The 269648-nt window shown below is 42.5% G+C and overlaps 3 protein-coding genes and 1 long non-coding RNA gene across 19 annotated transcripts; 2 read left to right on the forward strand and 2 right to left on the reverse strand.

The window, feature by feature from the left end:
- Window positions 1-242: 242 nt before the first annotated feature.
- On the reverse strand, window positions 243-9295 carry LOC149864549 (uncharacterized). Its single transcript, XR_016442762.1, has 3 exons — window positions 8184-9295; window positions 6379-6481; window positions 243-4078 (listed from the first exon to the last, which is right to left on the reverse strand). It is a non-coding gene; the product is annotated as an uncharacterized LOC149864549 (long non-coding RNA).
- Window positions 9296-11663: 2368 nt separating this feature from the next.
- LRRFIP2 (LRR binding FLII interacting protein 2) lies at window positions 11664-96450 on the forward strand. 16 transcript variants are annotated; one of them, XM_090050265.1, is made up of 29 exons: window positions 11665-11917; window positions 16819-16947; window positions 29512-29662; window positions 39652-39738; window positions 41471-41521; window positions 43331-43384; window positions 45201-45269; window positions 47179-47220; window positions 49936-50001; window positions 51444-51518; window positions 53627-53674; window positions 53769-53813; window positions 55728-55775; window positions 55878-55934; window positions 60934-61002; window positions 63020-63133; window positions 68381-68425; window positions 69175-69288; window positions 69776-69847; window positions 73166-73336; window positions 75260-75352; window positions 81876-81968; window positions 83671-83772; window positions 84019-84151; window positions 89130-89179; window positions 91388-91508; window positions 92606-92685; window positions 94035-94139; window positions 95496-96450. In XM_090050265.1, exons 3-29 carry the CDS (start codon window positions 29573-29575, stop codon window positions 95604-95606), a joined length of 2205 nt encoding a protein of 734 aa, XP_089906391.1. In that variant the 5' UTR covers window positions 11665-11917; window positions 16819-16947; window positions 29512-29572; the 3' UTR covers window positions 95607-96450. The 16 variants fall into 16 exon arrangements, with proteins under 16 accessions (XP_089906394.1, XP_089906397.1, XP_089906391.1 ...); XM_090050268.1 differs by lacking the exon at window positions 69776-69847 and having other exon boundaries at window positions 11664-11917; XM_090050269.1 differs by lacking the exon at window positions 83671-83772.
- Window positions 95958-127543, reverse strand: MLH1 (mutL homolog 1). Its single transcript, XM_090050263.1, has 19 exons — window positions 127249-127543; window positions 125126-125216; window positions 124896-124994; window positions 120511-120584; window positions 119518-119590; window positions 118515-118606; window positions 116147-116189; window positions 115423-115511; window positions 113532-113644; window positions 112046-112139; window positions 110380-110533; window positions 103660-104021; window positions 102861-103009; window positions 101758-101866; window positions 101151-101214; window positions 100462-100626; window positions 98683-98775; window positions 97892-98005; window positions 95958-97213 (listed from the first exon to the last, which is right to left on the reverse strand). Exons 1-19 carry the CDS (start codon window positions 127482-127484, stop codon window positions 97046-97048), a joined length of 2382 nt encoding a protein of 793 aa, XP_089906389.1. The 5' UTR covers window positions 127485-127543; the 3' UTR covers window positions 95958-97045.
- Window positions 127544-157577: 30034 nt separating this feature from the next.
- On the forward strand, window positions 157578-233857 carry TRANK1 (tetratricopeptide repeat and ankyrin repeat containing 1). The gene is made up of 26 exons (XM_090050282.1): window positions 157578-157706; window positions 158557-158629; window positions 161955-162002; window positions 169018-169156; window positions 177184-177310; window positions 177933-178083; window positions 183320-183429; window positions 185960-186043; window positions 187326-187464; window positions 188041-188172; window positions 192082-192252; window positions 195138-195299; window positions 198880-199134; window positions 200733-200909; window positions 203927-206815; window positions 207418-207617; window positions 208160-208297; window positions 208985-209125; window positions 210770-210926; window positions 211758-211846; window positions 214843-214946; window positions 217734-217866; window positions 218268-218413; window positions 222831-225868; window positions 229345-229446; window positions 232932-233857. Exons 3-26 carry the CDS (start codon window positions 161984-161986, stop codon window positions 233036-233038), a joined length of 8910 nt encoding a protein of 2969 aa, XP_089906408.1. The 5' UTR covers window positions 157578-157706; window positions 158557-158629; window positions 161955-161983; the 3' UTR covers window positions 233039-233857.
- The last annotated feature ends 35791 nt before the right edge of the window (window positions 233858-269648 follow it).

Genomic DNA, 269648 nt, shown 5'->3' on the forward strand with positions numbered 1-269648 from the left:
CATGTGGGAGTGGCAGGCAGCAACATGTAGCACTGAGGTTAAGTAACATGCATAATATATTTAAAGAAAAATTGACACACCATTTAAGATGACTTTGACACTTAAAATAGTTTTTCAAAGTATTATTAGTTTGCATTTAATTTTAGAAACAAACATTATAAGGCCAACTTCACTGTTAGAGTAAGCAAGGGACACTCTTCTGAAGTCAGTGGCCAGCAAGTAATTTGTCTCAGAGAATTTTATCCAACAAAGAATCTGTGAAGCATTTGTCTTATCTCCTAGGGACAGGAGATTTCTAATAAGCATTCACTACACTTTTGATTAATTCTAAAACCTACATGGACTGAGAAGACATGTCTCATTTGAAGAATGTCTACAAAAAGACGTATTATTATGATCTGAAAAGTAGCTATGGAAAATATGCATAGCCATAATCAAAAGATCTGTGTGTTCATCCATATCTGCTTATGTCAGAGAAAAAAAAAGTTACAATTGCCTTTCACATCTGTTACTCCTGTAGTTTCAACACAGTGACTGAAGATCAAGCTAGATTCTATTTTGACTTAAACATCCAGAACATTAACAAAGTAGCAATTATACAATCTCTTGCTAATGGTGCATCTGGCATAAAAACAGATCTTGACTTCCAGATACCAGATTGAATTTTCAGGCAGAATGGCTGGGGGGTGGCGGGGGTGGACTCTTTACATGTCTTTCTATAAGTAAAATAGGATGCTACTTAACCTCCACATTAAAACATTTTTGATCCACTGACAAAAAGCGTGAGGTGCTCTGTATCAAATGAGTACATCTGCTGTAGAGTGATTCATTGGAAATATACTTGCTGACTTTATTTACATTTACGCTTCATAGCATTACTTCACTTTAATAAAAGGTAAATGAGTCCCTACAAACTGTCATAGTAATCTGTGAATATCTAACCTTGCTCAGCCAAAACATTCCCAATGTTACCCACTACTCCTTGTTTTGCAATCTGATTTTGGACATTACTCAATTTATAATCTTTCTCACCTTTTCTTAAGTAAAAACATAGTGGACAATACAAAAACCTTGAAAAAAAATAATCTAAGCAATGTTTCATCAGAGAATGTAGTAGTCAAATACCTATACTTTTTTCCTTGGGATTTTGCAATTGTGGGTAACCACATAAATGACAAGCTAATAATGGAAAAAATATTTGGCCTTCAGTCAAAAATGGTTTTTTTTTCCAATCAGAATTTTTTTTTTACAAAAGCAGATATACAAACCTTTTTGTTTGGTTGAAAACTCTCACAGTAATGTTTGATGGAAATGTTTACCCACTGCTATTCATGTTTTTTTGTTGTTGTTGATTACCTGGAATCATATCCTGGCCCTTTCTTAAGGACATAGAGGACCCTTGCCCACTAAAACTAGTACAGTTCACTGGCCAGAGTATCTGGGGATATCATGCAAGAGATTTGCACCTAGTATTTCATACTTTGCTTTGCTGTACTCCTGTATGTGAGAGGTGCAGGAACCCAGTAACTCCACCAAATATTCTCTGGGCAAGGCTAGACAGCTTGTTAATATCCATGGAGTGATTTGCAGTATGCATGCTGACATTTAGGCTGCATGTTTGTTCTAATATAGAGTCCATAATTATAACGTTGCATATTTTTACATATATAATGCATATTTTATTCTTTATTACTGTTTTGTAGTTTGTGTTAGTCTCTTAGCAGTGCCTCAATATTATAGTTTCAGTATCCTATGCTCCAATGATCTTTACTAAATATTTAAGTCAAATATTATTAACCTAATGCTCCATGCTAGTGTGTATCCTGTCTTGTGCCCATTGTAATGTCCTCTTAAAAACTTGAAAATAATCCTATCTATTGCTTTTATCCCTTCCCACTTAGAAACTATTGATTTTCTTTTCCTTTCTTGCCTTTTGTTTGTTACATTGGATGGATATGAAGGCTGGGTTATTTTGAACCATGCAGCAGCTTTAACATTCACTATATTGAATTATATCAAAGCTCTTTTTGTCTGCATACAACCATTTTTAATTATCTTAATGCAGTTACTAAAAAAGATTTTTAGGGTAACAAGGAACATAGAGTATTTTGTTTTTATGGGACCTATGAAAAGATTAGTTTTTGATTTTGTCTTTAATGTCTCAAGCAAGTTCCTTTAGACAAAAAGACAGCTGTTCTAGCAATATGCATGTTATAAATCAAGTTTCTTCTAAGTTTAAAAACTTAAAAATCAGAAATTTGTTAATAACCAGCACACCATTTTCACAGTCACTTTTCAGAACAGAAACTTCTCTGTGTGATTCAGAGTCAGATCTGGTTATTTATGTGACAAAAAATGTTTGATTTTTTAATTCCTCCTTAATTATGTAGGGTCCTCAGCCTCAAAAGAAGAATAAAACATTAATTTTCCATCTTCTGCAGTCATAGAATGATAGAAGTAGGGTCGGAAGGGACCTTGTAGATCTTCAAGTCCGACATCCTGCCTGGGCAGGAGAAAAAACTGGGCTCAAATGACTCTAGCCAGGCAGGCATCGAGCCTCTTCTTAAAGACCTCCAGGGTGGGAGCCAGCACCACTTCCCTTGGAAGTTGGTTCCAGATCCTAGTCGCTCTGACTGTGAAGTAGTTCTTACAGATGTCTAATCTAAACCTACTCTCCAACAACTTATGGCCGTTATTCCTTGTTTCCTTGTTGTGCCAGGGGGCACTAGGGGAAACAAGGTCTCTCCCAAACCCTTCTGGTCCCCCCCTAGTGAGTTTATAGACAGTCACCAGGTCCCCCCTCAGCCTTCTCTCGTGAAGGCTGAACAGGTTCAGGTCCCACAGTCTCATTGTAGGGTCTGCCCTGTTGTTCCCAGATCATGCAGGTGGCCCTCCTCTGGACCCTCTCAATGTTGTCCACATCCCTCGTGAAGTGGGGTGCACAGAACTGGACACAGTACTCCAGCTGTGTCCAGTGTTGCATAAAGGGGGAGGATCACCTCCTTGGCTCTGCTTGACATGTACCTGTGGATGCACGACAAGGTCCGGTTAGCCCTGCCAACTGTGACCTCGCATTGTTGGCCCATGTTCATCTTTGAGTCAATAATGACTCCAAGATCCCTTTCTGCCTCCATGCTCTCAAGAAGGGAGTTTCCCATCTTATAAGTGTGCTGCTGGTTACTACTGCCCAAGTGCAGCATCCTGCACTTGTCAGTATTGAAACACATCCTGTTTTTGTTAGCCCACCCCTGTAACCTATGCTGTAGTCTTTCCCTCCCTACTACCATGCTTACTTCACCCCAAATTTTGGTATCATCAGCGAATTTAAACAGGTTGCTTTTCACCCTGTCATCTAAATCGCTGATAAAGAAATTGAACAGCATGGGCCCAAGGACCGAGCCCTGGGGGACTCTGCTGCTCACTTCTTCCCAGGTCAAACATGACCCGTCCACCACCACCCTCTGAGTACGACCCTTCAGCTAATCTACAATCCATCTGATTGTGTAGTCATCAATGCCACAGTCGCCCAATTTTTTTAATGAGGATGGGGTGTGAGATGGTGTCAAAGGCCTTGCTGAGGTCCAGAAAGACTACATCCACGGCAACACCTGCATCCAATGCTTTTGTGACCTGATTGTAAAAGGCAATCAGGTTGGTCTGACATGACCTGCCCCTAATGAAACTGTGCTGGTTGCCCTTGAGCATCATCCCTGAGGCCGGCTCATCGCAGATGTGCCCCATGATGATCTTCTCAAAGAATTTCCCTAGGATTGAGGTAAGACTGATGGGCCTATAGTTGCCCGAGTCCTCCCTTCTCCCTTTTTAAAGATGGGGACCATGTTGGCTATCTTCCAATCATCTGGCACCTGGCCTTAGCACCACAAGCATTCGTAAAGCCATGCCAAAGGTCCTGCAATAACCCCTGCTAGCTCCCTCAACACCCTGGGGTGGAGAGCATCTGGACCCACTGCTCATGCCCAGTCCCTCCAGAAGCTCTCTAACTCAGTCCTCCCCAACCTGAGGTCTGGAGGCATTCGTCTCAAGTCCATCTTGCACCACAGTAGGGAAGTCCCAGTCCCTGCATAAGAAAATGGAGGTGAAGAATTGGTTAAAGAGGTCTGCTTTCTCCTCTGGTGCAACCACCAGATTGCCCAGAGGATCTTGCAGGGGCCCCACATTTCCCGGTGCTTTCTTCATCCTCCCTATATATTTGAAAAAGGACTTTTTATTATCTTTGATTTTGGATGCAAGTCCTAGTTCTATGTCCACCTTAGCTTTCTTGACAGCCCCCCCTACAGGCCCAAGAAGAGGAGGTATACTCCTCTTTGGAGATAGCACCCACCTTCCACCGGGTGTACACCACCTTTTTGGCAATCAGGCATTTCCATACACCCTTGGTGAACCAGGGGGGCTTTCGGGCACTTCTGCCCCTCTTACTTTTTGTTGGGATGGTCACCCCTTAGGCCCTGAGTATTGTCTCCTTAAGGAATGAACACTCATCTTGGGCACCAAGCTTCACTGCTCTTGAGAACGCCAGCACCTCTCCCACTAATCTCCTCAACTCGTTGAAGTTGGCCCTCTTGAAGTCTAGGGCTACCACCTTGCTGCAGGCCCTTGACACCCTGCGCTGGATGGTGAATTCCAGCAAGCGATGATCGCTATCACCCAGGTGGTCAAGAACCTGGAGGCCCCTTACCAGGTCATTGCCTGTGGCCAGGACCAGGTCCAACAGGGCATTTCCTCTGGTGGGACTGTGCACCTTTTAAACTGTCAGCAACTTTTAAACTGAAAAATTAAGCCTATGATATGGTATGGTAAGGCAATGAAGCTGCACAGGTATCATCAAAAGTATAATTGTAAGAGAACAGGGATATAGAGCTATAATTTATGGCAGTGGTGCACTGCCCAACCTTCCTCACCAGCCTGATCCTGCTGTGCACTAGCCCAACCCAGTACACATGGATCAATCTGTGGACAACCCAGTGCACCGCAGGGCTCCCTATGGGTCCAGAAGTTTGACAGGTGGGAAGTGGCAATCAAGGCTACCACCACTCTCTGCTGCCAAACATTTATACCTGTGGGAAGCCTGGCATGGTGCTGGGGGTTGGATCTGGCTTGTGGGCCAGGGGTTGAGCACCTCTGGTTTGGGGCCCAGAGAGAAAAATCTGGCACACTTACAATTATAATGTGATTAAGGTGTTACTTGGACCATAAACATTGCTACATATGCAGCCTATTTGTGGTGCCATAAAGTGGCAAACCAACCACAAAGATATTCCCCAAAATATGCGGAACATCTTTGTGGCTCATTTGTATGGTGCCATACATTGAATGTGTAGCACCATGGGATGCAGGGCTGTCCCAGGGCTGAGGCTGACAATTAGCTGATTAGCAGCCCTGGCCCCAGAGAGCCCTGGAGAGTCTCAAACTGGTTCCATGACAGAGCTATCCTCTGCCTAACTCACAGGATCAGGCTGGAGACAACTGTGCAGTGGCATGACTGGGACTGGAGCAATTTTATGCCTTATCCCAAACATGTCCCTTGCTAGGCACATCTGGGATGGGGCATAAAATTCCTCTGATCCCAACTATGCCATTGTTTTAATGTGCACCAGGTGCCTGACTCAAAACCCAAACTGTATTTAGCATGAATGGTGATTAGTGGGGAATAAAATCTGAAACATTTGATATGTAACTAATTGACAAGGAGACCAACACACCATATTTTACCTAACTTATTTCTAGCAACATTTTAGGTTTGACATTTAACCTACCTTAATGGTTTCATATATTAGAAAGGAAATAATTTAGTTTTTACAAAAATAATTTGTTTTTTTAAAAAAAAGCGGTAGATAAAATGTGGCTAGGGAGGGTTTTTTCCCCAGCTTCCAGAAGCATATTTTACTACAGGATAGATTAGAAGTGAGCAAAGCTCAAGTTAACCAGGTTATGTGCAGGAATCTTTGCAGCAGCTGGATAGAGATGGAATTCACACCTCTAACCTGTAGAGAGGCTGTGTGACTGCTGTACTATTCCAGGCCATGCTACTACTAAAATAATCCTGACTGTAAACTATCTCTAATCTAAAAATTGATGCAGATAAAACAAGATACGTAAGGAGACCCAGAGGAGAAAGCAAGCTATTTTTTCCTTCATATTCCTCCTGTCCTATGGCTTCTCTTTATTATTTATGTAATGTTGGGTTTGACATGGCTTTGATAGATGTGGATTAGTGTTTGTGTCTGATGGAAGGAACACAAGAATTAAAATAAAGAGGGCAGGAGTGCTTCACAGACTGGGTGGGAAGTTTGTTCTACGCAGGAGGGGTAGACACAGACAAAAGTAGAACGATACTAAGGGGGGGAAATGGGAACTTACATCAGAGGTGAATGTAGTCCATAATAGCAGATATGTGACATCACAGTAACATTTTAGCTCCAAACTGTAATGTCATAACCACAGAACTATGGTTTTCTTCCTCCTGTACTGGGAGAAAAAAAACATTAATTCAGAATCACATACCTTAACTGGCATGCATAACACAAGAAAATGCATTTTTGTATGCAGTGTATTCAAGACTGCTTCAGTAAGAAAGCTTACTTAAAATTGGATTAATAGTAATAAAATATTTTTGTAGTAAGACATAGCTAAAGTCTTTCTGCCAATCTAACTAAAAGGTTTGTACAGGATGTGCTTTTTAAAGTTATCTCAAGTCTTAGGAAAATGGAGATTTTGCCCTTTAAATTCTTCAGTGGAATAACGCAATTCAATAGATTCCTCCGGCCACAGTGCTTAGGATTATGGCTATACCCTTCACATACATATAGTAGTAAAAGAGCATATAGGAATTTTTGTTCCAAATGCATTTTCTCAGTAGTTTGTGTTTCATTAAAATTACCATAACAGTGGCCCTGCTTTTATACATGAACTGTCATTAACTTATCTAAGACTGTTAAGAGCAAGTCTAGATGACAAGCTAACTAGAAACATCAGTGGTCACTGGCATTCTTACCGTATTAAAATTTTTGAGGAAGCAAGTAATGGTATGTAGTGTACTGTAGGGAAATTAATGCAAACGAGATCTTTGGACAATGTATGTACAATGAAAATCTTTTGAGAGAGAGCTAGAGAAGAAGCAATATGTTGCTTGACCTGTGAATGTATTTACATGTTAGGACATCTATTTTTTCCCCTAGAGTTTTACAAATGAGATAACAAAAAGGACCATGGAAAACAGTATGTCTTTGTGAACCCACAGATGTATGCATACACCCCTACCTATCAAAACATAGAATCCTTTCTGTGAGAAACTCATGATATCTTACAAAGTTTTTAGAATTTATGATTCCTTTTTTTGTTCTTTTCTCTAGCATTCTATGTTTGAAGGTACCAGAAAGATAACAGTAAGTCAGCAGTAAGCAGAAATACAGTTTACAAGTATGACTATCTAAAGGCACTTCCAACAGTTTTAAGCAAAAAATACATGGCTAATTTAATACCTTTGTAAGGTGTTTCAGGGGAAATTTGATCAAAATATTGCAGACTCTTAATGCATTCTCTTATGATAATTTCAGGCTTTTTACAGCAGAGGTTCAAGCATGCCTTTCATTGTATGTTTCTAATTAAATGGCTGTAACAGAAATACGTAACCCAGCTGACTATTCAGACTCATTAATATTGTTGTATTTTGAATTGTTGTTATGGCATGTTGTATCACTGCAGAATGTTTGCTTAGATACTGCGTACTGGTTCTCAGAGAACTAAACAATTGCTGTTTTTAGCCACAAAAATGCACGTCTGCTTTCAAGTACACACACTTTTTGCTACATCATTAAAGAAAAATGTGCTGCCTATGATATGAAGAGAACAAATTACGCAAATCCCAACACTTCATCACAGAAAAATGTACAAACACAATTGAACACTTTTTTCCCTACATCTAGCACTACGTTGCCAGAGAAGCCATCCCACACAGACCTGAAAAATCTCAAGTTTCACGGGATTCACACAACCAATCAACAAAGACCCAGGAAAAAGTTATAGGCGGTAGGTTTCTCTAATTATTTAACAAAATCAAAGTAGATAACACTGAGAATTGTTTAAGAAGACTCCCACCAATAATCATAAACCTTACAAAAGCAACAGATAAGTCTTTGTAAACTTGAAATAAAAGATTACTTAACAGCAATTTTTAGGCCAATCACATTCTCTCTTGCTTTGTACTTGAAGGTTCTATGATGCATCAGCATTTCCTTCCACTTCATCCTGCAATGAGATCATAATCTATTACTATACAAATTAACATGATGTTACAAATTAAGTATGGTGATTTCACTGCATGGTTAAGTCTTTTCTTCTTAACCCTGAAATATCTTTTATTAACAAACAAAAAATATTCAAATTATCTCCTAAGAACTTTCACTCAGATATTAAATCCCTTTTTGGTGTCTTGGAGAAAGGAACTACCATAGGTGCTAGCTCAGTTGAAAGGCAAATGAGGATGCTTTACATTCAGATGTTAGTCTGATCCATTAGGCAGCTAAGAGAGACTTGGTATCCAAATATTTTACTCTGTTCCTATTTCAAACTCCTCAAGCTCCAACCACCCCCAGCCCCCCAGTTGTAAAAAGCCTTCATCTTAGCTTTAAGTTGTAGGGAGCACTTCCATCTGCTGAGGAGCCAAGCGTCTCTGAAACCAGGGACTAGAACACTGGATTCCCCTTTTCATTAGGTTTCCCACTTTTTGCTCTTTTTTTTGGTCCCCAAAATTTTGCATTCCTTTCAGCAAAGGGGCTCAGCTTCAGGAGAGGTAGAAAATATCCCCATACAATTTGGGTTATAGCCAATCGTGGTTAAGGTAATGTCCTGGGAGAGGGGAGTATAATATAGATGTGAACCTTATCCTCAGCTTCCCACCTCCTGGATGAGTGCTGTAAGCAACCACAAGCCTGCTGTATGAAAGAGGCACTGGGAGCACCACCACCACTTTCCTCTTCCTCCTTTATTGGCCATATTTAACATGTAGAACAGCTCTAATTATACCATATTTTGTAAAGGGCTCAGTCGTGTCAGCATGTTATGTGTGCTACTTACACATCTACTAGAACTGGCTCTTCAAAACTAATGCTATGTTTCTACCAGATTTCCATTTCCAAAAAAGAGGTTGCATCAGGGCTATACCTCACTCCTAACCCACAGTTTCTCGCTCCCCCAGGCTATGCTGGTGACCCTCAGTCCCAACCTGCAGTCCCCTGGCCCTTCCAGTGTCCCTTACTCCCAACCCTCAGCCCCGCCATTCCTGCTGGTACCCTTCACTCCTGACACGCAGCCCCCCCAGCGCCTTGCACTCCCAAGCCACAAGCCCCCCACCCCTCCCATGCCCTCACTCCCAAGCCAAAGCCCCCCTCATCCCTGTCAGTACCCCCCATTCCTGATCTGCAGCCCCCCACTCCTCCCAGCCCTGCTGGAGCGGGTCCCAGCTGCCCCCACCCCAAGCAGGCTAGAGTGTGGTGACTCCGATTCATGTAGGCAGCAGCCAAGCAAGTCTGGCCCCAGTGTGGGGTGCAGGGAAGAAGACGGGAAGCCTGTAGCACTCCTCACCCTGGGCTGGAGCTCCTGCGCCACGCCAGGTGATTGGGCCATGGCTCTGCTTTTCCCTCCCCACAAGGCAGCATCTCTCAGCTGCCCCGCTCCTGTAAGCATGGGTACTGGCTCCTGTGTTGCTGGCCCAGCCATGGAGCTCCCTGCTGCCCTCAAAGGGCCCCCTTTCTCTCGCTGGCACAGCCCCATCTCCTGGACACCAACCCCCTGCACTGCCAGGCATCTGCCCTCCTCACACACCCATCCCCTCCACACACCTCTGACACACATATGCACACACACACCACCTCCCTTCTCTGGACAGCCCCCAAACCCTGCCTCTCCAACCTCTGCCCCCACAGATTTACCTGCATTTGGCTGCCGAGGCTGCTTCCACCACCTTGCCTGGCTGCATGTCAGCCATGTGTGTGCACGCGCAGATGCACGTGGTACCCTGCCTCCAATCGCCCTCCCCCTGCTCCCACCAGAGGATCAAAGCAAAACAGTGCTTCAGATTTCAAAAAAATGGATGGAAATTGGAAGACTCAACAAGAGGACATGTCTGGGAAACCCCAGACATACAGTAACCCTACTTTACTGCTTGGGTGGTGATCTCATCAGCATGCACTGCTCACCCACTCTCACTCTACATGTACAAAACCTGAAAATGAAGCAGTAGAGTTACCCATTGGGGTTTTCTCCAGTTTCTGCTTTCAAAAGCTGTCTGCAGCGTGCTGAAGAGCAGCAACAAGGGGTTCCCTCTGGATGGCTTTACAATCTCGTTAAAGTTGAGGTATCAGTGTGTCTGCCTAGTGTTGGACTAGGCCTGGGTAGAACTAGGTGTCTACCTGCTTGGACCTGTATCAAACTGCAGCACCGCTCTCTACAGTGGTTCTGAACCTTCTTTGTACCAGGACCCATTTGTACATATCGATGGCCAGTCCTGATCTAGTAAACACAGTAGTTTAAGTTGAAAACAGCACCCTACCCCCCCCGCCCCCCGCCTCATGGAGCATGGTGGGGTGGGGGGCAAGCAGTCCCTCACAGGCTGGAGCTCTACTAGCCTGCAAGGGAAAATTCAGTTTCCCACATTTGTCTCCTTTAAATGAGAATTCATCTTTAAAGTTTGTTCGTGACCCTTTCATGTATTTTGCGACCCACTTTTGAGTCACAGCCCACATGTTGAGAAATGCGACTCTGGGGAATGCTTGGGTTGACCAGGAAACTGCATCATGGCTTTTAGGCCCTTTTGGGGCTAGATGGTGGGTAGGCAAGGTTTCCTTTAAATCAGTTTTTAAATGGGATGTTTAAACTCTGCTTATATCCTGCTTTAGGTGTGTCTAAGAATGAAAGCAAAAGGAAAATGCACCTGGGCCTTATCCAAAGTCCATGAAAGGGGGATGTAAAGATTCCTGCAAACCCCTGAGTATTGGATCAGGCTCTAATATATACATTTGATGATACTTCTCTTCCCTCCATTCTCCCCCCACCCCAAGGATGTGCAGAACTTCCCTCCTGGTCTGTTTGTCTACAGTGCTGTTTGGGAAGGGGAGAAACAAAGATCAAGGCTCAGGCAGGAAAGCCAAGGGTGGACAGTCCCACACGGGCACCCAGGCTGTGTGGCAGGAAAAACGTAGAGAATAGACTTTTTTCCTGTCGGGGGAAGGCTCCAGATAAACCCCCGCCTCTGCCGGCACCTGGAGGGAACTCCACACGACAGCAAGAGAAAACCATTCCTCAGCCGGTCTCTGAGGCAGACACGGATGACTCAGTGGCTGGCAGGGCGCGCGGCCCAGCTGGCATGAGCATGACTAACTGGCAGGCGCTGGGGTTTAGGGGCCCCCCGCAGCCCGCCTCATGCTGAGGTCACCTCTGGGGATCCTGGCGGGCCCTGAGAAGAACACCCTGCCCCACCCCGTGACTCCCCCAGCTCCACAGTCCCGCCGGCTCCCACCGAGCGGGGCCGGGGTAGACTCCAGCCTGGAAGCTACAGGCGGAACAGCCAAGCTCCCGCCCCGTCAACAACCGCCACCCAACACCGGACACGCATGCGCCCCTACCCCTCCCATAAGCGGCACCGCCCACCCTTATGGTCAGCGGGTGGCACCGCACGCGCATGCGCAGGGAGCCTCACAGCCGGTGACACCCGGGCGCCTGGAAGAGCTGCCGCTTCGAGCCCCTCTCGCGTGGCACCCTGAGGCCGGTTTGAAAGTAACCGTCGCCATGCGGCTCTAACCGCCGCGCGGACCAGCCCGGCTCCCGCGCTCCCTCGGGGCGGGGCGGGGCGGGCCCCGCGCTGTCTCGGGCCGGGCGGAGCGGCGAGGCGGCCGCGCCTCAGGTAAGCGGCGCCCTGACACCGCTGGGTGGGAAGCCCCAGGGCCCAGCCAAGGGCCCTCCTGACGGGATGGTGGTTTAAAGGTCGTCTTCCGATAGCCGCAGCCCCGCACGGCTCCTCAGCGTCCAGGCGCCGGGTAGAGGAGAGGCAGCCGCCGCCCCGTTGTATCCGTCGGGGGGGGTGGCTCTTAAAGGGGCCGCGCGGGGTTTCCCCAAATTCTGGGAACTCGCCTTGCCTCTCTGACCCTCTCTCTCCTGCCCTGTTTGACCTGGGGCAGGTTGAGGGTGTTGTGCTGTGTGCAGAGTGACAGTAACCTGACGGAGGGGATTGTGGAGTTGTAGAAAACGAGGGTTGGGAGGGATCTCCAGAGGTCCTGCTCCATCATCCCAGCCAGGGCTGTGTTTACCTAGGTCTGCAAAACCTCTGAGGATGGAGAGCCCATGGCCACCCTGGGTACCTCTTCACTGCCTTCCTAGTGAGAGTTTTTTCTTAAAGTATTTTGCTGCAATTTGAAGTTGAGATGCTGGATTTGTACTGGGGGACTGGAGGGGTAGGGATGGCCCTGCCTGAGGCAGAGGTTTGGACTAGATGAGCTCTGGAGATCCCTCCTAGCTCCTCTTCCCTGTGACTCCATGATAGTGCCCGCCTTGCCTGTCTTCCCTGCCTGCGCTTTTGCCCACACTCCTTCTGTGGATGGAAAAGGCCCGCCTGCTCTCTTTATTCAGGATTTTGCTTCATTAAAAAATGAAAGCTGGAATGGACCTCAGGTGGTTAGATAGTCGAAATCCCCTGCTCAAAGCAGGACCATCCTCAGGGAGATCATCCCAGCCAGGGCTTTGTCACTTTGGACCTTAGAAGCCTCCAAGGAGGTAAATTCAGTGTTTTGGTGCTGTGGAAATAGCAAAAGGATCTGACCTCAGGGCTGGAGGAAGAAGAGCATTGGTGTCTTTCCCCTGCCAATCTGTTTTACTGCCTAGTTCAGTGAGTCTCATCTTGGGTACCCACACTCCCACCATGAGATCCTTTGAAGGTAGTAGGAGCAGATAACCACAGGCTCATCTTGGTCCCTGCCTGGCTGTTCCTTGCCTTGGTCTACCTGCCGCCCTTGCCAGGAGGTGAGCAAGCACTGTACAGTAATGAATAACTTAAGGTTTTGAACAGGGATACTGCTCAATTCACACAAGTTGTTGAAGGTCCTTTTAGTCTGTGGAAGGGTTCCTTGAGTCTGAAAAGGTTGAGAACCACTGGGCAACTTGGGCTGCTTAATTAATGGTGTAAGACTTAATGAAAGATGCTCTCCAAGCATATGCTCTAATTTTGTTAGGTTTAGCAAGAGAATGCAAGCTTAACCAGTACTTGAGAGATCTTCATGGGTGATACCAGCATTGTTTACTTTTAAGGCTACAGTCATTTTTTTCAGTCACAATTTCTTAAGCAAGTTCTCAGAGCAGTTAACAATTGAGTTGAGCAACGCTCTGTGAAATGTGTGTTAGGTCCAGCAGTGGTTGTTGCCCAGACCCAGAGCAACTTGTGGAACTCCTCCAAAGAACGGAGTTTATTTTCATTGCGACTCTTTAGCTAGCATATAGTAAATGACATAGTATTTTAACATGCGTGAATTTTGGCATGTGTGATTCAGATAGGAAGCCAAGGCACCATGGTTTGTGTATGACATATGAAAGGCATAAAAATAAACCACTGAAGCAGAACTTTCATAGTTATTGCTGTACAAGGCATGGTCCAAAGATGCCTTTACAGCCACAGGGAAATTGTTTTTTTTCTAATTTGGTGGGCAGATTATCCTTACATAGTGCCTACAGAGGAAAATACAAAAAACCAAGTTTGATACCATGTGGTGATTAAGCTTCTAGTAATTATTTGGTGGTGCCATCCCACTGCATCTCAGAGTGGTAGAATTCAGTCTCTAGTTACTGTTGCCAAGTGCAAAACAATAGGGAGACTTTTTTGGGGGGAAGTCTATAGACAAGAAATCTGTTACTTTAAAGAATTGCCCGCTTATGATTGGTAACCACCATCATGTTTCGTAGTTTATAGGGAAAGGTTTTCCTCACTGTGATAAAAATGTGTAGAAATTAGAGGTGTACCAATACATTGGTCCGATATTGGATCAGCACCAGTATAAAGAAAATTGGCTGTATTGGAAATGGGCCCAATATAGCTGATAATCTGGTCATTAAATGCTCGTGTGTGTGTGTACAGCACACAGGCAGCGAGGAACACAGCCTGGCAGCCTGGAGAGCTGTGTGCAGCTGGTAAATCCATTGTGGTAGAAGGGGAGTGGGGAGAGAAGGGGGGGGGTGTAGAGGGTGGGAAAGATCAACGCCCCCAACAGTGAAAGAGGGAGTGGGACAGGGCCTGGGGTAAGCAGGTGCAGGATGGAGTTCCGACTCATCCCAGGGGGAGCTGCCCCCTGGATCTGCATGTGGTAGGGCAGGTGGGCTGCAGCTGCAGGCTGCAGCTGGGGCTGCTCTGGACTCTTCTTGGTGGGAGCTGGGCTTGGGGCAGGTGGCAGTGGCGCTGGGAGTGGGCTACGGGGTGGGGGGTTGAAGCCACTCTGAATTTTGCCATAGCATTCCCCCCCCCCCCGTGTTGGCACCATCTTCCTGGCACAGCCCCAGCTCAACCCCCACCTCCACCAGTGCTCTGGGAAGAGCCAAAGTTGTGCCGAGCAGGCGGTAGCATTGCGAGGAGGAGTTGGAGGGGGGCTACGGCAAAATTTGGGGTGGCTGCAGCCCAAACCCCTTTGTAATGCTGCCTTTGCCCACCCTGAACCCATCATCTGCAGAGAAGAGCCTGGCTCCAACCTGTAGCTGTGGCCCACCCATCCCTCCCCGCACAGATCCAGGTGGCGCACACCCTCTTCCCATGCCCTCCTGGGGTGCACACAATGGCTGGAGCACCCCCCTGTGTCCCCTGGACAAGCTGCGACTCTGTCCCGCGCCCTGCCCTGGGTGGCCAATGTCTGTCCCAGGCCCTGCCCCATTCCCTCCTTCACCGTGGGGGGTGTTGGTCTGCCCCTGACATCCCTTTTCTCCCCCCTCCCCTTCCACCACAGCAGACTTATCAGCTGGATGCAGCTGTATCAGAAATTGGATTGGTATCCACTGAAAGGCTTTAAAAATTGCCTATTAGTATTGGCCCCCAAATCTCTATCGGTGTACCCCTGGCAGAAATATTTGAAACAAGATATTAGCTGCATATTACATCATATCCAGTGATTTCTTTATAACTATTTTATACTAGGTAAAAACATGAAATGTTGTAAAAGAATAGCTGTGTGTAATTACTGGGTGGATAGGTACTGAACAAGGTTCTAACTCTAATTAGACACATATAGTATAATTTAGGAATGATGAATAGAAGTAAGGTGTGTGGGGTTGTGGTTACCACAAAGCAGTCAATGAAACATATTTTACACATAGTTTGCTTTCTCTCATTCTTTTGAAAGAGAGTGTTGGATCTGATTTTTGGTAACCTTTATTTCCACACTGTTAACTCATCTCTCTTATGAAATGAACTATACTTACCAAGTTAGTAATACTCAAATAACTTGCTCAGTTTTTCCATTATTGAGCGTTGATACTTAATTTTTATTTACAGTAGATATTGTAATATAGAAATTGAATGTTATAGAATGTGATCTGTTAGTACAGTATTTTAATTTTTTTTCATTAATTAGAAAACATTACTTTGGTATCTAGTAGCAAAATGTATGTTCAGTGAGTAATGAATCTTTCCTTTCTATCATTTTAGCCAAAGCATTATTTTAAAAGATGTGGGTCATGAAATAACTGACAACACCATAGTACTGATGTTTCTTTAGTCATGGAAATAAACTGTGAGCTTCCATTAAATCTTACTTTATATTAATGGAATGTTAAAAACAAAAAAGAACATAAAAGTCTTTTTAGCTGATATATTTGTTATAGCTTTCCTGGTATTTTTTGAGCTTTGGTGTCTCCCTGTCACTTAATAGAGAGCTGTCCAGATAATGCCCAACAGTTGACCCATGGACTCCTGCTGTTGTTACCTCCTTGGCTTCCTGAATTTTCTCCCTACAAGTCTGAGTGTCTCTTCCCCTGCTCCCCTTCTGTTCCCCAGATTCCACTTCCTGCTGCCACACCAGGGGTGGCACGGCTCACAGTTAGATAGCGCAAATTTAACAGATTCTAAATGTGGTCTTGGATCATGTCCCACTCAGGGCTTGTCTATACTTCTTCCCTGCTAAGCCTGGGCTCTCTGCCTAGAAAATAAACCCTACCCACTTGCTCCTGTGTCTGTAGAGGCAGGCCTTGTTATTAAGCAGTATGGACAGCGCTGGAGTAACCCTGAATATGTGCCTTGGTACTACTTTAAGAAACAGAGATGTGCTGGCCTATCCCAAGCCATTTATGTTGCCTAATTTCTGTGTTTAGGTACCTGAGATTGAAAAGGCAGGGTTTATTTCCTCAGGGACGGTCCAGGCTCAGCAGTGAGGTAGCTATAGACCAAAGCTTAAGATTCAAAACCTTGTTTAGAATTTGACAGATCTATTTCTCTTGTATTTCTAACAACTCTGGATAGTTTGAAATCTAGAGATGCTTGAAAATCTGTTCCTTATTCTTATTCCTCAAACCATAGATGCTTCAAATAGACTATACTTAATCGTGACTTGAATGGCATGAACATGTTGAGAGCTCTAGGAATGTCTCACCCTCAGTGTATTGGCTGTACTACTTCAGCCTTTTGAGTGATGGCATCTGCCTTATAAGATATTTGCATTTAACAAACAAGAAATGTACCGAAAGCTCCACATGCTCAACTGGTATTGAGGTATTTTGATTCTCATTCCTTTGTTTGGACCCCATGCACTTTACAAGTCTTTGTTTTTTGTTTTGTTTTAGGGCAGCAAATCTATTACTGTGAGTGTGGAACATTTTGCTCTCTGTTGGATATTGCATCAGACTGCTATTATCATTGGATTTGTTATAGGTTATCTGAAGGCTTTCATCTGAAGACTGCTGCATTGCAAGGTATTGAAGCTTTGAACAGCTGGACACAGAATATTCTTATTTGGGTCCCGATTAGGGCAAATGGTAACAAAATCAGAAAGAGCAAAGTCTGAGGCTTTTTTCCAATATTCCCCAGGGCCATGTCCAGATGAGTGTGCCCATGTGGTATGTGGTACTGCAGAACCATCTGTGGCACCACATACCACACATTCAGGTGTTCTTCATGCTGCAAGGTAGCGGGGTGGGGGGGCGTTGACTCTGGGAGATCCCAGGGTCAAAAAAAACCTGTGTGGGGAAAAAAGTGGGGCAGAACATGTATGGCTAGCTGGAGCCAACTCTGGCTACTGGCCAGGCTTCCAGCAGCAGGATCGCTGCAGCTGCAGCTCCCTGAAGCCCCCAGGACCTCAGCCTTCCCTACTCCATATGGGGTAACCTGCAGGCGCCCTGGAGAAACAAATGTCCACACTCATGTGGATGCAGCCCATTAGGGCAGATTTAAGCCGTTGAAACTAACTGGTATCTGAGAAGCTGGGTTTTGGCTTTTGGTAATAAAAAAGTCTGGTGATGTTTTCTTTATCCTGTTGAAAAGGAGTCCTAAATACTTCTTGTATCAGTATCTCTGGTAACATAGGCTTTGCAAGATTCAGGCCTGGTAATGTTCTGTTGTCCTCATAGCCTACTACTGTGTCATAAATAGGGTGACCATCCATCCTAGGCAAACCTGAACATTTCCAGCTTCTGTAGTCCCCCCACCCAGCAGCAGCAATGTCTGCCCAGCCTCTTCCCTGGCACGCCATGCCTCTCTGCATCCCTACCAGACTCCACTCCAGGACTTCTGATTGACTGTTTGGGACCAGACTATGGGCCCTGGGATTGTTCAGGTTTACCTGGGATGGATTGTCACCTTATTCATACAGTACAATTATCTTTTGTAGTTAGTCAGAATTTGTGTAATTATGCTGAAATTCTAGTTTGGGATTATCACTAAGATTTCACTTTCTGTTTCTGTGCAAGAGACCGCTTAAAGTGAGTTTGAACCTCAGCAAGATAGGCATATTACCCAAGAAAGAGCTTCAGTTTCAAGTGGGATCAGGGGAGCTGCTGTCTGCAGATGGATCCTAATGAATCCCAATCCCTTCAGTTGAATACTAGCTCTTTCCACTTGAATTTGGCAGCTGTTTTGGTCTGTTATGAACTTGTCAGAAGTAGACCAGTATCTTATAGTTTGAGTCACTTGCTACCTGATAATTTTGAAGACATTCTCTACCAATCAGAAGTCCCCTGTGGATTCAAGGGTCCACAACCCAAGGCAGCCAGCAGGGCCAGAATTCCCAGGCCTTCTGCCTTGGAGTATAGAGCCTGGAGTTTGTAAAGACTTTGTATGGAGTTTGGCTCATAGTGCTTCTGTTGCAGATATAGGATTTGGAGCTTGATGGAGCTTAGGAGCCTGCCCAAGAATATAAGCCTTGTTACACAGTAATTTTCAGCAGCTCCTGGAGCACTCAACCCTTGTATTGTCTGCACATTAACAACTTAAAGCAGTTTTAAGCACTTGTTATGCGGCTCAAAATTACACCATTCTAGGGCAGGATTCTCTCTGATCCATTAAGGTGCTCCTGTTCCATTAAGGTGTGGCCATTCCCCACAGATATGCCACCCAAGCTGAAGTACTCCAGTGTCTGAGGTTATCTCACACCCTCACCTGTTGGGGAGGGGGATAGCAGTCTGTTCTGGTTCACCAGCCCTCTAGTGCAGTGGTTCTCAACCTGGTTTGTACCAGGACCATCTGTAAACAACAATGGCCAGTCCTGACCCAGTAAATAATTTAAGTAGAAAACAGCCTTCAGCCCCTTGGCCCCTCACTTTGAGCCCACAGCCCCCGCCCCGGCCCTGCTGGAGCCCCTCACTCCTGACCTCCTGGCCCCAGGCTCCAGCCCCTCAGTGTGTGTGTGTATGTGTGTGTGTGTGTGAGGAGGGTGAGGGCATGCCCCACCAGACGTGTGCTCACAGCAGGCATGGGGCTGCAGCCTGGCTGGACCAGCATGGGTAGGAGCTGCCTCCACAGCTCAGCAGGTGGGACCCACTGTGGAAAGGTGGAGTGGGTTTGCAAGACTAGTTGCTGCAGCCACTGGCAGAACCTTCATGCTGCCATGCTGGCAGCAGTGTGAGAAGTAATGGACAGGGTAGGGACTGTGCTGCCCTTGCCTTCTCTCACCACCAGCTATTCATGCACTGGGCCATGGCTCTACCTTGCCACCATAGCTCGGTCACTTCTACCACTCCCCTCAGGCTGCCTGCCACCCCACCTCCCTTCTGGGGTAAAGCCGTGGCCAGAGGGGACTGGCAGCAGCAGCTGGGCCATAGTGGCGGGGTAGAGCTTCAGCCCAGCATATAAGCATTTGGCAATGGGAGGAAGTAAGGGCAGCCTGGCTCCCTTCCCCATCCATTACTTCTGACACTGTTAGTGGCACAGCTGACACGGGGGTCTGGTGATGGCAGCAACAAATCTTGCTGCCCCACTTTGCCCTCCTGTGCTGGGTCTTGTCTGCTGGCACGTGGAGGCAGATCCTGCCTATGCTAGTCTGACTAGGTTACAGCCCCATGCCTCCCCAGTATGTGCCCTGCCCCTGTGATGCATTGTCTGTGCTCCCCTGCTCCCTCTCCCCACCCCATAGATTTACCTGCAGGGAGCTATGGGAGCTGCTCTCCATGCTGCCTGATTGCAACATTCATGTGTGTACAAGCACATGTATGTGGTGCCCTCCTGTTCTGTCCAGCCCCTTGCAGCCTGCAGTTTCCTATGTTTTTGTTTAAAGTCGAATCCATTTTTAAAGTTTGTTCACAACCCTTTCATATATTCTTGCAACCCACTTTTGGGTTGTGAACCATTGGTTGAAAAACACTTCTGTAGTGGTAACTTACAGCTCCAGCTCCTAGTCCTGCCCCTCCTCACCAGGCCTCTAGTAGCAAGTCACTGCTGTGCAGGTGGAGGACAGTCAAAAAAGATTTCTAGACAAAGGCTAAAGTACAGACATGCAGGGACATTAGGAGGAGGTTAGATTGGGTTCAAAATGGCCACCTGATCTCACTTAGTTTGCCCTGCTGTGGGCCTTACACCTAGATATGGTCTCAGTGATTGGAAATTAATCTAAACCCATAACTGTACAGAAGTTCCATGCACACAGGCCAGTCTAAAAGTGGTGGAATATGTAAGATAGTTCTGGATCCATATACAGTCAAACTTGATCAGTGTAGCTCAGGCAGGAGCATGGAACTTTTGTACAGTTACCTGTGCAGTCCTGGGACTGGGAAACTCCAGCCACTGGCTCTAGCTCCAGGGTTGCACTTCCACCTGTGCCCCCTCCTTTCCCTGGCACTAGGCTATATATATTTATTCTGCTCCTAACTCCAAGCTAGCACTAACACCAATCAACTTTCATGTTGCTTACAACGTAAGGTGTAACAGTGCCCTGTGGTTCTTGGGCAGCTCCTACAAATCTTAGACCTACAAATCTAGGGACCCCTTTGCAAAGCGCTTTGTGAAACTCACTAGAACCCCAGTGTCATTGAGCACCTGCAGGCTCAAGCTCTGGGAAGCTTCTGGTTTCCAGGGAAATTTAATTTTTTTTTTTATTTAATTCTGATTTGAAAGCAAATTTAAATATCATTGGAAACCCTTCCTTTTGGCCAGGTATATTAGAAGCTACGTTTTAAGCTCAAGCAAAGATTCATCTTAGACCATAAAATTAGGAAGATTAAAATCATTTTACAGACCTGAGCTTCCATTTCAACCTTGTGATAAATTTCCTTCTTCATGAGAATATAATTCTTTTAACATTTATCTTGTGCCAGTAAATGCCTTCTGGGATCTATTCCCTGTGTACTCCATTGAAATGATAATAGAATCATAGAAAATTAGGGTTGGAAAGGACCTCACAAGATCATCTAGTCCAAACCCCCTGCTCAAAGCAGGATCAAATATATCATCCCAGCCAAGGCTTTGTATAGTCATGTGTTAAAAACCTTCAAGGAAGGAGATTCCACAACCTCTCCAGGTAACCTGTTGCACTGCTTTTTACCCTCCTTGTTAGAAAGTTTTTCTTATTATCTAACCTAAACTTCCCTTGCTGCAGCTTGAGACTGTTGTTCCTTGTTCTGTTATCTGACACCACTGAAAAGAATCTGTCTCCATCTTTTTTGTAACCAGCCTTCAGGTAGTTGAAGGCTGCTATCAAATCCATTCTCTGTATGCTCATCTTCACACTAAATAATCCCAGTTCCCTCGGCCTCTCCTCAGAAGTTATGTGCCCCAGTCCTTGAACTATTTTTATCTCCACTGGACTCTCTCCAATTTGTCTACATCCTTTCTGTAGTGGGGGGTCCAGATGTGGCCTCACCAGTGCCAAACAGAGATGAATAATTATTTCCCTCGATCTGCTGGCAATGCTCCCACTAATGCAGCCCAGAATGCCGTTAGCCTTCTTGGCAACAAGAGCACAGTGTTGACTCATTCATTATTGTCCACTGTGAGCCCCAGGTCCTTGTTTGCAGAGCTGCTGGTCAGCCAGTCAGTTTGCAGTCTGTACCAGATCCTTGAGGTTCTATCTGGAAGAGTCAAAAGATCTCAAAATTATTTTCTGTTTTTTGTACTCTGACTTGGCTGACCTCATGTGTGACTGGTGCCTCTTGAGTCAGGGAGGGGTAGGTCCCCCCGGCGGCCAATCGTACTGAACATGAACGATCTCACTTACCAAAAAACAGCCGCACCGCTTCCAGAAGTCCCTGGCCAGCGCTCGCAGGCGGGGCACTGGTGCTCCCGCTTGCCCCCTTGCCCACTGGCTAAACAGGAAGCACTGCCTGACGAGGTGCACTGGCACTCTCGGGGGGACATGCACCCCCTGTGTGTCACCACTGGCTGACCTGAAACTAATTGGTATTGTCAGTCGTCTTTTCACAAAAACTAAGCACAGTGTTTTCCAGCTTTGGTATTACTTTCCAATATATGTAAAACAGCAGCCATTTATTTCTTGCTCCATACATTTACAGATCGCTTATGGTTTGACTAGGCCTTGAGGGAGCAAAACCCACCTTGACTTTTCAACCTTTTAAAGGTAATGGTGTCCAAATTCTTTTGTAATCCCAGAAGAAGTTAGGGGTGGGCTATGCTCCTTGCCACCTATGTGCTGCACTGTGGCCGCATGCATGCACGGGGCATTTATTGGCCATGTTATCAGCCACGTGGGGCAAAAAAAGCCAAATTTTCGATACAGTCAATTTTCTTTATATTGGTGCTGATCTAACATTGCACCAATGTATCAGTGCACTTCTAAAAATAATCAAAACATGTTGTTTCATTATTCCTTCAGTCATTATAGTTATATGCACATCTCCTTATTCAAATGCAATGGCCCTTGTCCCAGTTCAGATGAATCTTTCTTGACCATGAATGAAAAGAAATGTATATGTGTAGGCTTACCAGTGCCTTGTACAGTAGCACACATGCTTTATTTTCTGTGCTGCAAATACTGCTCTTATTACCATCTAGGATCACATTGGCTTTTTACAGGGATATATCAGATTGGCAGCTCACTCATCCTGTAATCAGCTGGTATATGAAGGTTTTTTGTTTTGTTTCATTTTTTTTCAGTGATTAGCAACTCGAGAGCCCTCAGCAATAGTTACTGCATGCCCTCACAATTTCTACTATTCAAATTTCATCCTGTTTCTGTTATGTCAGTCCTTAATCCTCTAGTTCTTTCTATATGATATTTTAACGCTCTTTTTTTCATTGCTTATGCCACTGCACTTTGTCACCTGCAGATATCATCGGCATATTTGTTTCATAGTTTCTTAGCTGGTAGGATCAGAAGGGACCTGAGCAGATCATCAAATCTACTAGCTAGTAACTACCCTTCAATCTGATCAGTGGCGATGCATACGGAGTACACGTGCACCTCCTGACAGCAGCATTCCTGGCGGGGCCAGGCAAGAGTGCTGGTGCCAACCCCCTCTCCCCCCAAGAGTTCCCCTGCAGCTAATCCTGCTGACCTTTAAGTGCCAGTGGCATGCTGCTGCCGGTTGCGGGTCAGCGGGGTTGGCCGTGGGGAACATCCCTGCCCCGGTCTGCGGGATTGGCCACCGGGGGGGGCCCCCCCAGTTGCTGACTGTCCACGGGGGTGGTAAATGCCACCCCCCGACTCAGGAGGCACCAGTCACGCATGAATCTACTGGTGCTTTGAACATTTACATGTTCTAAAATTCTTCTAATCTCCATCTTCTCCAGGTTCACTAATAATGGGTTGTCAAGTAAGGGGTGAACATGGTATTTGTGTTTTACGCTTTCATGCAGAATAAGCTTTTTTTTTTTTTTTTTTTTTTTTTTTTTTTGAGAAAACCCTTGATATAAGAGAGAGACTTCCAGTTAGTAGAATAGGAAGAATTGTCTTGATGAGCTCTTCTTTCAGTAAAATGTGATATATTGTTAAAAGTTTCAAGTGTGCACTGTCCAACAGGTATGCATGGTCACTGTTTTGCCAACATATATCGGTCTATAAGGTTTTTCTTGAGAAAATTGTGCAACTGTTGCTTTTATAGTGTTGAAGGCTCTTTCATTGTGATGCATAACTTTTCCCAAGGTTTCACAAAAGAACTGGGGAGAATCAGTTTGGTTGTGCGAAGGAAATTAGCAAGTTAGCAAAATGCTCTGTGTGTGAGAGAAAGAGGAGGAGTCTAACTTCAATCTTCAAGCGGTTTTCAGTATGAATATTAAATGGAGCAGAAAATTAAAACTTGTTTGGGCTACCATAGGTAGGCCTACTATATCTGCTTGCATGTCAGTTTTACTCCTATGCCTTGTTTTAAAAGATTTGAAAATGGAATGCGGTTTTGTCAGTTAGCATAATACACAGTGACCCTGCCTACAATAAAAGTTGAGTATATGGTGATGATGTAGGTGCTCTGAATCCTCAGTGCAGCTGAATGTTAGAGAGGTGGTGGTTTTACCTTCTGTAGAATTTCTGTTGTTAAAGCAAATGCTATACACTACAATCTGTAATTTGTATGGTAGTTCAAGATGAAGTTTCTTCAGTAGTCTGCAGCTTTTAGAAAAGAAACATTTAAGTGATACTCTACCTTCTTCTGCCAGATTTATCATTTTTTTTAATTTTACCTGTGAAAAGTGATTTTATAATAGTTCTGACATTTAACTTAATTTTGTCCCAGCAGTTCTAATAAAAACCATTTAGTATAGGAGTCTACAGTTAAACACTAACAGTCATTACTCGATGTGTAAAGTTTCTTTTGTTCCAGAGGTAGACAAGGTTAGCAAGGTGAAAGACAAGGTTCTTTGGGTGAATCTGGTATCTTTTATTAGACCAACTAAAATAGCTGGAGAACAATTTTTAAGCAAGCTTTTGGGTTCAAAAACCCTTCATCAGACTAAGGAAGTTTCAGCAGTTGATGTGTGCTCTTTCTGGATGGAATGAAAAGAGTAAACTTTTGACCAAAATACCTGAATACACAGTAAATGTATTTGGATTTAAACTGTTTTTATTGTGCTCTCCAAAACTGGAATGCTGTTACCCCCTCTCTAGTGTCTGAACTTCTCAGTATCTTTAATTTATTCTCTTTAACATTAAATGTCACATTTATAAGTCCTGGGTTTTGTTTTTTTTTGAGTGGGGTGGGTATAGTAGTTGTTACAGCAAGGAAAAAAATACAAGAACCTATAATGCATTGTCTCATGCTAGAGCTATGAGACATGTAGTGAAATTGTCCAGTCACCTTTAAAACCTGGTTAAATTGTCAGTCTACAGTATCTTGTGGCAATACATTAATTGCATGTTGTGTGAAAAAGAACTTCCTTTTGTTATAAACCGGTTAGTTAACAATTTCAGGTGGGATAGGACTGTTATTGATTACGAAACACAGTAGGGGTGCAGTCTCCAAATTAGAATTTCCTGAGCCTCTGAATGCTGGATTTTTTTAAAGGAGCTTGGGAGATGGAACAGACAAGTCTGTATAAGCCAGTGGTCACCAACCAGTCAATTGCAGATCCTCTTGCAGTTGATCTGAGGCTGGGGAGACTGAGCGTGTATACACGTGTGCATGTGGCCCCTCCCCCCCTGCCAGCCCAGCAGGTCAGTCTGTAGGGGAGAGAAGGAGTGGGAGCCAGATCAAGGCCCCCATAGTAAGGGACAGAGTACGGCACAGGCAGGAGCAGGGGCTAAGGGGAGTGGGACTCTGACCGGGTCAGGTGGTGGGAAGATTGAGCCCAGGTGGCTCGTCCAAGGGCGTGGGGGACTTCTGTTAGTGTGCACAACCCGGCAGAGGCTGGGGGGAACATGCCCCCCCCCCCCCCCCCAACTGTGTGGATGGTGGAGGCACCTGCTGCTGACTGCTGGGCTTTGTGCCCTGAGCTCCGTTGCAGCTGCCCTGGGAGTAATGTGATGCCAGTTGCGTCCTGCTGCTGGGTGGGCAGGATGCAAGGCGCAGTCCAGTGGTGGGACACGCATGGCATCAGGCCATTCCCGGGGCAGTTACAGCGGAGCTTGGGGAGCAAAGCTCAGCATGTGGCTGCGTATGCCCTGTGCATAGTTTGGGGGAGCATGTGCTGTTCCCAAACGTTGGACAGCATAGGTGGCTACAGCAGGGGTGAGGAGGGGTGCACATGCAGTGGTGAGGGAGGGAGTGGGGTTGGGGCAGGTGCCACACAGCCAGGGTGGGGCGTAGGATGGAGTCATGAGCAGCCCGGGAGGGGTTGGGGGGAAGGAGAGTGGGGGCAGGTGCCCCTGGATCTGACTGTGGGGCAAAGCGGGCTACCACTGTGGGCTGGGACCAGGATGGCATTGGGCTCTTCCCTGTAGAGACATTGGGTTGGGCTGCACTCAGAGCAGGCAGTGGCGCTGGGAGCAGGGCTACCTGGGGTGTGGGGAGGCTGCAGCCACCCAAAAATTTGCTGTAGCTTCCCCAACCCCATCTTCCAGTGCCACTGCTGCCCACTCCAAGTGCAGTGCGGTCCAGCCCCTACCCTAGGAAGAGCCTGGCGCACCCTGAATTCAGCCTGCAGCGGCAGCCCACCCTTCCTGTATGCAGATCCTGGGCCCACAGCCCCCATGCCCTCCCCAGTGTTCATGCAGCGGCAGGCGCCCCCCAGACAAGCCACTTGCAACTCTGTCCTGTGTCCTGGCCTGGCTGTATGGGGCCTGTCCCTGCTCCAGCCCCACTCCCTCCCTTACCACTGTGGGGGGAGGGTGGGCTAGATTGAGGCCTCAGCGGTCAGGGAGAGAGTGGGGCACAGTCAGGAGTAGGGACTGAGGTAGGTGGGGCTACCCTGGGCCTCCGCTTGTCTCGTGGCCTGTGCCCTGCCTGTGCTCTGCTCCCTCCCTCACAGCTGGGGCCTTGATTCCCCCTCCATGGCCCTTTCCCCTTCCCCTGTTCCTTCCCCCATAGGCTTACCAGCTGTGGGGGTGCCCTCAAATAATTTTTTCACCCAGTGCCTCAATCTGCACCCCCGTCCCTCCCCACAGACTGATCTGGTGGGGGTGGGAGTGCCATGTGGTAGATCCTGGGTTGCTTTTTAATTCAAAAAGTGATCTCTTACTTAAAAAGGTTGGAGACTGCTGGTATAAGCACTCTTTCCCTTACCACAGAGGCAGACAAAATACAGCCTATGGGCTGGATCTGACTGCCAAGGGAATTTTGTCCAGCCCACAGCAGGTCTCTCAGCCTCACCTGGCTCAGTTGTGGGGGGCAGCCCAGGTTACATCCCTCTGCCACCAGGCACGCAGTGGGGTTGGGACGAATGGCAGCCCCACAGTGTTTGGCCTATGGAACTCTATGTGGCATGTTAATTCCATTTCCTATCGGTGGTACCTCCCTCCAGCTGCTGCTGGACCTGGCTTTGCTGCCTGGACCCCCTGGCCTGTCCAGCCCCACACCCACTGTTGGGAGTGGGGCCCATGCAGGCAGGACATGCGGCAGGACATGGTACCACATGTGGGCACAAAGCAATGTCCAGGAATGAGGTAGGCAGGCATGGCCAGGGTGACCCCTGGCCATGAGGTGGTGACAGTGGGGTTGGGACTTGGGATGGAGCCATGATCTGCTGCCTGCATGCCCCTGTGATAGGTGCTGGTGCCTCAGGCAGGGTGTGTAGGGAGTCACTGCACCAAGATCCTAGACCTAGCCCCACCGATCCTGCTTCCAGATGCAGCTCCCTGCCGGTCTCCATTGAGACCCTGGGATCACTGGGTGGGGACAGCATGGGGGCTGGGGCCAGGACAGAGTCCTTGTTGCGTGGGAAGCAGATTGTGGCTCTGCCTGGCCCCTTGCTGTCACAGTCCTGCTGTCCTGGAGTCTCCATGGAGACTGGCCAGGATCCATGTGGCAAGACAGATGGGATGGGACCAGGATATTGGGGTGGTGACAGTGCGGGGCCAGGGTCAGGGCAGAGCCATAATGCACCCCGTGTACACCCCTGCCTGCAGAACTAGCGCCTGTCTCGGGGGCCTGCAGGCAGCAGATCCTAGCTTTCTTCCAGGCCCCAACCCTGGGCTGTTACTTCCCTGTGATTCTGGCCTTGCCTGCCCATTTCACTCCCAAACACTGCTTCCCGTCCACCTGGGGTCCCATCTCAATAGATTTTGGTGATCTGTTCCATGTGGGGGTGGGGGTGCTGGCCCAGGCTGCCACAGCTCAGCAAAACTCCCAGTGTGGCCCATGGGCCCAAATAATTGCCCACCCCTGCCTTAGCATCTTTTATCTGCTATTAAGATGCAGGATACTGAGTTAGATGGACCTGTGGTTTGGCCCAGCATAACACTTTTTTTGTTTGTGTCTGTCTTTTGAGTGCAGATGGTATTGGTTGTGAGCTTTTATAGGGAAAATAGATGACATCCTACTTCTGTGGAAGTTCTGAAGAAACAGAGTAGCAGTTAGTAACTAATAAGACTGCACTGAGTTTCTAATATGTGCTCCAGAGCATACCTGCTATATCAAGTACTTAATTTACTCATTATGTTGAAAAAGCAAAAAAGAGGCAAAATGCACATATTCTTTTGTTTTCAAGTGTCTTGTCTTTAAATGGATGTGCTGAAGAAAGGAAGCAGGAGAAGAAGAACCAGTAGAAGTTCAGTGAAAGATTATTTCTGTCTTATGGGAGCTATTAGATTTAATTTGTCTGGGAATGTAAATAGAGGAAACTGGGATTTGTCATAAAAGAAGACCTGAATTTTATTAATTTTCCTGAACTTTAATGCGTCTTTGGAAAATACCCGGCTGTCTTTGGCTTAACAGAGAATAAAATGGTGTCACAATCTGTAAACAATTTTGGGGGTGGGGGGAACTTATTTTGGTTTGAGAAAAGATTGCTTTTCAGGCCTTTTAAACCATTTTAATTACTTGCTGAGAAGCCCCATCTTTTTTTAGCTGCTGGTAAAGTAACTTGCATTGTAAACAGGGTGCTTTCCCTATATTTTTGGGGCTCTTAATCACTTTTCACTCAACATAAGTATTCTTAATTAAATAGTATTTGGAGAGCAATTGGATATCTAGAAGTAGCACTTCTTTGGGAAATTTGAGGAGGAGAGGAGTTGTATGTTCTACTGCCTGGTGGCTTTGTAGGTAAAGGATTAGAATAATGTCCCCACTTTGCTTCTAATGGTTTCTGTAATTGGCAAGTGAATAGGGGTCTAGGATAGGGCAGATTTTATCTGTTTTGTAACTAGCATTTTTCTCCCTCCATTCTGCAAAAATGTACGTAGGTGGTGCAATTTATGGTTTGTTTTTTTCATTCAGCCTTCTATGTGTAGTAAACAGTGGATTACAATCCACTTAAAACCACCTGGTACTATGAAGGAAGCTGTTTCAACAGTGTTGTTGCCTATTCTCTCCATTTCTATTTTGGGATGGTCTTTCTTTAAATTAATAGCTTCAGCATTTGGATTTCTTGTTGCTCATAATTTTCTTTAGGAGCCACAGAATTATATGGAAGCTTACTTTTGAACGTCATTACTCTCCCCAGGGTAGATACTGGAAGGTGACAAACAAGATGCTATTTTTACTCTGCATCTTAGAAAAACTGTGTGCATTGGGTATCCTCAGATTTAGGAAACAATAAATCTAAGTCTGTGTTCAATCTATCACTCATTTTAAGTGGTACTTGGGTATAGAATGTGATCCAATACATTGAAGTATGAGTGCTTGAATAATTGTTAAAGCAAAAGGTGTTTGGGCATTTTCCTGACTCCTTTTCTGTGGCTTAGTCTTAAGGCTGTTATTGAAGGCTCACTACAAAAGCAGACTTGCTAAAGGGTATTTCAAGGTGAATAGGATCATTTAATTGTTTAATAAGTGGAATAGCGTCTGGCCGTAATGTCTTGACCTTATGGTTGTAGTATTTGTTAAAATGAAAGCCTTGATTCGTTAGCAATTGCAGTGACTTTATGAAATTTCTCTGTATTTCTTCCTGCAGAAGTAAAACTTCCAGAATAATACTCGTAGCAGCAGGCTTCTCAAGTACTGAGCATGCATAAGAATAAACTTGACTATATTTCTTTATGTGTTTCTTTTCTTTCTCCCTTCCAGATTAGAAACAGGAATTTTGTCCAGTTTCTTCTTGCAAAAGAAATAAAACTAGAGAATAAAAATGGGTACTCCTGGGTCAGGAAGGAAAAGAACTCCAGTAAAAGACAGATTTTCTGCAGAAGATGAAGCTTTAAGTCACATTGCCAGAGAGGTTTGTAAATCTATATTGTCTTATTATATGAAAATACAGGTGAAATGGTTTAACTTAGAATATAGCCATAAAAATTGTTTAATGCCTGTATAATAACTAGTTGTAGAACTTAGAGTTGATATAAAATGGGAGTGTGTGCATGCGCATGTGTACATTGCCTTTGTTAAATTCAATGGCAAACTAAAATACATCAGGCAACGTAACGTATTGATCTATACATGTATGTGCATGCGTGCACACACACACAAATTTGTGTTGTGTATGGAATATACATATTACTATTAATACATATTACTTTAGCTAATATATTTTAGCTTGCCATTAGATTTAATAATTTTGCTAGAAGTACTGATTTCCTATGCAGGAAAAAATTAAGTAGTTGGTTATGTATTTTGCATCATGCTAATGAACCTTAGCTCAAAAAAAATGAAAACTATAAATGACTGCTTTAAATCAAGAGTGTTTTGAAAAATTATTTATCTCAACCTGATTTAAAATACCATACTTTGGATTATCTGTATAGTTAGACACTGAATGTTAATTATGAGTAATTAGCCTGTGTTTATAAATGTTTTTATTTATAACTTCAATGGGAGGGTTAACAGTTGTTTCCGAAGTGAATTTAAAAATATATATTGGGTTTAAAGATTTTTCTGAACAGAGTAATTGGCTTCCAAATATCTAGGAGATTGGGAGAATGGATTTTTCCAGAGGTGAAGAATTTAAAGTCTGTACTTTTAACAGGGTATTAAGAGAGTATTTGGTCCTGCTAGGCATTGGGTATGGTGGAGAGGATAGGAGGTTAGTATTTATTAACTGGGAGTAGAGCTTTGTATAAAGATCTCTGAGCCATTTTGTAGTAAAAGTCATGGTGTGCATAGTACAGAAGAGAATGTATTTCTATGGGGGTGGCGGGGCATGGCAGTAAAATTCTGCACAGAGCTGCACCTTTGAGAGTTCTGTTAACTTGAGTGAGCTTTCAGAAGTAACCTGAAGTGAACATACAGGTTGTGTCAGCTTAATCATATTTTACAGAAAAAAGAAATGTAGCAGGGTTTCCCAAGTATTTTAAATATGGAATTACGAAAGAGTGGAGATGAAAACACTTTGCTTATAAAGGTTTTTAAACAAATGAACATTAAAAGAAAAAAAATACATTGGAGTAGCCGAAACATACATGGTACTTGGAGCCTTAGGAGCAGACAGTCCCCTCTGGGAGTACTGTATGAGGGAATTGGGTCAGTCTTTTTAGACCCAGCAAACAGATCCAGCATCTCTTTTCTGACAGCCTGGGCAGGGGTGCATACATGGGAATGAGATTCCCTCATTTTAAGGGTGACAAGGAACACATACCCCAGATTTTGACCACCCTTTCTGGATCAGAACATAGATCTCATAAATTTGTAACCTTCCTGCTTGCTTAACTTTGTAACCTACCTTAAAAAGTATGGAGGAATAAGGTAAGTATTAAGATTAGGAGATGCTAATGTATTATGATTAATTGCATTGTCATATCCAGGTCCACAAGATTGCTTCATTCATTATACAGCCTGAAAAAGGTTTAGGATTCAGTATTCATGTGTATTTCCAGGGATGGATCTGAGGGGGTGGGTGTGCAGTGATGTGGTTGTACTCCCCTTTCACGGTGCCAGATGTTCCATTTCCCTGTGCCTGGGTCCCTTGCAGTGTTGAGGCATGGCTGGGGCCCTGGGCTGGGTTGGGACACCTAGTGGGGACAGCAGGTGAGGAGGGGGGACCCATCTGTTGCTCTTCTGTTCCCAGATTTCAAGAGAAGTCTGGGGACTGCATGAGGGCCTGGAAGCTGGGGATCACCACCGACACTGCTGTCCCTAGCCCTGCCCAGAACTTTGCAGAGCTCCTCCCTGCATCTGAAGCCTCTGGGCCAGTGGGAAAATGCAGTGGAGAGTCAGGAGCAGGGACCTGTTCACTGCCACCAACCTGGCACCCAGTACACTTGATCTCTGCAGCCCTTGGCTGGAATGGAGCAGGAGTGGACCTGAGGCTTCCTCTGTTTCCAGGTCAGCTGGGGACAGCATTGGTAGCAGGCTTCCATGCTTCTGGTCCCTCTCCACACTCAGATGTCTCCTGTGATCTGGGAGCATGTGCTAGAAGGGAGGGACCCACTCGTCCAGTTGCTCTCTGTGTCAAGCACAACCCGCTGCTTACCAAAGCACTCAGCTGGAGCAGAGGAGGAACGGCCCTGGGGCTCCCCAACACCTGGGTCAACTGGAGACAGTGGGCAGGTCCACCATTCTTGCACCTGGAGGCAACTCCTGCTGGAAGGGGTGAGAGGGGGAATAGGAGAGGAGAGAAGGTGCTTGCATTGGGAAGGAAAAGGTGCCAAGAGCAGTGGGGGAAGGGGAAGTCTTACCTGCTTTAGGGACTCCAAAAAGTCCCTGGCAGTTGCTGCTGTGGCACAGTCTGCCCACACAGGGTGGGAAAGCAAGTGGGAAGGCTGCAGCTTCCCCTGTGGCGTGAGTGGCATCCCCCACACCCTGCCTTTTTGAATTCCTAGGTCTGCCCATGTACATATCAATACTTTTACAGCCAGGAGCAAAATCCTTTCATAATCCATCCTTCTGCAGCTAAATGGAAACTTGTGTGAAAAAGAGCAAAACACCCAGGCTTTATTTTCTTTGTTTTTGGAAATTCAGTTTGCCTACACTAGTCAAACATCCTAACTAATAAGTTACACTCCATGTTTTACATAATCCAGAATGCTGTGTTTGTAATAAGTTTTCTCTGTATCTAATTGAATATCATGTTAACTTAAACTATTCCTAGTAGCCTGGGCCCGAACTTTGTGCTCGGAGTTTGGTTAAGCAGTCCATTTTTTTTTTTTTTTTTTTTTTTTTTTGTATGGTGAAATGAGGCCTATTTAAAAAGAGATTGAAATACACATGATCTTGATAAAGTAGTATATTTTAAAAATCAAATTTTAAAGAACATTTTTTTTGTGCAAGTATTAACTAGAGACCTCTTACTTGGCACTCAGTTATCTACAGTAAAAATTTGTGTAATATGTAAACAGTCTGTGCTTTAAATTACGTGAGCAGTAGGTCAAAGAGAAGCAGAGGCATATTATATAACACTCATCGTATATTATCTAATCTACTTAAAGTATTTGAATATGGTTGCCTAACCTTTGTTCTTTTCTACAGACAGCCTTAGGTGACTTCCTGTATTCTTTAGACTGAGAGAGAGGATTCATGGACTAGATGTCCCAGCACAAATAGAGGCAACTTCCTCATTTTAGTTCAGAATCTCTGTTAGAATGCTGCAGCACTGAATTCTTACCATTTAACATTAAAAATCAATAATAAATCGAGGAATGTAAATCTTGTGTTAATGTGATCAGACTGCAGATTCCATCAGTTACTTAACTATTCTCCCCAGTGTTATTTGAAAAAACAGTGAATTGTTATGTATTATAGCCTTTAATATTTAATTCTATTCTTTCCCCATTGTTTTTTATTAAAGTCTTTTTGTGCAAATTACATTTAAGTCAGCTTCCCCATATTTCTGTCTGGGTTTTCTTTGTTTTTTGTGAGAGGCTACAATAGATTAAATATCGAAGGATCCAAAATTAGATGCTTCTGAAGATTTTTCTGAAAATTCAGACATCCAAAATGCAAGAAAATTAAATATAGTCTTTGTGAAAGAATCTAGGGGATCCAGTTTTTTTGACACTTCTAAATGAAAACCTGGTAAAAATGGGTTACTGTCTCATATTCAGGATTCTTCCAACTTCGTCATTAATAGTAAGTACAGTTATGTGTTTTGTTAAACTGCGAAGGACCGCCAGTGCATATTTAGTGTTCTAAATATAGAAGTGATAACACTCATCAGCTGTTTGATTCCATTCTGTTTCTCTTATGTGTGTAAATCTTTGTGTTTGCATACCACAGATGCTATCTTAACAAACAATTACATAGTAGCACCACAAATTAGTTTGGGAAGCGCTTAAGGTCTATAGATCCAACGTAGAGTCCATGTTATTCTATAGAGCAGAACTCTCAGGTGTTGATCCTTTGGTTCAGCCAAAAACGGAAAAGATTTCTAATGACTTTTTAAAGCAACATTTATCTCTGTCTAATTGTTTGATGGGGTGGGGGGGCTCATATGTTCCAAAACCAGGGTGATATAGGTAAACCCTTTAGCTCAGTTAAGAACTGTAAACTATTGTACAAAGAATAGCTCTTTTACACCTATCTGGTAGCCTAACAAGTGAATTTTGGAAGCCTGTCCTCTGTCAAATAAACCTTTGTTTGGGCAACTAAGTAATGTGTACGTTCTTCTCCAGAAATATGACCTGAGAAGTATACTCCAAGTCACAGACCCAATATTTCCCCTATAATTTAAAACAAGACAAATTTAAGAACTTAAGAGGATAGCATGTAGATACACTACTTCACTTTATCTTTTTATATCATCATACACTATGTTTTTGGGTTTTTTTGTGTAAACTGGTAGAATGGATAATCTTACCATAAGCTTATAGCAAAACTCTTTGCCTTTTAGCAAAAATTATCATGTTATACATATTTTGTATTGCTCATTTTATTATACTGTTTTGGCAAAAGCTATAAATAAGCTACTACTACTGCAAATTGAGAAGTAACTGCCTGGATTATAAGACTTCTTGTAGTACAGAAATTCCCTCACCTTTTATCCTGGTTTCATTAAATGCACAGAAAGGTTAATAACTTGTAGTACAGAAATTCCCTCACCTTTTATCCTGGTTTCATTAAATGCACAGAAAGGTTAATACTGGCAGTATAAACTGGGTGCTAATACAGGCAGCCTCAGCTTTCCGCTCTTAATTGGTTCCAGAAAAACTGAGCATTAACCAGAACTGCACTAAGCGAAATCCATTTCCCCATAAGAATTAATGTAAATAGAGATAATTAGTTACTGTCACTTCTTGCTGCAGCTTCTTACCACTGTCGCCTCTTCCCACCCCTCTGTCTGCCTGCCGGCCTCTTTGGTCCCACGTGCTAACCCACATGTGCCAGCCCTGTGCTTCTGCTGCTCCATCCTAGGCCCCCGCCAGCCCCATGTACCAGCTCCACGCTTCTACCACTCCACCCTGGATCCCCACCAGCCCTGGCCCCAGGCACTAGCGGGGCCCCACTCATGCCCCCGCCTGCCTGCTTCCACTCACTGCTGCTTGCTGTTGCCGCTTCTCCCCACCCCTGCTGTCCACCAGTTGCTGTGGCACTGTGTGCCAGCCCAGGCCCCCGCTCCTGCTGTCCTGCCCTAAGCCCCTGCTGGCCCTGACTTCAGCACCATTGCAGGCTCTGTGCTCATTCCTGCCCGTCCATTTGCTGCCACTCACCACTTCTCAATGCCTCTGCTGCTTCTCTGAGCACTATAACGAAACTGGCTCAGCACTAAGCGAAATCGGGTATTAATTTTAAATGAGCAGTATAGCGAAATAGTACTAAGTGAAACTGCGTTAAGTGGGGGTTGCCAGTAATTTGAGTATGCAAAGTGTATGAAATAGATTCAGTAAGAACTAAGCAGAATTAGGGCATGCCATTGTTTGTGGCGTAATGTTTGTCATTTTATATAGTCTTTATTTTGGATTCTTGAATTAGTGAAGTTCACTGAAATTGGTGAGTTCAGTGAACTAAATGGTGTTTTATGGGTCGTGTTTACTTTCTCAGTTTCTAGTGAAAAAGTTATGAAGCATGTTGTGAAGGTAAAATTGTATGTGGCCTGATCAGATACTACTGCCTAAAGTTTTTGCGCTTGTTTAAGGACCCATGTCTGTTGAAAAAGGGAATCCATATAGATGATCTTCTTGATGAAATGCAGTAGCTAATTTTCATACATAGAGACATCTGTACCTTGGAGATTCGGTCTCTAACTGATTACCTTGGAACTATTACTAAGATTCTGGTACAGGGAGTTGAATATAGAACATCTGCCATAATAGATGACTTCATAAAAGACAATGAGATGTGAAACATTCTCTTAATATCTGGAAGATCCTGACATCAGGTACAGGTGGAGCTTAGTGAGGAGACATAATGGAGAAAAGTAGTCTTCAACCAGATGGCAAAAGAGAACCCTAACAGCTCAGTATCTCGTTTATGATTCCTTTTTTTAGCTCCTGGTTTTCATATCTTCCACTAATACACTTGTTTATTAATTAATCCAAGATGACCCTGAATTTAAGACACCCCCTTCCCCCTGATTCTTGGATTCTAGACATGGAAAATTAAAATAAATATATAATTTAATAACACAATATTTAATAAAAAAAAAGTTCTGTATTAGATTGAGTATAGATGTACTATCTACATAGTTTCAAATGGTATTTTTCACACCTGCCTCATTGGCATATACCAATGGTTGTCAGCTGGGGGAATGCATATGCCTAGGGTACTTAAAAAGGTTGTAGGGGCATGGGAAGGCTCCCATTGCTGCGAGCACCCAGACAGAGTCCCAGGGCGGGGCATATGCCATCCCAATCTGTGTGTGGGGTGGAGTCGGATGTCACTGCCCCTGGCATATGCTATCAACATAACACTGGCCACCAAATGATAACTACTAGTATTTTAATGTCCCATTATGTTTGTAGTTGAGTACTGATTGTACTGTTTTTTTAGAATAACATTTTCTTATTAAGTAAATATTTAAGTTGCAGGAGGGAGAGACGATCAATATGAAAATAAAATAAAAATAATACTGTAGATTAAATAAATCGTACTGAAGTTCATCATGGTCTTGAAAGGAACCTTTTTTTTTGTTATCATTTAATGTTTTTAACTAAGCATTACATTTTGAAATGTAGAAGAACTTACTGCTTCTTACCACTACAAATCCTGGCCATTTCGTAATTATCTTGGAAGCACTAACTACTTATATTGTACTTCTGATAAGTAATTACTTGCTTATTTAAAGCAAAATAGTTTGCTTACTATTCAGTCATGTATGAACGAAGGGGTTTTTTTTGTTTTGTGGGAGATGGAAGAAGGGAGTTCAGCACCTAGTTTTGTGAAGAGACTAATTCTGATAATTCATGAAACTTTGGATAAATTAGAAGTATGTGTACTCCACTTACACATGTTGAATAACTACTTAATTCACTTAACTGTATAAAATGTATATAAAGTTGTTCTCAATGTTTTTTGTCTATTACTTTCAATAAACAACTGTTATCTCCCTATCGGTGACAGCATAACAGCTTAAGTACATAGGAATTCTTCAGTCCTGCTCTCTAATTTGTGACACATTCATATGCCCTTTTACTGCATAACTGGTGAAATTAACTAGTAGTTTTCAATTTTTAGGCTTTTGAGTCAGTCTGGAACTGATGAGGTCAGTGTTTTTAAACCTTGTTAGACTTAAAGCATCCTTTGTTAGACTCAAGGCACCCCTGAAAATGCACAGCACGTGGGGGAGGGTCTCCGCCGCATAGCCGCACCGTTGGCACCTCTTGTCCTGGTGGCCAAAGCGCACGGCCCCGTTCAGAGGCAGGCAGTTGAGGCGGGCGCGGCGGAGGAAGTGCCAGTCCGTGAAGCACATGAAGCTCCCACTGGGCATGAAGTGGTTGCTAGTGTCCCACTTCGAGGTGATGTCGAAGACCTTGCCCTGGTCGGGTTTGGCCCTCAGGTTGCCAGCGTACTTGTTGCGGACGGTGTCCTTCAGGAACCTCTCCAGGAAGGTCCTCGTGCAGGGCGTCACAGTGATGCGGTCGGCGTGCGGGGCTGGGCTCAGGTAGACTCCCAGCTCCCGGCGCTCCTCGGTCCAGGTCCAGGCGCAGCTGATGTGGCTCCCGAGGCAGTGCGTGGCGTTGCGGGCTCGGCTCCACAGCGAGGCAAAGTCCCTGCCGTCCCGGCTGAACTCGCCCTCCAGCAAGCCACTGAGGAAGGTGGCCAAGTCTTGTCCGGTGGGCTGCCACCCGATCCTCTTGCGGGCGGTCTCCCCCAGGACGCTGGCGGCGATGGTACTTACCGTGGCGCCCAGGCAGGTGAGGAGGTGGAAGGCGTGGGTGACCACCGCGATGTCGCAGAGGTCTCCCATGCGGGGCACGTTGGTGCCTCCCTGCCAGTAGGGGATGTGTAGGACCTCGTTGCTGGCCCGCAGTGGCAGGTGCAGCCACTTCTTGAGCAGCCGCCGGATCTCAGTGTCCGCCTTCTTGAGGGGGGTCTTGGGACCGCCGAGCCCCTCAAGACGAACATGACACGGGGGATGAGGAAGGTGTTCACCGCATCGATCTTCTGCCAGGGGGCCAGCAGGGACGAGTTCAGCTTGTGGGCGTCCTGCACGATCCGGGCGATGGTCTCCTCTGGCGTCTGCCTGGCCCGGTGGCCGGTGGGCATCCCCAGGTGGCAGTAGGCCTCGCCGTTGCGTAGGTGCCTCATCGCCTGGCCCTGGACCGTGAGGGTGGGGTCCAGGACGCGGCTCTTCTGCCTGCCGTCAGTGTGCAGGGAGGCACACCTGGCGACGTTAAAGCGCAGGCCCATCCATCTGGCCGCCTCGGACGTCACTTCCAGCATCTGCTGCAGCTGGGCGGCGTCGGGGGCCAGGAGGACCAGGTCATCAGTGTAGGCCAGGACGCTCAGCTTCTGACTGTACAGGTCGAGCCCGCCGGGGCCGCGCGCCACGGCTCGAAGGAGCGGTTCCATGGCCAGATTGAAGATGATGGGGCTGAGGGCCCAGCCCTGCCTCACCCCCAACTGGATGAGGATCTCCGCGGTCTTTCCATTGGTGGCGCGGACGGTCGTGGTGCATCCGAGGTAGAGCTCTCGCACCGAGTCAGCAGTGCTGTCTGGTAAGCCCAGCTTGCGATGGGTGCCGAAGATGTGGCGGTGGGGCACGGAGCCGAAGGCGTTGGAGATGAAAAATACCACCTCTTAGTTTTCACTCATTTCTTGACTATGGAAGAATATTAGAGTAGTTTTTCTTTTGCAAAGAACTCAAAGATTGTCACAAGTCAAAATGTTTTTGAGACTGGATTCTTATTTGAAATCTCAGAGTTTATTGTGTGTATGTGTAGGTGTTCTCATACCTAGTACTGCATGGCACCATTAAAAGGATGCTAAGGCATGCCAGGTTACCATGGAACCCTGGTTGAGAATCATTGCGCTAAGTCCTTTCAGATTCAAGCTTGCTATTAGAAATTTACGGCTCTTGAGAAATAAGGTAATAAGCCTTAGTGAGGTGTGAAAAAACTTAGTTTTTTCTGTATTTAATGAGCATTTTCAACATTGAATTCAGGTAAGATAATATTCTGGGTAAGAACTTGGCTTTTTTTTTTTAATCCTAAGGTTATGCATTTAAATGGAGAATATGGTATCATTAAGTGTCTTAATAAAGAATCAATCTTTCCCTTAAAATTAGGTAAGCTGCAGTCTGTTGGAAATAGGCTGGGTAATAAAATAGGGGAGCTGGGAGGTTAATTTAGGAATACAGCATGGATGCTAAAGATACGACTATGCTCTAAGGCTTAGTATGCATGACCAACTTTTGCCAGTATAGCTATCTGTCTGTGCAGATGTGAAAATATCAAGCGCTAGATGATACAGCTATGTTGGCTGCAGCTCTCTTGGCAGACAGTAATAACTGGTGTACTGTCAGAAGGGAGGCAACATCCTTGTAGACAAGCTTTACAATTGTCTTCAAGTATTAAGTGTATTTCGTGATTTTTCATTGTAGACTGAGTGCCTTTGCCCCCAAATTATTCCCTGTCCTCGCTTTTCCCCCCCTCCCCTCTTACAGCTAGGGGAAAAAATTCCAATACTTACTCATTTTTGTGATTTTTTTTTTTTTTTTTGTTCATGCCATTGCAGCTGTTGCTTGTGGTCAGACTGATTCTTTGAATATTTAGCAAGTATGTACTTGAATCTGGATCTCTTTCTGTGAAAAAATAGTTGAATTGGGTATGAAACCATTTTTATTTAGAAAATGTATTTTGAAAGCTGCCATTAACTTAATGACCTAAAATTTCCTTATAGGCAGAAGCAAGGCTTGCAGCCAAACGAGCAGCTCGAGCAGAAGCAAGAGATATACGTATGAGGGAACTGGAGAGACAACAAAAAGAGGTAACGTACGTCGTGATGCTTTATTATAATATTACACTAAAAATTTAGTTTCCTTTTAATTATATTTATTTACTTAAATAAACTATTTCTGGTTTTTTTTCACCATGTGCAGCCATTTTCCTCATAGCGCAGCTATTGCTGTTTTTTTTTCCTGGAGTATATTTTAGGTATCACTGGGTACATCTCCCCATGCATTTTACTGCACAGTAAAGCTTTGTCCTCTATTCACGCATGACACTTATGTAGGTGTAGACTACTGTACTGTACCATTGGGTGGATAGTCCTGTCAGATGCAAATACTATTTGATAGTGTAGTAAATTAGTATAATTAAATGCATTTGCAAACAGTGATGTGAATACAAATTGTACCCGGTCAGCCCAGGCAGCAGGGGACCATACTCCTCCCTGCTGCCAAGCCACATGGCTGAGCTTCAGGAACCTCATGGCAAGGGCAGCTTCTCCACTGCACAACACAGTGACCCAGAGCCTGGGGCTCACCCCCACCTGGAGGCTGCTGCCAGTCCAGGGTGGGAGCTCTGATCTAAACTGCTCCACTTGGGCTCAGTTTGTGCTGACCTGGGCACACATGTAGATGCTGCACCCAGGAGTAGTTTACTGCGCAGCAATTTGCTGCATCCAGCAATGAATAACTTGCTACATCCATATCTACATCCACATATATGTAGATGTTTGTTTATATTTAAATTGTGAATTAAAAACTCCATTACTAATAAAGAATGCTACAGTCAAAAGATCAGTTATTCAGATAGGGTTGTAGCACTGTGTATTTAACTTATCATCACAAAGCACACCTCTTCTAATTGATATATTTTCTCACTTGATATGGGAATGCATTTGGAATGGTTATATCTAATATCTTGAGTGAATTTAATACATACAACATTACACAAAAATAGAATAACCAGACTGACTTAAATATTACCTTTTGAAAATGGCTGTGGTCCTTTTATTTTATTTAGGCTTTCTGGAAGCACGTAATAAATAGTGTGTTAGTAACATAGAAAAGTCCAACCTTAATTTTTTGCATGGACAAATATGCTATATTTAATGCTTTCAGTAAAGGAACATTTTAATCATGAAATACAGCCTTTTTTTCAAAGGATGAATTAAAATGAAGTACTATTCGTGCCTCCAAATCAACTGATATTTGTTTACAAGTATGGCTTCTTTCTCTGCTGTTTCTGTTGGAGGAATGTACACAAGCTTGGAGAATATTTAACCCAAGGTTAATGGTTGAAATATAAAACTGACAGAACTCAGAACTGTCAGATGCACAGAGAAACTGAACCTAAATACAAATTAGAGGTGAAAGTAATACATATGACAGATAGTTACTTGTAACAATATTAAAAAGAAATAAAGGAAAATCTATCATCTCTTTGCTTAAACAGTCTGTTTTGAACACTAAGGAGTTAATTTTTTTTGATAGTGTCTTAATTTCAGTATGAAATTTTTAAAAAATGTTAATGGATCTTATAAAAACCGTAATTCTCTTATTAATATTGGCCAGTATGCTGTGGTGGTACGAAGTCAAATTAAAAATCAAGATGACAGTTTTTTATATTTAGCTTTTATTTTTGTAGTTGTTCTATTCCTGTTTCTCTTCCTGTTCAGTATGTTACTGAGTGATGAACTTAAACTGTGCAGGATGCTTACCTGTTTTACATATTGTGAAATGCATCAAATTTTCTGTGTTCTCTGTATTTTGTAGCTTTCTCATCGCTCTTATGATAAAAAATGGGGGCATATCCAAAAATGGATGGTAGGCCAGGACTGCCTGTTGTGCGTGCTGTTTACACGTGACTGAAGAACTAACACAAGTTTGGATAGAATAATTTACTAATGGTTTGTGAATTGTACTGCTGCAGCTGTTTCTCGGGTTGCCTGTGAGACCTTTAGAGTTCCTTTGACTGGAGACCAATTGCAGTGGTCTGAGACTAGAGATTGGTGATTCAGGCAAGCCCCTGCTGTGCTGTAACTTTGTCCCCAGACAGCACCCAGGACAGGGCTGCCTTGAAGTTGGTCCCTACAGAACTCCCTCACAGCTCCCCATTGGGTGGTCTGTCAGGGAGCCATCTGCTCTCCCTGCCTGCCTTTGGATATCAGAGCACGGTGGGAAAGTGGGGTCGCTCAGACCTGACCACGCATTAAATTTATCTTTGAAACATGCAGAGGTTGCTGTTTGAAACAGCAAATATTTTGTCTTATGTTTTTGGTGAATTGGCATTTTTTAAGCATGCCAGACATCACAAGTGTGGCCAGTTGCCTTTTGTAGTGCTAAAACAGCTGATATGGTAGGACATCACAGTGTTTTAACACTATGGATTCACATTTGAAATCTTTAAATTCATCTTGAAAATCATGTGTTTGCACACCTAACAGTGCTAATACTGCATGGCACCCTGCAGCTTCTTTATCTCATCACTGTTGGGTGATGTGGCGTTCTGGGTTGAGAAGCGCTCATCTAGGCCTTTACTGTGACATAATGTCTGATTCTGAAGGCATTTTTTAGATTTTTTTCACAGATGAGAGACTGGAGTAGGGAAGACACTTTAAAGTTTTTGTTGTTGTTGTTTTTTGTTATGGGAATTATAGATTTAGTGTGAAGTTTTATTTGGAAGGCTAAAATTTAAGAAATTGTTTCAAAATATGTTTCCTGTGAGGTAGTGAACTTGAGTGACACCTTTTTATTGGACCAACTATATACTTGGGATAAAATTAGACAGGCTTTTGAATACAAAAGATTTTTCATCAAGTTCTTTCCTGCAACATTTTTTGCTGGGATGGTTCTTAGCAGTTTAAGGAATAGTATGACTTATTTTAAATTTAAGCATTTTTTATATTTTTCTGTGAGGTTCCTCCCTTTCCCCCTGTCCTTTAGTTGAAGAAAGTATATGCAGGGTTTGCAAATGAGCCATTCTATGAGGAACTTTGGGCACATATACACGTGCAGTGAGGCTGCTCTGATGTGCTATAATTACAGCACATTAGAGCAGACTCAATTGCGATAATTACTGCTCTTTGTTTCTATAACAGAGAAGGAAGAATGAGCCTGAAAACTGTAGAAGTAAAAATTTTTTTTCAGTATCTACAACTGCTTTTAGTGGGTTAGGAGCTTTCCGTATGTAAAATGCATAACTATGTAGAATAATTACACTTTAACTTTCTACTGCTGGTAATAATCATTACCATTAGCTAAAATACAAAAAATCTTTTATAAGAACTAAAGCAACTTTTTAATTCAGTTTTTTTTGGTCATTTTGCTAGAATTTTTCTAGTGTCTAATTCTAAGATTTCTTATGTCTTGAATTTTTAACTAATGAGAGTTATGTATATTCTTCTATATTTATTTCTAGATCAATTGTACTTTTAATGTTATGAAGTGGTAGACACCAGACAACTAACTTCCACACTTCCGTGTGTCTTGAATGGATTTGCTTGCTTCAGGTTTTTTTCCCTCATTGCCCAGATACATCTTTGAGTAGACAGTATAACTGCATGTTGCTGTCTTTGCTTGCTTTTCACTTTCTCATCATTTTCATTAAATAATTATATATTTCTTCTTTCTTAGGAAGATTCAGAAAGGGCCAGGTATTCTCACCGGCCCAGTCAGCGTTCATATCTGGTTTGTGCTAACCTGTTGTTTTTTCCTCTTATCTTACCTTTTTGTCTTTATCTTTAATATTTCATTTTTTAATTTGATTTCATTCTGTTAGGAAGTGTATGACGTAGTATCTTTCCAAAACATTGGCAGTCATAGAGTTAGTTCTTGGGTTCAGTGTAGTATCAAAGTTCATACAGGCAGTCAAAATACCAAAGTAGATGCTGTGTTTTTGTACAAAAAAAGGCTGAATCTAAATTTGTTTTTAATGGAGAAGCTAGTGTTTTCAATATAATACTAATGGTTACTTGTGTAATTTAATTGGGTAATTGTAATTGTAGAAAATAACAATTAAATGAAAGCTTCCTGACCAGTGATTTAAATCATGATTTAAATCAAACCTATGGTGGAGTCCTCTGATCAGGCTAAAATTGGCAGGAGCTGGCTTGGGCTGTAGTCCTTCTCAGACTCCACTGCAAACCTCTTAACCCCTGCCCCCCCCCACCTCTGCCCTACCACAGTCTTGTAAACAGAGGCACTCAGGATAGTTCCATATGTGTGGCTCTGGGTGCTTACGCAAATTACATTTTTTTGATAAGGTCCCTGAAAGCGCACTACAGCAATGATGTAACACATAGTCGCAGCTGCAGGGTGCTTTTAAAATGGCTTATCGTATGAAAAATTAACCCTTGTTAAATCAGCTATTAGCTGAAGGCTTTCCAGACCAAAATGCCTTGGGGAACTTCTGCTCAGGTTCCCTGCAAGGGTTAATTTCCACCTGTGGGCAATTTCCACCTCCATCCCATGCGCTTTTGCAGGGTTGGGCTGGTGCTTGTGCTGGTGAGCACCAGCCTCACCCTCTCCTTGGCTCAGCTCCAGCTGTGGCAGAGCCAAGTAGACAGCTGCGTGCTGCTGCTGTCAAGAGGCTCGGGCAGGGGGTGAGGGAAGGTGAGGGGTGAGACTGGGGAGAGGGGCGGTTTGGCAGCCTCCTGTGAGGTTGCTGGAGTGCTCCCTCCTGCTGGCTGGGGCAGGTTCAGGCAGGCTAGAGCCCCCCTCAACTGCTGAATGCCTGTTGGGTTCAGTGGCATTCTGACTCATGGAACTAAATGTCTGTAGGCACCCTCTGTTTCCAGGAGGAGCATGGGTGAGGGTGGTACAGGAAAGGGTACAGTTGAAGCCAACTTCTGCCTGCTTTAGGCTGATTAGAAGGCCTTAATAGAGGAGGTGGAGGTGCAAGTGCATGTGGCACAGCCCTTTCTGGACTAGCAGTACAGCAGGTGCAAAGGGCAGTTTTTATCTGGAGAAGGCAGCACCAGTTGTGGCTCTCAACTGGAGGGTACTGCCACATTCAAAAAAGTGGTGGAAAGTTGCCCTGGCTCTTAAGATGGATGCTGAAAGTCCTTTTAAAAAGGGGAAGATTTCAGAATGGCAGCAGCTGGTACGTTCTAATTGTTATGTGTCAATGAGTTGAGAGCAATTCAAATACAGCAAAAAGGCTCCAAGTTTAACACTTCTTCATCCAGTGTTAGACTTGGAGGTTTTTTGCTGCTTTTGAATTGTTCTCAGCTAATTCATATATAATAATTAGAATGTACCAGCTGCTGCCATTTTTAAACATTTTCCTTTTGAAAGGGCTCCAAGTATCTTGTGTCCACAGCCACATGATAGCAAGTGAGGTGGTTGCTAACTGCTCTTTTTCGTGTATACCCGTGTCTTTGTTATACTGTCATTCTGGTGCCTGAATATAACTTCTTATACTTCTTGGTTTATGTTCAGTGTATATATTCCAATGTAGTGTACATATTTGTGATTCATAATCTTTTACAATTTTATTCTTAAGACCTCTTCTTTGGATGCCACTGGGTCAAACAGAAGCAGAACAAGTACTTCCCGAAGGAGAGATCATGGGGTGTGTAACCTAGAGATGAGCATATGCTAGTTTGTTTGTGTGATTTTTTTTTTTTTTTTTTTTTTTTACATTTTGTCTCCTTAATCAAAAGCTGTGATTGCAAATAGAATACTTTTGTTTATTGGAGGATAATATTTAGTGTATCATGATCATAGAACTTGCATAGTATAGTAGCGCAGGATTTTCCATGGATATGATCTGGTCCATGGCTTCAGCCAAATGCTCTGGATCAAGCCCACTGCTTGGGCCCTGGGCCTGCTGCTTAGCTCAGGCCCCATGCCTGCCAGATTTGGTCTACTGCCAAGGCCTCCTCCACATGTGTATCAAATTGGGCCCATTTGCCAGAGCCATTTCATCTAGCTGGTTGGCTTAGCAATGGCTCTTCCCAGAGCTATTTCATTTGATGGTTTGGGAATAGTGGCAACATTAATTGCCACTGATCCCCCTACTGCCAAGTTTATGGATGTGCAGAGAGCCCCATGGATCAGAGGTTAAGCATGATTGCTAAGAAATCTGGTATTCAAGAGTTTTGGTTTGGATCAGGAAGTAAATTGGGTGTGCTGTTGTGGGGAAAAGTCATGTTTGAAAATGTCCATTTCCAAACCTCCCCCTCAAAACAAAAATAAGTTGTTGTTGAAAACCATTTCAGTTTGCAGTCATTGATACGAATGTTGGCAGGAGACTTTTTTCCTCCCACCGAGTATCACTAAATTTATCTGTAAGCCAGGCTGAAATATAAAAGACTTTTACCTCTTAACTGAGTTTTCTGGAATACTTTTTTTCCTAGTGTATATGATTTGCCTGCATATGTTTTATATGAGTATTTAAATACTTCATGAAGTTGTTGGTTTCTTTAATACATTTTGAGCTGAATGTAAAGGTATGAACACTGTTTTCTGGGTTGGATTTTGTTTCCTTCTTCTGGAAGGAATATTTGCCTATCCAGGTCTCGCTTACATACACAGATTACAGTTGTGTAATTACCACTAAATTTGCTTGAAACCCAATTTAAATTGGTGGAAAGGTCTATGAAGAGGCACTTTTATCATTTACGTCAGCTTAATTTGTAAGTGTATTGATGCAAACTAAACCATGTAAACCAGATTTAAATCAAATTGAGATTGTACACACATAGTTTTTCACCAGTTAAACAATACCTATTTAAGATTTAAAATCTTTTAGCTAAACTAATATAAGTTAAAGGAAGATCCAGACCTTAAGCTTCAGAAGAAGAATATTTGGGAAAGTCTAATTAAGTAGAAAGAAGAAAAGAAGTTCTCTTTCAGCAATCAATGTCTTGCTGAAAAAGACTGCCAGCTTAGGCCTCCAGTTGTGCTCATTAGCAGAGTGGATAAACAGGTTCTGGAACAAATTTCCTTTCTGCTTTACATTTCAGAAAAGGTAGTCTTAAACTGATATCACACTGCTCAGCAGATCTGCTGCCCATGAAAAATAACAATCTCTATCTGTTTTATTTGCAAAAACAGTAATTTTGTCATTAGCTTTAACTCCTACTAGCGTTGGGGAACCAACAGCAAATAGAAGAGGGACTTGGATGCTGTTACAGTTGTTACATTGCCAACAGATAGACGACATCTATTATGAAAAATGTTTTATGCGGCAAGAGCTCTATTGCTGCTATAAATCAGCACTTATAAGAAAATCGGTTGTATTAATTAAGTGATATCAGTCTAAATGAAAAGTCTGTTCACCCCACATCCCCCAAAACCTTTATAGAGGCTGCATACCATTCCTTACCAGGTAAACTTTGTTGTATTTATTAGACTGATTTTTTTTTTTATTCGTTTCTTTGGCTTCTATATAAATATTAAAATAGCTTAGAATTTTTGTATTTTGATTTCTTGTTGTTGATTCTCATTGATTTCTATCTTTGTTTACTGTACATTAGTATGAAGGCATGAAAGATCGATCTACAAGTTACTCTCTCTCAGTATGTAGTAGCATGCCTGCATGAAGATTACTTTTATTCTTTTTTTAAAAGATGCGATTAAACTGACTTTGGACATTCAAAAATTAGATCGCTAACTTGATTTTACCTTCTTGTGTTTCCAGAGTTATTTGTACTCACAGTCTAACTCTAGGAAAAATATATGTGCAATTTTATAAAAACCAAAAGAAAACAAAGAAAAACCTCCCAATGCAGTTAAATATAAAATATAAAAACTGTATTTCTGTTTTCTTACATGCAACACACATCCCCAAAATAAAACACGCACCTTGTTTTTTTGTAAGGTAGAACATAGATTTATTTTCCCCCTACCTCCCAGGGTCAGGGCCTGTTGTCTGACAGTGTCCAGGAATTGTGTCCCCAGGAGATGGTTTAGATGAGGCAACTGGCATCAGGAACTTCCATGTGCCAGCTGCCTCTAGACCATCTCCTGGAGGCCACACTTCCTGAACACTGTGTTTCTGGGAGGACTTACTCTGTCATGCAGGGTTAAGGCTCCAAATCCTTGCAAGAGCAATAGCAAGACTGTTAATTCTTACTGTAAGTAGTTCTTTTTATAAATTCCTGTAAATTAAGAGTTGTTTTCACATCATAAGCCTCATCAAGATACTACCAGCAGCTGCTCACTCGCTGCTTCAGGCGCAATCTATGGTACTCAGCCAACAGCTGACAACTCTGCCACCTTGGCAGCTGCATGGCATGCATGGTGTCTCCACGTGCGCTTCTTCTGTAGCAAAGAAAACATCTTCCCCTCTTAAAACATGTACCCAAAATTTGGGGGACTGACTTTTGGGGGGAAAATTGCAGGTTGTATGCGAGACAGTACAGTACTAACAACTTCCCTGATCTTATAAATTTTCAAGTAGACAGTACTCTGCTCACAGTGGCTGCTTCTGGGGTTATTAAAACAGTAAAGTTATTTGGGAGCTTATCTATACAAGGGCTCTAGAAATTGCTTGCTTCAGAATTGTTTGTAATGGTGAGGAATTTGTGTAATCACAGGTAGATGTAGAGAGGCAAATAGATATGTTTTGTTTTGATTAAATGATCATATTTCATAAATAAAATAGGAGGTAAACAGTCTTGTCCCTTCTTCCTCAGGAGAGGTCTAACCACAGAGAATCACTGAGAGTCTGCTGTGTAGGAAACAAGGAAATATAATTAGTCTGTTTAGAGAAAGTGCACACCTTGCATGATATAGAGCAGAAAGGGGCAATTATTTGGCTTTTGGGCCACTTCGAGACTGGGTGAGCTGTTGGGAGTGGGGGAGGTGTTGCTGACCCAGACCAGTATGGAGCCAGGGTTGGGGGAGGAAGTGCATCCCCCTGGCTGAGTGCGCTCTGCTTGTGTGGGTCCTGGCCAGTCTCCATGGAGACCCTGCCTGGCCACTCTGTCCAGCACCTCTGGCAGTAGCGTGGGCAGACCTTATTTCTTACACAGCAGACTCTCAAGCAGTGGGGCCAGGTCCAACAGCAGTGGCGAAAGGAGCTGCTGCCAGAAAGCGGAGTCTGGCCACTGCACTGCCCCTATGCCACTGTGTGCCCAGGGACAGTGGGACCAGCCACAAGCCCCATGGCCTGGGCTGTCTCTTGCGCCTGGGCCAGGTAGGGCTGGATAAACTAACTCCCTTGGCATATTTGCCCCCTGATATAGGGCCTAGCTCTGTCAGGAGTTGCAGTTTTTTGCTACAAAGAGTTGTAACTAGTGTTGTATCCAACCCAAATAACTTCCTACCTGCCATACTTACAAAAATCATAAATGATTGTTGAGAAGCTCTGTTGTTTGGGAATGACTCCTCCCAAGAAGGATTTCTTCCACTCCTTGGTGTATAGCCTGACTGCTTAGGCAATGCACTGTATATAAGAGGTGGCTTTAGATAGTTTATGCTTTGATTTAGGATCTCTTTAGATTTTTTAAAACTGTTTTTTAGTTTTCAAAGCCACTAGGACTAGAAATTTTTATTTAAATATTTAATGTAATAGTCTTCAGAAGCTTAAGTGGCTATGTATGTGATGGTGCCTCTCAAGACCTACTTGTAAGCATATTCATCAAGGATTTGTGTGAGTCCACTTTTATGCAGACACAGGCTTCAGACATATTTTTCCCTATAGGAAACCTGTAAATTCCCTTATAAATGACTTTTTTTAAAGCTGGTATGATATCTGAATAGGTTGAATATAGAGGAAATGAACTTTTTTTTTTTCAACTTCTAAGCAATTTCTATTATTGTTTTGTTTGTTTTGTGTGAGCCACATTGAATTTTTGTCTCTTGCAAGTTTTTTATTGTATTTTTCCTGTAGTCTAGCAGTCAGCAGCCTTGTTAAACTGCAGGCCAAAGTAACCTGGTTGGGTTAGAGGCAGGCAGGTGATGGCATAGGGAAAGCACCTACTGCAGCTGCCAAAACCTCATGCTGCCAAAGCCCCAAATCCATGGGCCAGATCAAATGGCTCCATGGCCTGTAAGTTGCTGATCCCTACTGTAGCCAAATTATAGTGACTCTCTTTTTTGGGGTTTACTGATGTCAGTCTCTCGCTTCTGTCTGGCCCAAATCCCATGTCTCTTACTAGGTAGGTCACTATTTTCTATGGCTTTGCTTCTCAACAATGCATGACCATCTTAAATTTGCATATGTAATTTGAATGTTCTCTGGTGATGTTCAAAATTCTGTTTGTAACTTTCTACATTTTTACTCTCAGACTCATGCTTACAGTGACTCCCATGGTAGAAAGAAGGAATATGCTTATTCCCACAAAGATCTGTTGGTTAGTTCTTTAATGCAATATATATATTATGCAAATATTGTATTTATTATACTTATTACATACAAGTATGTGTTACTTATTTAATATACCACGGGTCCTTATTCCAATATATGTTTAGGATATTGGCTATGCTGTTTACAGTAATAAATATCTGGCTGATTTTTATCTAAGGTTTTGGGTCAGATTCTATCTGCATTATATGCATGCAGCTCTGTTCATGTCAGCATATTGTATAAACATTAACTCAGAGTAGAACTTAAATCGTAAACCATTGAGAAGTCTTTAGTGGTCTTTGAAAATATTTGTAGTAGCGAGACTTCCATGGATAAAGGTAAAGTGTGTGATTAAAACCGGATGTGCGTGACATAAACAAGAAAACTGTAATCTTGAATGATTTTTAGGATGGCATTTTCAAAAGGGCTTGACACTGATAACCAGAACTGATTCAGAGGGAAAGAGGTAGGCTTAGTGCTGAGTGCCTTTATGAAAGAATCCCACCTGAAATCTGTGCATTCAGCATTCATTATTTGTACTGAAATGTCTTCCTTTTTTTGACACTATAGTTATAACCACATTTAAAAACAATAATCTTAGGAAAAAATCCAGTTTTTGTTTCCATTCCCAACACTAGTCTTCCAAATAAATAAAACTGAAATCTTCAAACATATGTACAATGCTGATCCTTATTCCTTTGGGAAATTGTATTGATCCTACTGGAAGAAAGAGACAGCGGGTTTTTTGTCTATATATGTGTGTGTGTGTAAATAGAAAGAGAAATTTCCTAATTGAGGACAGTAAAGTCTATAACTTTATAAAACCAGTTGTGTAATCATACTGGAAGTCTGTCTGTTCTTCCACAAAGTATACCATTGGGATGCACAGTATGCCTCTGATCCAGCAAATAGGTGTAACCTATTTACTTTTCTTATTTTACAAGTTATTTTGCTCTCTTCTGTAAGTTGCCCCAAGTCTTTGACAGGAAAAGATGGCACATAAATGTAATAAATAAATATCCATTATAATATATCCTGCTTTCATGTTCTGCCTGTACAAATTATCCAATGGAAAATGATTCAACTAATAAGTGTAAACATTCCTATTTATTGTTATTCAGCTTTGACAAGTTTTGAAGTAATAAAATGTCAAGATTTTTGAAGTTCTTTATCAGTTCTGTAGTGGAACAAACCAGTCAATATTTCCATAATTGGCTGTATGAGGCATTTAAAGAAACAGTACCATAGCATAGGCTGACACATTTACAGAATGTCAATCTGATTTTAATATCGCCTTGTGTTCAGAAAATTGCAACAATTTTGAGGCCTTTCCATAATGAAATGTAGGACAGTGTTCCGTCTGTTGATGCACATGGAAATGGTTGGGCAATTTTCTGACAGAGTTTTGTTTGTAGTTGTATATGTATTCTTTTTCTCTTTTTTTTACAGAGTGGACTTTACCATGATCAAAGAAATTATAGCAGCCTTAGACATAGCAAACCTGCTTCTTCCTACCATGCTCGGGTCTGTCTGTAGTTTGGTTTCAGCCTGTCCTATTTAGCTTGTTCCACCATCCCCCACTCCCTCTAGGAGGCTACTGAATAATTAAGAACTGACATTTAGTACAATTGTAAACATTTGTCTAGTTAACATTCCTGTACAGCCTTCCATTAAGAAGTTGCATAAATAACACTGAAGTGCTTCTGTGCATCCTGCATGTATAGTGACAGATTTAAAGAGAATTTACAAATTACTATGTTTTGTCCCTAAGGCTTAGCATCTACTTCTTAACTCATGCATCCTATTTTAAGAAGTCTAGAAGAAGTTAATTACTTTCAATTTATATTTTTCAGCAATCCCAGGATGTTGCAGTAACTTTGATAGTGAGATGCTATTTGATGTTTGCAATAAGAACTGAAAATTTTGAGTAGATATATTATATTAGGTGTATAAGATTCGGCCTTCAATATAATTCATGCTTAAAATTAATTTTCATGCCTGTGACAAGCGTGGATTAAAATACTGGATTAAAAAACCTCTGTCTATAAAGTAACTTTCCTTGTCTTGCTTCTTGTACGTGCTTCACCAAAAAGAAACAAAAATTGCTTAGCTTTCCATCCTTCTGTCCTTGGTCTGTTTGAGACCTGCAGCAAGGAGAGAGATCACTTTAAGTAACTTGGTGCATGGACACTAGTTTTTTATGAGCTCTTTGAAATATTAGGCTTGCAAACCTGGTCATTTTTAATAGGTTGTCTTTTTTGACCCAGTCTTTTCTTAACTTTATAAAATATAAATGAGTAGGAATTTTTGGGTGGCTTTTTTTTTCTTCCCCAACCTTCTTGAAAAACAGAAGGTACTTTCTTGTCCTTAAACCTGATAAAGCTCTCAAGTTGTGACACTTATTTAGAAACAGGATTCTGAAATGATCCATGTTTTTTCCACATATACCACCCAGTATGTAGCATGGGGGTCTCTATCATAGGTTTGGGCCCCATTGGCTAGGGACAGACATTACATACGAACTGGTTTAAGTGATCAGAAACTAGATTAAACCTGTAACGGAACAGATATTCAGTGCACATAAACCAATTTCAAAATGGCTGAAAGTAGTTTGAGATAAACCTGGTTGAAAGTAGTATCAGACTTAACTGATTTGGGTCAAAACGGTTTATACAATGTCTGTCCCAGACCCTTTGCTAGTTTAAGCTAAGCCAGAGTCTCCCAGCATCCTGACATGCTCTCTGGGCTGGGTGGGGCACTCTGTTTCAGAGCAGGGCTGGTCCCTCCCCTCTCTTCCCTGGCCAGAGCTCAGTAGAGATTTGCAGGCACTGCAGAGTCTGCTGGCTTCCCCATGCCCTGCGCCCCCTCCCCCCTTGCTGCTTAAGCAGAGATCCTTTCCTCCTCTCTCCCACAGCTTGAACCGTAGCCAGCATGTGGTATGCTAGCTAATGCTGTGTAAGGCAGATAGGCCAGTGCCCACTTAGGGCTTTTTGGAGGTAATCAACAGCTCAGATGGTAAAGTTCCTGTATTTCTTCCTTTGGAAAAATCCTGTTTAAGAACAGCTTGTAATGGGTGAGGCTTTGTTTTTTGATGGGGTGTTAAATGCTGATAACAAAGCTGATAAATGCTCTGTTATCAAGGGGGTGGACCTCTACCTAATCAGTGTCCTGCCAGGGTCTGGCCATGCCCCCTCAGCTCAGCCCTGGGGAAGGGAGGGCTGCTGTACTTCCCCCAGGTTCTAGCCTGAGCCACTGTAGGCATGTGCTTGCATGTCTGGGATGCCTGTTCGGTTACAAAACTGATTTAGCCTAGCAGGTTAGACTAACCTGCAAAGATTGAACCAATTCACTCTCAGGCTTCTTGAATGCCTGTCCCTAGCCATTAAGTGCAGTGTTCTCCAAGTTAATCTAGTCCTTTGTTAAACCCTTTTATGTCACTTTTTTTTTTAATGATAGCAGTTTTATTTAACAATCATGTTTTAGGCTACCATTTTCAAGAGCTATGATTTCTTTAAAAATTTAATTTTTTACCTGTGTGTAAATACCTAGAACTTCATTGAAAAAAAAACCAAAACAATTCTTACTTTTATTGTACTGCAACCAAAAGAATTTCTTATTTTTTTCCATCACAGTCCTCTTCGTTATACAGTGATCCTGTGGCAACTACTAAGAGTTACAGGGTTAGTATAGTGTGAAATAATTGTGTGGCTAACTTTTGATGTATTCATAGTTTTTAGGTTTGTTTCATTAAAAGAATTAAACTTTCCTCTGTAGGTATCACCTACTGTAAACACTGGTTTGATAAGAAGTACCAGTTTGGTTCGTAAGCACTATTTGCATGGTTGCCTTAATTTTGTATTCATATGCAGCTGGAAAGTAACATGTATGCAGTTTTCCCATATTTTTAGGTACAACTTGCATGGCCCAGATAATAGTAAATGTACAAGAATATATAATCCAAAGAAATTTTTTCAAATTGTACTAGTCATTTCCCCCTGACCCCACTCTCCTCTTCCCCTTCACACAGTTTTTATTAGAGGAAAACAGGACAGGTGGCTTTTCTTTGCATGCATGTGTGTGTGCACCCCCTCTCCCCTTTTGGATATATCACAGATATAAAATCTGGTCTGTCCTGTCCTTGTTTTGCTGGAGGATTTCCAGGAGATGGTAAAAGGGATGCGTGGCTCTGAACAAAGCTGCTTTTATCTAAATTTTAATTAGTCATCCAAGCACAAATGTGTGGTGCTATTTGTTTTTTTAAGTAGCACTTAAACAAAATCCATTCTTTTCCAATAAGATAGCATTCACTTTGACATCACCATTTCATTAGGTCCCCAGTTCTGTTTAATATCTTTTAATTATTTTTTCTGTTGCTTCGGTCATTAACGGTTTCCATAAATCACTTGGCCGAAATACATTATATGGGATCTTAATCTCATCTTGGTTACAAATTTACCTCTTCCAGACTTCACCTAGCCAGAAGTACAAAGCAAACGGACAGGGTGACTTGATTGCTACGTTAATACAGTTTCATGATTGTAATTGCACAATACAGGCACATTGGTCTAATAGAATTAAACTCATTTTCTTAGACAGTACCTTCATCTTTCTCCCTATTCCCAATCTCTCTCTAATGAATAATCCAGATTCTGTAGACTAAATTAGCATTTCAAATGATCAAAGATAAGGGAAAGCCATGATTGTGTCCAAAAGTTTTGCTTGTAGTCATTTGAATGAAATACAACTACAAATAAAAATCCTAAATATGAAAATCAGTCTTGGATTACTTTTTTTCTCTTATGAGTTTGCTTTAAAAGTTTGGCTCCTGGCAGTGTTGGAACTTGGTTTGTAAGATGTCTGTATATACTTGGTGCTTAAAGAATTTAAACTTTGATGGACTCCCTTGAAATAACAGTTACCAAAATGTAGGTATTATCATGTGCAATCCATTTATATTTAGGGATTTTATACCTATCCATAAAGATTATGTTAAAGAACGTTAGCTTCACATTAAAGTTGGACTTGGTAAAGACAGACAGTCAGGCAAGAGTCAGCATCTCTGAATCTTAGGAAATCTGATCAATCCTTATTGAAAAAATCTTCAGGAGAAAAGCACTGACTTGCAGAAATCAAGAAATGTCCTTAAAGTGTTTTCTAGTAGCAAGACTCCATATTTAGATTTGGTAGTAGTTTAAGGGAAATTCACATAACCTAATGTGGATAGAAAGGTATCCACAAAAATGGCTAATTTCTTTAAAACTATAAAGAAAGAAGTTTTATTCAAGCAAGCAAGGAAAAAATATCACTTGCTTCTTCCTGAAATGTTATACTTGTTCCTGCTACATGTAATAGTGAAGTGAACGATTAGAGAATTAAAAAAAAATTATAACAAGTATCAGGTTTGATCAGTTAGGCCCCATGTTACCATTATTATTGATGATGATGGTGATAATTTTCCACCAAAAATTGACTGGTACATTTAGGTAAATTTATGAGATTCTACTTGGAGAGAGAAAATTTCCTGAATAGTAGGAGAAAAGAATATGTACACGGAATATAAATTTGCCAAGTCCTTCCCTTCAAAAAGTATAGTCTTCAGAGAAAGATGCATGAAAAAAATAATTTTGTTAAAGGTGATTGTGTAGTAGAATCATTACAGTGCATGAAATGATAACATTTTAATTACTGTTGACACTGTAAATATAAACAGTATTCTATCCCTCTGTTTCCCAGGCGTCATTATGTGGTGATGGATTATATAGCTCATATAATTCTCGTACTGTAAGTCTAAATGGATTTATTGTTTTCTTTTTTAAAACTTGCTTTATGAAAATATATAGTTGATTAATTATAAAAACTTTTTCCTAATAACTTTGTCTATAGCCATCTGAATACAGTTATTACTCTTCAAGAGCAAGCTCAACTCGAAGTAGTCCTGTGGTGAGATCTCATTTTGCATGCTTGCAGTATAATTGTGGTACTCTAATACAGTCATCTTGATGAGCGTTTGAAATGTAGATTTATCCTTTAGACTAACACATAAGCTGTAAATTTCCATTATTGCTTCAGAAAAATTAATGCATGTCAGATATAAAATTCTAATAAAAGCAATGAAGTTTGAAGTAACTGTAGAACTAAGATTTAATTGAAGAATATTTATCTTTTAATTTTATACGAAAATGATATGTAAAATACTGTCAGTATTACAAGAGACTATTCCAGTAATTTAAAGTAAAGACATAAACTTGTGATGCATTTTATACTGATGTCATAGGAAAGACCAGAAAACTGGGAGAATCATTCCCACCTCTGCATGGAGTACATGACGCAAGACAAAGAGCAGTGGCATGTTTTGGTTGTCTGCCTCTGATAAGAAGTACCTGGCCCAGCTTCCTGGCTATCAGTGTTAAAGGCTGAGAAAGAGGCTACATACAGGCGTTCAGTTTCTCTTGGGAAAGTTGCTGCTCTCCTCCTGAGAAACAACAAGAATACAGATGCTCAGGGTTTTCCTCTCAGAGAAAAAATAGCCACTCCAGGAGAAAAATATCCTGGGAACAATAAGGGTTGAAACACTCTCTGTTTCTCCTAGGAAAGCAAATATCTGTGCACGTTCTCTTTTGAGAAAATCCATTGAACAGTCCTCCAGCATCCTAGAGAGCTTTTCTCCTGCCTTGTTCCATCCCTCCTACCCTGCCACAGGAGACATTGTCACTTGCTGGATTCTGCTGCTTTACCCCCTTCACAATCCCACACTGTGCTGCAGGGAGACGGGCTGACCCCAAGAACCCTGTATTAGCCAGACAGTCTATACACTGCTGCCATCTATCTGCAGGCAGATTGAAGGAGTCTGCAGAGCATGCTGAGTTAAGTGCACAGGGGCTGGGCCCCCTGGGTGTGCAGTGTCAGTACTGTAGGCTCTCTGCTGTTCAAGGGCTTAGCACTCTTAATATTTTATTTGTTACATGTCTCTTGGTTACGTTTACTACCTGGGAAACAAACCTGGGAGAATTCATTCAATTCATTTGAACTTGTGTAGTGCAGCCAGAGTTTCCTGTCAGTGAAATGCAAGGGGAAATGCAGGCTGCAGGTAAACTGTGGTAGTTCTCTTGGACAATAATGGATGAGTCTAATTCTAGTGAGATCATAAACATTTTCCCTTCGAAGCATTACAGTATCATTGGAGTGATACTTGTACCTAACTGTGTCTGTGAACAGGTGTTCCATCTGGTAGTGGAAATTTTTTACCAGAAACTGTGGTCTGAGGAGCAAGCAGGGGTGTCATGGTGTGGCTCTCTCCATTTGGCTCCTGGTGGCAGGGAGCCAAGCAGCTTGGCAATTCCCCCCCCATCCCTGTCCCCTGCCTGTGCCTCAGACTAGGGACTCTGCTCTGAGCTGCAGGCAAGGAGCCAAGTAACTGTGTCTCTTTTACTGGGCTTCTGGTGGGTTGGAGTAGAGTAAAGTTAGCCATGCAGCAAACCCCATCCCTCTTATTGGACCCGGGATCCCAGGTTGAGGAGCAGGTGAGGGCTCTGCCCTGCTGCTCTAGTTCCCCCCTGGTCTGATCCTGGAGGGGAGCCATAAGCATTCACTCTTGCAAGAGAAACTGTCACAAGGGAGATCTAGGTTGAGAGTTGGAAGCTCTTCTCCCAAAAAGGGCATAGTTCCCGTAAGAGAAATTGAGTGACCAATTCTGTGCTTGTCAAACCATGAATTTCTTAGTCGAAATGTAACACCTCTATGTGACCAGTACCTGAAGGAGCTTCAAACTTGTTAGTCTGTATTTTTCAATGGTGTGTTATATATAGATGAAGTATATAATCTGCATATAATCTGAAGTAGGTTAGCATGAAAATGAAGATGCCTTTGACTTTGAAGATGCAGTGTGCTTCATTTGAGAAATGTTTTGTAGCTCAAATTGTTGCTAATATAACCTCTCCCTGTCCTTTGTCACAGGGATCCTGGTTTTCTCTGTTTAAAAATCACAAATTCTCTGATATTAACAGCCCCGCCCTCCCACAAATCACGTCTCCACAACCACCCACCAAAATATGCATTTTTCCATGATTAAAGTGAAATGCCACTATAGATATAGAGAGAGATGGGTATCAGTTGAACACAGTGTTTTATTGATATAGTTACAATTTTAAAGCAGTTTGGAAGCCTACTAGTCCCTTGATCATTATAATAAAATTAATTCTAAATACCTATACATTTTGGCATTTGATTTTGGGATTTTTATCATGGAAAATAAGAGCTCTCCCTGCCTCCTTCGCACACTAGGATGTGGGTCCAGCTGTGGCTGTTCCCCTCCCCCCACTCTGCTGCTTTATGGTGCTGAGCAGCCCTAATATGCCAGTGCCCTGTCTCTGCCCATGCTGGTGCCCTTCACTCCTGACCAGCTGCCCCCCCAGTATGTGAGGAAGGGAGTAGGTATGTGGGGAAGCTGGTGAGGTGGGGGAAATGGGACACAGGCAACATAGTGGGGATGGCGCATGTCCTCATGTTTTCTGTGCCCACACAGTCGGGCTCAGGGCTGCAGCCAGACCAGACCAGACCAGCTCTGGGTAGAGGTTGTCTCCATGGCCCAGTGGGCTGTACCCAGAGCTGGAGGGAGCACTGTACCACTGTGGTGAGGTGGATCAGTGGCAGCGGCACAGAGTTATGCAGGGAATCTCAGGGGTCACATGCCTTCTTTGGGAAATCTCAGGGGGCATCTTTCCCCCACCCCCAGTGCATTGCCTGTGCTCCCCCTCCCCATGTAGCCTATGCCTCCTTCCCCCCCACCATGTACCCTGGGCTCTTCTGCCCCCCCACCAATAGATTTTCCTGGAGAGAGCTGCAGAATTGACTCTCTGTTGCTTTTTGGCTGCCACGTGCATGTGTACCTACATGCATGTGTCACCCTCTTTGTCATTGCCTTCCTTCTGTTCCCTGCAGCCCCTTTCAGGCTGGAACTGTGGCAGCCTGCAAAGAGAACCCATTGTTACCCACCTTTTTCTCCTTTAAAGGGGGATAATCATGATTTTTCTCCTGTGTTGAAGGAGAAAATCCGTGTTTTTGTGCAGCAAACAGAAGACCCAGATCCCTGATAATTAATAACTCCAAATATTTTAATGCTAGCAAGGTCTTCCATGATTGAGGGCAGCAAGCTTGTAAGATAATAAGGCTCATGGGAAATAATGTTCATTGCTTGGTCAAAATGGAAGATAAATATAATTGTAGTTGTATAACTGTTGGTATCACACTTTCATTGTCAGTAGATGTCCATATACACAGGATTATAGTTTTCTTGCGATACCTATCTGGAGAAGAGGGGATTAGGAGGAAAGTGGTTTTATTTTTAAATAAAAATATTTTAATTGTTAATATTTTAACAATTAAATCTAATTTTTAGTTGCAGCAATGTGAAATATATTTTAGGAAAAAAAACCCTTTCTAAACTACTGTGAAAAACGTTTTGCATGGTGTTTTGGATAGGCATAATAAAAACAGGTGATATCAATATTTTATGATGTGGACGATTTGTGTGTCTGCCTTTTGTGCATTTCCAGTAAATATTAAACTGTTCTGTTTATTTTAGCTTTATCTTATCTATTTATTAGAAAGATTTTAAAAAACCAGTTTAGTTTATTAGGGAGTGGAGGACTGCAGGCAAAACAAGCTCCAAAAATTAAAAGTATTGGGCAGTAAGCATCAGAATACTTCCCCTTTTTGTTGGTTCATAATCTGTAGAAAATTTAATTTGTAAAGGCTTTGTTTTTGTTAACTTACATTCTAAGGCAAAAAAGAGCAATGAAGATCAGACTTGAAATGTCTTGGATATCTTTCTACTTTATTGTCCCTTGATGAAAGGGTTGGACTGCTGAAACTTTAACAAAGAGCCTCTTAACCTGAATTTATAATGAAGAATTTACCCTTAAGTGAATATTGAACAAAAGGGAAGTTTTGTTCATACTCTAATGTACTTCTTGTAACTCTACATTTGCTTTGTGACCCTTCTGGTGTTGTCAGTTATCCTAGAGGCTTCCAGGCCTACAATTCTAGTTCAGAATAAATTAAATAAATATTTGTACCTCTTGGAGAGCAAGCATTCCTTCCCTTCATGAATCACCGCTGATGTGAGAACACTGGCTAGAACAAAATCTATATATAAAAAGGGCTTAGGCTTTCTGTCTGTCTGTCCATAATGCTCTTGGGGGGTGTGGCTCCAGCCAGTGCTGCGTGAGGGTTGAATTGCCCGACAGGAATGACAGTGGGGATGGAGCGGGGCGAGGGGCAGGGGGGGGAGAGAATGACAGCAGGGAGGTGAGGCCAGCAGTGGGGACAGAGGACCACATGGCAGAGATGAGGCCATGACAGGGATGGAGGGGACAGAGTGGGTGGGTGAGGCCAGCACTGCTGGCCTTGCCGTCCCTCGTTCCCCCCGGTCTGCTTCTTGGAGGCAGCAGCGGTGTGGGGTGGTGACAGCATCACGCTAGCCTCACCCCTCCCCTCCTCTCCACCCAGTTCGTTTCATCGCCATCATCATTCTTGATGGGCCGTTCTCTAGTAAACAAATAACCTGTTTTGTATCCCATTATGATTGTTACAAAGATAACTTGTGGTAAAGCCCATAACCATAGGAGGCCTTTTTGATAGGTGAACTCTGTGTGTGTGTGTGTGTGAGTATGTGTGTGTGTGTGTGTGTGTGTGTAATATTGCCACCTAATTTGGTCTCTTTTCTTTATCTGTCTGTCTTCATGTCAGCATGACTTTCATTTTATGTTATTTTCAGTTCTTGTTGTCTGCTACAATTTAATAGTTACCTCATTTCTTTAAATTGAATTTATACAGAGAATTGTGCCCACTCACTGATGTCACAAAAGTTACTTATTTAATATAGGCATTTGTTAAATTGCAGTGAACCAGCTTTAATTACTTGCATTTTTAATCCTTGTAGTTTACAGATGATGAACTAGAGAGTACCACATCCTCTCATCATGTGAGCCGAGGGCGGAGAGATAGTGTGGTGAGCCGGGTTGCATGCCAGTGTCCGATGCTATTTATGGTCTTCTAACTTTGTTTGCTTGTTTTTATTTTTAATAACACATGCAATTTCACACTTACAAAGGGTTGCTTATGAAAGAAGGGAAGTAGAGATCACTGGCTATAACTTTTGTACATCTACTGGTTTGAATTTCATATTTTTAGAATTAATTACATTCCTTGCTCAGCTTAGGTAGAGTTCTGTAGCATGCAAAAAATCTTACTTTGTGAATGAATAGGAAAGATGCTTATATCTACAGTGTGGAAATTAATTTTGTGTTCTTTAAGTAGTCTGTTTATAAAGCGATTATAAATATAGGTGGAGCTGGTAAAGTAACCTATGAAGGTGGTCAGCCCTTTGCATTATAAAGCTCTGTCTTTGGTTCTGTTCAGTTGTCTCAAATACTAATTTTTCAGAAATCTGCCTTAGCCATTTTTCTGAGAAGGTCTGTTACCTTCATGTAGCAATAGGGGAGGAGGGGGGGTGGCAGCGCAGAGTGGCTTTTGTATTAGGATGTTCGTTTTGTGATTGCTCTGCTCTGAAATACCAGCCACACTGGGTTAAAAAGCACATCCGGAGGAAGGGGTGGGAATCATGGGCCACATGTGGTACTAGAAATCTTTGGAAAATGTAGTTGCTAAATTTTCCGAGGTCCAGTGGTTGAGCCAGGACATTCATTGCAATTGTTGCCCTAGGCTATGCTGCTGGGGTTAGGAACTGAACACAAAATAATAATCTTTTAGGGCCAGGATGTGGGGGGGCTGTGACTTGGGTGAGGAGCCTGAACACAGATAATAGTACTGGAGGGGTGAAGACTGAGTTTGAAGGAAAAGCTTGAAAATGGGAGACTTGGCCTAGGCTGTGCGAAACTCAGCTGAAGATCCTGGGAATGAAGCATATTTTTTTTTCATTGTACGTGTACATTTAGGCATTGATTCAGGCCTTCAGGTACTACCACAAGAGAGAAATAAAGATAATATTCAAGTTTCTGAGCCTTCTGCTTTCTCAGGCCATGAACAGGAATTCTTTTCTAGTGGTTGAAAATTTCTGTGAAATTTCCTCCACTAGAAATATTTTTGGGGACAGGACTGGTATGGTTTTTCAGTCTACCGTCACTCCTTCTAACCTGTTCCTCATGCCTTGCTGAGATTGGGGTGATCCCAGGGACAGAAGCAAAATGGACATAAATATAAAATGGAGAGAGGTAACTGAGGCAGAATAATCAGGGTGAGTTATATCAGTGAAATGTTTATCAGGAAAAGAGGACTAATGGTTACTTTAAAAAATTATGAAAATTGTCTGAAGTTGCATAAGTTTGCCACTTATTTTGAGATTAAATGATCAGCATCAAGGAATGTTGTATTAATAAACATACACTTGGCTATTAAACCCTATACTTGTTATTAACATCAGCTTATATGAATATTACACTTGGATTACCACAGTTTTAACATTGTAATGTGGCTGAATAAATCTTGTTTTAATACATGACTTTTCTTTGACAGGCACTACTTCTGCTTTTCAGTTTAAAGATGCCTTCAGTTGTGAAGCAAAAGCTTATCCTTCTGTAGTAATGCTTTCTTGCTTTGAACAAGAAAAATCTGTATCAGGTTGGGCATTACCAACTTCTCTTGGTACAGTGTTAGGGGCAAGACCTATTTTACATTAATCTGAATAAAAAATACATTGTTTGCAGTTTAAAAATGCAAAGTATTGACTAATCAAAGGGAAAGAATTAGAAGCAAAAAATCTTTAGTAGGCATATTTAAAATACTGACAACAGTAAAAAGAGGAACCTGTTTATTATTGTTATCGTAATTAAATTGCAAAAAGGCCAAAAGAGTTGCAGTAGCATTTGGTGGGGGGAGGTTCCATTCATGCTTTATATTTAAATATAACTGCCTCTTACTCTTGGAAAGGGTTTCTTTTTGTGTTCATTCAGTTAATGTTTTCCATTCTGTACTTTGTTCTTTCTTTCCTTCTGTATCTGGCTTTGAAGTCATCTGATTTTTCTGATCAAAGTGAAACTGCAGCTGATTATTTTAGTCGTTCCAACCGTAGGGGAAGTATTGTCTCTGATGTGGATGATGTAATTATTCCAGATCTAAATAGTGTGAGTGTAATGCATGTTTCTGTGTAAATCGGTCCTGTGAATGACACATTTGAACATAGTTGTTAATTCTGTAATTGAAAGACACCTGCTTTTAAAATGATTAATGACATGTACCTAATAGCAAGAATTTTGTTGCTGTTTTTGTAACCTGACAATATTTTTACAAAAATGTGAAAATACTAATCCAATAAAAATAACTTTTTCTTGGCATGCTAGATTCATTTTAAAAGGGTTAAGAAAGAGTCTGATGGTATGGCACAACCTCTAACTCTCTAAGGCTGGGGTGGGCATAATGGTGGATCCAGCTGGCAGCCAGACTCTAATTCCCAATGGCCCCTGCCCACATTGCTGTAACTAGTTTCCATGGAGACCCCAGGAGGGGTGGAGTTGTCATAGAATCATAGAAGTAGGGTCAGAAGGGACCTTGTAGATCTTCAAGTCCGACCCCCTGCCTGGGCAGGAGAAAAACTGGGCTCAAATGATCCCAGCTAGGTAGGCATCAAGCCTCTTCTTAAAGAACCCCAGGGTAGGAGCCAGCACCACTTCCCTTGGAAGTTGGTTCCAGATCCTAGCTGCCCTGTGAAGTAGTTCTTACGGATGTCTAATCTAAACCTACTCTCCAACAACTTGTGGCCATTATTCCTTGTTATGCCAGGGGGCACTAGGGGAAACAAGGTCTCTCCCAAAGCCTTCTGGTCCCCTCTAGTGAGTTTATAGACGGTCACCAGGTCCCCCCTCAGCCTTCTCTTGTGATAGAGCAGGCCTGGGTTTTCCATGGAAAACAACATTGGCAAGGTGTGCGGCTGGGCAGGGAACTGCTCTGGGCCTGGGATCTTGCAGTGGTGACAGTGTGGTCTGGAGCTGAGGCAGAGCTGTGATCCACTGTCTGCACACCCTGCCTTCTCCCTTCCAAAAATAAGGTGTTTGTCTTTACTGGGGGGAGGGGTGGTATGTAAGAAAACATGCTTTATAAAAGTGCCACTCTCTTGCTCCACAAATCTTGTGTTTTGTCAGCATAGTAACTGCTTGCTCTAGTAACAAAAATGAACTGAAGAAGTTGTCACTATGTGCATTTGACTGTTTGGTATACATGCATCAAAGACTACAGAAGTTCGTCCAGGAGTGTCCATCAAGTCTGTGCTTTGCCCATTCACCATTCTCATGCAGTGTCATAAGGGTCTGGGGGCAGTGCAAGATCAGCTGTCACTGAATGAAGTGCCAGCATTAGCATCTACCTTAGCTTCTCCTTTAATTGTGTTCTTAGTTTTTACTTTGTGGGGAGGGAAGAGTTCCTTGCCCCTCCCTTATCTCTCCCCTCCCCTCCCCCCCGCCACTCCTTACCACCACCAAAATACTTTTTTATTTTTACCTTCTGCTTCTAACAAGTTTTAGTCTTCACTCGAACGGTTTTTACCATGTCACTCAGGTTTTAAAAACTATCTTATGTCCCTTTAAATGGCTGCTACAGCATTTTCCTTTAATGCTTAAAAAGATGCACATACCCCAAAAATGTATGGTGAGAGCCAAAAAATCTAGGGAAATTAACCTCAAAATGTTCCTTATGAGTCTTCTGAAGCCTACGTTTTATCCTGGATCCATAGACCCCAGAATATGCAGTTGCTTCCAGGAGGGTTTCCTGCAGCTTCGTTAGTTGCCACGATCTTTTTTTCATGACTAAGTTTTCAAAATTAACTAACTGAAGAAAGATGATGTGGAAATAGAAAAGGGAACCTGCGGGAGGCAGTTAATACACTGTGGGGGAAAAAGGCTAGTGTCCTTTCCTAATTCCCTTGTGTCATTGGCCACTGTCACAATAAGTTTGCAATAGCAGCAAGGTTTGTACATCTTGCAAAAAATGCAAGATAACTGCATCTCTGGCAGAAAAGTTATTTTTCCATGTCCTTCTGCTTTTAATTAAAAACAAAAAAACAAAACCGGTACTTAGGATTTAATTATAACAAACTTAATCCAGTGAAAAACTGTTCCAAGGCTGCAAATATCATTTCATATCCATTGTAAATAAAAGCAAGCATTGTTCATTCTGTAAATGGTGTTGGGTGAAGTTGACACTGCTTTGCTTTCTAAAGCTTTTGTTGTAGTAATATAACGTTTTCTTGAGCTGCTGACCTCTGAAGCAGGCAGTAATGCAAGACTTATATTTGATGGCAGTATCCCAGGCAGCATGCAGCTAGATTTCTTCTTCAGTTTGCTGAAAGGTTCTGGTGCATTTTTCATTATTACGCGATTTGTATACTTCTGATAAGAAGGAAGACCTCACAACTTTTTACACATTTACTGCAAAGGACTTCTCTGCTGCTTTTTTTTCTTTCTGACTGTACAGCCTCTGCTGTTAACCTGTCTTGATGGCAGCCTCAGAACACTTGGGTACCTACCTAGAACTAGACCTTATCTTCCTTTGTCTTAAATGCCTCTGCCATTTTAACAGCGTGACTTAATGGACAAATGGGCTGTGGGAATTCTTTCCATAAGCTGCTTCAGTCTTATTCACTATGTTTCCTGATGCCTTCCAGTTTTCCTCTTCCCTTGTTCAAGGGCTGATTTTGTGAGCGGTTACTTAATCTAGGAGCCGACTCTCTAGGTGTATCCTATAAAACATGTACCCTCCCACATAATGATGAATAACTTCGTTTTCTGTTTACCCTTAATGGTCTCTCAGGTTTGTTCTTTACTTCAGATTTAGAATGGTCACATTTTAATCCTTCAACTAGATCAAATACATTGTTTTGCAGTTCTCAGTATGAAAGATGTTTATTTTGAGACAACGTTAAGTGTTAATCCAAGATATTAGGATTGCAGTCCATATGCAAAATAAGTATTTCCATATTTAGGTATTTGGTTAATAAGAGGGATCCTTCAGTCACTTTTTGCATCTACTCAATTTGATTGCTGTTATGGTAAAGAAAAGTCCATTTTGACATCAGTTTTGATTACCTTGTGCATTGGAACAATTTTATTGATCCTATAATCCAGGGAAGATTCAAGACCTCATTACCCTTGTTAGATCAGCTTCAAAGGGAATCCTCAGACTTCTGTGCAATCTTTCATTTTCTATACAAGATGCAAATGACAACTGTATTCTTCATTGTTGTCAAGGATGATTCTACTCTTGCCTGTTTCTGGCAAGCATGACATTTTAATTTCAGTTCCTATTAATATCGCATATGCCTCAATTAGTGGAATCACAAGAAGATGGTATCCAGAGGGAATCTCTATTTCAACTCCTGCGACGAGAACAGTAAAGTCAGAGCTACGTTGGGGAACTCCCTTGCATAGAAAAATGGTTCATGGTGTTTAATTTAAAGTATTCCTTGTTTGTTCACAGTTGTTCCATGTAAGTTATGTCAGAAGTCCACAGTTCATTACAGAAATCATAAATACGCAAGAGAGGAGCTTGATTATCTTAGTGATGCACCAGTCAAAACTCTGAATAGGACTAGCATTTGACAAAATAAGTGGTTTCCTATGAAAGCTCATGCCTCTCTGAATTAATGTCTCTCTAAGGTACCTTTACCTTCTAACTGACTTCAGACTAACATGGCTTACCATCTCTATGCTAAAGGGAAAGAGAGAGTCTTTCATTCTCTGGATCAGGGATTGTCAACTGGGGATACTTTGAAAAGTCCCATGGGGCGCTGCCTCACAGGAACAGGGCTGGGGCAGGGCGATAGAAGGGCTGCACAGGTGCCCCACTGCTGCTGCTCTTCCCCTCCCCCCCATCCTCCCCCCCCCCCCCCCGATATACTTATTGAAAAGGGTGCAGCTGGGGTAAACTTATTTAAAAAGGTTGAAAACCCCTGCTCTAGATGATAGAATCTCCTTTTATTTGCTCCAGATCTTTCAGGTGATACCCTAAATTGTCTTTTTTTTGCTGTCAAAATACAGGTGATGAAGTTTCCACATAGGCACTTCAAGTAAGTCATGTGTTTGTAGCTGGCACTTTTGCCTTCTCTGACACTTTGACTTTGATAATATTAAAGCTTAATCAGCTAGGGCCCATGTAAACTCAGTAGCTTCCCTTAAGGGCAGTCTCACTGAGAGTTGCAGGGCAACAACGGGAGGTTCTGTTCATAACTGATTTGAAGAATCAAATCACCCTCTAGTATAGTCATCTGCTTTTCACATCTCTTTGGAAGGTCATTTTTGCAGTTCTGCAGCAACAAGGTTCTGAGTGCTCATCTACTTGGTATACTGCCTTGGAGTCTCCTATAGGGTATCCCTGAAATGACAAACACATGAATTCAGTAACGTACTCTTTTTCATAAATCTTCTGTATGTGCCTTCTGTATGGTCTTTCACCCTCTGTTTTTGTCTGGGATATAGTTATATGGAGATTTGGTATAAAAGCAGTGATGATTTGGTCCTCCATCATCTTGCATATGTTTGGCTGACTGCATAAGAATGGTTGGGTACATGCCCAGCACAAATACATGTTTCTAGCAAAATCTCTAGCTTCCAGTATATATTTTGCTGTTCAACCACAGTGGAATGCATGTAGGGACAGCTACTATTACTATGTTGGAAAGTAACTTTGTTTTATTTCCACTTATATGCTGTTGCTAGACTGTGGCCATCCAGTTTTAAGTCTAAGCTAGATCCTGTTCCATTCTGTGCACCAACACCAACATTGACTGAAATAAAATTGCAGGATGTCTGGCAGAGCCAGACTTTCTTCATTGTCTGTATAACAGGGCAGAACTTGGTACCCTCAGGGCAAGACTTGCGTGTTCTTGCTGATGCTTCAGTAAGGTACAATATACACTCAAACAATTTAACAGGAAGTAAATAATAATTAGTATTCTTTGATCATGATCTGGTTTAATCTTCCTTTTTTTAATGTTACTGTCCACTTTATGAAATCGTTACGTTGGGTTATGATTTGGACATTTTTCCTAGTAACTAAAATTTAAATTGATTTTACCTGTGCAAGTCTAGTTAGGTAACAGGTTATTTGTAGTTCCATCTGATGTCACAATTACCAAAGTTTTGAAAATTTTGTTTGTTTGCTTGTTTTGTGAGCATGAATTATTAGAAAATTATTCAGTTAAAATAAATATTTTTGGTTCAGCAGTTGAATTTTTCTGCTTGGGAATTGCTTCCTAAAGGATTGTTTATAACTTTTTTTGTAATTATATAAATTACTTCTTATTTGGTTAAATAGAGGAGGGTGTTTATTCACAGAATTAGATCCACAAAATGTATCATTGTAACTTTTTTTTTGTCTTGCAGCTGGAAGAAAAGTGTGACAAACAGTATTCGGAAATTTATACAAGGGTAAAGTTTTTCATTTTTTTTTAGATTAAAAATCAGCTTCCTTCAGTTATTAGTAATTTCTGAATGATTTCCCAATGTTAGACTGCTGTAGGCTTTTACTGAAGTGTTTTGTACCCCAATAGTTTAAAATCTGTGATTGCAAAATGACACTCTAGATAGATCTTTGCAGTTCCTCTTTCAGTCCCTTAATTCCTATGGGAAAAGCTTTTTCTAATAAGAATGATTTTTTTTTTATAAAACTTGTCCTGCTTTGTTTGTTTGTGAGGCAGAACTATAAAAACTGATTTCAGATGCTTCTGCGGGTATTACTCCCATTATGAAAAGTGATCACTGTTACTAGAATTGCATAGAATCTTTTAAGTATGCTTCAGCACTTTGTCTGCTAGTGAGAGAGATTTGAGTGAAAAATAGTAAATAAAGTTGAAATTGAGAATTGAGTTACTCTGGGTTTTCTCTTTAATGTCACAGCACTTCAACATATTTTTGTATTTGTATATCATAGTAAGTAAATGGATTGATCTACAAATATGTAAACTGGATTTTGGAAATTAATCATCTTAAAATATATGGTATACGACTCCAGTTTAAGGTGAGAAAAAAAACTATGATTTTAAATCCAGAGCATTTGGTATTGTTTTGTTGACAACTAATTTGATTTTAAAAACGCATCTCAAGGTGGGAGGTAACCACCCCAGAAGATATCACCAGTACAGTTTCTGGTATTGTTAACTTTTTTTCCTCCTTTTAAGCCGGCATCTCGAAATTCAGCAAGCGCAGCTCCCCTGAGCGGAAACTCATCCAGACGAGGGAGCGGGGATACCAGCAGTTTGGTTGATCCCGATGTCTCATTAACTGAATTGAGGGTAAATAGCATTATTTGAGAATTAGGAATAAAACTCTGTGGGGGGAGGAAGGGAAATATGATTAATATGGCTAGCAGAAGAGCCTTTATTTGCCACAGGAAAACAAAAAGCGACACCCCTGTCCTGTCACTTTTATGAAGGAAGGTTTATACGCTTTAGTATTTCATATGATATTATTCATATGTAAAGTTGTGGAACTGATGAGCTTATTTTTAAGAAATTTTAAGTAGTTGGCTAAATGTAAGGATTGGGGCTGACCTGTTTTAATACTACTGATTTTCAGATAGTGGTTGCATAACAATGTAGTAAAAAATTCATATGCTTGCAGGTCATCTTCAGTTTCTGTGAGTTAATTGTATTTTGTTTTGCAATTTTTTGCATTTAACTGAAACCTATGCAACGCTTATTTCCTTTTTGTTCACATATTTTTCAACTATAAACTATTTTCTCTTATTTTTATACAATGGTTCATTCCTATGTCCTGCAGGAGATCTATGATCTTAAGGACCAGATACACGATGTAGAGGGGAGATACATGCAGGGACTTAAGGAACTAAAGGTATCAGGGCTTATCCCAAGCATGCATTTCTGTATGAGTATATGTGGGTCATGGAGATTTTTACCAATTTCACTAACTGCTTTATTAACTAGATTTTTTTTTTGTTTCTCCATGAAGCATGTGGCTAATCTGCAGTTCAGATTTATTTTATTTTGGACATGTAAAAATTACAATTTCCCTGTATTTCCTAAAATATTTATTAATCCTGCATTCAAATAACATTAAGCATTTCCATTTTTGTCAAGAATTCTCGGTGCAGGTTTTGCCTTACTGGAACAATTTAGCATGTGTTTTTAATATTTACTGCACATTAAAATTTCATGTAGTTTATGAGAAAAAGAAATGACATATAGTTCTGACACAATTTAACCAGAGAAAGTGTCAAGAACTTCAACAGAACTTCCAACCTAAAATGTTTTTCAGAATATTCTTTTCTTTTGTTTTTTGTATTCAGATTTGTTTCATTCTTAGAAAAGAAAAACATATGCAAGCACTGAAGAGACCCTTACAATTGCATAGAATTCTGGTCTTGCTTAATTCACATTTAACATGGATTTTGTTTTTTGCTTATCTACGTTAGGAACGAGGTAGAAAATATGTAATATGTTCTGGTAGAGAAGAATTTTGGATTTGAGCTGTACATTATTCTACTCTAGACCATCTCTCCTTCAGTGAATAACTAAGTACACGTAGATAAAAACTGATGGTCTGAAACTATGATGATGTGTGTTTATTTTTTTCCCGTTGATAAAAGTACATTAATGGGCTTTTCAGAATAGTTCAAACACTTCAGTAGACTATAGAATCCTTTATGCATTTTAATGACTTCCCCTATTGGGATGCTGATCTGAAAGATATTGAAGAATTCATGTTACTATATACACAAATCAGAAATCCTATAGTGACTATACTAACTACAGATTAAATTAAAAATACAGCATTATTAAGTTTTGTAACTATAACTATTTAGAAATTTGCCATTTACTCCAAGTTATCAAAACATTTTGTATATTCAGACGTTCACCATTTAACGCTTGCAACCTGATATTTTTTAAATAAGCCTAACACTAATAAATATGAACTACTTTATGCATGTGTGCATCTCATAAGTGAAGTTATATTTCATTAGCAATGATTTATTTCTGTGTAATAATAATTTCATGCTTGTCATTTAGCCAGAAGTTGAAATTTAACTTGTAGAACTAGTACTTGCCTGAGATCTGATTTAGAAAATGTATTACTTTTAGTTTTACTATTTTGTATTATTCTTTTATTTTACTAATTTATTATCTAAGAACCAAAATTAAGAATTCCTTTTAGACTGTTTATGTTGCCTTCATCTATGTCCTAGTCTTCTATCTAGTTACTATTTGCAACTATCCAGAGAACTGCAATGCAAGAAAAAATATTTTTTTACCTGTAACTTTTATTTCTCATATTTACTGCACAGTAAATATGTATCTCCGTCTTTAGATATTAATGACATTACCCTGGAAGGTATTCTATATTTTGGTGGGGGAAGAGTGGGCAAAAGATGCTTTACTTGCAACAAAAGTAAGAGTGATAAATAGAAGAAGAGCCAGTGTGCAGCCCTTTGTTTAGCCATAAACTTCTATTGCAGATTTCTGATTTCTGACTCTTTTGTTCTAATTCTGTATGGCTTTCTGGAGACCTCTTCCTCTACCCCACTACCCCCATCAAAAAAAAAAAAAAGTATCATGCTAAGTCATTTCCTCAGTCCAGGTGTCCAGCTTCTGAAAGCAGGGTCACAATAATGTAGATGAAATTATAAGAAGTCAAATTTAGGCTGTCAAAACTAACTTTTTGGAACACCCGTAAGATTCTTCTTAAGAAGGTTTGAATTATAGGCTCTCTTTGCTTTGGACAGCACCAAGCAGAAGGGAGTCATGGCCAATGTCTTGGGTTGTATAGATTCTCTACTAATACTATTAATACTGGAAATTATATCAGTTTGGACTTTGAAAATTAGACTGGATAAGACAGAGTGGGAAATAGTCCTGCATTGGCAAAAAATGGACTTGATGATTGAATACATTTTTGCTTTTGTGCTTTTTTTTGTTTGTTTTTTCCTTGCATCTTTTAATGATATTAAGTTTTCACACTTTGAAAGTAATTTTATACAAGGGCCACTATGTATTTTAAAAAATTCACAGAGTCTAATAGCTTCTATAGTATTTGGATAGTTGACATTTGGCTGCTTGTTATCCTGTTTTTCAGAAGCCTTACAAGCACAAAGGACATAAGGGAAGTGGTTAGGAGTGAGTTAGGCATATAACAATTTGTACGTATGCCTTGTCTGCAGTCAGTGAGGTGGGGGAGGGAGAGATCAAAACTACTGTGATTTCCAAAATGTAAATGAAGTGTTTTCTAACAAATAGTAAACTTGGTAAGGAAAAGTTACAGACTTTGAGATATAGGTGTCTCTATACGTAAGATGGTTACCAAAATGTGTGACTATTTTGACACACATTTTGAGATATAAATATAGCTATGTAGTTATATATTAGAGGTTATTGAAGTTTGATATATCTATAGATATAGGTCTATATCACACACACATTATATAGATATATCAAACTGATATAGACTTATAGGTCTATATCACACACACATTATATAGATATATCAAACTCCAATATGTAACTCCAATTTATATACAAAATATATAAAGTTTGTTTTAAGGTAGTCGCATGTTTTGATAAGTCCCTATGTAGTTAAGAGACATCTCTGTTTACTTTTTCATGTATAATGTTATAAGATAAAATATAAGTATTCAGAAGTTGTGATCATGTTCAGGTGTTTTTTTAAAGCTTAGATTTAAACAGTTAAGATCGCTTACACTTTTTTTTGCCGTAATCTGTGTCTGAACAGTTAAGTTACTAGTTTCAGTTTTCTTTAAGTTTGTCATTTAATGCAATTCCAGGGTATATTTGCAAAAACATAACATAAAAATTATGCAGCGTCAGAGTCAAGAAAATATACATTTATGGGAGAAATAGGTTTTATGAGTACCAAAGTTATGAAGGTGGCATAATACTAGTGAAAAATGAATCTGTAACTTGTTGTGCAAGTTTTACAATAATTACTTTGCCTTGAATTAGTACCATCAGCTGAAGAGTAGAGATTTATTGTTTTTATTCTTTGTTTCTACCTACAATGCCTAATTTAGCAGATTAATAAAATGTTTTGTCTGAATGTTAGTGCAAAATGAATTTAGGTCCTTCAATATTATGATGGTATTTAACATTCACGTTACTTTTTGATACACTAATGTTGATATTTCCAATATTTGTGTAGGATTCTCTTGCTGAAGTTGAAGAGAAGTATAAGAAGGCCATGGTATCCAATGCACAGTTAGATAATGAGAAAAACAATTTGATTTATCAAGTGGATACACTAAAAGATATCATTGAAGAGAGAGAGGAGCAGATGGCAGAATTCTTCAGGGAGAATGAAGAGAAGTCAAAGGTACTGATATTTCATGGATTAAGCTGTATTATAAGAGCATAAACTGCTTTTAAAGAAAAAAGAGCCTTTTTTAATAAGACAGCCTTGTTATTAGTAGAAGTTTTTGGATGCTGAAAATTATTTTTTTTTTAGTGCAAAAAGGCCAGAGCAGACAGTCAAAACAGGGGTGGGCAGTTATTTGGGCCGCCACATAAGCTGTTTTAGTGAGCTGTCATGGGTTGGATCACCACTCTTCTCTTCCTCCCTCCCAATCCCTCCCCTCAGTGCAGCAACTCACCAAAACTAGCTGTGCAGGATAGGCCTCTGGGCAGCAGTGTTCAGGAGCAGGGCAGGTGTGGAGGCTGGGATCACAGGGCAGGGTCATGGGGCAGGGATAGCGCAGGGCTGGGGCCATGTAGGAGCCATGATCTGGTGCCCACACACCCCTTTGATGGGCATGGGTTCTGCAGGCAGGGGCATGCAGGGAGCGGATCACAGCTCTGCCTCACCCCTGGCCCCATGCTGTCACAGCCCCATGATTCTACCCCTGACCCTGGTCCCGGACACAACTCCCCACCTGCCTGTGCACGCTGCCTGTGTGGCTTCTTGGAGCTGTGTCTGGGACTGGGGCAGTGACAGCACAGGTCCATGGAAGAGCTGGAAGCTGCTGCCGAGCCTCACTGAGGGGGCTGCAACACCCACAATGGGAGAGGATGGTTGCAAGTCCTGCAGCCAAGGAGGGGAGGCATGTGTAGGGAATGGCCATGTGTCACTGCTGAGCTCACCAAGTAGGGGGAACTTAACCTCCTGCCTCGCCCCCCCCGCCCCTGCTTACCTGTCTTCTTTCCTGGCCTGGGGTAAGCTGCCCACAGTGGGGAGGGAGAAGTGAGAAGTGTGAATTGGCAGACACTCCTCACCCCACCATGTACTTGGACTTAGCTGCCAGGACTGGGCCAACGGAGGTGGGAATACCCCTGTTCCCTGCCAGACCTTAGCTTGCTTTGGGTTGCCCACATGGCAGCCCCCAGCACTGCTGGCTTAGTATAGGGTAGAGCAGTGTGTGGAGGCAGCAGCAGGAGTCCTGGTAAGGGTGATTTGTCTGGAGGCAGGGGCCTGTCTTTATGGAGACCAGCCCCCAGCCCCTGACTTAGGTCCTCACCCAGCCACGCATGATCTCCCTGAAGACCAGGCCCTGGCTCTGGATGCAAACCCCTCACCAGGGCTCCTGCTGCTGCCACGGTACCTGCCCTGCTGCCACTCCATGCCCCTATAGCCCGTGCCGAGCTGGCAGGGCTGGGGGCTGCTGCCACTATGCAGGCATCCTGTGATGAGCTGCGGGCTAGCATGGGAGTGCTTCAGCACTGCCCAGCAGAGCCAAAGGACCTGTCATGGGCTGGGCAAAATTGCTCTTCAGGCTAGATTCAGCCCACAGGCTGCATTTTGCCCACCCTGAGTTAAAATTACAGGGCCTCCAATATCTCTCCCCATTGGGTAAAAATCAGTAATCTTCAGTCACTTAGATTTTTTTCTGTCCAAAGGGTGTTAATCCAAAATTTTTCTGACACTTGCTGTGTGATGTAATGCACAGAAGCCTGATCTGGGTTCAGTAATCTGATGAAAAGGGGAAAATTTGGCTTCTTACCACCTCGTTTTCCTTGGATCATGAGGTGGGGGCAAGACACCAACCAGGTTTGTTTCTGTGTTTTTAATATTAATACCTAGCTTAGAAGGCTTTTAGTCTTCGGGCTAGTCTGGAAAATTTTTTAAGACCATGAAACTGAAGATTAGCTATTAGTCTCTTTGATTTTTTTTTTTAATCTTGCAGGAATTCAGCATCAGTACTAACATTTTCTCATCTTTGTAACCTCTTTTAACTTTATATGGAATATGTATGTAAGAAACACAAAACAAGGTTTGAGTTACTTGCATATTTGTTTTCTGTAGGAACTGGAAAGGCACAAACACATGGGCAATGTTCTGCAGCATAAGTTGGATGAACTTAAAGAAGGTCTTCGCCAGAGAGATGAACTAATAGAGGTATGTACATATTCTGAGGAGACTTTTGGAAAGATGTCAGGTTTTTTTTAGCTGGGCATAGACAGAGTATAGAAGGCTTGGGTGGTATATATGTATATGCTGTCTCCACTTTTATAAAATAGATATAAGTACCATCTCTATAATTCTTAGGAAAAAAAGTTGTCCTGACTTGGTAACAAGAATATAAGCTAGCCAGAAGAATTTTTAATTACTCTATATCAGTTTGCTGGATCTAATGGAAAATTGGAAATGTTTGTCTGAAGTTTTTAAAAGTTTTGTTTTGTTTTGCTGTAATTTAAATCTTGTTTTGAATATTTAAGTCCTTGGGCCAGTGTTCCTCTTTCTTCTGTGAGCACAGATTTAGTACTTGTATGGAAAAGTGTGTTCAGGTATTGGCATTTCTGAGGAACTGGAATTTCTACAAATATTAGTCAACCAGATTGCCCACATTCTGCAAGCTACAAATTAACTTTTTTTTCCTTTTCCTTTCCAATTTTAAAAAGACAGGTTTATACTGTTTGAATTAGGTTTGCATAATATTTGTGTATTCATTCATATATGATGCACCTGGGGAGGAAGAACCAGCACCATACCTACAGGCTGGGGAACTCCCTTCTTGTCAGTGCAGAGACAGAAAAGGATCTTGGAGTCATCATTGATGCCAAGTTGAACATGGGCTGGCAGTGTGGGGATGCAGGCAAGAAGGCCAACCACACCTTGCCATGCATCCACAGATGCATCTCAAGCAGATCCAGGGAGGTGATACTCCCCTTCCACGCAGCACTGGTCAGGCCGCAGCTGGAGTACTGTGTCCAGTTCTGGGCGCTGCACTTCAATGTGGACAACATTGAGAGGGTCCAAAGAAGGGCCACTGGCTTGATCAGGGGCAGCAGGTCAGGTCCTATGAGGAGAGGCTAAGGGACCTAAACCTGTTCAGCCACAAGAAGGTTGAGGGGGATCTAGTGGCCTGTTACGAACTACTCAGAGGGGAACAGTAGGCATCGGGGGAGTCCCTGTTCCCCCAAGCGCTACCAGGAGTGACTAGAAATAACGGTCACAAGCTGGCAGAGGGTAGATTCAGATTAGACATCAGGAGGTGCTACTTCACTGTCAGGGCGGCTAGGATCTTTAACCAACTTCCAAGGAAAGTGGTGCTGGCTCCTACCCTGGGGGTCTTTAAAACAAAGCTTGGCAATCACCTTGCTGGGGTTGTTTGACCCCAGTACTCTTTCCTGCCATGACAGGGTGTTGGACTTGATGATCTGCTCAGGTCCCTTCTGACCCTACTAACTATGAACATATCATTGTCAGAGTTGGCCTACTAGTACAAGATCATAACATCTGGCTCAACAGCACTCCACCATAGGGATCGTAATCCAGGAAACCCACTCAACTGATAAGAACCCCCACAGCCTGGGTTTCACCTTGATTGCTGCACTCTACCATCTATACTATGGCATAGCTTTAGGCTTTAGCAAAATGTAGCAATTTCTCCTTGCAGTAATCAACTCTCTTGGATCACAGTGTTCATTGATGGTGTAACCATGGTCAATGTGTATAAACCACCTTAAACTCCCTTCACTAACATCCCTATATACCCTCACCCAATGATTTACTCTGGAAATTTTAACTGCCAGTACTTGGAGTGGGGCTGCCAACATGACTCTAGATGGCGAAGCACTGGTAGACTGGGTGACTGACAGGACTCACCTTGCTCTATGACTCTAAGCAACACGGTTCCTTCTACCCAACCAGATGGAAAACTGATACCAATCCTGACCTGGCCTTCACAAGTGCAACAACCGTCCCCACTTTTCCTCCCAGAGTGGTGATTGGCAACTTCCCCCATTTATAGCATCAACCACCTTTAATTAAGCATCCAGCACTTATACAACTCACATCAAGCTTACCACCTCACCTTGGAACTTCACTAAAGCTAATGGGGGCAAATTCAGAACAGATTTTGCTAAACTTATCACCTCCCTACCTGAACCAGTCAACTCTAATGTCAATAAGACCTATGAAACACTTTGCTCTCTAATCATTCAGACTGCCAAAGGCAACATCCCTCACAGCTTTTGAAAATCCTACATTCCTGGGTGGGATAACAAATGTGATAAATTAGCCAATCAACACCAATCTGCTACCATGCCTGAAGAAACCCATGATGCTGCCACAGCAGTCCTTGATCACCTCAATAAACAGAGACAAGATAAATGGATCCAAACCACTCAAAAATAAACTTCACCAACTCGAGCAAGGAAAGCCTGGTTCACTATCAACCGCTTAACTAGCCTTTCCCCAAAAGCCAACATTTCTGTTGTTGATAAAGCACCTGGCAAATTCTCAAAACCAGACAGAAACTCCTCCTGCATGGTAAATACAAAATTGCAAAGAGGCCTGGTACTCTCCATGCAAAACCAATTTTGCATGGTAAATGCAAAATTGAAAGAGGCCTGGTACTCTCCCTCAGTAGACTCAAATCTCTGCATCAGGTTTGAACTCGAGATGATGGAGGCCATCAGCACCCTCAAGGCTGGAAAGTACTCAGGCCCAAACAATCTCCATCCAGAATCTTTCATCCAATTTAGTGATTCCATTCTCTCCTAGCTCCAATGCTTTTTCTCCCATTGTCTAAACAGCCTTAAAATCCCCCAAATCTGGTAGCATGCCAAAGTTGTCACCATCCTTAAACCACACAAACCACCAAAAGACCCAGGTAGCTATAGACTAATCAGTCTTCTCTCAGCGGGATTTATTGAACTCATGGAGAGACTTCTCTACAATTGCCTGTACCCTATCATTGATCCCCAGCTCCCAGAGGAACAGGCTGGCTTCTGTCGGGGCTGACCGGGTCTTCCACCTCACTGCAGACATCAAAGCAGCTTTTGAAGAAGGGCAGAAGTGTGGAGCAGTCTTTGTAGACTTATCAGCAGCCTATGACACAGTATGATAACAAGGCCTCACTCTGAAGCTCCTTTACAATATCCCCAGCAAACATATGGTCACTTTCTGCAAGAACTCATCTTCAACCATTACTTCACTCTTCATTTTGGAAAAGACAGATCCAACAGGTGCCCTCTGAAAAACTGTGCGCCTCAGGGATCTGTCCTAACACCCTTGCCCTTCAATATTGGCACCTCAGACTTGCACCACACAACACCCAAAAAATACATACATGCAGACAACATCACCCTAATGATCACAGGAAAAAACTTCAAGAATCTGGAGTGAGGTCTGACAAAGGACCTCACTAGAATGAGTACTCACTTTAAGAACTGGAGACTCAAACTAAACATCATGAAGACCATCAGTAGCACCTTCCACCTCGCCAAAACAACATTGAATGTCAAGTGTGGAATAAATTCCATCTCTTTCAAAAGCCATCCAAAGTACCTTGGAGTCGCCCTGGACTGCCCCTCACCTACAAGATGCACCTTACCCAACTGGCAGCCGAAGTAGAAGCTCACAACAACCTGATCTGTTTACTAGCTGGCCTCATATGGAGAGTTAACCCCACTGTACTTTGGATACCCACCTTGGCACTGGCATACTCAACAGCTGAATACTGTGTCCCAGTGTGATGCAGAAGTGCTCTCACACAAAGCCAACAGGGCCCTTAACAATAGCATGTGGCTCATATCTGGCTGCATCCACTCTACCCCTACATCACACCTCCCATTTGTCAGCAGTATTGCTCCCCCTGACATCTGCCAAAAGCAGCAATGCCTCCACTTCCTTTGCCATGCTGAACTAGACCATAAAGATAACTTGAAGGATTGGATCAAAAAAAATCTCATGAAATTCAATAAGAAGTGCAAAGTCGTGCATTTTGGACAAAACAATCCCATGCACTGGTACAGGCTGGGGTCTTACTGGCTAACTAGAAGCTCTGCAGAAACGGACCTGGGAGTTAAAGTGGACAATACGCTAAATATGAGCTAACGGTATACCCTTGTTGTGCAGAAGGAGCATTGTCAGCAGATTTAGAGAAGTGATTAGTCCCTTCTATTCAGCACTGGTGAGGCTACATCTGGAGTACCGTACCCAGGTTTGGACCCTCTGCTACAGAAAAGATGTGGACAAATTGGAGAGAGTCCAGCAGAGAGCAGTGGAAAATGGGTAGGGGGCTGAGGAATATGACTTCTGAGGGAGAGGCTGAGGAAACTGGGAGCCTTCAGCTACCTGAAGGGTGGTTCCAGAGAGGATGGAGCTAGACTGGTCTCAGCAGTGGCAGGTAACAGAACAAGGAGAAATGGCCTCAAGTTGCAGCAAGGGAAGTTTAGGTTAGATACTAGGGGAGTACTGGAACAGGCTACCCAGAGATGTTATGGACTTTCCATCCTTGGAGGTTTTTAAGACCTGGCTAGGCAAAGCCTTTGGGATGATGTAGTTTGGGATGGTCCTGCTTTGAGCAGGGGGTTGGACTAGATGACCTCCTGAGGTCCCTTCCAATCCTTATTTTCTATGATGAGGCCTATATCATCAAAGATATTTAGGTGCTGAAATTTAAAATCTGTGGGAATCTTCTTTGAGGGTTTAAGCCAAACTTCCTAGCTGTTGTTTAGACATGCTTAAAAATGTAAACATTTTTATGCAACATTTTGAAAGCTTCTTTCTCTGTTATTTTCCTTAGTGTGTCTGCTAGCTATATGGTTCTCTAAGGCTATCTTTTCAGGCCTATGAAACGCAAAAGTCTTGTAAGAGCAATCTAGCTTAGGGGTCAACAACATTTTCCAGCAGGAAGCCAAAATGACCTAGCTCAGAGCTGCTGCTACCCTGCTACTTAGCTGCAGTCCCTCTCTGCCAGAGCCCATGCCTCTTGACTTCAGGGCTGCATGGGTAGAGCTCACCTCTGTCAGACCTCTAGGCAGCTGACTGAAGTGCAGTGCAGGGTAAATCCCCTGCTGCTTAATGACACCAAAGCCCCAAGGCAGATTCAAAGGGTGTGTTTGGTTCAAATCTGGCCTGCAGGCTTTAGGTTGTCAACCCCAATCTAGATCAGGTATGGCTAGGGAGGTGATGAAGGTACTACTGGGGCTGCAGTTCTGTCATCTGAAGAACAAAGTGAAAGCGTGTGGTGTGTCCTCTGGCTAACCCAAGGGGCATTTGATTAACTTGAAGAAGCAATGTGGTATATTGGACCAAAAACTGAGGGCCAAGCCAACTCGTATATGTTCTGACTTTCTCTGACATTTACCATTAATTTTGTGAATTAGGATCTAGCTCATATATAGTTTTGTTATCATAACAAACAGGAAGAGATTGTGGGCAAGAGGGCTAAAAGAAAATTTTAGCAGACCAACCAAAAAATGCTAAAAATACTGAAGTCACATCTAGATGTACTAGTATATTATCTAAAACTGTAAGTGATAAACATTTCTTCTTAGACGCTCTTCTTCTTTCTAATTTTCAAGACACTTGCTTTTTCATTTTGTAAAGTTTGAGGTAATAAAACATACACGTACATAAAAACCATGTATATAAATATAAGTTCTTAAGCACAGTTTGTAGAGTGATTTGTATTTTGTTGGGCACATGTAATAGATTTGTTACAGATTTTTCTTATGCAGTTATTTTATAAACTAATATTGAAACCTTTATATGTTGTATTCAGTGCTTTAACGTGCAGTTTCTCGCCTTTGTAAGTTTTTCTGCTAAAAATCATCAAACTGTACAGTGTGATGATTCTAAATAGAGTACAGAAGAGTTAGACCTGTTTAGAAATACCAATGCCAGATTCTGACTACATTAATTATATTACATAAAAGAACATTTTTGTTCTCATTCTATTTGCTGTATAATAACCATCAAATTGGTTTGGTTGAGATGAGCACATTTTCTTAAAGGAATTGCAGTTAAAATATACATTTCTCACTGAAGCAAACATTAGTCTCAGTTTTCTGTAGGTAATACTTTTACTTCTGTTCAGTTTTTTTAAAGTTTCTAATGTGTGTACCTTTTGCTATTGGGGTAAATTGATGAGACTGCAAGGATAAGCAAGCAACTTGACTTGATTTGTAAACTACCTGCCTAGATGCTACAATTTAATTAAATTAGTTTTGTGGCTGTAAGCATTTTTAATGCATTGCAATAATTTATACAATTTGAAGTGAAATGTTAGTGTAATTTCATATGATAATTGTCAGTCTCTGCTGAAGAGCTACTATAAAAGTAATTATAAGGAATGTTATTATACATTTATGCCATCAAGAATGTTGCTTTCAGATAGCATTTGGAACTGCTGTGACGTGAAAAATCATATGCTCATTTAAATTCATCAGCAGTGGAAATTACATATTATATTCTCTTGCATAATATTGTAAAGTCAGTTACAATATTCTTGTACAAATCAAAAAAGGGAAAAACTAGTTTTAGCCTCAGATGCCATATCTGTTTTTAAACTTTATTCTTAAAAATCTTTTCATTCATTTTTTTTTTTTTGTACTACTAAATTTTCTTTATCTCTTACTTTTCCTTTTCTGTCTTTCTTTTATTCTTTCTTTCCTCTCATGTACTGCAGGAGAATCAACGCATGCAGCAGAAAGTAGACTGCTTAACCAGAGAGGTGTATGACCTCCAGGAGACAATTAATTGGAAAGATAAAAAAATTGGGGTATGCAATAAATATGGTGGAGAAAGGTGTATGAATTTAGAAATAAACTGGTATATATCAGTGTTCCATAGGACTTTTAATAGTCTATGGATATGAAGGCCACTTATATTTTAGCCATTTATAACTCTTTGTAGTCTGGTTATTTATGAATAAATAAAAAATCCTCACGGCAAGAAATCAATGAGTTCTGTTCCATATTAGAAGATTTCATATGTAGAGTGAGTATGACAGATACATTTACAGTTTTATGCTTTAAGAAATTGATTGTGAATACTGCATTTCCTGTATTAAGACTGGACTGTAGGATTCATCTAGCCAGTTGTCATGCCTTTTAGCCAATTCCAGTGCTTTGGGTAGATCCAGAGCTACATATACTTTGCACTATATCTAGTAGGTACCAGGTAGATTTTTTTTCCCCAAGCCTTGCCTAAAATATTTTTAAAATAAGTTTAATTAGGTTTTGAATCTTGTTTTCCCTAACAAGCAGCAAAAAACCTGGTTGATTAATAAGAATAAGTAACTATGGAATGAAAGCTGAAAGCCAAAGGGTTCCTAGAGGTCTGCTAGTATGCAGCGTTTAAATTTTACAGTCATCTTTTCAGAGCACTTATCAAGTACACGTACAAGTATGAATTCTTTTCTGCTGAAATAAATTAGCAGAATACTGTATGAAAAGTTGCACTCAGCATAGAAATTTTAAATCCAGTTTATTAAAATCCAGTTTATTAAAGCTGAAAACTGAAGCAAATACAATGTTAAGTATTTTTCTTTCATATTTGATATCAGTCTATTCCTAAACGTGTGCATGCCACAGTGTTTATTAGATAAGTTCTCTTGTAATGTAAACATATATGTTTACATTTGTGCAGTTGTCAGATTGAGAATTACTTGTTATATGTGCCATGATGAATCTGAATGGAGCATTGGAAAGCTGTCTAATCAGTTGAGCGTGGCTGATTTAGCTCTGGATTACAGCTGCAATATAGTTGAGAGAGACTATTATGTAAATGTTTTGTGTTTGGTTTTGATTCTTTTTGGATTAAAATACTGGTTAGTGTCACTTTTTTTTTTAAAAGTGTCTGTCAGTAATTGAGTGCCTGAAGTATACATGCGAATAATACATGTAGGTATTTATAAGCAGATATACAGGACAAAGACTCCTTTCTGCTCTGTGGCCCTATACAGGTTGCATTAGTATTATAGATGTGGTATTCTAACATCTGTACCTGCTGACTTTGAGAAGGGCATGGAGTAGTATGGAGAACATTGGAGTAGTTTGCCCAACTTAGCAGCATGCAAATTTTAGTAAATAATCATGCATTTGGATTGTGACATAGAAACTTCTCTTGAAGTCATAAACAAGTATTTATTAAATGTATCCAAAATGTTTGTGAAAATATGTTATCAGTAAAGATGTTCTTCTTTTGAGGGTTTTATAAGACAGTTCAGTGAATTAAATACTCTGCGGAAGAATGGTAGAATGAAGAGTGTTTGTTTTTGGCATAAATTAATAGGTGAGGGGGTTGGGTTATATTAGACTCTTGTAAAAGGTAGTCAGTAGAATTGTACAGCTTTATAATCCCCTTTCTGTTTCTTTCTTTTATTCGTCAGTTTGCATTTATTTGTATAAGAGTTCTCTCTATTGTCTATCACATGCTTTTTCTCTATCCCATTCTTTTTCTTGCTACCTGCCTGTACCCAGGCTTTAGAAAGACAGAAAGAATACTTTGACTGCATTAAGAATGAGAGAGATGAGCTCAGAGATGAGTTGACTGACATGAAGGAAACAATGAAGAAAGGAGAGGTATGTTAGTAGCAGTCATACAGTAATATAAGCACAGGAATGTGGGTTGAAACTACAGTCAACATAAGAGAAAGCATATTAGTACTCCTGTACATGCCAAAAAACTCAGCCATCAAATAAATAGTGTATTTTAGTGTTATTGTTTCAATCTGGCTGAAAACGCTTCTGGAAGTACCTTTCTATCCAATTATGTTTTAATGTTTCTTTTGTATGGGTATAGTTTTTTTGTTTGTTTGTGTTTTTCAGAAACATGGATTAGTTATAATCCCAGATGGCACTCCAAATGGTGATGTAAACCATGAACCAGTGGTTGGTGCAATAACTGTTGTATCACAAGAAGCAGCTCATGTCTTGGAAACTGCAGGAGAAGGACCACTAGGTAAACACATGCTTCACACATTTTCTTTTAAAGGTTTTAGTAGATCCTGTTTTGTCCTAAAAACCTCCAAGGATGGATATTCTACCACCTCTCTGGGTAACCTGTTCCAGTGTTTTACTACCCTCCTAGTGAGAAAATTCTTCGTAATGTCTAACCTAAACTTCCCTTGCTGCAACTTGAGATCATTGTTCCTTGTTCTGTCATCTGCCACCACTGAGAACTGTCTAGCTCCATCCAGCATAGAAATTGTAAATAATTATTAAAATCCAGTATATTAAAGCTGAAAACTGAAGCAAATACAATGTTAATTATCCTCTTCTGAACCCCCCTTCAGGTAATTAAAGGTGGCTATTAAATCCCCTCTCAGTCTTCTCTTCTCTAGACTAAATAAGCCCAGTTTCCTCAGCCTTTCCTCAGAAGTCCTCCAGTCCACTCACCATTTTTGTTGCCCTCTGCTGGACTCTCTCCAACTTGTCCACATCGTTTCTGTAGTGAGGTGCCCAAAACTGAACACAGCACTTTAGATGTGGCCTCACCAGTGCTAAGTAGAGGGGAATAATCACTTCCTTTGACCTAGTTTCATAGTGCTTGGGGTTGGATGGCACCTGTTACAGGATCTTTCAATAGTTGGGCTTACAGCAGATCACGCTCTGACGATGTTATAAATGGTCAGGCTTAGCTTTATTGATGAAACGTTAAACAAAACAAACTTAATCAATGGTGTTGTGTCCACCAGTGAGCACACACTCACTGATGTCTCACGCGCCCTAGTGACATGTGAGACTGCTGTTGTGTTCTGGCAAGGTGTTTCCAGGGTTGATTGCTGGGATCAGGTGGGTCTGGCGTCTTCCCCTCCGGCTGGCCGGGCCGAAGGTTGCTCCGAGTTCGAACCAATCCGTGACTACTTTCTGTTGGGCGCGCAAAGACCCCAAAGTTCGTAGTGCAATGTCTTTTATACCCTCAGTGATGCAGGGCGGTCTAATCGCGTGCGGCACTTCTTCATTGGCTCGGAGCGGTGACTGTCACATTACTGACAGACACTGGACTTTCCCTTGGGAAACCCCATGTGGAAAATCTCATCGCGTGATTCTTCTATACTTGCAACCCTAGAGTCTCTTATTCACTTAGCACCTGTTACATAAACACTATGCAAGCCTCTAATTGGCGTATGCGAACATGGCCACCTATTACAAAAGGTTATAACACATAACAAGTGCAAAATAATTACAGCAGCACCTAAACAGATCATCAGGTCCAACCCCCTGCCCCAGGCAGGAATGAGTGTCCCAGTCATATCACCCCAGCCAAATATCTGCCCAGCCTTCTCTTGAAGACCCCCAAGGTAGGAGAGAATACCACCTCACTTGGGAGCCCATTCTGGAGCCTAGCAGCCCTAGCTGTAAAGCAATGCCTCCTGATGTCCAGCCTGAACCTTCACTCTAACAATTTTTGGCTCTTATTCCTGGTAACCCCGGGTGGTGCCCGGGGGAACAGAGCCTGCCCCAATTCTTGCTGCCCCCCCACAGTGAGTTTGTAAATGGCTACCAGATCCCCTATCAGCCCTCTCTTGTGGAGGCTGAATAGGTTCAGGCCCTTTAGCCTCTCCTTGTAGGGCCTGCCCCACTGCCCCTTGACCATGCGACTGGCCCTCTTTTGGCCCCTGTCAATGCTAGCCACATCTCCCTCTTGAAGTGCAGCGCCCAGAACTAGATGCAGTACTCCAACTGTTGCCTGATGAATGCCACATAGAGGGGAAGGATCATCTCTCTGGCCCTGCTTGTGATGCATTTGTGGATGCATAACAAGGTACAGTCAGCCTTAATGACTGTTTCCTTGCATTGGGGACTCATGTTCATCCTGGAGTCAGCAAGGACTCCAAGATTTCTTTCTGCCACTGTGTTGACAAGAAGGGTGTTCCCCAGCCTATAGGTGTGTAGCTGCTTCTTTCTCCCTAGAAGCAGTACCTTGCACTTGCCTGCATTGAATTCCATCCTATTCTCATCCGCTTACCTCTGTAACCTGAATAGATCTAGCTGTATTCTGTCCCTCCCCTCCAGTGTGTGTACCTCGCTCCACAACTAGGTCTTGTCAGTGAATTGGGACAGTGGGCATTCCACACCCACATCCAGATAAATATGTTGAACAGTACAGGCCCCAGGACCAAGTCCTGGGGGACTCTACTACCTACATCCCTCCAGGTCGAAAATGACCCATCCACAACCACTCTCTGCATGCAACCATCTAGCCAGTTTGCCACCCATCTGATTGTGTAGGCATCAGTGCCGCAGTCACCAAGGTTTTAAACAAGAATGTGGTGACAAACCGTGTCAAAGGCCTTGAAGTCCAGGAAGGTGACATCCACCCTGACACCCTTGTCCAGGGAGTTTGTGACCTAATCATAAAAAGAAACCAGGTTAGTCAGGCAGAGCCTGCCTTCAATGAACCTATATTGGTTGCCCCTGAGCATTACCTCCCCTGCTAGGCCCTTGCAGATATGCTCCTTGATAATTTTCTCAAAGGTCTTCCCAAGGACCGAGGGTAAGACTTGACTGGCCTATAATTGCCAGGGTCCTCCTTTCTACTCTTGTTGTGATGGGGACCACATTGGCCTTTTTCCAATCCTGTGGTACCTGGCCAGTGCCCCATGAGCGCTCGTAGAGCCATGCCAGGGGCCCCACTATGACCCCTACCAATTCTCCCAGCACCCTTGGGTGAAAGCATCTGGACCTACTAATTTAAACACGTGCAGCCCTCCAAAAGTTCCCATGAGTGGCAACACTCGTACCAATGCAGCCCAGTATGCCATTAGTCTTCTTGGCAACAAGGGCACACTGCTGGCTCATACTCAGCTTATTGTCCACTGTAATTGCCAGGTCCTTTTCTGCAGAGCTGTTGCCCAGCCACTCAGTCCCCAGCTTGTACTGGTATATGGGATTGTTCCATCCTAAGTGCAGGGCTTTGCATTTGTCCTTATTGAACCTCATGAGATTTCTTTTGACCCAATTCTCCAGTTTGTCTAGGTCACTCGATTCTAGCCCTAACCTCCAGTGTATCTACTGCTCCCCTCCAGCTTGGTGTCATCTGCAAACTTGCTGAGGGTGTACTCTATGCCAGTGCTTCTCCAACTATCTCATGTGGCAGACCGGCAATTTTTTTTCCAGGGGGTCAGGGACCAGTGCCCAATTCAGCTGGTGGCAGCAACTGCGTGTAACAGTGCTACACAAATGCATGACCGGCTGGTTCTTTCTTCTTCCTCACCCTTGCACAACATGACGTCACCTGGAGTGTTGGAATGTACGAACTATGGCGCTATGACATATCAGTGTTATGCTTCTGAAAATATATTTCTTTCTTTCCTGGAATTGCTGGGGACCGGCGACCAGCTGGTCCGCAGACCACCACTTTGAGAAGCACTGCTCTATGCCATCTTCCAAGTTGCTGATGAAGACATTGAACAAAACTGGCCCCAGGACCAACCTCTGGGGGCACTCCATTTGGTACTGGCCTCCAATTAGACATCAAGCCAGTGATTACTATTCTCTGAGCTCGATGCTCCAGCTAGTTTTCTATCCACCCTATAGTCCATTCATCCAGTCATACTTCCCTAGATTGCCTGTGAGAAATGTTGTGAGAGACTGTATCCAAAGCCTTGCTAAAATCAAGGTATATCACATTCACTGGTCTTCCTGCATCCACAGAGCCAGTCATCTCATCATAGAAGGCAGTGAGGTTTATCAGGCATGACTTGCCCCTGGTGAATTCATGCTGACTCTTCCTAATCACCTCTTTCTCCCACAAGTGCTTAGAAATGGATTCCTTGAGGATCTTCTTCATGATTTTTCAGGGCCTGAGGTGAGGCTAACCTGTCTGTTGTTCCCTGGATCCTCCTCCTTTCCTTTTTTAAATATGGGCACTCTGTTTGCCCTTTTCCAGTCATCCAGGACCTGTCCTGATCGCCATAAGTTTTCAAAGATGATGGTCAGTAGCTCTGTGGTCACATCAGCCAATTCCCTCAGCACCCTCAGGTGCATCCCATCCAGCCCCATGGACTTGTATATGTTCAGCTTCTCTAAATAGTCCCTAATGTTCTTTTGCCACTGTTGGCTGCTCATCTCCTCCCCTAAGTGTGCTACCCAGTGCAGTAGTATGGGAGCTTGCCTATGAAGACTGAGGCAAAATAGGCATTGAGCTCTTCAGCCTTTTCTGCATTTTCTGTCACAAGGTTCCGTCCCCCATTCAGTAAGGGACCTACACTTTCTCTGATCTTCCCCCTTGCTACCAACATACTTTATATCCCTTGCTAGCTCAAAATCTGGTTGCACTTTGGCCTTCCTGACTCCACCCCTGCATGCCCAAACACTGCTCTTATGTTCTTTTCTAGTTATTTGTCCAAGTTTCCACTTCTTATAAGCTTCCTTTTTGTGATTTAGTTTATTGAAGAGTTCCCTGCTAAGTCAGTTAAGCATCTCTTAAAAAACATGTTATACAAGCTACATAATTCAGTTTTACATTGAATGGTGTTTTCTATCACTCAGTATAAAAGGAAGTATTCCTGTGTACTTACAGGTTATGCATAACATGCATATTGAAAAAAGTTTCTTTTCCATTATTCATAGAAATTATTGCCAATTGATCCTCAAACATCCATTAACTACTGGGAATGAGGCTTGGAGTTCTTTATTGCTGTTAAGTCTTTTATATGTTAAAGTGAGGAAAGCTACCTTTTTACTACTTACCAAAAATATGTTTGAACAGTACACTGCAGTCACTTATCATGTATTCACACTGACTTTTACTAATTAATCCACTGCAATAACCAACAGGAAATTAGGACTTACATTTCAGCATGTCCTTATATTTATAGGTTTTATGTGTGGGGAAAAAAAATTATTTTTGAGCTTAATGAAAATAAAATGTCAAACAATAAATTTCCAACTTAAACTCAGTCAGATTTCTAATTGAGCTCTAATTCTTCTAGATGTTCGGCTACGAAAACTGGCTGAAGAAAAGGAAGAACTATTGTCACAGGTAAAACTAATTTTTAAAATGAATATTCTATAAAGGCAATGTCACCTTAAAAAAAAAAAAGAAAACAGGGCATGCATATGAAAGTATTTTAGTTTGCTATCAGTGAAGTGCCTCGAACTCAGCATTAAGTTAAAAAAAACAAAACTAACATCTTTAACAAAAGTGCTGGCTATCTACCAGGAATTATCAGGCTCTTCCCCTAGAATGTCCTGATCAGCATGATCTTGATCTTGTGTAATAGTTTCTTCGAGGGTGTCTCCACTATAATTACTTCAAATAGTCCCAATTGAAAGTGTGTGTGTAAATAGGACTGACTCATTTGCAGTCTAATATTATAAAGTGTTTCTGGTCAGTGATCATCTTTCTTTCCTTTTTATGAAAGGGGGGGAGGCAAAATAGAAGTTGTCAAATTGCCTGTCTAACATAATTTGGCTTATCAAGTCCTAGGCACTCTCAAAATTTTCCTTAGTGGATCATGTGAGGGACAGCTTCTTGTGGGTAACTTTTTTTTCCAGGTTCCTGACCTGATGAAGAATGCACTGGCCAAAGTCCTGTCCCAACCATATACTTGGTCCAGTAAAACATAATTTCTCAACCTGGGGGATATGCAAGACACAGGCAGGGGTTTGCACTCTCTCTCTCTCTCTCTCTCTCACCCTTTTATCCTCTCAAAACTATAGCAAAAAAATTAAATTCCCCAGTAATAATTTGGGTTCAGCCCTCCTAGCTTTGGGCCACATCACCTCTACCCCAGGTACATACTTGAGTTTGTGCACCCCGGTGTAAAAGGTGGCAACCCTATCCACACCAGATCAGACATCTGTCATATCATGGCCTTATATACACAGTCCTTCTTCCAACATATAGCACGCATTAGTCTATAAATATAAAATCCCCTGGAAAATTGAGTGTTGGGATACTTATTAAACTTTTCAGAAGTTAGGGGGTACTTGCTATTTAAAAGGTTGAGAAACCCTGCAATAAAAGATATCACCCACAAAAAAGTTCTTTGTGTTGCAATTCTTCCAGTTCATCAACCCAAAATATTCCTGTGGTAACTACAGTTGTTTAAATGAAAAAATAACTTTACAAAATTAATTATTGGCTTTTAATGCAGTTAAAATGAAGCATTGTTGAATATGCTCTACTGCTTTAGGCAGGTCGCTTCCAGTACAGGATGCAGTGTACCAGTGACTGTGCCCCCCGAGACTGGCCACTGCTGAAGCCATTGCCAGCTTCTGCAGGCCGTCACCACCCCACTTCCCCCCCTTGCTGCTGGCATGGCTGCTGGCATCTCTGGGCGGTCCCCTGTAACTCATGTGTACTGTAGACTGTTACCCACACGTTAGTTAGTTAGCTTCTAATTTAGAGGTTCACTGACCAGTGTGGCAAACTAATGCAAAGGACACAGATCAAGCCATTTTGTCAGCCTTTTTAGCAAAATACAAAATACCTTATTTTTACTATTCAATTTAAAATTAAGTAAATTAACTCAAGCCAGATATGGGATAGAATATTAGCAATATACTTACTAAAGCTTGATCCTAAACTGGTAGGAGTATGATAGTAAAAACCAAATTCCTGTTCATGTGAGTTAAACCGCATGATCCCACAGAGCAGCAGGGGAATTCTCGGGTTAGCCATGATAGTGATTTTTGTTTCATACATTGTCCCTCTCTTCTCCATACTCTTCCCACCAAAAAAGCTATCAGTGATTCCTGTAGAACAGTGGTTTCCCAACCTCGGGTCGTGACCCAAATGAGGGTCGCAGGGGCAATGCTGGTGGCGCCTCACACAAAAGATGAACCACACCACATGCTGGGAACTCCCCCACCCCTGGCTGCCACTGCTGCCATGCTCTGCTCCCAGCAGCGGGTTATGGCAAAAAGGTTGGGAACCACTGCTGTAGAAAAACCTGGGGGGTTCTTGCACATAAGACAAAGTAGAGCAGCTTGAGAGTACTGTGTGTTGGGGAGCATCCCGGTAGCTGTTACTTAAAGGAGCAGAAAGGGGTACAACCTAAAAACAGTTTTGCTGTCCCTGTAAACATGCTATGATATTGGCCATAGCCCCTGTAAACATTTGGAAAGGTGTAAATTTTGAGGAGGTAATTCCCTATATACAGCTAAACTGTCAACTCAGTTTGAAAATCCTAATGAAGTACTTCTAGAAGCTTACCATTTAATAAAATAGCATATTTTTTTTCAGATTAGAAAGCTGAAGCTGCAGTTAGAAGAGGAACGACAGAAATACTCTAAAAGTGATGGTTCAAATCCAGATATAATAGGATTAGAGAATGGTTCTGACTTGCAGTTAATTGAAATGCAGAGTAAGTCTACCTTGGTTATATAAAGGTATTTATACTGAAAAGAACCTTTTGTTTCCTTTTTATATTTATTTAAAGAGCAAGTGTCTTACCTTGCCCTTGGTTGAGCACTTACCCAATTTGTTGAAAAAATTGTAACTTGTATAGGCTCTTTCCTTTTATTTGTTAGCTTACTTGAGTGGTCTAGTTGTTTTGAAAAGTGTTAGCAATATCAAATGCAGTATTTAAATTCTTTGTGCTTTTCCTCTCGTTGCATTCCTTGTTAGCTAATGAAAGGTTTGTATTCAGTATTTCTAGCAAGCTGTTTTTCTTAATTGACAGCTTTGTCAGGATCTAATGCAAATATTTGTAAAACTTCATTATTTAGACAATGATACAGAACATCACCATATTTAATTATTTGGCTCATGTCATTTTTTCCTTCCTTTCCTTTCCTAGAAATTTTTTTGTTTAATTTTTTGATGCTCAAAGCCAGCTTTTAAGAGCATCTCAGCAATGGCAATAGCAGCATGTAGGCCAGTAGTTCTCAACTGGGGAAGGAGAGGGGGTCCATGGCCCCCTGGGGGACCGTGAGCAGGTTTCAGGGTGTCTACCTGGCCCTGCCTGGCATGGGTTGCCTTGGTCCCCCAGGTCTGAGGCAAGTCCTAAGGAAGGGGCAGGGGCAAGCATGACCTGCTATGCCCACAACCTCTATCTTGCGGGTGGTGCTGCAGGTGGGCAGGTAAAACTCCATACTGCTGCTGCTCAGGTGGGTGGGGCCCAGGGGCTCCCTGCTGCCAACCCCTGCCTGCTGCACCCTGAGCTGTGTGCATGGTGCTGGGATGCCAGGCAGTTGCTGTGACACAGGTGGGTCATGGAGTTTTTATAGCATGTTGGCAGGGGCTCAGAAAAAGGCTGAGAACCCCTGGTATATAAAGTCTGTGTGATAAGGGTGGCTTTTTAAGTCTCCCAGAGAAGGGAATTTAAAAAGAAAATATACCCTACTGGAAGAATCCTGTATTCTCAATGAAGTAATTTTAAATGAATTTTGAATTAAAATAGAAATGGCCCATTAGAGACTTGGCCCTTTAAGAAATACGTTTCTATTTGATTTTCTGTAGGAGATGCCAACAGACAAATAAGCGAATACAAATTTAAGCTTTCAAAAGCTGAACAAGATATAACGACCATGGAACAAAATGTAAGTATATCTTACTTTAGATTTCTTTTACAAAATATTTAAGTAGGTCTAAAGGACTCATTGTGTATAATATGCTCTGTAAGTTGATTTCTTAGATTATATTAAAGCCATAGTTTTATTCTGCACCTGTTCTATGCTTCACCATACTGTCTTTGCCAGTTGTATTATGTTCAGACTAGTATTACCTTTTTTCTTGCAACTAACAGCTCTTTTTAACCAGTCACAAAAGAAAATATAGAGGTTAACATTTTGGATTCAATAATACCTGCACTGTATTTTAGAAAATAAAAAGATTTTTACTGCGTACATGTTTGTCTCAAAATAGTATCCATGCAAAAAACTACTTTAATTAATGGAGATAGTTAATTTACATGGACATGTGAGGAGGAAAAAAGCCTGAAATTCACTTTTAGAATTATCCGGTAGGTAGCTAGGTATATTTTTTAAAGAACACGGCAAAATTCTGAGTGTGAACTGGTATGTATGTTTGTTCAGTAACTTTGTAAATAATTGTTGCACGCATTATTCTGTAAGGGTAGGGACAGACATTGATCACTTAAACTGGTTTGTGTGTAGAAACTGGTTTAAAACTATAACAGATCAGATGTTCAGTGCAGATAACCCCTCCCTAATCAGGGCATCCTCCTGGGGCAGGGCCATGTCTCTCCTCAGCTCAGCCCTGATGAAGGGAAGGGAGGGCTGCTGTAGCGCCCCTCGGCTTCTACCCTGAACCTTTGCAGATATATGCCTGTGTTTTGGGGATGTCTGTGCAGTTGCACACTGATTCAGCCTAGCCAAGTTAAACTAACCTGCAAAGATTGAATCAGTTCAGGCTCAGGCTTTTTAAATGTCTGTCTTTAGCCTTTGTGACTTATTCTCCCTATGCCACACACTTGGTTTCAGTCAAATGCAACATTAGCAGGTCATAATTCTTGTATTGGAAATACAGGGAGGCAAGCATGTTTCAAAGGTGCTGTCTCCTAATTATTTTTGGCTTGTGGTCCCCCTTTATTGATCTGTTCTTTGGTTCAAGGTCCGTCTTAGTTTATGCTCTGACATGAATGCCAAATCTCATTTCTTTCAGTTTGCTTATTGTCTCTCATCTCCGTGTATTTTATCTGATTTTCTGTTTTCCAGGTCTGTTTTCAATTTCTAGCATCTTTCCCGCCAGTTCTCTTATCCCTGTCTCTTCATTGTTCTCAGTCTCTCTTCTTTCCTTTGCTGAGTAGTACAGTTAATGTAAGAACTGCCATAGAGGATAGGAAGAAGGCTAGGTCTTACGGTGAAGGATGTGCTCACTGACTGAAAAGCAGTATTCTTTACATGTGTGGTTTTATTTGGTTTTACAGATTGGAAGACTTGAAGGACAGGTTATGAGATACAAAACTGCAGCAGAGAATGCAGAAAAAGTAGAAGATGAACTAAAAGCAGAAAAAAGGAAACTTCAACGAGAGGTAATAAATTTCTTTTCATTTCAAAGGAAACTCAATCGAATCTTTATAAATAAAATTAAAAGCTTGAATATTTAATCTGTGCAGCTGTTATGGCAGTAAATGTACTTCTGAAAGAGGGTAAGGAATAAAAATGGCTGTTTATGTATGATATTTTGCATAAACCTTTCATTAGTCATCTGTGAGTGCTTCATTATATTCCAAGACCAGTTCCTTTCTGACTGCAGCTGGCAAGATGTTCTGCAGGCCATGAATAATGGTAATTGTCTTGGCTCACAACATTCTTGTTTTTCAGCAGTTTCTCCTCCTTTTATTTTTTTTCTCTAAGTCTTAGGAAGTTCTAACAAATTGTATCAGCGTTGATTTCTTGAGCAGGTTTTGTCTATTTACATTGTGGCCATCTTTACTTCTTGGCTATCAAATCACAACTGTGCAGATCATTGGGAGAAACTTTCTTGTCCTCAGTGCACTGATAACCTATCTTCTGGTTGGTTTGTTTCTTCAATTCATGTGTGCTAGTGCAGCATCAAGATTATTTGAACTGAGGTTTTGAAACCCTTTCCCTTGTAGGGACCAGGCTTTACCTCCTTTTGTGTGCAGTTTGTTCCCAAGCTAGAGCATGTTACTTGTTGTGTTACATCTGTTAAATTTCGTCTACTTTCAGGCTAAAAACAGATGTTAGATTTCTTTTGAGACAGCCTTTTATTCTTGGATCCTGTGGGTGTACCCTGTCCCACTTTTAAGTACCTGTTAAATAAATCATAATACATCTATTTTTTACTCCAATGGACCTCAAATATCTGAGCTTCAGTTGTAGGTTGTATCACTTGTTTGTAACACGTTGTTACAGGTTTTTTGAAGCATGATGGGAAGGTTTCCTAGTAGCTTCAGAAAGCTGCTGGACTGTTTCATGCCATGTTACACAAATACAAGTTTACTATTGCCAGGTATCCAGGTTTTAGCTGTGTTGGTCTAGAGGCTAAGGAAATTAGAACTCGTGGCAGAGGTGATATCTTTTATTAGACCAACTAGATATTTGCAAAATTGTCTCCCAAAAACCAAGACTAGGGTGAGATGTCATTCAGGAACATTAGGTCCTGGAATGACTGAGTCCTCACACTCTCTTCCTGTTTCAGAGAAATCTTATTTTCCAGCTCAGGAAGCCACAAACAGCCTAATTTTAAAGCAAATTTCATTTAGACTCTTAAGCATTTCTAAGTTATAGGAAAGCCTTTAAAAAATAAAGTTAAGAGGAAATAAGGTCATGATCCTAACATCAAAGCTCCTTTTAGAATTTTAATTCCTGTTATTCACAAGACGGCACTCTAAAACTGAATGAAACATTTGTTTCCATTTTAGTTAAGGACAGCACTGGATAAGATGGAAGAGATGGAGATGACCAATAGCCACTTGATGAAACGGTTGGAGAAGATGAAGGCTAATAGGACTGCTCTTCTAGCTCAACAGTAGAGAAGACTTCTTTTTTAAATGTGCACTGCTCCTTGAAATAACTAGCCCTTAGTTTGTTTTTAATACAGACTTTCATTGGCACAAACTTTTGAACACTGAACTGTTCAGTGATATTTTAGTTTCCTAATTAAGTGGCATACTTTGTAACTTATGAGAGAATGAAAAATAGTTCCAGTTCCCCTGTGAATGATGGTGATTTTGTTTTCTTTACCAGTTTGACTTTAAAGTCATCTGGAGCACAATGCTGTATGATTGACTTATTGCTAGAAAATATGTTTTCACAACTGTGGAATCAAGTTTACTCACAATCCTTATTTCAGCTGCTTTAAATGATGCTTGGAGACAACTGCATGACTTCAAGAGGACATGTTTATTAAACTAACAAATATATTTGCTCAAGACATCACACAGCACAAGTGCCTTCTATATGGTGCAATTTAGACTTCAGTTATGTTAGATTGTCAAAATAACCTTTGAAATCAGATAACTTTTATTTTAAGATACATTTTGGGCTCTCTGTTCACTAAACTTTATACATTTTGATGGAAAGATGCATTTTTGTATAATATTTAAATTTATAAGAAAAAAAAATAGGGACTGTATATAAAACTTGCTTTTTTGCATGGGTGATGGTACAGTTGTGTTCCAGATTTTTGTCAAATATAAGCCCTGAAATTCTTGATATAACAGGAGGGACATCAAACTCTACAACAGTTCTTTTGCTGTACATTGTAAAACTGTATCATCTGCTGCTTAAGTGTGGATTTAAATTTTAGGGTGGGAGGAGGGTTTGAAAGATGTGGCTGATGAACTTATTAAATGGACACTTTACTGACCAGAATAAGTGTTTCGCATCTTCCTTTAAATTCTAAACTTGTTCCTAGAGTCTATGCATTCTAAATTCAGTCATCACAAAATAAGAATAAGTGCTGCTGTTTCATACCTTAATCTTTTTGAAGGTTTTGAAACAGCACACTTTACTTTTGGGTTTGTTTTTACATTTGGGCTAAATAGTTTTCCCCCTCCCCCCTTCAAAGGCAGCATCTGTAACTAAAAAAAGTTTGAGTGTAGCAGTAGCTATCATAGATTAACTCCTGAAGTTCTAGCAATCTTGTATATAATGTATAGCTACTTGGCTAACGAATGACTCGTTCTTTCTCTAGTTAGATCCAAGCCAACTCTTGCCTCCTGATTACTTCTAAGATTGAGAGTTAGAGATTTATTATACAGTGACTCTTCTTTGTTCCTTTAGGATGAAAATAATTTGCTCTAATTTTGGGAGATGACAATTGTAGTACTGAAGCGTCTGTTAAAGTTAGTTTAAAAAATAAAGCTATGTTCAAACTAAGGTGTAAAATTTACCCATACTACTTATAAAGCTTTTGGGAGAGTTCAGCTTTATCTCCTGCTAAGAAAAAATAGGCTATAAAATAATCCCTTCAACATCTCTCAAAAACTCTATATAGGTCTGGTAGATTAGCAAGCTGCAAAATGTTGCCATCTTCTGTGAAGTGTTTAGGAGGTAAAAGATGGGTCCTTAAAGCTTTGTAAACAATATGTTCCACAGTCCATTTCCATGTTTTTGAACCTGAATCAAGGTCTTCATTCTGAAAGAAATTAAAGACAGAACTATTACATTTTTTGCCAAAAATCTATACTTGTAAAGCTTGTTTTTTTCAAAAACTAATTTTTTCTGGTTATTAAAGAGACCTAATTTTATTCTTCAGTATTAGCTCATATAGGAAGGTAAGTGAGTAATTAGAATACTGTGACCTACAACAACTCACCACCCAGTTCTAAAATACTTGGGAGAGGGCATCAGAGCTTGAACATTATTAAAAAGCTTCCTGAAAGCAGTTGGGTGTAAAAACTGGTAGCTAGAGGTAACCCATACTTTTTCCTGGCCAAGCCTTAATGTTTTAGTAGAAGATAAAGTTTAATGCATATTACTCTTGCTTGCACAGCTCAGGATGTGAACTCACATAGTAGCTTACTAAATTCCAATGTGTTTTCCAAAGAAGTTAGCTAAGCATGCAAAAACCTCTCCAAACAACTTCTATGGAGTCATTAATCCAAGGCATGCTTCCAAAAATGTTCAAGTCTTCACCTTTTTGTTTTCTTTGGAAACATCCATTCTTTCAATACTCTGCTGGAAATATTTCTCAGTCCATCTGATTCTAAAGTCTAGAGGTGGAAGCCTTTTTTTTTAAAAATAGGTTTATCATTTAATACTTATTACTTGTTCCTGTAACTAAATTACGTGCTGTTACACCATGTTACTGTACCTGTGAACTAGTTAAGTTAGATTCATCCAGCATATATTGCTTTCTAATGGAGTAAAACATGGCTAACTCTTTGCTGAGACTTTCAAAACATTCTCTCTCTTCATCCCAGTTTACCTGTCACAAGAGAAAATAAGAGCTATTCAAATTATATAAGAGCTAGAATGCTACTTTGCAAGAACATTGCTGGCCCTTACCAAAGAGCAAAATTAAAAGGGTCCTAACTGTTCATTAAAAATCATCAAAATAAACTGCTGTTAGCACCATGTGGTGCTACAAAATTAGGATATATAAAAAAGCAAGGATAAGCACACTTCATATGAAAATAAGCTCCACAGATAATCTTGATGTGTTTTTTGCACTGTGCTTTTAGCTATCTGTGGCTTAACAGGTAAGTTTTTTTCCTTTTGGAAAATAAATGCATCCTTAAACCCATTTATGCCACTAGAACACGAAGGTTTGGAATAATTCCACCACAGCATGGAGTCAAGTATATTTACAAAAGGCTTTTTCTTTTCTTCTTGAAAGAAGAAATGGTTTGACACCAGAACAATGCAAAAGAAATTACCACTTCTATCTAAACAGGGTTTGCTACTCCCAGACTTTCTTAAATCCACTCTTCCTTCCACATCAACTTTTGCCAAGTTTCTTATGGGTTGCATTATTTTGTTCCTTCTTATTAGTCAGGATTTCAGAGTACATCTATAAATGCCACTTCTTGATCAGTGGCAAAGGAAAGCAGCAGCAGTATCTTCAAGTAATTAGCTTTAGTTAAATGTTGAAAAGCAACATACCTCTGTAGCCAAACGAAGGATAAACATAGGTAATCCCTCCAAGGGGGGAACATAGTTGTCTATGAGGAGTGGCAGTCCAGTAAGGTTTCCTACCTGCAAACATAACATGACCAAGCAGTCAATAAGGATGCGGATTTCCTGCATCAGCTGTCAGTTTTTTCAGAAATCTCACAAAGTTCAACAAGGACAAGTATAAAGTCCTGCACTTGGACAGCAGAATCCCATACACCAGTACAGGCTGGGGGCGGACTGGCTAAGCAGCAGCTCTGCAGAAAAGGACAGGTTATAGCAGACAGTAAGACGGATACAAGTCAGCAGTGTGCCCTTGTTGCCAAGAAAACTAACAGCATGCTGGGCTGGATTAGTAGGAGTGTTGCCAGCGGATCGAAGGAGGTGATTATTTCCCTCTGTTCTGCACTAGTGAGGCCACACCTAGAGTATGTCCAGTTTTGGGTCCACCACTACAGAAAGGATGTGGACAAGTTGGAAAGAGTCCAGCAGAGAGCAGTGAAAATGGTTTGGACTGGGGCATATGACTTATGAGGGAACTGGATTTATTTAGTGTGCAGAAGAGAAGACTGATGGGGGATTTAATAGCAGCCTTTAACTACCTGAATGGTGGTTCCAAAGAGGATGGAGTTAGACTGTTCTCAGTGGTGACAGATGACAGAACAAAGAGCAATGATTTCAAGTTGCAGCAAGGGAAGTTTAGGTTGGAGATGAAAAAAAAGGTCTCATTAGGAGGGTGGTGAAGCACTGGAACAAGTTACCTAGAGGTGGTAGAATCTCCATCCTTGGAAGTTTTTAAGGCTCATCTTGACAAAGCCCTTGCTCAAGTGATGTAGTTGGGGATGGTCCTGCTTTGAGCAGGGGGTTGGACTAGATGACATCCTGAGGTCCTTTCCAACCCTAGCTTTCTACGATTTATCACAGGGTAAGAGGGTATAGCTGACAAGGCACAAGTTAAATACGGATAGAGTTGCACAGAAAATTGTACCCATGCCCTACATGCTTGAGAAGTCCAGTCTTCTAACAAATGTATCAGAATGACTTGGGTAACCCTAGAGGTATCTAAAAATCTACCCTGAATTACTCAGACCAAAGGAGCTAGGACTTACATGGGAGGTGAACACATAGCAGTCTCCGCTTATCATGCCTTAACCCCTTTCAAAGCATGCCTGAAAGACTGGCAGAAGACACTATCCTTTATCTAGCTCTCTGCCTAGAGGGATTTCATTTCTTACCTCCAGCCACCCACAATGTTTTGATTCCCAAATTCAAGATTACTCTGGCGTTTTCAATTGCTTTTTGAAACTCTTCCACTTCGCACAGAATAAATCAACAGATTACTTGCACCAAACTCCAGCCTGACAATTATAGCACTCACTAGGGACTAGGATATTAGTGCTCCAGTCCTTGCTCTATGGGATTTCTCATTCAATGAGTTTAATGCAGACTACCGTCAGTTGTATTTTTTAATAAATATGGAGCCCTGATCACTCTCAAAGTGAGCGGAAGAAGCTTCAGGTGATAGGTCCTCCCTACTGACTTCAGGCAACATGCTGGGTGTTTCAGAGCCCATTCTGCCTAACCTCACACCCTGTACAGGAAAGCACTTAGAGGCGCCTGGAAGTTGTGCTTTGCCACACTTAACTATATACATCAATTTGGAACTATTCTTAAAGTAAGTCTGCATGCAGTTTTAAAAACAAAAATCATGTGACCAACACCTAGAATTACCTACATAACTGCTGCAATAGAAGCATAAGCAAGAGTCACCTCATCAATTTCAAGAGAGAAGTAATCTCTCAGCATTTCAGTCTTCTTCTTTAAAAACTCAACAATGTACTCTGCAAGTCCTTCTTTTGGGCCATCCTCTTCTGTCCAGCCACTTTCAGGGTTCTCTAAAGCAAGCATCGCTAGCTCATACAGTGGTGCTGGTTCCTTTAAAAATCCAAAGACAACACAAATATTACCCAGGCAGCTCAAATCTTTAATATAAAAGTGATCCTTAACTGCACATTTCCCATTATAATTTTTTGTGCAGCGAAATTTTGCTGCTTCTCCTAGTAAACAGAATATGCTCCTCTTACCACTCTATAAAGCCTATGGCATGGTGGCTAAAAGTTGAGACCTTCCCAATATAATTCTGCTGAAGAACGGACAGAGCAGGTAGATTAGGCAGCAAAGTGGCTGAAGGACTAGAATCTTATGGTAAGAATGAAACCACCAATGTCAGAACTTGCAACAGGTGTGGAATTCATATCAGCTACGCTATGCTGATGTAAAGGAAATTAAATGTAATGCCAGTACTCATCAAAATTTGACCTTCCCACCCACAGCCTGATGTGACCTACTCTGCATAAATTAAAAAAAAATCCATATTTCAGAATAATACAAGATCATAAACTGGTAACAGAGTACTCTCTCCAAAAAACGACATAAGGTTTGAAGAAGTTTATACTTACTGACAATCTTAAAACTCCAAAATTTGCGAAGTCAAAAACTAGTATCTGGTAGAAGAGCTCTTCACTACATTGAAAGAAAAAAAAATGAATTTATTATGGAAAGGTCCATATCAGTCAAGTCTGTCACATACATGGTCTCTGCTTTATAATGGCAGACCCCCTGAACAAAGCAGTACTCAGAAGACAAGACAGATATTGTGGAAAACTATAAAAATGGCTTTTCCTTTAATGATGTTACGATTTTAGCTATATGATTTTCACTGTTGTGCCTAACTACCACAAATATGCATATAGTAAAGAAACTAAAACAACATGTTACTGGCAAGTACCTTACATGAAAGGTACAGGAAGGTGTGAGGCTGAGGCAAGCTCTTTGCCACCTCAGGCTCTGTAAAACTCAGCATACAAGGACTTCTTAATTATGGTTCAACCCCCAAATTTCAGGATCTGCATAGAACATTTAAGTCACCTTAATTCGGGGCCCTTTACTGGGCCTATTTGAATGCCCAGTAAATCACCACATTGCCATTGTTTTATCTCAGTTCTATAATCAATCTCAAGTTCATTGGCTAGTTCAACTGCCACTTCTAATAACCTGTTCGTTTACCTGAGTTTTGTGGTATTCAGAAGATACAGTTTTGTCTGGTATTGTGCCAAGGCCCACTGAGGGCTAACGCAGCCAACAAATGAGTGATCCCGTAGCATCTCCTGAAGACCTGGAATAATACACCAAACATGAGAATGTGCACATCACTCCTCCTCTCTCCCTTCCCCTCTCTCAAATGCACATAAAATCATGTTCAGTATCTTGATTTTTATGGAAATCCTAAACTAGTACCCCAGTCATTTCTGTACCTCTTCTTCCAAAATACAGTAAAGGCTGTGTTATCCGGCATCCTGGGGAATGGGGAGTGCCAGTTAATCAAATATGTCAGTTATCCGAGAGATGTCTTTGCCTGTTCCGGCTGCTGCCCCTCTAGCTGCATCTGGCACACCAGGGCTTTCACTCCCCAGCGTCAGTGTGCCAGGGGACATGAAGGGGGGTGCCGTACAGGCTGCTTTGCCCTGGGCCACGGTCCAAAGTCGGTGAAGTGGGACTCAGTGAAACCAGAAGTGCCATGGTGGGACTTCCAGTTTCACTTCTGCCGCATCAATCGGCATGCGGGTTAATAGAGCATTCCGGATGGTAAAGTGCTGAATATAACATAGCTTTTACTGTAACTAAATATTAACAATTATCTAGAAATTCTGAATGAATTTATGTTGTGAATTAATACTTGCTGAAAACTTAGAATGGAAAAAAAGCCGCCTATGTCTTGCTTTTTGTTTAGAAATGCAGTTAGTCTTTTGGACTAAGATCAAATATAGCCTAAGATCAAGTGTACAGGCTTACTAAAGTTTAAAACAACCCTAGGGTTTCAGACAGGCAGCTCAGCTCCCCTGTCTTGAAGTGAAAATTGCTTGTTTGGAAATTGGCCTCATCCCTTCATAAAGTTTTACACAAACTTTGATCAGCCTATGGGATTAACACGGTGCTGCTATTGGTTTGTGGGTCAATCCACAAGCAAAAGAAAATGTCTGATACAGACCCACCACCTAAGCAAGTTTTGTATGCAACAGGAAAAGTAGGTTGACTTCTTTACAGCAGTCCAAGTGGTTACATAGACCTGCCAGAAGAATGACAATTTTGAGAACATGGAACTTGCATACTTGTGTGTGCCTGGTTATTAACTTCTTCTTGCAGAGTCAGTACACTAGTTAGGTTAATAATCCTTCTTCGAGGGGTGCAGGCGGCAGTCATTTCGTTCCTACTATGATCTTCCTCCATTTCTACATCACTGTCTGCCCGCTGTCTCTTTCTGCAGTTCCAAAGGAAAAAACAGAAATATTTTCTATTCTCTTTATCATTTATGCCAACAGACATCCTACGGAGAAGTGTGGTGACCAAGTCTCAGATTGTACATTAAGTAGCACTGCAGAAAACACAGTCAGTTCCCCAAAGTTATCAAACATTTATTTCACTTCCAAAGCACAGTTTGTTAAAAAGGTAATTCCCAAAGCTATTTAGAACTCCTTAGCTCTGAAAACACACTCACACTGTTTAAGGGCCCAACCTAGCTCTTTGATCTCAACAAGAGAAAGACCAGACTCAAAGGAAGATACTAAACAACTGTGTGTTCCTTAATGTTATTCTTGGCATAAATAAAAATGTTTTCTTCCCTCCAATGGCTCCAATCCAACTCCAATGGATTGGCCCTATCCAAGTTTCACCAGGGGTTCCCCTTTAATAGTTTCGTGTCATCTTTTCCAAGGAATGTGTGCAGGACATATTATATTCTTTGTATTTAAATTCCCTTCTACTGAGAACCTCTGTTTTCTGCAAGTCCATTCATAGCATTTATAATTTTCCTGCATTAAAAAAAAAAAGAGAGAGAAAGCACTGGAACTTCTTGACCAGCACGCCTGTACAAAAAGACAACAACCCACACCTTCAGCAGAGTGGCCTTACCGAGGAGGCACTGTTTCAGGAGAGAGCCTTCCAGTTTCTTTCAGTTCCTCTGGTAGCACTGCTGTATCCCCTTCTGCAACAGTTATTGTATTAAAGTCACTGAGATCTTCCATTTCAGCTTCTTGCTGTCTGGCTTTGCCATCACACAGTTCTGAACTACTCCCCGGTGTCACTGCAGCAGGCCCTGTACTTAAGGATTTGTTCACCGGCTGAAGAAAAGCATCAAGCTTTTGCTCTCGGGCATCCGTGCGAACCATCTGGTGAGCATAGACCTTATCACCTGTTCCCTTAGATGTCAATGATGAACTTGCTGCTGATTTAACCACTTCAGTTGAAGAACAATCAGCTGATGGAAGTAAAGTCTTCATCATAAAAATTGGGAGGAAGGAGAGAAGAGATTCAGCACTAGCTGATCATACATATCTGTCTCTCTCTAAAGGTGGCATCTGCCCTCCTACAATGGATAAGCGGTTTGCCTTTGTACAACAGAACCCTTTTTTTTGTATCTGTGATTCTTAATCCATTTATGTGTCACAAAGGGCTGCCAAATTAAAGATGAGCCACTCAGCTTTTGCTGCAGCTTTTACTTCAAAGGGCACTGTTACGTCACTGAGCTGGAGTTCAACAGCAGACACCAGCCTTTTAAAATAAAAGTCATATCAGTAAGAACATCTTAGTGGTTCAGCCCAGGTGATTTAAACCTCAACTGGTTCACAAACCCACATCCTGGCATCACAGGACGGGGGCTGGAAACCTAATCCTACAAAGTATCCAGGTTAAACTATACCACATCTTCATCCGACTGAAGCATTTTAAATGGAACAGCATTGTGCTGTCTGCACAGAGGACATTAACCCACATGGAATCATCCTATTCCTATTTATTTTTTTTGGAACAAACTTGTTAAAAGCCTTAACAAGTTTTAATTTTTTTATACAATTATTTTATAAACAGTTATTACTCTCAATATACAAGAATGGAAGAGAAGTAAAACCAAAAAAACTTTTACAATGTTTATTGTCTTGTTTACTATAAATACGCTGAGAACTTTACCCCAAGCAGGGGTCAGGATTGGGCAATTATTTTTGTTGGCGGGCCACTTAGTGGGTTTTGGTGAGCTGTCAAAGGCCACACCTGCAAAATCTTTCAGAAGATACTATTTTAACAAATTATAGATTTAAAAAAGTCATATACTAAAACTCAAATATCTACTATGACATATTTTAATTTTACCAAACAACAAAAAATTGTTTGTCCTGATTTGAGTAGTGTATATAAAAGTGATTGTATAATAGCTCAAAATCGTCTTACTTTTGTATATATTGTGTATGTGGAGGGGGTGACCAGGGGGGGCATATGTCAGGGGGGGTGAGGTGTGGGGGCATGTGCACGTGCTTGTGTGGGAGGACGCCTAGGCACTAGGATCCCAGGACCCAGCTGGAGGTAGGAGGGAAGGATAGAGTGGGGGGACAGAGGGTATGTGCAACAGGGTTTACCCAGGTGATGTGGTGAAGGCACAGCCTGTGGCTGCCCCCACAGTGCTCCGCATGGGGCCAAGCCCCACACAATGCAGCCTACTCCATGCTCCCACCCACACCCATTGACCCCACCACCAGCCAGCCCACACAGCTTCCCAGCAGGATGCAGCTACAGCCACCCGGGTGTTGCTTAGATCCCCCTGCCTCTAGTGGCGGATTAAGATTTATTGGGGCTTGGGCAACAAGAAAATGGGAGGCCCCCCACACCCCATGATAAATAGGAATGGATCAAAAAGCATTAATAGACCCATTAAATGTTTACACATCGTATTAATAAATAAAGCACAAACACACAAAGTCGAAATTAACTGCTCAATTTTGCCACACACAAAAGAATAAAACAAATGCCTTAGGAAAAGAGTACTCATGTATGGGATCACCATAAATGGTGGTCATGTAGATGCTTGTTTGACTGTTTTTTTAAATACACATTTTACATTGTACCTACGCCACAGTAAACTGCTATAAGAAAAATACAGGCCATACAGATAGCCTTGAGTACAAGTCTAAGAATACTGTTAGTGATTCTTGCAATTAAAGCAGGAGACCAGCACAATACATTTCAATGCTTTTTTTTTTTTTTTAATCATTCCTGAGACATTAAACCTGTGCTAAACTTCATATATAGGCAGTCCTTTACTTAAAACGTTTTGAGTTACAACATTTCGTAAACTGACACCCTGTTTCAACTTTCTGATGTCAGTTTTGACTTTACAATGCTTGATCTGACGTGACAATGCCAGCAAACAAGTTTGTTGCGTCGCTTATCTTCCTGGGAACATCTGTCTAAACTTCCTTGGACACTTTCTTTAAGAAAGCAGGAAGGAATCCAGAAAAAATCTGCAGTCAAGACTCCAGAAAATTGCAGCAATTTTGGAGGAGATTCGTCTGACTTATCCTGTACAGAGAATTTGAATTCTATGAGTTCATCAGGAAAGTCCTGTTCCAAGTCACTGGGGTTAACTGCAGCAAGTTCAGCAGCATGTTTCCAACGTCACTGATGTCCAGCAAGTTGTATTCAAGCAATACTCCAAAGCGACTGTTCAGCATCCTACAGGCATCCAGTCGGTGACAAAGACAAGCTGCTCAATTATAACATGGAAGGTTTCAGTACAAAACTTTTGGCTTCTCTCAAGTAAGGTCTTAGGTTCTCCCGACTCATCTGCAAACTCTTTTTATTTTGGCTTGTTGCAGTTCTGCTGCTATTGTGTTTTTAACTTTCTTCCCCATCAAATTTATCAATTCTTCACAAACACTTGATGACAGGTAAGGATTACCTTTACCCATCTGTCCAAAGTTAGCCAGATGACCTGCCAAAAAATGCATCAAATTCCGCAATCAACTCCAAAAATCCCCCAAAAGTTTCCATTATGTGGCAATTCTAACAGCTCATCATGCTCATGGAATGCAAGTCCATGTTCACTTAAGAATATGATAACTGCTGCAACATGCTTAAAGACTTCTCTACGGTAGTGACACTCTGATTGAAACTGCTGTCTTAGATCTGCATCTACTGTACCTTTGCACGCTGTATCCATGCTGGCATACAGCTCTGATTTTCCAGGCTTCTCTCATGTTCCCACGGACGTTCAGGGTGCTTCTAGTCATTGAATCCACTAAATGCATGCACTTCAGTAGAAAGAAGTTTGCAGGGAAAGCAGTAGACATTTCCAATAGACAGTGAATGAATAAGCCAGTCCTGTGTAACAGATTCATCACTGGGCAGCTGACAAGAAAACAGATCTTCAGGCAGCATATGCATCTTCCCTCCAATCACCTGAGCAAAAGCAGAGAATTTTTCTACGTTTTTATTCTGACAAGCAGCTGAACCCTTAGCAATCCAAAAAGTCCTGAAACTGTCATCGATGTTGCTCCACAATGCAGGATTGCTGCTAAATTGACCTCTTCAATGGCATTTCTTTTGCCTGCATAACTTGGCCCTGGTTTATTTGTTTCCCCACAGTTCATGGTCTGCTACTTCATCCTCACGCTGAAGGCCTACTTTGTCAGAAGCACTGTCTGCCGAACCAGTGCTGCAGTCTTCGCAGTCAGCTGTTTCTTGTTTCTCTCTCTCTCTCCTTGAAATAATGAACAGTTGTTGGTATCTTTTGAAGCAAAGAAGTATCTTTAAGTGCCTTTGCTTGCTTCAACTTTCTCTTAGCACTCCCGCTTAAGTAACACCGTTCCATACTGGGTGTTTTGTACACAAATACTAATATTATAGTTGTCTGTGAATTCAGATACACACTAGTCACACACGTCAGACCAATCACACAGCAAGTCATTTGCATATTGGAATGAGTATTATGCACATGCGTCTTGTATTTTTTTTGATGCATGTCTCTTACAGTTTGCCAGTCTACAGCAATAGTAAAAAATTTATATAATTATAAACACTTGGGAATTTTATTCTGTCATTAGTATCCTACATATTAATATATAATATGTTATTTATTAGGGGGTGCACCGAAAAAGATTTTCTTTGCCAATACTGATAGCTGATTATTAACCAACCCTATCTGCCAATGCCGATATGATAACTGATATTTAGTAATAATGCAAGACATTTTAAACTACTGACTTAAATAAACCTTTTCTTGGTGCACTCCAGGAGCCTCCTGTGTCACATGTATCAGTGTCCTGGCACTTAAAAATAGCGGCAAGGGCACCTGAACTAAAGCTTGTCAACTGAGCTTTAGTTTAAGCACTGCCACCACCATTTTTAGCATGGGGACACCAATGCAGCTCTTTAATTACAGTGGCTCTCAGAGCTGCTCTACTTAAAGTGCTGCCACTCCCACCCACGGAGCACATGTAGAAGCGCCAAGGGGCAGCTGCCTGAGCCTGCCCAGCAGGGCTGAAGGGGATGGTGTGAGCCTTCCTGCCTGTCCACGGCTGGATGGTCTCTGAACTAGGCTGCCCCCCTAGGCTCCCCCCCACTTCTTCTTCTGCCCAGGGCAGGGCCACAGAACTATTAACTGGAGAAACTGGGCCACTCCTCCCCTGGACTCCAGCAGAGGGAGGGACCCCTTCCCCTCTTGGTGCTACTGCTGCTGCCGCCAAGGGCAGAGCAGGCCTCCATACCTCACACCATCCCTTGTGAGGTATGGAGGCTGAATGGACCTGGCCGGGCAGGGGGTGGGGTGGCACATGCCCATCTCTCTTCCCTGATCCCCGCCACTCCCAGCCTCAGCCAGAGCAGACCTAAGTGGGGTGAGGGCAGATGCAGGCTGCCCCCTGTGGGCTCAGGGCTTTCTGCTCTGCTGCCCTTGCCCCAGAGGCCCCATGCCAACTGCACGCCCCCTGCCCACCTGGCAGCAGGAGGCACAACTCGCCGTCCCAATTCCTACCAGGTGAACAGGGGGCTGTGGCCAGCATGGGGCTTGAGGGAAAGACAGCAGAGTGGACAGCCCCAAACCCACAGTGAGCAGCCCACATGTGCCCCATACACAAATATGGGGGGTGCACATTCCCCTGCCTCGTTTGGAGGGTGCGCATAGTGGCAGGGAGCTGCCCCCTCTCCTCCCTGGCTGTGCTGCCCATGACTCCATCCCACTCCCCGCCCTGGCTGGGCACCGCCCCCAGCCCCTGCCTCACTCCCTCCCTCAACATGAGGGCCTCAATCTGTCCCCCTACACCCTTTCCCCTCCATAGACCTACCTTCAGGGAGCTTCTCTCCATGCTGCCCAGCTTTTTTCCTGGCCATGTGCACATATACAGCTGCACACATGCACGTGGCTGTAGGCCCCATGCATCTTGCTCTTGGCAGCCCCAAACTGGAAGGACCCCTTGCAGGCTAGAATGCTGCCTGCCTGCAAGGGGAAGTCCACCATTTCCTAAGGAAACCCAGACACCCAGGGAGCCCCTAATTGGCAGGGGCCCTACAGGCCCGTGTGTTAATCTGCCTCTGCCCTGTTGCACAGCTCTGAGCAGGGGGGGAAAAGCTTCAGCCAGACAGCTACTGCCCCAATGCATGGGACTCCAGCTCCAGCTCCCAACCAGCTTCCACCTGGCTGATTGCAGGTGGCTGTTCATTGCATCGGGGGGCCAAGCGGGTAGAAGGCAGCTGAGAGCAGGAGTCCTGAATGCTGGGGCAGGAGCCACCGGAGCAGTGCAGCAGGGGCAGACGGAGGAGGAGGAGCTGCTGGACCCACAAGGGGGACCTGAACAACACTAAAGCAACTGCAACCACGCTGGGAGCAGCCCTGCCAGGAACCTGTGCACACTGGCCAGGGCTGGAGGGAAAGGCAGCCCAGGGCTGAGTGGTCTCTGGCTGCTGCTGCCAAAGGCAGGACAGGCCTCCATGCCCCAGGGAGCCTAACCCAGAAACCACCTAGCCCTGGGCACAGGCAGACGGAAGCACAGCATAGGCTGCCCCGGGCAGCGTGGGACGCAGTCCTAGGCGAAGTGCTCTGGGGGCAGCCATGGGCCAGATCCTATCAATTAGTGGGCACCACTCACAGGCCAGATCTGTCTCACAGGCCATATTTTGCCCACCTTTTATAGCTGGTCTTACCTATCGACAAATCTTCAACCCAAAAACACTGCATATGTGTATGTCTGTTATGTTATATACATATATTTTGTATGCATGTAAAATAAAAATGTTTTGAAACTAAAAATAAGCAACTAACTTGTCTGCCTAATACTACCTATATATTCTACTGGTTTCATTTAGTTACTATTCAATTAATTGCTTCATAAAAAAGCCATTGATTTACGAGTGCTTAATTTTTATGGTAGATTTACTAAAACACAAAATCCCTTTAGAAATTACTCTTCTGTTTCAAACTCTGCTTTTTGTAACACCAAAATCACTGACCACAAGAGATTCAAAAAAACATTTCCAGTCAGTCTGACAGCATACAACAGCACTTTGCTGAAATACTTTCCCTAGGTGTTTAGGTCTTCATTTAGACAGAACAAATAAAACCCCAACAAAATATGAAGGAAGCATAGTTGTAAAACTATGCACTGAAAAGTGAATTCATGGGAATGAGATAGAAAAAATACTTCATTTTCCCAAAATTAACTATATTTTAAGTTAACAATAGTTTAATACCCAAGTATTGACATTCTCACCTCTTGAATCAACGTAACTTCTCAAGAGGTGAACAATACAAGCATCACCTAGATTACATTCAAACTTTATGCAGAATACATACTACCTCTGTATTCTCACCTGTGTGAAATACATCCTTGAAGAGTTAGAGCCCAGTAACTTGCTCTCTACATGCTGCTGCACATGTTCTAGGATACTATCTTCATGAAGAAAGTGAACTTCATGCTTTGTTGGGTGCACATTCACATCCACATTCTGAGGGGCTATTTCTAGGCTGCAAGACATTTTAAAGAGAACGACTTAAAAACACTCTGCTAATGGTGAAGTATACATGAATCAGGGTTGCAAACTCTGTCACAACTGAGGTCATAACTCTACCCAATGCAGCCAAGGTGGCCCCCAAAAAATGCTTGACTAGCAGCATTTGTTGTTTTAATGCTTTAGACAGAATACTTACTAAGGAATGTGACCCACTGCCCACTGAAATCAGTAGGAGCCTTTTTACTGATTTCACTGGCCTGGATAAACCTCGAAGGCCCGTGGCAGATATTAATTTAATTCATGATTAGAATCTGAGGTATTTTTGCCTGATCCCAGTAATGGTGCATCCAACCATACCAGATGTACATGGCAGGATGTGCAGTTTTGGGGATTTGGGGATAAAATTCCTCAGATCCCAGATAGTTAATGTGCAGGAAGCCCAGCGTTGGAGTCCAGGCCCCCCAGTGCCAGGTTCCCTGCACTCTGCAATCAGGTGACTGGCAGGTTCAGGCATGGGGCGGTTGTGTCCTAGACCCTGGTGGCTGCCCCCTACCCAATCCTGATAATTAGCTAATCTGCAGGATTGGGCAGGAAGCAGCCCCAGGGCTGGGACGCATGCCACACATTCAATTTAAAGTGGGGTACAAATCAGCCACAAAGATGTTTAATGTGAAACATCTTTACGGCTGGTCTGCCATTTTGTGCCTCCATAAATTTGCACATGTGGCAGTTATTATATGTATCATGTGATTAAGATGTTAATTGCATAATATAATATCTGCCAGAGGCCTAATGAAACTAATTTTTATGTGAAATATTTGCATAACTATTTTTAGAAATCCCTATCACTATTCAAGTATTCCACAGGTGACTATGTCTATCATCTCCGAATATTGGACATACGTGATTTTTCATCATTTAGCGATACCTCCATGCAGGGCTCCAGTTTGATGCTGTAGTATAAGACTCAAATATCTGCTTTATCATTAAAAAGCAATGCATAAAAATCAATGTTTCAAAATATTATTGAAAGAAAAAAAATTACGTCTGCTTCCAATTCTCCAGTCATCCAGATGACAGCTTCTAGTTTGTCAGGTATTTATTCTAACATATTTTTACCTTCTACAACTAATTACATTAATCCAGTTTTATCCTGGCATATCATTGAAGACTAACAGTAGTTAACAAAAATCTTTTTGGATGGAATATAAACCAGAGTAGAGAAAGACACATATGGGATTTAGGTCCAAACAAATGAGTAACTTTTTGTGTCCTGCCGTGGTAACCTATATTTCACAAATGTTTCATGAAATCCCTCCCATAAATCCAAATGACTGCAACTGGAGTAGGTGTTCAATACTTCTGAAAAAAAACCAAACAGATTCTTCTTTTTGTGTTTTTAAATCCTACCTAAATCCTGGTACCTGAAGCCAAATGTAAACGAAAGCCATTTTCTAGCTGCCACTCACTGTGACTAGCCCTACAAGGCAGGCATTAAAGATTAAAACTTATTTAATTAGCTCACCTTAAATACAAGAATGGATGAGTGCCCTTTGGCAAATAAGCAGCATATACAGTTTCTATGGCTTTCCGCAAAGCAGTGGATTCTACCAGTCGATCTGGAAAGAACAAGGACAAATCATGTAAAGCAAACAGCACCCACTTCAATACAATGTATGGTGCAAAACCATTCTCTTAAGCCAGACCTCCATGCTTTACAGTTACACACAATTCCGAAGTCATTTCCCTTGCACCATATTTTTCTTCTAATACAGTTGAATTTACCTATATTCGAAGCACTACCTTTAATATTTAAATAACTTATACATTTAAAGTCGGACTACTTTTTCAGTACTTAGCACTGTCAGGGACTCTGTTTCACTTTCTAATTCTCATACACTAGGCACCATGCTCTTGTGCCTACTTGCCAACTTTTCAGGGCAATATTTAATGCATGTATATGCACCCCTTTTTCTTGCTCTGTATATCAAATCAAGGTATGTTTAAAACCGTGTACAAGATACTCGTTAGTTTGTAACTTACCTTCTGTAGCCTGTGGGGATCTGGAATGCTTCCTTGCAGCTAAATTATAGCACTTTTAAAAGAGCTTAAAGCACTTTATAGTCAGCCTCCTAACACTCCAATTAACTAGCTATTGTTGGATTCCTTTGCAGATGGATAAACTGATGTACAGCACTGCTGAGTTTAACCAACGTGCCTGTACCATCAAGTCAGTTGTAGAAACAGGAATAGCAGCAGTGCCCTGTTCTGGTGAGGGCTGGATCACAGTGCTATAAATCTGCATGTAACGCCACAGTTCTTGGAATCAAGCAAATGTACCCAAATTTAAAACTAATTCAGTTTATAGGTGGAAGAAAAACTTCACAACATAACTGTTTCAGGCTCTCCAAAGAGATGAATTACCATAAGTATTGGTGTCATTTTAACTTAACACACTGTAACACAGAGAACTCTGAGCAACTTGGGGAGAAGTGTACTGCAGGTCCAATTGTTCACCTGTCCTCCAGATAAACTCCTATTCTGGGGTAAATATTTGGAAGTCTGGCTGTTGCTGCTCTCTTCTCTCTGGGTTACAGAATACAGAACTATTTCTGCCCCTAAGGGAAAAGACCATGCTATCAACTCAGAAGAAAGAGGCCCTGTGCCATTACTTTTGCTTCTTTGGGACAGGGAGACCATTCCATAGGCATGTGGGACAGCACCACTACAGGCGAACCCATACCATGGCACGGCAATGCCCCTAATTGTGTTAATCTGGCCCTGATCCCTAGCTAAGCTACAACATTCAGAACGCAAAATACAATTCACACTGCAGAAACATTAAGCAAGATCTGCAGGCGAGCATAGAAACAGGAATCAGAAGTATTTTGAAAGGATGTGTGTTTATGGTGCAATTCTGCTCCTCTCTAGAAAGAAACATGCTGTTCTGCTAAATACTTTGAAAAAAAACAGAAGTCTTTACAAAGTATGCACATTTCTTTTTTACTTACGATTTATGAAGAGCAAAAATATACATTTCTTCACAGAATAGTTGGCATTCGTTATATAGCCTTTCACTTTAAAGGCCAGCCTTGTATCTTCACAACCCACTTCTATGAGTTCTCTGTAGCAATGTTACAAAGAAGTGGAATACATAAGGGCACGCAATGCTACAGAAAGATTTTAGTGATAGTTCAGGATTATAGTACTTGCTATTGGAAATGTACCACTATGCATTTTATTTGCAGATAGGAAATTTAAAATTATTTGCTGGTAATAAAAACTATTACATCATTGTATGAATAAGTTTGCTTGTTTTCTATTCACAGGCCTAAAGTTAGAGTCAAACTAGTAATGTACCATTTTAAAAAAGCATTCATGAATTATCTACAACACCTTAAGAAAAATATTAATGTTATGTATCTTTTATATTGTCTCTCTAGAAATGGTTGTTACATCAGTGGCATTGACAAAAACAGGTATCACTAACAGTGACCAAGACTTCAAAATTTATCTTTGGTTCCACTGATCGAGGGACGAGTTGTTTCTGAACAAATGGCCAAGTACATTTCCAACAGGATTTCAACATTTAGGGGTAGGAGGATGGCAAAAACCTGACAGTGTTTAAGTACCTTCTCTGCAAAAGGCGAAAAGAACCTAACTCTATTAGTTTGTAAAATACTTTCAGCCCAACTAGGCACCACCTACAGTGGCTAAGGAAATCCTATTAGGCTTAAATAATTTATTACCATAGTTTCCTAGCAAAGAGTTACACTTTCTACATTCAGTATAAAAAGGTCCCAAGTGATAATTATTTAAAATTTTATCCTAGAAGAATCATGATATAAATGTAGTTCTCATTTAGAACTAACTTAGATTTAACAGTCAACATTTTGGGGCCTACATGCCTTTTTCTACATTAGGTTATGTGAATAGGACCATCGGTTTCATGAAGCTGAGAAACATGTATGAAAAGAATAAAGTCACAATCGTTTGTACTCCTAGAGAATACATAACCCCATAATAGGAAATAGAAACTGTACTGAACAATGTATCCTTGAACATTAATGTCTCATTGTTTTCTGCTTCTGCTAGAAATATTTGAAGTGTGTTGTGCGTTCCTTAGCTGTAATTCCAATTTTATTAGCAGAATCAAACTTACCTTTCTATCAGTGGCAACGGTCCAAAAGAATTGGCAGCAAAGGATTCTGGAAACCTGTTCTATGAATTCTCTCAAGTTAAACTTATGAGAGGAGATTCTTCCTACAACTGCAAATAAGCTTTTCTAGGGAAGGGTATGTTTCTAAACCTCTTTTTTTGTGGATTTATTTAATAACACCAGGTGCAAATTCATGATAACCGTACAAAGGAAGACAGATTTCAGGAAAGCACATTTCCAGGAAACTAAGAAATCCAGTAAATGAGGTTCAAGGGAGGAAATATTAAAAATGACACCAGCATAAAAGGGAGTCAGGACTTCCTAATCAGGATGTAGAAAATTAAAATTCTCTTAATTTGTGGACAGCTTCCTTTCTAAGTGTTGGGGAAAGACACCTTATCTGACAAATGCCTTCCCTGTCTCTGACAAATGACAGAACTTCTGTGGGGTTGGGGACAGTATATTGTGAACACCATTCTCTTCCTCACTCTCAGAGAACTTTCAGGAAGTCTACCATAAAGTTGAATTAACTTCTTTACCGTTGAAGTCCTCATGGGTAATTTGGAAGACAATGAGTGATTTTATTTTAACTGGTATATTGAGCCGATTCAACAACTTCATTAATTTTGCACAGGAAAATGACAAAATAGCACCCCTGAGCATCACAGAGACTTCATCTCTCAAAACAAACAACCAGGTTATAACATTTCAAACATACACATATATTTTTATGGTTAACATACCGGCTAACAGCATTTCCAAAGACAGACCGAATATTGTCCACGGTTGTAGCATTTGACAGGGTTCTAACATCTGCCACTGTATCACCTTGCTAAAACAGAAGGAAACAGATAATCAGAATCAATGTTTATGATTGTGCCTTACCACTTAAATTCCATTAAGTAACAATAACTAGAAAGATCTTTTATGCTCTTTGGGAAAAATGTATGTTTTTTAAACTGAATTTTTGTTTCATCTATTTTTTTCTTCTTCAAGAATCTATACGTATTTAAGCAGCAAGGATACATCAACACTAGACGTTTTGCCAGCATAGTTAGTGTGGTTAGGGGCATGCCTTCTGGCAACTTTTCTACGACAGCAAAAGGACTAGTGCAGCATTTTTGCCTCTATCATTTATTTCAGTGGTTCAACATATTTTACACTATAAACTAATTTTATATTAGAAGCATGCTGCTATTATAAGCATAAAACTTCCAAGTGTAAACTACATGTAAATGAGTGGTGGCAAAATAGAGGAACATGAGACAGTCTGGGCAAACTACAAGACTGAAGTGACAGGTAATTTTTCACATATAGCATGTCGAGAATGCATGAAAATACCCTGCAATATGTGAAGTTCGTTTTTTTTGTATGAAAGACTTCACTGACTATTTCCTATTATTAATAATAATATAAGGTCAGGCTTTCTCTTTATAAGTACATAAAATTACAAAACTTTTTACACACCTTTTTAACTGCAAAACTGATGCCCGAGTTATGGATGGCATACCTGAAAGGTAAACAAAGGTTCAATGTGAGAAAGTATGAAGTTGTCCCCACCACACTGATAAGTCAGTAGAACAATGACCAAATAATTTTTTGTGACAACAACATGGTTCGAGTTGCATTTCATGTAAGGAGCTGTCGTAAGAAATTCTAACAATTTGCTAGTAATTATCTGGCCTACTCCAGACCACATGAAATTTAAGGATCGTCTTAGATGTCTCCAAGTACTGGAAATCAAATGTTTTCATTTTTTTTTAAACAAACTATATGGATCTTGTCAATTCAATTCCGTAACAGAAGCTAAAGCTGGGTATGGGCAACAGTAAAACATCAACCATACCAAGTAATATCTTTAGTACCACAAAGTCAACCATCAGTTTCTAGGAAAAGGAGAAGGAGGCTGGCTAACTTGGCCACAATAATCACCACGACTGGGATTAATTATTTCTACAGAAGGGGAGAATACCAGCTAATCTATAACTTGCCGAATCAAGGAGTCCTTGCTTAATTTCGACTTTGACCTCATTCAGTCTACCAACTGAATGAGGACAAAGTGGAAACTAAGCAAGGACTCCTTGATTCGGCAAGTTATAAATGAGGTCATTGACTGAATGAGGTCATCATTAGGAGTCAGGTCAAGCAAGTACCCACAATTTGGTCCAAAATATGTGCGTCAGTATGACAACAACCTGAAAACATTATGGAAACAATGCATATCGTTTTCCTTATTCTGGAAATCTAATTTACTGAGCCAGTGATTGTAGCAGAGCACTAGGGTGCTCGCTACTAGTAATAGTAACAAGGACAGCTGCCAATCAACAGGGCAGCACAGGTGAGGGTTGCCGGGGCAACTAATGTGGGTCAGCTGGCTAGAAGGGGGCAGGGCCTGGCCTTTATAAGCAACCAGGCTGAGGCCAGAGCCAGTTCCCTTCTGGCAGCCTGAGGTGCAGGAGCTCTGCAGCAGAGCAGAGCAGAGCAGAGCAGAGCAGCCCAGCCCAGCCCAGCCCAGCCTGAGCACCTAAGGGGACGCAGCATGGTGAGGGCAGAGAGAAGCCTGACACAGATGCCTTTGCAAGAGGGCCAGTTTGGGCCTGGACCCTTATGTTATAGCCGGTAGGCCTATTTTGAGTTAGAGCCGGTTGGCTAGTAGTTTGCTTTGCGGTAGGGCTGTTTGTGTGAATACCGGAGGACCGGGTGAGGCTGTAGGGGTGCAAGGAGGCCTCACAGGAGCTCCCCAATAATCCAGGTGTTCCTGGTGCCCAGTAAGGGCACAGCAAGTGGTGCCAGGGCAGCACAATGATTGGCGCCATAGCTGGCACAGCAGGCGAGTGCCGGAGAGGCGTGGTGTGTGGGGTGTTGAGACCCCAGCCCGTGAGGGCGGTATTTTGCCCAGTAGGCCATACGACCCAGGCGAAGGGTCAGGGGGCAGGCACGGCTATGGGCCACCTGAGCCCCCAAGTGCGGGAAGCGCGTGAGTTAGGCCCAAGAAGGTGGGTCTGGGGGCCAGGTAAGGCTAAGGCCGCCTGAGCCCCAACCACAGGAAGCCCCCAGGGAGGGCGAGGAGCGTGGGCAGCGCGGCATAGGCCCCAGGGAGGGCAGGCATACGGGAACAGGAAGCCTGGGCGAGCGTGCAGTAAGTGTCCGGGAGAAAGGCTGGCACGTGAGAACAAGCCCGGCAGGCAGGTTAAAATAAGAGGCTCCAGGGTGAGCGACTAGCACCCTACTGACACTAAGTCCCGGAGAGGGGCAGGCGCGCAACAGTAAGCCTGTATAGGGGCCTGACTGATAGGAGCGCGACAGAGCCGAGCGCGTGACTAGAGGCCCGGAAAGGGCGAGAGGGGGACAGAAGCCCGGGAGGGGTGAGTATATTGGGCGCGCATACAAAGAAACCCCAGAGAGAGGAAGTGCGCGTATCGAGAGATCCCAGGTGGGAGCAAGTAAATGACACAAGAACGTCTGGTACAGCTGCGAGGCCTGGGGCATGCTAAAGGGGAGGCTGGAGGCACGCATAGCCCTTAAGGCTGGGGTGCGCCAAGTTACCCCATATGGAACAGGGAATAGTTCCAGCATAACACCGTGTACTAGGGGATCAAAGGCAGCCTCCCATATAGAACCAGATATCATCAAAGACGAGGCGGGCGAGATAAGAGGGTGCTGGATCGCCTACTTGGCATGGTAGGGGGGCGCTAGAGGGATCACGGCCACCCCTGCGCCCCGCCCCGTGACCACGATATTTGGCTATAAACTTTATAGTGTCCTTAACTAATATTTAAAAAGACCCCAACAGAGAAGACAAAACAAACTGAAGCCATATGTTACAGCAGTTTACCTGCTAATAACTTCTAATATTTTTGCATATTCTTCACTTGGATTTTTTAAAGCTTTCCTCCTTGTATTTACATTATAAAAAAGATCTTCAACCTGCAGAGAAAAAGGTCTCTATTCAAAATCACATATCAAATTAAGATTAAGTAAACAGTTCATATGAACCACTCTAAGGCACATTTTAATTTAAACATAGTCTGTGTTCTTGACTCACTACCTGCTTGGTTTGCCCCAAGTGTTGTGCTTAATTTCATATAACACAATGCCATTCTGAGGGATACTAAAATACCAGAAATAATGATAACCATTTTTTACAGGAACAAAAATGAATGTTTTGTTCTTAGTATTTAATCTTTGGTGGAAACTATGCTAAGAGAGAGAGATTCTGAGGTAAAAAAAATCCCTATTTTGCTGTTAACAAACTTAATGTGCTCCCTTGTTACAATGTAGTTTGGTATAATAAAAGTAAATAATTACAAAAACTAGTACATTTTCTGTTAGTTTAGGATAAATGGAGTAATAAGACGTTTGATGTTTTAATGAAATGAGTAAAATACATTCTGATAAAGTCCTAGAGGCAGAAACATCATTAAATTATGTTTGTTTTGCCGTTAGTAGTAGCAAGTGCTTCATCATTGTGTTATTAGGTTCATTGGCATTTTAGATTTAACATTTATATATTTAAATCTAAAATTCCTTTAGTTAGGATTGGTCTCCTGGCGTTGTTTTGAAAAACAGTGTTAAGTTCGAGGCAATTCAGCACCACATTTTTAAAGGAGGTAAGCTTATCTCCCCAAAGGCAATCTGAAAAGTCCAAATACAAAATGCTGCCAAATACATCATGATGCAGTACTATCACCTAAAAGCAGAGGAAAAAAACACCACATAACTGCCATCTTTGGAAAGATTATAGAGAAAATCCACAATGTTGTAAAATGTTTAAAAAGTCTCAATGTACAAGAAATATACAACACTTGTAAAATCAACCAGAGAGACAACTGATCTACCGTGATCTGAGTCCCCTGGTTTCCAGCACAAGGCTTCGGAGGAGCTTTCAATTTCCCATCACAATAGCTGGCTCTGAACAGAAAACAAAATAAATAGGTATCAGATACCTAGATTAGTCAGGAAAAGCAATGCAACACACAAACAACGCAGACAGAAACTGGGAATGAACAAAAAGCCAACTCAACCTAAAGAATTAAAAGATGAGGCTGCATTTATGCAGATTTTCACAGGGATGGCAAAAGGATCACAATTTCTGGTTCCTACTCCACAGCAACCAGAGGCCAGATTTGGGGAGGGCATTTATTTTACATAAATACAAACCAATTATTATTTCCTCTAAATCTTGATCTCATAAATAGTTCAACAGCATTAGCTGAATGGTTTACAAGTGAACCTAGGTAGAGGTAGAAACCCAGCATTGGGAAAAGTCAGTAAAAACAGCTAAAGTCTAGCAAAGTTAAAAGATCCTGTTTTCAGTTACTTGTAAGAGAAAGCATCAAAAAGCAGCCCTGCAGGCAGGATTTTCTCTGAAGATGGACAGCGAACAAGAAAGTTTAGCTTAGACTTGCTAATAAAAAATTCCCTTTAGAAGGTTCATTCATCTTTGACGACTTAAACAACAGTCCATTGCATGAACTAAAAATGTATTTGTTTTTACAGTCTGAAATAAATCACACTCAATCTTCACCTACCTAACTCTATGCTTTCCCTTCCTCCTGCTCCCCATTTCAATTATCTATGTAACTTCTACAGTTTGTACCCTGACGCCTCTTTTATATTATTCTCCCATTTCATCCTTATACCCATTTTGTTGCAACCTACATGGTCCTTCCCATCATGAACTATGGGAATTTATACTCCCTTTTCTAGCTTTTGTGAGCTTAGGGAATACAAGATATCATCCATGCTACTAATCACTTTGAAATAAGGCATACAATAGCTAAGATCATTATAAATGCACACAACTTATAGAGTGAATACATATACCATACCTGTATGCACACTTTGCATCAGCAGTTTTAGTTGTTACAGTAACATGGGCAACATGACTTATGCTAGCCAGAGCCTAGTGAGATAAAAAAAAAGATCTTTACCAAGCTTTTTCAAAGAAATATCTATCTTTGAATGAATGTATCTATAGTAGTTCAATAACTAGTTACCACTAAAATGCAGATAGTTCATACTTGCAAGTAATTGATGTTAATTACCTAAAGGTACTAAATGTCAAATTAAACAGATGCTGGATAGACAAAATACTGAAACAAAATTTTGAACTGGGCATGATTAAGGATATGACAGTCTCTTGGTTTATACTACCTATGCTTTTAAAGTATTCCATTCAGGAATCAGTTTCAGCTTCTTGGTTTTTTTTAATGAAAATGTAAATGCTTAAAAACAACCCAAAACCCCCCCCTAAAACCAAACAAACAAAAAAATGACCTGAACTCTTACAGCGCCTTCACGCACACAGAATTAGTAAACCAGTTGATTATACAGCATGAATTAACATTTGATCATTACTTCTGATATTCCGAGTAGTTCAATAAACAGTGTAACTAAAAAGTGGCCTGTGAAGTTATTATGATTGTCCCTTCTCTCTTTCTGGTTAAAACAAGCCTTAGAGGTTTCCCCTTTCTCCTCAAACCTAGTCAATAAAGTTTCTTTCCTAAAACTTTTTATATTACAAATCCAAGTCTCATATTTTTTCCTGGAATTTTCTATAACTACCTGTAAAGTTAGCTTAGACTTGCTCTGGCATCACAGATTCCAGATACATGAATCAGAACCACAGACTCACAGGTCGCGTCCAGACAAGCGCGCACATGCCTCTTGCCCCACCTCAGATCCTGCTGAGGCGGGGAAAGAGGCATGTGCAGGATCGAAAACATTTTTCCTGGGCTGCAAGTCTGTCACGTGGGGAGAAAATTAGACCATATCCAGGGGTCTGAAAAAAACCAAAGCAAAAAAAGCGGGATAGGGCATGATCCCAGACTGTGCCGAGGCAACCTGAGGATAGGTCCTCCAGGGAGACACTCTAGCTGTCAGAGTGTCTCAGTGGTTGGCCCCTCACCCTGGTGCTGAAACGCACGGCTGGCCAGGCCCTGTGTTCAGCACCAGGGCTCCAGTGCTGGTGAGCAAGGGGTCAGGGGGGCTGGAGGAGGAGGGAGGGAGGGAGGGGACCCCGGGGGGGGGGACACCCATCAGCTCCGCCTGTTCCCCCAGCCCCCCTGATCTCAGCCCTGCCCAGCCCCTCCCCCTATCAACCCCCCCAGCCCCACCTGATCACTGCCCAGCCAGGTCCTGCCACCCTCGCGGCTTCTCTGCTGTCCGGCCAGGTCAGGCCCACAGCAGCAAGACCCGGTGCAGCATGTGGGACCGTGCACTGCGCCCAGACAGGTCCTGCTGGCCCCGGGGCTGCTCCTGCTGGGTACTGCCAACATGACTAGGCCTGGCTGGGCAGCACGGCCCAAAGTGCTGTCTCCATGTGCTGCGCCCGGTCCTGCCACCATGGCTTAGAGCGCCCCACTCCTGCTGCTGCTGCTAAAGGTAAGTTATGGGCCCTAGGCAGGGGGCTGGGGTCCTCCAGGGTGCCTGGGACCCTGAGCGGGGAGCAGGGGGGGAAGAACAGAACTATGGCCCTCCAGGGGGCCGGGGCCCTGAGCTGGGGGGGAGGAGCTGTGGCCCTCCAGGGGGGAGCTGGGACCCTGGATGGGGGAGCTGTGGCCCTCCAGGGTGCCTGGGGGCTGGGGCCCTGCGGGGGGGGGGCCCTGTGGGGGCCAGGGGACTCACCCCTCCTCAGCAGCCCCCCCACAAGGTCCCCCCACACAGTCCCTTCAGTAATCACCCCACACCTACCCACACACCAACCCACATCCCTCCGCCTTTCCCCACACCACTTCCCACCCCCTTCCTGCAAACACCATATACCCCCCATCACACACCAATCATGTGCAAAGAAAACCAAAAGTACACATTGACACATATAGGTATTCAGAATTTATTTTATCATGATGACACTGGTAGGCTTCCACATTGCTTTAACATTGTAAATATACCAATAAAGCAGTGCCCAACTGACTGCCGTGTGCGCGTGCATGTGTGTGTGTGAGAGAGAGAGAGAGAGAGAGAGATGTAGAGTGGTCTTTTGTTTTAATTGTGGAAGAACATGGATTTTGGGGTATTTTTAAAAATGGATTTGGGATGCTGCTGCAGCAATCCAGCTGGCACAAGGGGTAGTATCCCCAGGTACCAAGTGGCTGGGCCCCAGAAGCTCTTGAGAATGAGTAGCCCTGAGCTGCGTGCCGGGGCAGCTTTTTGTACAGATGGGGTCAGGACAGGGAAGTTTTTTATACTGCTCGGGACAGCACAGGTGCTGGCCCCATGCTCTAATTCCCCCTGGCTGCAGATCCAGGAGGAGCCAGGCAGTTATTTAGCCCCAAGTGGCACAATTTGCTTCACAACAAACTGCATGTCCGAGCACATGCAGTGAGGAAAAAAGCCCCAGCTCAAATTTGCACCGCTTCTATTTGAGCTGCTGCAAGCACACATGCTTGAATGTGTGGACATGCCCATAGAAAGTTAGGGTTGGGAGGGACCTCAGGTCATCCAGTCCAACCACACCTGCTCAAAGCAGGACCATCCCTAGCTAGGTCATCCCATTCAAGGCTTTGCCAAGGTCTTAAAAACTTCTAAGAATGGAGATTCCACCACCACTCTGGGTAACTTGTTCCACTGCTTTACTACCCTCCTTATGAGGGAGTTTTTCCTAATATCTAACCTAAAACTTCCTTTGCTGCAACTTGAGACCACTGCTCCTTGTTCTGTTATCTGCCACCACTCACTGATTGGGAAGGGAATTAATTTCACAGCTATTTAAAACTACATTTTGTGGTTAAGTAAGCAGGTACTTTAACAAATACTAGGTGGAAAAAAACCTTCTCTTTAAGATTATACTTTCAGTAAGAACTGAAAGAACTCTCAATCAGCTCTCTAAATTCTCAAAGAAAGACTTCTCTTTAAAAGAGGGGAGGGACAAGGCTGGCAATTCCTGGTATTACTTGAAATGAAATAACATCAAGTTTTCTTAATACACCAATAAAGACAAAGTGTACAATGCATTCCTACCTGTCCTCCTCTTCCAATATCTTTGCAATATCGAGCTATAGCTTTTGAAACACATATTTACATGAATAAGCGAAAGGATGTGCCTTATCTGTTACTGCTTTTTAAAATCACTTTTTATTAACTTTTTGTGAGATTGGAACATGTAGAGTTAAGCCTCATCTTTCAAAATGCTGAAATAATCTATGAATCAGGAAAAACTAATTAAAATCAAGTGATAAGAAGGGATGTAATTTATTTTAAAAGATGGCCATTTAGTTTTGCAAAAGGGAAATATTTCCTTTGAAGTTGTTTATACAAAGTGGATTGTGCATAAAGTGGATTTAAAAAAAAGTGATATTAAGTTAGGCCAACAGAGAAAATCTGGTTTGCCTGGAACTTCTCACAGCTGAAAGACAGAAAGAGCATACCATGCAGCTGCTCAATCTCAGTTCTTGTAGCTGTCAGAGCTTAAAATGAGATCTCAAAAAACATGTGGCAAGATGTTATTTTATCTTACTTTGCCCATAAACTTTTAACTGCTTTAAAACTTTTTAGTAATGTATTTTATCAAGGTAATAAAAACAGCTTTATGTTGTACACTTCCTCAGTTTTGTTTTAGACATATACTGAATACAAGTATATCTTATATATATGCTATAGGCAATCTGTAAAGGGGTCAAGTTTGTACTACCTGAAGGTCCATTTTGCCACAACAGCAAAGGAGCTTTCCAAGGTAATTAGAGTTTCAAACTGCCAGAGACTTTCCTGCATACAGCTCTGTAACCCAAAACCAGCTGTCCTGTAGGTCTGCTGACACCCTGTGTATGTGCCTTCTTCCCCTGAGCTCAACAGGTGTATCAGCTACAATGCTACTGGCCCTAGAACTCTCTCTACTTGCTATACATCTTCAGTCTTAATCATGCAGCCCCCTCTTTGCCTTTCTCTACACAAACTGCTCCATCTATTCAGAGGGAAGACCAGGCAGGTCCCCAATCCTCACATTTCTGAAGTAGAGGATGGACAAAGTGATCCCCACAAAACTAATCTGCTCCCTCACTCACCCCTCCCCCACAATTAACACATACTTCTTGATATCACTCTTTGTGCTTTCTCTCTCTCCTACTCCAAAGACCTCACCAACTTTAGCCAGCACCGAGATACAAATCTCATAAGGAAATCCATTTTTTAAAAAATATTTCAGAAATAAGATATTAATTAGGTAAGGTAAGTGGAAACCAGTGAGCTCTTTCAAGGATTCCCATCATCAACTTACCTCACCCCTAAATCCATAGGTGGAAATACTGGCTAGATCTTCAAATGTTTGTAATTTACTTGTAGTGAATCTCTCGCATACAATATCTAAATCTTCTTTCTATGCGGAAGATAAACAGACCAATATTAATACTTAGCTTTTTATTTCCAATCCTTTTAAGGTTGAAAAATATCATTCCCAAGATAAGAGTGAGTTGCTACATCAACCTGTACCATTTTAAGCTGACTTACCCTAATTCCACACCCATTATCTTGGACCTGAATCAGTTTCAATCCTCCTTCTTTCACAGTCACCTGGATGCTTGTAGATTTGGCATCCAAACTGCACAGAGAAAAGAAAGAACTTTAAAGTTCTGGAACAGAAAGAAATCCAAGATGATGCTATGGCATAGCCCACGTAAGCAACAATTCTGCAATCAAATCTAGTTTGCAATCGCACCAGCATCTTTACTGGCACAGGGAGAATGCAGCCCCTACCTGACTGTGTGCCACGGAGACCAATAGATTAGCTTGCTTTCCAGTTTCCCCACCAAGGCTATGAACAGACATTCCTTTCTAGCAGTAGAAATTTCAGAAATATTAGAAGTACTAGAAATCTTCCTGGAGGAGGAAGCAGTGCAGGTATTTGGCTGACAGCCACCCCCTCTCCCCACACTTTCCCAGACTGGGATGATTCTGGTCTGGATAAGGCATAAAGAGCAGCAGCTGGTCCAGTCCTCCTTTTCCTGGGGTATGCAGGAATGGACCCATAGGAAAAGACACCCTGCATTTCTCCAGACTGGAGATACCCCAATTTGGAAAAGAGATTCTTTCCCTGCCACACTGCACCATGCCACTCCTGTACACCAGACCAGGATGGAGTGAGAGGTGTTGTGTTCCCAGGGCCAGACAAGGGTAGGCAGCAGCAGCGAGCTGTTCCATACACCAGATTGTGTTCCCTTCCCATACACCAGGCTGAGAGGGCAATGGCACAGCATCCAAGCATCTGTTCTCATGAGAGAAACTTCTGGAGGAGATAATCCAGGCATCAACTGGAGGGCACATTTCCCCCAGGAGAACTAGAAAGAATGCTCATACCAGCCTAGTTTTTACCAGGAGAGCACCAATTCTTTGGGCAGACACCTAACAACTGTGTGGTACCTTAGTGCCTGGGGCACCCCAGCCTTCCTGGAGCCAGGGGTTGCTTGCTGCCTACATAGGCTGTTTGCAGATGATCTGGAATCACATAAAATTAAGGTGGGAAGGGACCTCAGGGGTCATCTAGCCCAACTCCCTGCTCAAAGCAGTACCATCCCCAATTAGATCATCCCAGCCAAATCTTTGACAACCCAGGTCTTAAAAACTTCTAAGGATGTAGATTCCACCATCTCTCTGGGTAGCCTGTTCCGGTGCTTTATTGCCCTCCTAGTGAAAAAGCTTTTTCTAATATCTAACTTAAACTTCCCTTGCTGCTACTTGAGACCGTTGCTCCTTGTTCTGACATCTGCCACCACTAAGAACAGTCTAGCTCCATCCTCTTTTGAACTTCCCTTCAGGGAGTTGAAGGGTGTTATTAAATGCCTCCTCTGTCCTCTTTTCCAGACTAAACAAGCCCAGTTCCCTCAACCTCTCCTCCTACATCACATGCTGGGCCCTTGAACCATTCTCTTTGCCTGCCACCGGACTCTCCAATTTGTCCATATGAAGGTATAGTTAAGCCTATGTCTACCCTGGGTATTTCCCATGCTTCTGGGCTTTGCTCGTCACCCCTGCACCCTTTTCAGCAACATGTGTCAGGGTGTTTTTACGCCTTCCTCAGAGGCACTAGGTGTTGACTTGGACAGGACCGTGCTAGTGCTCCTGATGAGGGCAAAGTGGAGGCTCCCAGCTGGAGAGTCTTGCCCCTCCACTCAGGGTCACACCAATCCATGGCTGCATTTGCAGTCAGAAAGAAACTCCCCCCATGCTCAGATGGGTAGGGACTGTGGGGGCTTCCCTTCCTCTGCAGGGGGACCACTTAGGATCTCCTGAGGATGTATTAACAACCTCTTCAAGAGGAAGAGGTGGTTGTCCCCCTGCTCCACCTGCAGCAGATCCGGGTTTCCTTGCATTGCAGCAGGGTGAAGGGCAGTGTTACAGAGACGGAGAGGATGGGCTGGACAGGGCTGATCCTGCCTTAGGCGGGGAGGACTGGAGGGATGCTTCCCTTCCAGCCTTACTTCTCCATGACAGCCCCCCCTCCCCTCCACACAGGCTTCCACCTGCTTCCCCCGCCACAGCCCTTGCTGCGACTCCGCACCGCCTTTGCTCGGGCTGATTGCCCACACCCGCAGGTGGGGGGTGGGGGAGAAGTGGGGGCCGCGCCCGGCCGTTACCAGTTCTCGACCATCTCCTTGATGGCGTTGGCCGGGCGCTGGATGACCTCGCCGGCCGCGATGCGGTTCACCACCACCTCGTCCAGCCGCCGGATCACGCCGGCCATCAGCGCCATGGCAGAAGGGGGCGGGTCCACCGCGCCAGACTCGCGCGCCCCGCGTTCTGAGGTTGCTGATTGGCCGAAGCGAGCGGCGCACGGGCGAGTGTTTTCCCCCACTCCTCCCTTACGGGGCATTCGAGAGGTTGGACGGAACTAAACCTCCCATAGTGCTCTGCGCACCCCGAAGGGGTGGGATGCACACTTCTCCTACTGCTGGAGGGTCTGTCCGGAAGTGGAGAGGCGGCGTAGGGAGTTATGGGAAGTGTAGTCCCTCAGGCAGCCGCGGGGTGGGGCTCGTTCCACCCGGTGCCTGTGGGACTGCGTCCGGCTGGAGCGGGCTCAGTCAGCCAGTGACGTGTAACGTGACACCCCCCGTGAGGGCGTCTGGTGCCGGCCCCTCTGCTTTCACCTCTTCACATCACCTCTTCCCCCGCCCCGCACGCACGGCCGGGATCCTCGCGGGGGCAGCAACGCCCAGCCCAGACCTATACAAACAACTCCAGGCAGCCAAACAAGCTACCTTCACTTCCCGCCTCGTTCCTCAGGTTTAGGCAGCGAATGACGTGAACGGTTTGATTAGCGTCCGAATGATGTTATAGCTGCGATGGTACCGAAATCTTGCGAAGGACTTGATTGTCTACAGTGAGACAACCCTTCCGATGCAAGACCTTCCTCCTCAGGTTTTAAACATGTGGACTTCTTGTTTGCAACCCACAGCTTTGAGTTGCCTTCAGTCTAAAGCAGGTTTTTTTTTGCCCTATGGAAGGAGATTGAAGGTTTATAATGCACTAAAGGGAAACTTTGCTGCTGGCCTCAGTCTGAAGGTGCAGGGCCACACAGCTCTGTGTCCTTCCCTTTTAGGGATTCAGGTTATAGCTGTAGGGGTCTAGAGGCAAAAGATGAGGCTGGGGGGTCATGGTGAGCTCCCACAGGTGGTGGTGGTGGGAGAGTGGTGGCGGCACTGTCAGCAGCAGGCCGGAGGGGTGGTGAGCATCGACCAGCAGTTGGTGACCACCAGCAGATGCCTCCAGCAGCATTGGTGGACAGGTATTCAAAAGTATCATGATTTTTAAGATGAAAGGTGTAATAACTAAAAAAATTCACAATAACACAGAAATAGTCCATCTACTAAGAACAGAAGGTACGCAGTCACACCAATGCAACTGGAGAACCCCAATATAACCTCCTGAGAACTGGCCCCCCTCCTCAGTCTTGGTGATAGTAATATTTTAATGCCAGTGCACACCTCCATCCCTGATCTGCCCATTCCAGATTGGTTAGTAACTGATTTAAGGCTCTTAGATTTCCATATGGCAATGGGATATCTTCAGGTAGTACATGAGTTTTCAACCTTTTTTGGTTGGTGTACCCCTGGCAGCCAGTCAAGAAGCAGGGAGTCCCCTGGCAGCCTATCAATGAGTGGGGGCAGTCCTTGTGTGCAGCAGTGAAACTAGAAGCGCCGGCAGTGGAATTGGGAGTGCCCCCCACTTCTCCGCATCGCGTACCCTGTAGGGGCTTCCCAAATACTGCCAAGGGTACACGTACCCCTGGCTGACAACCTCTGAACTAGTACATAGCTTCTACAGCTCAGGAGCAAATAGTGTATTGAGAAGATGTGGATCATGGGACAGCGAGAAGAGCATCATGGGCTTTTAAGAAGGATTGGCCGACACCAACATCCTAAGGGATAGCCAGCACAGGTTTGTTGTGGGTAGGTCTTGCTTGACCAATCTCATTTCCTTCTACGACCAGGTGACCTATCATAGCTTTTGCTGTGTGTCTTACAAACAAGAGGTGTTTAGATGACGGAAGAAAATAAATCTTGAATTGTGCAAACTTGAAAGAAGGCAGCAGCAGGTGTGTGGAATAGGGAACTGAGTTAAGTTAAAAATAATTTAACATTAGAGCGGGGCTATCCTTTGAGTCTTGGGATATGGAGCACCATGGCTGTAGGGCAATATCTGAATTATATGGATCAAAAAAAATGGTTTCCCATTACAAACTGTTTGCCCTGGCAGGTCTGGTATTGCTGAAGTTGAGGGCCCAGTATTCTGAGTTCTCCAGTGGCTGCAGGACAGCCAGCTGCTGTGCATACTGAATGAGGAAAGACGTGACAAACAAGAGGTGGTTTGGCACATAATTTTCAGCAGTTAAATGCATCTGTTCATTGTATCCCATAGCCACTGTTCCATTTCTATGCCCAGTTCTATCTGCAAGACCCTTGCTCCATAATTGCAAGCCAGTTCTGATTGAGTTCCTTCTCTGCCAGCTCTTTGGCGACAGAAACACTTTTGGTCCTTTTCTGTTGCCTCAGGAACTGCATCCATTCCTCGGCAGCCCTCTCCTGCTTTACCAGTGCTTCTATAAGCTTATATAAGCATCTCCTTTGTTCTTTCTTTTGGACCCTCAACATCACCAAATACCAGTGGTGATGCATAGGAGGTGTACGGAGGTGCATGTGCACCCCGACAGGCAGCGCTCCCCATTTAGGTGACAGGCAGGGGGGCAGGTGGGAGCACCAGTGCCCCCCACCCCGTGAGCGCCGGCCAAGGAGTGGGAGCACCAGGAGAAGCACCGCTGGCACTTATGGGTGCCCCACTCGTGCTTCCTGGTCAGCGTGATCAACTGCGGGGGGACCCCTCCCTGGTTGCTGACTGGCTGCTGGGGGGGCATGTGCCCCCCCGACTCAGGAGGCACCAGTTGCCCATGCCAAATACTATGTGTTCATTATTAAGAGTTTACTTAAGGGTCTAGAATTTGCAGGGGCCAACTTTGTACAGTCAAATAGATGACATACAACAAATAAGTATGTTTATTTTTTTTATTGCCATGATTTCAAAGATGAAGCATTTTCACCACACAATTTCAGGATGCCTTCTCCAGAGCCTTTTCCCAGTTTTAGGAAACCATGAAGATGCATTCCTTTATTTATTTTTTTTAGCTTTCCTCCAGTAATTGTTAAAGCTCTTTCATCAGGCGAACCGGATTCTAGCTGCTTTTATGGGAGGTTAAGGATTACATGCTAATTTCATAGATTTCTTAGACATTAGCACTAGAAGGGACCTCGGAAGATCATCTAGTCCAGCCCCCCGCCCAAAGGGCAGGAAGTCAGCTGCGGTCATAGGATCCCAGCAAGATAAGCATCCAGTTTGCTCTTGAAGGTGTTCGATGTAGATGCTTGAACCACCTCCGATGGCAGGCTGTTCCAGACGTAGGGGGCTCGGACAGTAAAGAAATTCTTCCTTATGTCCAGCCTGAAACGATCTCGTAGTAGTTTATGACCGTTCAACCTCGTCATCCCTTGGGGCACTCTGGTGAACTAACATTTCCCCAGATCCTGGTGGTCACCCCTGATAAACTTATAGGTGGCCATCAGATCACCCCTGAGCCTGCGCTTTTCCAGGCTAAAGAGCCCCATGGCTCTCAGCCTGTCATTGTAAGTTCTGTTTTCCTGACCTCTGATCATGCGCGTGGCTCTTCTCGGTACTTTCTCAAGCTTCTCCACATCCTTTTTGAATTGTGGAGCTCAAAACTGTATGCAGTACTCCAGCTGCGGCCTCACCAAGGCCAAGTACAAGGGGAGAATGACGTCCCGGGTTTTGCTTGAGAAGCATCTATGGATGCAAGCCAGCATTTTGGTCGCTTTACTAGCCGCAGCATCACATTGCAGGCTCATGTTCATCCTGTGGTCAATGACGACCCCCAAGTCTCTTTCTTCTGTAGTGCTAGCCAGCGTAGCACTGCCAAGCCTATAAGCATGATGCAGGTTTTTCTTCCCAAGGTGGAGAACCTTGCATTTTTCAGTGTTAAACACCATGAGGTTCTCGTCTGCCCATTTGCTGAGCCCGTCCAGGTCAGCCTGGATCACCCACCTGTCTTCTGGTGTGGATGCTTTGCCCCAAAGTTTGGTGTCATCAGTGAACTTGGCCAGTCTGCTCCTGACTCCAATGTCTGTGTCATTAATAAAGATGTTGAACAATATGGGTCCAAGGACAGAGCGTTGGGGGACCCCACTGGTCACAGAACACCATGATGAGTGACTGCCATCAATTACTACCCTCTGGGTCCAACCACAGAGCCAGTTTTCCAGCCAGTGGATTGTGGTGGACCCAAGGCCACAATTGGCCAGTTTCGCCAAGAGGTGATCATGGGATACCAGATCAAAGGCTTTTTTGAAGTTAAGATATATGACATCAATCTCTTCTCCCTTGTCCAGGTGATAGGTCACCTGGTCGTAGAAGGAAATGAGATTGGTCAAGCAAGACCTACCCACAACAAACCTGTGCTGGCTATCCCTTAGGATGTTGGTGTCGGCCAATCCATTAAGGATGGCCTCTTTAATAAACTTTTCTAAGACCTTCCCCAGGATAGAAGTCAGGCTAATGGGCCTCTAGTTAGCCGGATCCACTTTCCTCCCTTTCTTGAAGATAGGCACCACATTGGCCTTCTTCCAGTCTTCAGGCACTACACCAGGAGTTTTTGAAGATCCATGCCAGGGTTTGGGCTATGATGCTTACCAGCTCCTTGAGTACCCTAGATTGTTAGGGCTGGCTGACTTGAAGGTATCCAGCTTTTCAAGGTGTTCCTTCACAAGGTCAGCATTAATGGAGGGCAGGGAATCTCCCTTACCCAGACCTCCCTGTCCCGTAGCGGACATGGGCGTCCCATGGGACTGATGAAAGACCGACACAAAGTACCCATTTAATAGGTTGGCTTTTTCTGGGTGTCAGTTGTCAGTTGCCCCATCTGGTTCAGCAGGGGTCCAATGTTGCCCTTGCTTTTCCTCCAGCTCCCCAGGTATCTGAAAAAGACTTTTTATTGTCCTTGATGCTTGAAGCTAGTTGGAGTTCAGTTGCAGCCTTCACTTTCCTGGTTTGCTCCTTGCAGGACCGGACCAGTGCAGAATAATTCTCCTTGGAGGTGAATCCCATCCTCCATCCTTTTGTAGGCCTTTTTAGCCTCAGGAGGTCTGCTAGATCCCTGGAGAGCCAGGGGGGCTGCTGTGCCCTCTTGCTGCCTTTCCTCCGAGATGGAATAGAATTAGCTTGTGCATTGAGGATCGCTCAATTTATATGCGGTTGTGCTGGATTTAATGTTGGGATGGGGTAGGAGTTATTACATGGGACCAGTTCAACAATGTTAGCAAGACATAGTTTGAGATACGCTTGAGCTCAGACTAGCAATAGCATTGTGCGCCTGCAGGCAGTCTTATCATTGGAAATTGTGTCCTTACTCCATGTGAGAAACCAGCAAAGAAATACCAATTTGCAAGGGCAAAAGGGAATCCTGCTAGATATACATTGCTGATTTTTTTTCCAGGACAGTGCCCCTGGAGGTCTTGTGTGAGTGGAAGGGCATAGTGACTGACTTCTCTGGAGTACTTTTGCATGTCAGCAAGGAATATCAGATACAAACATTTTACTGTGGTATTAGTGTTTACTCTGCAGAAAGAGGAAGTTTCAGCAGGTGATAGTTTCTGTGACTTCTTAATTTATGCTTCTTAATTTGCTGCCTGCTCCTATGACGGATGATTTCCATATGCGACTAATTGCAGTGGTATAAACCATACTGATAAAAAATCACAGATAAAACTTCAGAACTATGTTTCTGTCAAAGTTTGTTTTAAATAATTTTGATATGCTACAAAAATAGAGTTTCTTACTGTTAAAAGTTATAGTGTGTTTGTGTGCATGTGGTTTTGTTTGTTTGTGGGAAGCCATGAAAAACTCTCATTGATTTTTGTATTAGTATCTTTAATCAAAACTGTGTGCACATTGTTGCATCACCTACAAGGATCGTTGCTCTATAAACATGTACTAACATTAAGGAAAACTCTGTATGGCACAGCAAGGAGCTGGCAGCAGGTTCTGGGTATATACATGGGGCTGTGCAGGGCTGAGTTGAACATCCCTGGCTGTTGGACACCTCATTCAAGGACTCTTATGCCCCATTGGCATCTGAGTCATGCAGGCTGTTGGTAGTATCTACCATGTTGGTGTCCCATGCTAAAATCCTGCTGAAGTTCTCACTTTATGGAGAGGTTGAAGCACTTTTGGAGTTTCTGTCCATGAGCCACTTGTAGGCTAACTTCAGGTCCTTTCCCTTGTTGCTGCATGGCATCATGCTGGGGGTCCCACGTGGCCAACTCTCTGGTGATAGTCTTGTCAACCTCCCAGGTGTGGTTAAAGCTCTTAAAGATTTTTTTGTACCTTCTCCATCCCCACAGTATGGATAAGATTCAGAATTTAGCTTAGGTCTGTTTGAAAGCATGACAAAGCAGCGTGGCTGGTACCAAAACTTGGGACCATTTACCATTTAGAGAGTAAAGATTACAATTTGTTTATGATCAGGACCTTTTTTTCAAGCTTACACTCAGAATTAAGGTACAGCAACAATTATTTTTTATGATTATCCTTTAGACACAACATTAAGGTAGAGTTACAACTCCCTTAATTATCAGCACCTAGGTCAGAAGAGAGGCAAGAGAAAGATCTGTAGCCTGACTTTTTTATTCTCACAGTCCAAAGCACAAAAATACATACTTTTTTTCAATGTCTGTCTATCAAGCGCAATATAGATTCTCGTCTGTAGACTCAGGAGGAAAGTAGCTGGCAGCTGGTCTTGAATTTTATGAACTCTCAAATTTTCCATCCAGTCTATACCCTACATTTATTGCTGGCTTGTTCTGTAATTCTAATAACATTCTCTGGTTGGTTTTATTGGAATTATTTGTTTCATTGAAACTTTTAGAACAAACCTGAAACAACTCTTTTATGAATTGGGAAGGGGTCACTTAGCTGGGATTGATGTCCCTGTGAAAAAGGAGGATTTCTTATCTCCTTCCTTCACCACTGTGCAATGCTGTTTGCCATTTTCCTGTTTTCATTTCACTTTGGTGTATGATCTGCACTGACAAGACTGCTTTGTTTCTATAACTTATTTAAAAATGTTAACACAAATATAGCAAAACTATGTCCAATGCATTTGGTTACATCAATTCTTTCTACTAATATTTTAAACTGAAGTTTTGATATTGTATATCTGGATTATTTTAATTCCTTTTATAATTTCTGCATTCTATTTAATTTGATCTAGTGTAGCTGGAAGTGTTAATTGCCTTCTTTCCTTTGCTGACCAAGCTAGCTGTCCCATCTACAGAAGTTCAATCTGTAGTCACTGAAAAACAGGCTTTTGGGGCATAGGTCACCTGAAAATGGCGAGGCTGGCAATAATGTATTATACCATTTTACCTTACTATATTCAGTCAACAAAACTACACTATAATTTTATAGAATTCTAATTAGCTACATATACTTGAATTCTTTTCATCAAAAGATAAGAAAAGTTAATGCAGCTGTTACCTTTAGCCACTATTAGTGGTTTCCAAAAAGTAATTACCTGTACCTGGCTTATGGGTGGCCTTGACCAACAGACTTTATTCTACTTCCACAGGCTACTGCTTATTGATGATGTTATGCATTTCAGTCTCAGCTAAGCACATATTATCCATGATATAGGTTTACACTACATCCAATATCTGCACTTGTCATCATAGTGTTTCAGTTACTGACCATGTCTGCAGTCTACCCAGCAACAGGGTTAACAGGTATGAATCACAAGTTGGCTGCTAAACTATAAATCCTGGAACAAATGAGTACAGAGAGGAAGAAGATGGCTTTGCTCTGTAATTACAAAACAATAGGAGCTACATAGATAAACAGAGCAACTACTTAGGGAAAGATATAGAGCAATGTAGAAAGGTGTCTTATAGTCCACCAAGCAGAGCAGAGAGGTATGTATCCACATATTCCTCCAAAGATATTTTATCTGAAGCAAATTTACACAATAACTGGAATAACATTTCCAGAATTACTTCATATATTTTTCCATAGATACTTTGCATCAAGTGGTCATGCTGGGTGATCAAAGCTCTTCTTGTTTTGAAAGAGTTCACAGTTTACTTCATGGTTAGCTCATATAATTTTGAAGACCTGTACTTGACTTCTCAAAACAGGTGACTTGGCTACAGGTCATAACAAGTTTTATTAGGCTGCTAGGGCCTTAGCACAACTAACAAACAGATAGCTAATAAATCAAATGCTACATAATATAGCAGTGTGGATGTCTTACCCTAATGTACACACCAGCAAAACTGGAAGAATAGAAATTGTTATTGCTCCCAAAGGACTCCTGTTGTAACACACTTCAAGTAGACAGACTGACTATAATCAAATTGGCTTTATTCATGATCAGGTGATCAAGCTAGCTGATAGTCTACACTGACTTAAAGTCTTCCAGAATTTTACGCATCTCCTATACATATTCAGAGACATTAGTTCCATCATTAGCTAGCACCCATTTAGTTATACAAGTGCGTTCTCCACTGGTGTATTTACTAACCAGTCAGAATATTAATCATGTACCAAGTGTATTCCTATAGTTTAGATACTGGGTATCACCCATCCTTGCTCCCTAAATCTTAGTGGTCCATCGATTCAACTTGTTTATTATATTTATGTTATCTTGTCCACCATTAAGTTAGCTGGGCAAGTAGAGCCCATCACTGCCCTAAACTACCATAATGCTTTCTAGCTGCCCCTTCTGCTGAGCAGGTATCCCAAGCATTGTTAATTAGCAGCAACAGCTGGATCTCCAGCTCTGCAACATGCCACTGCCAAAATTATTGTGCATGCCATCTCTAGGGGGCCTTATTGATTTAAGCCTAGATCTGCCCAACAAGGTCTACAGACCTTGCATTTGAAAGCTTGTCTAATTTTATCCCAACTACATAGTTGTTCCAATAAAATATATTATGCTAAGAAATCCTTGCCTCTTACAACAACTTAAAAGGCTTTTCCAGTGTTTTTCTGGGTAAAAACTAAGTCTGTTGCTTGCCATTTCTGTCCTCCGGGGTGTGCGCTCCTCTGACATCCCAGTAGACTTTAACGTATGCTCTAATCCATTTTTCAAGTCATAAATGAAAATAATTAATTGACCTAAGAGACTCAGAAAGGACCACACTGAAAACATTTTTTCAGTTCTCAATTGTTCAGTTATCGCTTCTCAGCCTCTTGAAGGTTCAGATCAAGTATAGGATTGCTGTTGGGAACTCTGATTTACAGTGCAGCGGTTTGCTGAATACCCAATTAATTTGTGTCCCCCGCCAAAACATAGCCCCACACACCCATTTTATAAACAAAACCATTTAACCTTTAACTCTTTCATATCAATGAGAAGAATGAGTGCTAAGGAGACTGACACAGTGACCCTTTTATCAGCCCTGCTACTGCACAAGGGTTTCAGTCCAGGAAAGGACCCTTAATTAAAGAAATCACTGGATCATGTGTTAAAGTGTCTTCCTGAATCAGGGCCAAGAACCTAAAATTTCTCCCATCAGTTATTTAAAGGGTGTGAACCTCACAGGTGATCATTCTGATCTGACGTATTTCACTACTCCATCTGAGACAAATGCATGTTTAAGGGATATTGTGGGGGACAAAATAAAGAGAGTGATCTTCAAAACTCTTGGGTACTTGCGCTGGGCACTACTGAAAAAATCAGCATGTGAAATTCTGATACAATCCTCAGAAATAATCAACAACGTTTAGAAAATCATTAGAACATGAACTCTCAATCTGGGGATCGCAAATAGATTTAAGGTGAGTGCAACCACACTCCTTTTCTTTTTTGTTGTATGGGATGTAGTTCTAAAGTGCTATTCTTTCTGTAACATGAGGTGAGGATCTGGAAAGTATTAAGAACTGTTGTATTAAACAAATGTCTCTCTTTGGCATTATTTTTCTAGCAGGTATGTTTAATTCCTTTAACTTTAAGTAATGCTTAATTACTAACTTTAAGAGGACATGAGAAATTGGAGTGATGACTTAGTATGAACAATAGAGTGGGGGTTTTTTTTCCTGCTGGGGAAAGATATTTGATCTACTAAAATTCTGTAGAAGTTACTTGGTAAGTACAGACAGTCAAAAAGCCCAAGGCTTCATTGATTCAATCTTCACAAGTCAGTCTAAACTGCATAGATTGAACTGATAAATTAAAGAGCATAGGAATTTCTAAGTGCAGAAAAATCCAGGTAAAAGGTTCACATAGATTCTCACTGACTTTAGCCTAAGCATAAAAGCTATAACCAAACAAATTAACCAGGGCATTTTTTTTAAAGGAAATTTGTTTGCGTTCCAAGCCAAATCAGCCAAACTAATTCCGAATCCGTGGGTTGTTCAAGAACCATGTGTGGCCCTGCTACTGGCAAGCATCCTCCACCCCCACCTGGGGCTTCAGATGCTTCCAAATCTTTTGGTGGGCATTCTATGTGCAGGCCCAAGCCTGGAAACTTGGGGTTTGGTTGTCTCTGAGTTTTGCTTGTCCTCAGCTGTATGGCCACAGGAGCAAGCTAGGGAGAAGTCTCCCATTTCCATAAAATTGGCATGTAGCCAAGATCCTCCCATGAGGAACTGGCCAGTGAAAGCTAACTATGAGGCTGTCGTAAGGAGTCCAGACTGCAAGCAGACAAGGGTGCAACCCACCACTACACAGTATCATTTGAATTGTATTCCCTCAGTCAGGGTACTTCCTCTGCCATTGTCATGGTGTTTCCCCATGTTATCAAATCACCGTGTGAAGCTATCTTGACAAGTCCAGCAAAACACAAAATTCTTGCCTAATGAAGAGGGAAGCTGGACAGCTTTATAGTGAGGGTATCTTAAATTGTTCTTTGTTAGGGTTACCATACATCCAGGTTTTCCCAGACATGTCCTCTTTTTGGCCCCCTGTCCTTGTGTTCGGGTGGGATTTTAAAATGGGAGCAAATGTCTGGATTTTTGCTCTTCCTCTGCTTTCCTAGGCACCAGCAGCTTGGGGTGGGAGCAGTGGGCAAGGTGTCGGGGGCCATGCGCTCTGCCCATGGGCCCTGGAAAGCTCCCAGGTAAGAGGGACAGAGTATGAGCAGTGCACAAGCTGCGTGGGCAGCATGGCTGGAGGGGCAAGGTACTGCGGTTCAGGAGTGAGGGGTACCAGCAGGGCTGGGGGACAGGGGCTTAGGAGTGAGGGGCAGAGGCAGGGCATGGGCATATCGCTGCCCACCTCCCACCATCATATTACTTCCCCCTCCCTCCCTGGTATCCTCTTTTTTGATAGTGGAAATATGGCAACCTTATTTTTGTCCTAAAACTTTCATAGATTCCTGCCCAGAATGCTAAAGGGGTGCTTTTCTAAACCCTGTAAAAATGCCAAGGTTGTGGACAGCACCTCCTGCCTTCTCAGCACTTCCCAAATAATCTTCCTGAAGTAAACAGAAAGCAGAAACTTGGTAGATTTCACCTCTGTCCCACAGTTTCCATAAGCTTTGTTCAGCTAGCTGGAAAGAGATAAGTGAAAGAATGTAAACAGAAGCTGAATGACCTTGCTTCACAGGCTTTCTCACTAGATCTGTCTGTTTCTCTGCATTGACTTGATAAACTGAGGAAAAGGAGAAATATTAAGACACTTTGCTCTCATTTCCTAAAACAAGGAGGAGTTGTTCCTACAATACACAGACACCTGATCTGATCTATAAGGGATTTTATACAAGTATTAGGATATGGGACAAAGTTGCATTTATTTTCTAATACAGAAATTAAGTTTATAAAGGTGTGTTATACTTTTAATAGAAAGTCAACACCTAGTAAAGACAGAGTAACTGTTATGAAAATCCTGACAATTATGCATGATTACTGTATCATCTATGAACTTTAGTAATAGACAAGGACCCAACCCATTCTGCATATCGGTTGTGTAGCATAAAAAGACAGTCATCTATCTGTAAAAATACAAACAATTACTTCATGATTGGAAAAGCTGTTCTAAATGCCATATTCTACTTTTTTTCATATGTAGGTGTTAGCATTTACATTTTGAAAAATCAGGTTTTGCTAGTGAAGAATGCTCTAACACACATTTTATTTCCTAGTCTGTAGTGTATGTTTCACTGTTTTTAAAATATGCCTCGTTAGGTTTTGAAGGAAAGTAAGAGCTCATGACTACAAGATAATAACTATGGGTCCTATCATAATTGTATTTGGGTGCACTCTTGTGACAGAACTGAATCATATAGGAGGAAGGAGTAACGTATCTAAAGCCACACAGAAAATATCTGGCAGAGCTGGAATCAAAGTTAAATTTCAGCCCTGTGTGTTAACTATATGACCGTGTCATCTTTTATTTATATGGATATTGATAATACCTGTGGTTAGACGCCCTGTGATAAATAAATCACCTGCTTCAGGGTAATAGCCAGTTGTTATAGGATCACTACTAAGGAAAATCTTACCCTATAGATAGGTTATTCTGTAATTGCTAATTATAGGGTTACTCTGCCCTTTCCTGTGAGGTATTTGATATTTGTAACTCCCGGGCCACAAGCTTATTAAACCATGCTAGCAATATCTATGTCCTTGAATTAGTGCTAGGAATTTAAATGTGCTGAATCAATCTTGTCCCAAAATGTTCAGAATTGTAGTGTTGGTATAGCTGCGAGGGTCTAATAAAAAGTGAAGAGAGGAGGACTTCCTTGGTTATCACTTTTATCAGGCTAACTGTAGTTTGGAGAGAGATTAAAAAACTGCAAAAAATTGCCATAGTCTCTTCTTAATATCTTCCCTTCCCATGCCCAGTCGAGTTTCCAGTGAACATCACACTCGTTCATGGAGTGTCACGGGTTCTGCCCTCATCTTTGCAATGTATTTGGTGTGTGACCTTGCACAAATAATTTAGTAGCTGCATCTCATTTATAGTGGTGTGTGTGGTGGGGGAGAGGAAATAATATTTTACTTGCCTGTGTAAAGCATTTGGTGATTGGCCTATAAATGAAAATCCTATGTAACAGTTAGACTACATCATTATATGCATCTCTGGCTAATTGTTTCTATTCTTCTTGGGACTTTACATTTTCTGAAAAGTATTTTCTCTTATCATAATCTAGGGCTTACATTTAAGACAAATATTTTATACGGGCATAAAAACATTCCAGTTTGAAGGGGTACAAAATGATGCTGTCTAAATGTCCCTTGTAGTATTTTTCTGATACAGCATTTGTAATTGTTTACTGTTTATGTAGATTTGTATTTCCCGCTCTAATAATGACTGTGGTTTAGCAGTTTTAATTATAGCCTGAGTATACCAGCTGGCCTCGGCTGTTGTAGCATCCCACAAAGAGTTGGTCTCTAAAGACTGAAAGCAAAAAAAATGTCATGTATAGTTATGAAACGGCTGATAATGATAATCTTCAGAAAAGATTATGTTCTAATTCATCAAAATACTTCTGAGTGTGACAGCCACCTAGACTCTTCTTCCAGTGTGTGAAATTCTCTGAGATAATGGACTCTGTAAGACAACTCTCAATTCTCTGTTCAGTGCAAGATAAAAGCAATAATAGTTTCATGGCACTTTCAGTTGCAGAAAATGGTTTGAGCTGCAGTTTTAGTACCCCGTATTTTTGTATGGCTGAACACACTCTACCACTGTCTAACTCTGGAGTTGGCAATTATTTTGGCTGGAGGGCCACTTCACCAGTTTTGGTGAGCTGTTAAGAGCTGCAAGGGTGATCCTGCTCCCTGGTCACCATCTTGAGAACAGAAGTCCTGGCCATGACCTCTGACCTTTGCCACCAGAAGTCACTTCCCTTCCCCCTGGAAGTACTCCTTTTGAAACCGGGGAAAACAATTTATATATTAAAAATCAAACATCCATAATAATATATATTTTTTTTAAATTGTCCTGATTTGTTTGTGTTTGTGCTGCATATATAGAAGTGATTGCATAAAAGCTCAAAGTGAAGTCTTACTCTTGTATATTGTGGGGGGTATGAGGTTTGTGGGGGGACTGTGTGTGTGGGGAAGGATGTAGGGGTATGCATGTGTGGGTGGGTATGGGTTTTGTGGAGGGGGAGGGTGGCTGGGGGGGTGTGTGGGTATGTGTTTGATGTGTGTGTGTGTAGCAGTGAGAGGGGCTCCCCCAGAGGCATGCGGGTATAGGTGTGGGGGGTGGTGTTTGTGGGGTGTGTGACTGTATGTGGGTGAGGGTGTAGTTGTGGGGTTTGTGGTGTGACAGTGTGAGGATATGTGGGGTGTGCATGGGAGCCACCACATGGGTCCCTCTGAGCCAGTCAGGTCCTGCCCCTGCCTCTGCTCTGCAACAGCCCAGAGCCTGCATGCCCTGCAGTGCCATCTCTGCCACTGCCAACAATGCACAGCCCCAGCATGGCCTGTGCCTGCTTCACAACACCCGACCATGGTGCGTCTTGCCACCCCTGGGCATGCAGCACAGCTAGGGCAGCTCCTTCTGGCTGCTGCTGCCCCCAGCCCTGTGGAAGTGGCAGGTACCATTGCATGCAGCCCCGACCCTGTGCCCCTTGCACTGGCTCCAGGCTGAGCAGCAGTGGCGGTGCCAGAAAGAAACTGCCATACAGGGCAGCCTGTGATGGAGCCACAGGGCAGTCCAGTGTGAAAAACTGCCTGGCGGCAATGAGGGAGGAGGGGCTGCTTCTTCCACCCCTGCTCCCCATGCCTCCCCTGCTCCGAGCAACAGTTTCTTCCCGGAACCGCTGCTGCTACTCAGCCCAGATAGGTGAGTCCGGAGCATGTGCGGGGGCTCAGGCTCAGTAGCAGTGGCATGGAAGACAAACTGCTGCTTGGTGCAGGATAAAAGTGGCCCCTCTCTCTCCAGCTGCTGGCACTTCCTGGTGCAACTGCCTGTAGCCTACGTGGGGTTGTCTTGCATCTGCTGTGCACTGCCACTGCTGCTTGCTGGGCAGCTCAGAGGCAGTGGTGATGTGGCATAGACACAGGGCAGCTCTGCGCAGGCTCCGGGCGGCTACCCCAGGAAGTACTGGCAGTGGCAAGGGGAGGGGATCCACTTTTTTCCCCTTGCTGAGCTGCAGTTTGTCCTGTGCTGCCACTACTCACCCTGGATGGGCGAGCGGTGGCAGTACCGGAAGGAACTGCCACCACCAGAGCTGACTAGAAAGGCAGTCCAGCTGCGGAGCAAGCCCAGGGGGCAGCAGGATGTGCTACAGTTGGGCAGCACCTCAGCTAGGCAGGACCAAGGAGCCTGTTGCAGGCTGGACAAAGCCCCTCTGTGGGCCAGATCCGGCCCGTGACCCATATTTTGCCCACCCTGGTCTAACTAAACCTGGCAAGTTCATTATGAAATTGAACCAGAGATCCATGCTATGCCAATGCCACGCTGCATCCAACCTAGGTCACAGGAGCTTAAGGCCAAAGAGAGTGACAAGTCACCTGCATTTTAATTCATGTTTGAGAGTCTTCTGAAGCAAAATCAAAAGATGACAGAGAACCCTTAAAGATCAAATCCACAGGAAACTAGAAAACATTTCACTTTCCGTTACCTCTTCATATATGTATTTATATTGTATGTCTTGGTTTTGACTATTCCTTCTGAACTCTAGTGGCAACATTGGATGTTGTTGACACAGAGAGACCTACACAAGTTTTTTCTGTTGTGATCTTGAATTCTAGGTGGGCAAAGGTGCCTTTGGTTTTTTGGGGGGGGGTTGTTTCGGGTTTTTTTTTGGGGGGTGGGCATTGTTCTCACCTCATGATTTTTAGGCTAATCTGATTTTGGGGGCCTGGCAGAGAATAAATGCCTGTAGCTGGAAATGCTGAGAACATTCACGAGGCATTTGAGAATTAAAATACAAAGAGAATCTAAGGAACATGATTGAGTCTTAAAACTATACAAAAAAACCCAAAACAACATAAACTAAGCTGAAAAAGGCTTAGCTCCATACATAACTTTAGTGGTAAAATTACAACACTATGATTATGCAGATAGTTTTTCCCATCTCTTAAAGGCATCAGGTTTCTTTGTTTTTTCAGGTATCCTTGCCCATCTCTGAAGGGTACATTTGAACTTATCTACTTCTTCCTCCTCCATTTCCATTTAGGGCACTTATTTTTTCAGTTCTCGCTTGTATTGTTTGTAGAAGATTTGTCATTAACCTTCTCCCATCAGCTACTTTTTCTGGGGTTTTTGCATGTGTGCTTTTAGCATTTCCATTTTACTTTGAATGCAGGGATAATTAACTTGGTCTGCAGGATAATTACTTGTTTGTTTAACAGGCAGAGTCAAAATCCACAACTACAATAGCAGCCAAGTTAGTTATGTCCCAACCTTCCCTGTCATTCATAGACAGAATGTATAACAAATTAAGTATTACTTACTTTTTTGTTTCATTATTTGCTATTGAACAGGCTTTTTTGCAAATAGTTTTGACTAATCAATAGGACGATGACTTGATAAGAATTTCTGAACAGAGTTCCCCCCAGAAGAGGTAATGCCCTACCTAAAGAGAACTTTGTATAAAGAATTTTGAGGGAACTGAAGTAGTGGATATATGTAAATGTATTTTAATTATACCTAAGTAGATTTAAATTAGATAGCAGAAAACATTTTATACGTTAGAACAGTGAGGAAGTAGAATAGATGCCCAGGGAAGTTGTGGCATCTCCTTCACTGGAGATTTTCTCAAAATGAAGCTGGATAAGTATTGGACAAGATTGATTTATGAGTAGCATTCCTGTATTTGTGTAGGGGCTGTCTTTGAGGTTCCTTACAACCCCATGATTTTAGGATGCATCAAATGACTTTGAATTCTGAAAGGAAGGCATAGTCCCTATTTAGTTTTACTCAACTAATTCAAATAAGCTAACATAAATGTTGTTCTAGAACATTATAAACCTGTGTTGTAGGTTATTTCGAACCTAATCTTTTGGGCAGTTTACAAAACCAGGTTATGAGCATCCATTCAACTATGAACAAAGTCCTTTTATGAGTGATTGTGGCTTGTGATTCAAAATTTGCTGCCTGGTTTTGCTAAGGATACTGTTTTAAAAGTTTAAAATCACTTGAGAGTGAAGGTTCTTATAAGGTTTTTATGATTAAATTAGCAAATTGCCTGTCAAAACTGACTGGGGGTGTGTGGAGGGGTGGTGGGGACGGAGTCCAGTGTTCAGCCATGTGCCCCATTTCCCGCTCCCGTGTTAGTCTGGCCCCACCTCCTTCAGGCCTGATCCTGTGCCCCCTGGTAGTTTGGGTTCAGGGCTGGGGCAGCTCCCCTTCCTTTCCCCCTCTGCTGTGGGCCCAATCCCATTGCGCCTCCTGCCACAGTGGCCCTGCACCCACTTTGGGGCTGGGGCTGTTCCCCCCTACCCTCGCTTCCACCACGTCCCTCCCCTCCTGGTCTCTTTCCCCCCCACTCCAGGGCTGGACCTGCATCTGCCCCTCCTGCTCACCACATTGGGCCCAGGCTCTCCCCCCTGCAGCTTTGGGTCTGGGCCCACTCTTCCCCATGGCAGCAGCTGCACCCATGCCACTGCCACCCTGTGCTCGCAGGCTCGGCAGCAGCCGTGGGCCCAGCAACAGTGGCGAGGGCAGGCCTGGTGGCGGTGGCAGTAGGCCTATGCCTGGGCCTGGCGGCAGCCGCAGCCACAGCCACAACCTCAGTAACAGGGCTCCGGTCCCTACTCTCCCCTTCTGCCTCCTCTCTGGCCCCTTAGTCATCAGCAACAGCCATGGACATGGACCCAGTGGGGTGGCTGCTGGTGCAGGCCTGGGGTGGTGGCCACCAGCTACCAGTAATCACCCCTTCACCGCTCCGCTCCCCCCCCCCCAGCTCTTGTTGAGCTGGCTCCTGGCTCCAAGAAGTAGATGGGGGGGCAGGGGGTGAGGCCAGCTCTGCTGGACTCAGCCCCCAGATCAATCCCCTCTGTTATGGCAGGGCTCCGGTCCCCACTCTCCCCTTCTGCCTTCTCTCTGGCCCCTCAGTCCTTACTGTCATGGCAGTGCTCCACTGTCCGTCCTGTCCATCTAGAGCACTCTGATTGGCTGCTGAGACAGCCAATCGGAGCACAAATAAAGTATTATGGGCAGACAGGCTACGGTTTTTATAATATTAGAATTTTGGATACTTTTAATACAGAATGTTGTTCTGGGGTCTAGTAGGAAAACTGCAATTTTTTCTTCTCCTGGTTAGATAAAATTACAGCTACCCTGATTTCCTGTGTTAATGCCCTCTAAATGAACAAACAGCATCTACCTTTTTTTGCAGAACTATATAAAGCTTGTTGCTCAGTACCTGCAAATTTACATTTAGGGAAATATTTTCTGTGTCACTTTCTGAAGTTGCTGCAGCTGGAACCTTTGAGAATGATGGGGTGGGTGTGTGACTGAGGCACAGTGCTTGAAAACAGGTGCAGCTGATTTATCAGGAGAAAGACTGGCAGCAGAGTTAAAGCACAGCACAACACAACCGGGTGGGCACTTGACTTAAGCAGAAGGAAGAGCGTACTGAGAGATGGATTATTCTGTGCCAGCTGTACTCGGCAGTCTGTACCTTGAGTGTCCTACCACAGGAGAAGGAGGGATTGACTCTGCAAAGGTATTCATCCACACCTGCTACTGATGGCAGCACCCAAAAAAACCCAAATGTAGTTGTAAAGAAACACAAATGCGCTTATCATTCTCCTTCAGTGTGCTGCTGGATGTCTTTGGGGATGCCAGGCAGGCTGGCTAGTGGTAGGCTTGGTGGGCCTGAGTGTCCATGTTGAGTCGTGTTGCCTCCCAGTTGAACTCCTGACAAATAGTTCCCATCTGTTAGGCACCTCTTCTGGAGATACATTTGCGCCATTCTCTTGGTATCATGCAGGCTATGAATTGTGGCTCTGCTGGGCCAGGGACAGAAGTTGCACATAAATCATGTTGCAGATAGGTGTTGTGGGGTCTTGGAGACCTCTTTGTGGATACTTTGCCCCCCAGCGACATCAGGGTGAGACCCAGTCTCAGTGCCATCTAGATGGTTCGGGCGCTGCCCCTTCTCGCTTGCCACATCTTTGTTGTTGTTAGAGAGACAGCACCCTGTCGTCCCTGGGGTGTCTTCATGGGGCTCCAAACCTCCCCTTTACTCTACCCTTACCATGTCCTAGGCCTGGGTAGACACTGCTCCCTGGAGGTCTCCCATGCTGCCTACCTTGGAAAGGACGGGCCTTCCTGGCTGTCAGTCTTCAGGGGTCTGCCCCCCTGTCTCTGGGTCAGCTTCCCTTCTTCTGGAGAACTAAGTCTGCTCTGTCTGGGGCCAATTGTAACTTAAAAACTGAACATCCGGCTTGTGCCGGTGACCTCCCAGGATTCCCTCTCTCGGGCTTCAATCCTCTGGGGATACTCATCTGTCTCCTTTTTTTCCTAGTTGGCGTGGGTACAGGCAGTCGTCCTGTGCCCAGCCTCTACCAGCTCCCTGGCGTTACCTTTTTGGGGCCCAGCTGACCTGTGGTCCAGTCACCCTGGTCCTTCCAGCCAGCGTCACCTACTTCCTTCTTCTGGGGGCTCATGATCCCCTGTGCTTTGCCTGCTGTGGGGCTGTCTGAGGATAGCTGCAAGCTGGAGGAAGCATCCCCAACCACAGTGCCCAAGTCTCTGATTGGAGCCCTGCTGCTCCCTGGCAGTGTCCCATGTAGTTGTTGCCCTTCCATGGGGCTCCCTTTCCCTGGAAGCCCCTGAGGCTGCCTTCTTCCTCCCTGGTTGAGGTCCTCCAGCAGGCACCCAGCTCCTTGCCATGGCAGCTGGAGTTGGAGCCCACTGGCTCTGCAGCTGGCATCCTGCAGCTAGAGTTCTGCTCCTGGCTTCCCAGCACCACCTTAGCTGGTTCCCCAACCACCTTTTGAGCAGCCTGTGCTGCTTGTAGGCCACACCCCCAGCCTTCACCAATACGCAGGCTCAGGCAGCTGCAGAACTGCTGAGCCTGCACTTGCATCTCCTCCTGGCTGCTGCTCATCCTGGCTCCTAAGGCAAGTGCCGGGGTGCATTGGTTGGGGGTCCAGGCCACACTGGGGGGGCTTCCACCTCCCCTTCCACAAACTGGTTTCAGTGATCAGAAACTGGTTTAAACCTGTCACCAGCATAGAAGTTCAGTGTGCACAACCCAATTTCAAAATGGCCAAAACCGGTTTGAGAGAAACTTGGTTGACTGTAGTATCAGACTTAACTGATTGAGGTCAAACCGATTTATGGAACTTCTATTGGGGTCAGACTAGATGATGTGGGGAGTCAGCCTAGATGATCTGTTCAGGTCCCTTCTGACCTCCAAACTACTATGAAACTATCCCAGATCCCTTCCCGGTTTAAGTCAAATCAGAGTCCCAGCATGCTCTGCAGCCCTGAGCTTGGCTGCATTGTCTGCTCCACAAGAGCAGGGTTGGCCCCACCCTCCTGCTTCCTAGCCAGAGCAGGGGTGGGGGCATGGCCAGACACTGGCTCCGCTAAGGCAAAGGGGGCAGGGAAGAAGCTTATTCCCCACTCCCTCCTCTCTGCCCAGGCATCTTTCCCACCCGCACCCCCTGCTGGAGCAGCAGGGGTTGTGGCTAGCCCCAGAAGTAGCCTCAAGTGAATGGGAAAGGAGAGGGTTAAACTCCCCTCTCCCTGCCCTGTCCAACTGGCATGGACATCTCAATGCTCCCATAGCAGGGGTGGGGTCATGGCCAGAAGCCAGTTGGTATGGCTCCCTGAGGTGAAGGGGGCAGGGAGAGGGTTTATTCTCCTACTCCTTCCCCTCCCACCGGGGGACCACAGCTGGGGTCTGCCAGCCCCGGTCACTGCCTCTGCTGCTTGCATCTGGTCAGGCAGACCCTGGTTGGGGGTTCCCTGGGGGAAGAGGGTGTGGAGGGAGGAATAAACTCCATCCCTTCCCCCTTTTGCCTCAGGGGGCTATGCCAGACTGGTGCTTGGACATGCCCCAGCCCCTGCCACTGCAGTAGTAAGGGGTGGGTGGTGGGGAACTTGACATGGGCTGCTAGGCCAGGCAGACCCTGTCTTAGGTCTGTACTGGTAGGGTTGGGGATGGAGGTGGGAATTAAACTTCCCACCTCTATTCAGTCTCACAGAATAGTCACGAAACTCCTGATTTCCAGATTAAATGAATCCTAACTCGCAATCTCAGGATCTGCCTTCTAGTACATGTAGAGAGTGCCCAGCAGGTAAATTTGTGGAGGGAAAGGGATAGGGGGAGACAGATTGAGGCCCACATGGTGAGGGAAGGAGTGGGGCAGGGGCTGGGGTAAATGGGGTCCTGGGGCTGGGGCAGGTCGTGTAGCAGGAAGCTCATCCATAGCATGGGGGACAGGACACGGCTGCCTGCTGTAGCATACACCCCTGAGGGAGGTATGGGGGGCACATGACCCTGCAGATTTATGTGCAGGGCAGAGGTGTGCTACCCGCATTGTGGCCAAAGGCTCTGCATCCTGCTGTCTTTCCCTGGGGGCCATGCAATGCTGTGTGTGCCTGCCACCCACTGGGTGGGTAGGGGACATGCTGCCTGGCCAGAGCACAGCTCCCAGGGGTAGGGGGAATGGGGCCCCGGGGCTCTGTGCCCTATGGGTGTGTCATCCAGAGGAATGGGGGGGCCTGGCTCCCTATCACAGCATGCACCCCTGGGGGAAGCATGGCAGGCATGTGCCCCCTACAGGGCAGAGGTCAGCTGCCAGCTGCAGAGTGGGGCTCTGTGCCTTGCTGCCTTTGCCCTGGGAGCTCAGCCGTACAATGTCATCGCCCCCAGGGACCCATTCACCTCAGCTCCTTCCCCATTCCCTCCTTTCACTGTGGGGGGTCTTGATCTCTTCCCCCGCCCCTTCCCTTCCACTTGCCAGCTGGGTGCTGTCTCTGTCTCTCTGTGTGCTCCTCACTCCCAAGCCACAGCCCCCCAGCCCTGCTGCTACCCCTCACTACTGATGTACAGTACCCTACATCCTGCCAGGGTATGCAGGGACCATCCTTTCCCAGCTCCAAACCCCACACAGCCACCCACACCTTCACAAATATCCCCCCCATCTCTCACTTGCTCACTCTTCCTTTAAGTGCCAATTTCTTGATTATTTTATTTTTTTAAGGGTTCATCTCAGGATTTTTGGCATGGTGAGCTTGGCAATACTGCATTCTCTACTCGCTGCTGCTAGGGCTGGCCATGTGCCTCACCACTTGAGCAGCGATGGCAGGCATGGGAAATGCCTAGCAAGGGCTGCTTTCCCATTCCTCCTCCAGGCACACACCAGCTGGGCTCCCTGGAGGCCAGGGTTGGGGTTTAAACCCCTCCCCAGTCATACTCAACCTGCCTGGGCCTGGCCACACCCCATCTCAGCACAGCTTCCCTGAAGACGAGGGCTTGTAGTGCATCCCAGCTTCCAGCCTGAGCCACTGCAAGTATGTGGCTGCATTTCCAGAATCAAAAGTGAATGTCTATTCACTTGCAAATTGGTTCAATCTATGCAGGTTAAACTAACCTGCAAAGATTGAATCAGTTCAGGCTTAGGCTTTTTGTGTGTCTGTACTTGGGCCTAGTGTCCCATGCTAGAATCCCACTCAGTCCTTCCCTCCTTTGTCTGCTTATCTGTTCAAGTCCTTCACCTTAATGCATAGTGATGGGCTTGCAGTTCCATGCTGCTGCCTCCTTAGTGATGGCTTTGTATACACTGGGGTTGAGAGTGATGGTTTGATGTGCCTCCATTTCCCACCACAGGAAGGAAATGGTCTGTTCTCAGCATATGTACACTGTAGTTATTACTATATCCTCTTCAGTGATATTCAGATTGCAGCTCCTTGACTCTTCATATTACCACATGTGGCTCTTAAGGCAATTAAAGTATTATAAATAGTCTTATTTTTTTATAGTTTGTCCTTCCTGTAGATATGGGTAGTGCACCCCAAACACAACTTACAGTACTAGTATATCATAGGGTTTTTTGGTTTTTAATTTTTTGTTCCCCATTTGGAACTGACACTTCACCTAGTTTTGAAGTTATGTTGTTGCCATGATGGCTCAGGAAAGTTACACTACAGGAGTGAATCTACATGCATATGTGTACACACATGCATGCCCATTACACTACAGGAGTGAATCTATGCATGTGTGCATATGCATGCGTGGTATGTTACACTACAGGAGTGCATATATGTGTGTGTGCATGCACACCCAGCATGTTACACTACAGGAGTGAATTTATGCATGTGTGTGCATAGACAGATTTACTATTGCAGTGTAACATGCTGCATCCACATGCACGCGCGCGCGTGCACACACACACACACACAGGTGCATGTGTGGCATGTTACGCTACAGGAGTAAACTTGTGCACATGTGTGTGGTGTTACACTTCAGGTGAGTGCGAGCACATGATGTATCTATTACACTACAAGAAGGAATGCCTGTCTGCATGTGAGCGCATGCAGCATGCCACACAAGGGGACTAGATCTGCGTGTGTGTGTTAAGGGGGAGCAGCCACGCTATTAGCCCATTTGTTTGCTGACAGGGCCAGGAGAGTCCTGCATGCTCCCACCTTGCTGCCTTCCTACATGTCTCTTGGGACCCCCTGGTGTCATGGCAAGGGTTCTTGTGGGTGATATCTTTTATAGGACCAACTACATGGTTGGGATAGACACAAGTAAGCTTTTAGGTATATAGGCAAGCTTCCTCAGGTCTGAGGAAGGGTATTGTGATACCTGAAAGCATACCTATGTCTATCCCAACCATGCAGTTCGCACAATGAAAGGTATCATTCCCAAGAATCCTTGCCTCTTGAACCCTTCACATAGTATTGTACCCATGTATTTTTTGTGGCTCTCTATTAATGCAGACTACCCCTGTGGCTCCTGTACCAGTCAGGATTGAGTATCACTGCCCTTGAGAGTGTGTCCTTTATGTTTAGAGACTATTGCCTTCTTAATTAGCCAATAGAATGAGGTTCCAGTCCTGCCTGTGGTTTATGTTCTGCCACAATTCAAGTATAAATACTAATTTTGGAATATGGTGCAAACAGATCAAAAGGGAGCAAAAGTCGCCTGCTCTGCAAAGGACACCAACAATAAAATCCTTTAGGTTTGGTCTTTCATCACCGTTTTGTGTAACTATTTTAATCGGTTGTAATCTCTCCTTTTTCTTAACTCTGCAGTTATACCAGTACTAGCCACATAATATGAGTGCAGTTGTACTCCGTGTGGATGCAGTGTTAGCCATAAAATTGGTCTACCCTATGGACACAGCTATGTCAGCAGTCCTAGATGTGATGGAGTATGCTTTGTGATCTCTGTACTGTACCTGGTTTAAGTAAAATCCCATAGTGTAGTGGCAATTACCACATTTACTTGAATCAGAGATGAGATTTTTTTTTTTCTCTTAACCTACTGAATATTGTGGGAGGTGGAAAGCCCCTTGTCTTGGATTTGAGATTAGGGTTACCATACATTCAGGTTTTCCCAGACTTGTCCCTTTTTTTGGCCCCCTGTGCTGTGTCCTGGCAGGTTTTTAAAATAAGAGTAAATGTCCAGTTTTTCTGCTCTCCTCGGCTGGCTGCTTGGGGTGGGAGCAGCAGGCAAGATTATTAGCTGTCAGGGGTCACATGCTCCCTGAGCAGGCTCTGGAGAGAGAAAGAGAAAACATGCAATGTGGGTGCTGCTTGAGCAGCAGGGCTAGGCTGGGTGGGGCAGTGGTCTGTGAATCGGGAGAGAGGGGCACCAGCAGGGCTAGGGGACAGGCTGCAGGTCAGGCTGAGGGGCAGGGCAGGGGGTTGCAGGTCAGGAGTGGGGGGCATAAGGGATGGGACAGGCGACTGGGTTGGGTTTACAGGGTACTGGCAGTACCAGGGGGTTGCAGGTTGGGAGTGAGGACCACCAGCAAGGGGTGAAGGGGGCAGGGTACTGCCGTTTGAGAGTGAGGGGCACTGGCAGGGCTGGGGTCAGTGGGTCCGGAGTGAGGGACAGCAGCAGGGCAGGGGGGGTATGGCTTGTCAGTGAGGGGTCACAGAAGGAGCAGGGGCAGCACATCACCATGTCACTGCTCCCCCACCATCACATTCCCCCTGCTCTCTTCTCCCTCCGACAATTGTCCTCTTTTTTGGACCTGGAAATATGGTAACCCTATTTTGAGTATAATCAGCAGCTGGGGGCAGGAAGATGCTGACTCCAGCCTTAACCTGGACTTGGAATCTGAGCTCCTCTTCCCTGTTGCCACTGACTCTCCATCTCCAGCCTTGGGTATGCAGCACATGCCGACTCTGGCTCTTACCTGGTCACACAGCAGCTGCAGCTGCAGCTGTGGTGGCAGCTCCAGCTTTGACTCAGGCTGGAGCTGCTGCTACCAAAATCACTGCTGCATGAGCAGGCAGGAGACATAGCAACTAGAGGCATTTTACACATGCTCTGGAGGTGGGAAGGGCACTTTAGAGTGCTTCAAGAGCTGCTCCAATTAAAGTGTTGTAGCATCTTGTGTATCAGCGTCCCTGCACTTCAAAAGGTAGCAAGGGTGCTTTAACTAAAACTCAAGCTTTACCTAAAGTGCCCCAACCAGCATTTTGAAGCTCAGGGATAGTGATACATGAGACGCAGAGGCTGGTTGGAGCGTGATAATTAGCATGTAATTGCAGCACGTCAAAATAGCCTCCTGGCATGTCTATAGGCACTCTGTGTGCCCTTGGCTAGAGCCAGATGCTAAGTGTGGGGAGGGGTTGGCGGAGAAGCTGTGGTATGTGGAGTTGGCAGGGGGATAGGCACCAAGGGGGGTGGGTAGGAGAGGGCAGAGGGGACAAGGGGTCAGTTGGGTGGGGGCACAGGCATAGGTGGAGCAGGCATGGGGGCAGGTGACAGGGCAAACAAGCAGGAAGCAGGGCAAGTAGTAGGAGGCACAGGGCACTTGACTACCTGCTGCAGCAATTGTAGGGGATGAATGTTAGACCACTCTCCAATAATTAAAGTCTATACATGGAAAATTATAACAAATTTATACATTTTCTGGGAATAGAATCTAATTGTTTGGGGGAGGTCATCCTAAATTCAAAACCATTTGGATTCAGGCAGATATGGTACAGTATGAATAAACGTGTAGCTGTCTAGCACGTTACAACTGTGCATTATTGGGATTATTTTGCTTGGGAGAAGACAGTACAGGTTCCTGTTGCTGGTGTCACTGAATAAGTGATCACAAGTGATACCAGCAAAAGTACATATTTTGCCTGTAAAAGCCAATTCATACAGTAACAGTGTTTTTTCTCATATCGCACACAGCTTCAGTTATACTGGTATAGAGCTTCCTGTGTACATTCAGCTGAACTAGTGTCTTGTTTCCCTTCCCATACAGCAAATGCTAAGGAAGTTGTACTGTTTTCACTATACCACTACTACAGACTGATATAACTTTTATATGCAAACAGGGCTTTATATTCATCTGTTGCCTTGCTGGGCATTAATTAAGCCTCTTGCTCATCATTTTTTCTTACCATCACCACCCATCTATTTCTTCTATAAATAGGTCCAACTCCTTGCAGTTTCATTTCCTTATGTGCTTGGCTTGGAACAATGCAACTCAACAGGTCAAAATATTGCACTGTATGTAGGGGCTGGGCTACAGTTTTGGAGCTGTTCCTCTACTAAGCAAGAGTCTGGCTTACTGTTAAGTTTCGTTTTTAAAGCTGAGTTTGGAAATGAAAACAAACTAGGTTTTGATTTCTATCCTGTGACTCATTTCCCATAACAGCTGTGACTGATTAGAGATTAGGGAGGTATGTGTTTTGTTTATGGTGAAAGTATGTCATCTTTTCAGTTTGAGAGCAGAATTGTCTTAGAATTTAGTAATGGGTGTGTTCATAGGCAATGCATAGAGGGGCACATGCACCCCCCCCTCCCCCCCGAGATTAGCAACTGCCAAAGCTGCCACCGGCTTCTGCAGGTGGTTGCTGTGCCCCACTTGCTGTTGATGTGGCTGTGGGTGGTCCCCACTCATAGGAGGCACCAGTTGTTCATTGGGTGTGTTGTTTTTGTTTGCCTTCATTTAAGCATGAGCCACATTGCACCAAATTTGGAGTAAAGTAGTCTTAATCTTCTTTTTAGCCAGTCTTCTATGACTTAGCTCTGGTAACAGGGTTATATTGATTTTTTTTTTTTTTGTCCTGTCAATGGAAACTTCTGCTAAGAGCTGCAGGCTCTCACCTGTGGACTTTGGCTGCTAATCTATATACATAAGATTACACTCACCAGTTTCTGTGGGTGGACTCTGATGCTGCTGTGCTGATGGGAATAGTGGGAATGTTAGAGTAACCTTGCACAGAGTATTCAGGATTGTGGATCCCACTGTGTCAAAAGTAAGACAAACTCTTAAAAAGCAAGAGATTTGCTGCGTAAGCCATGAGATGCTATTTTGCGATGTGTGAGGGGGCGCTATTTGTGAAGGTGTGGGGGGCTGTGGGTTTTGGAGCCTGGAGGGTGGGGGGGTGGTCTCCACATACCCTAGCAGGATGCAGTATACTGTGGGTGAGGAGTGAGGGGCACTAGCAAGGCTTGTGCGGAGGGAGGCTGTGACTTGAGCGAGGAGCAGATACAGATGGGTCATGGGTTGTGCAACAGAGCTGCAAGCAACTCATCGAGAGGCACTGGGGGTGGGTGGAGGTAGGTGGTTCCCTGCCAATGCGCGCACCCCTAGGAGAGGCATAGCAGGGCATGTGCCCCCCTGGATTTGTCTAGGGGGCAGAGGCAGGCTGACATTCTTCACCCTCCTGCCTTTGCCCCAGAAGCTGTATGATGCAATGTGTGCCTCCTGCTGCCCACTGGGTGGGTAGAGGCTGCGTGGTGTGGCAAGCACACAGTTCCTACGGGCAAAGTTTACCCTAGGAGCTGCGCACTGACCATGCTGTGTCCACTACCCACCCAGTGAGCAGCAGGAGCCATATTGGTGTCACATGGCTCCCAGGGCAAAAGGTAGCAGGGCACGAAGCCACAGCCTGTAGCAGGCAGCCTGCTTCTGCCCCATGCATAAATCTGGGGGATACGTGCCCCGTCCTCCCAGTGTTTCCCCTTGGTGGTGTGCGCAGTGGTGGGGAGCTATGCCTCTCCCCCTGCACCTCTGGAAAAGCCACCTGTGACTCTGTCGCACAACCTGGTAACCCATTCACCCCTGTCCCACTCCCTCCCTCACCATGGGGTCCTCAATCTGCTCCCAAGCCCCTTCCCTCTTCCTCTCCACAGACTTACCAGCTAGGCGTTCTCTATACGTTCCAGAAGAAGAATCCTGAGACTTGAGGATTCTATCCTGAGAGAGTGGGCCAGAGTTATTTTGACTTAAATCATGAGTCTTGGGATGTTTGTCATGAGAGTTGGCATTACTGGAGCATTTTGCTACATTTAGTTGTTCTCTGATCAGTTAGGTGACCTGGGGATAAAAATGCCAGTGCCCAAGTCACTAAGCAGTATCACTGGTGCTGCAGCAGCAGTAACAGGAGACTTTCTGGAAAAGTTTGGTGTAGAAGATACAATCTTCAAAGCTGTTAAGTTTGTGTCTCAGTTCCATCACTTGTGTAACAGGAGGGCATCCTAGGGGTTACCGCGCTCTCCCCTAACACCCCCTTTACCGTGCCAAGTTAGCCTAAAAGCACCCTTAAGTCTCACCCGCCATGACTGTGATGTTAATGTATAATAGGGAGGCTATCTCTCCATCCTCTTGGACACTGTTCCTGTTGTACACCGGCCCAGTTCTGCCAGCCTTATGGGCTATGTGTGGCTCCAACCACCCCTTTACCACATCCCAAGCCTGCCTGGCTCTCGGGCTGTCCACGGCCCAGTCTCACATCAATCACTGCCCCTTCTCTGGGGCTTCTCACTGCCCGCCTCAGGGGCTGGGGTCTCCACGCTGCTGTGGGTCCCCTGTGAGGCCTCCTCCAACCCCTAATAGCCTCACCCAAAGCTCCAGTTAAGCAAATAAAACACCAGACCCTGAGCTATAACATAAATTCATGCTGCTCAGCTAAAACATCATTTGAGCCACCCCAAGGGTGCTCCATCTCTCACCAGGATCAAGTTGCTTGTGCATGCAGGCCTCTTCCCTTTACTTGGTCAGGCAGAGCTCTTTCCTCCTTTGCTGCCAGTTGAAAAAAACCCTGGGGGGTATGGGTGCAGAAATAATGATCTCTTTCAGTTATCTGTATTAATGATTGCAAACTGTTTTGATAAAGAGTCCTAGAAAGAAGTGGGGCTGGAAGGGACCTCGAAGGAAGGCAGCCTAGTTCAACCCCCTGCCAGAGACAGGATCATCCCTATCCAAACCATCCCAGGCAATCCATAACCTAAATTCCTAAGACTACCATCAACCCTGACACAACATGAGTCTAACTCCCTAACCTGCCACAGGCAAAGCAGGGGAACCATGGCAGCCAGAGTAGTAGAGAAACATAATATAATGGAAATATAACATTGGGATGGATGTTGAGCGCTATAAATAATGAGGCATTTAAGTAGGATTTGGGTTTGAAGTATCCAGTAAGTAATTAGCAAAACACTATTATCTAAGACTCTTAACCTGTTTCCTGTGATGGGAACAGGCCTGTATTTTTTTTTTTTTTTTTTAAAGAAATAGCCATGGACTTCCATCTCTATCAAGGGCAAATTGGGTCCAAATCAAGTGGGCAGACAAGTTTCTTTGGGTAAATGTGACATCTTTTTATTAGACCAGCTAAATAGCCGGAAAAATTGTTTTTTGCAAGATTTGAGATATGAACACCCTTCTTCAGGCATGGGGAAGTCTGCTGGTGTCTGAGCGCTCTCCTGGGTGGGCCAGAAACCACCTTTTATTCTGCTGGTGTCCTTGTCTACCCATGCCCTTAGCCCCACGTGGCTGCAACTGACACCCCCAAAAATCAAGCGGTTCAAAGCCAGGCTCCAAAATTTGATGAAGCAGAACTCCATTGTCAAGTCCACGTGGCTCTAGCACCTGGCAAGTGTCCTCCCTTCCAGACCCCTGGGTCTGGGGCTTCAGGTACCCTCCAGATGCAGGGTGGCCTCCTAGGTGCAAGCACCAGGCTCGGAGGCTCATACATTCCCTTGGCTTGCTTGATCTTGGGCAAAAGGCCGAGCCCTACTGGGCTCTTGGAAGAGCACCGACACCTAGCACAGGAGCGCAGCCAGCAGCGCCGCGAAGGGTCGGGCCGGGCAGTCTCCTCAGGCTCTGGCTCCTGTGAGCGCCCAGCCGCGCTGCCCCGGCGCTGAGGCGCGTTTCTAGGGAGGATGAGGTGAGGTGCAAGGGCGGCCGGGCGCGTGTAGCCGGCAGGAAGGAGCGACGGGAGATCGTAGCGACCAGTTTCGATTCTCCCGAGTCCCAGCGCGTCGACGCCCGACCCCGGCCCCGGCGCTTCCCCGAAATGACGCGGGCTGAGCGGGGCGGGGCGAGGGCCGGCCGGGCCTGGCCTCTGTTTACAGGCGCCCCCGTGAGCGGCCGGTGGGAGTGGCACCAGCGCGGGCCGTGCGGACGGCGGCTCTGGCTCCGGGTACAGGTACGCGCTGCGCGAGAGGGCTGCCCCCCAACACGCACATTCTCTCTCCAGGAGTGAACCTGTGCAGCCACACTGGGGGGGGGGTGTGCGTTTGGGTGTGTGCACGCAGTGTGTTACACTGCTGGAGTGAATTTGCGCACTTGCTAGCTTGATTCCTGTAGTATAACATGCTGGGTGAGCATGCACTCCTGTTGTGCAATGCACCCTGCCTGTCTATGTGTACACGCATAGATTCACTCCTGTAGCATAATGCCCTGCATGCATGCGTACTCCTACATGTACACACATGCACACACATATGTAGATTCACACCTGGGAGGTGCATATGTATGTGCTTATGCATGCAGTGTTAAACTAGAGGAGTGAATCTATGTGCGCGCGCACACAACCTGCAGAGATTTGCTCCTGTAGTGTCATGTGCGCATGTGTGTGTGTAGTCACTCCTGTAGTGTCACACACCTGTGTAGATTCACTCCAGTAGTGTAATGCACCGTGCGTGCAAACACACCAGCATAGATTCACTCTTTCAGTGTAACTACACCCGGCAGTGGTGTGGTTTGTCAGTCTGTGGTGGGGTGAAGGGGAGTCTTAACCTTCTTAGACTTGAGGCACTCAGAAAATGTCAGCTCTTAATTTCTACAGTCAAAAAAATGAGTGAAAACTGCCTAGTATGGATGTCAAAATAGTTTTAAAAAATACTGATTCAACCTCCTCTAGTTATATCGGGGTGGATTTGATTTTTACGTCAAATCTATTTAAATCACTGGTCAGGAAGCCTTGTTACAATCATTGTTTTCTACAAAAAGTGCATTCTTGTTGTTTGATATCCTCTATTCACTTGACTTGAAAGGTTGCGCTTTTAGACAGAGGGAAGGGCTTGACTCCGTGCACACAAACTTGCAGCGAGGCGAGAGGGCCGATGGGTAAGTAATCCAGTCTGTTATCTTTCCTCTCCATATGCTGCTGTTAACAAGGATGTTATCTCTGGGGACAGTTTGAGAATTGACACTAAGCATCACAGAGATGCTCAATTGGATCCTAAACAGCAACATTGGAAGCCTTAGTATAAACAGCTGCCTGGTAATTTTTGTCAAGGACTAGGAATCTTGAGATTTGGTTCACCGCCACTGATGTGTTGACAGTCTTGATTTTGTGCCTTGTTCCCCTCATTTATGAAGTGGGGGATAATGTACTACCTCGTTTTCTAAAATTCTTAGTAGTTTAGAAAAGATAGACGTGTATAAAGTTTTCTAGTACAGTGCGACACTTGCTTATATACATTGCCACCTTTTGCCATTATTATAGGGAGGAAGTAATTTAGAAATTAAAAAGAAAAATCCTGTTTCATTTCCTGTTTCCATTATATATTTTATGATAACAGGACCAAGAATTGTCGCCAGAATAGACATGGGTTTCTTTGGGATCATATCCACTAGCGGTGAGTTCGGTTGAAGAGGGGCAGGAGAGAGAATGATGAGCACAGAAAAATCTTTTTAAGAAAACACAGGGAACTATTAGCATGCTATTGTATGAATAGTTACAATGCTAAAATAATCAGATGCACACTTAACTTATGAAATGAACTGGCAGAATTGGAATGCTTTGCATTTTACTAATGTTATTTTTTTTTTTTTTTTTTAGATTTTAAAATACTGTAAGATTTTTCTTAGGGCTTTGCAAGATGTGTTGCAATCTAAACTAGAAGAATGCAGTTTAAATAATCATGGGAAAAGGAAATTGTAACTAATGTTGCTGGATCACTGTTTCCTTCTACCTTTAATTTTAAAGGAAATGATCTGGTACCTTAATTCTTCAGGTAGTCCTTTTGATTTGTCAGTAGAACTCCTTATGGCACATATAAACAGTGCTGCTCAACCTTCTGGCTCTGGGCCAGATAAGTGGTGGGAGGTTGGTCTGTGGGCAGTCCCTTGTGAGGTTGGTCCGTGGGTGTTATCCAGTAGGCTAGCCTGACCTTGCATGCCTGGATCTGGCTCTGTGCTGGCCTTGATCTGGTGTGCAGAGCCATGTTATCTGGCCTGGAGGGCTCCCCATGGGTCTGGAAATTTGAAAGTAGCAGAGCAGCAAATAATGCTTCCATTGTTCTCGACTGCCAAATTTTCCAACACTTGAGGAATTCTTGTGGGCCTTTGACACTGGCTAGGAGTTAAGCACCCTTGCTGTGTAAGGTACTAGTATAGTTGTAGGGCTAGCTACATCCCTGACCTAAGTGTGGTTTCTCTCAGTGCACCCCTTTCCTTTACCCCTCCTGCGATGAAATTCTGTAATTTTCCCACTCAGAGTCTGAATCCTGTGCTTTAGTACCACAGGATCTGGCTGGGAAAACCCACATTGAACTTCCCCTCTGGTGCCTGAGCAGTGAGGAATAGATGCTTCTTAAAACAAGGTGTCAGCTATTGGGTTTCAGTAGTTAGTGAACTGGAGACATTGGAGAACCAGGCTCAATCATTTAACAAATCGGCATAAATAAAAAGGTTATACACAACCAACGGAGAACAATGTTGCAACAGCATAAAGATGCAACCGTTGCTAATTCCAAGCTTGATCTGGTGATGTAAATATTAATTTTCCAGTTGTTTATGACAAATGGAAATGCCCACAGAATCCAGTTGTGTTTTAATACAGATCTTGCACACCTTTTTCCTCATTGAGCTTTTTGTACATAACATTCCAGATGTCAGTACACCATAGAGAGATGAGTGCTAATTGTACCCTGGTACAGAATGTATATTTGCAAGCTTCAATAAGAACATATGTCTTGTTTCTGACAGATATTGCACATGCAAAGAATGGTGGTTACAACAATTTAATTAGTACACTTGTAGAGTAAAGTTTAACAAAAGAACAAAGGAGTCTGAAAGGTTTTTAGTTAGCTTGGTGCACTTAAATCCTTGCATTCCCAGTTACCTTGATCAAGATAGTGTTATGCCTTTACCAAATGCATGTATCTTGTAGAAACAAATATAAAATCATAGAACATTAGGGTTGGAAGGGACCTCAGGAGGTCATCTTAGTCCAACCCCCTGCTCAAAGCACGACCATCCCTAACTAGATCATCCCAGGCAAGGCTTTGTCTACCCAGGCCTTAACCTCCAAGGATGGAGATTCCACAGCCTCTCTAGGTAACCTGTTCCAGTGTTTTACTACCCTTCTAGTGAGAGTTTTTCCTTATATCAAACCTAAACGTCTCTTGCTGCAATATGAGACCATTGCTTCTTGTTCTGTTATCCGCTGAAAACAATGTAGGTTCATTCTCTTTGGAACCACCCTTCAGGTAGTTGAAGGATGTTATTAAATCCCCTCTCAGAGTTCTCTTCTCCAGACTAAATAAGCTCAGCTCTCTCAGCCTGTCCTCAGAAGTCAGGTGGCCAAGCCCTCTCACCATTTTATGTTCCATAGGAATGGACCTTGTTTTAAAACCACTTTGTAAGTGAAGATTCCAAGTCAACACAACATGATTGCAATACAACAAAGTCCTTTTAAAAAAAATATGAACTAGTGGAGATTATTTCCTGTTTTCCATTATAAATGATATTGCCATAACTTTTTTTTTTTCATGATGTACTGTGTCTAGATATTTGCATTAACATTATCCGCTTGGATATCTGAGTTTATCTAGATACTAGATCTAGAGAGAAATGCTAACATAATAGCTTTTTGGTACCTATGTGACAAACCAGCATTTAAACTGATGACTTTCAAACTGTATACTTTGTGTTTGCAACTTGGTCCCTGTGTAAATAATGTAGTCAACCTTAAAGCTATTATAGCAATGCATCTTGTTTAGTATTATTACTGGATTTGATAGTGCATTAACTGACTCACTGCGGTATGATGTTGACACAAAGCATGACAAAGTAATTAAATTCCCTTAGTTTCAGTGCTGACTAAATACTTAAGAAATGAGAAATGAAATGAAACATAATACACCTCACTAGTATACATGCATAAAACATTATTAACAATTTCTCTTCACCAGTATTATTAAAAAATATTTATTTGTACCATGTTCCAGGTTGAGATTTTTCTTTTTCTTTAACAACAAAGGTGACTCATAGTTTCACAGGAAGGGAAATAAAAGGTGTTTTTTCTACCTGCTTTTACTTTAATATTTCTTTATGGTATTTTATTCCTTCCTGTGTGGTTTCTTTGTCTGAAAATGAACTACACATGACATGCTTTATTACTCATTTTTTGTTTTTGTTTCTTTTCTTTTCTTTTTTTTTACAGACCTAGGCTGCCATTGCACTGGACACTAAATGCATAGAATAAAGCATGGTGAGTTTACAATCTAAACAAGTAAAGTTTTGGACAAAGAAAAAATTATCTCATTTTACAGGTGGGTAACTGAGGCACCAAGAATAAGTAATTGGTCTATGCTCAACAGGACAGCTATGTCCAGAACTTGGGTTCTATCTCTCACCCAGAAGATTAACCTTGAGGCCAGGTTTCATTTAAAAATCCCTTCTTTACACTCCTGTTGTTCTGACTTCTATGGGCCAAGCCATTTTACATGCTGGTAATTTCCCAGATAACACTTGGCACTGTTGACATGAGAAATAGCAACTTTTTTGCCAATACTATCTACTGTTATTTTATTGGAAATCTCCCTCCTCCTTCTCCCTAAAATGCTACCTCTAGGTTCTTAAGGTAGTTGTACTTCTCTCCATGCTTGTCTGAAGACAATACATAATAGGTTACCTGCATTGCATCCTAATGTATAAAATCGTGCAACATTTTTTGGAAATGCCAATGAGTGATACATGGGACGTGGTGGTGGTTGTTACTCATCTTTTTGGTAGGCATTCTACAAATCCTGTGTCCTTCTGAAATGCTACTCATCCTCTTTCCCCCGCCTGATCTGCCACATGTCACACACAGGCTGTCCACGTCACTTGTGGCACGCATGCTGCAGGCTGACCACCTGATCTAGAAAGAAGACTATTTATTTAAGCCATGTTTATTTATGCCACGTTGGGTATTTAGTACTACATTTTATTGCCATTGAAATAGTAATTCAGAAGATCCATGGTAGACGAAATAATCATTTTCAGGATTGGGATGTAAAATTACCCAGCTAAAGTTAACTAAATGTTATTTCTGTACAGTAGCACAGAAAGACACGTAAGTTAGATCTGAATGAGCAAGATTGCAAAGCTTAGGCCTGTTAGTGTGGTGCTTCCCCAGGCTGATGATATCTGTGGGTGCCAAGCTAAATTGCCTATATCTGCATAAGCTGTTTAGATATATGTTCCAGGTCTCGCTCTGTACCTGCTGTAGTTCACAATTGTGTGTTGATAGAGGGATTTAATTGCAAAAAGCAGGCAGGCAAACCAATATTTGTTTGTCCCGGGAATGGCCTCCAATTAACTTGCATCACAGATGCACATGACTGTGGGCTTTTTTGTCATGTGCTTCACAGGTACTTAAAGCAGGACAATGGACTTGTACTTCTGTTGCCTCCTGGGACAAAAGGGTTTCTCAGAGAAATGCAGTCTGTTTACAGCCAAGTTCTCCCAAGTTGGATGAAGCCTGAATTATTTTTGTATAAGGCAGTGTAGATTTACCCCGATAGACAGACTAACTAAATTAGGGATGCGTAAATTCCGGTAAGTAGCAGTTTACTCTAGAAAGCTTATGCATCTCTGATTTTAGTTTTTAAGGTGCTAATTTAATATGCTGTAATGCAGTTTAGTCCATTTATGTCATCAGATGCCTATGGCAGATGTCAGCTGTAGCCTGTCAGTTATGTTTTGGGCAAGGCACAGCTAAAAGCATGGAGAAATGTGTTTGGTCTCAAACTCACATTTCACTGTTTCTGTGATTTTATTTATTTATTTAAATGGGTAATCCACCCCATGCTGAGAGGTGTTGTTTCCCCAACAGAAAAGTGGGACCCTTTGGTTACTTCTGGTTGAATATACTGGTTCTGCTTCTACTCATCTGTCCACTGCAAAGTAGGTGCTATGTTCAGTCAAACCATAATTTTGGTTTGCTGGTCCCAAACATGGATGGATGAATGTTTTTAACTTGTTTTGAGATGGAATTATATAATTAAGTATACAGTAAACTTGTTTAATTGAGCTTCAGGGGGAAGTACAACAACACATGTTACATAGTGACTAACAAGCCAGATCTGTTCAGAGGTTTTGTGTGGATAAGTACTGTATTTGCTTGATTAATCCAGGATGAGACTTTCCTTCCTGCTCCCTCTGTTCAATGTGGTGAGGAGAGGGGGGAATAAAGCCTTCTTTTAGAATTAAGTATGGGATGGCTGTAGCCAGGAGCTGTGGGAACAAGCCATATCCCTGGCTGGTCTGGGTGCAGGGGAGTCCCCGAGGCGCTCCCGACTGCTTCTGCTTCATGCTTGCAGGGAGCCTTGCTTGGCTAGAGATAACAATGGCAGTGTGCAGGGTCCTTCCAGTGGCTGCTCCCTGTCTTCCCCTCCCCACTTCCATTCCCCAGCCCTTCCTCTGGCTGGGAGCAGGTACTGGAAGGAGGAACCTGCCTCCTGCTGCTGCTGCTACCCCCAGCTGATACAGGTACGGGGGGATTCCCAGAGCTGCTTCTGGCCTACACTTCAGGGAGCAGCTGTGTAGCAAGCCTGGCTTACCTGCAAGCTACTGCCACTATCCCCAGCTTCCTCCTTCCAGTGCCTGCTCCTGGCCAGCAGGGGAGAAATGGGAAATGGAGGGAGAGCGGGGTGAGGGAGGAAGGAAAGAGCAGACACTGGAAGAAGGAACCTGCATACCACTGCTGCTGTCCTTAGCCAGGTTGGACTCCCTGTGCAGCTGCTGCGTTTAGCATGTTGGGAGCAGTTCTGGTGCCCCCCCTGTGTGGGGAAGAAGTGGGGAACATAATGTCAGGGGGGCAGGTAGTAGGGCAGGTATGGGGGGGCAAGGGGTGGGCATCAGGCTGTTTAGCCTCCTTGCCATTGCTTTCCCCACTGCAGTGATGGTTGTGGTGGTGGGGATTTTAAAATGACCCTCCAATAATTAGATTCTGTGCATGAAAAACTTTATAATAAATTGCATTCAAAGTCACTTTGGATTTAGGTAAATTTGGTACTTAGCTGTCTGAGTCAGATGTATACAGACCTCTTGGATCTACACATTAGGAGCCAGCCCTGCTCCCCCTGAAGTCAGTGGTGAACACTGATGAACGCTATAATTTCATTGATTACACAGTATCTGATTTTGAAAACTCAGTTACAGGTGTTCAGGATGCAGACTTTCTGTTCTTTGAGAAATCCAACATTTTTGGGAAATAAGCAATTCTGATTTGGAATGAAAAGATGAAATTTCAAAACTTTTTTTGCAAAGACAAAGTTCAGGAAACATTTGATTCGGGACCTTCACATATTCCTTTTTGACAGTGTTTCATTTCCACTTCAGCTTTTTAATGTTTTTTTTTTCCCCTGTTCGTGTTGTATTCAAGTACTAATGTTCACACATGCATGTGCACATACAAACATGCACTATTTAATAAACTACATAAACTATTACTACAATGTGACAGTCAAAATACGCATCAATGTAAGCTGTAAACAAAATGTGTCAACATTTTTCTCATTGAAATATTTATTAGAATCTACGCTTTCCCACAACTCATTATGATTTTGACAAAACTGTGTTTTGAGACAAAACTGTTCCATATAATATTTGTTAAAGGAACTTGCAAGAGTTCTCTGCACTTCTCTATATAGACCTTTTTGATGTACTTCATCATTCATTACTACCTCTTTTGAACAGAACTGGGAAGTACAGAAGGTCACAGAAATTTAAAAAGCAAAATGCCTGGAGGTAGTTGGTCAGATTAACGCCAGATAAAGTGTTATTAATGTTGGGGAGGAATTTGGGGGTCAAAACTATACAGAAAGAATATTGAAACTGTAGGGAGAGTAGGCATTATGCCAGCCATGGAGGGTAGGGGAGGTCTAAAAGGGCTCTTCCTCTGCTTCTAGCACCAAAAGCCTAGCTTTTTTTTCCCTTTCACAGCCTTCTTAATTTAGCAATTGGGTTTTTCATTCCTACTCTTCACTTACTATTTTTCTTCCTTTCTTTCTGAACTCATTTCAACTGGTATAAAGCAGTTGCAAGTGTGATCAGACTCAAGTAGGCATCACTCCTCTTATGAAAAAAATAACATTTTTCATTGTGTTTGAACTTGCTTCCCTTGTTTGCATAATATTGACCATGTTTATCACATATAGGCTTCCTTTCTTTCTGTTTGCCTTTATTAGAAAATCAGTAACGGAAATAAACATGTTGCAACCAAAGGTCTTCTGTTATATTGTTGGATAAAATGTTCTCTGTCAGTGGTCGTTTTTTAAATGCTGATTATTATTTTAAATGGGCCCTTTGACAAATATGTAATATTACAATAAACAAGTTTTTTATTTCTGAGCAAAAGCCAAAACCCCACCCTAGGAATTTGCTCCAGCATTAGCCCTTGCAAGAACAACTCCTGCCAAAATCCAGCTTTGATAAATTGAACCACTAGCAACAATCATAAACTGTAACCTGTGCAGAGCGAGTTTGAAGACATGCACACAATCTTCATCAAGAGATCATCTCTAGCTGAAATATTTTGGGATTTATTTTTCTGCGCTGCAATCGTGATTTTTATCCATTCCTCCTGTTAGATAGAGATGCCGATTCCTACGTTTTCTGTTTCAGTCAAAGGACTTCCTGTAATATAGGTAACAATATATTTAAAAATATATTTTACCATAGTTCATGGTGTACAAGTTGAGATTTCAAGCCCAAATATTGACCCTTAAATTCCACCTTGACTTGCACACTGTACCTAGCACACAGCTTCTGGGCAGGGCATACAGTTCTGCTGGCACTTGCGTCACTGGGGGAAGCTGTGCGTGGTGGAGCTGGTTGCCTTCTCTGCTGGGTCACCTCTATCATGCCACTTGCTGGGGCTCTGCTGGTGTGGCTGAGGCAGCACTGGCCCTGGCTTCTGCGTGCAGCATGGCCTGGGCTACGCCAGCCAAGAGCCAAACCCGTCCCGTGCAAGTGATACACCCTGGGCTGTGCCAGCCAAGCACCAAGCCTGACACCAGGTGCTCCAACCCTGCCCCCCCTCCCCCCGGCGTATCCTTCCTGCAGTGAGGGCATGGTACTTTTAATTATTTGCACTGTTTTTATTGCTTTCTATTCATTTTTATATTTCCCCAGCTTGAGAAATGAAACTGAGGTCCCATCTATATCTGTTTCCCTGACACATTTGGCATGGTTTTTTAAAATGTTTTCGAGTCCTATGGAAACTGCAAAATGAAGCTATGCTTCAACTGTGCTGGGACAGTTATCCCTCCTAGAACTGTTGCCTTTCCAGTGTAGCTGGGACCTACTATTAGTTAATTTTGTTTATAGCTATTTTCTTTTTGTTGTTCTTTGACATTAATAAGATTATAAAGATTGGGTCCTAAACACTGAGAGAGGCTTTTGTCTGTAGACAAACAAACAAAAAAAAATGAATCTTGCAATTCCTTGTGGAATTGTCCTGTTTGGTTTTTCCCAGGCACCGTCACCATAGGGCAAGTGTTAATAGGGAGCCCGATTCTTACACTTTTAAGCTGAGCATAATTTTGCTACTGAGCCCAAGTAAGGGGAGAGGGGTGGGACCTTAGTGATTAATAATAATAATAATAAAAAAGAATAGGTCCCTATTGGATCACTAAAAAATTTTAGTGATTTGTTTGTTTGTTTGTTTTTAATTTATTGCTCTACTCAGCACTTGAGATGGTTTTTGAGTCTGTGCCAGTGCTTTAGATAAGATTCTTGAATTTGGTTATTTTGTGTATTACTAAGGTTGCATACATATGTACATCCCCCAGAATGACTTGTTAGTGTTTTCCTGTCATGAAGCTAGCCATTGGTACACAATATGCACTGTTGCACTCTATTTCAGTTAACCTGGCCTTTTCTTGCATCCTTGGGGCTCTACTGTTACCAGTGTTTTCCTTGGTTGTATTTTTGTTTTTCTGTTCTCCCTATACTCAGATTTGCAAGATGGAAATGCTCTGCAATACTTTTGTTTGATTACAGAAGTTCAATCTTGAAAGACAATCCTATGTGAAACTTTCAAAATCACAATTTCTTTCTTTGTGATTTTTTTTTTTTGGGGGGGGGAGGGACTAGTATTTTTCCAGGGTATACTTTGCTATTTTTAATACATTTTTACCAACCTACTAGCTAGCTACCTGTGCGCTTAATTCAGTTAAGCATGGGAAATTTAGTTTCCAATTTTAAATTGCGAATATTCCCTTTTTTAAGGGTTGGCTTTCTGTCAGTGCTACCTTTTTTATCTCCCCTTTGTTTATGTTCAGTGCTCATGTCTTAACTTTACAACAGATTTAACTTCTCAGCATGGAACTTATATGTTTATAAGGCAATATTTTAGGCTGTCATAATATCATATAATACAGTTCTGTATGTAGATTAAAAACATGGGAAAATATGCTTATTATTTCCCATTTCTCAACAAATTTCAATGTATTTGACCAAGTCTAATTGTCCCCAGTGTATGTGTATGCATTTAAATAAATTAGAATCTTATTTAGAAACAAATAAACCTGTCTTCTTTTTTTTCTTTAAATGACAACAATGATCAAAAAGTTTACCAGCCAGAGAACTAAATGTCTTTGCTTGAAGTTGATACAAAACATGAGAAAATGAGACATGAGAAAAGATCAGACGAAAGATTTGGTTCAAAATGGTGTTATGATTCTTAGCTGCAGGGGAGAAGGGAGACAATCTTGTGGTTGTGCTTCTAATGAATGGCCGTGTTAAATCCAAGATGAATGTTTTAGAGTAGTGGTTCTCAACTTCTTTTTTTGATTGGGATCCATCCGTTAAACACAGATGGCACTCTAGGTCCCCTGTGTGTGGGTAGGGGGTGAATGTGTGGGGTCGGGGGAGAGGCATGGAACTCAGCTTCCAATGTTTTTCTTGTTTAAAGGAGGATCTATTTTTAAAGCTTGTTCACAACCCTTTCATATATTCTTATGATCAGCTTTTTGGTCATGACCCATGGGTTGAGAAATGCTGTTTTAGAGACTCCAGAATCAAAGTGAATTGCAGTTGCAAAAGGGTATTTATACTTAATCCTCAGAATGTGGACAACTTCTCCTGAGGTCATAAAAAAAACCAGATCCTTTTATGTATTAAAAAGAAATACTGTTTATATGAGCATTTAATTGTTTTTTCTTTCAGGGGAGGAGGAGAGGCATGGTATACATGGGCTCAGGATTTTGATTTCTCTCTGTTTCCTCTGCTCTCAGCTAACATGGATCCCATGCTATATGCCGAATCTATGAAAAAAGCTGGGAATCAGGCTTTTAAAAATGGGAACTATGCCTTGGCCATCAAGAAGTACGATGAAGCCATCTGTGTGTCCTTCCAGTTATGGCGAATGGGGCTGTAAGTATTCAACTAATGTAGGAGACAGTACGTTTGAACTTGAAAATGAAGTGTCCAAGCTGTCAGAGCACAGCAGAAGGCAAGAGCTCTGGTTTCTGTCCTGGTGATGACTTCCCTGTGTCTCTTGGCTGGCTGCTTAACCTCAACAGTAAAATGCGGATGATGGTGATAATGTAATCTGACTTGTATGTTATGAAGATTAGCTAGCTATTACCTTGCCAACTCTACACAAGTGTTAAGAAATATTGTAAATTTACAAGAAGTTTCAATTTAAACTTTTAACCAAACTGTTTATTTCATAGTTTCATAATTGGTAGGGTTGGAAGGGACCTGAGCAGATCATCAAGTCCGACCCCCTGCCATGGCAGGAAAGACTGTTTGTCTAGCCTCCTCTTAAAGACCCCCAGGGTAGGAACCAGCACCATTTCTCTTGGAAGTTGGTTCCAGATCCTAGCTGTCCTGACCGTGAAGTAGCGCCTCCTGATATCCAGCCAAAGTCTACCCTCTGCCATCTTGTGACCGTTATTCCTGGTCACTCCTGGTAGTGCTCAGGGGAACAGGGACTCCCCCAATGCCTGCTGGTCCCCTCTGACTAGTTTGTAACAGGCCACTAGATCCCCCCCCCTCAGCCTTCTCTTGTGGAGGCTGAACAGGTTCGGGTACCATAGCCTCTCCTTGTAAGGTCTGCCCTGCTGCCCCCGATCATGCAAGTGGCCCTCCTCTGGACCTTCTCCATGTTGTCCACATCCCTCCTGAAGTGCTGCGCCCAGAACTGGATGCAATACTCCAACTGCGGCCTGACCAGTGTCGCATAGAGGGGGAGAATTGTCTATTTTTTTTTTTCCCCCTCTCATTCTGGCTCTTTCTGCTGATGTTGGGCTAGTCTGTGATTTTTCAAGTACTGCTCTGAGAGAGGGGCAGGACTTTAACTGCACTCATGCTGGGAGGGGCTGTACATACCTCAGGAGAAACGCTTTTTCCAGTTACCCTTTTCTGCTGGGTGAATAGAAGGAGTTTTGTTTCTGCTTTTACAAGGTGTAGTAGTCTTTTGTCCTCTTGTCTTAAGCTGTTTTCTTTATTCTTCCACCTTGTGCTTCAGTAAGGACTTTAGAGGCGCAATATAAAGGTAATCTTAAAGGTAGGTATGATAGGGTATTGAGTCTAACGTCTCTGGCTGGCCAGGCTGGGGCATGATAGTCCAATGAACTTCTTTAAAACAAAGATGACCCTGGGCATTTTCATTTTTCTGAATTTGTGTTGCCTCAGTGAGGCTGGTGGTGAAATCAGTAAACCTCAGGCTTCTGTTTTAGTTTTTCAATGATTTTGTTAGGTGAAGTTACCTTTTTGACTCTTTGGAAAGCAAGTCTAAATGTCAAATACTTTCCAGCACATTTAAATAGCTGGGACTGTGTCATTTTGCTGAATATTTTTTCTTCTGTCTAATGGCAACTTGCCACAAAAGCTTTGTCGTGCGTTAATTCTGGAGAGTATAATGTACAAAAATGTATTCGTGGTATGACATTCTCCCTCTCCTCATCATGTTCCCATTTAAAGGATCAGTTTTGCCCAAACAAGAAGTGTCTTAAACAGTGGTGCTTGACCCCTGGCCCATGTGCCAAATCCGGCCCATGAGGCTGTGCTATTCAGTCCATGGAGTTTCTCACAGATCAGGAAACTTGGTGGCAACGTAAACTGCCATGGCTTCCAGAGCCACAGCAATGAATGCTAGCACTGTTCCCCTACCAATTTGTGCACCCACGAGAAGATCTGCAGGCTGGATGACATGGGCCGGTATACTAGACCACGCGGTCACTCAGTGGCCTTTTCCTACATGGAGAACTAGGCTGTGGCCTGTGTTTGGGGCCCGTCTGACTGGATCTGGTACATAGAGCTGAGCCACGCACCAGATCGCATCTGCAGACCACTCTACATGCTGACACAACATGGATTCTGGCCTCATGCTACTCATTGGATGAGCTTAAAGTGTGCGGATATAAATCTGATGACATTCAATACCTAAAAATGCAAGGTACTCCACCTCAGGAGGGTTGGGGGGAACCCACAGCATGCTTATACGCTTGGCAGGGTTACGCTCACTAGCACCACTGCTGAAAGAGACTTGGGGGTCATGATTGACCACAAGATGAACATGAGCCACCAATGTGATGTCACAGCTGGTAAAGCAAACAAAATTCTGGCTTGTACCCATAGATGCTTCTCAAATAGATCTCAGGATGTCATCTTCCCACTGTACTCAGCCTTGGTGAGGCCGCAGCTGGAGTACTGCATCCAATTCTGGGCTCCACAATTCAAGAAGGATGTTGAGAAGCTTGAGAGAGTCCAGAGGAGAGCCACGTGCATGATCAGAGGGAAAGAGAATAATTCTTATGAAGCGAGGCTGAGAGCCATGGGACTCTTCAGCCTGGAAAAGCGCAGGCTCAGGGGTGACCTGGTTGCTGCCTATAAGTACATAAGGGGTGTGCATCAGGATCTGGGGGAATGTCTGTCTGTTCACCAGAGCGCCCTGAGGGATAACAAGGACCAATGGTCCTAAATTCTTCTGAGACCATTTTAGAATGGACGTAAAGAAAAACTTCTTTATTGCCTGAGCCCCAAGCCTTGGAATAGACTCCCTCCAGAAGTGGTGCAGGCATCTACTCTGGACTCATTCAAGAAACATTTGGATGCTTATCTTGCTGGGATCCTTTGACTCTAGCTGACTCCTTGCTCCTGGGGCAGGGTGCTGGACTTGATGATCTTCAAGGTCCCTTCCAGCCCTATTGTCTATGAAATCTGACCTGTGGGGCCAGCAGGTTGAGCATTGCTGGTTTTGTACTCAGAAGCTGCGTATCTCTGCATTTGCTAGCATGTCCTATCTTCTATGATAGTATATCTTCACAAAGCAGTAGCACTGGTTAACTTAAGGTATAAAATGAAAACAGTTTAGCTCAACTGAGGCCACCTCATATGAGGATGCTTTACTTCAGGTTAAGGACCTTATTTCAGTCCATCCTAAACATATTTAAGTCAACTTGAAACAAAATGCTTTTAAAATGAAATAAACCTGTCCACATTGAGGTTTGTATAAGTTATCTGAATCAATTTAAAAAACAATTTTATATAAATCAGTGCAACTTTTTTATGCAAAAGAACCCTTTGATTACAAGTTTTTCTTGTGCACTGGCTTTTATTAGGCCACTGGCAGATCTTAAAAAGAAGGATCTGATGTGCAGTCCCAACAGCTGTGCTTCTTGTCATGCTACTCCTGCTTGGCAGGAGGCACCATTGTGGTGCTGAACATCAGATCCCATCATGCCATGTTGTTGGTGCAGGGGGAGCCTGGGATGACTTACATCATTCCTTCATAAATCTGGTTAAGATACAGTATAACTTTCGGGAAGACATGCAACCCTAGTTTAAAGACTACAAATAATGGTGAAGCTGCCGTGTCCGTAGATAAATTTGTCGATAAATGCTTGGGTTATGGTTAAAAAAATTGCTCCCAATTTCTAATCTGAATCTAGCTTCAGCATCCACCCATCTGACCTTGTTTATGCCTATTTATTAGTTTAAAAATGTTCTACTATCAGAAACCTTTTTTCCCATACGGATACTTTATATATCACGTGCGAGTCAGCTCATAACCTTCTCTTTTAGTCTGTTACTGTGAGGCAGATTTTCCAGGCCTTGAATCATTCTTGTAGCTCTTTTCTGAACTTCCTTTATGAATTGTTGACTTGAAAACTGGACAGAATGTTCCAATGCCTATCTAATGCTATCTAGGTCAATAATAACCCTCATAATTCAACCAGCATAGTTCTACTTGCTATTCAAAACTAACACAAAGCACTGGGATAATTCTTTTAAAACCCTTGGTGCAAGTTGCTTTGATTTCCAGGTTCAAAATAAAAAGCAAAAACATTTAACTTTGCTTGATGGTGGTGGTGCTCAGTAACAAAGCTTCTGTCTCTTGTCGGCTAAGTTTAAGTTTCATAGTTCCTAGGGTTGGAAGGGACCTGAGTAGATCATCTAGTCCAACCCCCCACCATGGCAGGAAATAATACTGGGGTCAAATGACCCCAGCAAGATGTTCATCCAACCTCCTCTTAAAACCCCCCAGGTTAGGAGCCAGCACCACTTGCTTGGAAGTTGGTTCCAGATCCTAGCTGCCCTGACTGTGAAGTAGCGCCTCCTGATATCTAGCCTAAACCTGCCGTCTGCTAGCTTGTGACCGTTATTGCTGGTCACTCCTGGTAGTGCTCAGGGGAACAGTGACTCCCCCAATGCCTGCTGATCCCCCCTGACTAATTTACAACAGGCCACTAGATCCCCCCTCAGCCTTCACTTTTGGAGGCTGAACAGGTTCAGGTCCCGTAGCCTCTCCTCGTAAGGCCTGCCCTGCTGTCCCCTGATCATGCAAGTGGCCCTCCTCTGGACCCTCTCCATGCTGTCAACATCCCTCTTGAAGTGTGGCACCCAGAACTGTTGAATTTCATGTTGTTTAAACTATTATAGTTATTCTCAAACTCTGGTCTGTGGACCCCTAATGGTCCAAGTAATCCTTTAGTGACTCTCAGAATGAAATTGCAAGTGTAGACGTGAGGTATTGAGCAAATAAGAGATTTAGGATCTGTGAAAGTATTTTTGTCTCTAAATGGGGTCTGTAGAGGAAGGGGAGGCATAAACAGAAGAATCACTGATAGATTTTGCTGAAAATCGTAAGCTTTGAGTTCTGTACTCGACTCACCATTAACAATAACTAACCATAGCTATACCTTTAAAACCAAATTGTGTTGACTTTCATTATCAACAAAATCTCTGTGCAGTCTGCTATCCAGTTGTATTTTTTCTATTCTTTTTTTATTTACTAGTTGATTTAATGCTTTCAAACATCCTACTGAATTTAGTAGAATGAAAAATATGCTACCTATCTGTTCCTGAATGCTTGTGTGACACTGCCAGTTCTTTCATGTGCGTCTTGGTCAGGTTTGAATTTTAGGGAGGAAGGATGAAGGTTTTTGTTCTCAAGCCCCAGTATTTGAGGGCTTATTTTCAGGTTTACTTTAAAAACAATTCCAGAGCTTAATATTAATAGAAAATGTACTGAATTATTTATCTCTTCATCAAAATAGGTTTTTTTGTTTTGTTTTAAAAAAATCTGAAAACCAAGTTTTTTCTGGGAAAAAGTGCTCTCTCTCATCATCTTCTTTATCACTTTATAGCTAAGTTTTTAGAAGGGGGAATGTCTGGGATTTATAGTTACTAAAATGGAATAGAACCTCGCCCCCCACAACTGCTTGATTGGTGCTCTTGTTAAAATTATCATAAATGGTAGTACTAACATTACTAATAACAATAATATTAATATTGTTACTTTTTTGATGCATTTTAAACATATTCCTTTTGCTGTATTTTTTTGATTCAGATGTTATTCAGTGAGGACTAGATTCAGGAGGTGAAACATGACTAGGAGCAAAGAGAGACCTGAGCAGTCTGCTTTCATTGCCTTAGCTAAGGGCTTAAACTCTCTCACAGAATGGGCTTCCTACATGTTAGCACGGAGAGATTCTTTCGGATCTTCCACAGTTACACTGCATCCTTTTGGCAACTGCAGCCATTGCTTAAGTGGAACAAGAATGTTAATATGTTGAATGTAGTTGTAGCCATATTCCTCATTTCCAGCTGCTAGGTTAAATGCGAAGAACAGCCAACGGATGCCTGTCGTTTCTTCATGAATGGCCAGAAGGTGCTCCTTTGGTATTAGTGCCCCATGGACTGCAGTTCTGATGATTCTGCTTGCACTAATGTATTGTGAGGAGCAAACAAAAAGCATCCACATTTTATATTTATTTCCATTAAAGAAAAATTAATTCAGCACAACTCCAGCTACGCAGAAACGCTTTCTGATGCAGTTCCCTGCTTATTTAACAGGAACTCGCAATATGGAGCATGAACCAGGACTGAACTCATTACCAATGAGTTTCCAGGTACAATTCATGGTGTTGATATGCTCTGACCCTTAGTCTGTTGCACTGGGTGCGAGAGGCAGCAGATGTTTCTGGATGAACAGAACCAGAGTTTACCACCTTTTATTCTATCCCAACCAAGCCTGGGGAGCTGAGCCAGGACAAGTTCAGAAGCTGGAGAACTCAAATGTATTTCCTTCCTTGGCCTTTCAGAGTATTAGTGTCTTGACTTTCAGGGCATATTGCAAAGATTATACATTATAAGCTTTTATGAAGACAGATGTTTGAGCTTTCTCTACCTGGGCTGTACTATCCATGGGCAACAGGTGCCTCCTCAGTCAAGGGGGGGACTTGCCCCCCCAGCAGCCAGTCAGTGACCGGGGGGAGGGGGGGTGTCCTTCTGTGGCTGATTGTGCTGATCTAGAAGTGCCAGTGGCGCTTCTCTTGGAACCTCCGCTCCCTGGCTGGTGCTCTCAGAGGAGGGGAAGGCACCACCGCTCCTGCCCATCGCCTAAGTGGGGAATGCTAGCTGTCAGGGGGTGCACCAGCACTCTCAGGGGGTACACTTGCTCCCCCCTACACGTTGCCACTGGTCTTGTCTGGTTTTGGAGTTTTTGTGTTTAATAGTAACACTGCTGACACCTAGGGCCCTGCTACACATTACATATATTATGTGATTAGCTGGTTAGTCATGCAATTAATTTAACTGGTCACACAAAGTTAGACCAGCCACAAGTGCAATGTAATTGTCACACAATTAAATGGTTAATTGCACAATAAATTTAGATCAGCCACACATGGAAAATAATTATCACACGATAAAAATGACTAGCCAGCTGAAAAGAGCCAGCCAGCTATAAAGGTAGTGCTTGAAAATGTGTAACAACTTTGTAGCTGGTTTCTGTCCAGCTTTAATTTGAATGTGTAGCAGGGCCCTTTGAAATGTTTCTATGCTTTAAGAATTTAATAGGCCCCATATAAATTGATAAATGTGAGTAGCACAGCAAGTATCATTTTACTATTCTTTTGTTTGTTTTTTAGAAATGGTTTATAACCCCTGTCCTTGTAACCCCAGGTGAATTTGAGGAGCTCTTTTGACTCTAGACTGACAGTTATGAATCGGTACTCCTTCCATTCCCAAAGTCTAGTAATAAATACCTATTTTAAGCCTTCTAATAAATACCTATTTATTCTGTCCATATTTATATTCATTCAAGTCCCCAAAACTAATATCTGAACACCTCATAGCTGTTGGTATCCTAACAGTTTTATAAGGAGTAGGGACTGGAGGGCACAGAGATTTAAGACAAAGCCAGGGCTTTTATCCTACATCCTCATCTGTCCTGTTCCTGTGCCTAAAGCTTTGTCTGTAATGTCTAGATGAAGAATCTTAGTATTTGTAGAAGCTCTAATGACTTTATTAGTATAAAGGCTTGGGGTAGATTCCCAGTGCTCTTATTTAGTTCTTTCTTGATTCTCTGACGTTAATAACTCTTTTTAAGAAGACAGGCCAGATCCTTAGCTATCGTAAATTTGAGTAGCTCTAATTACCTCCATGAGTTATGCTACTTTGCATCCACTAGAGATCTACCCCAATATTTTTAGTTGGCTTTCTGGTTACCAAAATATACTGGGTTTCCTTTATCATTTGGCACCTTCTGTTCATGTCTGTTCATACCTTGAAACCTGGTCATGCAGCCAACTATGTTGTACAGTTGAATCAATCTATAGTATTTTCAGTGTTCTCCAGATGAAATGGAAGAAATATATTAAATGTGAGGAAAGGTGTGCCATCAGAAAATTGGTGATATTATAACTCATGACCAGAAAAGGTGAACTTAGTTGTGCACGCATGGACTTACTTTGGTATTTCTTAACTTATAAATTCAGTGTACAATCAAAGTGATTTTTACAGTTGGACTTTGTCTTTTTAGAATGTTTTTTCTTCTGTATTTTCTTTTTGGGACACAATGTAAAAGGTGTGTGTGCTAAAGCTTTCAATAACCAACTATGTATCTCTTGAAAAAGACTAAAGATGTATATTGTTTAACTTTTTCTTAGCTGTTCTCGGAGAGAGATGGCCAAATTACTTTGCAGTAAATCAACTGCCTTCTGTTGTCTGAGTAAATGGCAAGCTGCATATCGCTTCGCCCAGGAAGGCCTCGACTGGGATCCATCATTTATTAAGGTACTGTACATTTAACACAAGGTATTAGCAGTACTTTGCAACTTTTTTTCTAAATGAGAATAAAGATTGGATTCTTTTTTTCTAAGATTCAGTGTACAGGTACGTATTGCAAGAGGAGTGAGAAAATAATTTCAAGATGCCAAATCAGTAGCTGAATATTTATGTAAATTAAAAAAAATTACAACAGGGATTATGTTAATACTGTATTTTAAATGGAACTGGCGTATCCAGGTATAAGGAAACTATAAATACAGTAGAATGAAATTCCCATGCTGTTGATTACAAAAGCATTCAGTATGCCAATGGTGTTGGTTCTGTGGGTATATCAAATCCATGCAATTATTACAAGTAGCTGAACAACTTCCGGACAGACAAGCTCCTTTGGGTAAATCTGATATCTTTTATTAGACCAACTACTTATGTAATTAGTAATGTTGAACATTTATTTTTATGGCTTTACAGCCAGATTCTCCAAACCTTATTCAGTCAGAAATCTTTGCTAATAGCTATGTTTAAGGATTTCAGAGGTAGGGCCCCAATCTTCTAAATTTAGGTACCATAACTATGTTCTCTCTCTCTCTCTCTTTTTTTTCCCTTCCCCCTTACCTCCCCACTCCTCCAGGCCTACTACAGAGCCGGCTTTTCAAAGTTTAAGTTGTCAGCACCTGATTATGCAGCTGATCTCTTTATTCAGGGTTTGATTCGTCTCCATGGTTCACAGGATACGTCTCAAAAGGTTGATTTTATAGTCGGAATCTTCATGTGCATTAATGGTAAAGTGGAGTTCAGACTTTTATTATTATTATTCATTCAGTAAGGAAAAGATAAAATAAATGGAGCATTCCTCATGAGAACATTTAACTTTTGTCACTATCTGCTTGGGTCACAACGGAAAGTTGTTAATATCTGAATGACCTATCAGGTCACCTGAACAGCCTCAACCCAATTTGTAGATGACAGTTGCATGTACCCAAGACACTCTGGAACTGACTGTTACCCCTCTGAAGTACCCCAGTAATGTTGCAGTTACAGTTGCTTGAGGTTTTTTCCCCCCAGAACTTTGCAAAAAGCTTGCTAGGAAATATTGACAATATTTTGTTTTGTTGTTTACCAGGGTGGGCTTTTTTAGTTTTATATCCTCTTTTTTTTTTTCTATTGTTAACAACTTTGATTGCTGTCATCTAAGTCACGTGGAGAGATTCATCAATATGGCAATGGTTTGTTTTAAAAACAAATAGAAATAAAACATTTTGGTTAAGTCCTGCAGAGAAAGTCCATTTGGAACACTAAAGGAAAGGGAACATTTTAGAATGGTTTGTTATTCATATTTTGAGTGGACCGTTAAGGATAATGAATGTGGGAGTTGGGGTTTTGGAACTATCTAATCTGAGCCTAAAGAAACAGAAAGCTTGGAAGTAATACAAGACTGGAAGGCAGGCAAATATGCTGCTTTTCAAATCAAAGGAAGAAGAATTGTCCTGGCAGCTGCTACCCTTTTAAGTGTCACTTTTATCCCTAGTAAGTCAAGGTAGCAGATGTAAAGAGAAAATTATTGATGGGGAAATAAATCTTTGAGTCATAAGCAGAGCTACACTGATACATCGGTCCAATATCGGATCAGTATTGACATAAAGAAAATTTGCTGCATCAAATATCAGCACAATGGGGCTGATAATTTGGCCAAAAAGAGCTGGCAGTATGGAGAGCTGCCTCCAGCTGGTAAGTCAGAAGGGGAGGGGGGAGGTAAGGGAGGCGCAGATTAACACTTCCACGGTGAGGGAGGGAGGGGGAAAGGGCCAGGTGCTGCCCGCGGTGGGGTGAGGGCATGGAGTGGAGGTATGGTTGGGGTGGGGGGTGGTTCCTGCCACTGTTTGAACCCCAGGAGGCCAGGGAGGGTGTGCCCCTTGGATCTGCGTGGGGTGGGCAGGCTGGAACCAGTGCTGTGTGGGACTGTTCTCAGCCGGCAGTGCTGGGAGTGGCTGCAGCCATCCCAAATTTTGCAGCAGCTGTACTCCCAACCCCGTGCTGCCAAGTGCAGCCCGGCTCCATGTCCCGCCTCCACACACGTACTGGGAAGAGCTGAGACTGTGCTGGGAACAGAGCTGTGGCAAAATTTTGGGGGGCTACAGCCCCCTGTCAGTGCCTGCTCCAAACCCACCCTGCCGAGAACAGTCCCACGTGGTGCCAGAAAAGCCTTGGAGCACCCCCTGGGCAGCGCCTGCCCCTGCCCCCTTCCTCCCTCACTGCAGGGGGCATTGATCTGCCTCCCCCTTCCCTCCCTTACCTCCCCCACCACAGACTTACCACCTGGAGGCAGCGGTATTGGATCAGTATTGGCTGATATGCCTCCTTAAATATTGGCTATTGGTATAGGCCTTAAATCTCTATCAGTGTACCCCCAGTCATAAGCAACTTAAACCTTCATAGGCAAACTTACTTGCTTTTTCATGCACAGAATTGCAAAGTTAGGGAGGTAAGGAATCAGGAGGCACTACTTCACAGTCAGGGTGGCTAGGATCTGGAACCAACTTCCAAGGGAAATGGTGCTTGCTCCTACCCTGGGGATCTTCAAAGGAGGCTGGATAATCACCTAGCCGGGGTCATTTGACCCCAGCATTCTTTCCTGCCATGGCAGAGGGTCAGACTTGACGATCTGCTCAGGTCCCTTCCAACCCTACCAACTATGAATGCAGTAGAGGCATATTGTAATTCAGTACTTTTGCATGTTTCAAAATTTGTTTTGGGAAGTTTAGTTTAAAAAAGATTATGAATCTTGTTGCTTATAGAATCATAGAAAATGAGGGTTCAAAGGGACCTCAGGAAGCCATCTAGTCCAACACCCTGCTCGGAGAATGACCATCTCCCATTATCACAGCCAAAGATTTATCTTGCCAGGTCTTAAAAACATCCAAGCGTGGAGATTCCAAAACCTCTCACAGTAGCCTGTTTCAGTGCTTCTAATGAGAGAGTATTTTTCAGATATCTATCCTAAACCTTCTGTGCTGCAACCTGAAACTATTGCTCATTCTTCTCTCATCTGCTGCCACTGAGAACAGTGTAGTTTCATCCTCTTTGGAGTCACCCTTCAGGTTGCTGAAGGCTGCTATTAAATCCCCCCTCAGTCTTCTCCAAATTAAATAAGCCCAGTTCCCTCAGCCTCTCAAAAGTCATGTTTCCTAGTCCCCTAGCCATTTTTGCTGTCTTCCTCTGGACTCTCTCCAATTTGCCCGCATTCATTCCATAATGGGGGCCCAAAACTGGACGCAGTATTCCAGATGTGGCCTCACCAGTGCTGACTAGAGGGGAATAATCATTTCCCTCAATCTTCTGGCAATGTTTCTACTAATGTTTATACTATGCCATTAGCCTTCACAAAAAAAGCCATGCTGTCAGCTCATATTCAGTTTATTGTCCACTGGATGCTTTGCCAGTCATCCCCAGCCTGTACTGGCGCATGGGATTGTTCTGTCGTAAATTCAGGACTTTACACTTCTCCTTATTGAATTTCATAAGATTTGTTTTGGTCCAATCCTCCAATCTGTCTTTGGCCCTACCCTCCAGCATATTTTACTACTCTCCCCAGCTTGGTGCCATCTGCAGACTTGCTGAGGGTGCACTCTATCTCACCCTCCAGGTTGCTGATCAAGATACTGAGCAAAACCGGCCGTAGGGCACTCCACTTGATACTGGCTGCCACCTAGACACTGATTCATTAATTGCTGCCTTGTAAATCTGAGGAGCCAGCCAGTTTTCTGTCCACCTTGCTGTCCATTCATCTAACCTGTATTTCCTTAGCTTGCTTGCAAGACTGTTATGGGAAACTATATCAAAAGCCTTGCTAAAATCAAGGTATATCACGCTGCTTTCCCCGCATCCACAGTGCCAGTCATCTTGTCATAGAAATCAGTCTGGTTGGTCCAGTATGACTTGCCCTTGTTGAATCTGTGCTGATTGTTCCTAATCTCCAACTTTTCCATGTGCTTAGTAATTGATTCCTTGAGGACTTGGTCTATGATTTTTCCAGGGATAGGGGTAGGCACTATATTTGCCCTATATTATTTTACATATGGGTGCTATATTTGCCCTTTACAGTTGCCTGGGACCTCTCCTTATTGCCATGAGTTTTCAAAGATGATGGACAGTGGCTCTGAAATCACACTGGTAAATTCTCCCATCAGGTCTGGCCCTTGTGTATGTCCATCTTTTGTAAAGAGTCCCTAATCTGTTTTTTGCCACTGCTGGCTACCAAGCCATGCTGGCAGGTGCAGTAGTCTGGAAGCTGACCTTGCCTATGATGATTGAGGTAAAAAAATGTCAAATACTACCAGCATCTTCTGGCTCTAGGTTGCCTCCCCTGTTTGGTAAGGGACCCACACTTTCCTTGATCTTCTTTTTGTTGCTAACATACTTGTAAAAACTCGTCTTGTTACCGTTCATGTCCCTAGCTAGCTAGCTGCAACTCCAACTCCACTTTAGCCTTCTTGATTTCATTCCTTCATGCCCAAGCAATACTCCCTAGTCATTTGTCTAACTTTTAAAAGTTTATATGCAAAGACCTACCGCCTAACCCTATCAAAAGCAAATTTTTCAATTAATGTAGATGGGCTTTGAATGCAGATCTGTAATAAATAATAATCAGACAAATTGGAGGAAGAATCTGAGATTTTGAACATTCATTTTTCCCACCAGCTTGATTTGGAGTTATGGATGCTCAGTAGTACTTGCAGGGGTCCTCAGATGAATACAACCTTATTTAACATCCTGTGAATACAGCCTTAATTAGTTTTGCTAATAATGTGGAAAAAGATAAACAGAATGTGAATCAAACATGCAGATGACACTAAATTTGGGTTGCAGTGCAGACACCAATCAACACAAAATACAAAGGGATCTGAAAAGAAATATGGGTAGAAAATAAAAATGAAAAACAATTTAGAGAAAATGCTACCTAATACATTCAGCAAAAGTATAATTTAGTTGAACAATAACTTATGATGGTAATGGTACATTTACAAATAACAGAATGTTGTCAGCAAGTAGGAAGCAGAACCATAATTCATTAACAGTTATTTTTATGGGGTTTTCAGCACACAGTAATTAACCAGGCAATCCTTGCAACATGCTGTCTAAGCTTCCTCCACAACACTTTACAGACTGGGGTAGGGACTCAGCCAGATGAATGAACTGACTTGCCTCGCGGGAAAATCAGAATTGGAATAGTGCCCCTGCTGCAGTCCTCATGCTGTGTTGACTTCATCCAGACCACACTGTTCTCCTTTGTGATCAGGTATAACTAAGGAATATAATGTAACTAGGAATAACAAAGGAAGAGAAAAGCTTTTGTATCAGGAAAAACTTGCAGTGGAGGGCATTAAGCTGTATAATACTCTCCTAGTCTAGGGAGTACTGTTTGGGCATGAAGCAATGAAATCAAGAAGGCCAAAGTGGAGTTGGAGTTGCAGCTAGCTAGCTCGGGACATGAACGGTAACAAGAAGAGAAAACCCCACACGGACAGCAGTTGAAAGGGGAAGCTTTGTCCTTTCCTATCCTCCAAAAGCTTATTTCAGTGGGAGCATCCAATCCCCTTCCTAATTTTCTCTGTTCCCTCTTTCTCTTTGAGTCATTCTTGCTCAGTGCTCTGTTAGAAGCTCAGACAAGAGTCTACAGACCAGCTAGCTGCCTTCAGGCAGTGACTGTTCTCCACATGCTTCTGAGGATTCCCATTCCTACCCTAGTGAGTTTGATCACTAGATCTCTGTGCGTTCACTGCAAGTAGAAGAATTGGGGTGTGGAGTTTGTTTTCCAAAGCACTTGATTAATTTTTCAATAAAAATAGTGCATTCCTAATTAGGGATGGGATATTGCCATTTTTAATTATGTGAAAGCGGTGTATTTTTATTTGCTGTGTTATGATAAATACCGTAAAATTGTTCCTGTAAAATGGATTCCTATAGTTGGAGAAGCTACATACTTAAACATATTTCTGTTTGTTCTCTTGGGTGAAAAAGCTAGTACACACAGGTCTTCTTCCATCTTTAAGAATCTTTTGCAAGAAGAACTTGATAAATCAACTTGGCAGCTGGTAATAGAAGAACTGGCCAGAAAAAAACTGTGGCGGGTGAGTTTATTATTATGCAAGGGAAACTAGCAAGGCCATTCATATCTGTATAGACTTGGGTAAAAGTAGGTGACTTTTTTTTTTTTTATTATACATTGATTGGTGCAATATTGGATCGGCACTGATATAAAGAAAGTTGTCTGTATTGGAAATTGGCCTGATGTAGCCGATTTAGCGTGGTCAATAAATGGCCTGTGCATGTGCACAGCCGCAGTGCAGCACATAGGTGGTGAGGAGCACAGCCCAGCAGCTTAGAGAGCTGCATGCAGCTGGTCAGTCTGTTGTGGTGGAAGTGGAGGGGGGAGGGAAAGGGTGTGGGAGGCAGATCACAGCCCCCATGGTGAGGGAAGCAGTGGGGCTCGGGCAGGGGCAGAAGCAAGCGTTGCACAGGCAGGATGCAGGATAGAGCCTCAGGTCATTGGGGGGCATGGAGGGTAGGGTGGCTCCTGCTGGTGCGCACACCGTGGGAGGGCCATGGCTGGGGGGGGGGGGGGTGCGTGGGGTTGCGTGTGCCCCTAGAACTGTGCACATGTGCGTGGTGGTGTGGAATGGGATGCCTGTGGGCTGGGGCTGAGTCTGGGGCTGTGCTGGGCTCTTCGTGGCAGCAGGGCTGGCCAGGCTGCACTTAGGGCAGGTGGTGGCGGTGCTGGGAGGAGGGGTTGAGGGGACTACGGTGAATTTTTGAGGTGGCTGCAGCCCGCACTCCCTGTGCTGCCAGCCCCAAGCACACCCTGCCCCAGCCCCCATTCCCTCCCTCACTGCAGGGGCCTTGATCTGCCCCCTACATCCCTTCCCTCCTCCCTCCCCTTCCACCACAACAGACTTACCAGCTGCCCGCAGCTCTCCATGCTGCCGGGCTATGGATCGGAAATTGGAATGGTATCAGCTAATATGCCTCCTTAAAAATTGGCTATTGGTATCAGCCCCAAAAATCTCTATCGGTGCACTCCTAACTCTTTTTGCTGTTTCTTGAGCATCATTTTGATTTTCCCAAATTGCCTTTTAAATCTAAAATAACACGCATTAATTGTCACTGTGTGTCCAAATGTCTTGATTTTTACAGTAGAAACAGATAAAACATAATTTATCAGAGTCTCATCCCTTTTTGAAAGGGTCATAATTTACAGGGGGCATGGTTTTATCATTTATTATTTTATTTTAATATTTTATCTCTCTTTATGACTCATGGCTTCTATTGTAAGCCACCCTGGGGAAGGCAGCATAAGAGTCAAATAAATGTAGAAATCTAATTTGTTTATTTATCTGTTGACTTGTTTATTATAGTTACAACTCCACCGCAAATGTTTGTGATGGAATGAAATGGAGGAAAAGTATCTATTTGTGTTCATTTTTGTTATGGTCCCTTTTATTACTTGTACTGTATGGCCAGTCAATCTGTTGAAATAATTTGTGTAGGTCTTAACAGAGAAGCAACAGCTATCTTCATGGGAATTTTAGTAAACCACAAGAATGGTACAAGATGCAGTATCTACAGTAATTTTTAATTATTTTTGAGCCAATTTAATTAGAAGTTGTTGCGGCTTTCAAGTCTGTTTGACATTTAAGTTATTGACAGGCCATCACTTGATTCTTCAATACACATTTTTGTGCTGTATGTTCCATAATATGTTGGTACCCTCAAAACTGCACTTTGCTCTTAATGGAAGTAGCACAATGGCTTGTTTTCAGTGGAGCACTAGGGTGATTTCAGTCCTGTACTATCAGTAATCATAAATTTGCTGAAAGTAGCTCATCCAAGACCTGGTATCTGTAAAAAAAAAAAAAAAAAAAAATTGAGGAACAAGATAAGAATGGCAAAATAGAAAAATATAGTGGTAGATTACATGCGTTTCCTCAGAGTTGGGTTCTTTTATTTTTATGCTAACAGATTCTCAGCTGTTGTTAAAGTTATCGTTGTTTCATTGTCACTGCTGAGGTCCTCTTTTCAGATGTGTACAGAAGAATATGTAGCAAGGACAATGTTTTGATCTGTTAAGTATAATTTCTGTATAAGATGGAAAATTTCAAGTAGATGTGACTCAAAAAAAGGTTCTGCTATGCACAGATGAAGAATATCCTAGTAGTTTATGTAAAGCCATTCCTGTGTTACTGAGGAAATTGTTCAATAGCTACAATTTTTATGCTAAATCCACAGTGATTTTACTTTAGAGTACCAGGGGGATCGCAAGTTAACAAATATGTTCCCAGGGATATGCTTTTGTCGCAGTTGATGCTTTGTATGAATATGATAGCAAATGTATCTGAATTATGGTGACACATGCCTGATTAAGAAATGCATCTGAGCAAGGGCTGGGAAGTGTGCACCAAATTGTATAATTTTAACAAACAAGAAGGGAAAGGAGGTTTTGTTCTTGAGAATCTGAGGAGTAAGTACAAATGATAGGCAACACAAAAAGAAAATATTTGTTGATAGTACTTATTTAGTTTTCCCTTGTAATGTTTGATAATTCAGCTAAATGAATTTTAAGCATACTATCTAAATGCTTCGAAATGTTCTTTTCTTTCCTAGTCTTTCTTCTTGTTGGTATCTGAGAAGGACAGATTGCCAAGAAATCTCAGAGTAACACAGTTATCACTAAAGAATCTTTTTGAGGTACTGTTTATATGTATTTTGTTTAACAAGTTACCTGTCTTCTGTTAAGTTTCTTCTAGTGATTACGTTAAGAGATCTCTTCTCTTTAGCATCTTAAAAAGGTGTTGGAGAGGTCATTAAAAATTTGTACTTTAGGGGATAGAAAGCAAGCTTTATAGAACTGAATTTACTGGATAGTAAATAGTGGGCATACAACATATTTGTTGTAGAATACTAGAAGATGCCACCGAACCAGTATTTCAGTAGCACTGTACTAGTATTTTTACTATATAACTTTCAAATAGGGTTTGATTTATACTTGTGTCAGTAGACAGCAGTGATGTGGTTGGTATGGGGAACAGAGAAATTCTGAAAGAGGGAGGGAGGGCAAAAGTAAATTTTAAAGACCATTAAATGTACTGTCTGGTTTTCGGGAAGATTGTGTATAATGGTAGCAGAAAAAATTGTCTGTGGGATCCACACTGGTTTTAAAGTAGCCTGTCTGGGTGCAGTGTAGCTTGTTACTTGGCTAATTACATAAGCGTTAATCAAAATTGTTGGATGGGGGTGGGGTACCAGCTAGCACTACTGCTGCTATCCAATTCCAAGCTAGCTAGTTTAAAACTGCTGTAGTGATTTCAGGGTAGATGAGGCATATCTCCTGTCTAGTAGACGTGAATGGTATAGATAATATGTAAAAAGCCCATGATCTAGGAGTCAAGCCAGGCTTCTCCAGTGATTGAACTGAAACCCCGTTTTAAAAAAAAAAAAAAAAAAAAAAAAATTGCCCATGAAGCCTTATAATGTTACATCCTATACTAGTGTGATTGCAAACTATGTTTTCTGGCCCTAAAACACTTGGTACCATCAGTACAGAAAAGGAGAGATTTATGCAATAGTAGTGTGGTAGATAAATAGTATATGTATCATACAAAATATAGAATATATATTACTAATACATAGTAATAGTAAGTAGGGTAAAATTAGAGTTCTTTGGGGCAGAGACAGCTGCTTTGTAGTGTTGTGTCTTTTTTGTTGAACAGTTCATAGCAAATTGGGGCCATCACTGAGTTGGGGCTTTTAGGTGCTGTTGAATGCAAATAAATATATTTGCAGTTCAACTTTGTAATAGGTAAAGCAAACACCTTTATTCTGTTGCATTGTCATTGTTGCATCAAATTCCTAAGTAATGAAAAACTCTTGTTTTGGATGAGGTGAAAATAACCCTGGGAAAGAGAATTTTTGTCATGCATTGTAAAATAATGCGACTCTATAATGTTTTTACTTATTTCTTTGTTATCAGGAATATGTTCTCTGTGAACAATATGACAGAATAGACAGTTTACCACAACTGGTGGAATGGCTTATCTCCATTGGAGCAAACATTGGGAGCATTGGAGCTTATCCACTTCATGCTATCATTAAACTCTGCATCAAAACAAGTAAGCAGCAATCCATATTAAAATAAAACAAAGGCAACCAAGGCCAGCCTCCAGAAAATTTGTAACTGAAACCATATTTGACAAAATCTCAAACTGAATCATATCGGGAGATTATCTTCTATAACTCAAGAATTTACTACAAAAAATATTACTCAAGCTTCATTCCTTTTGTTCAGGTGTGTTTTGGAAGTCATATGATCCCAATACTGACATTGAAACACCATTTTCCTTGGTTAAAAGCCAAACCATTATAGCTATAAATGTCACCTTTGAAAATAATAGCAGTGTCTGTCTGTCTGATTTGAGTAACAGGTTAAAAATCAGTAGATCAAGACCAGAATTGCATATATATTATGAATCAGCCAAAATTTGGTTCTGTGTCCAACAAAAACGTTGACCTATAGCACCATTTGTTGATGCTTTTCAATTGTCTTTTGTCATTCACTCTCTGTCTTAAAAGGAAGGGTCTTTGAGAGGGTCTCTTTCACTCAAAGAGAAAATATAATATTATTTCCTCCTCCTTCTGTTCTAGTATAACAGTGCACAGTTTTGTGACACCTTTTTTTTTCATTTCAGAAGGGAATGATCTTTTCAGATGGCTGCTAGACCGGAAACCAGACTTGAAGGGTAGTATCAACCAGCAAGACAGTGATGGCTGCACAGTCCTACATGTTGTGGCATCTCGTTCCAATGGATATTCCATGCAACGTATGTAAATAAGGATGGATTTTTTTTCCCCTCCATCTTTGGGCTTATTTTGGCAAAAATGGGGGGAGGAAAGTCTCCAGACACTGATGTTCTTTAATACATGCCAAGAAGAAGAATGGGAAAGGCTTGTAGTGTGAGTGTAACCTTAATAACCATAGCAAATGCAGTATCTGTTTCAAGAGTGCTGATACAATGTTAGGATTCCTTTTTTCTGATTTAAGTTATATCCCACTGGTTCTCAATTTCTTTGGACTTGAGGCACCGCTCACTGGACTCAAGGCACACCTTTTATAATTTTTGTGAATTGAGTGGCACGCAGTTTCAAAAACTAATTTATATTACAATGCTTACCTCCTCACACAGGGTCTGGGCAATAGGGCTAGGGAACTTCCAGGCAAGGAGGAGCAAGCATCTGCTTAGCTTATCTGCTGTCTTCTCACAAGCTGGGGACCCTTGAGGATCTGGTGGCACCTCAGAGTGCTCTGGCACTCTGGTTCAGAATCACTGGTTTATCCATTAGGTGCAGCTTTTTTTTTTTTTCTTCTTGATATTTCTAAGTTTTGATGCCCTTTATAAATTGTATAAGGGCTTAGACTTGAATATGTTGGAGTTGTGTTTATTTGTAAAATATGTCTTGTTTTAGGTGTGACAAATTGAGTTGTGTTTCAGGGGTTTCTTGTAAAGGTCAAATTATGATGCCATCTCTGAATTTCCCTTTTTTCCCCTGGTTACAACTGTAGAAACTTAGCTTTATTATTATTTTTACTTGCATTTCTTAATAATTCCACTGGGTGGCAACAGGAAATGAGCATCACTATTGATCCCATGATTATTTGATTAAATGCTGACCTACTGCATTTTTGATAGTCTGTGGTCGTTTCATTCATAATATTGAGTTAGTTGTAGAAGAGTCGCGTTTCATCTCATAGCCATCCCATCTGCTGCTAAATGAATAGTGATAGAAGAAGCAGATGATGGAAGAAATTTCATAGCCATCTGCTTTTCCAAAAAAAATAAGAAAAACATAAATGGTAAGGTGTGAATGCACAAAGCCAGGCATTACATACATAAAGTGTTTTGCTTCTTCCCAGATTTTCTTCCAGCCAGGTTATAGATTTCACAGACATCAGGGCTGGAAGGGACCTTGGGAGATCATCGAGTCCAGCCCCCTGCCCAAAGGGCAGGAAGTCAGCTGGGGTCATAGAATCCCAGCAAGATAAGCATCCAGTTTACTCTTGAAGGTGTTCAGAGTAGGTGCTTGAACCACCTCCGCTGGCAGACTGTTCCAGACCTTGGGGGCTTGGACAGTAAAGAAATTCTTCCTTATGTCCAGCCTGAAACGGTCTTGCAGGAGTTTGTGACTGTTCGACCTAGTCATCCCTTGGGGCGCTCTGGTGAACAAACGTTCCCCCAGATACTGGTGGTCACCCCTGATAAACTTATAGGTAGCCATCAGATCACCCCTGAGCCTACGCTTTTCCAGGCTGAAGAGTCCCATGGCTCTCAGCCTATCATCGTAAGATCTGTTTTCCTGACCTCTGATCATGCGCGTGGCTCTCCTCTGGACTCTCTCAAGCTTCTCCACATCCTTTTTGAATTGTGGAGCCCAAAAATGGACGCAGTACTCCAGCTGCGGCCTCACCAAGGCCGAGTACAAGGGGAGAACGATGTCCCGGGATTTGCTCGAGAAGCATCTATGGATGCACGCCAGCGTTTTGGTCACTTTACTAGCCGCAGCATCACATTGCAGGCTCCCGTTCATCTTGTGGTCAATGATGACCCCCAAGTCTTTCTTCTGTAGTGCTAACCAACGTAGCACTGCCGAGCCTATAAGGATGCTGCAGGTTTTTCCTCCCAAGGTGGAGAACCTTGCATTTTTCAGTGTTAAACACTATCAGGTTCTCGTCTGCCCATTTGCTGAGCTTGTCCAGGTCAGCCTGGATCACCCGCCTATCTTCTGGCGTGGATGCTTTGCCCCAAAGTTTGGTGTCATCGGCGAACTTGGCCAGTCCACTCCTGACTCCAATGTCCACATCATTAATGAAAATGTTGAACAGTATGGGTCCCAGGACAGAGTGTTGGGGGACCCCACTGGTCACAGGGCACCACGATGAGTGACTGCCATCAATTACAACCCTCTGGGTCCGACCACGGAGCCAATTTCCCAGCCAGCGACCATGGTGGAGCCAAGGCCACAGAGGTGATCATGGGATACCAGATTAAAAGCTTTTTTGAAGTCAAGATATATGACATCACTCTCTTCTCCCTTGTCCAGGTGATAGGTCACCTGGTCATAGAAGGAAATGAGATTGGTCAAGCAAGACCTACCTGCAACAAACCCGTGCTGGCTATCCCTTAGGATGTTAGCCTGGGCCAGTCCATCAAGGATGGCCTCCTTAATAAACTTTTCTAAGATCTTCCCCAGGATAGAAGTCAGGCTAATGGGCCTGTAGTTAGCCGGATCCACTCTCCTCCCTTTCTTGAAGATCGGCACCACATTGGCCTTCTTCCAGTCTTCGGGCACTATACTAGAGCACCAGGAGTTTTCAAAGATCCTTGATCTTATGCCTTGATGCTCTAGCAAGTAGGGACACAGTGGTAGGAGGAGGAGAAGAGACAGTGATAGGAGGTTCCTACCTTCTATCACTGTCTCTTATCTACCTCCTATCAGTGTCTTGGGAAAATGAAAAGGTCATGACTAATGCTTCTTTCACTTGCTTGCTTGGCTGATCTCCTGGCTGTTCGGTGGGTGTGGCTTAAAGCAGATGTTCCCCTGTCTTGAGGTAAAGGGAGTACATATCTTCTTGGGCATATCTACGTTAGATGCTAACTGTGCAGTAGCCTAATAATGCTGCATAGTAGCATGCCACTGCCCAAACAGAGCTAATACGCAACTGCACAGTATTATTAGGTAACTGCATAGCTTTGCTAAAAAGGCGTGCTCTGGTGCTACTGCACAGTAACTGTGGTTAGTCCACATTAATTTACTACTTGATTATATATGTACTAAATTTAATGCACAGTAACTACTGTGCATTAATGAATATGTTGCCTTCTAGTACACTAAAAATATTTTAGGCATGGTCTTGTTAAACTTATTAGATTTCCAAGTGTGATCTTAATTTCTCCCTGTTTGAGTCTCTGGAAAATCATTATTTTTGAATCCACCTTCATCATGGCCCTAAGACTAAGTTGCATAGAGCAGTGAGTGGGAGAGGACTCTCTAAACTATTGCACAAACTTTTTTTGGGAACTTGAAGTGTGGAATAGGGTTAGACTTGGATTCCTGGTCAACTTATTGTGGCGAGGCCTCAAAACCAAGTTGACGCTTTTGAGACTCTTTTGATTATTGTTTATTCTAAGATATGTATATTTTCTGTTGAAAGGAGCAAAAACAATATTGTATTTAGCAAAATGGTGATAAGTTTTATTGCAAGGCTTAATAATGCTTAGATGATCTTCTCTTCCTGATACGGAATGAAACTGGTGCTTTGCTCTGTTTTCATACTTAAGAATGTGGGATATTATGAAGAATCTGTCTTTATTGATCACCCCATAAAAGCCTTTTTTATGTAAGGCCCAACTTAATGGCTCAAGCACTGTGCTGGGACATAGGAGACCTAGGATTCAGTGTCTAGCTTGACCGCTGTCCCGCTGTATGTTCTTAGACCTTGTGCCTCAGTTTTCCTATCTGTAAAATGAGGGAAATGATGCTGTACTCTTACACATTATATGGAGATCTATGGATAAAAACCACTATATAGGAAACAGATAGTGGCAGGCATATGTAATATCGAGCTATTCATTTTTCTGTAATCAGCGTTTGAACTATGAAAATAACTCCCCTGCCCCCTCCGCATAAACAGAGGCCCATGCTTTCTCTCAGTTGCATTTCTTTTTATGGTTTAGGTCAAACAGATGATGTGCAGATGCTCCTAAATTATGGAGTGGATCCCACTATTGCAGATGGACTGTCAAGATGTGCTGTCGATATGCTGAAGAAAAATAAAAACTTCAAGGCTGTAGATATAATCAACAGTCACATAGCAAGACATCCTGCTTTCTCTACAGAATCACCAGGTATTACATAAGGCTGTTTTCATTCCCTGTTTTAAAATGGTGTTCTTTTATGAACCACAGAAGTTCTGTTTTTCATTGTGAGTGGTGATGAGTTTCATTTCTGTATCTCTCCTGTATCAGGTTTAAACTTCGTGCTCTTGTATTGAAGGACATTTGTAAAAAAAACTCCTACAGTGTTTCTAATATCACGTTGTGTCATTCCCCTTCAGTGATGCTGTACTAATCTCTTGTCATCTTCACCAAAAAAAAAAAAAAAAAAAGTATTTGTACCACCACTTGTTCCGTGTTCAACCTGAGTTATTTCCGCAGTCTGCGTCTTCCCACATTTCTTCCTTCTCTGGTGTTGCTTACTGTGTCTCATCACTTCTTGTCAAAAATAGACCATACTTCTGTAAATTTTACACACGTGTGTAATTTAAAGTGTCAATGTGACCACCCATATTGTTGGAAGAGGTACGTGCTTAAGTAGTTGCAAGAGCAGGTCCTTAGATTTGTAAGAATCTTTGCATTATGTCTTTCCATTTATTATTAGGCAGCCAGTATTCTTTTGGATGGTGTAATAATAACAATCCTATTTTATGTGGACCAGAAATTGCAGTGGAATGACAGTGTGCTAGTTAGTATGTAATGGTTTTGTAAAGCTGGGGCCTTTAGGGGATTTCTTCTGTGTACATTCAACTATGTTCATGTTGCCACTGCTGTGGCTGACTACTCCTCCCCCCCACCCCCGGTTAATGTTTAAAATGTACAGATGCCAGTACTATTAGGAACTGGCAGATTAAATTTCAGCTACTCTTCTCGGTGAAGAAAATTCATATCATTACTGTAGAAGCTTAGTAAAAATAGAAGCATGACCCCCTCCCCCCCAAAGCTTATGATCTACATTTGAAACCTTTCCATAATATTTTAATTATGAAGGACTCTGGAAATAATCAGATATTTTTTTCCATTCAGTTAAGGAAACCGTTTTGACCTGCCACCTTCACCTACCCAGTAGAAAGGAGGCACTTTGTTACTGGTATATCTTAATCCGTATAATAACTACTTATATTCATCTTTGTGTCTTGTTCTTCTCCCATAACACATTACAACTGGAACATCAGAAGAAATAAATAATAATAAAAAAGAAAATTATTATAACCTTGCTAATGTCGTTTGGCCAATTTTTTTTTTAAAAGGTGGCTACTTTGTGCTCCTCGGTTGAGATCTATTAGGGGTTCTGAAGTGAAGGTCTATGTTACAAAGGCCACATTATTTTTGTATCTTAAACTACAACCTACCACTAATTATGTCATCTAGAATATGTTGCTTACCAGTTAGAGCTCATCACTCTGTTCCTTTCCAATAGGAATAGAAAATATTTAGAAATAGGAACTTGTAGGATGCAGTATTTGGGGCCCATTGAACTAGCCTGCTCTAGTGTTTTAACCATTAAAAGGATCAAGATGCCCTGAGTTGATTCTTCCCAAATACCTTGGAATAACGTGCTGCTTTGCCTGCTTTTTAGGATAGAATGCATTGACCTATTTGTTTTCATGATCATGCAAAAATGATGGTTGTCACAAAACCATCTATCTACCCCTGAGGTCCCAAATTTTCCCCATGGAACTGCCACTTGCCCCAAGGAACAGATTGAGGTTGCCCCAAGATAGCTTCCTATTCTAGTACCTCAATTCCTTTGCCCTTATGCTGGATTCTGCAGTTGCAGTGAGGGACGTGTGGTGGACCCAAGTGAGTTATGGATTTTGGGTTATGGAAGCCATATGGGTCCCTCTCTCTATGGACAGAGTGAGCCTGGAATATAATTCCCCTAGAAACAACTCTTTCCACTGTCAATCAGGAGACAAACAACAAAAGGATTTATTACATGGGTTGGAAGAATTATGCAAACAAAATGGACCATGGGTTTGAAGACAGAAAAGTGTAACAAGTACAGATTTTTACCCTTCATCTAGCTGACATCCATAGTTTCTCTGTCCTCTTTTGTCCTTGGTCTGCAATGGGCCATAGGCCTGTGGCTTTGTAATGAAAAGATCAACTTGGAATCTCTTCTGCTGAGGCTCTACTGCGGTCCCAGTCCAGCTGATGATCATGTTATCAGCCAGCTGGCTCCAGGGCTGGTTCAAGCCCAGCTGTGGTCCCCATCCAGCCAACAATTATCTGATTGGTGGGCAGCACATACCTACTGAAGCCAGTTGGGGACCCGGTGCAATCCTAACCCTGCCATATGTTCAATTTGAAGCATGATGGAAACCAGCCACAAAAATTGTGTAATTTTTTTTGTGGATGGTTTCTCTCTTTATGGTGCCACTTTTCCTGAATGTGTGGTCGAGTGACTATTTAAGATGTGAATAACAGACTAATCACACCTGTAAGTGTAATATCTGTCAGGGGCCTTTGTGTATGTAGGATTAGAGAAATAGTTGCTGCTCTACTCCTGGAATATCCTTCAGGAATACATGAAAGAGATGACTACCTTCCTTGAGTTATCTCCAGTAATCTGACTTCTCTCTTGGCATCCTAAGGGACAAAGTAAATCATTTTATTTTCATCTCACTTCGATGTAGTTTAATGTCTTGAAAGCAGCAGGCAAACTTAAATCGGGGTTAGACTTTTCTGTTTAAGAGCATTTAGCTAAAATGGAAAGCACACTGTCTTCCAACATTATTTTAATATAATATTTTGTGAACTGGCAGATAACATATTTTTGTGTCTCTTCTTAAAAAACCCCACATGTACTTTTACCCAGGTTAGCACTCTCATAGCTATTAATAGGATATATTATATAATAATATCCATACATTCTTCTTCTCTAAGGAAACCAAGCCAAAATGTAACTAAAAAGAAACCAAGAACAGATTACCAACTTTGGTAATATTTTGCAGGGCAGAGTGAAAGCAAAACCTCCGCTGATAAAACAGATTGTCTTCAGGTTGCTTTTGAACAATTTCTGAAGTTCTGCAGTCCTGAAGACAAAGAGCAGCATAAAAATTTATTGCAGGAAAAAGCTGTTCAGAGCTTTCTGAAGAAACTGTCAACTGTAAAAGGTAAAATAAACAGTTTATCTCCCCCTCTCACAATTTCATATCTATGAGTCTTTTGTATTGGTGGGTAAAATGTAGGATTTTGCCCCCTGGTTTCTGTAACATGGGACAAAAATGTTTTGTACTTGTTATGTCTCGCCTTTTTAATGTTTCAAGAAAAATGCACAAGCTTCATTGGCACAAACAGCATAGATTATATTATAGTTATATTCTTTTGTTGCAGTTTTGCCTATAAAAGAGCAAGGCTATTATTGCTTTATGCTTCTGTGCTGGGTTTGGTTTGTTTTTAATGCTGGGAAAATGCTTCTGCCTACAAATAGAATTGCTATACAGTATTTTCAAATGTAATGACTAAAAACTTATTGACTCTCTTGTCTGTATCACAAGTATATTAATGTAACTATGACTCCAAATATTAGTGTATTTTTCTGACACCTTGTTACTAGTATAAATGCTATCCATCAAAGTTTTATTTGGCAGTTTTTTGAATATACCGAATACAGTGTGTTTGATTTTTTTCCACCCCCTATTATATTAAATATTTAACTTAAATAGGCCTTTCAGCTTTCCAAGATTTTATTTTTATTCTGCCAATTCTAGCATATAGACTTTAGGGAGATGTAGGCCTTGAATGCAAAGCTGCAGAAAGACTTCTTATCCTTGTGATAAGCAGCTTTTTCACAAGCAGGGGTTTCCTGTACTTAATGCTGTTTTGCTAGTGTTATTTCACTATAATGCTCGTTTCACATTGATACCTGATTCCACTTAGTGCTCAGTGAGTTTTCTTATAATGGTCATGGTGGCCATCTTGGTTTGTCAAAAACTTTCAATTTTGCTTAATGCTATTTCTGCTTAACGCTCAGTTTTTTGGGAACCAATTAAGAGCTGTAAACAGGAGTTGCCTGTATGCCTAAGGTGCATATCATGTGTTTTGTTCTTCACAGGCAACTTCAACAAGAAAGCAACATATGACTTTACATTTTATTTCAATGCTGGGTATATTGACTTAAGCATTAAAGTAGCATCTGCAAGTAGAAATAACTGCTTCTCAGCACTGCACTGCAACACTGGTTCTATAATATTAAGTAACTTCCTCCAGTTTGAACATTGAACAGCAATCATTTTCTGTTTCCAGTCATTTCTGTTATCAGGAAAACTTCTCAAATCAGAGAGAGAGAGAGAAAAAACAAATCCAATGAAATTTATGTATTTTTTTTTAAATAGTTTTATTGTATTTTTTTCTGGTCTTCCGCTTTCCCTTTTATTTTTGCTTCTTCCCCTTTACCTCCCTTTCTCCCCACCCCTTTCTACAGATGATGTAGTAGTGTGCTGGAAGTGTGCGAGGGAGGGATGTTCAGACTAAAAGAGAAACGTGGGGACATGAGTAGCACAACATTTCTGCTGATGTCTAACTGTAAACTCCTAAAATGTGTTGAAATATATTAATATGAACATGAAATCCTGTAAGGAAGTTTTGATTAAGAGGGCTGTGGTCAGAAAAGTTTAAGTATTGTTGCTCTGTTGTCTGTCACCTTTTAGCATTTACTCTCTTCTGTCACTCAGGCCTTCAGGGTACTGGTCCTTTCATTTTTATAGATACTGGATTATTATTTTTTTAATAGGGAATCTAGTTGATATCAATCTGGGATTGTGTTCTCTTTCAAATTCCAGAAATGGCCTGGAGTAATAAAGTTTGTGGATAGATTCAAGTCAGGCTTTTTTCTGAAAAGAGACTGCATGAATGTTGTCTTACACCCCCCACCCTCCAGTATATTGCAGGATATTAAGACTTCCATGACAAAAATAAGTATATATTTCTTTAATCTTTGGCTAGAATTGCAGAGCCAACACAGCTGAAAAAAAGGCTGAGATGTATTTTGCACCCATCTCTTTCATAAAGAAGTTCAGCTTTCAGAGACGGCTGCAGTGATGAGAAAAACAGTGGGTTGCTTGGATGAAATAGAGTAAATATTCTGCAGGCCAAATTCTATTTCTAGTGCTGGTGCCTAGGGTATAAAGCACACACCTAGGGGTTTTTGTGTTTTGCACCCCCCACACTTCACATCTGCTATTGAGCTTTCTGAGCTGGCAGTCAGTTAAAGTCCTATCTTTGCTTGTATAAACTCAGCAAATTTGATTTTGCGGTTTGAGAGATGACAAGCCTGGAATCATGTGCTACTATTTTGTTTGGAATTGCTCTTCAGGGGAAAACTATTAAAATACAAATCCCCAATTTGGGCTCTGGATGAGTAACTAGTACAGCTTGTTGACCAGATATGTGGAAAGAGTGATGGTTCCTACCCAGCTGAGAGCAGTGGGAAGTCAAGGCTATGCATGCTGCAGTGACTATTCCTGACTTGCCTACAGCGTGCACCTAATCACTGCTACCCATGGGGTTTGTGTAGTGTGACCTGCACTTCTAAGGTGTGCACACGCAGGCAGGTTGCACCCCCATTCTATCGTTTCAACAAGCCTGTACTAAAAAAAGTTGAATTGCTTTAGTACAGTCACACTTTCTTGTGGGAGAAGCTGGGAATCCAGTAGCAGAGAGAATGTCATAAGCACAGGGAGGTGATGATGCAGTTCCAGAGGAATGTAGCAGTTGAAGAAGCTGAGCAGTGAAAATAAGAAAATGTGGCTCTTTTATTCTTGTGAATTTTTAGTAATTTTGATATGGATCTCAGATTCTGCACTTGTGAGACCTGAGGTCCTTTAAGCAGCCTAGGGCATTCAGTAGCACCACGGGCTTGTCAGCAGTGCTTTACGAATGTGCTTCAACTCTTTAAGAGAATTTGTGTTCACTGTTTATATGAAGTATTCTCTGTTCCTCATCTCCCTTCTCCCAAAAGTGGGGGAACAGGGAAGTAAGTGAACAGGTATGTTAAGCCCTCTTGTTTTTTGTGAGAAGGTTTTGAATCTGATTGTAAATTGAGGACATTCCAGGGTTTTTGTTTAATTGGGGTTTTTTTTTTACCTTTTTTCAGCCTCCCTTAGCTGTTTGCCTAAAGACCATGAATGGGTGAATACATTCCTTGGTATAGTTTACCTTGATTTGATTATGTATACTAGTGTAATTGCATCAAGATCAGGAACAGACAGAGGATCAGGTGTCCCAGCACAGGTGGCTATGTATCACTGGCCTCATCACTACATAATAGCCTGTTTGCCATCATGGAATAAATACAGATTGATGGCACAAGCCAATGTAACTTACACCAGTATAGGTTTACTTTGATTCTTTTCAGGGAATCGGGTGTAATCCAGGAGGGAATTCTCCATCCGGTTGGGTGAAGTGACTCTAGTATAGAGCTTTGCATCATCTTAGTGCTACTTTTTTACAATGGTTTAATGCTGATTACAGCATTACAAATGTGTCATCTGTCCAGGTCCTAAGGTAGCATTGATTTCTTTTACCGATTTTTGTTTATATGCATGCTTTCTATGCTATTGGATGCAGAACACTAATGCTAACTTGAAGTTTATATATACTTTGAATGGTTAATAATTCTGGAATTGGTTTACACTGGTCAATATTATATTGATACCTTGATTTTTATTTTGGTTTTCCTTTGCTTCCTTGTAGAAATTCCTGAAGACATGGTTTGTGACATCCACCATGCTTGTGCTACCAACTTCATAAAGCTCTTGTTAGAAAAGCAAATGTGGCATGAAGTTTTGCTATTGCTAACAGGGAAAGCCAATGGGAAAATGTCCCCAGGAGGTGGACTCATCAAAAATTGTGATCTTTCCGACATCGACATTGGCAGCATTATCAAACAGCTTGACAGAGCGGATAAGCGACGAGTACATCTCATAAGATGCCTGATAGAAAGAGGAGGTGAAAACTCACAGATATTAAACTGTCTTAGATGTAAAACTTTGGCTTGTTGACAGTACAAATACTACGTTGATTCTCATGCCCTTGTATGAATGCAATAGCTGTATATAAAAGGCTTGATTCTAGAGCATAATGTTTGTGTCAAAATAGATAGAGCTTGCCTGTAGGGTAAGCTAATATTCAGCATGAGTAGGGGAGCAGAATCTCCAGTGAAATGGCTTTGTGGAGGAAATAGCAAAATGCTGTTTTCACTTGGATAAGGAGAGCTGTGAAAAGCTTATGTATGTTGTTCTAAATGTAAATGGGCACAATTAGCCTCATTTAGGATGCCCATGGATTATTTCATGAAGGTTTTCCATTGCTTTATATAGGGTGATAGGTGATTACCAGTAAACATGAAAACAAGGTCTCTTCTCCAAGAAGCTGTCAGGATCAGTAGATAAAATAGGGTGGAATAGTGCCTTGTGGGTCCCCCGGTGGAGTGGAGGGACCATTGCCATTTGTGATTCCAAAGTGGGGAATAACTGGGGAGTGACTGGTAAGGCTGTAGTAGTGCAGACAAGGACTTGGGCGTTATGGTGGACCATGAGCTGAATATCAGCCAACAGTGTGCTCTTATTGCAAAAGAAAAAGATAAGCCACCAGCATACTGGGTTGTATTGACAAGAGTGTCTCTTCCAAATCAAGAAAAATGATTTTTCCACTCTATCCAGCACTGGTGAGGCCTCACCTAGAGTACTGTGTCCGCTTTTGGCCCCATGCTTCAAGAAAAATATGCATAGATTGCAAAGAGTCCAGCAGTGGGCATCAGAATAATTAGAGGTCTGGGAAGCAAGACTTGAGGAGAGGCTGAACAAGCTAGGATTCTTTAGTCTGGAGAAGAGAAGACTGAAAGAGAATTTTTAATAACAGTCTTTGAATACCTGGAGGGCAATTGAAGAGAGGATGGAGATGGCCTTTGCTGTGTAGTCTCAGCTACAAGTAAATGGAAATATGCTGGTTTAACTGTAGTTTCATGCAAGTCAGAAGCACAGAAGAAGTTCCATTCTTTTTATTATTTTTAATGCTCTACTCCTGCACTTTTTTTGATGGGGGAAAGTTGAAAGAATTGTTGGGCTTCAGATTATCTAAGGAAAAATCTTTTCTTTTATTTTCCCCCCTTGATACAGTTTCAAAGAGAGGTTGATATGCAGTTACTACCATTACCTTAATAATATTCAGAGATGGATGCATATAATGAAACTAAACCTATGCTTTTTAACTATTAACCACTCGGTATCTGAAGCTGATGTCCTTTCCTTTTTGCAGCCTTTATAATTATGGTGACCATACTACTTTTAAGGAAGTCGGTGGCACTGCTGCGGGCAGCAGCACTCTACAATGATGCCCACCCACCTGCTTGCCTGGTGCACCATGCCACTCCACCTCCTTGCCAAACAATGCCTCATGCCCCTCTGTTTTAATTTTTACTAATTGGCTGGGACTGGCTTACGAAACCCAGGACTGTCTTGGCCAAAGTGGGACATATGCATACCCTGTTTATAGTATATAGACCTATGTGTCTGATTTAACATAAATATTCTTTTCTGTTTCACCAGCTTCACCTGAGGGGCTTGGAACCATCCAGGAAAAACCACTGACAATGTGCTTGAAAAATGCTGATTTTGAATTGGCTTATTTGGTTCTGAGCAGTGGCGCAGATTCTCAGAGTGTTTCCATTGCAGAAGGTGATACTCCTTTACATGCTGCAATCTCCATCTGTTTAGACAAAAAAGGTAAGACTTCTAATGTCCATGAGACCATTGACTTTGGGAAGAAGCTGTAGTCCTACCTGTATATCTGAAAAATAAGCCACTAAATAGGAACCAATAAAACGTTAGGAATAGGAGGAGGAAAAGAAATGTTAAAAACTGGAGCATGGCTTCTGACTTTGGGGAAAATGTTAGGGCTAACGTTGAAGTATTTTTACTGGATTTTTTTCTCCCTCCAAACCTTTACCTTGTAAGAACATAAATGCCATACTGAGTCAGTGCATTCAGCCTTGTATCCTCTACCCACTAGCTGACAGGTGTGGATGCTTTATAGGGAGAGCATTGGAGTGGATAGATCTAGAGTGATCGATCCCCTGTTAATTACTTTCCATGAGATCCACTGTTATTGTTTTAGAGATGCCGAAAGAAACTAGGGCTGTCAAACTTAAAAAATGTTATTGTGATTAGTTGCGCAATTAAAAAAAATTAGTAGCAATTACTTACAATTTTAATTGCACAGCGAAAAATTCAAAATTATGCAGGTACTGTGTATGGCTGGGGGTGAATTTTTATGGTGTTGTGAGCTGTGTGTGTGGGGAGGGTTTGGAGCCAAGGGAGGGGAGTTGCCTGCAGGGGAGTCTGGACCCCGGGGAGGGGGATCCCCCACATGCCCTGGTAGGATGCCCAGTCTAAATGGGGTCTCCACAAAGCTGCCCCAGGCCTGGGGCATGCCCCCCGCCTGAACATGGCCCCAGCAGTGGTGGGCTCACTCTGCCTTTTGTCCCACGAGTGGCGGCTACGGACAGCCTGGGCAAGGGACAGCTGCTGCAGCTGGAGCTCACACTTCCCCGCTTATTTGTCCCAGGAGGTCTCACCCTGTCCCAGGGCCAACAATGCCAGGCAGCACTGCCGCAGCCCAATGCTGCCTTCCCCAAACCTCCTGCACTGCCAGCCCAGCTGCTTGGGGCCCTAGATGGGGGTTGTGGGTGCATGGGTATGCCCCCTCTTCCTGTTGCAGCTGCTTGGAGTCCACGTCCTGCCGAGACCCGCCTGGAGCCGCTATTGCGAGGCTGTCTGGTACCCTTGGGCCCCATGGCTTGGGCTCAGGGCCGGTCAGGACCACCTGGGAGCTCCAGCATGAGTGCCTCTGGGCCTGTGGGTCCCCATGCATCGCTAGTCCAGGCCCCTGGGGAGTGGAGGCAATGGTGGCCCTGAGCCCTCGTGGAGGCAGCTGCTTCTGGTGGGTGGGGGAAGGATTCCTGTGGAGCCATCTCCTGTGCCTCCAGCCCCAGCCTAGTACTACCGGAGCTCAAGCCACTCCCAGCGCCACCACTGCCGCAGTGCCGGCCAGAGCTGCTGTTCTCTGTATGCCTCCCGGGCTCCTGCCAGGACCTGCATGAAGCCATTGGACCTGCTGGGTCTCAGCAGGAGCCCAGGTGGCACGGAAGAGAGTGCCAGCTCTGTCCGGCTTAGCAATGGTGGTGGCACTGGGAGTGGCTTGGGCTCTGGCAGCAATGGGCTGGGGCTGGGTGTGTGGTGCAGCATAGGGTGGGGGCTGTGGGAGGTGGCTTCACAGGAATCCTGCCCCTGCCCGCTGGCAGCAGCTACCTCCACTGGGGGCAGGGCACAGGGCTGTGCGGGGCCCTGACTGGGGGATGCGCAGGGGCCTGTGGACTTGGAGGTGGTTCTTGCTGGAGCTCCCAGACAATCCCAACCCATCTCAAGCTCGAGTGGTGGGGCCCAAGAGTGCCAGACTAGCCCAGCCACAGCTCAGTGCCACTGTCCCTGAACCCCCAGTGTTGCTTAGGGCCTTGGGTGAGTCTTGTGGGCGTACCTCCCTCTTACCCCCTTTCTGCTGCAGCTTACCGGAGCTCCTCTTTGCTGCCACCGCTGCCCAACTGGGCGGCCTGGAGGCATTGGTGACAGCAGCAGGGCAGAGCAGCCCAGGTGCAGGCTCAAAACCATGTGTGAAATTAGCGCATGAAAAAAATAAATGAGTTAAAAAAATTAATGCATTAATTGGTTCTTGCCTTAATTGCACACATTAACTGCAATTTAATTGACAGTCCTAAAAGAAACCTCTTCAATAGTTCTGTTCGACAGCTATTAATAGATCTGTTCATGAATTAGTGTAGTCCTTTTATGAACCTGGCTACACTACCTGCCTCTGCCACCTCCTGTGGTAATGAATTCCACAAGTTAACTATGTGTTGCATAAAAAAGCAAGGTCCCTTCTAGCTCTACTTTTCTTAGGATCCTAAGTATAGTGTTAGTAACTTCAACAGGAGCTTTGCCTGAGCGAGGGCAAAAGAAAAACAGGGTTTTGCTTCAGCTGGCCTTAGTATGAGGTAAAGAACAGTGGTAAACTTCTATTTATTAAAGGCTTTTCAGTTGTTTGGCTTTTTTTTAAAATCAGGTGGAAATTTTTAATTTAATCAGTTTAAATGTAATGCTGAGCCAGTTGTTTACAATTTACAGAAATAAATATGTGTATGCTCAGCTGACTATCTGTTACACCTGCTCAGAAAGACAAGTAAGTAACTTTTTCTGCTGAAGATAAGGATGGCTGAGGAGGTATCACCTTTGTAAATATGAATGAAATTGCTCCAGTGTAATAGTGACCAAAATCTATCAACATTAAACCTCTGGCTGGTGATGTGATTTTTGGTCAGTATGTAGTTGAAAGGCATCTGCAAAAAATCACACTAGTGTTTTTATTGGCTATTGTGTAAGGAAAATGTTAATTGAGGAAGCACAAAGACTCGTGCCTTATTTTCCGCAAAAGTTGGGAGAAGGAAACACCTGGGTTGTAGTTGTGGTGGCTGAATGTAACAAGCAGCATACTGCCTCTGTTCTGTCTTGTCTTTTTTCTGTTTAAAGAGTAAACATCACTTGCTTGGCCTATCAAGCACTGCATTGAATGCGTTTTTAAAGTTACTTATGTTTGGTTAATAGTAGCACAGAGATTGGAAATATAACTGTTTCTGACTCTTGGGAGAATGTGAATTAAAGTTGGTGATTTTGGTGTCTATTTTTTTCAGATGAGATTGGTTTATGCTTCCTCAACTATCTACTAGACTGCTACGGTTCAGATCCATCCACTTTTCCACACCTTAATCCAAACATCCAAGACAAAGATGGAAATACAGTGATGCATATTATTTTTCAGAAAGTTTTGACAAAGCAGGTTAAGAAAATAATAGCTTTGTTAGCAAAGTTTGATATCAATTTGAACTTAAAAAATAAATTAGGAAAAAATGCAAGGCACAGAATAAAAAAAACTAACCCCATGCTATGTGCCTGGAATACAGCTTTATTGGAGAAGAAAAGGCATCGACAAGACACAGGAGGGCAACCAGCTAAAATGCCTAAACCCAATCCTGTCTATAATACATCACAGTCAAAAAACACAGCACATTCTTTATCTGCATCTTCAAGAGCATCGTCACCTAGCATCAACTCATGTGATGGTTTAGAAAAAACAACTTCAAGTACTAATGGTTGTGAAGAGATAGGTGGTACTCAGCTAAAGCAAGAAACTGGAGTAACTAAGCTCTTAACTGTAAGAGATCATCTAGGGCAAGCAATCTCAGATTTAATACAGAAACTTGAATTGGGTGACACCCCAGCCCAGGAAAATTCTCAAATAAAGCCATCTTCCATACTAACTGCTGAAGGGAAAAACATTGAGCCCCCACAAATCTGTGGAAGTGAGAGACTATCTCAGTATGAAGGAGAAAGTGTTCACTTGGATGAAGAAGGTACAGAGAAGGAGCACGATAAATCTGCTTTACAACTGCTTCCTGGAGAAGAACAAGAAATAACAGAAGATAATGGGCAGATCCAGGACATTGAGATGTACATTCAGGACTTTGATAATATGACCTGGGAAATAGAGTGTACTTCTGAAATGCTGAAGATGTTAGGCAGCAAAGCTGTACCTCCTTATTTGAAAAAGAAAATTATAATGGTAATTCAGCAGCTTGGAAATGGAGAATGGACGCAGAGCCTTCAAAAGCCACTAAAACATTTGCAAGCCGATATTCGGCTTTATGAAGCAAAGCTGAACAAGGGGGCAAGGATCCTATGGGAACTTGCAATAGACTTTTCTCCCCGTTGCAGTGAAGTTCCAGAAAAGATTATAGAAATGGAACAGTCAAAACATCCTCTAGAGGAATCTGGGAGAATTTACACTGAAATCATAAGGATATGGGACATTGTTCTTGATCATTGCAAACTTGACCATGCTATAAAAACAATATGTATTGCATACAATCGTGGCTTGTCTTGCATCTTGAGGAAGAAGCTCAAGGGTATAAGTAAATCCCAGCAGTCCTCTAACATGAAAGCACAAAAGCGGTTTCCTCGTTGTTATGTTGAAGACACTGAGGCAGAAAAATCAAAAGACCCTGTCATACCTGAATATTTCCCTCCAGCCAGCGCAGTGGAAACAGAATACAATATAATGAAATTTCACAGCTTCAGTACTAACATGGCCCTTAATATCTTAAATGATATGAATTCTGCTGTTGAATACCCTTTCAGAGTCGGTGAGTTGGAGTATGCAGTGATTGACCTCAATCCCAAACCTATGGAACCAATAATCTTAATTGGACGGAGCGGAACAGGAAAGACTACTTGTTGCTTATACAGGCTTTGGAAGAAATTTCATTCTTATTGGGAAAGAGCTTCTATAGCAGAAGCCCCTCTGTTGGTTAGACAAAAGTGGCAGAGGCGAAAGTTTGAATCTGAAGAAGAAAACATGGGAGAGGAAGATGAGGATGAGGAGGAAGACCGAGAAGTAGATGATGACTCTGAGTCAGTTGAGATGAAAACTGTGGAGAGCCTAGCTGATGAACAAGACAATGAAGACAGTCATTATTCTACAGAGAGCAATTGTGAAGTGGAGGAAGAACAAGGCATTGAAGAATTAGACAAACTCGAACACTTGCATCAGATTTTTGTTACAAAAAATCATGTTCTTTGCCAAGAAGTTCAGAGGAACTTTGTTGAACTTAGTAAATCTTCCAAAGTAACTATTCATTTCAAGCCACCTGAGCCAAGTACTTACAAGCTACAAGAGCTTAAAGATGAAAATTTTCCACTATTTGTTACTTCAAAGCAATTGTTGTTGTTACTGGATGCATCCATGCCTAACCCATTTTTTCTTAGGAATGAGGATGGAAGTCTGAAAAGAACAATTGTTGGCTGGTCCACTCAGGAAGATTTAATCATACCAAATTGGCAAGAGGAAGATGAAGATGGTCATGTTGAAGGAGAATATGTTGAGGATGAAAAGGGTGTGGAAACTCAAACAAGAGAAAAAGATCCTCGAGTCTTTGTGACTTACGATGTGTTTGCTAATGAAATATGGCCAAAAATGGTTAAAGGCAAAACTTCCTATAATCCTGCCTTGGTGTGGAAAGAAATAAAATCTTTTTTGAAAGGGTCTTTTGAAGCACTAAGTTGCTCTCAAGGTAAACTTACTGAAGAAGAATATAAAAAGCTGGGGCGGAAGAGGGCCCCAAACTTCAAGGAAGACCGGAGTGAAATCTATCATCTCTTTTGTCTTTACCAGCAAATAAGATCGCAGAGAGGTTACTTTGATGAAGAAGATGTCCTGTATAATTTATCTCAAAGACTTTCTAAGCTTGAGGAGCTACCGTGGTCCATCCATGAGCTTTATGGTGATGAAATTCAGGACTTCACTCAAGCCGAGCTAGCAGTGTTAATGAAATGCACAAACAACCCTAATGCAATGTTCCTGACTGGTGACACAGCACAGAGCATAATGAAAGGAGTTTCTTTCCGTTTTAGTGACCTGAGGTCGCTGTTTCACTATGCCAGCAAGAACTTGGTGGACATGAGACAGTGTGTAAGAAAACCAAAAAGGATATATCAGTTGTATCAGAACTACAGATCTCATTCAGGTAGAGTACCAAAATGTATTTTAAGGCCACTTCAAAAGTGGCTTAGTGATTTAGATGCTTGGGTGCCCAATATGAGACACATATTTTAAAGGACCCTGATTTTCAGAAGCCAGATACTCGTATCTTCTGAAAACTAGACCTTTTCAGGTGCCTTGGGTTGGGCATCCTCTACGAAAATCTTGTCGTCATTGAATATTTTGCTTTGACTTAGAATGACTCCTTTTTTTTTTCTCTCTCTTTTTTAAAAAAAGGGGGATTTATGCCTGAAACTTGTTCCTTCATCAACTTCCCTGAAATTCTGTATTCTAAGGAACAGTGATCCTGCTTCTGTTTTTGCTTTTTGTTTTATTTGTTCTTGGCCTTCACTCTTGATGGAGAAAGCAGTTTTTTAAGTCTTTGTAACCTACATTCTAATATCTGCTGGCCTAGTAGTCGGAGGTGCTCCAAATGACGTCTAAAGTATCCTAAAATACATTTATAAGGCTGCCTTCACCCCCTAATGGTAACTTTTTGCCAGGCATTTTTTGATTCAGCAGCTTGAACAATTTTTAAAATATTTTTGTGTGTGATCGATTTGTAAAGCATGTTCTTATTCCTTGCAGGAATTCTGCGTCTGGCCTCTGGGGTGGTTGACTTGCTTCAGTACTATTTCCCAGAATCTTTTGATCGTCTTCCTAGGGACTCTGGCCTCTTTGATGGTCCTAAGCCTACTGTCTTAGAGTCTTGCAGTGTTAGCGACCTGGCAATCTTACTGAGAGGCAACAAAAGGAAAACTCAACCAATTGAATTTGGAGCCCATCAGGTTTGCTTTTTCTAGGTATATTAGACTGGGGGGTGTCTCCTGGAAATACCATGCTTCATAGATAGTTTTAGGTTTGTAGCTGAGTGTATCACCCCTGACTGACTGCAGCTTTCTTCTGTTGTTTTTTATGGCCCCGGGTAAGTCTTACTATACAAACTAAAAATCTTTCTTATTTATGCCTCCAAGCCTTTTAAAAAACATGGCATTTTTTACTCCTTTCTTGCCATTTTAGTCTTATTTCTTGATTCTGACTCACTCTTCTGTTCCACCAATCCTTTCTCTTACCATTTTGTGGCACACTACTGTTGTGTTGCTTTTAATAGTCAGAAGCCAGGTTAGCAAGCTGTTTTCTGGAATGGGATGAAATAGCCATGGAGCTAGCCTAGTTTAATCTGCATTTAAAATCTACTATGGCCTGCTTCTTAAGTAACATTTGTGTTGAGATATCTAACTTGTATGTTTTCCCCGTGCAGGAATATTTTGTCTCTTTTTAATATTGAAAGTCTCATGTTCTTTTACCAGTGCATTTTATGTTATGGCAGGTAATATTGGTGGTAAATGAAATGGCAAAGGAGAAGATTCCAGAGGAACTTGGTTTGGCTCTTGTGCTAACAGTTTATGAAGCAAAGGGGTTGGAATTTGATGATGTCCTCCTTTACAACTTTTTCACTGATTCGGAGGTACTGTTTTGCTCAGTCTTTTTTTATACGATTTCTATCTTTAATTTTTGGTCTAATATTGGACTGACTGACCGTTCAGCTGAGGAAAGATATATTGTTCCTTATGGAAACAATCATTTCTACTGCCAAGTGAGACTCAAGACTTGCTGGCTAGTGCAGTCATCCAGTGTTTCCTTGCTGCTCCTGAGTGGTGTAGTGCATGCTTTATTTTTCTCGCTTTTAATTTTTGCATACAATATGAGCTGTAATGAACCAGTATCATAGGCTAGAACCTGATACATTGTAGATTTACACTTTGAATAGTAGGTCTGCCAATATACATTGGTCTGGGAGAACTTTCCTCCTCTCATTTTTTTTTTTTTCCAACTGTTGTAAATCAGGAGTCATTCCATTGACTTAAGCAGTAAATAATGAAGTTGACTCATACTCCTCATCTTTGGCATCCATAAGTCAAATTCTGCATTTCCTCTAACAAAGGGAGCAGCTATTTGTTGTTGTTGCTTTTTTTTCATCCTGGCTCTCATCCTAAATCTCATCCCAAGGGGAACTTGCAGAATTTGGAACTTGAGAGTAGCTTCCAAGTGGTGTGTAGGAAGAGAAGTTACTTCATTTGTGTACATACAAGTATATGGGCGCTGATTAAGAAGGTGATAGAGCTAACTTCAATTATTTGTTTTTCAAAATTAGGCTTACAAAGAGTGGAAAATCATTTCTTCTTTTACTCCTCCTCCTGTACCAGAAGAAAGCAAGCCAGTGATTGAAACAACATTAGAGCAAAATGCTGCTACTCAAAATGGGCCTCTTTCATTTAATGCAGAAATGTACAAGGTGATATATTTTGATTCTTCAATAATGCATCTGTTAGAGATAGGAAATGCACAGGAAGATTTAAATGATAAATCTGGAAGATTTAAATGATCCAGGCTGATCTGGACGGGCTCAGCAAATGGGCGGAGGAGAACCTGATGGTGTTTAACACTGAAAAATGCAAGGTTCTCCACCTTGGGAGGAAAAACCTGCAGCTTCCTTATAGGCTCGGCAGTGCTACGTTGGTTAGCACTACAGAAGAAAGAGACTTGGGGGTCATCATTGACCACAAGATGAACAGGAGCCTGCAATGCGATGCTGTGGCTAGTAAAGCGATCAAAACGCTGGCTTGCATCCATAGATGCTTCTCAAGGAAATTCCGGGATGTCATTCCCCCCTTGTACTCAGCCTTGGTGAGGCCGCAGCTGGAGTACTGTGTCCAGTTTTGAGCTCCAAAATTCAAAAAGGATGTGGAGAAGCTTGAGAGAGTCCAGAGAAGAGCCACGCGCATGATCAGAGGTCAGGAAAACAGATCTTACGATGACAGGCTGAGAGCCATGGGACTCTTTAGCCTGGAAAAGCGTAGGCTCGGGGTGATCTGATGGCCACCTATAAGTTTATCAGAGGTGACCACCAGGATCTGGGGGAACGTTTGTTCACCAGAGCGCCCCAAGGGATGACGAGGTGGAACGGTCACAAACTCCTGCAAGACCGTTTCAGGCTGGACATAAGGAAGAATTTCTTTACTGTCCGAGCCCCCAAGGTCTGGAACAGCCTGCCATCGGAGGTGGTTCAAGCACCTACATTGAACACCTTCAAGAGCAAATTGGATGCTTGTCTTGCTGGGATTGTATGACCCCAGTTGACTTCCTGTCCTTCAGGCGAGGGGCTGGACTCCATCTTCCAAGGTCCCTTCCAGCCCTAATGTCTATGAACAGTTTGAAAGTTCAAGAAGGTTGCTAGTAAAATCTAAGTGAGCATCCTAATAAATTGCATTTCTAGTCAAGATCGTAGTATTTCATATTTTCATACAAAAATCCCAAAGTTTGCCATTAAGGTGCCTCCCCCCGCCCTTCCCGGTATTAATTTTCATTTGTATATAGAATTTAGTTTTGCTTTGACTTAAGGAGGGTTGGGGGGTTGTTGGTTTTTTGTGTGAACTTATTATGCATGGACTGGTAGAGTTCATATATAGTGATCTCATGTTTATCATTTAAAAACTAATTAATACCAAGGTACCGATTTGCCATGATACTATTCCAGGTAGCTTCACTAAAACCAATGAAGTTGCTTGCATGTATGATTTGGCATAATGTAGCTTGGGCTTTTGTAGCACTGGTTATTCTAGAAGTTATGGAAGACATGTTTGATTTGCATTGTGAATGTGTATGCAGAAAAGTGTTAACATTTAAATGGTTATACACATTATTGGGTGACTGCTTTGCAGTAGCAGTAATTGGACATACATTTCAATATGTGATTGCACGTTTCTTGTGTTTTACATACCCAACTGTCAATTTTTATAGTAGCAAAATATTTAGTCAGTTATCTTAAGATGCTGTGCCTAATTGACTTAAATGTGCCCATCAGATTTCTGTTTACAGTGAAGTCGTAGCATTTCTAGATTATATCACTTATTGTATTGTCTTAATCACTGTGCTCCAGATGCTTAATGGAGAATTGAAACAGTTGTATACTGCCATTACAAGAGCCAGGGTCAATTTGTGGATCTTCGATGAAAACCGAGATAAACGGGATCCAGCTTTTAAGTATTTCATCAGAAGAGAATTTGTTCAGGTTGTCAAAACAGATGAAAACAAAGGTAAAGCTTTTCTCAAAACATTCTACAAAAAACCCCTCAAGGCAAGACGAGTCACTCTGTGTTTTACTATAGTTCATTTTAAATGAGGTAACCCTTCCTTCTTTTGTTCCCTACAGATGTCCCTTTCTTTTGGTTTGCTTGCTTTTAAATAATATGAAAAAAGTGGTTGGCTTTAGGTGTTGCCTCAAATGATGTGCATTAAAAATGAAGTCCTTAGCTGGTTTCACTCAGTTGTTATACCTATGAACTTCTGCTGATTCCAGTGGCAGTTTTGCGTGTTGTTATTTTTTAAGTCAGACATAGCATATATATTATGAAGGAACAGTGAAGTTGCTCTTATCTTTGTAGCAAGTATAGTTTTTAAAGGCCTTCTGAAACCAAACAAATCATCAGCATTAAATGCTAATAAAATGGTGGAAAATCTCATCCACCCCTTGTGCCCATGCCAGTTGATAGTATCAAATCAGGGCAACTTGGTATATGAGAGAAGTATAATGATTACTTTTGAAATACATTAAATACTTCCTCTTATACCACAACACTAACTCAAAAATTATTCTTCCTTAAGATTTGGCTGACCCTTAAGATCTTACCTGCTCTTGACATTTCCATAGATGGAGATGCTACAACCGCTCTAGATAGCCTGTTCCAGTGCTTGACCACCCTCATAATCAGAAAATTCTTCCTAATCTCCAACCTAAATTTAATCTACTGCAGCTCGAGGCCATTGCTCCTAGTCCTGTCCCCTCTGGCAACAGAATAATCTCTCTCTGTCCTCTTTATAATTGTCCTTCAGGTATTTGAAAATATCCTTCTTCTCCCTTTTTCTAGATTTAGATGATAGCATGTTTGTTAAAACTTCAACTCCAGAAGAATGGATTGCACAAGGAGAATATTATGCCAAGCATCAGTGCTGGAAGGTAAAAACATGTGTTTGTCTCATGTGATGTCAGGTATTTTTCTGTATGGAGATCCTGTTCTCTCTGTAAAATCACTTGGTTCTGTTTACAGTAACAAATATATGAATGAATTAGTACTTAGGATCTTGATCCATGTAGAATTTTATTTCCTTACACGGTCTTCTAGGTCAGAGTGTCAAGGTTCTGGAAGCAGAACGCTTTGGATGATGAGCCTAGAACCTCCTAAGGTCTCTGTGTACAGTAGTTTTTACTTGTCTTTGGTATTGCACAATTAACTGGTTAATTGCACAATTACCTTGATTCCAGCTATACATCCAAAGTACTTATCCTGGCATATAAAGCTCCAACCAGCTATAAAGTTAGAGCTTGAGATGTGTACTAACTTTATAGCATTTGCTAGCAAGCTTTCATTTGCATGTCTAGCAGGATCTCCCCTGTGGTTGGGAGCCCTGTCAGCTAACAGGGCTCCCAGCTGCATGGGCGCACCATACCTGTGGCTAGGAGTCCCTCAACTGAGAGGGACTTTCAGCCCCAGCAGCTGCTGATTTATGGATCAGGTGAGGGAGTTCCCAGCCACAGGACCTTGCTTCTTACATGGGCAGGAGCAGCCCAGGATTGGGCCCCCCACTTCCACCAGCAACAATAAAGCATGATGGGCTCTAATGCGTATTCCAACAATTGCACCTGCAGCCATGCACATGTAGCATGGCAGCAGGTGCAATTGTGTAGATCATGTGTTGGATCCCATTTCACCTTTTACCTGCACGTGTAGAGGGGGCCTAATTATTTTTCTTTCTACCAATTGTATCCTGAGACCAAAGGGGTTTAATGCAGTAAGAAATTTCTATGTAAAAATGAAATTAATAGTCTTCTATCCTATCCTTTAGTGTGTATGATTTTATTCAAAAGGTCATTTTGGATGAACTCAATTTTTGAGTTCTTTTATACTAGATTGCTGACTAGTATGATCCAAATTTTGACTGCCAGGCCAGTTAATAAGGCTTAGATCAGTGGTTCTCAACCTTTTCTGAGGGGTACGTTGAATCTAAAAAAAAATGCTAAGTCTTACTGTTCCCTCTAATTTTTCTGCAAAATAGAGCAATTCTTCTGTTGTAAATAACTTGGGCACAACAGGTCCGAGTGGTTTTTAATACCACAGATTCTTATTTGAAATCTCTGGGTTATCTTGTGAATCATATTTTCACATCTAATGTTGCTAACATTGCATGGCATGGTACCCTTAAAAGGATTTCAAGGCACCCCAGGGTGCAGCAGCACCCTGGTGAGTGAGAATCACTGGCTTATGTTCTGAATATTTCTGAAACAAGCTGGTATCAAAATGAATTCCTATGACAGATATCAGAATGATGCAATGTCTTTCATGATTATATTAGTCTTCTCCTTTTTATAAGAAAAACATTTATAGGGAAGCAAGACCTTATGATGATCTGTTCCTGCTGTGCAAGTCAGAAAATGAGACGGAAGTGTCTGCTTTCTAGATCAGCAGTAAAAACCAAGTGTTCTGGAAAGGAACAGATTGCCTTGTATCAAACAGTGATGCCTTTAACCAGTGAGAAATTAGAGTTAAGAATTAAAGAGTTCTCTATTTGTTTGGATACAACATTAGGGTCTTAAGATGAAGAATGAGTAAAGCAAATTAAAATATTCAGCGGCTTTCTGGAGTTCCAGCAAAGAGCTGGAAGACTCTTTTTTTTTTTTTTTTATTTAAACATGAACTAGAATAAATTAGAAAATGTCTCCAACTCTGCCTCTCCTTCTTGCAGGAAGAACAGAAATTTGTTGTTGTTTTAATGTGAACTACATTTTATTTTTAATTTACCATAAACTTTTTTCTAATCTTTGGTCCTATATTTAATGCATCTTTTCCACAAATAAATGGCATAAAACAAGAAAAATATTTTTGGCAATAAAATAAGGCTTTCGTAAAGGCAGGACTGGTCTGGTCTGCTTTGCTCTGTTAGGGATGCTGACAAATGGAGTAGACATGCAGTAAGTATACTGGTGCAATAAAACAGGTACACTGCTGCAGAGTTGTTGGCGTGATTGTGAAGAGGCTGATAAAACATGTTTTGTCTCTGTCTGAAAATGTGCAATGATACTGGTGCATGATACAAGTAAACAAATATTTTTCGTTCTACAATTTAACTGGACTGATCGGTGTTGTTTTCAGCTTGCTGTGATCTAACTAGTGATGCAAGGTCTAAAGAACGTGTATTTAGCCTTGTTCTCAATTATTTTGTGCTCAGCTTAAATGCTTGGAGAACTGGGTTCTAAAAGCTGCAGTGCAGTATATGCTATGTGTGATTTGATTTTTGGATATTGGAACTATATTGGTCTAAATGCAGAACATCTGAATCTAGACCGAGCCCCATGAAAGTAAAAAAGAACATGCAAGAATTAACTGATTTCCAGTGATGGAAATGATATGGCTTGTTCCTTTTGATATGCAAGCTAACCCTCTCAAGTCTGATGTGATGGAAACAATTTTTTGCTCTGCCAATCTATCCAGAATTCTGCTTTCACTACTTCTAAGTCATTTATCTATATCAGCAGCTCCCAATCTGTGGTACAGTTACCACCAGTGGTATGCAGACAACCTGTCTGTGGTAAGCATTAACAGACTTATAATTACTTTATCTGACCAAAATTTGCTGGTGGTTCTTAAGGTTGTTATTTTAAAGTTGGTGGTACACAGTTTGTCAGAGTTTGGGAACCGCTGATCTATATAAAAATTAGCTGAAATTTTGCATGAGGACATACTTCAAAGGCACTTTTGTATATTCATATGTGCTCAAACTCTTTCCTTTCCTTTCCTTTCCTTCATTCCCATATTGGTCTTGATGTTTGTCATGGATGGGGTTGTAAAATTAAGAGTAAGCGCAGCTTAAATAGAGGCTTTGTCAAGTAATTTTATAAATACTTAAGAAATCATGAGCGTGGTGCACTAATGAACGTAACCTGTTATCCAACATCAGGTGGCGGCCAAATGTTACCAAAAGGGAGGAGCAGATGCGAAAGAGAAATTGGCATTGGCTCATGATGCTGTACTTAACGTGCAATCAAAGAAAAGCAGCCCCAAGTAAGTACTGAGATATGTAAATTTAAATAAGTAGCAGTGTATCTTGGAATATGTACAGAAAGCTAAGCCTCAGATCTGTTCTGGTTCTAAGATGTGTAAAGAAATGCTGACAACATAATCAGACAAAAAATGCTTGCCTTGCATTAGGATAACAACCCTATTTCACCCAAGGAGATACACACATTGTGATGAAAGGGAAGCGTTGTTCAATCCCAGAAGGCAATTCTATTCTGATTGGGGCAGAAAACACTCCCTTTTTGCTGAGTGAGAATTCATGGGTCCATCTCAGAGGAGAGCTGTCTAATAAACTAGTGGATTGAAGTATGATCCAAAACTAAATGAATACTTAGTCTCAACTTCCATGAAAGGGGAGAAGGATGAAATGAAGGACAGGAAAGAATGAGTGATGGAGAAAGAGGATATAGTATTAGTAAATGTTTTCGATCTGAGCCTTCAAGAGGCCGTACTACATTCAAGGTGGAAGCAAACCTCATGAGCTTATTAACACAGGGGTGGACAAACTACAGCCCTTGCCCAGATCCATAACACCAATTGATTATATTCAGCTTGTGGCTGCCCCCATAGTGCTCTGCATGGGGGCAAGCCCTGCCCACTCCTGCCTGGGGCAGCCCCCACCACCTGGCATCGCCCTGGCCCTGGCCATACACAACTTCCCAGCGCTACCCGAGTATGGCTCTGCTTCTTCTCCTGCCTCTGCTGTGCCACTCTGGGCAGCAGGTAACATGGAGAAGTGGTGGCAGCTGTGGGAGAATGTGCCAGACACCACATGCCCAGCCAGGCAGTGGGATGTGGAAGCTGCAGCTGGCTGGCTCCTGCTTTGGTGCATAGGGCTCCAGCTGCCTTCCACCTGCTCTGTCCACCCAGCATGATGAGCAGCTAGTTACCTGTGGGCTGCTGACTGAGGGGAAGGCAGCCCTGCCAGGAAGCTGCACACACTGGCTGGGGCTGGGGTGGTGCTGGTGGCCAATGTAGGGTGGGTAGGAGGGCAGCATGGGATGCCCCAGCTGGGAGCAGGCAGGGCTTGGCACCATACAGAGTGTCACAGGGGCACCCAGGGGCCAGATGGGGGAGTGGCAGAGTCCTCTCTCCCTCCATCCCATCAGCCCTGGCCAGCTCCTAGGACCTTGGGCATAGGTAGCTCTCCCTTACATGCATGCACTTGCTTCCCACTGCAGCCCCCACCTCCCCTCATACAATATACAACAGTAAGCTGCTCATCATGTTGGGTGGACAGAGCAGGTGGAAGGCAGCTGGAGCCCTATGCACCGAAGCAGGAGCCAGCCAGCTGCAGCTTCCACATCCCACTGCCTGGCTGGGCATGTGGTGTCTGGCACATTCTCCCACAGCTGCCACCACTTCTCCATGTTACCTGCTGCCCAGAGTGGCACAGCAGAGGCAGGAGAAGAAGTCGAGTCATACTCGGGTAGTGCTGGGAAGTTGTGTATGCCCAGGGCCAGGGCATTGGACTACCCAGGCAAGTTCTGCTGCATGTGTCCCCAGTCGTCTCTCCCTCCATCCCATCAGCCCTAGCCAGCTCCTAGGACCTTGGGCATAGGTAGCTCTCCCTTACATGCATGCAGTTGCTTCCCACCACAGCCCCCACCTCCCCTCATACAATATACAACAGTAAGACTTTTATTTTGAGCTATTATGCAGTCACTAGATACACTACTCACAAAACATAAATCGGTCAAAAATATTTTTAAAAAAAAATTAAAACATGCCATAGTAGATGTTTAATTTTTAGTATATGATTTATTTTTTATCTATAATTTGTTACAATGATGCCTTCTGAAAGATTTTGTGTGTGGCCCTCAATAGCTCACCAAAACTTAAGTGGCCCATCAACTGAAATAATTGCCTACCCCTGGCTTAAGTCGGGGGACCAGGTAGTCTCCCTCCTCAGTATCAAGCCAAGTCAGGGGGCTGTACCGTCTGACTGAAGAAATGCAAATTAAGTTCTTCTGTAGATTAAAATAGTTTAACAAGTGGTTCAGGCAGCAGCCCACTGCTTTACAAAAGGCATTAAGGTTGCTTCAGGTTTGGGCATAGAAGGTGTCACTAAAGTAATCCTTGGTTCCGTAGTAGGGCAGTAGAGAGGTATCATTAAGTTGAAATGGGAAGTTGGACACTGCTAATCTGAGAAGGTTTCAGAAGTGTTTTCAGTAAAGAAAGGGAAATATTAGTGCCATTTGTACATGAAATGCTGTTTTTTGTATTTTGGTCATCTATGTCCAAGAAAGGTGAATTCAACCTGGAATGCATTCAGTAAAGGCCTTCTAAGATCAAGGAAATGGAGAGCCTATTGTGACAGGAAACTAAAAGAGTGTGGCTTGTTAAGGCTAGCAAAACAAAAACTGAGAAGGAATATATTTGCTCTATATAAATGCACCCAAAGGTAAACGCCCGGGACAGAAAAGAATCATTTTAAGCTAAAAGCACAAGGTTAGCCCAAGAACAAATGTATATAAACTTGCCATGAACAAATTTAGTCTGGAAATTAGAATAGGGAGTCTAACCCTCAAAGCACCGAGATTCTAGAACAGCATTTTCCAGCAGGAGGAGTAATGGCAAACATCCTAACTAAGGATAAGATGGAGCTTGGTATCCTGCCCCCCATCCCCGAACAAGAATACTTGTTCTAGTTGCTTGCCTCTGCAGGCAGCTGGACTCAGTGACTAGGAGGCCTTTCTCGTCCTGTATTCCTGAATTTGACTTGGAATATCATATATGCACAAATAAACTTTTTTTTTTTTTTTTGGACAGGGAAAAACAGATGGAATACATGTCCTTGGCTAAAACCTATTTGGAATGTGGAGAACCAAAATTATCACTGAAATGTCTGACTTACGCCAAAGAATTTCAGCTTTGTTCAGAACTATGTAAAAAATTAGGAAAGGTACTAAATGCTCTTCTGCCTGTTTTTCTTTTAGAGGACTATCATTCTTTCTTACTTAAATTCTTATATCTGTTTAGAGACCTTTAAACATTGTTTACCCGTGCAAAATTATTTTTCATAAGGTCCCCCCCCATGGTGTGTTGATGATGATAAATAAAGTACAATATTTTTTCAGTTGGCTCCAGGGAACTTTGTAGATCACAATAGTTGTAAAAGGAGGGAAGTTTAACACCTTAAATCTTGATATTGTCTGTTGTGTGGGAATGATATTCAGCAGAAGTGGTAGTGGAAGTCTTTGTTTTTCTCTGTGTCTCTTTCTGTATAAATGAAAATACTGCGTTTGTTCTGTTGCTGTTTGAATATTTAGGAGATTTCATATTAATAAGAATTTTATGCCGTAGGTAAAAGAAGCTGCCTATTTCTATAAAAAAAGCCACTGCTATAAAGAGGCGGCCAGATGTTATGAACAAATGCAAGAGTTTGAACTAGCACTTCAGATGTTTTTCCAGGAGGGCCTCTATGAGGAAGCAGGAAATGCAGCAGAAAGGTATGTATGTCCTTTTAAGACAGTGATGCACAGAAAATGCCTACATCAGTTGTTTGACTTCAGTGTAATAAGGCGAGCTCCATGTAGATTTGGCAAAAGTTTTATGCTGGTGACACTTCTTACACGAGTAGCATATTCATTCGATTCATCAGAATTCCTGCCATCACTTCTGATTAATGAGAAAATGACAAAGAAGATGGCCCAAAGCTTTAACTGTAATAAAAGGATGTCAAATCTATAGTTTTTCACAGTGATTTTCTCAGCTAAGGTAAACTTCAGCACAGGGTTCAGGGAAATAGTACCTTTGGGAACCTGCCATTTATTTTATCAGTGTTTGTGGACTTCTGTGAGAGATTTTGATGTTTGAATTGCATAATGTCTAATCCACTAGGCAGAATATCTTAATATGCTTACTATGTGGATGATTTGATAACTTTTTTAAAGCACAGGATAGAAATAGAGGTGCTCTCCTGTGCATTATTTCTAAGGGATGGCTCCAAATAGTATGTAATATTCCCTAAAAACCTAATTCACATGCACAAAGTACCCAAATTAAAAATTTACACAGGCGCAAGCATTAGTTCTGGCATATCCTAATGATTGAGTGATTTGACTTCACGTCCCTAACAATGTATTTTTGATGTCGCTTTTGTTTTATGAACTTCCTACACTTTTATTATATAAAATATATATTTTAAAGGAAAAGCCAAATTAAATTCTGTTATGGTATACTATGTTAACATTGCCATTAACTAGTCCACAGGCAAGTTTTGTACCCTTTGGATCCACTACATGTATCTTTGCCAGTTGAGCTGGCATTGTAACAGATACCAATGGCAAATTGTTGTTGCCTTCTGTATGGATCAGCACTTGAGAGGTCTGAGGTACTTTAGATTCCAGACACTTGCTGGCAGTAGCGGAGTAGCAAGATTTGAGATTCAGTTCCAAGCCCTGGAGGTACATATGCTCTGGCAGGTACAGACTCTTCTACTTGTTCCCCCCCAAGAGGAACCCAGAATGCCCTGCCCTCTCTGTGGTCTTCCCTGACCCCCTTTTTAATTTGCTTCTTTCTTCTCTCCACAGTTATTCTTTACATTTATCCAGTCCCAGTTTCCACTTTTTAAGTTACTCATCCCTGTCTCTCTCAACACTTCTGTACGCAGGTCTTCCCTCCCCATTCTGGCTCCTCATCCAATTTATCTCCCCTGCCCCCCGGCCTCCAGTTGGCAGGTCCAGCTAATATTCCCTTTCTCATTGACTACATATCATCTTCTCCAAGCTCCTTATCCAGTCTTAGTGTTTTCTGTCCCTCCCAAGCTAATTGTCCCAGTGTCTTTGCTCAGATAGTCCCATTTTTCCTTACTGCCTACTGGTTTCTAGTCCTTGTTCCCTTTCTGTCCTACATTTCCAGTACTGCTCTCCTTTCCGGCCAGTCCTAGCCATCATCCCCCAGCCATCTCTCCTTCTCATCGTAGTTCACTGATTTCTGAGTCACAGTGCTGTGGCACTCTAGTGAGTTGCTTTTGAGTGCTGCAGGGTGCTATGCAATGTTAGTTTCGTTAGGTGTGCAAACATTGTGAACAAGATAAGCCCAGAGATTTCAAATAGGACTTCGTAGTGTCAGGAAACAGTCTGACCAGTTGGCATCTTTCTGAATTCTTTGTTACAGAAAAATTGCTCTATTATTTTTCCTGAGTCAAAAAAAGAATGAAAACTAAGAGCTGGCACTTTCTGAGAAGTGCCTCAAGTCTAGAAATGTTTAGAACAACTACCCTACTTCATATTTGCCCTCCCACTCCCAGTCACTGCCTCCCACTAGATTTCTTATCAGTTTACTGTCTCCATCCCTCCCGCTTGTCCTCTCTGCATTTCTGGTAGTTTCCTCCTCCAAGGTGCCTGCAATCATCAGGGGCAAAAAAGAGATGCTGTCACATCTTTGATTCAGTTAATTAGCACAGTTCATAACAACTGAAAACAGGATTGCAAAATGGCAAGTCTTTGACATTTGACCAGCATAGCCTGCAGGAAGGTAGAATGGCAGGTGCAGGGAAAAACCTATTCAGCAACAGACTGACATGTGCTTATTCATGACAGGGTTTCTGGTGATTGTATCTGCTATAGTCAGAGAAGTTGCTGCTGAGCATATGCAAATGTCTCAGTTTCTGTATCTTGACCAGATTTGCACATATATTTTTAAGGGAGAGACATGTTCCCTCCACAAATGCCTACCCTTCTCTCAAGTTTCAGGTCCCTGCCCCAAAGCACAGCACACTGGGACTTCCCAAATAAAAGGTTCCTAGAGTGTTTGAACTTGGGGAAAACAACATATTTATTTCCCTTGCTCTCATTCTTGGAAATGACTGATCCATTTTAGCTGAAATATTGAATCAAAGCCAGATGTTTTAGGATTAGCATAGTTATAATCAGCTGAAAACAGGATTGGAAAATGGGAAGAAATTCTAGGCAACTGAGTAATGGGTAATGGTACTGGGCAACAGTACTCATCCCTATTATAAGGCAGGCAAGGTTCTTTGAGTAGGTGCGATATCTTATCAGACCAACTGAGTAGTTGGAAAAAAGTTCTTAGCAAGCCTTCGGGCGCAGTCACCCTTCTTCAGGAATAGGGAGTCTCTGCTGCTCTGTTTTTTGTTTGGAGTCTCACAACACCAGAGACTCCCTATGCCTGCAGAAGGGTGACTGCGCCCAAAAGCTTTCCAAGAACTTTTTTCTACCAACTACTCAGTTGGGCTAATAAAAGATATCGCACCTACTCAAAGAACCTTGCCTGTCTATGTCCTTAGACCAACATAAGTTGGGTTTTTGGTTGTAGCTATCATAATAATACATTTTTCCCATGTGTTCTTAGCACATCACAGTAAAATATATGGGAAATCGGACCCTGCCTATAATTATTCTTTTTTCAGTTTATTTTTAAAATTTCATGGTAAAATATGTAACAAAAAATGTTGAGAGCATTCGAATAATGGATCTTCATGTTCCATAAACAACATAGTAGATTGACAAACTCCAGGAAATATGGGAGATGACCTATGAAATCTTTTGTAACATGAATAACAAAGTGATTTATTTGAGATCATCACTGTATTTGGGAACATTTTTAAATAGATAGAAATAATTTTCTTAAAGTACAAGTATTAAAATTACTTCTAACATACAATGCTTTGATTTTTCTTTATATCAGCCCTGCAAAATCATCCATGCAAATTTACCATCCCAGGCACAAAATCTACTCCCCCATTTTTACCATGAAAAGATAATGAAAGGCTAAGGGTAATTTACTCACCTGTCAAAAAATATTACTCACCCTCAATGTGTAGGAGGAAAGACTTTTTTTTTTTTTTTCCTCCAAGGCTAAAGTTTGGCTAAGAAAGAAGTTTTAATAATTTATTGACATCATACAATGGTAATTAACCATTAAGTGAATACCAGAACTAATGTTTAAAAAAGAAGGAAATGTGTGCTTTGTTCTGCCACTCAGGAAGCAGCAATGGGTGAAAGATGGTTTACAGATACAGTGCTGCGGCATATATGTAGTTCTTGTACCATAAAGTAGTCTGTTACTGTTGTAGGCTTTTTTCGCTATTTACCAAGTCAGTATAATTTTTCATTACTTTAAAACTAAAAAACTATGTTAAAATGGGAGTAAAGTAGCATGGACCAAGATAGGACCTATAAAAGCTTAAACAGCCTACGCTCTATGTACCAAAGGGTCTGCTGTCTCCAACACACCCATCATAATCTCTTAAAGTCAGCTGAGAGCGAGCTCTTGCAAGTACCATAGATACATTAAGTCTACATAGTGAAAACATCTGAGAAGTCCGTTCTCAGCAGTTTCAGCTCCCCAGCTCTGGAACTCCCTCAGTATAAGATCCGCCAGAGCCTGAGCCTGGACATCTTTTAGAAGTGCTGCGAGACCTTCCTATTTGGGCAACAAAGCTAGGCTGAGATGATGTTAAGTGGCCACTTATTTTTATTTCAGTATTATAGTTTCCCTTCTGAAGTTTTTCTCTTTTCTTACTAAAAGCCACCCTACGCCTTTGTTGGGAAGGGTGGCAGATAAATTCCATAAATAAATAAGATTCCCTAATGTTTTGACCTTCTGATCTTGTTTCTCTTCTGAATTTTGTTTCAGACAGGCTTACCTTGTAACAAAGCTATATTTTAGGTCTTTTTAGAATATGATTGTTTTTTCAGATATCAAAGAGACCCCTCATCCTTATTTTCAGTTTGAGATGTATTTTTGGCCTTTTTGAAGGAACAGCATGGTTGATGTTGCCTTATTTACCTTGTTAATATAACCAGGATCCTTTCCTTTCTATTTTGTAAATAGTATGTTGTGCTTTACTTTAATCACACCTGGTGATTTTTAGTTTAATCACAGCTGTGTTCATTTCAGGTATGAAGAGATACTGAGGACACACCTCTCCATCTCATCAAATGAGTTGTACTTGGCGGCTGCTTCTAAGTACTTGACTGCAAACAAACCCAAAGACATGATGAGAGTCCTCTCCAGGCTTGGCACAGAAGTCCAGCTTGTGTTCTTGAAATCCCACAAATGCTTGGCCCAAGCAGCGGACCTGCTGAAGAGGGAAGGTCGAGAGGAAGAGGCTGCTACTCTGATGAAGCAACATGGGTTTGTGTTGGAAGCAGCCAACCTCACTACCAAGAAGGAATTTCGGGCATCGTGTCTGCTTATGGCAGCCCGTCTCAGTGTCTCAGGGCATTCAGAATTGGAAAATATAGAGGCTGTCTTAGAAGAAGCCTTAGAGCTGTGTAAACAAACCAACCAGACATCTGGAATTGCTGAAGCAATCTTTCTCCAGGGAGTGCTAAAGAAAGATTTTACAAGGCTTAAAGATGCTTTCTACAAGTACCACTCTTTGCTTCACTATGCTGGTATGGTGGAAGCTCTCTTTGAATTAACCCACTGCGAAGCAGAAAGCAGATCTATCTTGTGTCTTGCAAAATATGGGTTAGAGGCTCTTCTAGACTTGGTTGAAGCTTTACAGAAAGCAACTACCAATGCTGAGAAAGAAATGGTCAAGTCATGTTTTGATTATTTTGGGGTCTTGCCAATAGATGGCAATCTTTGCCAGGTGTCCCAAAATGAAGGCGGACACATTGTGCAGATTTTGTCAGATAATCCCCGTCTGAAAGGGAAAAAAATGAAAGATCACTTTGTGGTAGGCATAGCAGAGGTGAAGTCTGCGCTGAAGAAACACTTGTTAAGCAGATTGTGTTTGATTACACGCAGCGTTCTTGGACGTAATTACCCTGATATTTGTTTGAAGTTCATTGCCGGCTTGGATTGTGAAGATAAAACGTGTGAAGGCTTCCATAGACCTTTTTTGCGTCATGAGGCGAAGTCTATGTTTCGGTGTAAAATAGATTTGGCAGTGATAAATGGACTCCTCTTACAAGCCAAGAAGGTTTTTCCAAAAGAGCTGCTTCATGAAAGTAAAGATATTGATGAACTTTTGACTGCCGATAGATATGCATTGTGCAAATCCCTTGTAAATGTTGTCTTCCCTCAGCATTTCCATCTTAGAGTGGTGTCAGAAAATCCAATGGCATGCAGAGAAATCTTGGGACCTTTGTCCAATGTTTCTAAGTACTTTAAAATGGTGTTGAAGGAATACATCACATTTAAGTTTAAAAATGAAAGTGCTGTAAACAGAAGAGAATCTACGGACTTGTTGCTTAGTGCCATGCAAGTTTTCATCTTGTCCTCCAGTTACCCTGAAGAATTTGAGAAGTTTCTTAGTAGGGAGGAAGAAGATTATAACAAAGAACTAAAGGCTTATGAAAAAGAGAAAAGCAGAGGGAAAAAACCCAAGGGAATACAGGGCAGAGCTGGGATGTTGCAGCCTAACAAAAATGCTGAAAATGCAGAAAACATACACTTGTGTTTCATTCGACTTCTTCAAAACTCACTGGACCAGCTGTATGTTAACAAAAATCCAGAAGAATGTAAATGGTTGTTTTTCCGTTTTATGAATGTCCTGGTCAAGAAATGCATTGATCCTCTGATTCCAAGCATAGGAAATACAGTGATGCTGCTAGAATTCCAATATATCCTCTGTTGTGCTGTCCTGATGCGCCTTTGCAAAGATGTTAATTTGTGCCTTCCAAAGAGTTACCTTGCTCTCCTTCATTATTGGGAGTTTTTGTTCAGAATTAAAAAAGGCCAACACAAAGAGGTCAGAGACACCTTTTCTATTATCCAGGACTACAGACCAAAGGACATAAATAAAGCTGTCAGGCAGTTCAAATTCCATCTCAGTTATGTGGCAGAAGTTTTGTGTGGAGCTCAAAGCAAAGACTTCAATGTCCTTGTGGATGCTTTTGGGGACCCTGATTACGTAACGTCAGGGGAAGCTGAGCGTACTGTGGTGTTGTGCTTGGTGATACTGGTGAATGCTGATCAAGTGCTCAATATTAAATCTAAATCTCTTTTTCACACCCACTTTCTTACAATTAAGGATAAACTGATAAGTATGAAAAGACGGTCTCCTTCCAAAGTGCCTGAAAGATTGGTTAAGATTGTGGAGAAAGTAAGTAAAACCTCACAAGTGAGAGAGATAGCAGAAGGCCTTCAGGAGCTGCTGACTGAACGAGATGGCGAGTTCTTGGTCAACTGTCGATGGAGGTGGGACTCGCTGTATTACAAAGGGACTAGTAGTGTACGGGGCATCTTTTACGAGCAGATAAACCCAGAAAGATTTGTATCCTCCTGGCATCCTGTAGAATACTCTAAAGAGTCAGAAATGGAATTTGAAAGTGATCTTTCTATGGAAGAGCGGGAAGATCCCCTAACAGCCATAGCATGCATAAAGCAGCAGAAGCAACAGCAGAAAGCATCTGCAGAGCGGAAGTTGTTTAAGGTGGTTTTTTTAGGGTATTGTTATGTAAAATGGAGAAGGAAATCCTGTTCTAAGCCAGAGCTTACTGGTGTGGAAATGGAAGAATTAGTATCGGGGATCTTTAAAAAAGCAGATATTGACCGAACGCAATGTGACCTTTGTGGAATTAAATTCATCCAGAGTTCTGAAAACTACTTTAGCCAGACAGAAAACTTGGAGATCGAGACCTCTGAGGCTGTGACACCAACAGAAAGTGATGAGGTGAAAAAGGAGGAGAATGAAGAAAGAAATGCAGCTTTTGTAGCTACTGGGACTTACGAAAGGCATAGAAGCACGGATGAGCACAAAAATAAATATGTAGCCTACAAGGACTATTTCAAGTTTTTCAGAAGCAGTGTGGATCAAAATATATGTTTTGGACGGAGTATAATAGCTGCCATCGAAGAAGCCAGTTGGACCAACTTGGCTTGGAAAGAACGTTCCAGCTTGGAAAAAAGAAAGATCCAAGAAATCATTAAAGAGATTTCAGATATGGTAAAAGACATCTATGAGAGAAAAGCCTGGGCTGAGGGTAAGCCTGTTTGTTGTTGTTTTTATTGAATTAATGGGAGCATGATATCAGTTCAAGTATGTCATGATTATGCCAACATAGTGCCATTACAAAGAACTTACTGAATAAGAAATAGCAAATTATAATAAAACCCAGAAAATCAGAGATTGTATTTGATAAGATGGCATATCTTTTTATATGATATAGCCTTTCCAGTTTGCTTCCTGCAACAATTATATATCCTCTGATTAAAAATATAGATAGATAGATAGATGCATCTTCTTCAGTGATCTGGGTTAAGTACACTGGTGAACTTAGTACTTTTGTTACGTAATAATATCAGCTTGTTTCTCCTTTTTCTTGCACTGATTTTCATTGAAATGCCTGATTTACATTAGTGAAAATGAATAGAGAGCCAGACCCATGCTGTTTCTGTCTGTAGAGAACCTACACTGTTCTCAGGGTTTCTTGAATATTTTGAGGGTTTCATATTGCAATGCAAGAGCCACAGAAGTTAACATTCAGGATGTGATTAATGAATATTTATTACATTCTATAATTAATGTCTTTTATTAGAAAGGATTTTTTCCGTCATTGGATGCTATAGAGCAGGTTGTTGCTTTGCTGCCATGGCAACTTCTGTTATGTCTAAAGTGTGTACGTGTCTAGGAAGATCTCTAAGCTTCCATCTACACTGAAATGTGTTAGCATTTCTGCTACTGTTGCTGTAGCACTGATGCAGCTTTACCATTGCCAGTAGTGGGGTGGCACGTTGAATGAGGATGCATTTGATTATAAGTCTGTGTTTTCCCTTCAAATACTACTAGCACTCATACCACTGTTGGGTGGCATCAGGGTGGACAAGGCCTAGAAGGTCATTTTAACAGTGACTAAACACAGTTCCCTTCAGTCACAAATCTTGGCAGATAAAATATTTTAATATGAACAGTATTTCCTACATGCCTAAAGTACCATCTTTAAACTCTCGGGCAATGGAAAAATAAAATTTGGATTCAGTGAGTGGATGACCTAAGAACAAATAGTGGAGTATTTTTTGTCTTAGGAAGAAAAGAACATTTTAAATCTGAAGCTAGGGAATAACTATAGATTGACCTGTCAAAATTGGCAGACCAGTTTACCAATTTTAGCATGCTATCTACTTGCTGATGATGACAGATAATGAAATAACATTATTTCCCTTATGCACCACAAAAAAACCTTGCTGTGAACAATTAGAATTTTGCAAATCTGTGAGTAAATATAAAACTGTGATCTCCACTATACTTTCTAAACTTAAACTTATCCCAGGCATAGCAATGGTTTTCCATTTGCAGAGGCTTTGTGTACAGACAAAAATATATTCATGAAGTCTGTTGCACATGCTCAGGGCTTATGTTATCCCAACTTATGTGAGGGAAAAGTCACTTCTTTTATTTAGAACTAAGAGTATTAAAATCCTGCTTTTTTTTTTTTTTAACACTTATCCAATCTGACTATGCGAAACTTCAGTTCCTGATTTGATTCAGCAGAGATTCAGCCTGATTTTGATGGCCAAATCTCCGAATCTGAAACGAAGCGGAGGACCCTTTAATCTCTCTGAAGCAAAATTGGAACCCTCCGAATCGATTCGGAAAGACTTGACAATTCGGACATAGACGCAGCTTTAAATGTTTTTTCTACATACCTCTAGGTAGCAGGTGGTTTGTTAATGCTGCGATGATGAGGTGCATGGAGCATCCCACAAAAACACTGGGGGGCTCCTGGGCATGCTCGTTAATAGCCACAGAAGTGGACCAGAAGCATTTCTGGTCCACTTCCAAGTCCCCCAGGAAGTGCACGGGGGGGGGCTGGAGCCTCCGAGCCCCCCCCAGCTCTGCAACTGGTGCCTCCTGGGTCTGGGAAGGGCACCCAGGGTTTCCCCGTGGCCGATCACCAAGCTGCGGGGGTGGGGATGCAGGGGGGCACCCCTGCATCCTCCCCGGCGGGCCCGGAAGTGGACTAAAAGTAGTTCCGGTTCACCTCTGAGCATGTGGAGGGGCCCCCCCCCTCACTCCTGTGGGATGCTCCATTCACCCCAACATCACAGCATTCACAAGCCTCACTGGTACCTCAAGGTATGTATACAAAACATTTAAAGCTATGTCTGTGGCTGAATTGCTGATTCTCCAAATCAGCATTGAATCTTCAGATTTGGATTCAGCCGAATCAAATCAGGGACAGTGATCCGAATCAAGTAATCCAATCACTGTCCCTGATTTGGGCTGAATCCAAATCGAATAGGGCCCACTTCACACCCCCCTATTGTCCAATATTTCAGTGAGCAAATATTCAGTGCACTTTATACATTTAGTCTTTCTAATGGCTAAGAAATATATTGCTATATGTACTGGAAATACAAATGTCCTCCAGTTGCTGCAGATTTTGGTTGATAACATTTAAAAAAAAATCTTTCCTGCTGCAAAGCTTTATCCAAAACCAGGGAAAGGAATGAGATTTTTCAGTTAGTTTTGTAAATTTTCATTTCGAGTGCAAAAAATTTGCTAATGGTTCTGAACATGCTTTTACATTTGTTTCCACATCAGTACATTCAAGAAAGGAACCAATTGTCAACTGGAATGTGTATGTGTGAGCATGGAATCAATTGAGTGATGGGGCTTGAGGTTTTACTCAAGCTGAGAATCTGGTTCCATTTTTTGTTTTAAAGGAATTTGCAATAAATCTATCATTAATTAATCATGAGGTCCTCATCCACCAATAGTGTTTCAATCCAGTGCAATTATTCATATGTTAAATAAGCTATTAGTTGATTTTGCTGCAAGGTCTTCATATCTGTTATCTTCACTTTCCTGTGCTGTAGGAATCTATATATTGTAGTTGCTTTATGTGCCTGAACTTTCTTTTTTCTTACTGAAACTAAAGTGTTCTAAATGTTTAAGGCTGTAATGGAAATGTCCATTAAGCAAATGGTCTTAGGGCTATGTTGTGTTTGCACCTCTAAAATTTGGGAAGGGGAAGAAAGTTGATGAGAAAAAAATGCTGTATTCAGTGGCCCTGATGATGTGAGGGAGTTTGGGTTCTACCTACAGTGTCTGCAGAAGGACCAGGCTGAGAGTGCAGGTGTCACCCTGTCCCATTTTTATATTGATTAGCAGAGCTGATTTGATGTGGGGAGAAAAGGCCCTGCATCTTCTCCCGTGGTGGCAAGCTTCATACTAAGTATTCCCAATGCCCTGAGTAAGCAAGAATTCATTCTATGTATTCCAGTATGCCATGGTCCTAGAATACTTCACATCTCTGTCTGCATTTGATCAACTGAATAGAAGTCAGTGGGTTAGTGTGTGCTTTTGAAAATTAGGGTTTAAATCCAGATTCACTTTGCATCAGTGCAAATGACCCCAGTAATAGAGGGAAACTTGGCTATAGCTTTAAACCACCATCTAGCTGTCAGATGCATTTTATGATATTAATGTATTAAAACTATTGTTTCTTTATTTCAGGTGAAGAAATGATGACCAAGCATGTCAGTGAATTGAGCATTTCTCTTGATGAAGCTCATAAACGGCTTGAGGAAATAAAGTCATATATGGAGAAGGATGAAGGTATATCTTCAAATTAGCATCCTACCCAGAAGTTGCTGTGTGGCAACGTTAATTTGTAAAGAGAGAAATTCATTTTCCAGAGTTCATCATCCCCCTAGTTTTCACTGTAAAGCCAAAGTGGACAATCCATATTGCATATGTGTACCGGTAGCTTTGGGTCAAGTGGGGTCTTCAGAACGGAAGTAAGTATCTGCAGTAAGTGAAGGGAGAAGAGATTATCTTTATCAGACTAGGAACTGTGTATTCCTCAACTTTTTTGTAGCATCAGTAAATCTGTAGACTGGAAACTGCATAATCCCAAATCATTAGAAACTACTCGCCTAAAAACAGTTCTTAAAACTCGTTTTTTTTTTTACATCTTTTCCCCTGGGGACACAAAAGAGGGAGGAAAATTCTACATAAAGGAGTTAGTTAATTTTTTAGTTTCATTTGCCTGTGCATGCAACGTGTAGTAACACATACATTTAGTAATCCGTCAGAACATTGTTTTTAGCACAAGCTTTATTTTAAACATGTGTCACTATTGCTACTGGCTTCATCGAGAGGTGTTTTTAATCCTAAATTTAAACCTGTGCTTACCTTGTTAGGGCTGTAATCATTTTACTGAGAAAGGAAGCAACAAATGACGTGTTTTCTTGAAAATCACATTTTTTTTCTCCTCTAAAGCTTTGTTTAGACCAGAGATGTTAACTCAGTAATGCACCTTGTTATGCTCTGACAGTAACAAGAAAGATATAGTTTAAACACAGTGTGGGTGAAAACTTAACAACCATAGTTTCATAGTTAGTAGGGTCGGCAGGGACCTGAGCAGATCATCAAGTCCGAACCCCTGCCAAGGCAGGAAAGAGTACTGGGGTAAAACGAGCCCAGCAAGGTGATTGCCAAGCCTTGTCTTAAAGGCCCCCAGGGTAGGAACCAGCACCACTTCGCTTGGAAGTTGGTTCCAGATCCTAGCCACCCTGACAGTGAAGTAGCGCCTCCTGATATCTAGTCTGAATCTACCCTCTGCCAGCTTGTGCCCGTTATTTCTAGGCACTCCTGGCAGTGCTTGGGGGAACAGGGACTCCCCCAGTGTCTTCTGACTAGTTTGTAACAGGCCACTAGATCCCCCCTCAGCCTTCTCTTGTGGAGGCTGAACAGGTTCAGGTCCCATAGCCTCTTAGGGCCTGCCCTGCTGCCCCCTGATCATGCAAGTGGCCCTCCTCTGGACCCTCTCCATGTTGTCCACATCCCTCTTGAAGTACGGTGCCCAGAACTGGACGCAGTACTCCAGCTGCTGCCTGACCAGTGCCTCATAGAGGGGGGGAGCGTCACTTCCTTGGACCTGCTCGAGATGCATCTGTGGATGCATGACAAGGTACAATTGGCCTTCCTGACTGCATCCCCACACTGCCAGCCCATGTTCATCTTGGCATCAATAATGACTCGAAGATCCTTTTCTGCCTCTGCACTGACGAGAAGGGAGTTCCCCAACCTGTAGGTATGGTGCTGGTTCTTTCTCCCCAGGTGCATCACCTTGCACTTGTCAGTGTTGAAATCCATCCTATTCTCATCCGCCCACCCTTGTAACCTGTCTAGGTCCAATTGCAGCCTATTCCTCCCTTCTAGTGTGCCCACATCCCCCCCTACGTCTTAGTGTCATCAGCAAATTTGAACAGGGTGCTATTTACCCCCTCGTCCAAGTCACTGATGAAGATGTTGAACAGTGCGGGCCTGAGGACCAAGCCCTGCAGAACCCCGCTGCCCACATCCCTCCAGGTCGAAGATGAACCATCCACCACCACTCTCTGGGTGCGGCCTTCCAGCCAGTTGGTGACCCATTTGACTGTGTAGGTGTCGACACCACAACCCCCCAGTTTCTTAATGAGAACGGGGTGAGAGACAGTGTCGAAGGCTTCCAAAAGTCCAGAAAGACTGTCCACTTCTACCCCTGCATCTAAGGCTTTTATGACCTGGTTGTAGAAGGCCACCAGGTTGGTCTGACAGGACCTGCCTCTAATGAACCCGTATTGGTTGCCCCTAAGCATAATCTCCCCCATTGGCCCCTCGTGGACATGTGCCAGAATAATTCTCTCCAAAAGCTTACCTAGGATTGAGGTAAAACTAACTGGCCTATAGTTTCCCGGGTCCTCCTTCCTCCCTTTTCTGAAGATGGGAACCACATTGGCCCTCTTCCAGTCCTCTGGCACCACACCAGAGCACCACGAGCGCTCGTAAAGCCATGCCAGAGGTCCCGCAATGACCTCAGCTAATTCCCTTAGCACGCTGGGGTGGAGATCATGCTGAAGTCCAAGTCCTTTTCTATTTCTATATCTTAAGAAAGTGCTCAAGAATGTCTTTGAGTAATTGTCCACATTAACAAGAAGAAATAAAGTGAGAAAAATGCTTTGATTAGCCATTGCTTTTGGGTTCATATGTTCATTGGGCCTTAGTAGAGAAAAATGAAACTGGCATGTTAATATAAAAAACAAAATTGTAACAGTTCACTGATTTAAAGGTATTTTTCCTCCCCACTCAGGAAAGGTATAGCAACCCACATGTTAAAATGGAATGCTGTTGTACTGGAATTGACTGTCATACCAGCTTCCTTTTACTTGATTAGATATTAAGAGGCCATAATGCTACTAGAACAGCTCTTAAGAAAAAAAAATGGCTCCTCCTTCCCTACTAGTGAGAATAAACTCTGATTGGATGCATCTACATGTGCAATTAATGTGATGCAATAAACTTGAGCAGTTTGAGCTGGAGTCAACTATTCGCAGGTGCAGCATCTACATGTGTGCCTGGGAGAGCAGCAATTTGAGCCAGGGCAGAGCAAGCCCCCACTGGCTGGGCTGACTGGGCTCAGTCTATGCTTGCAGTCAGCATCTATGCATGCACTTTGGTGCAGTAAAGTACTCCACTATAAGATAGTACTGACCCTGACTGTACTATCCTATGGCAGAGTTAATTAGTTTACTGTGCTCTTATACTGGTGCATGTGTAGACTGTGACGCTTTACTGTGGAGCTAAGAAGTCTACTTGGTTGTAAAGTGCATGTGTAGATTCACCTGTGGTGTTCATTAAACTTGATTGTGCTTATTTAGCTCTACTTCTGTTTTCTTGCAGTCTAAGCTCTGGTTTGTGTGAGAGTCGTATTGTAACAATAGCTTAGGCCAGGGGTAGGCAACCTCTGGCACACATACCAGAGCATGTCATGTGAAGGCATTTTGCTTGACGCTCATGGCTTGGGGAATGGGCTGGGGCTGCGCTGCCATAACAAGGTTCAGTGTCTCATGGCTCCTCCACTGTCTGCCCCTGACATGTCAACATCTTACAAGTCAAGGTTGTGTGTGTTTTGGGTATTCTGCCCAAAAACACTGCTGACCCTTGGCTTAGGCACTTTGTTGTATCAGGGCCTAAACAGAAAATAGTCACTTTTGTACTTTTAGGAAAAGTAGATTTCAGTTGCACATGCTTCTGAACATGCTTCTGTTTTGTAATAGGTTTTGCACATGAGAATGACTTGGAAAATGAAGTAGAGAATGAAAAGGAGGCTTTCGCAGAACTTCGCAATAAAAAGTCAAGAAGACAAAAATATAGAAGACGGTAATTGGAAAAATATGCAGCTGGATGTACTGCCCTATACCACTGTCATTTTGGAACGAATTGCTTAAATATACGAACGAATTGCTTAAATATACTTCATATAAAAAGGGAGGGATCAGGAAAGGAGAGAATGTAAAAAACAAAACAAACAAAAAAAACCAGCTATTTTTTTTAAACTTTGTTTTTGGTCATCTATTGTAGGAGAATAGATTGTTTTATAAGTTTTTCTTACTATTTTAAAACTAAACTCTGCCTGACACTTGCCCTGGCAGAGTTAACTTGGTAACTCAGAAGCAGCAAAAGAAGTCCAAAGAGGTCCTTATTAATTAGAAATGAGCAGGTAGGAAAATTACCAGTTCAGTAGTCTGACAGAGCTATAATGCCCATGAGAAGGAAGGCCGCTTCTCTGATTCTAAGAGGACTTTTAAATTGGCGGTCAGGGGTGGACTTTAAAGGGCAGCTTGTATGGACGTGGCTCCAAATAACTGTTGTGAACTTAGCTATGGAGCCTTTTTGGGTTGGGGGATCCTTGATTCTACATTCTCCTTTCTGTTTAATTCCAGAGACTGTAATAGTGAGTACAGAGTTGTGTTTGTGTCTATCAGTGTTGTACATATTCCTAGTTTGAAATGGACATGAAGTTCCCCTCTTCTGGTTGTCATTCTGGGTTTGATATAAATTGTTTTCTAAAGTAGTGAAGTCGTACATCATAATTCTTTCAATGTTAAAGATTGCTTATGCAATTTTACTTGTTTTAGAAACTAAAATTGCCAAAAAAATCTTGTAATGCGTAATAATATTTTATAAAGTCTGAAAAATTACTGTAAAAATTTGCTCTTCTCTCATTTTTTTTAAAGTGTGAAAGCCATATGTGATTGCTCAGTTGAGTAAGAGCTGCAAGGCTTGATTCAAAGTATAGGTTACAGAGTGGTGCGTTCTGACACTTGTACTTCCAGGCTGTCAGCCTCAGCCTGCATTTTATATACTTTCTTGATTTATTTTTAGTGTTTTGAGGAATGTGTATGACATAACACACACAATATTTGATGTGCTGAGAAATTTTAGCGTTGAAAAATTAACTATTTATTTACATATATTAGAATATGTTTTAATAGTTGCACAGTAGCTGAGAACTTTAAGCTAATAAGTGTCTGTTCTGGAAATCAGATACATTATTTTGACAGAAGCAAAAACTTTTATCTGGATCTCTGGAATCTGGACAGTAGGGGTGTGCGAAACAGGCAGTATTCAATTCGGATTCAGCCGGATTCAGGGGACAGTGATTCTGTTTGCTGATTCGGATCACTGTCCCGATTTTTGATTCGGCTGAATCTGAAGACTTGATTTTGAGTCAGAGAATCGGCAATTAGGCCATAGACACAGCTTTCTATGTTTCTTCTACATACCTCCAAGGTACCAGGCACGGCTCGTGAACACTGATATGGTGGGGTGGATGGAGTGTCCCATGGGAGTGTGGGGGGGCCCCCATATGTTCAGTGGTGGACCTGGAAGGGTACACTTCCGGGTCCACCACCATGCACCTGGGGGACCCTGCACTGCCACAGCTTGGTGATTGGCTGCCGGGGAACCCTGGATGCCCCCTTGACCCAGGAGGCACCAGTTGCTGAGTCGGGGGCGGAGGGTGGGAGGGGGGTGTCCCCCACACAATCTGCAGTGGACCCGGAAGTGGACCAAAAGTACTTCTGGTCCAATTCTGGGTCCACTGCCGAGCGCATGGGGGATCCCCCCATGCTCCCATGGGATGCTCCTTCCGCCCCACCATCTCAGCATTCACAAGCCGCGCCTGGTACCTTAGGTATGTAGAAAAAACATGTGAAGCTGTGTCTCTGGCCAAATGGTCGACTCTCTCCAAATCAAATAGGAGGCTTCCAATTCGATTCCGAGAGATTAATGGGTTTCCTGATTCAATTCAGATGTGGAGATTTGGCCGCCGAATCTCCTCCAAATCAAATCAGCAACCAAAGCTTCGCACAGCCATACTGGACAATCATCATAACCCTCTATTAAATACTAACCATTGTTGCTCCCCACAGGGGGGTGGTGGGGAATGTCACCAGCTGATAGATATTTAATGCCCTCTGGGAGCTGAGTGGATTGGTCGTGTGGATTTTATAGGAGGCAGGTGTTCATAGTCTATAAAGTACTAGGGTAGCTTAATTTAATTGTCATAAAGTGGGCTGGAGGGAACATTAGGCGATAGTGTAGTCTAACTCCTGGCTTAAGGCAGGAACACCTGTCAAACAATTTCATTCAAATGTTTAACTTGCTCTTAAAACTTTCAAGGATGGAGATTCCACAACCTCTTTGGTAGCATCTCTAATGCTTAATCACCAGGGATCTAGGTTTTCTGTTTCCCATGGGGAAAAAAGTGGATTTTCTCCTTTTAAAGGGATAGAATTGCAGCCTGCAAGAAGCTACTCGAGGCTGGGGGGAGACCATTTGGAGGCAGGGGGAACTACTTGTGTGTGTACATGCGCGCACACATGTGGTCAGCAATCCAGCCAGGCAGGGTAGTGAGAGCAGCCCCGGCAGCTGGATAATGGTAAGTCTATGGGCGGGGACAGGGGTTGGAGGACATAGCAATGTTGGAGGCATCTGTTTGCACTATGAAGGATTTCTTGAAGTCTGGGCATGTATCAGCAGTCTCAAACATGAGGCTTCTTTGGTGTGTTGGAAAGCCATGTCTGCTCTGCCATCTGTCTCACCCCATCGGGGCAGCTGCTCTGGTCAGTTCTGTCAGTGTTGTGGTTAATTTTGAGAACGTGAATGTCCTGCAGAATTGGCACATGTGAATAGTCCTGTCCTTCAGGAGGCTCACCAGAGAATTCCTCTACTTTCTGTGATTTCCCACATGATCTCTTGACTTAGCATTTGTCTAATTTCTTCTCCTTCCTACTCCTGTAACCATTGCAGAATCCATCTCCAATTCTCCTGTACAATCCTCCCTGGCAGTGTTTCTATATAGTGTTTGATAAGCCCCAGGGTCTTCTGTAAACACATTTAGATACTTGGTCTCTTTGGGCATTTTTACAAATGCAAGTGCTGGGCTCTTTGAAAATCTCCTGGCACTATGATGCTTACAGTTGTATAAGTGGCAAAAAGTGTGTCAGCACTGACAAAATGGCAGTGGCGTGCTTTTGAACTTTAGTGCTTTAGTTCAAAAGTGCACCACTGACATTTTCTGCATGCTGACATGCATTTCACCGCTTATGCAACTGCATGTGATGCAGCGCAGCACAGTGCAGCTTGCATCAGCTCAAGTCTGCTCCAAAGTAGTGGATCTCCAGTATGTTGTGGGACCAAAAAGTATGTGTATAAATGCCCTATCCATCTTAATTGCACCTATTTCACATCTGTTAGTTATTCGTTCATAAGCATGGCATATATGTCATCTTCCTCCTTTTATTTGGGGTCCCAATTCAGCCAGTCCGAATATGATGTCATGAGCAGGATTTCACGTTCTTGCCACTGCTTCAACAGGTTTGTGGTATGCCTAGTGCAACCTCCGCCTGCCTGGTTCTTTGATCTTACAGTCTACAGGCCCTGCTTTTTTAGTTATCTCAAACAAAGCCTGTCAACAGGCCAACAGCTTTGATGTCTTATTGGGAAGCAGGACCAACACCTAGTCTCCCATGGCAAATTGACGTTCCCATGCCTGCCAGTTATATATGCTCGCTTGCTTGCTTGCTTCCCTTGCACTTTTTGCAGGTTTTCTCTGGTCAAGTTTCCACTATCAACTGTTTTCTGAGCTACAGTATGCATTTAAATGGGCTCCCTGCCAGCACCTGTTGCTCCTCCCAGCCTTCCTTTGTGAGATCCAGCATGACCTGGGGCTGACATCTGTATAAGAGCTCAAAGGGTATTTCTCAATATGCGAAGATCAGTGGGAGTAGTAACTGGTTCCAGTGTCTGGGATTATTGTATATCATTTTCCTCATCAGCCCCTTGAGGGTGCAGTTATACTTCTCAAGTTACCTGTCAGTTAGCAGATGTTATACCGATGTTCATAGTTCAGTTATGTGTAAAGTGTGGCACACCTCCTGCAGCACCCTTGACATGAGATTGTTGCCCTAGTCCAGCAATATCTCTTTGGGTGGTCCTACCTGAGAGGAACATCTTTATCAGCTCCTCAGCTATTTTCTGGTCTGTGATGGACTCCAGAGGGATCGCCTTGAAGTATTAGGCTGGCATAGTTTACTGGTACCAATATAGATTGGCCGACCATGCTTTTCTCCAATGGGCCTGTTATATCCACAACCATTCACTCAAAGAGCTCCTCCATAAGGGGCTTGGGTAGTAGGGGGGGCCTTCTGGACTTCTCTGGGACCACCACCTGGCAATTGGGGCATGAATCACAAAATGCCTGCACTTCATGTTTTATCCCCAGCCAAAAATTACTGGTGAAGCAACCTGTCCCTAGTCTTGTCTGCTCCCAGATGACCCCTAGTGGGAAGCTCATGGGCTACCTTATCAGAGCCCATCCCATTGGGCCCTCTTCTTACCTTAAACCATGGGTATATGTTCACGAGGTCAGGATACAAGACCGCTTTGCAACATGTGATGTTACCCTTAGCTCCACAATATCACCAATGTTGATGTTATGTTCTTCCTTCGCAGTCAGTTCATCCACAGAGGTGTCTGTGGTATATAGTCCCACTAGTTCCTCACCTTGCATGTGGGGCCTCTCCTCTCCCTGATGAGGTTCCCTACCCCACCTTTTTGCAGCATCACTATCAGCATTTTGGTGAACCAGGACCAGTCTCTGCCCAGTAACACTGGGTAGGGGAGCCAAGGTGCCACACATGCCTGTAAGACATGTGTGCCACCCTGCCACTGTCAGCTGTACCACAGTACTGACATACTTGTTTGCTTCCACATGTAGGTAAATAATGGTGCAAGCCTTTGTCTCCTCCCCTCTGCCTCTCAGGTACCAGGTCCTTCTTAAAGAGGGTTTGCTCGCAATCTGAGTCCACCAGGGCTGGTAACAGCTCTATCTATAATTGACTGCCTTCTCTGGCCTCACCAGTATGGATAGGGGTTCCCTGTGGCATGTCTCTATTAGATACTGTATTCCTTCAAATATAAAATGCCCTTAAATTCAAGTTGCACATACATTTTCTAATAATAAGGGGGGGGGTTTAGTTGAATTTAAGACACAAGCCATTTTTAGAAGAAATATTTGGTTTAAGAAATATATATGTTTACAGACAGAGAAATATGTTACGTTGGGCCTGAATAATGGATGCCAGCTGTCAAACTGATCCACCCACCTCTGCCTGTCTAAACCATGCCACACTGAAGAGAATTAAAGGTTTCCCAAAAAACCCCAAACTGCTAAACTTGACTTTATCTCCCCGGTGATATAAAATGCACATCTGCCCAAGGAGGAAGAGTCACTTCCTGTTTAAAAAAAAAAAAAAAAAAAAATGCTGCTTCCAACTACATGGAAGATATAAGTTAAATTGTTCATCTTCAAAAATTCAAGCCTCAAAGGGGGGGAAAAAAACCAACTCTTTTGCTTATAGCTATTTAGAATATCAGGGTTGGCTGCCACCTGAGTGACCTCCCTTCTTTTCCTCTGCATTGCTTTCCATTCTCCTTTTCTGAAAGTTATTTCCTATGATTATGTTCCAAAATGCATTAATTCTACTAATTTGTGTTTTTATAGGCTCATCTCAACAAAACATTTAAACCATTTCTGTTTCGAGCATTTGAACATTCACTTGTTGCTTTTCATTGAAGGCTGTCAAAGCAGGTAAACACAACAGAATTACTATATGTGATGCCAGCCTTTGATTAACCGCTCTCAAGCGGTTTTTGCATTGCAGGTAGATGCCAAACACCTGTTGGGATCTTGTCTGTGCCAGAGTAGCTCTCTTCTCTCCACGAGCCCAACCCTGTTCTCACCTGCCACGACTTGATGTTCCTCAGTGGGAGGGGTTGGTTGATGGGATACCCCGTGGGGGTGGAGGATCCCCCAGCGGTCACTCATGGGGCTTCACCACCCCTACACCCCTGCCTCACGCCACCTTCGGTGCGTCCCTCACCTGTTGTTCTTGTTTCCAGCTGTGGGGCCTGCCTGCCCCCTGGCCTGCCTCTAAGTGACCGCGGCTCCCAGCCATGGTGCTCGCCGTCAGACTTGGCCCCACGGCCCTCCTCTCCTGCACCCCTCCCTTCAGGGGAAGGAAAATCAAAGGAAACTATAGATTCACAGAGGCTTCCCTTCAGCCTCAGTCTGCGGGCACACTGTCCTACCCCTCCACCCTTTAGCCAGGGTTGCCTAAACAAACAAAACAACCAAAATGCTGACCGCCCGGTCTCTCCCTATCCTCTAATCAGTCTACTCCGAGCCCTCCCCGGCTCCCTTCTGGCCCAACCCGGACTGATTACCTCCAGTGTTCCTCCCTCCTGCCTGTCACTCTATCTGTGTCTGGCAGCAATGCCCACCCTGATTGTACCCCCTCAGGGCTCTCCCGTGGTTTTTTCTCCCTGGTGAGACTATCTCTGTGCCCCATCATCCCAACACCCCACCTGTGGGTCGCTTCACTCCCGGGTGCTCTTCCAGCCGCGTCCTCACGTGCCGTGCCTCCAGTTCCAGCATTGTCTGGTGCAGTTTTCAGTCGGAAGGTTTGGCCCTGCTCTGTCCTCGTCCCTGCTGGCTCTCCTGGCTCCATGAGTCTTGTAGCAGAGGCTCCTCTTGTTGTCAGCGACTGCTGCAGCTCCTCATCCGGGCTATCTGCCCCCTCTGTGGCCGCTGTTTTTATTGCTACCGGCCGGCGTCCAACAGTGACGTCACCAGCTGGCTGCAATTGAACAAAAAGGCGGCTAACAAGCTACATGGGCTCCTCCTTCTTCCTCATGCACTATAACTCCTGGTTTTACTTCACAGTGGGTGTATTTACATGCATGCTTTACTGCAGAGTAGGCTAATTAGCTCCACAGTAAAGCAACGCAGTCTACGCATGTGCCAGTACTAGGGCACAGTAAATTAACTCCACCTTAAGATAGTACTGTCAAGTAATCAGAGTAATTAAGCCGTGGTTTTGGGCCATTGCCAAGCAGCTGGCTCTGCACTTTTGATGAGATTAATGCAAAACATCCCCCCCCACGCTAAATAACTTACTGACAAACAGAGAAGCCCCACAACCTTGGAGCATGGGGAGAAGGGGAGAGGGAGCTGGGAGCTAGGGATAGAGCCTGCCATGGCATGCTATGCTGCTCCACCTCCTCACCAGACTCCAGTCTGGGATTTTTGACCAACCAGATAAATGGTCACCCTAATTAGGTACAGGCAGCCCTCGACTTACAATGTTTCGAGTTACAGTGTTTTGCACTTACGACATTTATAAATTGACGCCCTGTTTCAGCTTTCCAACATCAGTTTCGACTTTACAATGCTTGATCCGATGCAACACCACACCAACGAACAAGTTCGTGGTGTCGCCCATCTCCCTGGAGAACATCTGTCCAAACTTGCTTGGGCACTTTCTTTAAGAAAGACAAGACTCCAGAAAAACCTGCAGCCAAGACTCCTGAGAAAACTCCAGCCAGGAACCTTTCAGAAAGTCCAACCAAGAGCTCTTCAAAAAGTCCAGCAAAATCACCTCAAATAAGTCCTAAATCAATATAATTGGTATTTACAATATAAACACATTAATATAGCTATATTACTCATCTATAATTGATTGAGTACAACATTCTGGGGTATTTTTGTTGAAAATAGGGTATCAGGCTTTGGTTCAGGAACCAATCCCCCATTTAGAACATTGTTTCTTATGCGAAAATTGGTTCTGAGTTACAAAATTTCGACTTAAGATGCGGTTTTCAGGAACCAATTGTGTCATAAGTCCAAGGACTGCCTGTATCTGTATCTATCATCATCAGGTGGAACAGTTTCTTCCCTCTATGTTCACTGAAAATCTTGGTAGAGAAATTTGTCACTTCTCTTATTGAAATAAGAGCTTGTAATAATCCTTTTGACATTATATGTTCAAAAGCAATTCTGAAGCAAATGTTTCTAGTAGAAGAGGACCACAACACTTTCCTAGCGGATTACCTATTGTTCTTGGATCACCAAGAAGTAATGTTACCCTTTCCATTAGTACCAACAAATCAGCACTCTGACTTCACAAAATGTGTTAGTATGTGGCACCTCTATAAATGCACCTCTTCCACTCAGATTTTCATTTTATTTATAACGCTCTTTTTAAAGCCCTGAACACAATATTGTACTTTTCTACTCATTTGGTTTGGTTCAAGGGTCTTCTGTGGGTTTTTTCCTGTATTCAAGGCTGGACCAAGAGTTAATGTGATAATCGGTGCTATGAAAATTAAATGGTGATAATAGATGCATCTTTCATGTTATAGGAAGGATTTTACTCATGGGACTGAGAAATAGTTTTAAGCTTCTTTCTTGTGCTAGATAATAGCCAACATAAATGACTACAAAGACTTTCTTCTAGAAATACTGGATTGTGAGTTTCTATGAAGTTACAGAATTTTTAGCTGGCAGCACAAAGGAGGAGGATGCAGGTTCTTTGTCAAAATGGGTGAATGGATGATGGGCTTCCAATTCGCTCAACAGAAGGTGGCCTGCCCAAGTTTAATGAGCCTAGAATGAGGCAGCACTTGAAAGGAAGTGGTCATCAACTCATGGTTCTATGACTGATAACTTGGATCTAATGATACCAGATCTGGTTGTCCTAACACACAGAGTAAGATATAAAGGATCCATGTCTTTCTTTGGTAGCTTTGCAAGAACAATTGAGTATAAAATCTGGCAGGAATAAAACACTAAGGGTTAACACTAAGGATAGAACATTACCTAGGGAAGTACTGTAAACATAATTTTACTAGCAATTAAACTATTATTCTTTTTCCTACATTTAATTTTAAGAAGTTAGTCATATATTTGAAACACTTTTGAAAGCCTAGTTTAGTTTATCTTTACTCTTTGTAATGATACATAACAAGCCAGCAATGGCAAGTGCTGGTAAATGGCTTAAAATATCTTAAATCCAAGCTGCACTTCCAGCCAGCTCTTATTTGGTCTGTAATATTGGACTGGCTAAATAAAGGAGAAGTTAAATCACTGCAATTTTACAGATCTTGTAAATTGGTTTAGCTTTATTTGGTTTGTGGTCTACTTAAGCTAGAACAATTCCATAACTGATTGAAGTCAACTTAAGAAGAACCACCCCAGTTTGCACAGCTCCCAGCTCCGCTGTGTTTTCCCATTCCTGGGGAATGCCAAACACCAAAGATCTTCCCAGTATCCCTTAAATTCCCTGCTCTCTTCTTCTGGCCAGTCAGAGCTGGCTCCCTGGGGCATGTGGTTTAGTGCCCTTGGAGACCTACTCACCTCCTGGGTTCTCCCTGGACCCTGGAGACGCACAGCACTTCCAGACCCACCCGAGTAAGTCTCTTGCCAGAGTAGCTGGCCCTGTGGGTCCATAGCAAGGGCTTGCCCCCAGCCTCTGCTACACCTATCTTAAAAAAAAAATTAGAATTATGATAGTACCTAGGAGGTCTAACCAAGCCCAGGGCCCCCAGGCAATATATAAACATGACTTGTTTGACAGTCCCTATGTCTGAGATTTGACTTTGTAAATGGACAAAGTCAACATGTGGGAATGAGATAGGGAAGGGTTAGGTTAGATTAGGTGTCCCAAAATTGAGATCTAAAACCCCAAATTAGATATCTCAGATTTCTATACAACACATGCGGAAATGTAAGCATCTCAGCAGAGGTCTCAAGCAGCCAACAGACTAAACAGGGAGTTTCCTGAAGACCATGCAGTTGGTGTGTCACTACTTAGATTTAGCCAATAGGAAAACATTGAGGATAGGACCAAGTCTCACAGTCTTCCTCTTTTTTGAGGTTTAAGCACCTTACTCAAAGCTGCAAAGAGATGCCTCCGTCCCCTTGAGATACGCAGGCCAAAACTCTCTCTTGAGGGAAGATGTCCTATATCCTTATTTAAAAAATGTAAGTAAGGCCAATTTTTCCCTTAAATGCAGCTGGAAGATTAGAGGAATTCCCATGTTTCATATAGTCTACTTGCTCTTAAGTTCAGGAATTTGAAGACCTACATTTAGTACTTTTCCTGGCCTGAAGGAATTCAAACCCACCTGTGGAAGAGCCCCGACCCCAGGCAGCCCCGGAACTCACCGGGCTGGGTGGAGCATGCCCAGCCGGAGCCGGCAGAGCGGGAACGTGGGACGTGAGAGGCGCGGCACCGCTGGAGCCGGCGCGAAAGCCCGGGAGGGAATCTCCATGCGGAGACCGGCGGCACATGCTTTAATTAACTCTCCCAGGTGCCACGAGAAGATGGCGGACTCAAAAGCGGCACCAGTGCGGAGCAGCGGGGGCCGGAAGGAGTCAGAGGAGGAGGAGCTTCCCGGCAGGGGAGCAGCAGCATGGCGGACAGCAGGAGGAAACCCGGCAAGGACCGTCTGGAGCTGGGTAGGGTCCCGCGGGGCGAGCTACGAGGGACGGTGGGCCCTCAGGGCCACTGATCGGGTGGTGGGGGCTGGGAGTGGGGAATCTCCCCCACCACAGCCCCGGCCAGAGCGGCCCGTGGCCAGAGGCGGCGATGGCAGGCTGACCCAGGGAGGACTGTTGGGAGACGGACCCCTGGCAGGAATGGCGGACCCCGGCTATACATAGGGGACCCTGCCGGGACTTACCGAGCAACCCTGGGGTAGCTAAAAGGACTTTCTTTTTGGGGAGAAAAGAGACCCCGACCCCACCGAGGTAAAGGGGAGCACCATTGGGACTCACCGTGTGGAGGCTCAGGCGAGGGTGTAGGGGAGGCAGGAGCCCTCGAAGACCCCAGACCGGACTGGACAGGAGACCCGTTTTTGGATGTGCACCCGCCAAGGAAAATCACTGAACCAATACCATCAAAGTCGTGGCAGGCGGACTTGGCGGGAGCAGACTGGGAGCGGGAGTCACTCCAGAGTACATAAGGGGGGGCAGGACCCCACGACGACCCACGGGGGCTTGATTTGCGCCCTTATGGGTGGACCCATGGACACCATCATTCTCATCTCCCAGAACAGTGCCCAAGCACAGAAGGAACGGAAAGGCTGAAGTGTGGAGACATAAGGGCTGGAGGGTGTTGGCCCTTCTGTTGAAGCTATGCTACTGTGCAGATAAGAGTTCAAGAGTTGCTGGGCCAAAGAAAGGAAGCCTGTTCACTTGGGAGGGTTATCAGTGTTTTGGTTCCTGCTTCTGTATTTTACATTATCTGATCATTGGATAAAATGCCTGTAAAGTTCTTGGAGCAGGGTTGATGCCCAGGAGTGACCTCCATCTTCCATGGATGGGTGCCTTAACTACAAGACTCCAAGGCTGTGCTTGTTCAACAGAAGGGGTGGTGAAGAAGCCTGGTATCCAAGACATTCTCCTCTGACATGTGACCATCACCCCCCTCCTAGTGGTGTGTGGCTCAAGCCTGTCAGTATGTATTGTACATTATACTTATCAGTAAAAGTGATTGGAAACCAGTCTATACCCATAACAGAACAGAAGTTCAGCACACAGACTGGTTTAAAAATGGCAGAACCTGGTGTGAGGTTTGCTTCCTCCACCAAAAGGCAAATGTCTATTCTGTTCACTACTGATCTAAATTACACCGCTTACAGAAAATGGCATAACTTAGGTTGATTCCACTGTGGGCTTCTTGAATGCCTGTACCTAGTCTCTTAGAGCATACCTACTGGATCAAGCCCCTCGGAGACAACGGAATCTAGTTTCTGAAGCCCAACAGGGTTTTGGTGTGAACTAGCTGTTAAGCTGCTCAGAAATAGAGCAGTTCTGGGCATGTGCAGAGGACAAATAGCAAAAGCCATAAAGTAAAATAAATGGAGCTGCTAATGGAGTTTAGACAGCAGTTGCAGTGAGGTCGGTCGCATCACAATTTTATACTTAGTCACCTAAATTTCACCCGTCCTTTATTGCTTATAACCAAGTGACTTACCTGGAAGTCACAGGGGGTCAGTGGCAGACCTAGGACTAGAACTAGAACCTTGGTTTCCCAACTCTGAGGCCATCTGCTGCATCGAGCAGACTTTCCTCCTCTTGTTCCAGTGTTTCCATCTATTTGGATATGAATTCTGCCTCTGCAGCGTGGGTGGTGTGCAACTTGATTCATTTTAAAAGATTGGAAGGTTTAGGACAATTGCTGCTGTGCAAGCCCAAACTATCATTATTTTATTTATAAGTCAATGCGGTATTTTAGCAGTGATGTTTGTATTTTGCTGGTACTGTGTTTACCATGCAGATGCAAAACATTTAACTCCTTTGTGTTGGTGAATCATTCAAAGCAGGATCTGCTCTCCACGGTTCTTGGATAAAACATGATGAAGTTTCCTGAAGGATGCTCTCTGAGCAATTACCAGAAACCCTTGGCTGGAGGCCTGCATAAAGAACAGGGGGATCAAAGCTGATGTGAATTCCTGAGAGGAAAAAAAAAGACTTTAAGTTTCCATCCACTCTACTTGTCTCAGTAAATAACTTTCCTGGGCAACTCTTATTAGTTTACCTTGACCCTGTCACTCTGGATCTGTCTGCTGTTCAAGCAGATAGTCACAAGATTAAACACAGGACAATAGAAAGAATTTCTCAGTGTGCTGGTTTCATCGATGCCATAGCCTTTTTGCTGGTTGGAATAGAGACACTTAAAATTAGAATAAAGGTCTCACATGGCCATAACAGATGTCATACCTACAAACCACCGGTATTTAGAGCAGCATGTCAGAAGTTGGCAAGTTCTACAGTAGTACTGGGGAAGACTATGTTCATCCTTGATGTCGATATTCTTTACTTTGATCTTTAAGGTGATCTGAAGCGGGGGAAGGTTTTTGCCTCCCCTTCCCTCCCCTCACTTGGCCAGAAGTTGCTGCCTCCGCCCCACTTGTGTGTTTCTCATCTCTCAGTGGCGGGGTTGCTGATAGCGAATGTGGAGATGCATGTTGGGAGCTCCCTTAGCTTCAAACCAAAAGCAAAGTCAAGTTGAACCTTTAACAAAAGGGCTCCTCGTCATTGACTCTTTGGGATGTGCCTTAGGTTTATTTAAGGCTGCCTAGATGTTTATTCCCTTTCCACTCCACCACCAGAAATACTTTCAAAGGTGTAGAAAACATTCTTGGCAATAGTAAACTCCATCATTTAACAGGGAAAGGTACATTTTATATTACAAATATTAGATTCTGATCATGGAATCAGAATAGCCGACTGTGTATACATTTAGTCGGCCGCAGAGAACGTTTCCAGCATGGGCTGATAGAGCATGGGTTGCTTCAGAAATCTGCAGCAACTCCTTCCCTGCTTGATGCACAGTCCTCCTCCTTGCACAGGAAGTTAATTTAAGCAGTGGGCCCTAATATAACATTATTGACTGTGTCAAGGAAAGGAAAGCCGTAATAGAACATTATTTACTGTCTTTTTCTAAGTTTAAGTCTTTTAAGCTTCCCCCGCCCTTCCTTCCTTATTGCTTTTTCTTACTGCTTGGTGTAGCTTGGCTAACTGAGATTTAAAATCAAGCTAAAGAATGACTCCTGCACAGACTTCTACACTTCAGATAACACCTCCAAGAAGGTTGCTAATGGACTTTGATGGGGTCTGCTAATAGACACTAACATGCATATGGTACAGTGAAAGCTACTAATTATAGTTAGAAATTTAAGTTTACCACCGATTGGTATTTCTGGTACTTTAGACATAATTTTGTAGGTCAGAGGTACTCAACTTCTGGCCCACAGGCCAGGTCTGGCCCTTAGTCCTGTGTCATCTGGTCTTTGAGCCATTGCCCTGCCACTAGATGGGGTATGTGGGGTAGCATGGGGCGCAGCTCTGATGCGCAGGGGCAAAACAAGGCCTGATCCTGACACATGGGGTTGGGAAGGGGTGGTTCAGGGCTGCAAGGCTTGGGGGCAATGTGAGGTCTCGGGGTCCAGTCCTGGTGTGCAGGGCTGGGTGGTGGCAGCACAGCACAGGGCCTGGGGTCTGATTCTGGCATGTGGGGCCCAATCTGGCCTATGAATTGGCCTCACACCATTCATTTGGCCCACAGGCCAAGACCTTGAGCACCACTCTTCTAGGTGGTTGGTAAAAAGGATGGCTGAGTCCAAACTGCAGTATCCAAGAACAGTCTGAACTGTGTAGGAACAGGCACAGCTCATTGAAGTAGAGGGGCAAAGATTGGTCTTGAAAAGTAAAACCTACAGGTAACCTCAAGTATTTGAGTGAAATCTCAGTCGATCACAAATGATACGTCTTACGGAAAGAAATCAACTTACGCAGTCAATTACATGGTTCCCACATTTTCTTTCCTTTGACCACTGGCACTAATTTTTTCAAAGGTCTCAGTATTTAGAAGGTGAAGGGAGTTCAACATTTTTTCACCTACCCATATATTTTCCTCCTCTTATCTCTCCTTTTCCTCTGACTACTTTTTCCATTCTCTTTAAAGATGTTCCTTAAATTCAGGACCTGGACATTGTTTGCCGTTACAAATCGTTTCACCCTTGTGTCCAGGTGTTTGCTGGTGCCAGTTGTTGTATGGTGAGCCCAGTGCAAGTAACTCAGGTGTGTGGAGGGGAGGAGGGCTAGCAGGTTCACGAGGGGGGTGGGCAGGTTTAAGGGGGGTAGGCTGGTGCATCTGTGGGTGAAGTGTCCATCCAGGGACTGAAAATTGACTGTTACAGGTTGGGGAGGGGGGTGTAAAAGAGTGCAGCACTAGAGTTGAGGTGAACAGCTGGGTACAGGCATTGGGTAGATTGGGCTAACTCATTCCCAATCAAGTTAGTTCACCTTCACAGATAAACTAATTTAGATAGGACCCACAATTTTTGCCTGATTTAAACCCCTTGAACATCTGCACAGATGAGAATTTAGATTGACGTAACTAGGATTAAGTCAATCTAGATGCAATGTGTAGGTACTCTGGGTGTGTAGTCTGCTGTAAGGGCTGGAAGCTTTCCCCGTACATCACAGTGCCAGCTCTAATCATTGGGAAGTCATACCACTGATTTAAAAATATCAGATTAAAACAGTAGGAGTACTATTAATGGTAATAAATATTGATGCTTTATATTTACTCTCGTGTTTCTGAATCTTTAGGATTACACTCAGACTATATTTTCTCTTTTTTATCATGAGGGCTAAATTTTTTTTTAATAAAAATGAAAATCCCAAGTAATTGCTTGCTTTCAGTAACTGGTTTTGTTTTCTTTATTTTTTAAACAAAAAACACCAAATACTTGCAGCATGTTAATATTAAACCTCAGAATTTGGCAGCACAGAGCCCTGACTGTTCTTTACTGTTTGTAAGAGACTGGGGAAAAGGGAAGGAGACATTTTTCCTAGGTGTGGGGTATTCCTTGTTCTTCTCCTTTCCTAAATGAATGGGTGGCACTAAATAGTAAGGAGTGCCATCTGGATTTCTCAAGCACATCTAACTCAGCAACTCATGGAATCTACTCCTAGAGTCCTACTCCTATCCATGTATTAAATAAGGAGTAGTGTCGTGATTCAGACTGGAAACTTGGAAAGTGGGTGTGTGCGGAGGAGAGAGGAGGATCATCCTGTAGAAGAGTACTTTCATTTTTAGACAGATTGCATTTCTGCAGGAAATCAAATCATGCTGTCCAACAGATGGTAAGAGGTGTGTGGGCGGGTGGGTAGGTTGGAATATATATCTCATAGCGTCTGTTTGTTCACTGCTTCTGCTCCAGGAGAGGAATTATAATGTATTACTCAATAGAAGAGTGGAATAAAAAGTCACGCCACATCAAGAAGGTAGATGTAGCACTCTAGACTTCCATAGCAGTTTTCATCCAGGTGCTCAGCGTAGCCTGCAAACATTAATCGACTAAATAGCCCAGTGGATGTTTATGAAATTTCCTTTTTCTCCAAATGGAGAAATTCTGACATGCCTTCCGGCGGCACAGAGCTGTTTAATGGCAAATCCAGGAATATGCAGATCCCAAGGCTAATGATTTCTCTAACTGGCAAGACACCGTGCAGGTATGTTCACCCTCACACATAGGCTCATGCCTGTCGTTTTCATGAGTTCATCTTTGTGCTCCTGACTCAGGCTTTTCAGGCATTAGCAATTGCTAAATTTTCCTGTTCATGTCCAGATTACTTAAAAGAAATTAAATATTTTTTTGCAAAAATCTTGTTGGTCTAATAAAAAATATCACCTCTGCCATGAGCCCAGATTGCTTTGTCCAGATTACTTGGCTTTTTGTCAATAAGTGAGGGCTTGAAACCAGTTCTTAAAATGACTCTAAAAAAATTCTCATCTGAATGGTGGAAGGAAAGGGGGGGTTTATTTTTCACTGTCAGATTCACTTAGAGAGCAAGAATACACATACTACTCCCACTTGCACAATGCACAGTTGAGATCACACTATTATTTAAGCTTCCAGTCCAAAATGAAACTGAGTGGGTGTATGTCTAAGATTTGTGATTGTGTTTCTCCTCCTCAGTACTTGTCTGCTGGGAGAAAAAGTATCTGTGATAAATTATTACTCTATAGATAAAGCAGAAGGCAAGGTAGATTTGCACCTGATAGACTACATCACTTCCCACATTTCTCTCAAGAAAAGCCGCTGTTTTAATCACCTGGGGTCAAATTGAGCATTGACATAAGCAACTGTGTTATAGTGTAGTGTTTGGGGAAATCCTTAAATTAAACTATCGAGACTCAAGAAGCTCCAAGTTTTTTATCACATGTTTGCAGTGCCTACGTCAACATCCACACAAAACATTATTAACTCCCTTGGCAATGTTTTGATCTTGCTCATGTTAGTGCAAAGGCAGAACAAATCCCCTGAAATCTGCTTAGTTACACTAGTATAAAAGCAGGGTGGTCTAGATTAGAATTAGGTTCTTACTCCCAACCCAGCATGTACTAATCTTGGTATACAACCTGTGCTGAAACCAGTTTTTTCTTTATTGCACCGTCTTAGAGCTCTGAAGTGACTGACTCTGTAATGATATGTTATAATTTTAAAGACTCTCCCTTACTTAGGAAACTACAGAAGTTGAGAATTGGGAGATGGTCCCTCAGGGGAGTTGGAGAGAGACAAGGGTCTGCCTACTGCTCCACAACGAACTTCATTGTTAGTTCTTCTCATTCATTGTATGCCTATATTTATTGAACCCAGTGATGACAGCAAGACATTAGAAGTAATGAATAAGAGAGATCTTCAAAGAATGTGGGTTCCTAACTGAAAAAAGTTGGAAACTGAAAGCAACCAAGCGCCATGTGGAAAGGCAAAGGCCACTGTAAGTGACCTTCTGTGCAATTGTAGTTCAAGTAAATGGACAGTTAATCATGTACGTTTTGCAACCTCCATCTGCCCTTCTGATGTCAGGCAATATAGCAGAGAACTGGAGGGCATTCAGACAAAGGTTTGAGTGATAATTACCAGCCACAGGGGCAGAAGAGAAAAATGACAGTCAAATTATCTTTCTTGCCAATTGTGATGGAGAAAGCCTTGGTGGTTTATAGCACTGTTACCGTCAAAAAAGGTCAAAATATGACATTAACAAATATTCAAATTTGAGGAGTACTGCATGCCAAAAAGAAAGATTCTTGAAAGATGATTTTTTTTATGGGCAAACAAATGACAGAACAAAGTAAATATCAATATGTTACTGAATTGAAGAGACTGAGTAAGACTTATTTGGGGGGGGAATTAGACAGAATCCCTGATTAGTGGTAGGATTATTTGTGGTATTGCAGACACTACATTACAAGTACTGAATACCAAATGTACAAGGCAGGAGAAACTGTGAAGGCTGAGCTTGCAGAGCTGAATGCAGCAAAAGGGATCGTCCATGCCATAGGCATAAACAAAAAATATGGCCAGAAAAAGTCATCTCACCAGGTGGATTTTTTTTTGTTACTGAAAAGAAGCTACCCCCAGAGTGGAATTTCCTATTGACAAGGAGAAAGCTTAGGAAGAGAAGGAAAACAACCCGATGTGCACCAAGTGGGGAAGCCAACACAGCCCCAAATGTGCTGCTTTTGGAAAGCTCTTTTTTTCATTGTAACAAGGAACTACTTGGCTAGGTGCTGCAGATCTCAAACACAAAAGCTTCGAGTGCATACAGCTGAGAGCATACCAGAAGAACCTCATATAGATATGGTAGAATCAAGCAAAATCAATGAGGGACTGGATCTGGCTAGGAACAATGATTTAATTTAAATTGGACACTAGACCACAGGTTAATATTTTACCAGAGCCTGTATATAGAAAATTAAAATCAAGACCAAAAATGAGTCTGGCTATTCAAAATAAACTGGCTATTCAAGACCAAATATACCAGTGAAAGTGAGATGCATTGCTAGCATCCAGTATAACAATAGACTACAAATTCTCATTCAGTGTGGCACCTAGGGACTAATTTTGGGTCTGACAGCTTGTGACAAAACTGAATCTAGTTAAGTGTTTGTTTGCGGTACAACAAGATATGACATACATACCTCCTGATGATCCAGATTTGGCTGTCATGGCCAAATCTGGACAATCTTAGGAAGAAACCAATTATTCCAGAACACAAGAAGCAACCATGTCCTTATGGGAAGAAATGTACCTACAGAAACAGATGCAAATACTGCCATGCAGAAAATGGTCTGTAAATAATGAAATTGGGTGCACAGCTGTCAAAAGTGCAAGGCAGTTGGATCCCAATATAAGGAGTCAAATCTATCAAAAATTGGAGTAAAGCCTTTCCATCAAAACCAAACTGGAAATTGGGATCTGGTACTTGTCTGTCTGAGAAGTGAAACCTCCTGAAAGACTCACTGAGCTGCAGAAAAGGGGGATAGAAAAGAGAGTGGTAAAGACTCACTTCTGAGTGATGTGTGTTAGTAACCTCTTCTCTGTAGATGGGTGTTAATTTTTACTTTGATTTATTTTTGTAGTTATTTTTAAGAGGAAATGTGTAGAGAGAGAAATTGTAATTTAGACACATTCCCTTACATAGAAGATGGCAGAAGTTAGGAATTGGGAGATGGTTCCTCGGGGGAGTTCGGTATCAAGGGTCTGTAGAGGTTGCTTACTTCTCCACAATAAAGTTAATCTTTGTTAGTTCTTCTCATTAGCTCAATGCCTGTATTAATTGAACCTGGAAACTGTAACCCACAACTCCAACGGAATTGTGCATACTGATATGAACTTGTTTCTTCCTTCCTGACATTTTCTAGAAAATACTTGTTTCTGTAGTTAGTACTGCTTGTTAGGGTGGGATTGCTTAACTTCACTGTCTTGCTGTGCCTCTGGGACATTGTTAAGTTTGGACTCACATTTAGTTTAATCTCACATGAGGTTACTACTACAGAGAGGCAATAGGATCCAATGGTTAGGTAATCTAATGTGAAGTCAGGAAATATAGATACTGTTTCTGGCTCTATCCCTTGACTTCATAGATTTCATAGACATTAGGGCTAGAAGGGACCTTGAAGATCATCAAGTCCAGCCCCCTGCCCCAGGGGCAGGAAGTCAGCTAGGGTCAAAGGACCCCAGCAAGATAAGCATACAAGCATTTCTTGAATGAGTCCAAAGTAGGTGCCTGCACCACTTCTCAAGGGAGTCTATTCCAGGTCTTGGGGGCTCAGACCATAAAGAAGTTTTTTCTTAAGTCCAGCCTAAAATGGTCTTGTAGGAGTTTGACTGTTGGTCCTTGTTTTTCCTTGGGACACTCTGGTGAACAGACATTCTTCCATATCCTGATGTACAACACTTACGTACTTAGAAGCCGCCACCAGGTCACCCCTGAGCCTGTGTTTTTCCAGAATGAAGAGTCCCATGGCTCTCAGCCTCTCTTGGTAAGGCCTATTCTTTTAACTCTGATCAGGCTCTCCTCTGGACTCTCTCAAGCTTCTCAAAATCCTTCTTGAATTGCGGAGCCCAGAATTGGATGCAGTACTCCAGCTGTGGCCTCACCAAGGCTGAGTACAGTGGGAGGATGACATCCTGAGATTTACTTGAGAAGGATCTATAGATGCAAGCCAGGGTTTTGTTTGCCTTACCAGCTGTGACATCGCATTGGTGGCTCATGTTCATCTTGTGGTCAATCATGACCCCCAAGTCTCTTTCAGCAGTGGTGCTAGCAAGCATAGCACTGCTGAGCCTATAAGTATGCTGTGCGGTTTTTTCCCACCAAGGAGGAGTACCTTACATTTATCATAATTGAACATCATCACGTTTGTGTCCACTCACTTACTAAGTTTATCCAAGTCAGCCTGGATCACTAACCTGTCCTCAGGTGTGGACTCTATGCCCCAAAGTTTAGTATCATCAGCAAACTTAGCCAGTGCACTTCTGACACCAATGTCTGTATTGTTGATAAAGATGTTGAAGAGAACCGGTCCAAGGACAGAGCCTTGGGGGATGCCACTGGTCACGGAGCACCATAATGATTTGCTGCCATTGACTGCTACTCTCTGGATCTGACCTTGCAGCCAATTTCCTAGCCATCAGACTGTGGTATAGCCGAGGCCGTGGTTGGCCAATTTTTCCATGAGGTGGTTATGGGACACCAGATCAAAGGCTTTTTTTAAAGTCCAGATATATGACATCAATCTCTTCTCCCTTGTCCAGGTGATACGTCACCTGGTCATAGAAGGAGATGAGATTGGTTAGGTAAGACCTACCCGTGACAAACCCTTGCTGGCTATCCCTCAGGATATTGTCCTCAGCCTGCTTATCCAGAAGGGTCTCCTTGATAATTTTCTCAAGAATCTTACCAGGGATTGAGGTCAAGCTGATTGACCTGTAATTCCCAGGATCTACTTTCTGCCCTTTCTTGAAGATGGGTACCACATTGGCCTTCTTCCAGTCTTAACGTACTTCACCTGGGCACCATGAGTTTTCAAATATTTTTGCCAATGTTTGGGCTATGACACCTGCCAGGTCCTTGAGTACCCTAGGTGTAATCTGTCAGGACCAGCTAACTTGTAGGTGTCCAGCTTCTCAAGGCGATCCTTTACTAGATCAACACCGATGCTGGGTATAAATATGCCCTCGCTATGGCCGTCCTGTGTCTTGCTATGCAGGGCGGTCACCTTGGCCTTCCTGCATCTTGCTACGCAGGGCGGTCCCATTGGACTGTTGAAAGACCAACTCAAAGTACCTATTAAGCAAGTTGGCCTTTTCCTGGGTGTCAGTTATCAGTTGTCCTGTTTAGTTCAGCAGGGGTCCAATGTTACCCTTGCTTTTTTTTCTGACTCCCTACATATCTGAAAAAGGACTTTTTGTTATTCTTGATATGCGAAGTCAGATGGAACTTGGTTGCAGCCTTGGCTTTCCTGATCCGTTCCCTGCAGGTACGGACCAGTGCTGAGTACTCCTCCTTGGCGGTAATTCCATCCTTCCATCCTTTTATAAGTCTTTCTTTTGAGGCATAGCAGGTCCTTGAGTTCCCTGCTGAACCAAGGGGGTTGCTGAGCCCTTTTGCTACCTGTCCTCCAAGATGGGATGGCCATCCCTTGTGCTGTCAGGGTCACTCCCTTAAGGAGCAGCCACTCCTTTTGGACTCCTTTTCCTGTGGAGTCATGAGCTCTTAGGGCCTCGACAACAAGCTTCCTGAGCTTGTCAAAGTCAGCTTTCCTGAAGTGGAGGACTTTTGTATTGCTGACTGACTTGCCAGCTTTGTGATGGATAGTAAAGATGGTCAGCTCTTGGTCACTATCACCCATTTTTCCATTGATTCTTAAGTCACTTACTATGTCATCCCCTTTGGCCAGTACCAGGTCCAGCAATGCTTTACTTCTCGTTGGCCCATAGACTTCTTGAGTCAGGTAAAGCTCATTCATGCACCATTTGGATTTGACCGAGTGCTATTCCCATGAAATGTCTAGGTAGTTAAAGTCTCCCATGACAACCATGTACCAAGAGCGTGCAGCCTCAGCCAGTTCCCTGGCAAATTTCTGGTTCAGCTCTTGTTTCTGATTAGGAGGTCTGTAGTAGTCTCCTACCATGAGGTCCCCTGTGCCACATTCCCCATGTATTTTGACCCAGAGAGACTCCAGTTATCCTTCCTGGGTGTCAGTGTCAATTTGGAGGGATGTGTAGCTGTCCTTGACATAGAGAGCTACACCCCCACTCCTTTTATCTGCATGATCTTGCCTGTACAGGGTATAGCCATCTATACCCATGGCCCAGTCATAGGTGGAGTCCCACCAGGTCTCCGTTATCCCTCTGAGGTTGTAGTCATTCTTGTTTAGCAGGAGGACCAGTTCCTCCTGTTTATTCCCCAAGCTCCTGGCATTAGTGTACAGGCAGACAAGTGTCCTACTGGGGACCCCAGCCTTCCCTACAGATCATTTTGGGGCTAGAGTAGCAGGGGCTTCCCTTAAGTGCCTTAGCCTGCTGGATTTACAAGGGTTGCCCAGTGGGCTTGCAGTGGCAATAATCCCCCCAACCCCCAGCAGGCTTAGTTTAAAGCCTGGTTGAGCAGGTCAGCCTCAGGCAAATTGCCTTAGGTCTCTGTGCCTATTTCTCTCTCACTCTAAAATGGACTGGCTAAAGCAAAATAAAGTGTGGTCTGTAAGTGCTGGACTTTATCATCTCCCTTTTTGTAACTGTAAATTATTCACATTCTAAATGCTGAGTCATAAAATAGAGTGCCTCATATTTGCTTAACAAGCATGACTCTAGGTCCTATTGGGCTTTCTATGCATTTAATTTTTTACACCTCTTTGGGGACCTTTGTCCTACTTTTTTATCTCAGATTTGAGGCTCACCTGATTGATACAGAGAGATAAAGAGCCTTGAGCAAAAAGAGTTTTTGAAGCAAAGACAGAAAGTTCTCCTGCTCTCTTTATGTGATAGAAGGGAATGCAGTGTGCTAAAACAAGTCAAGCTCCAGAAAAATAGAAGAGGTTGACCCACTTCAGGGTATCTGAGTTTAATGTATGAGCAGATTCATAAATTAATTACTAGCTTGACAACTTTAGAACTTTGTTTCATGCTATTTAAAGCTCATCAAATCTCAGCAAAAGAGACTGAACAACACAGTGTTGGCTTGAGTTGGACTATTATTTAACTTCTTATTTTCTGGCAAGGTCTGGCTCAACTGTCTAAACTGAATACTGTATCGAGGCCACTGTAGTAAGATTATTTTTGTCACCGTTGTGGATAACAGTCAATGAGCACTTTTTTAAAATAAAAAAGGATGTATTTAATTTAAATATACTTTCATTTTTGAAAATTAAAACTGAAATGACGAGAGCCTCTGCCAAGGCTTGAACTCACTATTCTTTTGTAAAATAGTTTAAATTCAATAAAATAAACTAAAAACATAAATTAAAGATATTGAAAATATACATTAAAAAAATTGAAGCAATACATACTTTCCGGCAACACTGTAAAGAAAGTGAGACCTCCAAGTGAAAATCAATGACTACACAGCTGGAGCTAGAATTTGCTGAAATGATAATCCAGCTTTTTTGAGAGCTGTAGCTGTCAGACAGTTAGGAAGTCTGTAGTAAATAATAATAATAAATGTTCCTCATTTCAGTTTAGTTGGATTCAGTAAGTAGTTCATTCGAAGTTGAGAAACTGGTTGAAAGCAGTAGCATAGATAAGGGAAGTGCAATCAGGGCACCGGCCTTGGAGGGAGGGAGGGCACAAAAATAGAAGCTGCTACCCCCGAAGCTGTAAAAGTACCCATGCCTCTGCTTGAAGTTAAAAAAGCAGGAAAGATTGTTTCTCTCTTCCTATCTCTGAATAAAAAGCACATGTGAGAGACTTAATCTTCACCTAGCTACCCTTGTGCTGCCTCCAGACTCGAGACCCAGGGCCAGTGCCCTGATTGCGCTCCCCTTAGCCATGCTACTGCTCACAAGTAGTTTCTCAGCTTTGAATGAACTACATATTGAATACAACTAAGCTGAAATGAGGAAGACAGTCTCTTTAAGGAGCACGGCACCCACAAACGCATCGGTCTAGTTTACTAACTACAGATAATATTCTTTCCCTACTTAATAAAAGATTCCAAAGCTTTTTTGCTTTTGCATCAGCACCTTTAACGCTGCTCAGTTTAATGAAGTAAATCATTAAGCATGCAAACAATTAAAAACATTTTTGGTCATTTTTAATCAAATTCCAGTTTCAACCGATAGCAGTGGTACATAAATCACAGTTTAAAAATTAGCCATTACTGCTGAATTCTATGCACGGTCATGTACCATTTATTTTAACATAGGAAAATGTAAGAATAATAATTTAACTACATGTCTGAAAGCTATTGCATAAATGTATGTATAGTGTATACTGCCTCCTGGCAAAAAGTAGTACCAAGTTTAATGTAAACAAAATCTGGTTGGAAATTAACATGTCCAAATACTTACTAACGACTGAGAATTGATCCTTAGGAAAATAACTCAGAAGTGCAAAGGCAAAACAAGACTGAAATCATGTAAAGGCACTTGAAATTATTGGTTTCAGTTGATCTGCCCTGTTCATATGCTCTGTTTTCCTGTCTGTTTGAACTCACTGAGGTTCTGTGCGTCTTGTATGATATATGGATTAGTGAATTTTGCTGCCTTAGTCGATTTCATGAAGTTATTCTGGAAATTAACAACTCACAGGTGACTGCTTATAGCCTTAGACTGATTTCTTTTCTCTTACATTTTCTGTTTAATGAGGATGCACATGGTAGGTATTTAAGGACAGAGTCACTGAAGGATTTAGGCACCTAAAAGTTAAGCACTACAGTTGGAACCAAACTTTTTAGGTGATTGGCTCCCAAAGGAGAAATCTGTATCTTATTTTAGTACCTGTGCCTCTTAAACCATGGATAGTAAGACATGTAAGACTGCAATCCAAAACAGCCAATATGCTGAGCAGGGAGTTTCCTGAATTCAGCTACTAAAGAAACGCAGAAGACGGAGGCTATGTCTGAAATCTTGCGTTTCACATGTCTTAGGCAAGGCTGCAGGGAGAGGCTGCCATGCACTATGGATCCACAGCCCAGAATGCTTTCCACAAGGCGGGTGTCTATGCCCATTCTTTAAAAGAACCAAGCAGTGTGCAGGCCGTTCTTTTAAAATATGGCATAAGGAAACTGCAGGGCTCCCTCCTCACCCATTTATACGATGCCTCCGTGATTACAACATTCACGCAAGAAAGAGGAGACACAAATACAGTTTTCTTTTGCTTGAAGTGTGTCCAACCCCCTTGCCCCACCTCCCAAAAGAGTGCCCTGTCTAGTCTGGGTGGAGACGGACTTTCTGTTCCTGTGGAAGCGGTGTCTCTTGGCAGAAAATGAATTCAGATTCATTGTGCCACAGGCAGGGGACAGGTGCGAGCAGGAATCCGTAGGCCAGTGGTTAGGAAACTGCTAGTCAAGAACGAATGCAGAGATCCAGTGTGCGCTCCTCATTATATATTAAGAATTTGTTGGATAAAGATACCATGTTTATGGAGTTTATCAATTTTGGACTTAAGTTGCCTAAATTCTGCCTAAATCTCATTTTAGAGGCCTAAAATCCGCCTGGATCTAGCCCTTAGCCACTGCTTTGAGATCTTGCAGCTGAAAGGGCTGTCTTTTACTTTGTTTCTTTGTGCATGGATGCTGCTTGTTTTCCTTTGGATTTATAACACATTACTTTAAAAGTGTGCAGAGAGTTTTTGAAATGTGGTTGTAATTGGTGTGCAGTCATCTACAGCGTATCAGGAATTTTGTCTTTAACCATGATGCATGCACTCTGTCATTTTAAGAAGGCGTTGTAGGATTTTTTTTTTAAATTGAGTGTAGGAAAACCAAGGCCCAGGTATTCTTTCTGCTGCAAAAGTTGTTTTGTTCTTATTGGAAGCTTTTAGCAATTTGCAGCAGATAATCCCTCCAAATTGTTCTCTGTAAGAGCACTCAGTGAAAACAAAAAACGAACCCAAAGAGCACTAGCAATATCGATGTCTTCATAAAATTATAATGTAGATGGATTTTCAGGTTATGATAGAAGGGAACTGCAGAGACAAAAATTTTGTTTTAGATGCTGAGAAAGTCCTTGTGTTAATGCTGTGTGCATCTGTAATGTTATAGGGAAATTTAACTTAAAGGTTTTTTTTAAATAAATTCAGATATAAAATAAATTGATCAATATTTGACTACCATTGCTGAGGCCAGTGCTGGTCTCAGAGTTGTTGAGCTAGCCATTTCTAGTCCAAACATAATTTTCAAATGCAGTTCATGCTTCCCACATAGCGAGAAGCACTGTGTTCAATGAAACAGCTGGCAATGCTCTCTTTATGGCTTCCAAGGGAAGTGGTGACCTTACATCTTTCCAAAATATTCTGTGGGACTGAATATTCCTTTGCACTGAAATATGTAGCCATACTGTGTTCAGTCACCCTTTCATTTTAAGCCATTTTAAAAGCTTTTGGTACAAAATGTTATTCACATTTTATTGTAATAAAGGAATTATGTCTATTATGACTATTTATTGTAATAAAAAGGCTGTTGAAGAAACCGGCTCAGTATTTTTCGTTCAGACTGTTGCTCCAGGGCTATCCACAGGGCTTTAGAGATGATGTAGATAAGTTGCCTGGGTAGCAAAACATAGTCCCCAGACTCCCAGCTTACAGACCAATATTCCACGGTGAGCCCATTCCTAACAAGTGTAGAGGGATTAGAAACTGATTGCTTAGTTTGGTGAAATATTTTTGTAGTGTTTCACTAATACTTCCTTGTTGAGAAGGCTTTTGTTCATCTCTTGAAGAGGGAGAATTGTCACTTTGTTACAGGGTAAAAATATGAAGTGACCTGAGATTCTGGTAAGAGTTGGAATGGAAACGGCACATTTTCAAAGGAACTCCAGTAACATGAGCCTAACTGGTGCTAACAAAGTTTTGGCATAATGCCTTTACAGAGGGTCACTGAATGAAGGTGACTTGCAGTATAGGTAAAATAAGCAAAGAGCTGGAATTGTACCTCCCTATGATTTTTTTCAGAGGAGGCCTGAACTTTAAAATGGATGGAAAAGACTTCCCTTTATTTAACTTTAGAAATATCATCTAGTTTTCTCTGATTTTACTGATGGAGGGAAATAAAGGAGCACAGAAAAACAGGACAAATAATACAAACGAGAGATTGTAGTCATCTAGAGCCATAGCTATAAACAGCACTGGCTTGTATTTCTTGGAATCATTGTGCCTTCCTCTGGGAATACTGAAGAACTTTACTTCTGTCAATTTGTTGCATTTCCCCATTCAGCATATAAAGAAGATAAATGCTATTACTATCCCACAGAGGGGAAATTAGACTTGCCCCTGTGTCTAGTGTCGTTGTTCCTCTAGACAGCCCAAAAGCAAATTAAAAGTTGCAGGCTGGCTGCACAAAAGGAGGAATGGAGGCTTTATGCAGAGAAATTGAGCATCTGCTTCAGGCAAATTGATAATTCACCCCTTAGTTGTGCATGGGCACATTAGGCATGTGAGTTTGTGCCTAAACTTTAATATTAGTCCCTTCAAATTAGGCTAGATAAAACACTGGCAAATGTATTGTGGGGACCAAATCTGTACTTGCAAGAGGAAGGACTGACAGAAGGGCAGATTTTGGTCCCCTTTGCTTTTGTGCAAAGTTGCAATGCCCCAGTGTGATGTGTGCAAAGGATACATGTGGGCAAGATTTAAAAAGGCAAATGCTCACTGTAGCAAAGTTCTCAAGTCCTTTTCTCCATTGCCCCTCAGTATGGGGATCAGACATGAACTTAACCTATTTGGAGCCATAGGTTAAAGGCAATCCTAACAATCACCCTAATAAGGCTGCTAGCTGTATAACATGCTAAATAATTGTTATTACAAAGATCAAAGGGTTAAAGATATTTTTTACATATCCGAAACATCCTAAATATAGTGTGCCCCCAGGCATCAGTTGGGGCACATTTGTCCAGTTTTATGTTCCTTTTCAAAATCATTGCCAGGGCAAAAGAAATTATAATGGCATCTCAACCATTCTGTATCATTACACAATTCCTCTTAGGTTCTCATGAGCAAGGATCCTGGTTTTATGATCATCATGGAAAAATGTGGTAAAACACGGGTTTTCTCATTTAAGAGAGAAAAACGTGGGAAACTGGGTTTCCCCTTGCAGGCTTGGTGTGGGGGGGGAACAGTCGCAGTTGGACCCATGTCGTTGTGAGCTAAGGGGGCAGGGGGAGCTCTGATTTTCCATCATAAAGAACCCTAAATCAAATGCCAAAATTATAGGTATTTAGAACTGATTTTTATTAGAATGACTGAGGCACTGCTAGGCTTCCAAATTGCTTTAAAATCGTAAATATATCAATAAAACATTGTGTTCAACTGATATAGATATATATCTCATGGCGTTTCATTTTAAACACAGAAAAACACAGATTTGGGGGGGTTTAATCAGAGAATTTGCTGTTTTTAAACAGAGAAAACCAGGATTCCTGCTAATGAGTTATCATGCTACTATGACTTCACAAGAGAATGATATTCCAGCTAGAATTGTGTTTACATTATCTTTGTTTTAAATGCACTGTGCACTTAACATGCAAAATTGTAGCTGCTTTGGTTAAATAAATAAATCTCTTTCATTTTGCTGCATTCTGCACTACACTGTGATTTTCTTTACTTTATGACTTGTCTCTCTCTGTCATATGACACGAATTGCAAATTAGCATTTCTCCCCCATTCTTCCTGAATACATAACTGAATAGGTGTTACTTTGGATACTGAACAATGCTGTCAATGACAAAAGCAAAAAAATATTTATTTTTGTGCCGCTTGTAATTTGGTGGAGCCTTTTTACTCTCACCAGCTTAACTTTGATTTTTTTTTTTCTAATCCTGGCAAAGTGTAATGTGTTTCAGGGTAATCTTGGCCCCTCCACTCATTAGATCGGTTGGGTAGCATGTTGTTACTATGCGCTTGTGTAGTGTCTGGCCTGATAGAGCACTCATATCAACTGTATTTTACATGTTGCTATAACATGACACTAGCTCAAGTAACTGGAGTATGCAAAGTGAAAGAAATTCTCTCAGATCACAGGGTACCAGTGTTACATGTCTGTGATTGCCTTCTCTGATGACATACAAAGACCTAATCTTTACGTAGAGGCATAGTGCTTCTGCGTGAATAGTTCTGGCCATTCATGGATCTGACTGGGGGCACAGTATTTGGACCATCTCCATGCCCTATCTAATAGCAAACCTTGCCTGGTAGGACTAGGAGAAAAATCAACCAGGTTTGCAACCCCAGGATGCACCACGTCTTTAGCCTTTTCCAAAAGGCTTTCTTTCAGGAGGATGCTGAATTTGTCTCATGTAGTAGCAGCAGTATTAATCATTTTTGTTATGTCATGGTAGTGTTTCAGGTGACAGCCAAAAGCCAAATATGGCATTGTGCTAGGCACAGTGCAAACATAGAGTCATATTTCAAAGTAGAAAGTAGACCAGACACATGAAGGATGAGGGAAAGGGTCATAACATACAAGAAGACTGAAAAATGAGAGGGTGGCAAATATTACATTATCTCTGTGACTTTTTCAGGGACAGTGTTGAGTCAGGAGAAGAGGAAATAAAGATAAGGCTGCTACCCATTTTTTAAAAGTAATTATATCACCTAATGTGAATGGATGTTGCATTAAAATACAATATTCCATTAGTGATAGTGGAAATTATAGTTTTAGGTGTTCCTTGGATCAAATTTCAACTTTCTATTCCTTACCTATACCTCCTGGCTGGAGATGAGACTGGAACATCAAGATCTGATATTTTTAATATGAAGAAATGCTTTAGTCTGGACAAGAATTAATGCATGTCTGTGTTCAGCCAAAGTTCAATTAATTGATTACAATGATTTTTCTTCGACCCTATGATTCTTTAAAGGCATTCTTCTGGTACCAGTCTGTAAAAAAACTCAATAGGGCTACACCAGAGAGTCAAGAATTAGGATCATATCACCTCTGTCTTTTAGGAGAGTGCTGAAGGAAATGGATTTGCCACAAAGTTTGACTGCTGTTTGGGAGGTGATATATTGTGTGTCAGAAGGAAGAGTATGTGTGTATTGGGGGAGAAGAGTGGCAATGGATATAAGCTATTGGAAGATGCCCAAGAAATAGAAGTGCCTCTCTACTAAACTATTGCTAGCAAATGCCTTTTTAGGTAGCAGGGATAACTCTCAGAAATTAGGCTTCTTCATCAGTACTGATCTGTGCTAGATTAAATGCCCCAGAAGTGATAGACACTTGCTCTGACACTATGATTTCTGGTTTGCCGATCTGTTTCTTTTATCCATCCATTATTTTCTTAATCCTATTCTGAATTCACAAGAAAAAGATGTATCAACAACTCCAAACTGGCTTCTTTCCAACATTATAAATTGTGTCATTTGTGTCATTCTGAATTGTGTTCGTGCCACCCCCCACTGCATGCTCTTTGTAAGTAAATCCTGTTTCACCAGGGCCATTAGTACCAGTGAAAAACATTGTCTCCCACAAGCTGTTCCCTAAAGGCTCCTTACTAATTTGCATCAGAACATTAAGTAAACAGATATATAGCAATTAGAGTTATGCACAGCAGGTAAAATTTTTAAAGTACCTCAGTGAGTTAGGGGCCAGAGTTTTAAAGGTATTTTGGCACCTAGGGAAATAGGCATTTGAAAATCCCAGGAGCCACCTATATGCATTTCTAGATACCTAACTAAATACCCTTGAAACTCTTAAGTAAATGTTTTTGACATTTTTTAGGCAGTATCAGTTTCTCAGATATGGGACAAGGCAGGGGAGGGTGTCACCATAGAGACTAACTCATTCAGAAAGGCATGATATTTCCTAGGTGACAGCCTATCTCTTTAGATGCTGTCACCAGTGAAAGTTTAGGTCTGCCTGAATGAGTTAGTCTCTAAGGTGTTGCCCTGCTCTGCCTTCTGCCTGATTTTCAGACTAAGGTGGCTAACTACTCTCTCAGATATGGGAAAGGATTCTTTAGGGATTGAGAGGCATTAGTTTCTGTTCAAAATTCAGTGACTTGTGCAACCTTGAGGGAGTCACTTAACCTTTTGTGCTTATTTATTTTGGCTTAGTTATTTTGTAAAACTAAGGTAACACAGGACTGGAAGGGGCCTCCTGGGCTATCAAGTTTGGTTCCCTGAGTTTTCAGGCAACCATTTTTCTATTTCTGTATATCTTGTCTATATATTTAATTTGTATAAAGTCACCCCTCCTTGAGGCACTGGACTGCCTTACAATGTTATGTGAGGCTTGTGAAATGTCTGTGAGGTTTAAGATCCTTGAGTGAAAGACATTACTACAGAATTACTGTTGTTGCTGGTAAATGGCTACCAGTGAACAACATCTCCTTTTGTGAATTTTCCATGAAAACAGCAGTCATAATCCAGTTCAACTCAACATGAGGCGTACAGTCTGATATAAGAGAGAATGTCGGATTGTCATGATTTCTGTTCTATTTACAGTGATGAGTCCTCATTAAAATAATGTATTAGCCATTTCTAAAAATGTATTAAAGAGAATTCTCCAGCCTCATCAAAATGTTGCCATTTATAATATACCCATGATCACGATCCCCTCTACATTTTAACTTCTAATTATCCTTATTTGACATTGATTAATTATCTCAGTGACTAGGAAACTGAAACAAGACAATTTGTTAAATGAAAGATAGTTGAAGCTAATGCTACTTAATTTGCAAAAACTATGGTGCTTTGCAATCCTCCCCAGATGTAGAAATCCCATGTTAGTGATGCCTGTCTCTCCAATGAATTACAATATTTTGCATGTTATGAGATGCTACATTCCTGCAAAGGGGAAAAAAAAGTGTAAGGAACAAGAAGCATGGCTGTGGACTTAGGAAATTTACTGTATATTAAACACAAAGGCCATGTGCAAGAAACTTCATGAGTTTACAGTAATAATAGTTGAAACAACAATTCTTTTAAAGCACTGAAACTCAGCCTGTTACTTGGAAGCCTCATGCAACCCCATAAGATACCTAAGGTGGCACCCAGAAGCATCGTCTTTCCTAGGAAAAATTAGAAATATAGTCTCATCACAGGAATAACTCTAGGATTTTTAAAAAAGGGGGTGCTAGCAAGAGTTTACTGGTACAGGGTATGTGATTGGTGGCAGAGAGGAATGGCGGAGAGAAGAGGCTTCACTGGCAGACAGCTCACTGCATGTGCACTACACAGTTGAAGGAGATGGCACAACTGCAGCGACACATGCCTCCTCTGACCTGCCTCCGCAAGCCTAGAAGTACAGGTATCTGGATCCAGGTCTGAACATTGCTTTCTTGGTTTATCTGTAGTAATGTAAAACCTTATTACTTTGGAACTGAGAAGTTTAGACTTTAGAAAACACTTTTAAAAGATAAAAGGAAATGATCATTGCAATTTTGAGGGACACTTCTCTAACCCCGCTGTTGCTGGTTCACCAATGAATAAAAGAAACCTTTATTCATAAAGATTATTTGGCTAACCTAATAGCCAACAGTGATGTTTGAATTTTATAAAGGCACACACCACACAACAATTAATGGTGATGGGAGAATTTTTACAATCTTTTCTTCAATGCCTGATGGAGGATGTTTGTGCCCAAATGCTTGTAAAAATTTTTTTTTGCAAAAATCTTGTTGGTCTAATAAAAGATATCATCTCTACTATGAGTCCTGATTGCCTTTTCCTCTAGACCTGTATGGCTACAACCTGGATACCTGACACAGTGGTGACAGGAGACACACAAGTATGCAATTATCATTATTACTGCTTGGGTGATAGTTTTAAAAAACTTGCCTCCTGACTTGAGTCAGACAGCTGACTATGGTTTGATTAGTTTCCTATATTGACTTTTCTCTCATCTTAATGCTTTCAATACTGTTGAGTACAAGCTTGTCCTGGTTATTCAGGAAAAGTCCCATGCTTGTTTAGTTCATGTTAGACCAGAAACCACTTTGTTTCTATTGGAAATCGTTCCATTAATCACAGCACATCTAGCATATTTATAAGGTGTATTACAGGTCTGAAATCTTTGGAACAGTGAGTTGGAAAAAGCTACATTTCTCCCATTTGGTTTAGTGTGCATTTGTTATAATTTGTGCTATCCCTGTTGTGTTTAGGATAACTAGATTTTTCCTCTCCTCTTTGATTCAACACCTGTAAACTTCAAGCTTCTGAAATCATTCCTCTGGAACAAGTAAAGGTACAACAAAGAATTTTCTAATGTTAAACTAACGTCAAGCAGTAATAATGACAATTACACACTTCTGTGCCTCTTGTCACCATTAACTGTTGTGTGATGTGTGCCTTTATAAAATCTTATTGGTATAAAAGGGGTTTATAAAACTTTATAAAATCTTAGTGGTGTAAGAGATGGGGTTATTTGGCTCTGTGAGATTGTTAAATGCTGTTCTTTTCATGATTTTCTTTAAAATTTATTCAGAAGCTTAAACTTGTATGCAAGCTATTCAGTACACTAAGCCTTTCTCTGCAAGTCAGAATTGTGCAATATAAACCTATCTTCTCGGAAACCACATTTTTTTACTTAATAGGTATTAAGGTGTTGCCTCTGAATTCTGAACAGTAGTCGATTTATAAACTACTTCAACCATCTTCATTCAAATTAAAATATTCATTCTCATGACAATATACACTCAGTTTGTAGAATTTGCTTTCACTGAACTTTAAGCAAGATTTGGAGTGATTTTGTTAAGATTTGATAAGTTAGTCTTTTTTTTTTTTTTTAGCCTTCACAGAAAGTCAATTAACCTTTTGGTTATTTTCTGGAAAGTGCTTTGAGATGCTTCCTTTGAGCAGCTCTGCATTAATTACAGAGGGATATTTTGTAAACATTTACCACTATGACTGAGATTCAACTCTACCAGTGGTAGCAGTAGCAGGATTCCTATTCTAATTAGTCTGTTTTAAGCACCATGTTGATTAGATCTGTTTTGAACAGAATGAAGTAATACAATCCTTAAAGTGTCTGTGGCAACCAAGGACTCATCTTCAGTAGGACTGTCCCTACTGATGCCACTGAATCAATAGTAATAAAGATACTGACACAATTTTCTTTAGAGTTTTATGCTACACTATGGCTTGCTATGTTATGTTATATGCTAAGTTTTAAGACATAAAACATAATATACCATAGCAAGAGTTACTAGTGAGCAGGGAAATAGCCTATAGATGCTATTATACATACATAAATCAAGTAAGCAGTACTCTCTCATATGATTTTAGTAAAAACATTAAACTCATATTATCATCACCGCCCTCCCTCACTTGTCTTTATTTGTACACTACTGTGAGTCAGCTTTCTGAAGAAGACAGATGGCAATTCCCAGTAGATGTGGGGAATAACTAGGTTAATGTTGAAGCAATATCATGTATCCATGGAAAACGGTAGTATATTTTAAACAAATTGCATGAAAACAAACATGGATTCATGAATGTTGTTCAAGAGTTCATCTGCTCCTGCCACCTATTTCCTGCCTGAAGTAATAAACCTGTCTGTGATGATGATATAATTTCCACAACAATCAGTTGTGATGTGTCAAGAGATTGTCATATGGAGTAAAGCTGGACCACATTCTTAAAAATATGGATTTTATTTTAAGGTAAGTGCCCCCAAGCAATACAAATGTATGTGAGATGAGAAATAAAGAAAACACAATAGATAAATTAACTTATAGCTAAAAAGAATGCTCTATCAAAAGAATTAGTGGATCTTATGCCCCACACAGCCATTTAAATTTATTCCAACTCTTGTGAAACAGATCAGGTGTGATGACAGATAGAGATGGGGTTGGAGGATGGATAAGGATAATATAGGTAGTATGCAGCTTGAAGTTGTGGAAAGAAAGGGAATTAATGGCTGAGGCAGAATTGTAAAAGAAAGCAGGATTTTTTCCCTATGAGAGAGAAACCATCTTAATGCTTTTTTTCAGGATTTGTCTTTCCCTCCCCCCCCGCCCACAGTAGTCTAAAGTATATGTATATAATGTGTGTGTCATATGAAGAGTATAACATACATTTGCTAGTAGAAAAATTAAGTTCTAAATTCAGTTGGTTGATGGGGGCTGTTAGTATTCTCAAACGTTAAAAGGTAAGCGTTGAGAAATCAAAGTTCTGGATGATTTTAGGTTTCTTAGGAAACAGTAAAGAAATTCTAGAGTAGGGTTTGGCAACCTGTGGCCCATGGGCCGGAATTGCCCACCGAGTGAGACCATCCTACCCACGAAGTCTGGATATTGGCAACATTCTGGCAGTAGGTCAACTCAGTGGCATTTTGATGGCGGGGGATTCTGTGGCGTTCAGCACTGGCTGGGTCACATGCATGGCAGCAGCAGTTCAGTGCTGGGGAGAAGCACCAGCTGGGGCAGAAGTACTGTTTTCCCTTGGACCAAGATGCATTATTTTGGCTTGCTATTCCAAAAAGTTTGTTGCCCTCTGCTTCAGAAAAGAAAGGGAATGGTTAGAGCAATGGTTTTCAACCTTTGTAGACTCAAGGCAGTCCTTGTTGGACTCAAGGCACCAGACAAATTGACAGCTCTTAGTTTTCACTTGTTTTCTGACTACATAAAAATAATCAGTGATTCCTCTGCTTCAAAGAACTTAGAAAGACCTCAGGAGGTCCGTATGTTTTAGACATCAGATTCCTATTTTAAATCTCTGTGATTATCTTGTGAATCATGTTTGCACACTTAACAGTGCTGACATAGCACCCCGCATCACTCTTGAAAGGATCTCAAAGCACGTCAGGATTCTGGTAGAAAATCACTGGGTTACAGCCATCAGTGATTGGAAAGAGGAGGGTGTAGCTTGTGAATAAAGGTAAGTCTCCTTAGTTATTAAAGAGAGACGAGTGGGTGAAAATGGAAGTTGGAGTCAGTCTACTAGAATTTGGAAAATTCTGGGGAGTTCTATATAAAACTAGCTAGCTCACCATATTTCATAGCCTTCATAGAACTGAATTCACTGTGGTCCTTTCTGATTTTAACTGTAAAACATATGAATCTTGCAAATCAAAGATTAGTGGTGAGTTCTCACCAAACAGCATATCTATTTACCCAGCACAATATCCCTATAGATAAGGAAAGCTGTATGAGATAAGACTGAAGGAATGACGATAATACCTGCCTTTTATAAAGCAATTTTTATCCATAGATGGCAAAGCGCTAGGTCAGCATCATTATCTCTATTTTACAGCTGGGAAAAGTGAGGCAAAAAGCAGTGAAAAAATTGCTCAGATTCACTCAGCAGGTTAGCAGCAGTCAGGAATAGAACCAAGGTCACCTGAGTCCCTGCTTAGTGCCCTGTTTGCTAGGTCACACAACCTCTCTGCTTCTCCTGAAAATAGATAATCCTGCAAAATAGACCATAAGTGTTGTTAAATAACAGGGTACATACTCATCTCTAAGTACAGATAATTGTTTTCTTTGGACATTTTAAAATCAAATGTGCTATTGAAAGAACTGTGGTCTATGGAAGTGAAAAAAACAGAATATTCAATGTTCCTGCTAATCAAGTATTTTTGAAGTTGTCATAAATAAAACACAGCTGGCATACCAATATATATTTCTATT

This window comes from Crocodylus siamensis, chromosome 5, assembly GCF_052110815.1.
Source record: "Crocodylus siamensis isolate JL-2025a chromosome 5, ASM5211081v1, whole genome shotgun sequence".
In the NCBI taxonomy this organism is placed as follows: Eukaryota; Metazoa; Chordata; order Crocodylia; family Crocodylidae; genus Crocodylus; species Crocodylus siamensis.

Excerpts from the sequence above, each read along its gene's own strand:
- LRRFIP2 (XM_090050265.1), top strand. The coding sequence starts at position 29,573 with ATGGGTACTCCTGGGTCAGGAAGGAAAAGAACTCCAGTAAAAGACAGA. Across the intron at positions 53,675-53,768 it reads CAACTACTAAGAGTTACAGG|GTATCACCTACTGTAAACAC; the intron begins GTTAGTATAGTG and ends TTTCCTCTGTAG. Across the intron at positions 94,140-95,495 it reads AAAGGAAACTTCAACGAGAG|TTAAGGACAGCACTGGATAA; the intron begins GTAATAAATTTC and ends TTTCCATTTTAG.
- MLH1 (XM_090050263.1), bottom strand. The coding sequence starts at position 127,484 with ATGCCCCGTAAGGGAGGAGTGGGGGAAAACACTCGCCCGTGCGCCGCT. Across the intron at positions 118,607-119,517 it reads ACCAGGGGACTCAGATCACG|GTTGAAGATCTTTTTTATAA; the intron begins GTAGATCAGTTG and ends TTTTCTCTGCAG. Across the intron at positions 98,006-98,682 it reads TCCTTCGTTTGGCTACAGAG|GTAAACTGGGATGAAGAGAG; the intron begins GTATGTTGCTTT and ends CTCTTGTGACAG.
- TRANK1 (XM_090050282.1), top strand. Across the intron at positions 186,044-187,325 it reads CACTAAAGAATCTTTTTGAG|GAATATGTTCTCTGTGAACA; the intron begins GTACTGTTTATA and ends CTTTGTTATCAG. Across the intron at positions 217,867-218,267 it reads TATGTAAAAAATTAGGAAAG|GTAAAAGAAGCTGCCTATTT; the intron begins GTACTAAATGCT and ends TTTATGCCGTAG.